At 36.1% G+C, this 288,358-nt stretch overlaps 5 protein-coding genes and 1 long non-coding RNA gene across 26 annotated transcripts; 1 reads left to right on the top strand and 5 right to left on the bottom strand.

The window, feature by feature from the left end:
- Positions 1-20,544: 20,544 nt before the first annotated feature.
- LOC138939056 (uncharacterized) lies at positions 20,545-76,627 on the bottom strand. Of its 7 annotated transcripts, none has more exons than XM_070306539.1 (6): positions 75,811-76,627; positions 64,504-64,896; positions 61,256-61,596; positions 60,268-60,706; positions 25,443-25,544; positions 20,545-23,606 (listed from the first exon to the last, which is right to left on the bottom strand). In XM_070306539.1, the coding sequence occupies exons 2-6, from the start codon at positions 64,713-64,715 to the stop codon at positions 23,579-23,581; spliced, it is 1,122 nt and encodes a 373-aa protein (XP_070162640.1). In that variant the 5' UTR covers positions 64,716-64,896; positions 75,811-76,627; the 3' UTR covers positions 20,545-23,578. The 7 variants fall into 7 exon arrangements, 6 of the variants coding, with proteins under 6 accessions (XP_070162640.1, XP_070162639.1, XP_070162642.1 ...); XR_011447785.1 differs by lacking the exon at positions 20,545-23,606 and adding an exon at positions 47,624-47,856 and having other exon boundaries at positions 25,462-25,544; XM_070306538.1 differs by lacking the exon at positions 20,545-23,606 and having other exon boundaries at positions 25,103-25,544; positions 61,256-61,590.
- A 27,871-nt stretch (positions 76,628-104,498) lies between these two features.
- Positions 104,499-245,655, bottom strand: LOC138938833 (amyloid beta A4 precursor protein-binding family B member 1-interacting protein). Of its 10 annotated transcripts, XM_070306146.1 has the most exons (12): positions 245,347-245,655; positions 245,263-245,310; positions 195,139-195,268; positions 131,736-131,835; positions 113,096-113,263; positions 112,753-112,908; positions 112,342-112,575; positions 111,962-112,191; positions 111,672-111,824; positions 110,923-111,447; positions 110,413-110,787; positions 104,499-110,270 (listed from the first exon to the last, which is right to left on the bottom strand). In XM_070306146.1, the coding sequence occupies exons 3-12, from the start codon at positions 195,235-195,237 to the stop codon at positions 108,894-108,896; spliced, it is 3,417 nt and encodes a 1,138-aa protein (XP_070162247.1). In that variant the 5' UTR covers positions 195,238-195,268; positions 245,263-245,310; positions 245,347-245,655; the 3' UTR covers positions 104,499-108,893. The 10 variants fall into 10 exon arrangements, with proteins under 10 accessions (XP_070162247.1, XP_070162248.1, XP_070162245.1 ...); XM_070306147.1 differs by having other exon boundaries at positions 195,139-195,263; positions 245,263-245,655; XM_070306144.1 differs by lacking the exons at positions 245,263-245,310; positions 245,347-245,655 and adding an exon at positions 213,823-214,406.
- A 396-nt stretch (positions 245,656-246,051) lies between these two features.
- LOC138938522 (uncharacterized) lies at positions 246,052-247,579 on the bottom strand. Its single transcript, XM_070305566.1, has 3 exons — positions 247,439-247,579; positions 246,779-246,991; positions 246,052-246,450 (listed from the first exon to the last, which is right to left on the bottom strand). Exons 1-3 carry the CDS (start codon positions 247,577-247,579, stop codon positions 246,052-246,054), a joined length of 753 nt encoding a protein of 250 aa, XP_070161667.1.
- Positions 247,580-257,379: 9,800 nt separating this feature from the next.
- Positions 257,380-261,451, top strand: LOC138938521 (juvenile hormone acid O-methyltransferase-like). Its single transcript, XM_070305565.1, has 4 exons — positions 257,380-257,560; positions 257,638-257,809; positions 258,158-258,290; positions 261,440-261,451. Exons 1-4 carry the CDS (start codon positions 257,380-257,382, stop codon positions 261,449-261,451), a joined length of 498 nt encoding a protein of 165 aa, XP_070161666.1.
- Positions 261,452-264,046: 2,595 nt separating this feature from the next.
- On the bottom strand, positions 264,047-278,184 carry LOC138938678 (carboxylic ester hydrolase). 4 transcript variants are annotated; one of them, XM_070305857.1, is made up of 9 exons: positions 278,112-278,184; positions 276,876-277,142; positions 272,150-272,451; positions 271,728-271,927; positions 270,316-270,512; positions 267,221-267,386; positions 266,564-266,769; positions 265,962-266,248; positions 264,047-265,704 (listed from the first exon to the last, which is right to left on the bottom strand). In XM_070305857.1, the coding sequence occupies exons 2-9, from the start codon at positions 277,074-277,076 to the stop codon at positions 265,497-265,499; spliced, it is 1,767 nt and encodes a 588-aa protein (XP_070161958.1). In that variant the 5' UTR covers positions 277,077-277,142; positions 278,112-278,184; the 3' UTR covers positions 264,047-265,496. The 4 variants fall into 4 exon arrangements, with proteins under 4 accessions (XP_070161958.1, XP_070161959.1, XP_070161961.1 ...); XM_070305858.1 differs by having other exon boundaries at positions 276,876-277,131; positions 278,112-278,162; XM_070305860.1 differs by having other exon boundaries at positions 276,876-277,131; positions 278,056-278,161.
- An 879-nt stretch (positions 278,185-279,063) lies between these two features.
- LOC138938679 (uncharacterized) lies at positions 279,064-281,865 on the bottom strand. 3 transcript variants are annotated; one of them, XR_011447742.1, is made up of 6 exons: positions 281,815-281,865; positions 281,073-281,292; positions 280,504-280,686; positions 279,818-280,223; positions 279,454-279,732; positions 279,064-279,331 (listed from the first exon to the last, which is right to left on the bottom strand). It is a non-coding gene; the product is annotated as an uncharacterized lncRNA (long non-coding RNA). The 3 variants fall into 3 exon arrangements; XR_011447743.1 differs by having other exon boundaries at positions 279,064-279,314; XR_011447744.1 differs by having other exon boundaries at positions 280,025-280,223.
- Between the last annotated feature and the right edge of the window lie 6,493 nt (positions 281,866-288,358).

Here is a 288,358-nt window from a genome sequence, read left to right as displayed (position 1 = left end):
GTCAAATTCTAAACAAAGTCTATTATTAAATTCTGATGCAGATAAAAATAAAAAAAAAATTATCTATTTCGTTATATATATATATATATAGTTATATATCTATATTCAATTATATATCTTCTACAAATCATTAAAAAATTTTGCATTTATATATTACGAAAGATAAATAGTTTGAAAGATAAATAATTTGAAATTAAAGAATGTGATTGAATAAAATTGCTTATTCAATGATTCAATGATTCGGTTTGCTGTCAGATGAGCGTATAAAGATTTACTTTTGAATAATATCGAAAATTAGAAAACTCTACGTGGCACGAACAAAAAGAAATCATTTACAATTCTATCTCAGCAAAGAATAAAAAAAGGGATTTTTAAAATAAAATTTTAAATTTCTTAAAGAGTATATTATTATAGTGAACGAAATGAAAACTTTCTGTCGAGTGTATCCTTGAATTTAAAAAAAAAAAAAAAAAAATTACAACTCTTTTCTTCTACGCAGCGTTTTTTTATTGAACCACTTTTAGTTAGAAAAGAATCTTTGTTTGATGGGTTAGGAGAACAAGAATTTTCATTGCTTTTCGTGAGCCATAAGAATGTCAATTCTTTCCCGAGAAATAACGTGAAAAAAGGATTTTTTTTTTTTCTGAAAAATATACAACGCAACAAAACCCTTTTTTTTATAGAACCCTTTATTTAGAATCTGCCTCCACCGATTATTCGACACTATGAGTTTTAAACCTTTTCTTAGTGTATTCGAACTTAACCCTTTTTCGACGTATGACTCGCAAAGGCTATCAAAAATCCGTCGTTTCGTTTCGTCTTTTTCGCAGGGCCCTAACGCGCCCGAGAGACCCCCGCTTTCGCTCCGAAACCGTAGAGAAATCTGCGACGACCGTTTCATCCCCCTTTCCATCGACATTATTCCCCCGTCCCCTCTTCCTCCCTCTCACCGCGTCGATAATCATCCTCAAACACGCGCAGACGGCCTCCTCCTCTTCACGAAATCCAACTCTTGCTTGCTTTCCCCACGTTCCCACGGAATCCTTTTTCCCGAAAATATGTTCGATCCTCTCTCGTTCTACTTTCTCCCTCTCCTTCATGTCTCGCTCTCTTGTGTGCACACATGTGCTCCGGGGGTTGCTTATGCCTGGTTAGAAATCTTCGTCGCCGCAGAAAAAAAGGCTCTCGCGCGTATTGTCACGAACGAAATCCGTTCTACACGGGCAAATCTTGATGGACGTGAAAACGAAACTGGTTCGCTAGGTGAAGAGAACTTTGAGGAGCGACGCGCTGGAAAATCAGAAGCTAAAACTATCGCGTTGCCAGAAAAATAAGAGAGTTTTATATAGAGCATTGAAATTTATAGATTCTGCATAATGAACATAAGATGAGCAAGATAATATCACAATAATTTAATCAACAAAAAGAGAATAAATTCTCTTAAATTAAGCAAGCATTGTTTTATAAATAAACGTACAAAAAATATCTCAAAATTTTTGGAAGCCAAGTATACAATTTATAATCTGCACATTTTTTTTTTTCCAATAAATAAATGATGTGTAATTTATAGTATTAAATAATTCATTATGTTTCTTTGAAATTTTTGAGATATTTATTTTTCTATCTGATTTTTTAAAGAATCTTATTTTTTGGAGAGACACTGCATACTTTCGAATATTATTTCGAGAAACATTTTTAATTTGAAGATTATGCGACTTGGAAGTATCAATGATGTACTTAAATTTCGAAATGATTTTGTAAAATAATAACTCTGCATGTCCACCGTATCTTAATTATTGCATCCGTTTATCATTCGTAATTATCGGTACCGCGGAACAATGGTGGAAAGAAAATCTCGCTCTTTCCTCGAAAATTTAAGACGGCGACTCGTCTCGGGGTATCCGGCGCACGGCAACCCCCATAAAATCATCCAACCGGAAGGGGGTGTCTCCGAAAAGGGGGGAGGGGAAAAGAAAAGGGGGAGGGAAACTGGTGGCGGGACGCAAGTGCACGGAATAAGGTCCTCGGAGCTCCGCATTCATGAGCGCACTTTGCACTCCTTCCTCTCCTTCCCGCCGATCTATAGGCAGGATATCCTCGGGACTCTGTTGAATCGTCGACCTACATTCCGCGAGAATGCATCTCCACCCCTCTTTCCTTCTATCACCGCCGGTTTCATGGGAATGCGAGCGCTACCTCGCATATAACGTTAGAGATTTTACGTTAAATCAACCCTTAAAATACAAAGTCACTTGTCGAGAAATATTTTACCGAATATGTAAAGCGCGAATAGACACAGGATAAGATATATTTTTAAGCATGATAAATTATATAGAGATAATGGATAAATTACATGTAAGAATTTAAATAAATATCTTTTATAGATATCTAAAGAGGGGATACCTAAGAAAATTTTAAACAATTATTCAGAAGCTTCGAGATTCTAAAGAGTTTTATAAAAGTTATTATTATTATTATTATTAGTATATTTCTGAACATAATATTGCTTATATTATATTAGAAAATAATTGCCACACAAACTAATTGTCAAGATAGTCACAAAGTTAATTATAAAATATTATTTTTATAATTATAATATCAATAATTACAATATCAATTACCGACTTTTTTTTTTTTTTTTTTTTTAATGCAATGCAAATATATAATTTACGGCACGTATATTTTGATAAACATCCTCTTTGTCAATCTTATAAATAACTCCTATAATACGTCTTTATATAATCGCTGTTCGCTAAAGCGGCGGCTTGTGAAGTTGAATCGACTATTAGATAAGCCGCTCGATAAGACTCTGGTCCGTTCGAATATTCCAAAAAGATAGACGAAACACTTTAGCCCGAACGACGAAGCCGGAAGCGTCCGTCTCGATGCGGTTCGGTACGACGTACCTGTGTTTATCGACAACCTGTCGTTCTGACCTGAGGGCCAAGCCGGAGGGCAGTAGCCGCCTTTTTCTCCCCCTAAAGTTTACGCGGGGCAAACTATCGCGTTACACATGTCCGCAAGTATATCCGTATAAAATTAGTATCGTATCTCAAAAGCGCGCCATGATTACGGCATAATACACTGTGTGTATTAATCTACCTACGTTAGAATTCTGTGGTCGGGAAATTACGGCCACCGTTCGATGTGAAAGCACATCGCGTATCTTTTTGCTCTATTTTTTATTCTTTCTTGTTGATAAAAAGATTGTTTTAAGGAAATATTATACCTACGAATCTGATTCTATACGACAGTTTTGCCAGTATTACAAGTGACAAGTGAAGGAAAAATTGATGCGTAGGTCGAAATAAAACGATCCTTTCGCTCGCAAAACGAGGTTTCGCGTGTCTCGAAGAGCTTGTCCCATTCTTTATTTTATACGACCTTCTTACTTCTTCATTACATGCTTACTCGTTCACGCCGGATGAGATATAATTTCGATAACGTCGTTATCGCATCGAGCGATCCGCCATCCGCGTGAATCGACGCGGAGGTCGACAGCTCGTAACTGGCTATCGACAACCTGTCGTTTCAAGGGCCACATAATGCGCGCGTTAGAGGGGCCGAGGAAGAGAGTTGTCCATCTCTCACAAACAGGCCCTTATGGAAGGCAGCTTCTTCTTCCTCCTCGGAGGAGGAAGTTATGTTAAGAAGCCGTCCAACTCGCTCGCATACGCTCGCACGCGCGTCCATATGTGTGACGTGCGACCTTTTTGTCACTCTGCTCTCTGCGGTTCTGGTCGCGTGCCGGACCGGAATCCGTCTTTCTCTCTCTCTCTCACGTAGACCCCCTCTCCCCTTTCTCTCTTTATCCTGCATTGGTTAGGTACGAGGGTCAATCGAGGATTAACCTGGTTACACCCAGGCTCCGATGTAGGAAGTGACCGAAAGCGACCGCAGGTGCCCTCCGGTTTTCCGTGAAATAGGGACACCACGTGCCCCTTGAATAAATCGTAGCGCATTTTTTATCATCATTCGATGTAGTCTTTTGAAGAATAAAAGGCGACAATGCGCGCGACATTTGTTCCTAGTTCGTGATTTCCCGAGCCGAAATTTTTCTTCTACTTTTGATTTCAATTTTCAATCTATGTACGTAGATACTTTAAACAGATTCAGATTAGTCTCTTTTAAAACTATTTAATTTATAATTTTTGCTCTTTCTTTAAACTTCTAAATGAAGAACTATTACTTCTATTAATTAAAGTATAAAATATAACAAAGACATTCTTTCACTTTTTTCCAAAACTGAACATAACATAATTTGAATATTGAAATATCCGGTCTTATTAATTGTCAGTTTAAAAATAAAATACGAACAACTAAAACTTTTAGCTTCCTCTCTCTCTCATTGTTCTTAAAATAAATTCAATCCGTCGAAGCGATTCGTGTTCTCCATGCGACAAACGAACGTCATCGCACGAGACTTCTTATCGACTTGAATCCACGATATGAATTTCCGAAAAACGCTCGACTTCACGTCGAGCCAATGACATTTTCTCGTCCTTGTATGGTCATTGTTATCTAAATCGCCGACATAATATACGGAAGAGAGATAACGATCGTTCTCGGCGCGGTAAGTGCGTCCGATTAAACACTTGCCCGATAATTATAAGTCAGGGGATCTTATCGTCCCGTCCATCCCTTTTATCTTCCATAAAGGAGGAGGAGAACCGAAATTGAAAATTTCGCTGTACTGGGCGAGATTATCGCAGCGAGATTATTGTAAAAAAATTTTTTTATCTCCACGCACAATCTAAAATCGCTGCTTTGTCGTTTAGTTTCCATTCTACTACAACGCGTTCGAGTCGCACGACAAAAATAACATCGCCACCTTGTTGCTCTCGGCATAAAGTTTACAATGGGTTAGAGTAAAATGGGCTTTTATTGGCTTTGCACTGCCAGAAAGTGCCGGGTAGTAAAGCAATTAAAGCCGAGTTCCACTTTGGTCCGCGCTCTCCCCTGCGGCTTTGTCTTCCTCCCTCCGTCTTGGTATAGCTGCAATTCCAAGTTTCAAACGGAAAATCGTAAATCAACGCGTACGGATGTTACGTTTCTCGAATATCGTAAAAATAGTTATACAAGCAATATGTATCGTATTTTAAAAGTTTTACGCGCCGATGCGATATCGTCCTTTTAACTCCTTCTCTGCCATATTCTATACATAATTGTCTTGGATGTGTTATAAAGGCATCTTATTGTTAGATTAATTTTCCGATAAGATATTATAATAAGAGCTGTTAAATATTATTTAACTGTCAAATAAAAAAAAATGTGCATCAGTCGTACAAGACAATAATTAGATTCGATTTATTTCTTGCAATATTTATTACTTACCAGTCATCTAACACTACTTTCATGTTATACAGCTTGACATAATTTGGCGCAACATATTCATATTTTTCCTACCGTTTGTACTGTAGTAGGCGTATTATATTATAGAAAATCAAATGCAATTAAGATTCGGTGACGTCTTCGTTTCGAAAATTGTTCCAAATTTTTAAAATAATTTTTCGCTCAGAACACACATATTTTCTTTCTCATCCTTCCAAACTTTCACTCGATTAAACGAGGATTATAATAAAGTCAAGTTGAATATATTCAATATTCAGATAAACGCGTGGTATCAAAGTTAGATCGAGTCGAATTAAGGAATGATAATTGACGTTTTATAATATCTCATTTCTATGCGATTGCAGAAGATGTTAATCAATCCGGATCAAATTATTGTGTACAACGTTGTACAATAATTTATTTTCATCCCAAAGAGAGAGAGAGAGAGAGAGAGAGAGAGAGAGAGAGAGAGACGCGCATCTCCCCAACGTTGAGGAACGTTACGCTAACAAACATTAATTTGCGCCTCACGGTCGATGTATCGAATTATTGCGGGCTTTCGAGAGGTCTGCCCTCGCCGCGTCGCTTAGGCCAATCGTGAATCAAATCGCATTAGCCTCGCAGATGCATATTCATGGGGAACGTATGGCGGATTACGCAGGTTCGGTTGTACCCCGCCTAGCCGACCGACGACGGGGTGTTTTGCATTTTCCCCCATCCCTCCTCCTTCCCTTGCCGAGAAAGGGCTCCGCGTCATATTTATCTCGAAGTAAAACGACACGGTTAAACGAAATTGGTCCTCCCTTCATCTTCTCCTCTCTCTCTCTCTCCTTCCTCTTATATGCTTTGAGAAATTGCGATCGTTGAATGTACCAACGGATAGAGCTTGATGGATTTACCAACAAGTTAAAAAACGAATCTTTCTATTTCGTGGTGAGATTACCATATAACTTGGAAAGAGAAATCGAAAGGCAGTCGAGAAATTACATAATTAATCATCTATTTTATAATTACGTGCAAACATTCCATTTCGATCTGCTTATCAAGATGCGAAATTAAGTTTGAAACGTAATCACAGATTAATAATCTTTGTAAATAAATGTAGTTACGATATCTACTCCTTTCATAATTTCAATAATAAATGTTTATCTAATCTCGAGTTCTTTAACGATATTCCTTAGCGTTAATCTCTCATTTACACAGATAAGTTTAGTATATTCTAAATATAAAAAATTTAGTCGACATGTTTCTCGGTTGCACCTGACTAACCGTGATAAATCGAAGCCGATCCGCAAGCTGTAGATATTCGACGAAACTGGGGAGGTAACAAAAAAAAAGCTCACATGATTATCCGAAGTTCATCGGTCCTCTTCACGAACTCGTGAGCTCGCTAAGCCACGCATTAGAAACATCCGGGCGAAGTTATTCGGGTCGGGCGACTTGTCGTTCTCTCCTTCCTTTCCTTCAAGCTCGTGCGGGCGCACGGAGCGTGTGTCCTGTCTGATCGCGAATGCTCCCGGAGGATTATGGGACGCCGGAATGACGAAGTGGCAGTCCCCCGAAGTGGAGTTCTTTTCTCTTTTCTTTCCTCTCTGTTCCTGGTCCTCTTCATAGGTCCGTCCTTTCTCGCCGATTACGCGGACATTGTGTCATTCGAAGGATTAACCCTGGCCCATCTGGAGACCACGAGAGTCTCCACGAATAGAATCGCGAATCATGAAAGAGATAAATTATAAAAAAATCTTAATGAGACTAATCGGATCGATTTTCGTCTGTTGTCGCAAGGAAGAAATTTAGTTTCCCTAACAGTCCGTTTCGGAGACTCGATTTTTCAAAAAGACATGTAAAAAGTTAATTATTCGAAAGTATCGAAATTTATTGTTGTCGTAAGTAATAAGTTATGTATGTGTGTATATACCTTTTGTAATTATTAATATCTTTCTCCATTTAATTCAAATATGCAAAATTTTTATTATTTAGTTTTTAAATTGACGCGTATCTGTATAAAATGATACTAAACGGCGAGACAATCCGGAAATATTCGGAAAATTGAAGCGAGAAGAATGGGAGAAGAAAGAGAGAGAGAATGGAGTTAAATTATTTATATTCTTGAGAAAGACAGTTGCTCGCAAACGTGAAGGGATTATCGGCTCTCAAGTCGCGACTTGCGCGTTTCTCGCGACGGAATGACGGTACGACGGGTTGAAAAGATCGTGGAAGAAACGCGCGGCGAGAAATGCCGACGAGGAGAGCAACGATCTACCCCCGGGGGATGCTAATGAACCTCCGCCCTTAATGAATCCATTCCGAGGTCGCGGAGAGATCTCGAGATACAACGCTGATGGATACTCTCACGTGCGCGCACGCGCGGCGAGAATTCTCTTCCACGGGTCCAAGAACGGGAATTGTGACCCCTCGGGATCTCTTCCCGGAGGATTTTACAAAACCGCACAATCCCGGGAATGCCCCAGCACTCGAGTAGAAACCTCGTCCTAGACCGAAGAAGCGTCTTCGCGCGCGAACCGCGACGGCAGATTTACGGTTTACTTTCTGTGACGTAATATATATATATATTGTACTTTCGCAAACCCCTTTTCCTCGCTGATTTTAAACTGTGTTCGCGAGTGAGTCGAGAAAAAACTTTTACTATTATCGATTATTAACTTGGATTAATTAAGCTTCATTTAAAAAAAATTCTTACTTTTTATTTCAATTAAATTTTATCCAAAATTTTAATTCAAAAATTCCATTCATATATTATTATAACTGAATAAAACTCCGAATGTGATTCGCAAGATCATTTTTAATATATATAGCGACATAATATTATTCGTGCTATCTTTAACAGTTGGGCGATCAGGCAACATTATATTAAATATAATTACATTTAACATTGACATGTTATTACTTGGAGAGATTCTAATGAGTTGAGTATGAAATTAAAATAAATTTAGGAAAAAATTGATTAAACTTGTATATATATATATATATGTGTATAGACACATTTTTTTCTCAGTATCTTATTCTCTGGTCGATGGGATTTTACCGACGATCCAGATTCTTTAATGTGAACGTAACTTTACACGTGTGCGTGTAACCCGTCGGAGATGAATAACGTCGGCGCCTTTTGTCGCGGGAATCGGGTATCGGGGATTTTTCTTTAATTTAGTCGCGCCGGCCGTCCGAATAAATCGTCAAGTATGGCCGGGGGGTTAAGCGAGATTTATAGGATTATGAAATGCTGTCGGAGAATTTACGGCGGAGCAAATGATGTGTGCACGATTTTAATCGTGGCGTGCTATCAGCAGTTAGATACAGAGAAAAAGAGAGAGAGAGAGAGAGAGAGAGAGAGAGAGAGAAAAGAAAATATTTTATTTAATTATTTAATAAAATTTATATAATAAAACATTTTGTTCTTATACTCAACATTGTACATTTCAATATACAACGCAATTAATGCAATTATATTGAGAAAGGTTATTATTATTGAGAGAAATTATTATTATTTTAATTATTATTATTATAAATATTATGCCGATATATATTTTTTATTGCGATAATCCTTTTAAATGCAAGACATTAAAACGATATAAAATTGAGTGGAAGAAAAAGATATATAAATATGTACATATACATATATGAACATGTGAAATAGAAGAATGCTAATTGTAAGACTAAATTTTAATTTAGAGTTAATTAAACACGTTGCGTCAGCGGTAAGCGTTTCATTTCCGAAATCGACGCGATTCTTCTCGCGTGAATCTAATTGCTTGATCCTTCGTGCCTATGAAACAATCGTACCAAGACTAACGTGAATGGGGAGGAAGAAGATGAAAGAAGAAGAACAAGGAGAGGAGAAAGACGGCGAATTCTCGCAGCGGATGCTGCGAGAACTCTCGACTTACGTCGCTCTCTGTTATTTGCCGAGCGATCATCGGGCGAAGTTTCGCAGAGCCGGCTACGAGATTGCCAGCCGTTCCGCGCGCGCGCGCGCACGGCAACGTAATTACCAAAAATCAAGCAAGAAGAGCGAAAAGCCATCAGCGGCTACGCCACGCCGGCCGGTGCACGTGTTTCTGCAATTTTGGCGCGGCGGCCATTGACACGCGGTCACGCTGGAACTAATACGAAGCCAAGTGCCGTGTATGGCGACGCATCGTCCGGCACAAGGGAAATGAAAAAACGAAGGAAGAAAACAAAGGGGAGAGAGAGAGAGAGAGAGAGGAAAGGAAAGGATGACACTGTCGCGTTGTGTCTATGCGATGATGTTGTCGGACTTTATACGACGCGTGTCTTTCTCCGTTGTTGATGATGACGCACGGTATGTAAAGTAGACACGCGCACCAACACTCACGTTTCAATTTATTGTTAATCTTTAACTCGTGAAAAAGACGAGATAATTAGCGACGAGAAGTTTCTCAGATTCGTGATTTAGATATTAAAGTTTTTCCTATAATTTTTTACACATAACGTCGATTACTCTTATTTAGTCTTATCTGAGATATTTCTAAAAAATACATCTACATCTTTAAGATTTAAAAAATCTTGTCGACGAATTGATTTTTAAAGCGATTGAAGAGAGTAAAAATCGTTGTGTCTTAATTGAGTATTTTATATAATCAATTTCGGATAAAAATATTTTATTTATTGTACTACTACGTCTGCTATATTACTTTATTTCATTCCGCAGAGAACGTAAAATGATACTAGGCGCAAGCTTCTCAGAGAAACGAATAGAAAAAAACATTGGAAATTTTAAAGCGCGAGAGAGAGAAAGAAATATATGAGAACATCATTGGCGAGCACACAATAACGAGGGAGAGCCTCATCCTTCGAAAAGCTTAGCCGTTTGCCGCCTCCTCCTGAGCCTTTCTCGGCTTCTCTCTCTCTCTCTCTCTCCCTGCCTCTCGTTTTTCCCCGCCTTCGGGGGCGAATTTCCTAACGTTTGCCACCCGCTGCGTTTTTTTTCCTCTTCTCCGACGGACACAATGCTTGTCGGACTATTGCTGCAGCGACAATCGCACGAAAATCGTGACGGTTTTACTATCGTCAGAGATCCATGCCAAATGTGTACCGGCTGCATTCAGTCGATCGTCGTGTTTCTTTATCTGCCCCTTTGCATCTCACGCTGCAGCCCGTCACGTGAAAACGTACGAATTTTCTCGCGATATTTCACGTGCGCGCGGACACCTTCCTGGAACTCGACGATTGTGTTTCCATTGGAGAAAAGATAAGATTTCTTAAACCGGTATTCTTTATCGATTCGGCCAGCAATGTTTGCGCTTGTTTTATCGCTCGGACTGGCATAGCTGATGTGAAATTTTTCAAATTCCAAAACTGCGTATCTTCCAAACGCGACGTATTTATTGTACATCAAACATAACATTCATTTTTTAATCGAAGCCAAAATAACTTCGTTGCGAGACAAATGAGTTTTGTGGAAAACTTTATACGAAACATATATTACAATGCTTTAAAAAAAAAAAACACACACACACATATATATATATATAAATGTATTAAAATAAAAAAGTATTAGAGTTATATTGATTTATCATTATTTCAACTCGCAAAGGATGCAAAAAAGAGACAAGATAATTGATTTCTCAAACGAGAATCGATCACACATCTCGGCGATAATAAAGTAAAAAAATGTTCTTTCTTTCTCGTCTCCGAGTTTTCGAAATTGGTCGCGACAAGAAAACTCGTTCGTCCAGTTCATAAATATTAATCCGCGTCCGGAAATAATTTTCGCCGGACCTCTTTGCGTTTACCATCGAGGTTGACTCCGTTACGGAAAATTACGTTCGGACTTACTGGAGGATGGAAGAGAAGGGATTGAAAACAAATCCCGGGTTCTCGGCTCTCCTGGGACATGGCGTCCCTTATCTCTTGGCCTACCTTCGTAGCGCCTCTCCCTTTCTCACCTTCCTCTCGCTCTCTCATGCTTCACTTTTCTCCCTCCCTTCTCCTTTTCACCCCCGATATGCCATACATAGATCGCCGCCGCCAACGACAGCTCTCGTCGAGAATAACGTAAATAATTCTAGTGCGACGAGGCTCCACCGACGACTCGAGAATTTATTCTGCGCTTTCTACGTGGGAATCGAAACGTACGTCACGGCCACCCGTGACGTTTGACGGAACGTGTCCCCATTGTTTCCATAATGAAACGTCTAATTTCTCCCGTTACCGTTTTATGCGTAATAATGCGATATACAATAATGTGACGATCTACTTCGCAAGACAAATAAGGAGAAAGAATCAAGAATCTGCGAATAACGGGAGGGGGATGAATTCGTCGACTTTTTAATCGCATTATAAAACTTTTAACCAATTTCAAATTATATCGTTTGAAAATATACAACGTTTCTTTTTATGTAGATGGTTTCTGTTTGTGTAGATGGAATTATATTGTACATCCGTCACGTGCGCGAGTGGAATTAAAGATCAGAGAAGGTTTCTCCCCGAAAATACAATGGGATTCGCGGAAATGAAGAAAATTACAAAAGTGGCATTTTTGTAAGCTTCACAACGTACATCTCTATTTTTCTCGCGAAATGTCGATCGCGAGATTTTTCTCACGAGTGGTGCCAATTAATCCGATTAATTTACCGCGTATGCCACCGTACCGGCCTTAAGCGTCTTCGCTTATCTCCGCACGATATAACTAGGCTTCTGTAATTTAATAAACGTCACTCGCCACGCGACGTATCAAGAGATTACGATTACGGGATTTAATCCGATAAAAATAAATCAAACGCAAAGTATCCCAGCGAGATTTGGAAAATCCTGCCATTACCGAATGCGGCTAATCGCGACTTTGGGAAATTTCCTCCGCAAATGTGGAGAGAAGCTCGCCACAGCGAAGACAGAGACCGAATGTGCGTGCGCAAAAGAGAAGGACGCGGGGGGAAAATAGGGACCTAGGAACGGGGGAAAAGAAGGAGAGAACGCGCGCGGCCGGGACGTTGCACGTGTTCGCAAAATGTCCGCGCTAAAGCTGACGGTGGTGTTTTCCTATGCATACAATGCTCTCTGCGAAGGCTGCGTCGCGGAGAGGGAGAGGGAGAGGAGGAGGAGGAAGAGAGAGAGGGTGGCGCACCAGGGCGTCATTTTTCTCATCCCCGACGAGTTAGCAGAAATACGCTCGCATGGTTGTAATTAGTCGAGCGCGTTCGGGGAAAAGGGAAAACGACGAATGTGCTCTCTCGTCGCGCCAGGAAGTAGTTGTTAATCTTCGTATGTCGTAATGGCGGAGAAGAAGTAATGTCTCTCTCCTTATGAAAAGTGCATCTCGGCGCATTTAGCCGCGACTGCAAAAAGACCGAGAGAATTCTCTCTCTCTTTAGCGCGTGAAACATTATATTCATTCCTATGGTTATCTTTGTATTCTCATGGTCATATTCATTATTTTAAGATATGTATCTTAAACTGCATATGTATTACATGCAGTATATAATGTTGATTTTTATAATTTTTTTATTATCTAATATTAATGCCATCATATACGGACAGAGAGTTTAATTAACTTTTTAATGCATTCAAATTAAGTATTTAAAGATAAAATTATTGTAAATAAACTGCTTAAATTTTTATCTTACTTGCAATATTTTTTTACAGTTTTGACAAAAATAATATTCTTAAAATAAAAATATATTATATATATATATATATATATATATATATATATATATATACATATATAATTATCATAGAGATTAGATGGTTATGATTACTAATTAATTATGCAAACCTGTTTGATTTACAGATTATTTAAGAAAATAAATACTTGTATCTTACATATACTTTTTGTGAGAAAAGAGATGGGCAGTAAGATATATAATTTTGCCGTTGTAAAATTTCCAGTTATGCTAATGCCGTGCGATTTCGAATAGATAGCAAAGTACAGTGGAAAATCTGGATCGGAAACTCCAACTAAGCTCTAATCCTTAGCGGCACCTGAATAAACAGCGCCGCGCGGTATGGCATCCTTGTCAAAGAAGACTAATGATTCGAAAGAATCCTTCAAATGTACCAGAAACTTGTATGAGAAAATGTAAGAATTCACTTTGACGTGTGGGTGTCTGAAAATTAATGATCCGCGCGACGCAACGACAAGTGACAAAAGCAAATATTTTAAATATCTGTCTCCGTGACATTTAATTTGTATACAACATATATGACGATGATCGTGCAAAAATGAAAATAAGGAACTTTTCGCGTGTGTAAAATAAAATTGTTACTTCTTAGTATACTTTATATATCGTAATTTCTGTTGACGTATCGTTAAAAAACTTTCATGTAAAACTTTGCGGATAAAAATAATCGCGTTCGCGTATATTAATATTATCGTTGAAGAAATTCCACGATTTTCAAACTTTCGAAACTAACAACACGATCTCGTTGCAAATACATCTCATTGTCAGAGCATTTTTTCCATTACATCGATCCGTGAGTAATTCAACATCGTCTCTTTTTTTCATCTCCGTTTACCTGTCGCCTCTACCCGCGTCCGCTCGCAATTTCGTAAGCTCGACGATCCTCGGTAGTCCGCAAACTTCGTAGAGCTTCGCAAGCCGAGAGCTATCCGACATAGGAAGAGTCCAGGGATCCGAAGGTGGTGGTGGCCGAAGTGTGTGGCTATCGATCACCGGTCCACCCCTGTGGTCTCCTACTCGCTTACTCCCCCGTTTTCTCTCGCCCCTCTCCTCTCCTTCTTCCTCCTCCTCCTCCTCGTCCAACCTCCCCCGACCGACCTCATCTCAACCTGCTCTTATCCTCATCCCCTCGAGTTACACCGAATTTACCTAACGTAGGCGCGCGCGATGGCTAGCCCCTTCCTCGTCTCTCTCTCTCTCTCTTCCTCTCTCCTCCTTTCCACCCTATTTCTCCCTCTTGCTCGGTGTTTACTTTCTCTGTCTTCCGCACCGGTTCTCTCCCCTGGTACCAGCATCTCCATCGCTCTGGACCCTTTGAGAGCCAAGCCTCGAGAAGACCTAGAGAGGTTAGATCGGGAGGGAACGAGAATGGAAAGAGGGGCGCGCGGATAAAAGAGAGAGTAAGAGGGGGAGAAAGAGAGATAGCTTGTTACGGACGCGACGGACCCTTCGCGCTCGTCGTTGCTCTAGGCCCTAGGCCAGCAGCGTGGGGAGAAGAAGGTGGCCCGGAGGAAGAGGGGAAAGCTTTTAGAGCTTGGAATATTCACGAGACCGAAGGCTTGGACAAGCGAAACACGCGCTCCCGATATTCGACGCTTCTTTCGACGTCACGGCGCCACGGAATCAAATCGAGAGGGTCAAGATCGGCTAAGTTGATTCCTCAAGAACTTATTCCCGTCCTTTCCTTTTTTTTCTTTTACATAAAAAATCACAATAATTAATACAAACACGCGAAAATTATGTAGAGAAGCATATCTTAAGCATTTCTTTAGCTTTACAAAACAAATGTTATTAAAACAAATTATTTTAAGGCACGTATTATTAAGAATTAATAATAAGTATTTGTGAAGAAGTCTCAAAAAATATTTAACACATTTCGATATCAATATAAAGATTGTCCTTCCTAAACTTTTGATAATTAAATTATAAGGAATTTTTTTCTTAAAAAAATTTCATGAATAGCTTGAAAAGAATATAATTATACACGTTAGTTAAATATCGTTTAATGAAGAAAAAGAAGCTCTTCGAAGAGTGAAATTTTCGTTAGATCCCTTCGGAATCTCTCGTATTTACTTGAATGCGCCAATTTTCAAGAGGTAGCCGCGCGTTAGCGTAAACCCGGCTGTCTTTTGATTTCGTATTCAGGAAACGCGGTAGTGGCGAATCGCATCTACCGCCAGGACACAAGCTCCTGGAAGGACTTCTCCGGCAATCAACGGCGGTCCGCAGGACTGTTTGCTTTCGCGCGTGATTGGCGCCTTGCTTTTGCCGTTCCTGTTTGGTCTGCCGTTAAGGTCTCTACGCGCGTTTATTGACATTTTCCGTCGACAACACGTACAACTTACGTCACTATAGACCGATGTAAAATATTGGAAGAAACGTATGTTATCATAAAAAATGGCCACAGTTGATATACCCATATTCTGCGTAATAATTTCACGACTGCTTTAATAATTAATAAGATAAAAATGTTTTAAGATGAAAATGTTTTAAGATGAAAATTTCAGAAATAATTAAGTAATATATGCAAAAGATAGACATCTCAAGTAATATATTGTACTAGCTTTTTTGCATTACGAAAAAAGTTATAGCGCTTGTCAAAAAGAGAGATAAGTTCTTTGTTGCTGATTGATTTGACGAAATAAAGGAGATCACACTGCTGGAAAAAGAATTGAAATAAGACATCGGTTTATTAACATAATTAATTAAATGTATTGAAATATTTGAAAAATTTTCTTCAACGACGTATATCTCGAATACCAAATACATAATACTACGTATCCCTATTCGTATCTATGGCCTCCCGGAAAATCTTTTCGTATTTAAATTATCGCATATAAAACAACATGGTGTCTAAGGCCGCGTGCACAAGTGCGTGTATCTGAAATAATTGACGTGTCACGTGAAAACCTCAAATGTACGCACTTCGACACATTGTCTTGACAGCATTTTTGTTAAAGCGATAAGACAAAATATGTATTACGTAACAACCGTCTCGCGCAAGATATCAACATAAGATACGTATCGCATGACGTATGTGTGCACGCGACTTAAAGAGACTGCCATGCGCGACACGTGTAGCGCCATACGAATCGTGCATCGTGCACGACCGAAAAAAGTGGTCGCCATGTGTTTCCAGGATTTATAGAGCTCCTTTGGAACTAGCTGTAGAGCCGTCCGAGGACGGCGTGCGAGAATTTTCCGAAGCTATATACCATTCTCCGTGCGTGTGTGTACGCAAGGGATTCCCCTTCCTTTTACGCGTGTGTCAGTGAGCGCGTATCTACGCACGTGCGCGACTCACGCGCGCGCGCGCGCACGCGATATGAGGTCCTGTAGGAATTTACCGGGGGACGTAAATTCTCTTGTGTTGCCTCTCTCTCTCTTGCCCCCAACCCTTCTTCCTCTATTCTCTCTCTCTCTCTCTCTCTCTCTCTCTCTCTCTCTCTCTGGGCACCCTCCTCTGCTCGTAGCCACCCTTTGGGTGGACTTTAGAGTCCACCCCCTTATAGCCGGCCGCTCCACGAGCCACCCCGTCTCCCTGGCCATCGTTGCCGCCGCCTCCAGCGACAACATTCTGCAGTCCGGCGAGGGTGACCACCCCTACGAAGAGCGTCGACCATCGCAGTGACGCTCAAGCAACCGAGCTCTTCGACAAGAAGCGAAGTTGCGAATCTTGAACAATCTGATTTCTTTGTCAAAACTCTCTTTCGACTTGCAAGTAAGTTTATACTTGCAAACGCGAATTAATGCAAAATTCTCCGGTAAGAAATAGACTGCGCGAAGATAATACGTATTTTCAAAGACAATTGTCAAGACATGGAAAATGTGTTACGAGTGTAATTTGATTTGAGAATAATTAAAATATGTAACCCGCATCCCGTATTAGAGGGATGCAGCGTATAATAAACACAATAAATCTCTAAAAGAAACGATCTAAAGAAATTCTTAAGATTTTTAATCTGTCAAACTTTGCGATGTTTCTTAAACTTTCGCGTATTTTCGCACATGTTATTCCGAAGGGACGGGTAGAACGAGATATCGAGAACTCGATAGATCGATGCGCGCCAACACATAGACGCGATAAAAGCGCCGGCAGCGATATTGATAAAAGCTACGGGTCGCTTAACCGGGTTCATTTCGCGCGCTCGCAGATTCCGCTCACGTACGGCGCGGAGAACATCCTGAGACCAGAGTAAGTGGCGTATGGAGATATCCAGAGGGGTTCGGATAGCTCGGATGGTTCGCGAGGGTGCCGGGCAGGACGGCAGTGGCGCCGGGAAGGAAAGGAGGGAAACAGGTGGACGGATATGTGCGTAGGGGCAAAAGGGAAGAGGCGCGGGGAGAAGATGCGCGAGGGCGAGGACGACGGGAGAAGGACGCGAGGTGAAGGAATCGGCGAGGGGACACCCACGGGCAAGGGGTGAGCGAGAAAAGAGGGAGAGGGGGGAGGGGGTTTGAGAGGATGAGAGAAGGAGAAAGGAAAACGAGACGGCGTCGACGAGAGAAATGTGGACTTGGAAGACCCGTTCTCTGGACTTCCGCGTCACCCCGTCTCTCCTCTCTTTCTCATCCCTGTCACCGTCTCCCATCCTCGTTGTGTCCTTCCTTTTCTCACACCCTGTATTCAAACTACGTCAATACTACACAGGATTCCGATTCGGGTGTCCTGATGCGTGGAAAAGGGTCGAAGATTCCGTTTGCGCGCGAGATGTACGGAAGAGGCTGAAGTTTACACTCCTTAGGACTCCGGGAAAGTTGTTTTAAGAATAGAGTCAACATAGTTAAGATGTAGCGATCGCTGGTTGACATATTGCCCATCGTTTCGTGCAAAATACATGTCCACGCTATTTTGACTTTTGACAAAACTAGCGAAATATAATAGAATATTTCCTCGCATATACTCTTAAGTAATCGAGATGTCTTAGCAGTGCTATATCCTCTTTATAGAATGAACAAATTCAATGAGCGAGAAGATCTTTGACATTCTTTCGTGAGATACGATTTGGCATCTTACGTCGACAAGAGTAACGATAGCCGGCGATCGCGCTACCTCGTGAAAGTTTCAACGGCGGGGAGCTGCGCCAACAGAGTTGTCGCTCGTCGGTTGAGGTAAGGATTGGCACACTGACACAGTGGCAGCCTGCATTATTAAACGGCGAGGAGAGCGCCCAAGGACGCGGTCGGGTTGCGCTCGGAATTGGCTCGGAGCAAAAATTAGCCGGCTCGTCGCTCGGGCGTAGAATTAATCCGCGACTCTCTCAAGGTCTAGTTTCCTCGCGTGGATCGAGGAGACATCGTATTCGCCGAAATCGCACGGTATATCATTAAAAATCTCGAAATATTTGCTCGAATCAAAGTTTGAAGCATGATATTACTTGGTGAAATCAGAGCGCAAAAAAAAAAGCTGTTAAATATTGCTACTTTCACGAAGAAGGATCAGTTAATATCTCGTTTAGAATTGCATTCTATTTCAAGTCAACCACACACAATCGACACAGTATACTTTTCTTTCTTAATATATTTTCATGATATGTAGTTTTTTATTTATAAACGATTGTATTGTATTCCTCAAAAAAAACAAAAAAGGCAGATATTATTAACAATTGAGAACGAAGATAGGGAAAGTTACGATATTAATTTTTAAACAGAAATGAATATTTATGTTATTTTTCCGTTGACACTTTAGCGCGATTGATATCGCGACTTGTGGCGATAAGTTGCCCGAAGGAGGGGGATGAAAGAAGCGCGTGTTCGATTTCGAGACAGACTTGTTACCACGTAAAAAAGTACAGTTGTTGCTCGTTTTCTTTTTCTTCGCGAAAGTCCTGAATTTATTTATCTCACGGCACAGAGCTTCGAGGCACAAGATGGGTCCCGGACCCCGTTGTTTGCCCGGGACAAAGAAAGCGTTCATTAGGGAAACGCCATTAGCGGCCAACTTCTCTCTCCCCCCGTACCCCGCCCTCTTTCTTCCTCATCTTTTTTGGCTTTTGAAAGAATGCGACGAAACATTGAAAGCAAATTTTCGCGCTTGTTAAATATGTCATTTATACGTCATTCCCCCTAAGAAATATTGAAAAATTTAATAAATAAATATATAATATATATAAAGCGAATATTTTTTAAGAAAGAAATGGAATAAGCCCGCGTATATACGATATATACTCTAGCGCACACCATCGATCGAAAATCGCAAAATACACGCGTTTCGCGTGCAACACGCTCGATAAAAGTATTCGATACTCGCTCATTACTCGCCGCGATCGCGCGCCGGCTTTTTTTCTCGAGGTCCTCCTCGCCGATCGGAATCAGCTGATAGCGGCGACATCGACGCCGTAAATTACAGCCGATCGACATTGGCGTCTGCCGAGATGCCGAGGAGATGAAGCAGGTATCTCTCCCGGGGACTTCTTCCAGCCGCGCGTAAGATACCGCGGATAAGGTAAAATCCGTGTCGATACTCTTCTCGGCTCGTGTTCCCCTATCCAAGACCTCGCGAGATGCGAGATAAATGCGAGAGCGTGCGGCGTTTGCGTTCGGCTATGGTGTGAACAAAGAAGACGGAGGCACAAATGTGCAGCCGAGGAATGCACGAGATGAATGTTCACTCGTTCAACTTACATTATAATCTCTCGTAAATACGGTATCGATACGATTTTAAAGATAAAGAGTCCTGGTCGAGAGAGAATTTCTATAATTCGTGAGAAAAATCGAGATATGAAATTCTATTTATAATTTTGTACATATAAGTAGCACGGAGGAGACATTGAAGAATAATTATAATATATTATAACAATATATATTTATTATATTATATTTTTATATTATATTATATTTATGTATATTATGTATAATTATTTATAATTTTATATTAAAATATCAAGTCTTCTGAATTTTCGATTGTTCGTCATACTTTAGGCGCGTATCGAAGATATTAGGATCAAGTAATACATATATTTGTTTTACATCTTCGAATGTCATTACGTTACATTGTAAACTCCGAGCTCGACGAATTCGGCGATTAGTCATTAACGTCGGGATCTCTTTCCACTCATTTTCGGTGATCGATCATCTACTGCTATGTCATCTGCAACTTTGGGAAAATAAATCGCCGGCAGGTGAGACGTTTCTCAAATTTCGCCCCGCAAGCGTGATATTTCTGCTAACCTGACTGCCCTTGGCGTACGGCAAGTGCGTTTCATCAAAAGCAAATATTTTTATATTAACTATCTGTGCGAGAAGAGGCAGAAAGAGAAAGTGAAAAGAGATCACTTAAGTCTCTCATTTTTAATTGAAAACTTTTTCAAATAATTTCTAATTAACGCGAAATATTTCTTATTGACATGAGATATCAATATTATAATATTAAGATAAGAAAAATTAAATTTTAGACTTTCTTTTTAAATAAGCTATATATACGACGTAAAATGCAATTGACGTATCTATAAAAAATTTGAAAAGCGGTCATGAAAAGATAATGAAAAAGGAAGAACTTCCTTCAAAAAAATGTTATATGTCAGTCTATCATTAATAAAAGTCGATATGAGAAATTTGTAAACCGTGTATCTTTTGCTAATAAATGTTCTTCATTCTAAATACGTCATAAAATACGTAGAATTTAAAATTCTATAACAAGCTACATAGAATTTCAAGATAAAGCTGTTAAACAAAATGCTATCTTGGGAAATATATTACAATTCGACAGTTTATAAGACAATCTTGCACAGGACTCTTTCTCTCTCTCTCTCTCTCTCTCTCTCTCTCTACAAAGGAAATCCCTATAGATGCGAGTTTACGCTCGCTGACCAACGTTCGCAGCGGGAGGTAAGGATTTAACGTAGAGTCGGACACGCCTAGCCTTTTCCTTGTTCGCAGATCTCGATTCGTATATAACGATTAAATGCATTTTCGGTAACATGGTGCCTAATTAACAGTTTCGTCTATTTTTCTTTTCCAGTCCCTTCGGCATGCCGGCACAAATGGAAGAAGCATGCCTACGAGATGTAAATCATTGGGTATAGAGTAGAAAGATACAGTAAAATGCACATTATTTATTAAATGCCTGGCGGTTAAGTTTTTGAGAAATTAGCGGCCATTTCTTCTCGGATAATACGTTATATATATATATTTTTTTTTATTTCTTTATATATATATATATTTTATTTTGTTAACAAAATTTTGATCTTATAATCTTAAAAAAGAAAAAAAAAATTATGAATGCAACGTGTGCCTCGTCCAATCGTCCCATTAAATATCCCGTTCGGCGCGATGATAGTCGTTTAATTAAAAGTATTTTTTCAAGAGAGTCAATCCCGTTGTTACGAAATGGTCCAACGGTCTGTATGGCGGAAGGGTGATCGCGCGAACGGCCCGAATTCTTTTTATCTCGCTAGCATTTAATTTGAAAACACTGTGCAATTAACGTGCCTCGTGTGTTGGTGCCGTCGTTGTCGGATGCGCGGGACTAGGATAGACGATTTCTATGTTTTGTTGCGCCTTTTTCGGACGGCTCACCCCGGGGCTATCGAAGGGGGGTGGTGGAAACGGGAGGGAAAGGACAGGGGGTGGAGAGACGCCGAGTGACGTTGACTGACGTCCGACAGACGTTTCCCATTATTTTGAATAGTAGAAAATCGACGAGTCTCCGACTCACTCGAGAAATAGGTCCTCGTTATTCTACGAGCACATCCCCCAACGAAAATGGCCGAAACCGAGTTTCGAACTTTGCGAAGCGCACAATGCACACTCTGGCACGCGTTTCCTGGAAAGGATGCTTGTGTATACGTATGAATGCGTGTAGAAATGATCGCTTCAAACGCGCTCCAAAAAACGCCGCTTCCATTTCTCTTCGGCGATTCGTTACGCGTGGAGCGTGCTGTAATTTACATCGTTTCGCAAACATCTCGTCTCGCGTTTCGGCTTGTCATTCTAATAGAAAATGCCAAGAGTCTGTTTAAAAGAGATACCGTCGAAAACCATTCTCGGATAAAGTATATTTTTTTTAAATCGAGAATATAAGTCGGAAGATCCTTGTCGGAAGTAAAGTGATTTTTAATTCTAATAATAAAATGATTTCTTTTTGTATTCTCAAACATGTGTCCTTTCGCATAAATCGATTTCATTGAAAACATATCATCTAAAAACATTCTCGATATCGCTTTTCAAGAAATCTTCGTTTATTTCATCTGATATCACCATCTAATTCTCTACTAATCAGAGCGTGTTTTTTTTTGGGAGGGCGGGGGTCAAGGACGGATGAAAAATGCATTGATTAATCAAGTGAATTATTGCTCGCCTAAAAGATATTTCGTTAGTAACGTTAGTACAACTCAAAGCGCGGCAGAAAAATCTGAATCCACTTCTGGCGTTAATTACGATAGCTTTTAATAGAATGGATATAGATGACAATGATTTGATCCCCTCATTGATAAAACATAAATCTCCGTTTTCTTGTATTTTCCTTCATGTCTCATCTCTCCCCTACATTCCGAAGAGACAGAGAGGGAAAGAGAGCTTCTGTTAATTATTTCCAACGATGCGCACGACGAGCTTACAACGCGCGGCAACGCGTACAAATCTCATCGGGCCTTTAACATTTTCCCGTGATATTTCAATCCGAATTTGCATTCTCCGTGGAAAATCCGTAGGGTTTTCTCTTTCCCCGTACCGCACGGAAAGGCATGAGAAATGTGCCGCTTCTTTCCAGTTTCGCCCTCTCCCCATCTTTCTCTCTCTCTCTCTCTCATCCCCTTCCTTCTCTAGTATATTCTCGCGACCGTTCTTTTTCCCTCAAAATAAACCCGAAGCCCCGCTTCCGTCTACGGGGACCACGAATACTAGGCGGGACATATATTTCTTCTATTGTCTAGCCCCGGAGTTTCCTATTGTTTCTAGAAATTTATCGCTTCACGGTAAGTTTGGCCACGCAGAAGCGGATGCTTTCATCTTGAGGCGCAGATAGAGGAGAACCGCGAGAGGGGAAGAGAGACCGGCGAGGGGGAGGTACAGAATTGGAAGGAAAGACGAAGTAAACGATGAGATGGTAACTGGAGGAGGGGCGGGAAGGGAAGTTGGTGGAAAAGGAGGAGAGGAGATAGATCCGACCGGCGATAATTAGTACTTCTACGAAATTATTTATGCCGGGAATAAATCAGAGGGAAAGCTTAATTGCTTTCCACCATGGCTGACGACGACGCTGCGCGCGAGCGCGTGATCGCTGATGCTCTTAGAAATTTTTCTTCTCTTTCCACCGCGCGAACCGAGAGGAAATCCGACGAATTATTGGGCGAATAATCGTTCCGGGACGATTATTTCGTGCGGGAATTTATTTTTCGTGACGTTGCGCGCGAGACACGACGCGAGAAGACCGTGTCATAATTTGTTCTCCTCTTTCCTTCCCTTCCCTTCCGCCCCCGCCTCCGATTGCTAGTCCCGAATAGTTTTCTCACTTTTATTCGCCACGGTGGATCCTCGCAGACTCCTCACGGCAGCCGCGTGAATATCCGTGACGCATCGAGTCATTAGTGGCCGGCGCCGATATGATGTATCGGCATGTCGGTTTCCTAATTTCGTTCGGTAATGGGTTACGAATTCATTATCGCGCTCGCTCGCCTGAAAAATAAATCTCATTTCCGTTAATGCTGTTAGTTCAACAGCGAAGTCGAGGAACGACGTAAATAACGTACGGACTTGCAGCGCTAGATTTTATTTCGTCAGAGATCTCGACCGTCTCGACCACAATATAATTTAAGATCACGTATCGGCATCTTTTTTTTCTTTCTGTTTTTCACCAACTCACAAATTCACGTATTCACCTTCGTATTCGTTTCTCATACAAGTTATGATTCAAATTAATCCATTACTTTTCTCCCTACTCTTATGAATAAATTCATCGAATTCGAGACCCTCTACTTTATTTTAATAAATAACAATTATGTGAAAGATATATTATCCCAGTATATTGAATGGATTTTGTGATATCAAATATATATATATATATGTATTTAATTAGTAAATTCCTATATATATGTACGTAAAATAATTAAAATCTTTAAACAAATGTGTCATGATCTTAAATTTGATAATGACTATCAATTTCGGTTTGAATTTTGTTCGGAATAAGAAATCTCCATTTTCGGGGGAGAAATAAAGATACAAAGAAACAAAGAGACTATTCGCTCAATTGACGAATACATTAATGAGACTTTCTGCCTGCGAGAGATGTGTAATCATGGGTCATAAAGACTCGCGGGTAGCATATTTGTAAAACCACAAAGAAACGGACGAGGGAATGAAGAATCGACAGGGGAGATTTTTTTTCCTTCTCTTGCGCGCGCAAAGGTCGATTTACATTCCGGGGATTAAAAGAAGAAGGAGGAGGAGGGGAAGAATAATTTTATTTCGTAAAGCAAGGAAAATATTCACGCAACTCTTTCACGACGAAACATTCGAGAAACGAACAGAGAAGAGGAATGAGGGGGTGGCGGGGGGGGGGAGGCGGGGGAGAGTAGGCGAGAGCTTCGATGGACTCTCTGATGTATAAATAGCTAAAGGGAGCACAGGAGGAAGAAGGGCGCCTTGGCAACAGGTTTCACCCCCGTGGCAGCCTGCGTTGAGCACTCTTTTCCTCCTACATGGTCTCTATGCGTTTCTTTCGAGAAACATTTTTTTTCTCTTTCCTCGTCCTTCCGCCGCCTCGGCACGCATGCGTCTTCTTTCGCAGGAAAACCGGTTTTTTTCCTGCTTTAAATCCGCCAACGAGTTTCCAGCGAGTTTCCCGCCCCGTTATGGGCCTTCGTCTTCGCCTACGACGGACCGCGCACATTTGTCTACGTATGAAAGCGTTTATATACTACGTTGTATTCTACGTCTATTGGGATGCAGAAAAAATATATGATAGTCAGACAATGGCTATTCTAATAGCGCAACAAGTATCAGGCAATTTTCCACAAATTAATTAATGGGAAGATATTCATTACTGTTGGTGTTTTTCACGTTTCTTTCTTCTTTCGTTTTAAATATTTTTCTACATAGAAGAGAACGTAAAAATGTATATTTATGTAAAAAAATGAGAAAAATTCATTACGTTGAGATATTATTGATTTTTTAAGCAAAGTACAATAATTGTTTCCGCGGAACAATTTGTACATTTACCTGGCGCAAAAAGAAACATTGCTGTGAAGATGTGCAGTTTTTTAGCGTATTCTTTAGCTCGCGAGAGGAAAGGGAAAAGTGTAGAAAAGAACAGAGTAAACTGACAGAGACCGGTGAGGAGGAAGGGGACGGTTATGGGGGAGGTAGGTAGAGAAATCGAAGCAGACATTGTGTGGAAGCCTCCTAAGTTACAAGATCGTAACTCAGCCACTTTAAAGTTTCTCGATTCGTGGCGCGCCATTAGGCGTTCTCTTTAGAAAAATAAATCTTCCCTTCCAGGAATTTTGTACGCACAGAACGACTCGACATCCTGCTCGGACAAATGGACTCGTCCAATGGGGGGTGGCTAGTCCGAGCATTTTCTCTCCCTTCGTCGTTGTATCTCTCTCCCTGATCCTGAAATTTTCGCGAAGAAATATGTTAGAATGCTTACAGCGTGAAATTGTATTTCCCGCTTCTTTTTTTCTCGCCACTTTACGCGACTCTTCGGTATAACTGTGAAAAAATTTTTCTCATTCATTGAATAATTATCTATATTAAATAATTTACGCGAACAATTTTATATTATATTAAAATCAATTTTATTATATATTCTATTATTTTGAGAAAAAATTCTTACGAATGCAAAATGTGAAAGAAAAATCTATCAATTGATTTAAGAATTATCTAAATGAAAGTATTAATTTTTTTTATCCTAAAAAATAGTTTGTATTTTTAAGATTATTTTGTCACATTTTGTCTCATTTCAAAATTTAAAAAATTATCACAATTATGAGAATGGATTTTTTAATGAAATATATACTTTTTTTCCTTGCGTGCCTTCTTCTGCCTTGTCCAAATTTTTTTTTTACTGTAGAAATTGATTGTTAAAAGGCCTTATAGATGTTTGACAGCTTAGTCTTTTATTGGCTGTCGAATAGAATGCTATAGACGCGTCTATAGTGCATCTAATAAAAAGGAGAATATAATTAAACTAACAAAGAATCAAGTAAAGAAAATCTATCTAAAGAATGTCTAGCCAACTTTAATCAATATAACAGAAATTACAAAACTATTACTATATGGAAACGCTGTTCTAATCTCTAAAGTTTGCAAAGAATTGAATTATCGGATGCAAAAATTAATTTGGTTTATAAAATTGAATTTATCTTTCTACAAAAACTACATTTCACTTCTTGCACTTCAATCGTGCTTTCTTTCAACATTTAGGCGATTAAAAGATATCAAAATTACGAGAATTGTCAAGCTGTGTCAAGTCATCCTTGCACAAAAGTTGTTGACTAGACGACGACGATGATTTTCATTTTCCATTGTTATTCTTCCTTCTTTGAGAAATATTATTCTATTATAGACTTGAGTTTTGTGTGGAAAAAAGTTTTTATTTCAAACTAAACACTGAATCTCTATCCAAAATTGTTGGTTCAATTACTTTATTAAAATTATTTTATTAAAAATTCGATTTTATTAAAATTATTTTATTAAAAATCTTATTTTATTAAAAACTATTTTTTTAAACCAAAAAACGAATAGTTGCGCATTGTGTGAAAAGATATAAATATTTTTCTCGCCAATTTTAACAAACAGTCACTGAACATTATAAAAAATTATTGTCAATAAAAAATATTTTCTACTAACGGTATTGCATAGCTCTACGTTTATTTGAGTAAATCGTGTCGTAAACAAATTTCGATTTATACCGAAACAACATATAATATATACTCGAATTTATAATATTTTATTACAATCATTATAATTATAAAAATTATTACAATATCTTAAATGTTTGGACAAAATTGACATATTTTATATGTTGGAATATAAAATATAAGATTAAATAAACATCTCTTCCTCAAAGAGAGAGAAAAGGTATCGGTTAATTGTTTTTTAAATCCCCTCCAAGTAGAGAAAACCCATATAAAAGAAGACTATGCAATTTTCTTTTCTTAAACGAAACAAGGATAATCTATTAAGACACTCGAAGAGACGAAACTAAACTGTCGAGCGAAGGGCCCGGTGCTCACCTTTGCGCGACGCGACGCGCCAACGCGACCGAGAAGATGCACGCGAGATAACGCGGGAGGATATTTGACCGGCGAAGCGTCTCACGACGAGAATGCGTGCCCCGACAAAGAAGCTCCGTCGGGGTCTCTCGCCGGAAAATTTGAAAAATAATCCGGCTCCGGCTCCAAATCCGGGACTGGGAGTCTCGTCTCCGGCCGGTCGCGAATATTTTCGTGCCTCGTCCGCTCCGATGAATGGGGTCGGTCGCCAGGCCGCGCGCACAATCGCGGCATTGTCAGGCCCCTGGGACCGTAGTGCACCTCGTAGTGCATCTACGGGAATAATATTTACTTCCGGCCGAAGGCCGCCATTCGCGCCCGACGCCGACGGCGCGGTGTCCCGTATATCCGGGCCCCGTATCCCAACGTATCCCCCTCCCCCATCATCACGCGAGCTTTCCTGTAAGGTAAAACCTTCCTTCCGTTGCCCCTCCCCCTCCCCCTCCCCCCCCCCCCGCGCGGCGAATTTCCCTCGCTTTTCCCCGCTGCCTGAAGCGGGTCGCCGTTATTCACGATGTGAGAGAGAGGGTGGCAAGGGGTAAGAAATTACACGTTCCTGATTTAATCCGTTTTGAAGGGGGGCGACACGCCCCTAGGTCTGCAAATTACGTGTCAACGCGTACTTTTTCGCGGCACACGCAACCCCTATTTCGGTTTACCGGTTGCGGTCCGCGGGGCGCAACTGTTGCACTCACGTCGTAATTTGTACGTATGGTAGGTTTTAGACATCTCTAGGAGCCTCTTTCACGGTCCGATTTATCAAAACGTCAGAATGCGCGAAACTACACAATTGCTTTGAATGGTATTTCTCTCTCTCTCTTATTACTCACGATTGTACTGCGCGCGCGCGCGCAGTTTCCCACGTGTATCGACGAACCCGGTGTAGCGTCAACTCTCTCTTCTCATACGCTTGCATATTATGGTACATTTATTTATCTCAATACTTGTCAAAACCGCGCTCCATATAGTTTCGGAAAATCGTCGATGAGTTTTCTTCGATGTAGATTACCTTACAATTTTATAAATACGCCACATAGTAATATTATCGAATTAAAATCTTACAAAGATTACTCAACGAGAGTATTAAGCCTCTTACCTTTATGTCGTGCGCGTTCAAAACAGAGCAATATATTCGTCATTGTAGGAGGGATATTTTCAGAGCCTCGGAATATATCGCGGCTTTTATAAAAAAAATAAAAAACCGCGCGTAATTTTTGCCGTCGCGATGATTGAACGCGCTACCTTGACATTAACGCGGCGAAATAGCGAAAGTGATTACGGAGAGAGAAGTCCAACGAAATCGCAAGTATTTACTATGTTGCGCGCAAGAAGCATTGATGTACTCCTCATTGCCGGATGATAGCAGGAAAAAGAGAGAGGGAGAGAAAGTGAGAGAGAGAGAGAGAGAGAGAGAGAGAGAGAGAGAGAGAGAGAGAGAGAGAGAGCGATTGATTGCGAGCTAAAAACGCAATTCGAGTTGCAAAACGCGACGAAGATATAGGGAGGCGATTACGTCGCTCGCAAATTGCCAGAGGATGAGGGAGGGGGAGATAATTATAACGCGATCGTAATGCAACGCAAATGACTTGATTTCAAACATGTAGCTTCGACGAGCCGCCCTCAATTAGCTGGCAATTAACGATTATTGGCGGTTACGCGTAATTATTTGTCGCAATGCGATTGCGAAAGATCGCGATTCACATGCGATGTATTATATAATCGCGGTTTCGCGAAAAAAATATATTATATTATAATAATAGATGAATTGTATATAAAGTTTCGAGAAGGAATGAGAAGTATGTACATAAATATATTAGCAATTAAAATTGAGTTAATATGCAGCACATCGTATCTAAATATATTCATTTTTCTGGGCGAATATTTTCTTGCTCCTCTGTGAAATTCATTTTTTTGATTTTAACTGCAATTTATATATATTGTATATATATAAATTGGAATTAAAATTATATATATCATACTTCGTATTCCGTGTATTTTAAGCAAATACTTTTACTTACATTATAAATTGTTATTATTATTTTTTTTCCTTCTTTAAAAACAAAGTTTAGCTGTGTTTCTTCGATAATTTAATATCCCTCTAAACAAATAGCAGAATTAAAAAAAATATATCATTTTATGTAAAATAAAAGAATCTGTAAAAAAAAAAAACTGTACAAATGTACGTGTTTAGTTTCCATCGTTGCGTTTTAGTGCGTGTGCCGATAGTTTTGTGGTCTCATAGAATAAAACTCTTGAACATACTCCCACGTCTTGGGAACGCGTTTAGGAGCACGCACTTTTTCGTACGCATTCGTCACGTGTTGGCAAATGTTTTCGGGCGGGATAGTAAAGTTTGGCAAGCCATGAAGAGGGAGGGGAGAGAGAAAAGGAGACGAAAGATCTCCTACGAAGGGAACAGAGAGTGCCGAAAGAAAGACGGGGACCTTGGAGAAGCCGCCGTGCACCTATACAAACAGGCCGCGCCGAAAAGCAAATATTTTGTTGTGATGCAAGAATTTACAATGCGCTGTAACGAGGCTCACAGGACGGATCCGGAGATTCGCATCGCTCGTGTAATTATCAATTGTAATCACAATCGTGCGATTGAGTGCTCCAAAGTGATTGTCCTACGAAGAATATTTATATAAATTCCAATACACGCAGAATCGCTGAAGATTATTAATTATATGTTGTAATAATAGATTCTTTAATTAATTAATTTCTTTAATTAATTTCACGATTATTGATGCTAACTCTATATAAAAAAAAAAAAAAAAAAAAACCATCCTTTAATTCTTAAAAAAATATATATATAAATTATAACAAAAAATATCGAATTATACAATATATCGTAATAAAAATTCTTTGTGATAAATCTAAGTGGATTTTTCTACAAAAATCGATCTTTCTTTTCTTAAATAAACTTTAATGTCTAATGATGCAATCGTTCAGTTTCCGAATTTTATTTCAGTCGAATGCTCGTATCGTTCTCATTTTTTCTCTTCGAAGCTCGAGATTATTTTTCGCGAACCGGTTTCTTTTTCCGAATCATCATCCCGCTCTTCGAATTTCGGGATTTATTTTTGCGTCGGAATTGGCGACTTCTACCTGAATTGCACGTTGCTATTCGTCGAAGCTAACGGTCGAGACGACTCTGCAGCTCCGTCAGCGATTACAATGGATGCTGCACGAATGGCGACGTTGCAAAATCTCCTGCCACCCGCGTTGCATCGAATTTTCCTCGCGCAACGTTGCCGAGGAACCTTAGGAAATTGCACCTGTGTGTTGTTTGCTACAGGCAACACATTGCTACTCCGTTAAATTCTCGACACAATCTTTCAAAAATCCTCTACTCTCTTTCGATCTCGGATCTGATAAATTTATGAAACGAAAACTTTGATATGAGAATATTAAAGAAGTAAATTGTGTGTTTCATATCAATTTCGACCGTACGTTATTAAAGTCGGTAAATTTTTACTTTAGTGCAACACCCGCGGATGCCCTTGATATTGTATATGTTGTGAAGATTACGATCATGAATAACTTTCAAATCATATTAATCTGCATTTGTCCAAGTGTGCGTATGTGTGTGTGTAGGATGAATAATATTATTTATATAAACCTGTATCAAATATCAATTTTTCATAGTAAATTTATGCTGAAATCTCTTAATTTGATGAATGTTCATTTGTTAAGAATTTTTTTCATAAAAAACGAGCAGCGAAACAAAAATAAAATTAATTTAGAACAGGATATACACACAAAAAATTCGTTTCACATAATTCGTCAAAAAATATCACACAAAACTGCTTCCAAATCTCAAACATTTTCAATATAACATGATTTAGAAATGCTTTCTCATACTTCTTACAGAATTTAAAATAATAAAAGCGCTTGTTTTGGGAGGGGAGGGGAGGCAAGATTAACATAGAAAGTGAAAAGCCGGGTTATTTTGTATAAGGTCATAAATTTCTCTTATGAAAATGTCCATGAGACTCGTAAAACGAGAGAATGAGGAATAAATTTATTTCCTTAACTACGTATTTACGTCTCGCAATCTCTTTTATAAACAAGGAATAAAGATTAAGATATATACTTCACTTTTCGTTAAAATACTAACCGATTAATCCGGCATTATCATTTTCACGTTAGTATCGAGATGCGCGGTAAATTAATACTTAATTCGACGTGGCATTTGCGGCGAGATATGACGGCCGCCGCGGGCGGTAAGTACTTATATTATATCCCGCGCACGTGTGACGAAACGGAAAGAGACTCTCTCTCCGTTGAAATGATCCCGTTTCCGCGGCCGGGCGCAGAATCGCACTGAGCAGCGCACTCGTCCGGGTACCGGATGCAGCGCGGCAACCTGTTGCGGGTGTACAACGGGTGGATCGCGGGGGAAGGAAGCGGGCGGTAAGGACGTCGTAAACGCACGGTAATAACGCGCTGGAAGGAGGAGGGGGACAGAGCGCCGTTAGTAATTTTAGCGCGCTGCATCTCCTGCCGGCGTTTACGGCACATTGACACTTTTATTGTTCGCCGCGCTACGGGGGAACATCTCTATTTATGATCGCGGTGAGAGACGAGAGACGGGGAGGATAAACGCGCGCGCGCGCGCACGATCAAAGCCGCGTAAAATCCGCAATTGCGCCCGATAATCGAGGATCTCGTTCGACATCGTTCTCATCGATTACGATGGCCCGTCTTAAAATCCTTAGATTAAGAAATATACTATAGTTTCCCCCAATGATCTTCCTTCAAATTTTTAACGAAAATAAAGTGAATTTTTATGAATAATGTCATCTCGCATGCATCTTCCAATAATCCCTTACTACTGATCGAATCGAGAACATAATACTTTTCTGCCACCACAGGATTTCCCGTAGTATATAGTCAATATAAGAAAATAATATATAATATAAAAGATGATTATAATAATCTATTTATCGCAAAATGATAAAACAATTCCATATAAATTATATAAACACAAACTATATAAATGTTTCGACAAAATATAGCGCAAAATTCGGCGAATTTTATCTCCTTTACTATTTTCAATTAGTTTACAAAAAGAAATGAAGAATTAATGTTACAACGTAGGTGAAGTTTATAACTACAACTAATTAACTATAATTAATACTGGAGAAATAATAATATTAAACGGCGTTTGTGTTTTTATTTATTTATTTAAACGCTACAAATATTTCCATTTGCATCTCACGCGAAGTGTATACTAAAATCTGAAGAATGAACTTTCGCGATCCTGTTAACTCCGAATATTTCATACACGACGTAATAATTAATCGCTAAGAATAACAAATGTACGCGATGCGCACACACACACACACTTTTTTTTTTTTTTGAGATATTTTTTTATCGACAATACAAGAACAATAGCAAGTTTCCATTATCCGTGAGATAACAATGCGAGATATCGATATCGTGTTTCTTTACGTGCATTTTTTTATTCCATTAAAATTTTTGAGATTGCGACTTCCTTGGAAAAATGTGTGTAACATTGCTTGGAGAAAATTTTGTTTCGGAATATTTCAAAGGATTTTATTTATTTGAACATCTTATCCCATTTCGAAGATTACGATACCAGCATCATTTTCCTTTCATATATTTCATATTTTGCGTTATTTTATTCCATTAACATTTTTGAAATTTCTTGTCGATTGTGGGTTTTCAAAATTCTCATTATTTGGAAAGAATTGTGTTTCGACATTATCTCTCTATACTGATTTCGGATATGGCTTTCTAGAATTCGCGTTATCTCATCTATTTCTGAACCTTACATGTTTCCCACGATATATCTATACAATAATAAATCTCCGTATCTATTCAGGAAACGATTTTTCTCCAAGAACAAAGAAATAGAGCGCATTTCAAATAGCAATTCGCGTCCTCATAATCGAGGTCTCGTAAATTTTATTGTTAAGAAAAAAAAATTTAAGGTTAGCCGGTTAGCTCCTCGTGTTTCGAAGCACGATGACGAGCCATGTAAAACGCGGCCTCTTTTAGTGAGATAAGCGAACAAAAAGGGCGAATAGGAGAGGAACCCGTGTAGTCATACGGAGATTTTAATCGCCGCCGACCGCAAGACACACTGACTCACTGAGATGGAACTCGGTCCGTGAACGCGTGAGATCTCGCGAGATGCCCGACGAGGGGGTAAGATAGGGGGATCTCGGGGATCCAGGCTTCCAAAAATTCCCCGTAGGCTACTCGTGATTGCACGGCAACGAGAAAAATATAAAAGTATCTTATATCCTAATCGACAGATCGATTGTTTCCCGATAAAACGGAGATTCTTTCTCCATCCTCGATAAGAAAGACAAAGCTTTCTTCTTCTTCATTTTCCATTGAATGTGAAAATAGCATACACGTTTACGAGACACGATAGTTGGTCTATGAATTAAAAGGACTTATATATTTTTCCAAGGAAAAAAAATTTAATTTTTCCACATTATAATATATCGTATTGAAAAAGTAATTCCGTACGTCAAAAAAACGGCTAAATAAAATTCTCTTCCACACGATAGCATCGAGTCTCATAAATTCTCAATGCAATTGCGATTACTATGAAGATACTGCTCGAGATCGATTCGTCGCGAAATCGCGTCCACGAATGGGACCGCGCGAGACACGCGTTATAATCGAGCGTAAGGAAGGTTTTGAATGAGTTCCGATCTCTGAAAATAAGCGAGGCCGAGGAGTAGGGAAGAGGGAGGAGAAAGGAGCCGCGTGCACGCGGGGAGCGCGTTATAATACATGCGATCAAAGAGGGAGTAAGAGCGCGAGTAAGCGGGAACATGTCGGACAATGCCTGTCATCTCATTCACGTCAAGTGAGCAGCTCCGAGGACTACCAACTTCAGCTGTTGATGCTTCGCGTACCGGGGATCAAATTGCGTCTCAATTCGTGCGCCGACTTTTCTTTTTAGCGCCGCCATCGTCTCCTCGTCTCCTTCTTGTTTCACCTCCTCCTTCCACCCTCTCCGCCCATCCCCCCCCCATCCCACATACGGTACACACACGTCCTCTTCTTCTTCGTCTTCTAATCTCGTTTCATATTGTGGACCAAGAGTCCAAGAGTCGCGCGACCGAATCGAGGAACAACGAGGGGCGAGAGAAAGGGGGGGGGGGGGGAGTCGGCCAAGTGTCACGACGAATTTTTGCCAAATCGCAGAAACCACCCTTCGCATTCTCCTCCCGACAGAGATTCGACAAAATTTATAAGACTCTTTTTTCTCAAGGCGATTAAAACACTTGCCAGAAATCAAGATTATATCGTTATAGAAAAGAGAGAAAGAGAGATAATATATTTTACATCTCGATATTTTCACGGATAATTTTTTATAAATCGATTTAAGAAATTATACGCCGATCGCACAAGATCAGGTCTCTCCTTCATACGGAATATTTTGATTTGCGTTTCGCGAAATTCGATTCGTCTCGATATGAAGCCGTTTACGCGTCGGACGACTCCGAATTCGATATTAACGCGAACTCGTACCTTACATTTGGATCCTTTCGAAGGCTCTCCTCGCGTAGGCAACCGGTGGTGCATACCGGTTCATCGGAATCCTAAAGATTTGCAGTTTCATGCACACCGACGTTGCCACGATGCATCGTCTTTTTTTCTCGCTTTCTCCCACGCTCGCGCCTCTTTTTCTAACTCTTCTGTCTGGCATACGAAAACACGTTTCTGATTTCTCCTTTCCTCTTTTTTTTTTTTTTTTAATTCCATGCTATACATTTTATACAGCGCGCACTCACACAACCACCTACAGTTATCCAGTTAGCGTACACACACGATAGCATCGCCATTCAAATTCGGAGTTGAATCGACTTGTAAAGTCATTTAATCATTCAACATATTTCCGAGTCGCTATTTCCACAGTTATTTACGAACCCTAATCTAGACGCAGATTTGCATTTTTATCTGGCATCGCGTGTTAATACAAGATATTCTCGTTAATTCCAAGCAAACGAAAAAGAAATTAAATTAATAAGTCTATTAATTTTATAAATATTTAATTATGCCAATATATGATCAGCGAGCAGATAGAACGAGAATTCCTATGTAAAATTAAAAACAAAGCGCGGAATAAACAGATTGGTTCCTCGATATAAAGTTTTTTTATAAGATTATATATATTTACAGTTGCAAACTATTAGTTTGCTGCGTCTATTTAAAATAATACAAAGCTATAAATGTTTCAAATGTTATCGAGTTTAACGTTCTAAATTATTAACGCAATTGCATATATATTAACTAAAAATTTATGATTATTCTATGGTTCAAAAAGGAATTGTTAGAATTTGTCAATAAAGCGTGACATGCTGAGAAAAATTCCATGAAGGCCGAGCACATACATTTCGAAAGAATAATTGCATTCTTCTTTTCTCTCTTCCTTCTCTCTCTCTCTCTCTCTTACCCAGACTCCATGCTATCCATGACATAAATCATTAGATACTACAACAACTAATACATCTTTCTAAATAATGATTATATTTACCGAATTTCACCACAATAAATTATTAAGATATTTAGTATTATTTAGTATTATTAAAAATCCAGAATTGTATGAAAAAATTTTTATCGTCTTAAATCTAGATTAAAAAGCTTTGAATTCTGTGCTAGCGAACAGTTAGAACTATGTGATTATCACTCTTTTGATATAAGATAGATTTTACCTAGGTTTTTCCGGTTTAGCAAACAGCAAAAGTCATGAAAAAATCAATATTTCTATTTTCTTAAAAAATGCATTAAAAAAAAATAAAAGAAATATACTTAAAAAAAAAAGAAGAAGAATTAACATTGTAATATTTTTATATTACAATTATTTTATTGCGTTTTTATGTTTTTTATTTTGTAATAAAAATATATGTGAATCTTGTGCAATAATATCTGGGAGAAAATATAGAAATGACATTTACCCTGTGCTCTTTAACAGAATATTTGGAATATAATTTCTTTTTCGAAACACGATCTCCGAAGATTGACATCAAGGTGGCGAATCTCTGATTATATAGAACCTGTATCTCATGATATCGAACGGAAAAAGAATAAAATGGGGAGACAAGACGAGCGGCGCGAATTAATTCCACGAGACGTCGGCGAAATCACGATCTATTCCTTCCGTTTATTCTTTTCTCGGGGCACGCGGCGAGCCGAAACACGTTCCTGGAACGTCTATTCATCACGCCGGATTTTTCGCACGAGTGGCCGAGGAGAGCAAGGAACGCGATTCGCGTCCAATCAACGTCGATTCAGATTTCCAGTTGGGCCCCGCGAGCCCTGCTTTTCCAGCTGGGGGTCCCGTCGCTGCGGGCCCGTTTCATTAATAAAGACATCGATACGCGCCGGCGAGGATTTAAGCAGCGAGGATGCGAAAAATCGCCACGAAGGAGGTGTATCGTGTTACGAGAGAAAGAAAATGATTTCTGTTTTCTGTATTGTTCTGGCTTGCCCTTGCAACAGAAATCGAACATTTTTTTAATAACAAGTATCACTGTAATTAAACGTTATTAATAGATGAAAAAGAAACTGCATGGAAATTATATGAAGGGCATCTATTGTAGTCAGAAATAATTGTTGCGTTTCAAACGATCATTCATAAATTTTGTAATGATAGCCATAAAATCGGACGAATCTTGACAAAAGCATGAACGTCACATGCACTATTATAAACAGCCTATCTAACGCAACCTTGAGCAATAATATACTTTCCTTTTAGATTTATAATAGACAGGTTTCCATGGTCACACCTAAGAGTTACGAGCTCAAATAAATTTTATTGTCAAAGTGAATTTTTAATAATCTTTTATAAAAAAAAAAAAAAAAAGTTTATAATATATTATATCTTTATCGCAAGATAATATACGAAAAATATACTCTCTTCGACAATTTACAATTCGGTTATAGTAATAAATATTGTATGTAGCTTCGCGCAAGCATACCTTTTTATTTATTATTTACAAGAATATTAGCGCGCTAATCGCGCTGCTTAAAAAAGCATCGCGTAATTTAGCACGCTAATAAAGTAAAAGCGTGCAAGGTGTGTAGCGTGCCCGGCCGCGCTTTTTCTCCCCGGGTCACTAATTCTCTAGTCGCTAGCTAAAAGAGCATCGTGTGTAAAACTCGGGCTAAAGCCGAGTCTGGTTCCGCTCGAAAGGAGCTAGGGTTCCTCCGAGTCGCCATTAATACGAGAGCTTTTCTGGGAAGCGGGGCGCGAAATTTATCGGGCAATATAATTTTATCGCAGGACGCGATGTAGCCGCGTTGTAATGTCGGAATGGTACGAGAGAGAAAGAGAAAGAGAGAGAGAGAGGTATATTTATGCTCCAACACGACGCTTTAACGCGCTAAATAATAATCGACGCGATCGGTAGTTAACGTTCGAAGTTCGAGAAAAGTCATTAGCTCCGGCCGACCGAGCGTTAGATTATTAATGGAGCGAGCGCCGCCAACTACCGGTGCTTTCCGACGTTTGACGTATTACAAGAGCCTCGAGAGTTATGACCGCTGTCGTTTTTAACTAATAAGCAATACCGTGACCGCGCATCCCGCGCGCGAGCGCATTCCTGAATTAACCCTTGATCTCGCGTACGCGCATTATGAACTATGACCGTCGGGTATGCTCTCGAATCAGACGAGGATGGAAAATTGTTTGTGAATTTTCTTCATATCTTTTGTTTTTAGCAGAACTATTTGGATTAAAAAAAAAAAACACGAGGCGATCTATAGAATAACACAAAAAAAAAAAAAAAATTATTTTCTCACTGATCTCAAATTTGATTCAAAAATAAAGGATGATTAAATATACTCTCACTCAGAAATAGCGAGAGAGAGAGAGAGAGAGAGAAAAATATAAATATAAATATTATTATTGTATGAATATTATTATCGAATAATTATGTTTTCGAAAAAAAATTTCAAAAATATACGATAAAAAAATCGTCGTATTGGAAAAAATCATAAAATATATTAATCCTCTAAGATTAGATATTTTATATATATATATATAACAAAAATACGCGGAGTGAGATAATAAAAAATAAAAAGTTTCGAGAATCGTATTACGAGATGCCTTATAATCTCGTAACGCCTACTCGCCTCGGGCGATAAAATGTCGTGGCGTTAATCGAGGGGTAACAAAGAAGACGATAGAAATTAAGAAGAAAGTGCTCTTAAGAAAACCACGCGCGGCCACCGCGTGGTCGCTTCGACCACAGAGATCGAGAAATAACGATGCTCCTTATACGAAATTATATTTGCATTTAAGATGATAATATTCTCTCGCCGCGGCAAGTGTGCGCCGCGGCTGTATAAGCTTTCCTCCCTCTCTCCCTCCTCCCCCATCACCGTTATATTAATCGCGATGCTACTTTCTGGGGGGGGGGTGGGGGGGGGGAGAGGAGACGTGGACGGAGGAATACACGCGGTAAGAATTCCGATCCGCGCCATAAACAGAGAATCCGAAGCTACACTTATGCATAATATTTCCTCGCGATCGTAAAGTTTCATGATCGCGCGAATAAATTCCGAATTTTATTCTCTGCAGTCCAAATTCTTATCGCGTCGTCGACATTATGACAGTTTTTCATTTCATAAGGTGGACCGGAGAGGAGAGAGGAGGAAGGCGCATCTGCCAAATTCCAGCAACACATTTTCTGACTTCAAGAATTAGAGATCGGTGTAACCGAGTGAAAGATATCCTCGGCAATTTTCTTTAGAAAATTGTCATGTGTAAATTTAAAAAAAAAAAAATTATTTTTTTTTTTTTTTTTTTTAATGATAGAATATACAGTGAACAACAATTTGAGTAAAAAAGTTGATTGTAAAAGTAATTGTTAATGAAGTTATTAATTGTCAGAAAAAAGCTTTCTCAGATCAAATGGTTGATCTGAACATGTGTATAGCAATTCTTGCAGTTAAATTAGTATTTTATTTGCAAATAAATTTTTTTCTCGAAACTCGTTGATGTCTCGCGTGTGGCGTGTTGAGTCTGGCACCCCGCGTATACGATGTAGTGTGCATTCAATGTTGATCTTCATTACTTTCATCTTCATATACCCGTACGTCCATCATTAAATAAGATTATAGTTATATATGCCGTCATTTTAATAATGAAGATACAGCTAAGCATTATCTTTGAATTTCCCATAGGATAGCGTTGAGATTTTCGTTATTTTGATCAAAACTGTCTATAGATATCGTTCAAGCTGATTTTCTTTGCTTAATTCTTCGTAAATTGTCTTAATTGTATTTTTTTTTTTTCTTCAGATGTATTTTATGAGACGACGAGATGCATTCTGTTCGATAGGCAACAAAAGACTAACTTTCACATTTTTACAATGTTCTTTGATGTACCGCGGCTATATATGTATTTTTCTTTATATACGATCATTTAAAAAAGATGTACACAAGACACAGAAAAATATATATTTTTCAATATATACCATATAAGGTAAATATATTCTCATATGTACACACAAACACAAAAAGCAATAAATTACAATTTATTGTATTTTGTATAATAAAACTACAATAAAAAAATATTTTCTTATATTTTTATAGACTTTCTCGAAATATTTTTCTACTTATCGAAACAGATATGTACAGAGTTTTTACAGGCTACGTATTACAGATATCTTGAAACTTGGCTGTCAATTTTTCTTGATTAAAAGTATGATTAAAGACTATCATTTAGCGCGTTCTCTTAATTTTTGGCATTTAATAGATTGATTTGAAAACTTTAGAAAAGCAACACATTTGTATGATTAACTGGAAAAAATATTTTATTTATATTTTTAAAGAATAATGCAAAAGAAATGAAATTAAAAAATTAAGTAAAGATTATATTTTTTAAAGCTATTATTGATATCAATAAGAAACGTTTTGTGGCTTGTTGACGGAAATACAGAATGGAAAGATATGTCATGCAAACAATAGACACAGATAAATCCAGTGGTGGATTTTCAAAAAATCTATATACACATGTGACTTACATATATATATATATATATATATACAGGATGCAAACAAAAGATTGATACGCTATTTTAACAATGTATTTTATGGACCAAACCAAATCGAATAATTTTTTACCATTTGTTCTCCGGCGAATAATTATCGTGATATAAATTAAAGATTGAAAGACTTGCTATGGATGTAAACGTAAAAGATTCTTTATCTTATCTTGCTTCCGGATACGCTATTAGGAAATCAATGCCCCAGCGTGTGTCCCAATAGTCATACAATGTTGTTGTGTAGTCCCAACTGTTTTTTTTTTTACATCTTGTATAAGAAAAGTATTTAAATAAATATTTAAGTATATATGTATTTATAATATTAAACTTTTTTAAATATAATTATTTTCCAAATCTAAAACACTAACTAAGTGTTTCTTTTTAATATATTTAAAAATATATTATATTTTGTGTGTGTGTGAATAAGTTTAATATATTATATTTAAAATAATATATTCTTTTTAAATATATGACTTTTTTCAAAAAGGTATGCCATTTAAGCAAGTTTGCTCTATATTACAAAATTTAAAATAGTACCATGTATCATGTACGACGATGAACGTTCTCTTTCGCTTTCTCGATATTATCGACTCGAATTTCACGTACGAATTTTTCATATCTCAGGATTTCTGACTTTGGAATATTAAAAATTGTTACATACATATATACCGCGTAGCGCAGAAAAAGAAGATGCACGACGCGACGAAAACTGGTTTCGCTCTCTGAGTCACCGTCTATAATGACGAACCGCACAAACGCGCTGGAGATTCACTGCTCTGCTACGCAACTTTTCGTATCGCAACGAGAGGATAGAAGAGGAGAGAAAGAGATGAACGGATATGAACGACGTTCGTGCGAAAGTGAGAGGGGAAAAGCGGTGAAGAAAGATCGAGGAAGCAGGATGAGAACATGACTGCGATTTCCGGTTGTTAAAATGTCTGACAAGCTTGTGTCGAATGTTAATTCCTATACGGGATCGAATCGATTTATATGCTTGATCATTTCATCATCTATGACTAACACCTTGTTTTACTTTCACGTTCCGATCAAAGCATATATTTTAAGAATATATGAAAAGATATATACTTGTTATAGATTAGACATATCTATAGAATGAATGTTTTAGAGGAAAGAGAAAAAAATTTTCATAAATTATATAGTTATTAAATTCGTTTTAAAACAATAAAGATATAAACGAGATGTACGGTGTAACTCAACCTTGTTTATAGTCATAGTTGAAATTCGAGAGCAATGTAAGAATGTTAAGGTACATGACCACGGAAACTTTTATTAGAAAATAAAATTAATAAATTTCTATTTAACTTCGATAAAAATTTAACCACCGTTAGTTGTCGAATAAAAAAAATACGCAATGTTCTTATCGCGATTGTGATAGAAAACACGATCTTTCTCCGAGTGAAAATATTCATTTCGGAAAGTGGAGCAGAAGCGGAGAAAAAGGGGGGAGGGAGGGAGAGAGAATTGTTCCAACTTGTTGAAGACCGCGTAACTAGATACGGGGGCCGAATCGTCTCGGATCGCCCTGGGAAATGAACGATTTCAACCGACAAAGATCGGAGCCACCTCCGTCGAGTTCGAGTTTCACTCCATTGGAACGCCGCGAAGTTCCCTCGGTCGATTTCTCCTCTACATGCAGTTTCCTCTATTTTCCGAGAGATATCCGTTATACTGCAGACATAAGGAGATTTCAAATCAAGGGAGTGCGTGAGAAAAAAAACCTGAGTTATCTTCGTAACCCTTTCATCTTCTTCCTTTTCTTCTTCTTGAGAGATCTCTTTTATATAAACTTCATCTCAAGAGAGAGAGAGAGAACTTCAAAATTTCTTTTAATCGCAGATTTAATTTTAAAATCTATTTTCTTATATACATATATGTCTTTTTTCTTATATATATATATATATTGTATATAATATATATGTATGTGTGTGTGTGTGTGTTTCTTGTATTTTTATTAATTAAATATAATTATTTAAAATTTTTATTTTACAATTTTTTAGATTAATTAAATTAATGAAAGTAAAAGAAATACATATGCATATATATATTCTCTCAACGAGAATATTGCAAAGACATAATGTCATAGTAGAGATAATCTTATTTTCGAAAAACGCGGTCGACTCTCCGAGCGTATATAGTTCACAGCGATATTAGAAAACCGCCTAAGCAAGGACATTAAAGATACACGATGCAGCTGAGAGATAGAGAGAGAGAGAGAGAGAGAGAGGAAATTATCGATAATGGCACGGTCGTTTTCTCTCATTCATTACATGTTATCGTGAAGATAATAACAGTACTGGCCAGCAATAATGATAGCAGGACGCCGGGAGGATATTTACCTTATCCACATCCAGTTCTCCGGGCTCGCAAGTATTCATTTTACATGGCGCAGCAACAATTAGACGATTCCGGTGACTTCTCCATCCCCCATCCTCCCTCCCCTGCCTTACCCTCCCTCCCCCCCCCCCCTTCCTCGCCATTCATTTCGTTAAGAATATTAATTATCGGCGGCACGTCAATACTCAGCCGCCAATTAGAAGGACATTGTTTCGAATTATTATCCTCGAGCATAACAGGAGACGGTCTGTGGTACGCTGGGTGGTCGCTGATTTATCGTACGATTACCGACGAATCTCAATCGCGTGAACACGCTCCGATAATTTACCCGATCTCACCGATGTTCGTGATTTAATGTAATGTTTTATTCAATGCCTCCTTATATCGGAGAATACCTCGCGTGGAATAATATAACGGGCGTCTTAATCAAAGGGAATACAAAAGGAACGACAAAATATTAACGAATAAAAGCACTGGCGACGCGTTATCTCACCTCAAATACCTCGCTCTTTTAATCAAATTATCTTTTCCAATGCAGCTTTTATTCTAACCGTTCGCGATTAGACTCGACTACGCGATCGCGTGAAAATCCCGTACAAATTCGTTAAGCGTGATGAAACTCGGAGTAGAGCGATGGAGAGATTGATCGAATAAACGGAGAATATGCGGACTCTCTCATCTCTCGGGATATAAATATGTCGTCGTCGGATTACGTCGAGTAACCGATTTCACGGGTATCCCGCCTAATCGCGGTGCGTTTCGCGCGCGCGCGCGCTCGCGGTTCATGAATAAAATATACGGGCGCCGGCGATTGCCGCTTGCGAGAGCGCAAACGCCTTCTAGAGAGAGAGAGAAAGAGAGAGAGAGAGAGACGACTATTAACTGATACATCATAAAGTGCCGTTTACGACGTCGGCGCCGTTATTATTCATAAGAGTTACGACAACGAGAGCGACGTAACACCGCGCCTCCCCCTCCTCGCCGTAATGAATCCCCCGTAATGAGACAGATGCTTGTGCGCCTCGAGCTTGTACCTCCCGGAGCTATTGGATTTATATACCGAACGGGGTCCCTTTCCCATTCGTCGAGTCATCACTTCCCGTGTCAGGTGACGCAAGATGACTATATTGACGATGAACGAAAGTAAGATATCGAATGTGCTCCAGTTTCATATTTATTGGAGTTTTTCGATAAATAATATTGTTTCGTATTTTTTATCTTCTTTTAAAAGCGAGTAAAAATTGAAGTGTCAATCATTGATTCATAAAAGCGACATACAATCACTAAAGGCTACAGAAATCTGATAAAAATCGTGGTAGAAAGGATATACGCGAATATGTATAACGGATTTAGAAATTTAGAAACATGTAGAATGGCGTGATATTGTTAAAGAAATAGTTTGTTATTTAATTTATATTATTTGTTAAAAAAAAAAAAGTCAGAGGAAAAATATTTCTAAACCTCGAGAACTCTTGATAAAAATTTAAGGACGAGAGAAAGAGAGAGAGAGAGAGAGAGAGACGGATATCTCAACAAATATATAAATTATACTCTTTAGACGTAAACTAATTAGGTACACTAAGTTCTGATAAAACTTGTTGAAACAGTGATACACGAGTCGGTTTACGAGATCCATATCAATTCTTTTAATACCCTTCTTGTATATCATTTACTTATACACATTTGTAGCGTTAAACTAACTGTTGCTTACTTACTTACTTGCGAAGATTAGTTTAAACACGGAGATAACTTGATATGCATTCGAAGCTTGCATAGGTCGCCGAGAAGTCGTCAGGAGTGTAGATTGTCGTTCGTAAAACGCTCTATTCTGTAACTTTAGCGATTCTAGAAAACATCCCTCGCTCCCATCGTGGGAAGGGGCCGCGACATCCATCAGACGCAGCAGCACCAACACGCGAAGGACGTACCTGGGTGCTTTACGGCCGGATTTTAATCGAATTTATGAAGCGCGCCGGGAATTATGCATCGAGTAATTCGTTCGACGTGGAATAATTCATCCTCTGTAATTACATCCAGACTCTCTGGCGCGCGTTTCGCGTTCGATTATTAATTGGCTTATAATGTTTAATTACGGGAATAATAGCGACACGAATAAAAACCTGAAGAGGATGCCACGCGAAAATATTCGCCGAGATCTCGTATGAGATTATCCGCGAAAGGTAAATTAAACATCCTCTCCTCTCACGAGAGATAGAGAATCGTTTCTTGCATTTTACATTTTTCGTAGAAAGAAAGAGAGAGAGAGAGAGAGAGAGAAGGATGCATATGATAGATACATATACATATATTTAAAAAACTATCATCTTATTTGCGTTAAGATTGTCAATTATGACATAATTAATAAAATTCAGCGCGTTTTATTTGCTTTAAATATTGCTCGTCTGTATTTTCCCTCTCTGTTTTCAATTGCAAAATCAAATCAAAACAATCAAACATCATCAATCGTACTCGCTCTGTCTGTTAATTACGTAATTTAAAAAATATTGAAATTACCCTGTGACTGAAAGCAATCACCTGTAATGCGACAGGTTTTCTTTTCCCTCTTTCTCGAGTTTGTTCTGTCTCGTATATTAATTTTCGCGAACGATTTTAACGTCCCCTTAACTTCGGAAGTCGCACGCGCGTACATGTACGCACGATGACGTTCATGAATGAAGATTACGGTGCAGTATTTCCCGCTGGGAGGGGGTGAAGGGCGTGATTATAAATCACGCGTATAAAACGATCGACGTCGCAGGTGTTTGCGCAAGGTGAGTTCGCGGCTTTCGAGCCCGGAGGGAAAGAGACGACGACGACGACGACACCGTCGTCGCGATAATAACCGCGATATTACGAGCCACCGGGCCACCACCACCACCATCACCCGATTTTACTGTATACGATCTGTCGCATTTGCATGCCGCGTATACGAGAGTGTGTACACGGGCACTCAAGTCGGCGATCGGTACATATAATTTCGTCGCAATCGCCATGATCTCGCCAATTTGTTTTGCATCCCGCTGTTGTAACGCGGGGTATGTGTGTTCGTACCCCGTGCGTGAGCGGAGGATTTAGATATAAAACGTGCGCCGCACACACCAAGGAGATCTGCATCTTTAACACTTGGCCGACCGCCGAGCGCTGTCATTAGCGGTTTCGCGAACCGTCAGTGAGCGACTCTAAAGACTGTCATTAATATATTTATGCTAATTACTGTCTTGGGGAGTGAGACGCGCGACATCGAGGATACACGCGTGTTTATTGATCCAAAGGTGTAGTTTCGATGTTATAAACTTTTATTAAACTTTTTTGCAAGATATGCATCTAATATATTTGTATTGTATATTTAATATATTTTATATATAAATCTTTCTTCATATATTATATGATTATGTAAAGATAAAAGAGAATCGCAAAATTAATGTAAAAAAACTTTATCGTGTGCATTAAATTTTAAATATTTAAATCATTTAATATAGGTATATAAATAGGTATAGATATTAATATTTTTTTTTATTATGGCTATCAAAGATGTTATCTCTTAATTGGCAGAATAGCATCTTTTTATGTAAGATACTCTCAAATTTAAGTAAACTGCTTATATAGATACACGATTTGTCTTATTGTTTACTGACTTGTCGGATCTGACTGTTTGTAACTTGAAGCGAGACACGAATATATCTTCCAACTCTGATAAATGATGCGTCTTGTAAATCAATTCTAATCTATTGTCTAGCGTTGTTGATAAAATATTTTGTTTACGTTGATAAAACGCGGTGTCATTATCAGTTTCTACCGATAGAATATAAAGAAAAAATTCCGAAGAAATTATTCCGTCAAATACACAACCAAGAGTAGAAGAAAGAAGATACTCTGGTAAAATATGATCTTTTCTATTGTAAAGATTGTATTTCTTGCTTGGGAGAAACAAATAACGTTGAAGAGAAGAAATAATTTTTGATTTCATTCTCTTATCGATTCTTATTTCGCTTTTCGTCTCACCCCTCTAGGAATGGTGATAAGACACGATACGAGCTTACCCCTCATACGATCGACTCACAAATTTCTGTTGCGGCAGGTCTCGCGTCCGACCCGTCGGCTGCATTTTACTTTTTCGCGTGAGATGCGCCGAAAGGGACGTTCCGGTTGTTCATGGTTAAAGAAGGGAAGGGGGAGGGTTATCGAACGGGGGCAGAGGAAGAAGAACCCCGTCGTCCCTCGGCACGTGGCGGTTGCGTATTTCAATAATAGCAGGAATTAAAGCCGGGGCTTCCTTCCTTCTTTCGGCCGCCACGTTCCGTTTTCTTTCCTTCCTGGGATCCTTCCACCCCCTCCCTCCCTCCCTACCTGCCTCTACCTCGTTCTTCTTTCCTAAAGGTCCTTTTTTCGGAACACATAATCGGGACTAACGCGCGTGCGGACCTTAAACCGCGACAACTTTTGCCTCACTTTCTTATAGATGCCCGCACGTCTTTGTCTGTCATCCCTAAATCTTTCTTTCTTCCCTTTGCTTTCTCTTTTTACGCGAATCAGTGAATATCGATCCGTAATCAAATATATCAGTGAAAAAGAACGTTACTCAATGATTTTATAAAAAAATTATCTAAAAGAATTTTTTTTTTTTTTTTTTTTTGGAAAATAAATAAGTAACCATTTCTCACTCGTTTATACTGACATTCGTTTATGCTCATTCGTTTGGTCCAAAGGAATTTGATTAAAGAAATTAAACTATCTATCTTCGCACTTTATCGTTCAAATAAAATTTATAACTTCCGACCGAAAAATTTCACTGTAAAAATACAATCTACGAGAACTCAGACTTGATATAAAAAGTCATACACTTCTAATAAAATATATTTTTGATAAAAAAACATTTTCCCACATTCAAAGTGCAATCTTCTATTCCTTCCGCATTCCATCGGCTTTGCTTTACTGCACGGATCTCGCAGGTAGTCCTCGCCTAGCGTCCTCATTATGAAATGAAATACAAACGCCCTGGTGAGAGACCGCCACTTACCTTATCTAACCCCGTTTCTCTCCCTTGGCCAGGTAGACGGGGAATTTTATTGCAACAGGTTAGGTGCATCGTTGGTTCGATGGCCTATTGCATCCGCCTGTGCGCATCGCGTCAAAGTTACAGAGTAGCGGATAGTTTCTTCGATCGGAGCTACGACATCTTGTTTACCTCAGGCTGTACTTCTCGCTTTGTGAATACGGTATAAGGACTATCCGTGAATGATTTACATAACTCTACGAGAAACGAGAGAGATAGACATTTATTATAGTATAAAGAAATATAATTGTATAAAATATACAAAAATATAAAGTAAAATGCGGAAAAATCTTACACAAATAATTTTAAATAATTTTAATTATGAATATTTAAGAAAAATTTTAACAGAATAATAATATCGGAGAAATTATACGAGGTGTAAAAGAAATTTTTCAAATTGTCATAAAAATCAAGCGGACAAGTGTTCGTGTTCGAAGACCGTTTCAAGACAACAAGAATTCAAGATTTCGATTCAACCGCAGGATTTATCGCAGCTTCTTTTTCATAATCGCCAACGAAATTTAAAACGAATCCTGCATATCTTTACGCGATTAAGTTTTTACGGTAGATTATTCTTCCGAGTGAAACGATCATTATATTGCGGAAATTCTCATGGATAATTCTTAAATGCGCGCTCATCAAGCTTCGGTAACAACTCCGGATTCGTAAAGCGCTGACGTATGTGTACACACACATACACACACACACATACAAACACTTCTATATATATATATATACACACATATTCGCGGACCACGTGATAAGTAGTTGCATCGCAACTTCCCCGGGCGGAAGAAAAATTGAGCGGTCGGCTTCGTGCGTGTTCCTGGAATTGAATCAAACAAGTGTTACCACCCTCTTCGAGGGAGCGTAATATATCTTCTAACATTCAGCGGAGAGACCGAGACGGATAGCTCCCGTACCAAGGATATACCTGATCCCACGTAGAGGATCCGACGCGCTGCGGCGCGTCTCGCGATTTCCTTTTTGCGCCGTGCCGTTGCACATCTCCGAAATTAATGCTCTCGTGCCCCCTCGCTCCTCAGTTTCCCCCTACCACGAAATAATTCGAGGTATGCGGATTTTGATACCGTATTAACGCTTTCGACGCGAACAACGCGCGTATATCGCCGTATTATCCGCAAACGCAATTTATTTAGGTATTTATTTAGATATTCGAGAAAGATACACAAGCGACTATTAATATCTAGTTTCTTTTTTTTTTTTATAGTAAATGAGATAAATAAAACAGATTATTGTATTAAAAGACGAGCTAATTATTTTTTTTAAGCAGACGAGTACATTTGAAAATGATCAAAATATCTATTTTTTTTATTTTTTTTAAAGAAATAGACAATTTTCTAAATATTTCCAGTTATATAAAATGATTTTTGAGTACATCTAAATTTCTAAAGAAAGATGTTGAACGTATAAAAGAAGAATAAAGAAGAAATATTTTAAATGCTCTTCTGTAAAATCATATCCTTTGATCTTTATGTATCTTTTTTTTTTTTTTTTTTTTTTTTTTTTTTTTTTTTCAAAAAGCATCGATTCAATATTGCTATTATTTTTTAAATATATTTAGAAATAAATAAAATATTTTAATTGTCATTGTTTGTTTAAATTGAGTATTGCAACACACATATGTAATCGTTTTTAATTTTCATCTGGAAAAAAAAATTGTTCTTGTGGATCGCTTTATATTTTTTTGCGTTAATACGTCTGTTCTATAATTTTATTAAGACAAATTTAATTGGTGCGCATTTAATAAATATTCATGTGTCGCTTTCACGAGGATACTTTGTCTTTGTAAAAGAGAGCTGTGGACATGCCAGATGTCTTATCTCGCGCCGAAGAGATCCTCAAGAGAAGAGATCGATAAATCGATAGCCGAAGAAGAGGAGTAACATCGACAGCGCGGAAGGAACACTAGAAGCGTAGGGTGGTGAGGGGACGCGCGGGTGTTTTCCACGAGAGCTATAATAGCACGAAACATAATCCCCGAGTGAATCTAACGAGTCCTGGAGGAGCGAGTTGAACGTCGAGAAAAAAAAAGAACCATAGAAAAAGAAGAAGCGCCAGGGAGAGACGTTGGAGAGACGAAGAGAGAGAGAGAGAGAGAGGCGGGGGGAGGGGATGGGGGATGGGTTTCTATTTTCGAATGTCGGTGCAGGAAGAAACGACGGCGTCGTCGCGAGTAGGAGAGGGATGACGCGACAACGGTGGATCGCCTGAGAAAGCCTGAGGATGATGAGACGAGCAGGAGGAGAGGGGAAAGAGAGAGAGAGAGAGAGAGAGAGCAAGAGCAGTCGAATCAGGTTCGGCGCCTCTCCGATCATTCTTCAGTCTAGCGCAACGACTCACCGGCATTTTTTGCCGCCCCGAAACAGAGAAGACGTTCAAATTGCTCTAATGGCGGACGAAAGAGAAAAGCCCTGCTCCTTTCCAGCAGGTACTTATCTTTTTCCCAGCTTCGTGTGTCTTCCCGTCGCCGCCGTTCCAAACGCGACACCGACGATTGTTCCCCGAGACTCCGGGACCCGCGCGTTAACGACATCGTCACAACGTTACGATTTCATGTCACAAAGGGGATACTCTCCAGTGGTCCAGGGATTCTGTATGCTTATGCCGATAATGCCGCTATCATTACGCTAAACCAGTTCGCATCGAGGATTCTTAAAATTCGAAATTTTTTTACTTTCCAATTCTCATTGACGGATTACACAATTTAAATAGCGGAGCATCCCCTCTTCTCGATAATATCACGATGCATTCTATTATATGTTGCTTGTAGATTTTTGAAAAATCTTACTTGTTTTTATTTTCATCTCCTCTGTCACTTTTATTGTGTTTCTGTATTTTTTAGTAGATAAAAAAGAAAATATATAAAAAAGTACCCTCGCTTTAAAAAAATTATTCAACAATTTGAAATATTATCAGAATTGTAATATAATTTTGTATGGAGCGCGCAATCTCTAGTAAATATCTGTGGATATAAATTTTCATTTACCTTTAGCTACGCATTTCGTCTCTATAATCCACATCTCAAATCCGCATCGTGATTTACGTATCGTATATATCACTCTACGAGAATTCACCGTTATTATCCCCGAGCTTTTTCCACTCCCGTTTTGTCTCTTATTATTGTCAATTAACCCGTTCGTAGGGTGGGATCGGCGAGGGCAGAGGGACGCGAGTTACTGGACAAACTATAATCCTAAGACCGTCGTCATTATATCTACATCGTGGGTACGCGAGCTGGGCCCATTATCTCGTTTACGTCACGAAGACATCGGCTCGCGCGTTCGTGCCCGGTGCAATTCAGAAAATCACTAAGAAATAATAAGTCAGCAGTGATCCCGTGCGCTGTGTGGTCCTCTCTCTCTCTCTCTCTCTCTTTCGCTATTTCCAGCCGATAATAATTACCTCCCGCGGGATGTGTATGTAGGAATATCTACATCGTTTTCATCGTGGAAAAAAATCACGAAAGATCTCTATGATTCGCAAAAGTGTTCCTTCACTACGCTTCTCTTCGGTATTTTCAGGGTCAACGTAATCGGCATCGGTCAGTCGACGTATTTAACCCTTTAAGGATACGTTATTTGGCTTGAGCCTCAAATACATCTATTACCGAATGCCTATTTATAACTTCTTTAGCAAGATTCTGATTTTTTTCGGCAATCTTTAAATTTTCTTTTGTACAGTATTGGAAAATTTTGTCCTCAATCTCGAAAGTAGCAACGAGTAAAGTTGAGTAGAATGAATGAAATTAATTAAATTTTTTAATTTAAATTTTTCCAAGAAATCGATAAATTTAATCGTTCATTGCGATTGTCACTATTTACGTGCAACGGGTATCTTTCGACAAACGTCGACTCGCTCTGATTAAATAGTAAGCAAAAAGAATCGGCATAGGTGGCATAAGTGGGTCACTGTCGTTTTTAATTAGGCGCGAAATGATGGGAGAGAGCTTCCTTTCGCACATTCGGCTGCGACATCTCAGACAGGCAAAAAGCTACGACTCTCCGCGAATCCGGCGTCTTGTTCTCCCTTTTTCCATCTCCATTAAATAGTCCCTCGTCTCTCTCTCTCTCTCTCTCTCTCTCTCTCTCTCTCTCTCTCTCTCTCGTTCGAGGGATCTGAAACTTTTAGAAAGGTCAGACGAGAGGTCTCGCGCTTGTGCTCATCTTCCGCTTTCATCTCGTTGTCAACAATGTTGTCGTTGACGGTGCTACTTTGTCGTCTTTATATTATAAATGGTCTTCTCAACAAATTAATATTGTATGTAAATGATTTTGTACATATGAGTTTATGTAAACGTGAATTCGGCACAACGATTTATCATCATAGCAATGCATTTTAATGCGTCACTTTCCAAAATCATGTTCTTAATTATCTATGTGTTTGTCAAATAGTAATCTTTAGTTTCCTTTAAATTAACATTTTTCACTCGATTACGGTATAATGGCCCACAAATTTTCTTATATGTCAAAAAGAAGGATTAATCCTTATTTCTTTCTCTTCCATCAGTTCTCCGGGAATAAATCCGTGAGGCTCAGCGCACGCGAGCGTAATCCGCAGAAGAAGGGAAGGATAGGCGTACAAATCGCGTCCGCGACCATAGACTATGGCGATGGTCCTGACCGAGAGATACACTTTTTGTGGGTTTCTAGGCCGCCAAGGAGCGAATGAATGAACACGGCTCTTCGTAATCCATTCATGCTTCAAGAGGGTTCATACTCCCTCCCGCCTCTTCAACTTTCTAGAGAGGAAGAGGCGAAGGAGAGCGACAGAGAACAAGAGGAACGAGAGGAGGAGAAGAAAGGAGAGAGAGGGAGAGAGGGAGAGAGGGAGAGAGGGAGGGAGAGAGAGAGAGAGAGAGAGAGAGAGAGAGAGAGAGAGAGAGAGAGAGAGAGAGAGAGAGAGAGAGAGAGAGAGAGAGAGAGAGAGAGAGATCTTTCCTTGTAACTCGCGCTGTTATATTTTGTTTGCCTGCTCTCCTGAGAAACCCTCCGGACCTCCTTCTTCGCCCCCTCCCGCTCAGTATTCCTCTTCCTCCTGATTCCCCTTTTCTCCCTCGTGTTAGACCTCACTTAGACCCTGGGATCTGGGTCAGATTATATGTATACAACTTGTTGAGGCGTCGGGGGCTCATCGAGAATATCCACGCGCCATCTTCGTCGGTCGCACAATTCGCAAATCGAATTATCGTGTCCCTGACCGCCGCGTTTTTTCCGTAACACTTCCGCAAGATTAGTCGAGGGATTACTTCTCGCGACAATGGCCGTTTAGGCTATTCTGTAAGATTCGTTTCGTAATTATCGCCTTCATTTTTGACGAAAGAAAGATGATAGATACGATATATTTTCATCAAATAATCTTCGTTACTCGATGAGAGATTCTGTACTTTGCTACGATTGTTCAATCTTTAATCAGTAATTAAAATTACTTCTCAAACATAGCCGGGCCAATGTCAATTAATTTCAATTTGATATTAATATTAATCTTAATTTTAATCAAATTCTTCCAGTATTAATTTTACAAAGGCAAACACATAATAATATTTATGTAATTTATTATATTTAATTTATATCCTACATTTTTGTTTTAATTAATTCATATATTAATTATAATTAATAATTAATTGTTTTAATAATCATGCGTTTCATATATGTCTCAAAATGTATTTATGTCTACAAAATATATCAATTTTTTTTCCCCCGATACCTTTTCCCTTCATCTTCTATGTCGCACGTCGATGTAACATTTATCATTTACTATAACTCTGTTATTTATCAATATCTTGTATGTTCTACGCAATCCCAATTTTTATTTTTCACGGTGCATCGGTCCTTAAGAACGTAACAATTGGTGCGAGACGCGCCCAATTAATTCGGCAAACCCGGCAATTAGCGAAATTAATAATAAAATTCCTAATGAATCTAAATCAACGGTGATAGAAGTCTTCCTGTGCGGTCGGTGCCGGGCCATTGTGCGGACCGCGATGCACCATTTAATAATCGGCCAACGTCATTCTCGAATTGCGTGCCAATTGACGGGGACGCTGAAATTTCACTGATGCCGAAACACACGAACAATCGGTATTTCAAACGCTCAAGTTTATTTCAAGAGAGATTTGACGACGGTCGTTGAGTTAAATGACTTGCATACAGAGACGTAAGTTTTTTTTTTATAAACATCTTTAATATTTATATACATATATAAGATATTTCTTATAATAAAATTTATCTCCCTTGCAAAATATATAGAATGTTGAAAGAAAAAAAAATTTACGATCTCTCTATATACAAATATTATATATTTTTATATTTTATTCATACTGTGTTTGTGTGCTTTGTAAAAAATAAATTCTCTTTTTTTTTTGCATGTATTGACTTTGCATATCCAGAAAATAATTTAATATATACAAACTGTAGAGATTGATAATTGATTATTTCGAATCATTGAATATTTTCAGAAATATTTTAATTTGTTTAATGCAAAAAACTTAAATTTATTAGCTTACAAAAATATGAAAATTCAGAATAAATGCGTTAACAATAAGTTCTTTCTCTCTATCCCGTGCGACGTCGAGACGAGAATAATTGCCGGAAGGAAGGACCGGATACAACGCAGAGGGAATGGGAGGAAGGAGATGTAGAAGACGTGAAACGCGAAATGGCGGGAACGTCGTCTCCTGAAACGAGTGGAGACCACGCACATCTAAAATTATATTCTCATTAACCCGGTTCTATCTTGAAGAAGAAAACTCATCGGGATGACGGAAAATTGCTTCTGGAGATATACAAGGTACATACGACGCTTTCGGGGTGTCTTCATTTGACCATATAAATCTCTTGTCGAATCGTCTTGTCGATCTAATTATGATAAAATTATCTCGCAGATTTCGCAGGATGAATTTCGAATAATTTCGACAATATCCAAACACAATTAATAATCGAACATAAACGAAAGGAAAAGTATCGAGATCCTTTGCATAATTAATCGCGTGAATAAATATTTGTCATTCAATATATGATAGATGGACATTATATAATATTATCCATCAGCATCAAAAATATTGTATCGACTAGCCTTTGAAGTTTCGACAAAACGCCGAGTCCACCTTCGTAGGCGAGAAGTCATCGGGTTCATTTTCCACTCGGCTAGCGCGCTTCTGGAGATTGATGGAAGCGAGGTTAGTGACGGGGAAATTGAAATTCTCCCTCCTCTTTAATCGCCATTTCTCCGTAAGGGATATATAGCAGCGCAATACCGTGGGAATGCTTCCAAGCAGATCGATTGAAATAAATGAAACGAAAATTCGAAAAAGAAAAACATTACTCGACTGGATGATGATCGAAGATGGAGGGAAGGATTTCACATCTCGTTTCGACCGATTACACATGTTACCGATAACTTCCGATAATATTATATTCTTGGTAAAAAAGAAAATTAATTTCCGAAAACTTTGCTGCGAAGCTTGAATGCAAAATCAATGCCGATTGAGAGAGCGCATGTGAGAGATTTAATTGGGAATAATTACTTCGCGTCTGCTGCGTAGTCGAGGCGAAGATTAATGCGATCCCGCGAGAGAGAAAAAGGCGTCGACGCCGGAAACAAAGCGAAAAAACTACGAGCGGGAGGGAAAAAAAATCGGGATAAAACAAGGAGACCACTGTGAAAGAAGCGTGGCCGGCGTCGGCATAATCGAATTATTCTTCTTACGAGTTAAACATATGCGCCGCCGTGCGTGACGTCACGTCGTTTCGAGATAAGTGTCGCGAGGGCACATCGAGATTAGAGGAGGAATTCTTGTCGGCGCGTTCTCTCTCTCTCTCTCTCTCTCTCTCTCTCTCTCTCGAGTCAGCGGGATTTCGTATCGGGGAGAACCAAAAAATAAAAAAAGAAAGAAAGAAGATAGAATTCCGTAGAAGACGCCACGAAATTGGCAATCTAATAAAAGGAGCCAAGAGGAATCGACTGCCACGAATCGATTCGAGACTGCATTTTCATCGTGATAACGATCGCTCATCAAGGATGTATCTACTACTTCTTTTATCTCTTCCCAATTCTTCTCCCTTCTCCCTTCTCAACCGCCGTCTGCTAGATTTTTCAATGCGATAAATATTTTGAAGCACTGTTTTCTTTGTCATTTTGTCGTCTGTTAGCAAAATTCGTTGACGTGTTTAATTTATGTATATTTTATAGAATTCACTAATTTACTCTGTTTTTTTTTTTTTTTTTTTTTTTATACCATCTATATAAAGGAATCCATAAATTGATTATATAATTAATTAGATTCGTTTTCAGACTTTTTCTATTGTGAAAATAATAAGCATATCATATTGTCTTAAAGGTGAAATATTTCAAAGACAGCTCGATATAAATATTAAAAATAATTAAAAAAAAAAAATTAAATATTAAAAAATTTCAATTTTTAAGTAATTTATCGTTTTCATAATATAGCCAATCGAAAGATTATTTCCTAAACTGTAGTGAAAGTTTGTTCACAGCACACAATAATCAATTCAAAGGATCGACAGAATTAATCGAGAATTATCGACATAATTAACCGAGCTAAACGAGGCTTCATTCTCGGCCGAGATCCTTAAGTGAGAAATCCATTTAAGGGAAGAATCTGTCCAATATCTTAACTTCGAACTCCCGTCGTCGTCGTCGCTCGCGTTCAAGTAGAATGCATTAACAGCGAATTTACATGATTCGCTCTTAAGATCAATTTTCAAGATCAAGCATCAATAAAATCTCTGAAATAATTTATAACATCTCTCTAGAAATTTGATATTTATTATATTAGATTTACTTATCATAAAATTGCGACAACTTGATAAAAATATGCAATTGCCCTTCGAAGAAAGAGATAACACAAGAAATATCCCTTCTCTCTCGTCTAGCACGCACAATCAACATACCAATTCCCCATCTGCCACTTCTCCTCCTCTCGCCTCGTTATATCCGACAGAAAGGAAGAAAAACGCGGTGAGGAAGAGAGAGAGAGAGAGAGAGAGAGAGGGACATCTCAGTCTCATCAACGGGGCACAAAGTCCCCTTTGTTTTCCGATTCCGCGATCTTCCGCAAACGTCGATTGCGGTCGACAGCGCGGTTGTTCGCGCCTTTTTGCATCCTCCTGCTGGGAATCGGGGTAAACGCGTTAATCGATACCGAGGAGGATGGGGAGTGAAAGAGACGTAGAGAGGACAGAGGGCGAGAAATAGGCGAAAGAAGAAAGGCGGCGGAAAACTTGACTCGATCGAGCGAGAACCGGAGGATGAAAGAAGCAGGACACCGCGGCGGGGTGAAAAGTTAAAATGAGACGAGAGAAAGTCGAAGAAATGACGAGGGGGTGGCGAAGGGGGGAGAAAGGGGGAGAAGAACGGCAGAGGGTGGCCGGTCGTAAAGACGTTCGTAGGGTACGCGGTCGCTATAAATATTGCAAAGGGATCATTATTTATGGTAATTTGATCCGAGGGAAAAAAAAAGGACTCTTTGCGAATTAGAAACTTACGCGCACTCGCGTTATTTCACGGCGGATCCCTCCGTCTTTCTTGATTCTCCCTTGACGACGATACACGCACGCAAAGGATAGCTATTTACGGAAGAAGAAATATCGATTGTCGCGTCTCCCGGCTCGTCGAATGAGCAAGTTTAATTAGGCGGTAATCGCAGAGTTAATGAGCTCCTCTTTAGGTCAGTTATGATAATAACGCGGATAATGCGCATTCTAAGAAGACTATAGAAGAGATACGTGATTTTGCAAACAAGAGAGGATCTTTTTCGCAGAAAGAAAGATAGATTCTGCCTAAAATTTACACGAGCATTATTTCACAACAAGTTTTTCAATCTCGGAGCCAGAAAAAACGCGGTTCGAATACCAAAAAAAATATCAAGTAATAATATAAAGGAAAGAAATAACGCAAAGAGATTAGAATGATATATAACTTACGAAAGAATACACATGTTGCAAAAAAAAAAAAAAAAAAAAAAACCAATTTACCTCGACAGAATAATTTACATATAGATGTTGCGAGACTTTTTTGTCCCGCGCGCGAGAGACAATGATCTTATACGAGTCATTAATTTCGAAACTATTTTAAGTCGTATTGATCTATCTCGGCTGATAATTTATACGAGAATCGTTCATTTAAAGAAATGCTCGTTTTTCGCAAGAGTATCGCAAGAATATATTCCCGCTCATTACTCGTTTATTATGTTTCGAAAATTGATTTACGACTTTTCGCGTAATAAACGGCAGCCGTATATTGTTCGGCCAATACATCACCGAACACACAATACCGTCCATTATAAAGTAACGAAACTCCGACGAGCGACTGCAAGGGAGAGAAAGAGAGATAGAGAAAGAGAAAGAAAATGAAACGTCGGAGAGAGAGGAGGACGCGACTGGTGTATAATCTAGCCGGCAGAAAACAGAAATTCCATTACGGCGCGTTAAAAAAGGCGAACGACGCGATCGCGTGCATAAAGAAGGGAGACGGTAATACCGCGGTGAAAAACCGCGACGCGACTGCGAGACTTCGGGGCCGGAGCGAAGTAGCGTGGCGAATAAAGCGGCGGGACCAGGCCAAGCACGGGCGCAGGGATAAAGAAGTTAGAGGTCGATCCTCCGCGCAGGATCCGCGGCGAAATCGGCGCTCGGGGAACGGCCATGAACCATTTTCGCTCTACGAAAGACAGAGAAAGAGAGAAAGGGGGGAAAGGGAGAAAGGAGGAGAGGGAGAGGGAGAGCGGCGCGGCACAGCACAGACAAAATAAAAACGCGATGCTGCCGCCCCGCGAGAGTGGGAGGAAGACGCGGAGGAGAAAAGAAGGAGGAGGAGGAGGAGGAGGAGGACGAAACAGAGGGACGAGGGGGGGGGGGACGCGACCAACTTCTCTCACCCGGTTCGGGGTCCAACTCCTTGCACGGACCCCAGCCTAGACGCGCGCGATTCTCATCTCGCGCCGGTCCACCACGAAAACTCGTGTGTACTCGACGGTCTCTCTTTTTTTGTTTCTCCGCTTCCTCCTCTTCCCGCTCCCTTCTCGATCGGCATACTATCTCTCCCCTCTTTCCCCTCTACTTCTTCTTTCTCTCCACGTTCCATCTCGTTCTCTATATCCTCGCCGGCTTCTTCTTACCTCCCGAATGATCGAGAGAGCGAGAGGGGCCAGGACGGGATGGCAGAGGAGAGAGCGATAGCGTCTCGCTCCACTGTCTCTCCCCTCCCGTCTTAGGCCCGGTCGCGATTTATTAGACGAGCTAATTAATAGGCCGCCTCGACGTATCTCCCGCACTCTTCTAGCGCGTGTTCGCAGAAATCGAATCGCGGCGATTGCGATTTATTGCCGCGCCGACGAGATTCACGATTCCGTCGAGCGGTTTCGCCGACCGGCGCGAACTCGGTCTCTCCTCTCTCTTCGCTTTCGGCGCGGCTCTCCTTTCGGGAAAGGAGCGCGGCTTTTTGCCCCAGAGAGGTTCCGAGAGCAAAATTTAGAAACTCCCCCCGCCCCTCGAGAATCTCGGTGATTCGGTCACTGAGATTCCGTTTTGTGGCGACCGCGTTGAACGAACTGTTGTCGGCGAGACGAGTGGTTCATACGAGTTGCGTTTACCTGATTTTGGAGAACCGGATATCCCATTCCTTTATACGATCCTATGTTTGAAATCCTATGTCTGTATTTAAAATTATATACAATTTGACAATAATAAATTTTAATTCTTAAATATTCTTAGATATTCTTATGAGATTTTTAATTAATTATTTATTATTTCAAACTTAAATAATTTCATAACTAAAAAATTCAAATACATCCTAAATATATCCTATATATATATATATAAAACCAATGTTTGCTCGTCTAAATTTCCATGATATAAAGATCTCTATATCTTTTTTCACACATTTAATAATTCATCTCTCGTGAAGCAAGTAAATAAATAGATAACTCTAAAGATCTCAAATATCAGATAAATATAGAAATATTTTTTGTCACCATGTTATTTCAGTTTTTTGGAATTTTTATTTCAGATGAATCCTGGAATTATGATCTACCTGTTTATGCGAATTATCGTGCTGATCGTGTCGTTAATTCGACACTCGAGCCATCCATCAAAATTCGTTCTCACGCATTAAGTTTATTGAAAAAAAACTCTCGATTCGAGGAATTATAGCAATTATCATGAATCTGATAATTTATTCTGCTATGCGCGCGCGACCTTTTTATTTTTATATTATTCCATTCTAATTTAAAACTGAACAAATTTACATCGAAATTTAATTGAAAAATAATTTCTAAAGTATTCTATTTATTCGTTTGCTTATGAAAGAATTTGTGAAAAATGCTTGTAAAAAAATTCACGATTTTACTATCGAACGTATACAAATAAAAAGAATTGTTCAAGGAGAAAGAAAATAAAAAACTCAGAGGGAAAAGGGCAGATAGGAAGATAGCTGCTAATAGTTAGTGATGTTTTACGCGTTTATTTCAAGCTACGGAGGCAGCATCCCGTCGCGCAGCGAAACCTATTTTCAAGAGGAAATTCACGCGATTCGAACTCTGACTCTGGATCGTTTCCGGTCGTTCTTACCTCTCGCCTTGCGTCGCTGCCTTCAGGTTCGTATCACGAAAAGTCAATCGTACGCTATTGCAATTTAGCGTCAAGTCCAACGTCGCGTTTGCACCTGCGGCGACGATGCAGCGAGAAACGTCGTGCTTCACCGGCTCCTTCCTCGCCTTCGACGGACCTTGAAAATCCTTCCTGTCATTCCTCATCCTCTCTCCTTCTCCCTCCTCCATCTCCTCTTCCGCTCGCCGCTCGTCCGCCTCCTCGGGACCTTCGTCGTCGTCGTCTTCTTCGTGCACCGACTGGCCGCGATGACACTTCATCGCGATCCGAATCGTGCGAGTCACTTCCGGACTCGTGGTGCGCGCGATTTCCGAACTGCCGATTCCGAGATCTCTCGGTATCTCGGAGCATATGCAATCGTCGCCGATATCCCGCCGGCTCGATCCCTCGCGGCCCGGTCCTGAAATTCGATATTGCCGTTCGAGAATTTCATGATCTGCGCTCGATCTCTTCTTCGAGCCAAGAAGCCGCCCGGCGGAAAAATTTCGATAAATCGTCACGAGAGAAGAAGTCGCGAGAGAGGAACCGACGAGCGATTTCAAGGTCCGTTTACGACGATTCCTCTCGCCCTTGAAATCCGATCTTGAGATTTCCGTCGAATTCATCTTTAGAAGCGAGATATTTGAAAAGGTGCTTTGTTTGGAGCGAGTCGAGCAGAGATGGATAAAAGATAACATTTTGTCGCCGATAAATTAATTCGAAAAATAATCGATAAATACGAACATTAAATGTAGATAAATACGAAGATATACACTTTCTCTGACGTCTTTCGCGACAACATATTTATGATCTTAACACGGTCAATTTCACAGATAATTCAATCATTACAAACCAATTAATTCGGAGGCAGCGTTACCGAAATAATTCTCCGGCTATTTTCACACACGCGTTCATCATTTCCTTTTATCGCACAGTGAAAAAAGAATATATATATAGGATATAATCAAACCTTCAATAATGTTTCTCGTGCATTCCTCGAGGGTGGCTAGCATTTTCGTACATTCCAGAGATTCGCCCTCCTTCCTGTTAACCCGCCGACTTCTCCGGAACACATTGTTCCTCCCTGCGCGACTTTCCTTTCCCCTATTCTTCCCGGCATCCGTAACTTTCTCCAGAAACTCGTCCAAGATGTCATCCTTGTCGTTTGCGACTTCATCAGAATCATTACGTCTCCAACGCGCGTTCGCTTGATACTCTATCAAGGGAATCGGCGATTCCGGAAGCTCCAAGGATACTATTGTTAAGAAAGCCGGACTCTCCTTCCGGATCCTTTCCAGCCACGATCTGTAGCTAGGTACATACAGGTCAAATACACATATTCAGAAAAACCTGACGACAGATATGATTTAAATAAAAATTCTAAAAACGTGTATATGTAATTGGATAATAATTAAATTATACCACGTCTTTTTTAAAAATATAAATGTACTTTCTATATTTGAGAAATATTTTTTATGCAAATTCGAATGAAAAATCAGAAGTTTTGTAAATTTTGAGATTGTAAAGTTTCGACATGACAGAACATATGGCAAAGTATAATGTAATATTCGCAAAAAAATAAATATGAGTAACGATGTATCTTTCGAGCTGAAGGGGTTCGTGTCGTGACAAAGTTAGCAACACTTTTCATCTCGTTCATTTTGCAATGATCGTTCGCCATAATGATTGTACGCGAACGGCGTAGAAAGGGCTCGTAATGACAATGGGAAAGAGTATTCGCCTTTCTCAACTTCAGACAACTGGATAACTAGATGTGATTGTGGGGCGCCCTGGAGGGCATCACGCTTCAAAGAGGAAACGCCGATAAGAAGAAGGAAAACGAAAGAGACGGCGAGGAGATGAGGCAGATCTCGATGGAAGAAACGAACGAAAGTGATATACGAAAGGGAGATCAGTTACCACATTCAAAAGCAGAATGAAAGGAGAAAGAAAAAAAACTGACAAAAAGTGTCATCGCATTACAAAAATAGCGATATATTAGAACAACAAGATTCAAAGAAAAAATATTTGAGGAGGAATGTAACTAGTGTCAAGAATAAAAAATAACGAAGAGAGAAAAAAGGGGTGAGAAAATAAATAAAAAATCCGATAAGAGTGAATTGGAATAAAGTTCTCGAACCGAGAAGCAAGAAAGTTTGAAAGTTAAGTACAACCCGAGAACGATAAGAATAAAAGAAAAAAGAAAAACAACGAAAGAATCTGTAAGATAAGATTTGGAGAGAAATAAAAGATGTGATGTAAATGATGGAAAACGCGAGGAGAGGGGGGATAAAGGATTGACGAAAAATATACGCCGAGGTACACGAGGAAGAAGTGTCGGGAGAGTACATTCAAGAAGAGGAGGAAGGCCTTGAACTTCGAAAACGAAGGCGCAGGAACAGGCCGAAGAAAAAGATTAAAAGGGATGCGAAGCGGAGAACTGGTTGAAAGAAAGGAGGTCTCGCGAGAAGATTACGACCTTGAACCGCAAGCTGAACGAGAAGAGGGGATGAAAAAATATAGCGAGAGCAAAAAGGCTGGCGCTCGCGCGATGTGGAGAACGAAGAGCGCGCGGGGAGGAGAGAGAGCTCGAGGGGAAAAATAATACCCTGGACGCACTCTTGGAAATAATCATGACGGGAGATGATTCGGTAAATTTATCAGTCCACATCGTGCATTTGCATTCCTTCGCGAAAGATAAATATTGCGACTATAAATAAAATCTACAATGAAAGTATAATTTAGTTGCGAGTATTTACGAGATTATATTCGGGATAAATTAAAAGTCAAGTCAAAGCACGAATGCTAGGAAGATATAAACGGGAATAAGGAAAAGCAGTGAATGAAGAGTAACGCATAGTATTCGAAGTAATAACGGTAAAACGAAGAATTGATTAAAAAAAAAAAAAAAAAAAAAAAAATTATATCAACTTCTTTAAAAAAGTAAAAATAATGCTAAGCATTTAATATAGTGCATGTAAAATTTATAGATGTTTAAATTATGTGATATGTACAATATATTTTATTGACATTTCTTATGATCAAAAGCATATTATCTCGTGTTTCTATTTCTTCTATTTAGCAAACGCGACAAGAATCCAAAAGACTTGACACTTCACGAACTGCTCCTCCATTATTCGATCGCCCAATTGATATAATTGTCGAAAGAAAGCAAAGAGCGAGGCTCAGCCTCGTGCATGAAAGGACTTTCAGGCAAAGAAGGGGAGAGGGCACACGGATCAAAGAGAATTCGAGTGAAACGTGGAAAGATTCAGCCGCTTGACGGGGAACGTTCCAAAGTCGCGATATATGTACATAAACTCGGTAACCTTGCCCGGATATCGAGAGGTCAGGTTCGCCTTAAAGTTTGTACGAGAAAGGAAAAGAAATATGAAGAACGATAGAGGGAGAGTGCGAGATCAAATGTCGATGATAATGACGTACCGATGCTGCTCGTATTTTAATGCGCGAGCCGCTTTAATAACGTTACCGTGCCGAGGTTCGGCCCCATGAGTCTTTTATTAAGTCGCAGCGAGACGATCGTCTGTGTACGACCGTTAAATTTTAGTATGTTTAATTACGGGGTCCTATATAGAGCGAAAGACGTCCTCGTCGACCGAACGACGCGATATCTCGCTAGAGGAGATCCACGGGATGGTGCTCGTCTCTTTAGCGCAACCACGTTGATATGTACGATGTTAATCATTCGATAAACAGACCGGGATAATCGGTTAATCCTTCTCGAGGTTTATATCTCGACCAAGTTTGTTTCACTTACTCGAGCCACGCAATAAGAAAATACAATACATATTGACAGAAGCGAGGATTGGATATAAATTTAAGAGAGAGAGAGAGAAGGAGACGTGATTTTGACTCTCTTCCTAGAAAAATATAACGAGCAATTAAAAAAAAAAAAAAAGAAAAAAACCCAAGGAATTATCCTATCGCAATGAAACAAACAACGTGTTAAAATGTTCCAAATATAGAATATAGATCCCATGGAAATTCTTCGGAAACCAGTTTCTCGACTGCTTATAATTGCCGGTTCGTATAAGAAGATATTATAAGAAGATCTCGCTGAAGAGGAGAGAAGAAGAGAGGGGAGAAAAATCTAACTTGTTAATCATCGCGCTACAATTAAGTTTGCTTGATACGGGACATCTCGAATTTTTATCGTATATATATATATATATATATCGAATTCGCCTCTCTCGACACCTCGAGGATCCTCGCGTCGAGCGCGCGTCGCCGCTGCTACGCGGATGACAGATATGGCGCGCCGGGGACTGCGACCTTGAACCGGATGGTTCTCTCCTTTTCGGGTCCTCGAGCGTCAGGCGCCGAATGTAGAGTCCCGGCACCTCCTCCGCAACGCGATGTCTTCTCCTGTACGAAGCCACGGTGACTAGCCCGGTCGATTCTCTCACCATCGATCATCCCTCTTCTTTTTACCGCGCGAGCTAACAACGAGAGAGCCGAACTTGAATTTCCAGACGAGCGACCTTGAACCGCGGTTCTCTTCTTCCTTTTCTCGAGCAGCTCTCGTGCAGCGTCTTCATCGAGCGAATCTGATCCTTCGTCGTTTCCGACGCTCGTCACTGCCGTTTCCTCCTGCGAGTAATCGGGAAATTATCGACTGACTGAATCGAGACGAGAGATCGCATTAATGGCGATCTGGCGATTAATGGGATATACATAACGTATATCGCAAGATATCTATATTTAATGTAGTAAAATCTAACAAATAGAATTAAAATATAGCAGTCAAATACAAGCCACAAATGCCAAAATTGATTTTTCAACGTATGATATATATATTTACAAGTTTTTTTATTTTTTTTTATTCTTGTATAGAAATACTATTACATAAAAATTATAATAAATTTATATCTCTCAAATCGCTTGAAATTTTATATTTTTCAAAATTTTATTTTATTTTATTTTCTTATCATATTTTTACTGTACACTTAGTGACAATTGTCAACTGTGAATCGTTCGATTCGATTATTACTTTAAATTTGTATACCATTTAATTTGTTAAAACTTTTCATAAAAGCAACACAAAAACTTAATAGAGATTAAAATAAGAAATCATTAAAAGAAAGAGGATAAAATAATGGAGAATTTCAAGAAAGGAACAAAAGGGAATGAAATGAGAGAGAAACGGAAGAGGAAAGCATATGTAGGCGAGTAGGAGAGAAGAGAGGGAGAGTTTATCTGTCCTTCTGCTCCAGTCGGTCAATCAGTCCCCGGGGCCCCGCGGCAAGTAGCTGACAGTTGTGTGTGAGCGAAAACTAATCTATTCCACACCTCGGTTACGTTGCCGTAGCCGCGGGAATTAAAATTCAAAATAGCCTGCTAAGCAACGTTTTAATGCTGTCCGACTCTTAATGCGGCCCGATCCCAGTCTGAGATGGATGGAAGGAATAGGGGAGAGGGGGGGGGGGGGAGGATGAGGGTGCCGCATCACCACCCCACCTACCCGTCTCCGACCGACACGCTGGACCACCCGCTAATCCAAAACTACCCGGAATCGCACGGCACAAATCTCAGGAGATACGATTGACAAACGCGAATAATCAATCGATTCGAGCCTGTTTTCGGTAGCGAGAAAAATTACTCGAAGAATCGATGTAAAATCTCTGAGAGAAAATCCCTAATTCTTTTATTAATCATATATAATTATACGCTGCTTTACACACACACACACTAATTAATTTAATAATAAATTATATTATTTTATACATTATATTTAGCATATAAACGAACAACGAATGTCTGAACTATAAACTTCTCTTGAAGTAACCCGATTAAGCGAACCAAGTTTATATCAACTCTGATAAAATACGACATTTAATTGAAGAGAAATAAAGGCATATTTTGGTTTAAGATATTCATGTTAATAATTTTCTCGTATCATGATATTATCTCTTTCTTCTTATATTTTCAAATATTAAGAGAACTTAAAAAAAAATTCAAGATTCGGAAACTATATAGCGATATTATCTTACAATAGATATTTTATTTTATTTTATTGCCAACGTGATAATCTCTCGCAATGTGAGACACACTCCAGATAAAGGAATGTGTCGCGGAGAGTTATTTATGAGGCGCGCGATTTATGTGCAAAACGAGCGGGTGACAGCCTGAGATTGTCGTTCCCGCGAGAAAATGCCACCGTAGCGATCTCGTGTCTAATCGAATGAAAATAATCGGATCCGCGCCGCGCGTAGTAACTCGATCCTCACGGAATCCGTAAGTCCGTCACCGCCATGCTCGATTAGCGTGGCGAATCGATAATGAGCGCGTTTCAATTTTAATAGTCGTCGCAAGTCTGTTATCCGGTCGCGCCGAATTAAAGAAAGGAAGGCGGGGGGGGGGGGGCCAAGCGCGTTTCTCTCTCGGCCGCGAAATTCGAGGGAAAGGAGAGAAGAAGGAAAAAAAAAAAGAAAGAAAAGAATACCCACGCGAGTCCTCGGTTCGCGTAACTCGATCCGCGTACGGACGCCTACAAAATCAAATTATACCGCCCGGACACGCCGTGAATTTTAATCGGTGCCTAATCTCTCTCTCTCTCTCTCTTTCTCTTTCTCTCTCTCTGACCGGATCGCCCTCCCCCCCCCCACACACATCCCACCCCCTTCTTCCCCGTTGCACACCTCTTCGATCGTGCAGTTAATTAACAATAGGACCATCCGATTCTCGTGATTCTCGCGAAGCCGAAATCGCCCGATTTGCGGGCGAAATAAAATTCGGAAACAAATGGCCGCGCATTTGGCAAGGCTAAATAGAACGAGTCTTTCCAGTCGCGAGATCTGAAACAATCCTCGGACGCGGGACATTTCATTTCGCAATAATTTTCCCCAAGGGGACAAGAGGGACAGAGGAAGAGAGATTTCTATTTATTTCGCGGTTTAAAAAAATGTAATCATCTTACGCGCTGTGTCGTTCCTTAAATTAACATCCTGAGAAATTCAATCGTGGGTGGAATCCAAACACCAGAAACCAGGCACGTAATAAGAAATAAAGACGCGTGCAGGGGGAGAGGGAAGAGAGAAGAGAGACACGGCCGGTAGGAGAAATAAAGAAGAAGAAAAAGTGATACCCCGCCCGCGCGTACATACGTACACGGGAAGACAAAGATGTTGATCTCTTCGCGGAATATGTTTACGCTCTAAAGGCGCGCCCGGGTGGAAGAAAAAAAGGACGGGGGACGAACCGCAAACTGCTTAACGAGTTCCACGCTCCCCCCGCGTCGTCTTTTCTCTCATCTACGATGTAGATGCACGCGTTCGTGCACCGAGATATGGAAGGAGGGGAGGTTTCGTCTTGCCGATATTTACCTTCTCTTTCGAGCAAATCTAGAATAAAAGTTGCAAACTTCTAACTAGAAAAGATTTATAGCAAGCAGCGGAACGGGAGAGATAGATCTTTGAATGCAAAGATATATTTATTATTTTTAGCACATTGGATTTAAAAATAAAATGAAGATGTTCTATAATTCTCTTTATATATATATATATATATATATATATATATATATATATATACATACCATATATATATATTTTATCGTATTATTTCAAACTTGTGAGAGAATTTTTTGAAGCGAAAATAAATTCTCGAATCCAACATATTCGTAATAGAATTACAAAAACATAGTAAAATCCACAAGATAGAAGAATAGAAAGAAAATGAAATGAACTTGTAGATCAACCACACGTAGAATAATGTAATATTATAAAAGAATAATTTTTCGCTGTCTTAAATTATACGCTATTATACGCTATTAAACTTTTGCACAGTACTGTATCGCAGGATATCTCGCGAGGGTATCGCTACATCCGCGATCTCGCACGACCACCTGGACCCGGACACGCACTCGCTCACACGCGTGACCGGCGCTGTACGACCCCCGGGCGAATTTTAATTTTCACGAGCACGGCGCCCGTGTATTGTCATTAGACGGTCCTCGTACCTCAGATGGGATGAGAGACGAGGAAACAGAGAGAGAGAGAGAGAGAGAGAGAAATGGAGGAGGAATTAGGAGAGGTTACAAGGTGGAAAGTCGAGCTACGAGTTATGAGGAAGGGGGAGGAGAAGGGAGGGAGGGAGACCGCGGTGTTATTAGATTTCTTGCAAATTACTCGCGTCCCATTAACGAGTCCCATCTGTCTGGATTATCCGGACGGCTCGGGCGAGCCTCGCGATTTAAAGCGCCCTCGTCGTCCCCTCTTTCTTTCTTCTCTTCCCTCGTCCCCTCGTCCCCTTCTCGTTTCCGTTCACGCGAAGAAATGGTCTAGACGGCAGTCAAATTGATATTTGTTAAGAGAGAACACATTGAAAAGTCAAAGTCGGAGAGAGGGATGGGGGTGGGTGTAATCGATTGATGGATAGTTCAACGGGGATTTCATGCTTTACGGGTTGTAACGGTCCCGCACATTCCGTGTGCGATTTTCTTGAATATATCGATGCACGTGTTTGGATATATAGAAATTCGTAATTCCACGCTATAGACTCTTCGCGTTTGAAAGATGAGAAAATCTTTACGCAGTTTTACGCGAAAAAAAAACAAACAGTTTGCGATCCGAAAATCAGTATCGCACGCCGTGTAAGGGAGAATTAAGAGAGCGAACGGACGTTGAATAAATTCGCCGACCGGGCGGTCCATGTAGCCAAAATTAAATCAGTCCCAGAAGCCGGGTGGACCGCGCGAGGTGGACCACCCAGGTGATCGTGAGAGGTCCGCGATATCGTATCGATCTTCGCCGTGACCCGAAGCGCAAGGGTGCGAGACGCAAAGAAGGGAAGAGAGAAAGAGAGAAAAGAGTGAGAGAGAGAGAGAGAGAGAGAGAGGAAAAAAAACAAGGCAATTTCCGAAAGGAAACACGTGAAATCGATAGTCACCGCGGCTTCCCCTCGAGGATTTTACGACTCTCTGCGCGGAAAAGTCACGACCAACGCGATACTCCTGCCCTCCATTTCGGCGAAGCGGCCGAGGATGTAAGGGGGCTGCTGGAAAAGATTGGAAAACCGAAATGGCTCCGCGTTAAAACTGCCGCGCGGGAATATCGCGATACTACGTGCCTCTCCGAGGCATCATTGGTCGGTCCCTCGAAAAACGTTAAAGCGAATAATGTTGCGACGTGCCATGTACACGCATCATACATTCTGTCACGGCAATTGGTGAACAAAAATCACGCGATTCACGTTCACCTGAATTTATCCGGCAATAGCATACACGTACTTGTACGTATTGACGTACATATTATATGTTTAACCTTCTGTAAGATAGTTTAGAGACATTTCAACAGTGTGGATATCTTTTTTTAATTTAACGATATTGTTATTGTCAATGAGATATCTCGTCTAATAAATACTATTATAACGATACATATAAATCAGATGTAATGTCAAAAGTCAAAACTATATATATCGAAAGTAGTTCTCGTGTATGGAGAAAGAGAACTGGAATTTATATATGAAAATTATGTTTATTTATTCGTATAATAATATTTTTAATCTCCCATTTCAAGTTTTATTTTCAAAAAAATATTTATTATTCAATAATAAAAGATTATATATAAATATATTATATAATATATAAATCTTAATAAATAATAATGTGAGATAATATAATATATAAATATTTCAACATTACATAAAAAAATGTCCAAGTTTTCTTCAAATCTCTTTATAAGATAAAAAAAAAGCAAATTATTTTCAGGAGTATCAAAGAGTAATTTTACTTTCAAGTGTTTCATTTGATTCTCTCCATATTCTGTTTTATATATAAAATAATATATAAAACAAAAATATATATTATATAAAAACTATATATATATATAAAATAAAAATTGTTTCAAAGTATTTATTTCTTTTTCATAGCTCGCTCTTCGCGCATGATTATTTTAGAGTAAAATCAACTTATATATCCTGTTGAACGCACAAGGATGTATAACTAAATGAAAACGTAAACGTTACGTTATTACCGTAAAATGAGAAAGATAAAATGTAAAATACAGTTACTGTGTGCGATGGTTATTTTGAGATTGCAGGATAGATGAAAACGCTTGTACGCAAGCTCGAAGAATACGTCGTGTTAAATGATTAAATGTATTTAAAACGTACTTACATAATACTTTATAAATATTGTATATTTATATTATATAACCCTAATAAATTTATATTAAATAAGCTATTTAATTTATATAATTTGAAGATATTAATTAATCAAGATAATAAAATAAATATATATATATATAATATATAAATATAGTATACAATTCATAAAAAATAAGAAGCGTACTCGCAGCTTGTTTAGTCCCCAATAAATAATTAATGTCGGAATCAATTCAATTATTAAATGAAATAATATTAAAAAATTGAAGAAAAAAATATTATACAATATAAAACGTCAAATCAAAGCTATCTGTCTCTTTTCAAAACTCATATTTTATCACATCCGTCTCACAATTTTTTAAACAACGGTTCATCTATCCCAAAATTATTCTACACGCGTGTAAGAGATTTTTTTTTCATATTGATTTATGTCACATCATTATTAATAATATATTCTTTTATCTTAATCGATCTCATCCAGCGTTATTGGCAACGATATTCAACGCGACGAGAGAACGAATCCCGGAATCTCGAGATCTCCGCGTCCGTGGCTCCCGAATCTGTCGCGAACACGGGTTTATTTATTCGATCCGAGGCCGAGGGGCGAGGGGCATCGATCGGATCCAGAATCACAATCGCCGGTCGCGAGAAAGAGAGAAAGAGAAAGAGAGAGAGAGAGAGAGAGAGAGAGAGGGGGGGGAGGGAGAGAGAGAAACAACGATATAATGCATATACACGCGCTTTAGAGCTCCTGTCTCGCTCTCGCGCAAACTTGATCGTCGCGCCGACCATGTAATTTCGATTCGTTGATTCCGCGAAGCTCGTCAGTAATTGGCCAAATTGGCAATCCTGCCAATCAATCGCTAAATATCAAGGATAGCGCGCTCGCTCTCCCGCTCGCTCGCTCTCGCGCGCATCGGACGCTATCGCTCCTGTCATCCTTTTGCCCGGCAGGTTCAACGTATAAATTCAGTCGAGAGATTTCCGGGAAATAAAAAGACGACGGCGACCGACGTCTTACGCAACGCGATTTGTCCCGATATTCGATGCTCGCCCGCCGCCGCCTTTGTTTCGTCCGCCGCGGCCTATTTCATAAAACTGGATGTGTAGGTTTGTAGATACAAGATACAATGTGTTGAAAAACGAGTCTATGTATTAAAATATAGATCTCTGATGCAAGAATAAAACAACAGTGCAATATGATATAACGTGAAAAATATATTATATTATTATAATAAAAAGAGGAATTGGAAAAAGTTTGATACACCCTGCGAACTGTGTGTAGAAAATTCTTTAAAATAAAGTAAAACTAAATTATATAAATCTAATATTCTATATAAATAAATAATACTTAAAAAATAATTAAATTGATAAAGAGAGAGAGAGAGAGAGAGAGAGAGAGAGAGAGGGGAGGGGGGGAAAATAATTTAATAAATAATTTATTTCTTCTTTGATTTATCCTTTAAAAAACTTTTGATTTTGATTTTCGTTAAATCTAAACAATAAATCACAATCTTTTCTGATAAAAAAATTCAGAGGAATTCTTCCATTTAAAAATGTGGTATTATTGCTGTAAAATTTAATTGTATAAATAGTTATGGAGACGATATACCATATCCTTTTATTAGAGTTTAGGAATATTAATGGAATATCAATCGAAAGTTCAGTAGAAAGTGAAGTTGATGAGAATTACTGTTTTTGCGTATATCTATCTGAGAAATCGATAAGATCCGCTGGTCCTGACACGACACGTGTTTCGTTGATTTTTAATTTATTTCGATCTCATACGCGGTGGTCCCTCGCTTCGACGAATTTGCGAATTTCGGGAAGGAAACATGCGTCAGGGAAACGCGTTGCGAGTTCTTAAAATCGAACGAATGATGGAATCTGAGACGGTGCTTTCGAGAAGAGAAAAGTCTTACGAATGATTCGATTGCGATCACGTAAAGAGCAACGAGGTCTGCATTTTCGAGAGAAACAAACAGCTAAATTTACGAAACGTGTGTATTCTAAATATATACTTAATCTGTTGTCGAAACTCTAGCGGGATTAAAATGTTTCGTTTTAGTAAATGCAGGGATTGCATTAATAAAGAAAATGTATTTGAAAATAACTAAAATGATACAAATTTTTTTTTATTCAAAAATAGATGATTCGCTAAACATATTGATCTTGTTATAATTTGTTTTATTTTATTTAGAAAGAAAAATAAATAATTTATAATTCGATCTATACTTGTGCAGTTTAAAAAAATCATATAACAAAGTTAAAAACGATCAGCGGTCGTCAAAAAAATTCACTATATCCAAATTAAATATATGAAAATTATGCAAATTTAATAAAAAAACAAACTCGGCAAAAAACATCGAAGAAAATGTAATTTAAATGTAAATATATGAAATAAAAAAAAAAAATTCTCTTTGAATATGTTAACTCAATGTTGTGAGAAAATGGAACATAAATAAAAAGATAAATAGTCTTGTCATATAATTTCGCAACTGCATTCTCCTCCTTAAAACATTCTCAATGCCACAACGTCTCGCTTTCAGCGAATACGATCGGGTCGGTCGGTCAAGTTGATCCGGTCTCTCTCAGTTGAATATCATGTTTCCTCATTTAACGGGACAATAGTTTAATATAAACACATTTAGGACACTGCAAAAAAAAAAAGCAATATCCTCTTGCTTCTCGCGCGAATTTGCCAGTTTTTGTCGCCTAATAATTATAGGACTCGCGCACCTCGCGCCTATGCAGTCGGTTTTCGAGAATCGCGTTTTTTCATTGTAGTCAACAGTACCGCTGACACAATGTAGAAGTCATCAATAACGTTGAACGGTTTGACGTTTTTCATACTGGGCTACGTGTAAAAAAAAAAAAAAATAGCCGCGAAAAATCGCCAATCACGCAGACTATGTTGCGCAGATCGATGACTTGCACGATGCAGATAAAGTTATAACGCGCAACAGAGAGAGCAGTTTCGCTCTTGTTTTTCAAATAGTAGTATCCACGCGATCATCACGATATACAAATGACCTGGCAAAATCTCATAAATATTAACAAGAATCGTATGATTCTCGTCATCGAAACTATATATGATATCGACATCAAATTTATGATCGTAATTAATGGAGTTAATAATTGAAACACGGAACTATTGATATTAATTTATAATGTATATGTCATATTAAGGAATTCTCGAATTCGGAATAAAGATAATTTATTTAATGTCTCTCTGGATTCATATCATCTCTACTCGTAAAGAATTAATTCGAGGAACGTTATATTGCAGTTTTATTAAACGTTCCCGGGGTTGAAATTTTTCTAAAATAAAATATAAATTTTGCTTCTTTTTACAAAATGTCGATTCATATGTTTCCTTTTTCTCTCTATTAATATAAACAAGGTTTATATTTTAATATCAGTATTAACGATGTAAAGTGTTGTATCGCTAAATGTATTGTATAATCTAAATTAAAATTTGTACAAAAGATCGCAGAGAAAGATATTTTATAGCAATATTTTTCCTATTCTATCCTGAGATGAATTAAGCAATTAAAGTAGAAATAATTTTGATTCCAATCTCTGATATTTTTCCACTTCGAAAATAATATAATCGTTTTTAAAATCAATAATTTCGATAATATATATTATGAAACATTACGTACCAATTTGGCTCATTTGTCTCTTCGTTTACTAGCGCGAAAGACATTTTCCGACCCGATCAAATACTATTATTGGTTTTTGTCATGTCGACAGCTGATCGGAATGACGTATCGGGACGCTCCAGCGTGGAGAGCAATGTCGCGAGCGCCCGATAAGTTTACGCACCTCACCGTTAATAAAACCGTCGGTGTATCGGGACAGGGAACAAACGAAAGGAAGAAACGGTTTACGGGGCGATCAAAAAATGAGGGTTGCGTCGCGAGTCACGTCTGAGCACGGACTGGCGTGTTCGGCCCTCGGCGTACGACCACCCTCGCTCGGCCCCGTATTATCGAATGCTCTCTGGCTGCACACACCTGCCGGCATTTCGATATACCTATGTATATTCATTCGTCTGTATCCACACAGATACCGGATACACACTCGCAAAAGTACGCACTGATTCGCGCGGAGTCGAACGTTCAGATTTCATTATTCTATGAAATTTTGCATCTATACGAAATTTTGAAAATTCAACAGATCGCACAAGTAGATATCTTCCAGTTTCTATTTCAATTAAAATAATGTTCTTTTTAAATTATTTATTTTGTTTTTATAATTTCTTTTATACTGTTATGACTTTTTTTTTTTTTTTAATTTTAACTCTACACGTTAATAGGATGAAAAAAAATGCCTCTCTTGTATAAATTTATTAATTAATTTATTATTATCTGTGGCGAAAAAAAGAAACGTACTGTTTCAAGAAAACTTTTGTTAAGAGCTTCGATATTATTTGCGAGAATGATCGACGAGGGCGTATCGAGGATTCGCCACGTAATTTCAATTGAGAAATTGTCACCCGCGCGTCAAACGGTATTCGTATCAGTTCCGTGTCCGTCGACCGTAAAACGTAGCCGCGACATCACGAAACTCGACCGACTTTACGGCTCTCCCCCTCTCACGCGACAACGGGATAATAATTATTACAATTAGGGATGCGCGCACAGAATGGTGGGCCGGGGGTCGCGCGCGCGTTTGCAACGGACGCTGTAAACTTTCAGCAATAATTTACAGGGCTTTTAGCGACTTGGCAGGAAGCGACCCGCGCTATCCCGAGACTTACGAAGCTCGGGCTTTTCCTAAATTGCACGGCTCGTCGCATGATAGTCCTTTAACATCCCGGCATTAACTTTACATTATTTACGGCACTGTGATTTTTGTTCATCAACGAGATGTCCGACGTCTCGAAAGTCTTTCTCTCTCTCTCTCTCTCACTCTTTCTCTATGTCATTGCAGAAGAGCCAAATGCGACGATACATAAATAATACGCAACAAAATTTTAAGTATGCGCGACATGAGGCTTGAAAATGCAAGAGTCAATTATTATAATTTTCTATTTAGATAGATGGTGGCATTATCGTGTGATTATTTTTTAGCCATAAATAAATTTCCAAGAGGAGAAAGAAAAACGTTATTTCAAAAAGATGTAAAGAATAGAAATATGCGTGTATCAAATCACGTGAATGATTTAAAATTTTTATTTAAATATTATTTATTTATTTCATATTATTTTCATATTCATTTATTTATTCATTTTATATTCATTTATTTAAATATTATTTTATCGCGCCCTGATATATATATATATATATATTTTTTATCTCAAAATCAGATTATAAATTAAGTATACTATCGTAAAAATGAGCAATACAAACTCTCGATATAATAAATAATAAATTAACAAAATCGTAACGTACTCACCTCCATGATTGCTCCATGTCGCTCCTTATCTGCTCCTTTCCTCTCTCTCTTTCTCTCTCTCTGTCCTTCGTTGCTGCATGATACGCGCATTCACATTCACTCGCGAAAATCTTAGAACATATATATGTAAGCGATCTGAGCCGTGACTAGTGTTGCCACAAGTCGTACTAACGAAAACGAAATCTAAAATAGTTATTAATTTATTGTTATAACCAACTTGTGTTAACCTATTCGCATTTTTCTATATATTGTATATACGTCCGGGGTTTTTCGGCTATAATAAGTTTTTATTTTGAAAATTTTATTATGGCAACCCTAAGTCGTGACCAGAAGTTATCTCCAATATCTATCTATCTTTATCTGTCCGAAATTATCTGGGCTCGCGCGAAACAGGCAACGAGCGACATGAAATCATCTCTCTTCAAAAATCGTTTTTTTCACAGTAAGCAGAGACAGACAAAACAAATACATGTCGAGGACAACGAAAAAATCAGCCTTATATAGTATATATATATTCCAAGGTATTAATTACGATCGCGCGCGTAGTAATATAACCGGAATACAATCGGATATATCGTTCGACATTTTTCCGTAGCACTCCCGACGTTCACCGACGACGAAACGACACGCACGCCGTTTTATATCGCGAAACTTTCGCTACTTCTCGTAATTAATCGCAATCGTATTAATCGTAGAGAATCGTAACTCTTCGTAGTTTCTAATACTCGTCGCGAGCGCGTGTGATTCGAGAGAGATAATACAAGGACACACGGAGAGCGTCTCGCCTTTTTACGTACCTTCCCGTCTATTCGTCATCACCTACTATTCGTGAGTAATAGAGAGAGCATACAGTGTGAATTTGGTCGCAGGAGCCATAGGTACGCGTGTAAGTGGAAACATCTAGTCTAGACGATTAGAAAGAGATAGAGAATCAAGTGACCTGGCTGTCATTGTCTATTCGCGCATGCGCAGTTTTTGATATCTAGTATCAGCAGTTTTATAGCAATAAATTTGTTGCAATAACAATTTAACTGAAATATATCTTTCGTGTTACTTTATTATTTAAATCCTATGTAAATCGTTTATTGAATTTAATTGTATATATTTTACTTGTACAGTAAAATACGAACAAAATTTTTCTGATTTCTTTGAAAGATTAAAATATATGGAAATTGATAATTTGATCATTAAGATAGTAATTTATTTTTAAAATAATTTGTGAATGTGTAAATTAAAATTTACCTTCATTAACGCTTAAAATTATAATTATTACATTTATTTATGGTTTAATTTTTGTCTACTTATATATATATGGCGAAATACGTTTTTTAATAAATTTTAACTGATTTTCTGTCATAACAAAACATTTATTAGATTTATAAAAATCTGTATTAATTTCTTCTTTAAAATATAACTTTATAATATTTTTTACTATGCTAATGTTACTCTCCGGACTCTGTATGCTCTACTCTGCGCATGCGCTAACAGACAAGGACAGCCAGGTCACTTGACTTCGTCTCTTTCTAATTGCCTGATACTCTTTTAGCTGACTCCCGCTCTCTATTATATCTTCTCTCTGTTTTTCATCGCGGAACATATCGGCTAACTTCGTATAATCGTAACGTTCGCGTTCTTCCGTCGAGATACAGTAGTACCAATCGTAGAGAATCGTCACGCTTCGTAGCATAGACGTAGAGTATATCTAGTATAGTATACCGTGCGTTCGCTTTTATTTAAGGAGTGGGGGTAAAGATGCGCGTAGAGAAGGACATACATTCTCTCTCGCTCGTACGTAGCATCGCGCACTCTTTCGCTACGCTACATGCGAGTGAGAGAGAGAGCGCGAGGAGCACGGAACAGAGTACGTCTTTTTTTTTTACGTGCACCTTGGCCCTCACTCCTCAATACTCGGTCTACATATAATATGTCTATGCTTCGTAGTTTGTCGTACTTGTCGCGTGCGTGGTTCGCGAGATACTACAAGGACACAGAGAGCGCCTAGCGTCTTTTACGTACCTTCGAGTCGTCGTTTCGAAAATGACAACAAGATTACAGAGTATAAACATAAACAGCAGCGCGCGCCGGCAACGAGCCTACCGAGTGTAAACAACAGCGCGATGTGTACGTCGAAAAAATGTACGTGTATATATATATATATGTGTTACTGTTATATGATACGTATTATCTCTCGAGATACGAAAGCGACGAGTGCTAGAAAATATCAAGTGCGATGATTTCTTACAATTGAGTACGTGTAATAAGAAATAGTAAACCTGTCGGATAAAATGCGTGCATGTATATATTGTAAGTAACAGAGAAAGAACATCGTGTGAGTTTGGTCGCGTGATTTTTGAACGCGAAACGGACGGCTAACCTCGTATAACCGCCATCTCTAGGGTTGCACGAGATACAAAGACTAGTTTTGGTCTTGTCTTGATCTTGTCTTGAATATCAAGACAAGATCGAGACAAGATTTTAAATTAATTATCAAGACAATACCGAAACAAATTATCAAGATTCCTAATCTTATCGAGAAGTCTTGGTTTTTAAAAAAAGTTATCAAATTGTTCCCGATCTCTGAACGGAGATTTTAATTAATATGGAAATTGGCGAGAAAGACAAAAAGTTTTATTTATTGTTAGGAAATAAAAACATTTTATAAATTTAAAAACTTTAAAAAATTTAGCAAATAGCGCAAATTAATTACTTTATATTATTTAATTTATAAAGTTTAATTTCAATACTTACGTTTAAAAATATATCTATCGCTTTTTGTTTTTCTGACAATATTTTATTTTTCATTGCTTTTAATCCAAATAAATCTTCATACGCTGTTTTATGATCTTTCTCCAAATGTTTTTTTTAATCCAGTAGTGTTACAATTTCTCATTTTTATTTCTTTAGTCACATTTTCTTTTTGACATAATAAACATACGCCGATTTTCTCATTGTTTCTTGTTTTATACTTAAAATAAGTTTTCTATATGCATTGTTTAACCGCACTTACTTCCGAACTTTCGTTATCACTTTCGGAAATGTTTGCATGTTTAGCGGAAGAACTTGGTTTTCGTTTTTAAACTGCGTCTGCACAATCGAGACGTGAGCATACGCGGTAAAGAACAAACGAAAATCGTGCTCGGCGCTTCGGATAACAGAAGAGAAATCAGATATACTTACTATTTTCTGTTTTTTATCAAGCTGACAAATAATTTAGTGTTAAATAAAAACTGTTAATAGAAATCAAGGCGAGACAAGACAAGACGAGATCTTTGATACAAAAATCCTCTCAAGACCAAGACAAGATTAAAATTTTCTGGACCAATACAATATTTTTGCGAATATTGTCTTGTCTTGGGTCTCGTGCAACCCTAGCTATTTCCATACTTCGTATAACCGTAATTCTCGCGTTCTTCCGTCGCGATATAAAATAAAGTGCGCGTTAGGTTAAATCGCGTAGATTTGGTGTGCGTAATTGACGTCGTTTTCACGAGTGAGTATCGTGTTAATGCCACGAGAAAAGGAAAAATAAAGGAAAAGCAGATAAGACGAGATATCGAGAGCGACAAGGCGGAGCAATCATGAGGGTGAGCAGGTTATAATTTTATTAATTTATTTTTTGATATTAATTGATCGCTTGTCTCTGCGATGATAACTGAATTTACATCATTTTGGGATATAAGAATTTAAAGCTGATAGATCACAGACATTTAGACAATCGCCTATCCCTAAATAGCGAACGGATAATATTAGATATACGATAATATTGTAGTGATCGCACGTATTTCGAAATCTTTATAAAATTTTTAGCATCTCCACCGCGAAAAATTCAAATATATGGCATAATTAAATGTTAATTTACTGCTCGAATCTCGGGGATTTATTGCTCACAAAATAAGTTTAAAAAATAATAGAAAACACGTCAATAATAAATTATATTAATGCAATTAATTGTTCTTTTTTTTTTTTGTTATTAAAACATTTTTAGATTTATATGTTTTCGAGATATATTTGTGTCGCGATTTATTCCTCGTCGTTAAAATTAAAAAAAAAAAAACAATCAAAAAATGGGGAAGGTATGCTTCATCATATCGTACAAAAATAAAGTTTATTAAAAAATTAATTTTTTTTTATTCTGGTATTAATATGTTTCTCGAATCAATTAATTTAGGAGAGCAATTAATTCAAGAAATCTATAGCAGATAAATTAATTGTATTTTATGCACACAAATTGAATCTTGAAATAATTTTTTTATTGAATGGATTAAAATTAAAAAAAAATTATACATCGTTATTTTTAAATAGTAATTTTGTGTTTAAAAAACAAATTATTGTGTTTATTATTAAATTAATTTTCAAAGCACTTTTCCAATCTCAAAATATCTTTCAAGAACAAACTTCATTTATGCCTATCTTATAGCTATCCTATATAATTGATAATAATGATTATATTATTTAAAGTTAAAAACAAGAAATAATTATTAAAAATTATCTAAAGTTTAATACTCCACAAATTTCGCAGAAACTTATTGAAACTCGTCAAAGATCTTCAAATATTGAGAAAATAAGCTTAAAAATTGCGAAAAAGAATTTATAGGAAACTGAATCGATGAAAAATCGTCAGAAGCGTGTATATCCAGGAATTATTTTATTTATATTTCTCTCTCAGATCGATATATTAAGAATTAAGATAATATGCTAATTGCATTATTAATCATGAGATATTTTAAGCATTATTTTGTGTTGATACATTTAATTAAATTCTAACAATAAGATCAAGAGGTATACATATGTGTCGCAGAGTTAAATTTGAATTTCCGAGGGGAAAGAGTGAATGAGAGAGAAAGAGAGAGAGAGAGAGAGAGAGAGAGAGAGAGAAAGAGAGAGCGCAATGCGCGCACGTGAGCGGTCTCGTGTTCGCAAAACGAAGATCCGTCACCGTATTATACAATATATATGTACGTATACGTGATATTATGATACCCAGAGCCCACACGGTAGACGTCGTTTATACTGAGAGAGACCAGTAGGATATGGTAACTACCGTATATACCTTGTGTGTTTGGCGTTTTTAGGACGCGTAGCAGCTACGTTGAAACACGAGTCGCGTGAGAGAGACGCCTTTCCCTTTCTCAATTCGATCGGTTAATTATAATGGCGCGAGGCTCGCCGAGGGATGTTATCGTCGGTATGTTGGAGATGAGCGGGGGTGGTGGAGGGTGGATTGTTGGGGGGGGGAGGGCGCGGGGGGAGAAATGATTATGGCGCGCATAATTGCGAAACTGAAGAAAATTAATGCCGACAGGATATGTATGCGCGTATATCTTCCGCCAGATGAAACGGAAATTCTTAATTTGTCTTCTTTCTATATATATATATATATATATATGCGCGTTTCTAGTTTTTTTTTTTTTTATTATTATTCAATCAAATTGAATGTAACGATAAAGTACGATTTACTATCTACAATATCATTTTGCAAAATCTCTCTACAGTTTATCCACTGTTTGGATAAAAGTAACGAAGGCGAAACTTATTTTGCCCAAACAGGCAAGGTCTCGGGAAAATCTTATCTATTCTAGAACTAACGCGAAGGATAATTGCGTTCCCTTGTAAAGTGTACGATAGAATACAAGGAATGTAGGGAAGATATACGTATACATATACATACATATATACACGAAATAAGATAGAAGCGTCGGTTATAAGCTGCTCTTATCATCGATCGCGCCGCGAAGTTTAGCCGCGAAACGAGCCAAACGAGATCGATATAGCTAACGCCGGGCAATCTACGCGCTGCCAAGTGGCGCGATTCGCGCGATAATTGCTTGCGAACTGGCGAACCTCCCTCTCTCCTTTTCACCTACTTCTCTCTCTCTCTCTCTCTCTCTCTCTCTCATTTGGAACAGCCACCCATCACTCACGTGCTCATTCGCGACTGCTCGTTTTACTGACTGAATTCGAGCCGTCGAGAGAACCAAAGCCTGGCACGAAGAGCTCCATAACCCAAATCGCTTTCTTCGCTAACACGTGGATCCTTCTTGTCCCGAGATGTTCAATGAAAACTTTGTCCCGACGATAATCGATAATGATAAGAGGAGCGCCGTTTCGCCTAAGCTTGCGAAAATTTATCGTTTTATCGAAGGTATCGAAAAATTTTAACGTTCCTGCAGAATAATCTGATTACAATAATATCGTTCTTCTTGATTTCCTTGTTCGTAAAGAGAGCTTTTTTTTTTTAATAATATCGATCGAATATGAAAAATCTAAACTCTTCAAGATTTGTAACTTTTTCTGAATTTTATTTACGAGAAAAAGTCACTAAACTCTAAAGTTAAAATATCGCGAGAGTATGTGTCTCTCTGTATAGAGAAGATGTCTTAATAAATAATTATTTTTGTTTACTGTCCAAATTTATTTTTGAAAGAATGAAATGAAAAATATTTAAAAAATTAAATTTCTTATTTTATTATTTTATTATTTACAAAAATATTAAAGATGATGTAGAAAAGTTTCATAGCGAAAAACTGCTTGTTTCAACTTCTTAATATAGCTATTTGCATTATTGAAATAACTGCAAGCACATAGCTGATGAAATAATTATCTGTTTAAAAAATTAGCTATATGACAAACGCATTATATAGAAGTCTGAAAGAAACTAATTTTTTTCCTAAAAATTTTTTTCTCGCACGCGGATAATAAAATAAAAACAAGGAATAGCTCGTGTCAACTTTCGGGAATTGATTTTTTTTTTTTTTTTTTTTTTCATTCTCGGAGTAGAAATTATTTCGGGCAACAAGCAAAAATAATGTATTGCTCGCAAAGATACTCTCGCGTCTTTCCAAAATTTTATACCTTGAAATTTTCGAATTCAGATGTCTTTGCTCGTATAAATCCATGTGTAAAATGAGCAATTCGCATAATACGATTACAAGTTATTAAACAGCCGCGTATAATATCGACGAGAAGCGCTCTTGCTATCCCGTCATATAAATCACGATGAAAACGATATCGGATAGCAAGCGGCCGGCTGTCATTTCGGCTGTCATTTCCGAGTCGCGTGCTCGCCGATCGTAAGGACGAGCGAAACGTTCCGCCCCGCAACGCGACGCGACGCGAAGTTATGGCCCGGCGCACGCGACGAGACTCCAGGCGGGACGATTTTCTTTTGTCACCCGTTATTACTCCGTGTCGTGTCATCGTTAAAGGACGTGACGTGGGTGTCGGTCCCCGGATGACTTTCCGCGTTCCTTCTAATTCTTCATTTCCGCCAACTTGGTTGGAGAATATGACGAAATCGATACCGAAACACGCTACGGTATGATAATAATGATAAGAGAGAACGCAAGGGAAGTCTTCTTTCCGCGGAAAAACAACGCGCGAAAAAATGCAAGAGGATTCTAATATTAAATATTTTTTCTGTATTACTTTATATCGTTATCAGTATTATTTAGGATCTTTTTTTTTTTTTTTTTTAAAGAAATAGAGAAAGATACTAAATAATATTGGTAACGATATAAAGTAAGAGAAAAAAAATTTTCATATTAAAGTCATCTGCATTTTTTATATGATCGTATCTATCTTTATAACAATGTAAAAAATAATGTATATTATTGAGAGATATGAATATTATTGAGATATGATCTGTGGGGAAGATAATTTTTGCGTGAAAGAAAAGAAAAAAAAGATAGCACCAGAATTTGCCAGCAACAACTTCATTCTTTTACCTTCCGAAATAAGTATTGCGTCAGACTTTTGCACGGAGGTTCGATTTACATTCACTAAACGCGGCATCAATTTTAATTACTCGGTCGGGCCAGGTTGATGTGCTAAAGCCGAAACGAGGAGTCGTAAAGTCGTCCACGCGGACTCGAGACATCTCACACGAAATTCTATGCGCCCATTAAAAGCCAGTTCCCGGAACGCGTTCTAACTAACGAACGTCTTTTCTCTCTCTCTCCCTCTCTCTCTCTCTCTTCGACTGATCTCCGACCTGACATAAACTATATTTAATAACGGAGCTGATAATTGCATACCGAACGGCCATTCTGTTGGGAGAACGAGAAAGTGCGATTTTTCGATCCAAAAACCAGCATCGTCGTTAAAAATCGTTGTCGCGAGAACGGAGGGTATATTTTCGCGGTCGCACTTTTATAACCCGTACCTGTTTGAACGATTGTTCACAATATGTATTGGTTCTGACAAATTTGTCATGATATCCATCGGTACTAACGAAACAAATTGTTGCATTAAAGTTTTATATTTTTTTTTCTCAAGCGTTCCTTTTTATATGTCTATGCGATTCTCGTAAAAATATAAAAATTAGATCCAATTATGATTCTTCAATCAAGAACGATTTAGCGACATTATAGAGTATCATAGGACGAGAAACATGAAAGCAAAATTTAATATTCTATTGCCGATCGAGAATTGAAAACGATTCAAGTCTCTAATAATGATTTTCAATTTGATAATATATAATATTACATAATATACAGTTATACGATGTTTTAATTATAATATGAAATTTAATGTTTTGCTCATTGAAGAATCTGAATTTCTAAAAGTCACGTGGACGAGAGAAAAAGATCTGCTTTAAGAACAAAATATGATGCGTTGATGGTTGTGTTTCGTCAAATGTTATTGAGTGCATACACCGTACTTATTGTTAGATAAAAATCATAGGTTTCTCTTTTTCGCGCGTGGTAGCATTTTTACTTCGAGGTTTTCGGATTTTTGGAATTGCGAAAGTATTGCCCGGATCGAATGGACCGCGTCCGATTCCGTACGCGCGTACAATTATTTTTCCGCGATCGAAAAAAGTGGGGCCACTTGTCCCATATATTGATACAACTTACTCCGCACCCAAGCACACCCTGCTCGTAATTCCGACATTGGAATCACGTGATAGCGAGACTCTTGTTATCGTTGGAGCAACGCTACTCTATTACGTTTCTTTTCGGCCTTTCTGCTTTCATATTCCTGCATTTCTAGATCTAAATAGGAGAATACATGAACGCATACATACATATTCGTGATATTAGTCAACACCACAATTTCATTCATTTTAAATATATATATATAAGAACGCACTATTTTTTTTTAAATAATCCTTTAAATATATAATCTCGCTTAAATAAAATATATTTTGTAAGTGTATGAGGATAAAGAGTTTAATTAACATAAAAATAAATTATTATTCCGCATCTCTAATTATTTATAGTTAATTTCCAGCAAGAGAAAAATGAATTATATAAATATTCTTATCTTCTTCTTGAGAAATATATATATTATTTTGTCTACAACTTTTTGATCACACATACATCTAAATCGCAGAAAAAAAAAAAGCTGAGACAATAAAGTTTCGTGCATCGTATCATTTCTAGCATTTATATTAATTTTAGCACTTTATTAAACATATTATAATTTAGCCATTATTGAGAAATTTAGCTAAATTATTATTTATTATCGAATATTATTATTATATCTTTAAGTTATTTTGGCTTCTGAAAGAAAAACATTATTTTCTGTATACATATCTGTCAAAAATCGTCTCAATTATATTTATAATTTGTCATTATCTCTCTCTCTCTCTCTCTCTCTACAATATTATGAAAGAAAATATCATCGAGAATTTGTAGAGTGAGAAAGAGATTCGAGATTGCAAACGCTCTCGAATATTCCGCAAGTTACCGATATCGAGGTCCAGACTTCTCTTCCTCCCCTTGCATTTTGATTGAAATACGATTATGTAACTGTCGCATTACATTGACGCGATTTATCGGACAGATTTATTAAGGAGCAGGCGAGACACACGTGCGCGGAGGCGTTTATTGGATTACGCGCGCGCGCGTATGTGTATGTATGCGCTTACGTAAGACCGGGGGAAAGGGGGAGGGAGGGATGAATTATGTTCACTCTCGGCGAACGGCTTATGGCATTTATTAGAAGTCCGATGGGGTGCGCTCCAGAATTACGAGCTTCCAGTCGCGGTGCGCGGGACTCTCACTTTTTCATTTATACGCCCGCTAAACGGCCGGTCGTTATCGGCCGACACCTCTTGGTCGGTTCTCAAGAATTTACTACCAACCGGGAGGGATGACGGGACTAGTAACGATTACGGGGGATAATTTCCTACATAGATACTAGATTCTCGCGTGAGAAAACTCCGATGAAATAATCCGAGTGTGTCTTATCGCTTTATAACGAAATTGTTAAAACAGCTCGCGTCCGTTCTCTTTGTATATTATAATCCGTCAATTATAACAATGTCGAAATCTTTTACGGTTTCACGCAATACGGCCTACGATTATGTCATTGTTTTAAATTTACGATTTACGGATATTAAAAAATTCATTTTCATTACAGCAAACTTTTTCAATTTAGCGAGAGTATAATTATTATTCCGATTATTTAAAGCTTATTAATCGGACGCTATATAATATTTTCCGTGAATGATATGGAAGTTTTGTGATAAGCATTAAGTATTAAAACTCAATACTTTTTTTATCTCTTTAAATAAATAAAAAAAATTAACTCTCTAAATAATCTAAAATAATTGACATAAGATTTCTTTTATTCGGAATAAAAGATTAGCTATAAATAAAATGCTATAAATAAATCGTGTGAAAAATATGAAAGAACAGTCAAAGATAAATATGCGAGCTGATTCTCGTAGTAATTCGTAATCGAGATATCTCATTAATCGTGGAAAATTTCGCTTACTAAGCGAATCGACGAAACGACTAAGGACTATGTACGATTAAGGACGTTCAATCGAAAAGTCGATCGTCGACTACGAGTGCGGTTGATGCTTTTGATCTACCGAGGTTCCGAGAGGAGGCCTGTCACAAAGAGCGCATCCCTCTCCGTCTCGTTTTCCTTCCCCAATATCCCTTCCTCCTCGCGAGCCTTCGCACAGAGAGAATCGTCTATAGTCAGCAATCCCGGATTGGCTCTCATTGAATTTTAAAATTTCAAATAGAGTTAACGCAGACGTCAGATGATTCGAGAGCGCTATACATCTCGACTGCAATTACATCGAGATACGAAGAAAGTCTTTCCAAGGCGACTTACATTAGCCAAATACATTTTTCAAAAATTATAAATAAATAAAAAGATGCGTGTGTACCTTTAGAACTCGATGTCTCTTCTTATGATATTTTTACGATTGTGTTTAAATAAATGTAACTCGTTTTATTGTACGCGATAATAACGATCGATGATTATTCATACACAAACTTGGCAGTGTCGGATTGAACGTTAATATAGAGAAGAATTAATAAATTAAAATAATTAAATTTTTCCAAAATATTCCATGTAAATTTAATCTCGGAACAATACGCATATAAGATCTCTTTTAAATAATATTTTACAGTTTCGGTAACATGTTCTTCTTTTCTGCTATATACGCACACTTATAACCTTTATCGTCATTATTACTATCATTAGCTTTATTCTAACATGATTCGCGTAGAAAAAAAAAAAACGTAAAATGAAAAGTTATTGCGATGTCTGCGACATCGGTCCTAGCCCCGAAAGCCATACCCGAAGTCATAATCACGGGGATTCATGCGACTGAAGGGTTTACCTCGTTAAACACACACGGTAGTAACGCATCACCTTCGGCACCTCAGACAGGATCAAATAAATCGCCCATCGACCTAGCTAACGACGCCCCGAACATATCTCTTATTGAGATAGGGTAGGTTCCTCCTCTCCCTTTTTCTGTCGGGCGCGAGGGTGGCCTAATTCGTCATATCCTCGGGACGCCATCAGGAAGCCTTATCTATCCTCTGTCCGGCCGCGAGAAGGAGAGGACAGACTTTATCGGCTGTTAAATTGCCGTTTTCGTTAACAGCCGCGCTGGAAGAAGAAGCAGAGGAGGCGATAGGGTTCCCTAGAGGGGGAGGGCTGGACCGATGGATTTTACGACGCGATCAAACGCGTCCGACGCTAATTGCTTTCTTTCTTTTTTTTTCTTTTTTAACGACCACCCGAACGAATCCGCGAGCGCAGGGATCGGCAGCGTGATTTCTCCGACCGGAAGTGGGGGGATTTGCTGTATTTCGATCGGCGTTATATACTTGACTCTCGTAATATCGACGAGCGTATTTTCGACCGCTGTCAACGCGAAACACTACTTTGTACTCGAAGCGGACCGTCTACCTGCTCTCGTCGGCGCGCAGTAAAACCAATTAACGAATCTAATAATGTTTTTAATATGGTTATTTAATATGATTTTTGTGCGTATAATGTCAGCGTGATCGTTAACCACGCTGGACAGTTCCCTAGACAAATTCCGGGTGGGCCTTCAAAGATAGTTGGACGTGAAATGTTATCTAGACTGTTATACGACTTTATTCTTTAATCATTTTCAATGCTCTTTTAAATAAAAGCATGAAACTTGAAACGATTTTTGAACGAATTTTGGCAAATTGTGATAAGCGTTTGATTTATCGGATTACATACTCATCCCTCGATTTATCCCGGCATATTTCTTTCCGTCACATTTCAACTTTGCCGCACAAATTACACAAAGCTGTCTGTCCAGGTCTCAACAAAATCCGCGAAGTAATCCGTATATTCTGAATATTTACGTGAGGGATTTTTGCGAATAAAAATAAAAGCAAACCGAAAGATAAAAGATCGCGCTTTATACTAGTCACATAAATAAATGCGGCATATTCTTTTTGACGAAGGATCTCAAGATGAATTTAACATTAATAAAATAGAAAAATTCTCTTTTTACTTAACTTTTATTATAATTGAAGAGCATTTTGCGTAATACATAATTTGGCTAATAAATTTGGACAAAATGACGAAGGACGCCATCGTTGCATTCCTGGCATTCGCGAGCACATTTCGGGGTCCGCAAGCGACAAGTCCCGAGTGCCGATAAAAGGTCGGTACCTTGCATGATTCGCCCCAATTATCCGAAAATTCGCGCGAAAGTGGCCCGCAACACCGTTTAATTGCTCGCCAGAACCAGCCTGCAACAAGAACGTTCGCAGCTACGCGAATTAGTATCAGACAAATGCGCGCGTGTCTCTTGGAATACAGACACGAATGTATTATAGCAAGAATTGGCTTAGGATCCATCTAGGGTTGCACGAGATACCAAGACTAGTTTTGGTCTTGTCTTGATCTAGTCTTGAATATCAAGACAAGATGGAGACAAGATTTTAAATTAATTATCAAGACAATACCGAAACAAATTATCAAGATTCCTGATCTTATCGAGAAGTCTTGGTTTTTAAAAAAAGTTATCTAATTGTTCCCGATCTCTGAACGTAGATTTTAATTAATATGGAAATTGGCGAGAAAGACAAAAAGTTTTATTTATTGTTAGTAAATAAAAACATTTATAAATTTAAAAACTTTAAAAAATTTTAATTTAAAGAGCCTGCGCATCATTATCGTTACACACTTTAATGTGACATAAAAATAGCGCAAATTAATTACTTTATATTATTTAATTTATAAAGTTTAATTTCAATACTTACGTTTAAAGATATATCTATCGCTTTTTGTTTTTCTGACAATATTTTATTTTTCATTGCTTTTAATCCAAATTAATCTTCATACGCTTTTTCATGATCTTTCTCCAAATGTTTTTTTTAATCCAGTAGTGTTACTATTTCTCATTTTTATTTCTTCAGTCACATTTTCTTTTTGACATAATAAACATACGCCGATTTTCTCATTGTTCCTTGTTTTATACTTAAAATAAGTTTTCTATATGCATTGTTTAACTGCACTTACTTCCGAACTTTCGTTATCACTTTCGGAAATGTTTGCATGTTCAGCGGAAGAACTTGGTTTTCGTTTTTAGACTGCGTCTGCACAATCGAGACGTGAGCATACGCGGTAAAGAACAAACGAACGGCGCTTCGGATAACAGAAGAGAAATCAGATATACTTACTATTTTCTGTTTTTTATCAAGCTGACAAATAATTTAGTGTTAAATAAAAACTGTTAATAGAAATCAAGGCGAGACAAGACAAGACGAGATCTTTGATACAAAAATCCTCTCAAGACCAAGACAAGATTAAAATTTTCAAGACCAATACAATATTTTTACGAATATTGTCTTGTCTTGGGTCTCGTGCAATCCTAGATCCATCAAGATGAGAAGAGAAACGTAACAATTAAATGTAAATTTACTATCAAAAGTAGTTTATTTATATCGATTATATTTTTTATAAATTTGAAAATTTTTTAAATGCTTTATCAGATATGTCATAAATATTATTAAATATATATAATATACATAGCAGAAATTTTTTTCTATATGATTTTTTTCTGCCGCGGGAGATTAACCTCGCGGTGAGATTTGTTCGCGCTGTGATAAATTTGATATTCTCTTTCTCTCTCCGACTTATTTTTTCTACGGTGTATCTTTATGTTCTTAAGCTAGATCGTCATTCATAACGCTGATCGCCCAAAAGCGCTAATTACATCCATAGTTTTATCTTTGAAAGTCGATGCCTCGGCATGATGTTTTGTAATTTTTCAAACATAAACGGATGTGTTTCCGAGACGCACGGCGTCGAATGATCGTAATAATTTTCGACATGAAAGCAGGGAACGCGTTGTTCTTTTTTTCAATTTTTTCCGCGAATTCAACAAATCCTTCATTATCTGTACAAATATATATTATATATAGTATATTAATATATAGGTAGTCTATATATTATGAATTAAAATCGTCACTTGGAATGAGAATAGAAATGGCAAGGTGCAGGCAAGGATTCTTATCGTATGCATTAATGTGTAATAAGTAATAATTAATTCGCGCGGAAACATGAATCGATGATCGATAATCATAGTCGTTCTATTCGCATAATCCAATAAAAAAAAAAAATCGCAACTTGGGAGATGCATTGTATATAGCCACAGTACATTGCCACCTTTTTTTAAAACAAATAACGTATGTAACGCCTTTGAGAACGAAAAAAAAAGTACGTTAAATAAAAAAAAAGTACATATATTTTTTATATTATTTATTTTTCCATACATATTTTTTATTACTTTTAGCAATATCTAATAAGTGTTTGTCTTTTTTAAAGACTTCTACAGCGTCTTTACAATCGATATTTAAATTTAGATATATCAACGACTCATTTTTAATTAAATTTCGAGAAGCTTTGTTCCTCTCTTTCCGCCATTTTAGATTCATTACAGAGAAAACTCTCTCGGTAAATGCTGAAGTGGCGGGAATAGACAAAAGACATGAAATAACTTTATAAATATTCGGAAAATCGTCACGTCGATTAAAAATATACCGCCATTTTTGTGCAGTAGTTATATTTATATCTGTAAAATCTTTACAATCAATTATTTTTGCAAGTAACTCATTCGTTAATAATATTTCGGAATATAGATTGTCGAATATTAATATTAAGTTTTTGCAGATTTAAAGATTCAATTATGTTCACAAAATGTTCATATTTGATTTGAGTTTTTAGGTTAAAGTTGTTAAGCGAAAATAGCCAATTTGGCTATTGCTGAAATTGAAGCACTTCTCTAAGTAACATAAGGATTTATCGATAAAGAATAAAAAATTTATATAAATTTTATTTGTGTAAAATAAAGTCTTTTTAGCGTACTTTATTTCTTTACAAAATATAAAGTATGTACGTTCAAAATAACGTACGATACTTTATTTTAAAGTACGGGTGGCAACCCTAATTTTATACCACGAACGCGTCTCATCTCGGTGTGACGTAACGAATTTCCTGAGCTGGATAATCCGCGCGGACTTCTCGACTATTAAATACTCCACGCGGACTCGATCGAAAAGCCAATAATCATAGTCGTTTGAATTTTCGATCCAATAGAAAATACGGATTTCGCCGACTCGCGAAACGTCTCGGATCTTATTGGCATCTCGGACTTTCTTCTCGCACTCCTCGTCGCATCCTTCTCGCACTCTCACTCGAGGCGTCCGCCTCGCGTTATCTTATCTCTAATTCCTAAAAAGGCATACTCGCGAACGAGCACCGCGCGTCTTCCCCGAATTCTCGGACTCTCGGTACGCAGATAAAAAGACTAAAAATATATATCGATACTTTTTTTTTTTTCACAACTTTCAGTTTTCTAGGTTTCGCACTTTGCACCGAAAGAGAGTGAAATTATATGTTTGTTTAGGCGTCCACCTGTCGTCGACATTCTTCTCGCGTACAAGTGATTTTATGTCTCAATTTAGTTGAGGCTACTCACTTACACAGAGGTTCGTTTCATACATTTTAGTTACTCATACATGCGATTGTAACGTCCATGTCATTTCGAGCGTTTTCTTGAAAGTCAGTTTATCGAAGGCGCGCTTTAATACGTTATACCTATTATTGGTATATTATTGGTATTACGATTAAAGCGATTAACGTCATTTGCGTAAGAGATAAATTTTTTTATTCTCGGCTATAAAGTGACGTTATAATTAATGAATATTAATATTAATCCATTAATGATTTCTATTCATTTAAAGTATATTTAAAAATATCTTTTAATTATATATTTTCTAAAAGAATTTTATTTGGAGATTTTAAAAACATATTCATATCTATATAAATAATTGGCAAATAATGTTATAACATTTGAGAGATATAATATTTTTTTAAATAAAATCAGTGTATATCTCGGAAAAACCCAGTGTTACTGTTTTAATTAGTGACATTTTCACTGATTTATTTTAAGGTAGCATGATTTATGTTTTATACTCAAACATATTTCTTATCCAGGCCGTTCTTATCTATCAATCGGCATTTTCGTTCTTATTTCGCGTGCGCGCAAGAGCGGAAGTAAATAATAAAAAAAGAATTTATGTAATAATATCAACGCCGTTCGAAAACTGAGGATAGCAGTTTTCTAATTTTCTCTCATTATCATTTATTATCTCGTAACATCTTTATGAATGGAAATTTTAATTTTCTTAAATTGTAGCAAAAATTATCGTCGTATGTAACAAAAATTTGGGATTTCCGAAAAACATACATTTCCAGCCTCACTGCTACATCACAATTATTATCTTCGTCGTATCTCTTATCATCATTGATCGCTGATCGACTTCTTAACTTAAATGATTACTTCTCTATCATACTTTTTATATTTTTTATTAAAATTTCGCAGAGGAAACAAACTCGGATAATTTCTTAGAAAAGTAAATTTTTTAAAGTTAGCAGTTAAATAAATTCGGCAATATATTCATCGAGCGGCGAGAATGCGAAAACTTGCGCGCCTTCGTCGAAATTTCAGTCGAGGAGGAGAGCGAGAGCCACGTGGGGGTGGTTTCAGGTGGCGCTCTCTGGCGATGCCTCTGCCAATCGATACGGAGTTTCGTGGGTAGACGTATCTTCGAGATGGGGATTAGGGTGCGGCGACGTGCGGAGAAGTCGTCGTCGTCGTCGTCGTCGTCGTCGTCGTCGTCGTCGTCGACGTCGTCGACGGCGGCAACGGCGGCAACGGCGGAGGTGGCAATGGCGGGGTGGAAGGAAGGTACGAGCGAGCGGCCGCGTGGAATCGCGCGAGGGTGAGCGCGGAGTAGAGAGGAGGTTGCAAAGAGGGTCGATTCAGCGCTGGACCAAGGTCCACTCTCACTTGCCTCCAAGGAGAGGAGGGGAGGGAGAAGACGCCGGGCGAGGGTTGATGTAGAAGGGTGCAACGCCGGGATGGCCGCGGTATAGGGACGGAGGGGAGCGGTAGGGCTCAAGGGGGAAGGCGAGTGAGAGCGAATCGAGAGCGAGAGTGAGTCGGATTTGCCGCGTCGAGTCAAAGGGGATAGACGCTAAAGGGTTCTCTCGCCCGGAGAAAGTGAACAGTGGTGACCAACTTGGTGTTTTTCAACTTTCTTCCGCAAAAATCACTTTTCCTCTTTAAAAAGATTAATAATACGACGACGTAAAATATAGTTAGTAGATAAAAATAATACTAATTGTTGATAGAAAAAATGCAGTGATCCCAGATAAGTACCTCGCTCTATCATCATTTGTGAAATTTTGCGTTACATTTTAAATTATATACTACGCCGTGGGATAGATTCATCGCTTGAAAGTGCGTTATTATTTCGGATAAATGAAATTTAAGATCAAAGACGGTGACATTAATTAATTAGCTTAGAAATAAATTCCTAACAAAAACGTGATCTCTGTTTAAGAAAATAATTTGGACGACGATATCTTTTTGCGTTGGCTTTTGTTTTTCATTCATCGGCTCGTCTTCGTCGAATTGCACAAAGATTCTTTTGATTTTCGGATGCAACTCGTAGCACACAATTGCACGTCGCGTAAATTGCATGCAAACTGCAGTAATAGCGCGTCGTTCGTTGCTACACGCGATTACGTTTGTATTTGCGTCGAGCACACACGTGTCCCGAGAATGGCAATCAGTCTTTAGCTTTCTACAGACTGTCAATTTTTATGTTTTTTATCGCAGACCGGACAAACGAGTGTATGAGCGACTGAGTTCCTCCCATTCAGACGTTTTGAAAGAATATGTACGTTCGTCGTTCACATATATTCGCGCACCTGCATTAAAATGGAACGGTTAACATTTATATTTTAGCGAATTTTACGTCTGTCGAAACGTCTTACAAAAAAAAAAAATGATGTAAAAGTAATCGTTAAAATTTGTAATAATCATTCTGAATATTCGATCTATAAATAATTCTTAATTAAACTCTAAATATTACTAAAGTTTAACGTACAATGTATTTAACGCACACATTTGATATAAATACATTTCAAACATATTAAAGATTTTTTTCTCATGAATTTGAAGATTCCTTTTAAATAATTTTTTTTTTTTTTTTTTTTTTGCCAGAATTGTATAAAAAATCATAAATATCGTCCCGTGGATACTTTTCAAACAAGACAAATATTCAAAAAGCTAATTTCGGAATGAAACATTTATATAATCTCGAATGATGTAGCAGCCCTATTGAAAAGAATTATCTTGGCAAAGACGTTTCTAGAATTAAAACTTACCGGCGCGTGCTTTAAAGAATTAACAACCTACAATTCATTCCTAGTTGAGGAAGAAGGGATTGAATTTTGGCATCTCGGCGAAAATCCGACGAGAATCCCGACCGATACTTTTATCTTCGACGTGAGTAATATTCGAGAACGCGGCTTCGCCGACTCAACTGTCGCGGGTGGTCGTACGAGCTCTCGGAGCGACGGGGAGGAAGTGGTGAGAAATTTTTTGGCTATTGGACAACCGCATCGTAGACGGAATTCGAAAGGAGGGAATATCCGAGATCGGGAAAAGACGAGCATGCAAATGGACCGACCGGTCGAATTTTCTCGAGACACGTGCGCACTCGCGCGTGTGTGTGTGTGTGTGCGCGCGCGCGGCGCGTAAATGCGCGTCTCTCTCCCTCGATCGTCTCTATCGCTCGCTCTCCCTCTCGCGCGTTCGTTTACGAACACGTAGAGAAGAACGGCGTATTCGAGAAGGCGAGCGGCCATCCTTCCTTCTCGCGCGGGAGGCGAAGCTAAGGGGAAATTGACCGACGTGCAGTGGTTCTCCGTAACTCAGAAAGAAGACCAGCCTTGTTTCTAAACCTGCAACGGATTTATCTTATTTGACCCCGGGATATTGACCATAATTTTCAAATGGAGCGCAAGACATATGTCACATATATTTTATGAAGCGTTTTAAGCTTCTTCTTACTGCAGCCGTATCGCATTACAAGGTCAGAGGCGAGAATTGTCGTACAATCTTTTCTTGCGAAATACGTCGAAGTAAATTAATTTTCTTTTTGTGTTCATTTCGCCATTTGTATCTGATAATATAGATTTTGAAATATAAAAAAAAAACATGCACACGTGCAACTCATGTGTACATATTTCTTACAATTCCGAGGGAAGGTATATCTTATGTCAATTGATTGACAACACATTTTTTGATTATTTATATTAATCGGCGAAGTTGAAAAAAAATTTAATATTTTTCTAATTTACCTTACAGAAAAGAACTTATTTATTTCGATGTATTTCGCAAAAAAAAAACACAAAAGATATTTGCATAATTTCTCGTTTTTGATGTTATAATCTAAAGTCAGTGAGTTTAAATGAAAAGAAAATTTAAATAAAAAAATTACTAGAAAATTTAAAACTAGGAAATAAACGAAATTTTTGATAGTACTTTTACAGAGTAATTACCATAATTTCAATAATTCAAATTATGACAGATACTTAAACTATATGGTTAAAAGATTAAAAAGTTATTTTAAATTAACGTAATAGATATTATTTTTTTGTCTTATCTTTAGAATATACGATTAAAAAATCTCAGAGAATTCGTTTTTCGATAAAAATCGATAAATATACAATAATACTCGTCTTCATCTCACCAAGAATTCGTATTTATCACTTATCAATATTATAATCACGCTTTGCGGAAGCAATGCCGGATTCGTCGTGAGATCGTAAGAGTGTCTTTCGGAGTGAAATGAAAAATTTTCTTCTCTGCGAAAGCTTCGGCTCGTCTCGGCGGATGCAAATCGCGAGGATTCGCCGAGAGGGTTGGCCGGCCAAGAGGCCGCCGCGACGGGACGGAAAGGAAGGAAGAGAAGGTTGGACCAGCCGCGGGGGTGGAGGGTGTATACAGTTTCGTAGGAAGGGTGGCTGAATATCGGCGAGAAGGTGAGCTTCGGAACGCAATGTCCGGCCTGGTCCAGCCGGCAGGAGATGCGAGTATTGATCTAGGCTCAGACTTAACCCCCTTCCTCCACCCCGACCACCTCTTTCGTCTCTCCTCTAGCCTCGTCGCGAAGCCACCCCTGCCTGTTCCCGGAGGTCGCCGGAGACCGAGGGAGGAAGAGGCAACGAGAAAGTGGGAAGACACGGGGGGGGGGGGGTGGATGTGAGGGATGGCGGTGAGGTAGACACGAGATGGGGGGCCGCAGAGGGGACGGCTAAAGGCGGAGGTAGAGGACCTCGAAGTCCGGCTTGCCCGAGCTACCCCCTCGGCTACGCGCGTTCACTCTCACCTCCTCCACCTCCGCCTTCTCTTACGTTAGACATGCCGCAGTGGTGCTCATTCGCTCATCTTTTAACCGAAGCTGAAACGAGCTTGAAAATTTTTCCGGATAAAGTAGAGCAACAATTATTTTCCGTCAAAAACTTTCTACTTTCATAGTTTTAGAACCAACAATATTTTAATGTAAGAAGATTATTAATTACTATTTTTAATATCGAAAATGATATAAACTTTGAAATACTTTTATAAATGCCATTTATGCCCCTTTTACCACCATTATTTGTAACTTGGAGTTTTAATTACATCAACACGATATATAATAATAATTATTATTATATTATAATTTATATGATTTGTATAAAAATATAATATGATAATTATTAAATAATTCTCATACAAGAGAAGAAAAGCCGGGGTATATATATATATATATATATATATAATCTGGATAATTTTCCGAAAGAGTAAAAAAGATATTCATGAAAGAGATATTTATTCATATAAACAGAGGTAATTAAATTATTTAATAAATAATTATAATATTTTTTGTGCATTTATATAATTTAAATATTTTATTAAGGAATATTTCTTGTAAAAAAGATTATTCGAGTTATCTGCTCAAAAATCAAGAAACTTTTGACATTTTGTTGGATAAGAGACTCTTCTCGCAGAATGATTTTATATAACGCGACCTTGAACGTGGCTCTACAACTCGGTAGCACGATTAGCGATGACACTTACGGTCGGCGCACCGGAGAAGCCAGCGCGACGATAACGTCGCAGCGAGTTACTCGAATCCCAATAAATCCAACCGCGCCCGCCCTTCGCGGCCTAGGAAGCGCCCTGCGCACACACGAGCTCGCTCTCCGAGATTAGTATTAATTTATAGCGCTCGAAGATAGGACAGAATGTGCGAGGTGTGGCGAGGTTGGCCGAGAATGGAAAGGGTGGAAAGTGAAATTTCGTGGCCGCGCCGGAATAGGATCGCGGTTCTCTCCACCCCCCTCCCCCCCGCCATTTCCATATTCCACGCTGATAATTGCAAGCTCAGGCTTTCCCGCGGATACGTAAAGTTTACGCTACGCGCCCGCTGTATACCGCGCGCCGGTTTCATTGTATGTGATAGTAGGTAATTAACGTAATTACGACCAGTCGTTATTATTATTAATGTCAAGAATTTAGGATTTTTGGCAATTTTTCATCTAGAGATAAATAATATTACGAGGAGTTAATTAAATTCTATGTTAATCTTGCTTATTTACTACAAGATAGAAACTCTTTTGTCTATGGATAAATATAGTATTATAAAAAATTAATTAAGAGAAGACTGTATTAATTTTACTTATTATAAAATATGTCGGCACAAAGTATGTCGCGAATTTTTTTCTTTAGCGATATTTGAATCGACTTTTGTTTGATAAACATTTGCTTATTTTTCGATCTTAAATATATGAATAATTAAGACACTAATTGAGATAAAGATAATATGTTTAGAATGTAATATAATGTGATATTATATTATCTATTTACACTCTTCGAACTCAATTTGTCTAAAACAGATTAGGTTTAGATGACTTGAAATTCCAAGAAGCTTAAAGATGAAAAATGAATGAAAAGATTTCAACTTGTCGTTGAAAGATTTTACTTATCGAGGTAAAGAAATTGTCCGATAATGTCCATCGAAAGAGAAGTTATCAGGCATTTCTTATCCTTTGCGATTTCCAGCGTAGATCTGTCCCCCTAGGATTGAGACGCGTTAGTCCTTTGCGGCGTTATCTTATTAAGGACATAACAGATACTTGTGTTGGGGGAATGGCACGCGGCACGAGGGAGAAAAATGAAGGAGAGGCGAGAACCTACCCCACGGATCATCGGTCATCGGCCAAAACCACCCTATCGTTTTTTTTTTTTTCATCCTTCGTTCCGCGATATCACCCTGTAATGAATCTGTCACAGAGGTACGAGATTTCATTTCCTTGCTCTCTCTCTCTCTCTCTCTCTCTCTCTTCCTGAAGCGCGGTAAAATCATTTTGCGACTTTAGACCGTTTGCAGGATAAATGACGGCAATTTTGAAGCCATTAACCAAATTCAATAATCTATCAAGATATTACTAATTCAATTTTTTTCAGCCTTATCGAAATACTTTGTCAAAAATAAGACGCGGATCTTTATGGACAACGAAGGTAAAATACGAGTACAGGAAGCATTCCATCGTTCTGTTTGTTGTCGTGTAAATCTAATCAGCGGAAGGAAAGCGGATTTCTCTTTCCCGAACTAAGGCGATAAGGGCTCTCTTGCTGTCTCGCATTAGTCGAATTACGACGAGTCTTCGGAACTTCCGGCCGCGATATTGGCCGCGCCATTCACGAGTATCGGAAGTCCGACGACATCGTCGTTGTCGTGGGAATTGAAAGCATCTCTCCGGAGGCGGGCGGGGGGGGGACGATGGAGCATGGTCGATCCCGAAGAAGCTCGCGAGGGACTCGACCCACGACGAAGGAACCCAACGGTGACGACCCAGTCCCGAAGACTTTGACCTACATCATATCGCTGGTTTTTGCTTCTCCGCCTTCTCCGCCTCTTCCGAGTTCCTTCCCTCTTTCGAGACTATTATCTTAATCCCATACATCCTCTTTAAGAGACCGGCTCTCTCAAAGAGCGCCTTCTTGCTTCGCGCTGATCTTACGCTTATCCCGCGACGACACTTTGATTCTTCTTCGCTCTCCCGGGGATCTTTGATCGAGAAAAGGATCGGGAGCGCATCGTCGGATCGATTAAAAGAAATGTTGATTTTAATTTATTTATATTTAAAGATATTGATATCGTTTATTATTGATTTTTATAAATAGAATTATTTAAAGTCTTATATCAAAAGCGATAAATAATTAATTTTGTTTCAAGTAAAAATGCATAAATTATCGGGATTATTATTTTCGCGCTGAACGTAATAAAACGCGGATCAAACAGATTCTTAAACGTCGCTCGTTGAATTTCAAGTACCGCGTTACGCACCGACATAGCATCTACATCGCGAAATTCGCGGGCGGCGAAGAAGGACGAAGGTCGCGGGCAATGCATGGGTTTTCACCGACATTCCTGCGGTTACCGAAATCCTTGACGGGAGATCCTAGATTAAAAGCCGGTCGCAACCGTTCCACATACGTAGTAAGACGAGTAAAGGATGATAACTGGCATTGTTAAGCGGCATTGGCCGCCGGAACAAATTCATTTCAATTCCGACGTGTCCGTGTTTTATTTTACAGATACGATCTTATCCCTGGAGACGAAAGAAAATGAATCTAAGCAGATATCATTAATCGATCCCTTCCCGCGCAAAATTTTGTCGGTGAATTCGTTGAGAGAATCCATCATTAAAACACTCGACGTCCGACATATAAATTATTACTCGTCGCGTCTGAAAGATGAGAGCGACGTGTATCCTTTACCGCGCGCGTGCTCTCGCATTTTCTGTGCCAAGATGTTTCGCGCGTAAGTTTTACGATGAAGTGATGTAAAAGGCGCGCGTACTCATTCGCCCGCTGTAAAATCAGCCTGTATGTAAATGGAGGCGTTTATAAGAAGTGACGTGCGTCGCGTCGGAATAATTTACCGCCTTCCACCGCCGACTTACAGGGATGCTTAAAGTGTCAGGCATGCTCGGGGACACTAACTCCTTCCTCCTTCGCTTTTCCGCTCCGAAATCTTAATTCCAGTAAAACGTCTCGCGTATCGGCGATCGTAAAACTCGCTTCCGCCGAGTAGAAGGAGGGAACGGGAACAAGAAGTGACATATTGAAACTGCGCGTGACGTATAGAGTCGATAGCGAGAGATCCAGGGGCTCCGTAAGGGTTCGAGGGTGCCGCGAATTTATGCCGATTCCGCTTGCGAGCCGAACGAACTTTCGGCTAATCAAACTTAATTGACCCGCTCTCGCCACCGGATGTACGAACTTGTTCGCGAGGTCGATAAAAAGAAAAGTATAGTGGAAAAATAAGCTCGGGATCTCCGAATTTTTCTTCGTCTCATTATCTCGCTTTTTATATTAATTCAAGCGTGAGAATTGCGCTTACGCTTTTGTGCGAAGCCTCGACTTACGCATCTAACGATTGGATTTGAGCTAATAATAATAGACGAGACAGATTAAATTGTTTATATGTGTAAGAAAATAAGATAATCATAATTGAGGCAATTTTTTGAATTGAAAGCTGACATTAGATGAATTTAAGTTTTAAATTTTGTACAAGCATTTGCCGGGAAAATTAAAAAGGATCGTATGCGGAAGATATCGGCAAGATATATTATATTGTATTTAATAAAGAAATATTCTTTTCCTTCAAAGAAGACGGCATATAATTGAGAAGAGAGATAGAATCTTGGAAAATAAATTTTTATTTTCTAAATAAAATAATTTAATTATAGCCAAAAATATTGTTTTATATAAATATATCTTCTCTCTCAATATACTTGATTTTCTTCTCTCAAAATCGAATTGGCATCAAAGAATCTAAAAAGAGTAAAAACGGACGATTGTGCGCATCTACTATTCCCCAAATTCCTTTTACTGGCACAAGAAAAGCCGCCAAGTTCATCCGATCATTCCTTTTTCGGATACGTTTGCCGAGTTCATCTCGTTCCGCGCTAATTCGCTAACGATCTCGCGACGAGACTGACGCGCTCTTTAAGCAAGTGTCGCGGTTACGAGCTTAAGGTAGTCCGAGACCCGTCGTCGTCAACAGCGACGGCGATCCCGACGAGCTCGACTCCTCGTAAAATTATCCGCAATAAAATCGTGATTTACGCTCGTGTTCCCGGAAAGCGGGCCACTCAAACACTCCACTATGTACGACTGCGCTGCTCCTCGTCCTCCAGTTCGTCTTCGCGGGGACGTCGAGGTCGAAGACGATGGGAACGACGCCGCCGTTACCGCCTCTCGGCGCTCCCCCTCCTTCTCTCTCTCTCTCTCTTTGACCTTCCACGAGGATTATATTATCGCGAATTCATCAGAAACGTCGTGTATCGTTCGTTTATTATGATTTAGGAAAAAAAAAATCCTTCTTATTTTATCGCCTTTATTATCGTATAATATCTATTCGGGATTATACTTTGAATCCATTTTCAAAATTCTCGTCAGATACAACACTTTAATTTTTACACTCTTATTACAACTTTTAGATTTTTAATAATCTATTACACGGCAAATTTCGGAAAAAGAGAGATCTAAAAGGAAAATAGGGATTCTCTTAGATGTTTGAGATTCGTCTTTTCTTTGTACGATAGGAATCTCTGAAGCTCACTTTGGTAATTTTTTATTTTTATTTTTTTTTTCAAATTTACGGTCAATTCGTCAAAGGCCTTGTAACTACTCTCTAACTCAAAGATCGTAGCCCTTCAAGTTAATTACACCGTTATCATCCTTAATCGGAATTTTGTATCAGCAATTTTTACATATATATATACAGAGGCACATATTCTACATAATAATATTTTATTAATACAATTCATTTTTATCGCGCGCGCCGCGTTAGAATTACGACTCCGAAACGCGAACAGAATGGCGCGATGAGGGAGAGGGGAAGGGGTAGGATGAGAGCGTTTTATGCGCGCACGTGGGACACTTTTACAGAATTTGGAAAACGAGGAAGATAGAAATTTCAGAGAGGATGAAGTACACACATACATTCGATACCGCGGCAAAGAAGCGTAACAGCCTCTCTCGCGTATCTCGTGGACTCCCCCTCACTTCCACCTTCTTCGAGCAATAGCGGCGCGCGTAAACGCTCGAGGGTCGCGTATGACGTAAACGCAAAGTAGAACGCAGGACTGTCGCATAAGTCGTAAAAAGAATCCCATAAAAATGGTACCCGCACGGCTCTCTCGGGCGACCGGCAATTCCGTATATATATATATTTACGTCAATCTTTCCCCATGTGTTATAAAGTAGAACTTTATATATATATATGTGTGTGTGTGTGTGTGTGCAGGTGTGTATATTTTGTTGTAACTTCGGGAAAAGGCCGTTCTACGGATAATTAACTTCAATAGATAGGCTTTATCAATCTAATAACATGCTTATCGACATATGAGTTCGTGAGAATATTTCTGGATGGTTTTAAATTTGAAATTAAAATCGAAATAAAAAAGTTCGATAACAAATGCATAATTCATATTGATAACTTGGAGTTAGACTTGGTAGAGCATTTTTTTTTTTAGTAACGAAATATTTCTGTGAGAATCGTAAAATAATAGTAAAGGCATACGCAGATAGATACTTCACGTCTCTATTGAATCATTTTTATCAGCAATTAACCAGCTGATAACTGTCTCATATGTCGAGATTTAACAAAGTGGAAATAAAGGTCAAAGATAAATGTCAGAGATCATTGAAAGAAATATCATGTACAAGCTTACTCTTGTTTCTGCGATTTTTTTTATTTTTATTTTTTATTTTTTTTTTATTTCGATCAATTAAAGGTCGTGCACACGTGTGTGCGTATAACGAATTAAATTAGATTATGATATGCGTGAATTTCTACTTTACTTAGCTGCACTTTCTCGACCCTTTTCTCTCCTTTGAGAATATACGATATATAGTCAATTTATTTCAAGTGTAAAAAGTTCAGAGATACAATTAAAAAAAGAAGACTTGAAGAATAAAACGGAAGATGAAGAGTAAAACACATGTATATTTTCAAGTATCGAGCGATATAATTTTTGTTTGATTTTTATCTTAAACAATCTTTTGCTACGATATGTGTAGCAATGAATGCTTCATTTATACGAATGACATATTCCGCCTGCTAATCGATTTTTCTCCGAATCCCGAGGTCGGATGATTCAACGCGATCGCTCTCTTATCGCTAATTTATCGAGCGACTTAATTGGCGATCGCCAACAAAGAACGCGACAGATGAGTTATGAGTCATGTAGTGTATTGTTAATGTATTATAATAAAAAATATTATGCGTATATAATATCAAAGCTAATTTTGCGTTACGTTGAGTCTTGTGATAGCCAGAAAAATTCGATATCGTGGAAAAGTTTATGTGCCTCTACAAGTACGTCCCTCCTCTCTCCCTCTCGTACGGCTTGAGAATATTAAAAACGATAGGTTTTTGGGGCACTTTTATGACCGGAAGCACGCACCTTTTTGCCACTTATATGCCCGCGGGATAGAAGGAGGATGAGCACTCGGTTCGAAATCTTAAAGAAGAAAGAGTGGAAAGGAGGGAGATTCACGCAAATATGGTTGTACTTATGTGAGAAATATGAAAATCACAAAAGTTATGAAAAATTATTTTTTTAACTAAAGAGATGGTTAATAAAACGGAAGAGATTTTGAACTCTATACTGCATAATACAATATATAAAATTCTTAGTTGAAATATATTAGCCATTTTTACAATAATAATATAATATAAATTTATAACTAATTTTTATTGAGAAATTTCAAAGTTATATAATAATTGTATTAGCTAATTTTTTTTATAAGAATCTTATAAAATTATTGTATCAAAACAAACATTATTTTTCGACAATATTTTGCTATCGAGAAATTTATATTATAAAATATAAAAGAGAGAATATATATTTATATCGTTTCTATAAGAAAGAAAGAAATATATTATAATCTAAAAAGAGATCGTTTTATAATAAATATCGAGAAATATGGCGTGTGGGAGACGGAATGAAATAGAAAACGGATCATCGATCATTGAAATATACCAAAAATTTATTTACATAAAAACATGAATATAATACCTATAATATTTCAACTGCTGCGCATTTCTTTGTTCGTCCGGTAGAGTCATATCTAAACAACTGGCGTCGAGAGTCACAGAAATAATGGTATTGTCGCAATTTATTATTATTCTTTTTTTTTTTTTTTTTTTAACACACCTGCACAGAGAATGTATCTGAAACAATCTGCAATCATCTAAAGACTAAATATTAAGCTACATCGAATGGATCTTTGCGATGCAAACGCAGCGTTCTCGCGACAATTGATCGAGAAGCGATCTCTAAACGATTAACTAAATCCAACGTGCAGCCCTGTTCGCAAGATACGAAATCTCTGAAGGCCTTACGCTCGTTCCCTTGCTTACGCTCTTCTCCATCCTAAATAAGGTAAATGCGTTTATATAGTTGGTCACGGCCGCGCAACATCGCTGACAACAATTTTTCCTCTCGTAGTGCCATTAGTATTACAATTATTTACAGAGCTATACGTACAACTTAGATTATATAAATCAGAAAAGAGGTACGATACAATATAACCAGGGCCGACTTCCCATTGATCCTCGTTATCGAAAAAATAATGCGATACTCGTTTGAATATTTGTCTCGTATACAGTGAACTTGCTCGTAGAAGCTATTCTAATTAAATAAAACAGAGATTGTTTTTAACTTTACAAATGTCGTGTTATCGGCTATGAAAAAATATAATTAATCATATTATTATGCCTGTTAGTAGTCGGTATAATATCACGCTTGAGATTTTTCGATTTCGTTCTCTACAAGTTTCTAATATCGGCAATTTTTATTTTTTTTTTTTTTTGCCAATTGCACTGATCTCGAGAGCTTTAATTGAATAAAGAATTGTTCACTTGAAACAAACGAGAAAACGGTTGACCCTTCCGTTTTAAAAAAATTAAGCGACAGGTAGCACGCGTACATCATCGAATATTAGAGTTACCAGTTCAGAATGCATCGATTGTATTCTCAGCTCGGCGAAAGTTCCTTTAAGAAGTTCTTTTTTCGAGTACAAAAACAAGTATCTCGACACGCCAGCATTCTTCTTCACGAGTCCCGTATCAGTTCGTTTAGAGAATATAAATCAGCGCAGCGTATTGTACAAAGAACAAGAAATATTATACCAAAATGATATAAAATTGCATTAGAATGAGATTAAAAAACGGTAAGGTTTTAATTAACATAAAATGTACTGAATACGTTGAAATCTTTCGACGAGATTCATCCGAGAGGAAAGATTTCTAAGCACAACGCGTTCTAAGCATAGAAGAACCGATACCGTCGTTCTCGTTGAAAGAGAAAATATTTTCAAAGTTTTCGTATATGAAAAGTCATCCTCATCCTATATTCAGGCTTAGTCTCCGTAAAATCTCTCGGTATATCAATCTCAAAAATGTATTTATATATATTATTGGTTCAGTTTGATTAAACCGCGCATAATATGCGCGGGAGATACAATTAAATCGACACACATATCGACGGTTCCGCTTTAAAGTTAGTCGTTAGCTATTATTATTAAATAATTCGATTGTGTTACAGTACGCGCTCGAATCGTGCTCGCTCGAGAGAGCGCGGTCGTTGCGAGAATCGTGCGAATCTCCTTGAAGAGTGGAAAAATTTTCGCGCATAGGCACGGTGTGAAGAAAGTGATGAAAATTCGATCGCGGTGTATAAATACGTTGTGCAAATGTTTTATAAAATCGGCAAACTCACGCACAAATATACTTTTTTTTTTTTTTTTTTTTTTTTTTAGAAAATTGGGAAATGTCTCGCGCGCAGATATATGACGTGAAATATCTTTCAGAAAAAGTTCTCGGCTAGTCATAAAATCTCGCACACATGCGGCACAATTTTATGATTTTGTCATAGAAAACTGGAAATATCCGCGAAGAGTTAGAAGAACTCGCAGACGGCTTGTTTCGACTCGAAATCTCGACCGGTTGATAAACCGCTTATAAAGACGTGAATTACTTATATATTCGCGTGTACAGAACTATGGCGAAATATTTCTGTATCAAAAAATTTGATCTTATAAAATACTTTCTACGGATTGATTATCGCACGAACGGGCTCTCTCTCTCAAGCGGCTTCCGATTTTTACACATATAAAAACTCGACGATACAGATGCTCTCCGTAAATTGAAAAAGTCGTGAAATCCTCGCGTATATATGAAAACGCGCGCAACGCGAAAAATGCGATACAAATCGAGATATAAAACTGCATTACGCAACCTCGAAAAGGTTCGGCTAGTCATTGCTGAAGATTCCATCGGTGATAACAAACGCGAAGCTACGATATTGTTCTTCGTCATTGGCTAGCGCGATGATCTCGATGAATACGTTTATCACGCATTTCGCTTTCTCCTCGATCGGCGACATGAGATAATTGTACGCATATCTGGATCGATGCAACGTCCCCGGTTCAATTCTAGAAATTGGATACTCAATATAAGAAATAAAACCGTCAAGATGAACGAGCCAAACAAATATACGGATAATTAATATGTGCAACGCTCCTCTTGACAGCTATATTTTAAGTATCCAAAGTACTTGTTTTTTCTATCTAGACTCTAGAATCTCCTGACAATCAATAATTATCGGAGAATATCGCAATATCTCTCTCAATTTTCATCTTTATCTGACTCTTGGATCGACTCTTCTCGATTTTACTCCGTCGTCGAACGAAAAAGTAACGCATTAAAACGAGATCTCGCGTCCTCGTTATTAGGTTTCGCTCCGACGATGGGCGAGAAAGAGTCATCATTACATAATTCTCATCGGATATAATCGACAAACATAAGGACGATCGTTATCGTCGCATCTGAATCGTATGATACAACTACACGTATAGCACATCAAGTTGATATACCGATGTAAATGGTCGCGTATATACTCAGTTTATATACATATATACCTATGCACGAGGGATGTGATCGCAATAGTTGTATGAAGAAGGATGAAGTTGATTTTTCCTTCTTTTTTTCGTTATAAAAACACTCTATCTGGGAAAAAAAAAAAAAAAAAACAATCGGGGAGATCCGTTTCCAGTTTCAAACTGAGATCAATTCCACTTCGCGGTGACTTTCCCTCTGAGCGCGCGCTGCAGTTTATACATTATAGAATATAATTATATATTCCTGTCGCGTTAGGATAATCTTTGGGAAAATAATCCAAATCTTTAAATAAGCTCTTTGTCTCAAAACAGTGAACGAACAAAGAGTTGTGAGATGAAAAATACATATATATTATATTTATTATCTTTTTTTAAGCAAATATTAAACTTGGATAAATTAGATGTCGGGCCACTCAATTATATTCGGAGATGATCACCGACTTGGACCGAAAATCAAACTTGAGAATATTCGAACGGATCATCCGCACATATAGATTACTTCTTTTATATTTAGATTACTTTTTTTACTTTATAATATTTATCACACATCCAAGTATACTTAAGAGAATCGCAGACGCAGAGGCAGTTAGCGGTTATGAAATATGCATAACGAAAAGAACTCGCGATTCTGCATAAAATCGCGATTCGTAAGATTTCGACTCTTCGATTCGCGCATTGTGCGTTTTGTCGCATTGCTGTTCTTTTTTTTATCGCTTCTTCGTTTTCTCTGCGCGATCCTTAGATTACTGGAACCATCATGGGCTTACGATTTATATCACATCCTCTGTATGTGTGGCAGTATTCCTTGTGTGTTCGAATCTCCGTCGCAGAATCGAGTTCAATTCGTTGCTTGGCTCGAAAGAGCATTCACGTCACTCGACTTCCGATTTAGCTTTGAACGGCAGTTCTACTGTATAAGTTCAAGAGACCTTCCGATAAGGACGGTTCATCGACATTCATCCTTTCATAATCCGTCAAGACATTCTCAAACTTCTCGCGATCTTATTACTGACAATTTGAATATCTTCTTCTGCCTGAAAACACTCGTATAAGTCTTCTAGCAATCCAATTCTTTCCATGGAACTGTGTATGTGCGAACAAAGTCGTCCAGAATTAAATTGATAAATATTCTCTTTTTTAATCTTCGTATCTGAACAATTTCTTCTTCTCTTTTTTAAATTATCACTCTCCTAAAATTGATCAGCATAAAGCCCGGCAACAAAGTACACAGCGAAACTATACAACCTTCTCTTTACCGGAGAAACGTTCCTCCTCTTTTCTCCGTTAACGATTCTCCGAACAGCAAGGTGGAGCGAATGAATTCGATATACATATACCCGGCATTCCCGGAAGAGCGGATAAAATAATCGCGAAGACGTCCCTCGCCTCACTCCTTCCACCAGCCGCAGAGACAACAATACCATCGCCTCTCGGGATGGGGCTGAATTATCTGCTATTGTCAGTGCATCGCTCTGGTAGTGGTGAGATGCGTAGTCTCGGCCCGTTTGGGCGGCGGTGGCGGCGGTCTTCTTTTACCGGCGATCGCATTAACAATATTCATGCTACGATTCTCATCAGCGAATCTCACCGTCGGTTGTCGTGCTGGACTGGACGCGTATTCGACCGGCGCGTGGGGATCCGTCGCGTAAACGTTCTCGTAAAGATTGTCCGCACCATAGTGCTCCTGCACCCAGTTAGATACATTGGTTTCCCTGTAGTCGGCCACAGCGGGCGGCGGATCTCGGAAGCCGAGCACCTCGTGTGGCGTCGTCGTCGAGTCCAACTTACATTTTTGCGCAACCTGCCATTTTTTCCTCATCACCCGTTGGAGATCCTTCAGGAAATCGCCCGGCGGAGCCTGGTCAGATGCCGCAAGTTTCTTGGGCGATGTGAGCCTAGTGCTATCGGATCTCCTGGGTGGCGTTGGTTTCCGTTGCGGCAAAGCGGGACTGGATTCCTGTTGAGGTGGCAGATTGAATGAAATCTTCTTGCCGGTGCCGGTCTTCGACTTGGGCGACGTCGGCGGTTCCTGAATGGTCACCCGGCGCTGCGGATGCGGACTGGAGGCGGCTTTCAGCTCTGCCAGGTACGGCGGCGCTGCGTAATGGCCGCTTCCCTGTTTCATAGCGCTGCGTCGAACAGTGTCCATGTTAGGATTCGGCCTGATCGGCTGAATCGTGTTGTGGTTGGGCTGATGACTCGCGTACATCGATTCGACTTTAGAGTTCTGCCTGTTTGGCAGACTCTGGGAGTTGACATGTTGCTGCTGGGAGCCATAAGCCGGTGGCGGCACAAATGGTGGTGGCGATGCAAAGTTGGGCGAGCTCGGGGTATAAGTCGGCGTGCTCGCTGTCGATCCTGGATAGGAACTATGCGGGGAGGACATGGAATTGGCGGTACTGTTCGCGTTAGACGCCGTATTCGAGTTGTAATTCTGACTGCTTTGGATCAAATTGCTGTTCAACGCGATATTGTTCGCATTCACGTACGTTTGATTGGATTGCGACCTGGGATTGTGCGTGGGAGTGCTTTCGGGAGTTATAGAGTTCGTAGGGGTGGCCTGCTTGGGTCTGGCGCGACGTATCGTTCCGGTTTCACCGACTAGCGGACTGGGCGGTGGCGGTAACGACACGAGACTCAACGAGGAGCCCGTGAGTTCCGGTGTGTTACAAACCGGAAGCTCGCCGGGTGCTGGCGGCGGCGGTAGAGAGTCCAGCGAGAGATTCGAGCGGAACATCTCGGGTGGCGGGGGCGGAAGCGGCTCGTTGTCGGACTCGACTTCCTCAACAACTCTCGACGGCGATGGTGGCGGCGGCAGCGAGGTGATCGAATCCATCTGCGCAACAAAAGACTTGTTGTTCTTCAGAGATATCGAATATTTTAATCTCTTCTTGTCAATATTATAGTTGAAGGGATACCAAAAGGTCATATATATTAGAAACTTTTCATTATCATGGAAATTACGTTAATACACTCACCATACACGCTTGCATCGGACTTGTTGGTGTTTTGGATTCCTGACTCTCCGATCTGCTGTATCCCATTGGGCTCGTTCTCTCTCTCACCGGCGTGCCAGGCGGTACCGGACTGACGGGCGTCGCATTTCCAGATCTATGATGTCTCTTCAAAGTCCCGGATCCGTCGGAATCAGTGCCGCTTCGCCGGCGACTGTGTCTTCTCGTCAACGTACCGGATCCCGAGCTCGTCGGGCTCGGACAGGAGTCCGGTTCATCCCGCACGGTCTCGCCGACTTCCTTCAATTGTCTTGTGATCGACGTGAGGGGCAGCTTTGGATTCATAGACGGCTTCCGCTTTATCGTGCCAGTTGGAAACTCACCGCATTCGAAGGCCACCTATCGATGTAATAAAAATGATTACATTATAATAGAAACAGATAATTATGCATATGAGATGCAGAAGCAGCGTAAAGGAAAAGCAGTTACTTTCATAGACTTCTCTCATTATTGCACCAATCAAATAGTGCTCACCTCACAGCTACTTGGCGCCCCGTCAGATAAACATCCACTGGAGCTAGAGCTGCTCGCTCTGCTCAGCCTGCCGTCATTGTTATAGCTCTGCCGTTGTTCCGGATTGTTGTAACTCTGCCTTTGGCTGCTGTCGTATTGCCTCGTCGTGGTGACGACTGTAGTTTCATTACTGTGTTGTCTTACATTCTCTGCAAATTGCCTCGCGTTATCGTTCGTTGTGTTGTACTGAGTTTGATTCGGCGGCGTAGCAATGGAACTGACGGAACACGATCTGGCATGTGCTAATAAATCCAGATCCTCTTGCGCTAATTCGTCCACCAGCGCCCGATAGTTCTCCATCAGCTGCCTGCCATATTTGGCTACGCGGATGCCGACCATCCATCGCTCCAACGAGGCGTTGTCCTCCGCGCAAAGGAATTTGATGTACTTGGTGGATTTTGGTTGTTGCAATCGCGGGTGTTTTACGGCAAAGCAGAAATCCGTGGGTGCTTTGTATTTCTTTCGCCAACCGACGCCGTAATAAACCTGATTTAATAGCAATAACTATACAATAATATTCTCTATGGAAGGATAAAGACTTGTATGAAACAATAAAAAGAGAAGATAAAAATATAACGATAGAAAAAATACAATAAATGTGCAAACACAATTGCAATTACAATTGTTAAAACATTTTCTTACACAGGTATCGTAAGAATGAGAAAAGTGAAACACATGAAAAGTGAAACACATGTAGCATTATAACTAACTTGATTAACATCGAACGTCGCCAGACAAACGAGATCCCGAGCGGTGCGCGCCTTCTCCTTTGGCCAGTAATAGAGACCGGAGGCTCGTAGAATGAAGTGATACCTCTTCCAGCCCTTCTTGCTATCCGACTTCAAGTACAGCGGACCCTCGACCTAGAAATGCGAATCGATCAACCGATGCAGCAGAGAAACCAATAGAATGTATGCCAGAATGAATTCGTTATCAGGATATATATATGTCGCTCGGGTTGCCAAGATGCGAGAAGATCGTAAAACACGTTGCCTCTTACCTCGGGCACGCCGATGTTGCTGCTCGAGAAGAACTCCTCCAATAAAATATTTCTCGAATGATCATCGTATTCGCCGCCACCGCGATCCGAGGGACCGAGAAGGAACCGCTCGGGCGTGAGAAATAGCTGCGTCTTATCCGGTCTCTCGACGAAGAGCAGTTTGTTCTTGGAATCCCTAGTCCACAGCAGAAGATTCTCCACCAATAATTCGTGATCCTCGTAAACCCTCTCTGAAAGATTTGTTAGCAACTCGCTCGTTATTCGTTCTAAATAATCTTCCTGAGACTTGTGATCGAATATTTTAAGAAAAATTAAATATTGTGTCCATTGTAAGATTGTTTTATCACAAGCTGAGCAAATGAAGAAGACGATAAACTCACCCATGAAAAGATCGGGCAGATGCTCGACTACGGCCCATTTTGGATCCATCGGCACGTGGTTCTTGTCCGCGAGCAACCTACACACGTGCGCGACGCTCATCCCTTCATCGACCAAGAGGCTCTTACCGCTTCCGTCCAACGTGAACGCTTTGATGAAGAGCTTCTGTACGCTCGCCTCGCGCATCTTCTCCAACGCCAGGCGGATCTTCTCCGCCTTCGCTCTGCTCGCTGCATCTGTAACGAGAAGAGTATACATACATCGCATCTGCGCAAATATAATGTACGCTGTGAAAATATGATTTACTCTCCGAAAGTAATTTAATCGTAAAGGGAAAATATTTTGGCTATAAAAACGTGTCATATAGGGAAAAAAAAAAAATCGCGTTTTAAAATGATAAAATAAAGGCTTACCAACAAGTTGATGCGGCTGCTGTTGAGGAGTTGTGTGTATTGCGGTCTGAGGTGGTTTGTGTCCGGAACCGCTACTGCTTGCCGAACTTTCGCTGGACAACATGGACACCGTGTCTGAGAACGCGCTGTCATTGTCGGGACTATCAGTGCGTATACCTATGTAACAAGAGCGTGATAAAGATATAAAAATAAAATGCATTAAGATACCTTTACCGTAAATAATATAATATATCAATAAACTCATATAAAATTATGTATATATATAATTATATATTATATATACATAATTGTATATGTACGAGGATAATGCCGTAAAATCATGGAAAATTTCTCAAGTGCGTACCTCCTTCATTTTTGATGTCAGTGCTGTCACCCGGATTGATCCTCGTGCTGCTGGGTCGTCCTGATCTTTGTGTATCTGGCGCGGGAGTGGAGGCGATATCGCCGTCGCAGCGTCTCTCCAGGGCACACAATTCACCGAGGATCGCGTCCAGATCGACATCTTGGGAATCTGCAAGAATACCAGATTACGTTTACGTTGCATATTTCACATATTTTAAGCTATCATCGTTCCGCAACGGAAAATCGAGGTATATACGTATATTAAAAATTTTTGATACAACATTCGAAAGACGGGGTAATTCAGATTTCGGAATGTCGAATTAAGAAATGATATTATTACAATCTTATTATAATTAATATATTATATAAAAATTAATATACCGTTAAATTTTTTAATTAATTAAAATTAATTTTATTAAATTAATAATTTTATAATTATTTCTAAATTTAATTTTGCATCGAAAAGTTACGAGAATATAAATGTGATCGGTTATGGATCGATTACATATCGACATCACCGCATTGACATCGTATACCTCATCGATCGTTGCTCGTTATCACTTTAAGTCTATTTACGATTGATCAGATATTCTTGTCATGTAATTTCTTGGAAAATGGCGAACGTGCGAATTCGAGTGCGCATCCCCGAGGTCTGCCCTTGTGTACGCTCGCTCTAATCGTGTAACGGTATTATTACGGATCGCTATCAGCGCGTGATAACGTGCACACACAAGAGAGTTCTTGGCGATAATTAAAGGAATTAACAGCTGGCTCGACCGAGTATGCGAAGGTATCTCGCGGTTGTATCACTTGGAAAAACAGCGAGTACGATGATTATAATGTTGTTGCGGCATTTTCCTCGTCCGCATGATATACGAATGATTCGTTGTATATCGTTTGATATAAAAATCTGCAAAACGAGATCTATCCGAAGTTTCTCCTTGACGCTGACATTATCCAAGATAAAGATTACAGACTCGGTCACGCGTAAGTTAAACGTAGCAGTTGCGCAAATATAAGAATGTATAAAGTTGCGAAACGCGTCTAAAGAGATAAATAAAACACGGCAAGTATTATTTTTTTTTTTTTTTTTCAATCGGAAGGAAAATCGGAGCACGATCTTACTTATCCTCGCTAGATGTTTCGTAATCAGGGCGGCGGTAAAATAGCAATTATACGTAACATGGATTCGTACGACTCACGGTAGGCGTGACACTCCGTTCTGAGTTGACAAAGCGAGCGAAGGCACGCGTGTAGGCTTATTGTCGGCGGCGTTTCTTCCTCGCTTTGCTAACGCGTGCCAAGTGTCGGATCCGTAGGAAAAAAAAAAAGTGCGACGCACCACGTGACTAATTAATAATATGTGCGAATTAGTGTGAAAGATCGTTTCGACGAATAACACGAAGCCACGTGATGGCCAACCTCTCAAACTCGCCGAGACACAATTATACGAAGCATGTAAGAATTTTTTTTCAACAATATTTTATTAGCCAAAATGACGAAGAATTTTTACACGATAAAGGAATCACATTGTCTCTATCGTTATTTTATTAATGATATAAATAAAAATTAAAGAAATAAGAAATGAGAAAATATAAATGAAAATAAAAATATAACAATTTTTTAAATATTTCCTCTCTCTCTCTACTCTTTTAGACTATCCTTCGACATAATGATATCGAAGCAGACGGTAAGAGAGATCGATACTTTTCGTTCGTCGACCGCGTCGCGTCCTGACGCAGCTGGTTACATAGATTACATTGTGCGGTTCTCAGCCCGCAATTTTCCACGACTTTCGAGAACCCGACTCCTCGCGAGCGACTCCTTGGCAAGTGACGTGCACCCCGTGGAATGCGAACGATATCGCTGCAAACAAATCGTCACGACGTTACCGCGAAACCGCCGACGTCGACGTTGCGAATGCGAAGGAGAAACCGAAGAATCTTGCGAACGTTTATCGGGCAGATTTACCTCGTCGTTCGCCTCGAATTTCTCGCTACGTCGGTGTTCACTTTTTATTCGCGACGAAATCGCCGAGAAAGCTTGCAGAATTAATTACAGGATATTATATGTATACGCATGTAAAGGACAAAATTATATATAATAATATAAATTAATTAATTTTTAAAAATATTCTAGAATGAATTATTATTTCTTCGATAAATAGATTGTTTTTATAGATCATTCGATAAAAAAAAATGATTACAGAATAAATTGTCAAAAAATACATTATTAAATAATATAATACCAATTAGAATAAATGTAAAAATAAAAAAAGGAAAGAGACACAAGAGAAAAAGGAATTAAAAAATATTATTAAAATTTAAAGCATATAGCAATGACAATTAAATTAATAGAAAAATTAATTTTATAAATAAAATTTCTTATTCTATTTGAAAATACATATTATGTAAAGTAAAAGATCAGATTCGGTTAATTTTTCATTCACGTTGAACACAGAAACGATATGTGCAATTGTTATTCTTAAATGATATTTGACAAGAATTTTAACGCAAATCTATAAATAAAAACGACAACAGAAATTATAATCGCGTCGTATTATAATTTGTGAATGTGTTAACTGTTTTCATAGAAAGAAAGAGAGAGAGAGAGAGAAATAATTCTCGGGAATCCTCGGGAGAAAAAAATCAAGAGGCGCGGTGAATGAAAATGAAAACCGGTGCGTGCGCGCGCGCACGCATCACGTACTTTCCACGCGAGATGCAGCAACGCGTAAATCGATGCATTGCTGGATCGGAATACCGTTATGGCAACGCCATGCGAACGTATCCGTGACTTGGTCCGTGGACTCGTAAACACCTCGACCGAGAGGATCAACCTCTCTCTCTCTTTCTCTATAACCGCGGCCATTCGCATTTGAAAGAAACTCGAATGTGGAAACGCGTATGTCGCGGCTTTTCGAGACGCGAGAACAAGCGCGATTTTTTTTTTTTTTTTTTTTTTTTCATTTACCTTCATCGATAGCTTTCGATGACGAAGGGGAAAGCATGCGAAAACACGTAGGCAAACAAGTGGAATTTATTTAGCGCGGATTTATAATGTATAGTTGAAAAAATAAGTTTTTAAAAGAGTATTAAAGAACAGATTTTTTTTTTTTTTTTTTTTTTTTTACAAATGTGATCTAGTATTTAATTAAATAAGCAATTATATATTTAAAGTTACAAGTTTTTAATAAGTTTCGAGAATATGAAATTTTGTTAATCTCTAAATTGATTTTAAAGAAACATTTATCGCAGGATAAGTATCCGTTGGAAATAATCACAAGCTATAATCTCAATTTGTTCAACAATAACGTGAAAACATATATACACACACACACACACACACACACACATATATATATATATAATTATTATTTATAATTTTAATTATTTTTTTCTTGATAGTAGGCTTATCTTATTAAAAATATATACCTTTTTTGCTTTCTATTAAATATAAATTAAATCAAAATATCATGTGTAAATATATTATACTTAGCTGTATCGAAAATTAAATCATTAAAATTAATAAATAGAAATTAATGCAATTAGATGTAGTAATAAATTAATAAAAACTAAATTCAAAAGATTCAATAGATGACGTTCTTCGATTAAAATTTTTCCATTCTCTCGAAGAGAATATTGAATTCTCTCTTCATCGCATTATTCATAACATTCTGTCACCTTTCACGACGATAAGACTTTCCTTGTTCATATAAGAGCGAGATTGTACAATGGCAGTTCGTCTTGACGAGAAGAAATACGCATCCGGACACGTATCGATCTCCTTTTACGATATGACAAGAGGATAAAGAAAAACGAGAAATAGAAAGGATTGGGGAAAGACACAATGCCGGCTTTTACGACGAGTCTCCCGTAACCGCGCGCCATTATCGGGTGGGGGGAGGGGGGGAGGGTCGTCGGAAAAAGATAAATGTTGGATAAATAAAGAAATGATCGCGTAGCTTCAACGTACATCTATCGATTTTACGTTATATTGAGATGCATTCTGTTGACGGAAGAAATTTACGATAAAAGGCATTGGTATCTGTGAAAGACGTAGTATTTAATCCAAAACTTTCATATGCGAGTCTCTCTCTAATAAAAAAATCTCACGAAATCTGAAACAGATGGACAAAATGATTTGCAATAGGATAAATTAATATCTCTGAATTGTATGCAAATAATATATTTAACGATTAATCTGTCAAATCTTTCGTAAACTGTATTTTAAAATTATATAATAGATGATAGAAAAAGAAAAAAAAAATTGCGAACAAGTTTTTTAAAACGTAATGGTGAAAAAAAAATTATGCGTTATGCGCGTGGGAACTATATAAAATTCTAATCATTCCCGATTTATTTATGGCAATCTTGAGGATACCGGCGTTAGATCGTTCGAGGGACTCACTTACGTATGAAAATACGTGTAAAATATTCATTTTAGTTTTACGATCGGCTGACATACTCGAGCACCTCGAGTGCGTTTAAGTGCGAGAGCGTGCAGCTGCGAAAGCATGAATAAACGGAAAATAATACACTGTGTGGATTGTGTTACGACAGCGATCGCGAAGTTTTCGTCACATTTGTCGCTCCACGCGATAATTATTTATTAAAAAAAAGTTCTCAGCTTTCTATTCTGGCTTTGAAAATAAATTATCGCACAGACGAATGCGCATGCGTGACTCGACTAGCTGCTAATTTGCGAATCCTCGTCGTCGCGCGCGATACTAAATTACCGTAAATTCGGCCGAGCGTATTTCCTTCGGTCTTTATCGAGACCCCTTATCTGAACATCCACGTCGCCGTAATAAAATTTTACGACGCGAATGCTTCGTGTAATGAAACTGATAACGCGAATCCGAGACAAACGTCTCGCAGTTGCTGAAATTTTGTTATTATAATTAAGAGGTCCGTCGTCGATATGTTAAGGGACAGGTTATAATTATATTTTTATTAAATTATATTAAGCTTATCGATTTGTCAAGTGTGTGGGTTCGTGGTGTTGTCAAAATATTGCAGACACGAAACGTGCGATCATGGGTCGAATCTTTATCGTCGCGATTGAGAATGCATCTTCATCGATTTCATTTCGGTAATAAACGGAAGTAATTGTACAGTACAACCGTATAAAAAAAATACATTTCTTTTACATACGTAAAGCTGAAATATAACTTAATGATTATGCATTTGTTTTGTCCATCAAAGTAATTTGACTGTGATTAGAAAATATTCTTTTGCAAAATATAAAACATACATAATAAATTAAATTAGTACGATCCACGATCACAAAAATTATATCGTAATTTAAACTGTAATATTAATCTCCGTGTATTAGGATACATTTGTGTACCTTTGACCGCGAGGTAGCCCAATATGCTCTCGTTGCTACCAAAATGCCCGAGCATCTTCCACCGCGTCGAACGAAACGTCGATCCTCCTCCTCTCGAATCGTTTTCTGCGCGATCGTTAATTAGCATCGCGTCCCGATGTCAACCTGTCATCGGAGCGTGGAAGCTCCGTCGTTGTTGTCACCCAAGCATCGCCACGAGGGATGTTCGCGTCTCGCGTAATCGCCATTCGTAGAATTCGCCGTATTATCTCACGGGGGTGATTTCATTTCAGGGTATATGAGACTTGGAAAGTAAATATCAATTGCATCGCGAGGTAGGTATGAATTTACACCATGTTGCACCTAATCACGATTGAGAGTAATCTCTTGCGTATTATTCTACGATTCAAAAATTTCTCAAGCGAGATCGGTCAATCCTCCGATATGACGAATTTTTATTTCACCAAACGTCATGTAGAAAATGACAGTTACCATGAAAGGTACGGAATAAAAATTGACCATATCGTAGGATTGGCTGATATTACTCGAGAATTTCGCGCGTTCCCTCGGGATGCATCGGAGACTCGATCCCCTCGGTCGGATTCTCGCGAAGATAAACCGTCGACGAAGAAGATACAAGTCGTATTCCGCACCCGATGCGCACGTCGCGTGCGACCGCGCTGGACTAAAGGCCTTAAGGTGAACATACTCGCCTCTCGCCTCAAGATTTTTCCGCACGTCGCGCCTGCGTGTGGGTGTCCTCCCGTCCTCGCGAGGCGTAAATGCACACGCCGGTGTGCGCGTGCATACGTTAAAAAGGGTCGAGAGTGCACCGGTTGACTTACGCAAACGTCTATCGACCGCTATAAATAAAGCGGCTCCCCCTTTCGTACCTTAGAAATGGTAACGCCGTTTTTCGCGTAAAGACGCCTCATCGATCTGTCTTACCACGCGTTACAGTCAGCTAAGTTGTGATCTTTAACACTTCCTCGAAACGTCAACGTAATACTTTCTATACTCATAACTTTGTCTGTTAAAACAAGTGTCTTTAATTAAGATGTTAGAAAGTTTCGTGAAACATTCAAAGAATTCATGGAATTTACGGAATCTTTTCGTATCATATTGTAGATTATACGAATGAATCACCAGGAACTGAGCACTTGAACGTTTCTAACTAACTTTCAAGATCTAAAACTACATAGAAATTATGAGAAATTTGTGTGGATGACTTCAAATATATTTCTGTCATTTAGATACATTTAATATGAATTAAGTATAAAGATCAGCATTAAGTGAGATAAAGAAACTTTACATATTTTCTCGTTAACATCATCTTATTTAATTCTAAATTTCAAGATTATTCCAGCGTGACACATAGATATAAATTTGTATTATGCTAGTAAGAATTTGCGTATCTTTAAATCTAAAGTTTTAATTCTAGACTCACATCATGATCTTCGAAAAAGTGCTATTATATTTTAAATCAGAATTTTAATTTAAATAATTTTTTTCAATATTATTAATATAAAAAGTTCTACTTTTCTTCTGCTTCTTGCCATATTATTATTGATAAAATTATAAAAAAATATTTTTCAAGTTGTATTTTATAATTTAGAAAATTATCGATTATATTAATTATAAAATATAAATTTAATTAATATAACAAATTTTTTATTCTTCCTATTTTTCCTTGTCACCTGCCGGTGTTATTAACATATACAATTCATAACATCGCATCGCTCTTTCGTTTAATTTTGACAACATGAGTGGCAGTTGATTCTCTCAAATCAAATAATTTGATTCATTAATGTATATAAAATTTCATTCTCTCAAGAAAATATTTTATGATCCAAAGATCCTGTGTTTTATTTCTTTGTCAGTTCGATTACTACACAGATAAAGGATTTCTTCACCAACTGCAAAACTGAAATCTACTCGCTTTAATTAGCCGCTTTGCAATTTAAGTATCGCATATGACACGGCAGATGCGTATTGAGTGTAAGACAAATTTTATATACCGTAAAAAAAGAACGGTATATTACTGAATATACAGCAAATAAAATGATATATATAAAATGATCTCGTATAATAATATATTAATGACCGATATATATATATTATCTTATTTTATATTTTCAAAATTATCGCTATATATATAGCCGTAATAATTGAATTTTATTTGCAAAAAACCGACATCGATTCAAGAAACAAATCGAGTCTACGACGCCTAGCGATATCACAATGCACGAACCAAAGGATTCGTTATTGATTGAAGTGTGGGCGCCAGAGTGATGATTAGATAAATGGCGAAGACGATGACGGAATGAGCGCACCAAGGCGTCCACTCTCCGACTCGCGTGTCACCGACATGACGGGGAACCAGTCATCCGGCAGAAGAAACAACATAGAATAAAACATAGCGATTAATCGACGATGATATATTGTATTTATCGGTGAATGCCTCGCAAATACATTCACGTAAATATAATTTAATTCGTATCTCATGGAAAGAAAATGGAAGAACATTACTACATCGCCAATTATATCGTAACTTCGAATCGATCATTCTACGAAATGATATAACAGTTTTATTTTGCCCTTCAACCAATGCCATTTCAATTAACAGTTGTTCCCCATCAACTTGAATTTCCGTCTCTCGTTAAAAATGTATTCGCGAAACAAGAGCGATTGGTCACGGCTGGAACGGCGATTAATCGAATAAATAAGCGGCGAGTTTCGCGGATATAAAGCTCCTCACTTTCCCCGACGCGAAGGTTCGTTCACCCTGCCGATTATGCGAATACGCAAACGCGCTCGATAGCAATAACCTAGATTAATCGAGCCGCGTAAATCAGTCGAGCCGGCGTCGAATATTTTCGGCGCTATTTTCGCGCGGACGCGAACGCTTCTCTCGCATCGATAAGCTCGCGCGTGTATAAACGACAGCTTAGCTATATAAATCATATTTAACCCCCCCCCCCCCCGCCTAACAGGCGCGTGTGATGTAACGCGATTATTTATTTACATCCGCGCACCGTAATAATTATTATAAACTGATGGAAATAAAAGACCGGAATAACATTAAGCGTCTCTTTTGAGAGTAATTCTTTCATCAATCATAAACATGTCTTGAAACTCGTTTGATTAAAAACGTGAAAATCAAGAGCTCGAGTATGTTAAGAACGACCTGTCGACCCTACGATTACATTTATATACTAGAGATTATTTATGGTATCGATCTTATTTTTCTTCGACATTTTTCAATTAAACGAGATACGTCCTGTTCTTTCGTACAAATATCCCATGGGAAATATAATTTTAATCTAGCGCTATCGAGAGTGCCAGCACAACTGTTAATTAAACGAGTTATGTATTACCGCTTTCTACCGAACGCGATGATTAGCAAATATACACACATTCGTTCACTTGAAAATATTTCTCCGCAATTCAATATTATAATAAAAATGTACTGTCGTGTAAACTTTCATATTTTAACGAACTCTCCTGTAAATTAGTTAGCAAATATAATTATAAATTATTCGCCATATATATATATATATATATTTATTCATAATTAAGAGGAAAGTGGACTTTAGTAATTTCACGTCCTCACGCGTTGTATGCAGTAACTTCTTCCTTATAATCGATTACATTATAGCTGCCATTACGTAATTCGCTTTCATATAGCAGCATTAACGTCATAATATATCGAGAGTGTGTATGTTTCTGTGCTCCTTAAAATTTATTGTATTATTTAGTCCAAGTCTTCTCTTAGGACATTTCATAAAATTTTTTATGAAAGTTTTATTCGTTTGTAAAATCTAAAACTATACGAATTAGTTTCAAATGATTATTGCAGTCCCGCTGCAAAAGATATATATCATTTTTAAACATTCTTACAACACGTATCGAATAGCTTATTGACACATATAGCGAGACCATCGAGCCCCTTCCACTCTTGGTAATCAAACGAGCGTAATTACTAAATTAATTATCTGGAATGCCCGCCGCGTCAGCTGAATTTAATCGAATCGCTCCGACGGGTTTCGATATCGGGTTCTTTTTCCGAAGAGGCGCCGCGAGGAGAAAAAGTGCGATCGATCGATTAACACGCGCGAGTGTTAATGAAAGCGCCGGTGAAATAATTTCTCTCTATCTTTTATTGGCAATGAAGCCATGTCGCGTCGTCGGTTGCGATAGGCGTTCTATCCAGATTCCGACAGAGAGAGAGAGAGAGAGAGAGAGAGAGGGGGGGCTGGAAAACCGGTCGCGAGATTAAAATGACGGATAAAAGCGATTAGCTGATTGCGCGTGTGCCGCACCGCACCGGTTCGTTTTCCGCTCAGGCTGTTTTTCCACGGGGCGTGAAATCGGAAAAGTGCCGGGGGGACGCCGGTGCGCGCACTCGCGCGCGGCTAATACATATTTACGCACTCGGTAAATCGCATACGCACTTTCTACGAGACAGAGAAGCCGCTGTTCAGCGGTGGATTATTGTTCCGAGCAGGAATCGCAACGAAGGCCTCGTACGAGAAGGAGAAGGCCCTCACTTCGGAGACATTAAAATTTATAACTTCGATAATACATTACACATATTTATTCTGCTACAACGAATGATAAGAAATGTTTTATTCGCGTTATAAATACGTGCTTATTTTCCATCGATAATACAAGCTCATATCGTCAAATTAATGTACCAATGAATTGTTCGCGAGCCCTTAACAAGTTGGTTTTCTTTTTTTTTTTTTAATATATATAAATGAAACGCCGCGCGGTGATTGTTCCGATTTTCCTTAATTGGCAGTTCGTACATCGCGCGAAGCGAATGGATCTCGTGTGTCGCAATTACCGCGGCAATTTGCCGGAACTGCCGGCGGGCAGATTGATTTCCGCCGATGCCGATGACGGTTCTCAATCGGCATTTTGCCGATAGCCTTTGCGTAGTCGACTATACGTAAATTGTTTTCATAGAAGAGCAGCCCCTTACTGCTTCTACATTAACTGCCTATTCATTTTCAACGTAATTTATTCGAACTTATCTGCAAGTAAAAAAAAAAAAGAAAAGATCGTTAAAATATTTTTTTTTCTCCTTCGTAGGGAGTCGATTAATTAAGAAATACTTAAATGCAGATTCATTGCTCTCCTCTCTTTTTTAATTTTTTTCTCTCTTGTTTAATTTTTTTTTTTTAATTTAATTTACTTTTAAATTATATTAATTTGATTTTTTTTTGGTTTTTACTTTTAACTGTTTGTGTCCTTGAGATTAACGAGACGTGCATTGGAATGCGGCGATATTTATACGTTTGAAAAGACACCGTCGTGAGAGTGAAAATTTATATGACACGCGGTAAAAGTGGAAGTTGAAAAAAATAATGCGGAGAGACGGCACAAAGAGAGAGAGAGAGAGAGAGAGAGAGAAAGGGAAGACAAGGTCGAGGTGAAATCGCGTGTTTAAACAAACTTTGTTTAATTAACTAATGAGCCTCGCCCACCGTCACGTGACTTGGTTCTTGTTCGTCAGATGCACTCTTCGTTGCGTGTCAAGTTTTGTCGGGACACACGTGGATGCGCCGGAATGGGAAATCGCCGGTTAAATATGATGGAGAGAATCGTGGTAATTGAACCATTTGCATATTTAAATTACGGCCATCACCGTATATTATATTCTCCGTAGAGAAATATCAATAAATGACAATTTTTTTTGTATCATTTACATTTTATAGACTTCTATAAGCTTCTATGTGTGTTATGCAATTTTGTATTATTTTACCGTTAATTTACATTAACACAAATTTTATTATTTATATATAACATTAAAAATGCTAATGTTAATTAATCGAAATAGGAATCATAAATATCTACGCGCGAAAAGGTGGAATAAGATTGTGAAAATCGATAATCGTTGCTGAATTACGATAAAGCGAAATAACTTCAAAACGATGAAGCAAATTGCTAACAGGGGAAGAAAGTATATATATATATATATATATATATATATATATATATATATATATAATTGGGTTAAATGCCAAATAATAATCTTAAAAACTCGTGCTGCGCTGCGCAGCTGAAGGCACAGTTGCATATAACCGCGTGCGCTCATTAGCTACATTGCACCGCTATGCAACTGCGAATCGTAATGCCGGTCGTTTCGTCTATCGCAATAGCGCGGTCTGATTTGCTATAAAAATTTTTCATAATGCCGCCTCGTTACTCTCTCGATTAAAAAAAAAAAGTCGAAAATATTGAACAGAAACGCAATTTCGCTCTTTGCGTTCGCGTGATTATTAAATAGGTTTAAACAAAAATTATTCCATGTTAAATTTCTTCCATAAAAGACAAAAGATTTTTTTATGTATTTGAATATTTATATTATATAAAAAAAAAAAAATGTATATGTAATATTTTTTTTATTAATTAATTATAGTTATATTATTTTATATATAATTTATTATACATCATATATCTATTTATATTTATATTATATATAAATACATAATAATGCAAAAACATATACAAATATATTTTTACATATTTTTATATCGTATATAACGCACATATTTTCTATATTATATAAAACTACTTTAAAGTCTCTTAAAAAATAAATCTCTATCGCGATAAGTTATAATGTCGTCCTGCTGTCTCCTTCATATCTCTTTCAATTTTCGGGCGACCGGGCCTTCTTGGATTAGGACAAACAATTTCTCAGAGAGAGAATATATTAGAGCGCTGAAAGAGAGAGGGGGGAGGCCCGAGGGTTGTTCTCCCTTCAGGATGAGTGAATGCGATGGAGAAACTAGCAAAAACGAGAGTAGATTCAACGAGCATTCGTGGGGGGAGGGGGGGGGGAGAGTCAACGCGACAATCCGAGCTAAGGCGAGCCTCGAATGAGAATATTAGCGTAGATGTCGAATGGGGGAATTTCGCCATGATGTTCGCAATTCTGAGAAAATAGACGGCGCCAATGGATATTTCCTCACTTTAATAAAATTTTGACAAGCGTAGATAATGTATCGTTGGATTAGATAACACAATCAAAGAGGTTGCTTTATTTTTGTGCGAAGATCCCCGGCATGCATCATTCGGATTTAGAGAAGAGGTGTTATCGAATTAAGTTTTCAAATTACGAGACGGAATAGTAGCGAACGACATTGGAATCTTTTTAAATTGTTGGAAATCTACAAAACTGAGAACAATATTGAATGCCTAAATATATTCCAAGAAACACTGACTTTTTTTTTTTTCATAAAATTAAGAGAAAAAAATATTTTCTTTTATTTTAATTCTTTCTCGTCAAATAATTTATTAAAAAATTAAAGTCTTTTTTTTATTTTGACGTTTCGATATTTTCGATCCAATGAAGAAACGTCACTTTAAACATCTTTCAACGAAAATGGCGGGAGAAGTAGCGCGGTGAAGTCATCCGAGCGTCGCACAAAGGAAACGAGAAGGGAAGAACTAAACGAGGAGAGAGAAGACGAGAAGTCTCGGTGAATATTCAGTGAGCTGTGCGAGGAAGCGAATGACGCGGGGGTGGTTTAAAGAGAGAAGACATTAAACGGTGACATTTGTAGAAATGTCAGATGCGACAATGACATTCTACTGCTCGTTCGTAATTTCGATGATAATCTTTCGTGAATTTATTTATTATTTATTCCGCTTATCTCATTCCTTTTAGCTATAGACTTAAAAATTCTTCGTGTAACGCTTCAAGTAACTTATTTATTTAGAGCTGTGATTATAATGCACACAATGGTTGATCTAAAAGTTAATATACCAAAACCCGATTACTTAATTAATCAATCGATTATACTTATATTAAATTGATTTACAATATTCTCAATTTTTTTCCGACATTGCTAAAATAAATAAGGCATAAGAAATTCTACAGAAAGTTTGAAGATTGATCTCGTCAACTGTCTCTATAATCGCACATCGCGTTCAATCGACGAGAATTATCATCGCGTCACCTTACGCTCGAGCGGAATGGAAACGGCGAATGGTTCGAAGGTCCCGATATGATGATTTATAACGAGAAAAAAGGATTAATGCGTTCGTCGACATTGATCCCGTTAACGGACACGCTCGTTTCTATTCAACGGACTCTTGCAAATTGGTAGGAGCCGTTAAAATGGCATCCGCTCGCGCGAGATGATCGTGTAAGATTATAGAGCAGCGAAACAGAATCGAGGACTGATCAAATATACACAAAGACATGATTAATTACATTTCGAGTCACTTATTAGAGATTTAAAAAACGCTGCTCGAATTTTTCGGATGCGTAAGTATTGAGAGAAAAAAAAAAAAAAAAAAAAAAACTGTAAGAAATAACATTTTCAAAAAGAAAGAAAGATTCTCGATCAAAATTTGTTGTTGTATTAATGAGAGAATATCGTGGAATAATTAATTTTGTGAATATGCAATAAAAATAATATTATAATGAGGATTTATAATATGCAGACAGAATAAATAAATATAAAACAGAAATATATCTTGTATTTCAACGATAGAGATAAGAAGGTCTAATAAGTTATTTAATAAATTCGCTTGACGATTTTATTTATTTGTGAAATTATCAGAGAGAAACCACTATTTTATTATCTTTACATAATTCTCAGAATAGCCGTTTCATATTCCTGCTTCGTTCTGAAGATTTTATTCTTTTCTTTTCCATCGGCGATGCACTTCGTCGACTTTGCGGCTATCGATAACCTGCCGGTGTTGTGGCCTCATAAATAATTAAATATTTCGCTCGGCACGGCGTATAAATTACTCTTAGCACGCATTTAACGAATAATTAAGCCTCTCTCCGCGCGAATAAATTATCATCGCAAGAATGCCCCCAAAAATTTTCAATTCTTCGATTAATCGATAAAGACAAATTGAAATCTTGTAAAGGATTTTAAAAAAACTAACAGATAGAAAAAGAGAGTGAATTATTATTTTGAAAGGGATAATTTTGAAATTGATATATAGTACAAATTGAATTTTCAAAAGGGAGTGTTAAAAGTGCGGGTAGCAGTTAACATATAACAGCGGTCGTAAAATGCGCAATGGTTTCGTACGCTGGTCGTTCGAGAGAGGAAACGTTGAAACGAGCACGTTTCCTATATAGCGAGCAATAAAAGCACGCGCGCGCGAACTGGGTTTAAAACCAACGAAAAGGAACCCGTGAATGGTTGTCGCGATGCGTTAAATATTCTCCGTTTACCGTCGTTCGTTCAATCGACAATTCGTTCCACCGTAACACCTTGTCGAAATTGATTGACTCGATTGCCCTTAATATACATATTTCTTTCATTCTAGTTTAATTATCGTTACGTCGCAATCGTCCTCCCGCGAATTATCACGCGATGAAAATGCTCTCGTGCTGATTATACGTAAATGTCTTCACGATATCTTCAACATTGAAAAAATTTCACGTCGCAATTGAAAAGCGATTTAATCTAGTTTAGCGAACCGGTCATGACAGGTGGTTCAATTAATTTTCATCGTTATAGCCTCGTCCGATTACGACGAGCAAATCGGCGTTCGCTTGTCAAATTTAAAAGGGACGCATTACTTGCCCATATTTTAAACTTCCTAATCACGTTACGATCGATCAAGAGCGGGGGCCCCAATGTTACGATTTCGCGCCCTTTACGATCGTCGTCTGGACGCCGCTTAAAGGCGCGCAAGTACACGTGCGCGTGTCCTCGAATGCTATTGGTAACATAGCGTTTTACGGGCGTTTTATAGCGTGACTTGGGGTAGATTCGCCGTGATTTAAAAGAATGGTACTCAAGGGCGGGAGAGGATATTGCCGTCTACAACCGGTATTACTCCGGTCCGTCCGTCTCCGGAATGCACGGCCCGCAATATCGGTTTAACGACGGTATAGGTTGAAGTTCGAACAATGTCCCTGCTGATCTTGCGAAAGCGAAGGAAACTATAAAAAACAGTGGCTGAAATTTCTTGTACATCTCTATTTGCTCATTTCTTATTCATATATTGGCGAATTTAAAATACACTCGCTTTTCAAAGAGAGATTAAAAGACCTGCGAAGTGTTGCGTGATATGTGGAAATGAAATCAAATACATATTTTAACAGCATCTAAACAACGCAATATTGAAACTTTCTAAAGATATTCCAATCTTTTATCGCAGTACTTTGAGCCATAACAACATAACATGATATGATTATATCAGATTGATGGAAAATCTCTATAAATATCTGTATCTTTCATCTTCAAAAATATATTAATGCGATTACATTTTATATTATATATATTGATTATTATATAAATACATCGTTATATTATTAAATAATTACGCATTAAAAAAAAATTAATAAATCACATTAAAAATTATTATATTTAATTATTATAATAATATATAGTATTTTCGCAAGGTATAAATAGTTATATTATTATTATCAAATTATTATAAAAATTTATATATATATATATATATATATATATATATATATAATATAAATAATCATAGGATTTGTGTGTTCTATGCGTAGTTTGTAGTTTGATAGAGACAAAACATTCCGTCAATCGCGAATACTTTTCATAGGAGAGCGAGCTTTTCAAACGTTCGCCATCGTCTTATCTGAGGAATGTCTGAAGAGCGGACGAGCCGCGAAAATGGGAAGGACGGATATGTACGTAATCTTCGCGACGCCCGCCTGTCGTGCTATTTTAATCCGAGAGATGATGATCGATTAAGTATTCCACGCGCGGCAAACAGGATTGAACAGACCGTAATTGAACGCACGTCTGGCGATTTTTCACGCGTCGCGAGATCCGAGCATCGCGCCCTGAAAATACCGTAACGAGAATTCCGACGGCTTGAAGCCGAAGGAGAGAGAGAGAGAGAAGGTTCGTCTCAAGATTCTTGTTTGCGCCCTGCCATTCTCGCGTCGATCTCAGATGTAAGGATTTTAAGAGCTAAAAGTCGCTACCTTTATTTCTGCGTAAAAGGTCATATCTTTTTCTGTCTTGTCATTAAAGATTTTCGCGGAAATAATTTTTTTTTGGATAATATATTGGGTGATTGCATAAGTTCGTGCCCGATTTAAATATAAACTTCAATAGATTATATTTTAGAGATAACACTTTTATTAATCAATTATATAGTCTCCATTCTTTTCTACAATGGTTTTCCAACCATCTATAAGCTTGTCGATTCCATTTTTGAAGAAAGAACTTGATTTTTCTTGAAAAAAGTTTGTAAGGTGGTATTCGACAGCTTCCTCGGAATTGAGATTCTTGCCATTTAAACTATTCTGCAAAGACCGGAACAGATAAAAATCTGAAGGCGCAATATCTGGAGAATATGGCGGGTGCTGCAGAATTTCCCATTGCAACTCCTGCAGTTTTCCTGCAGCTTATTCCTTTCAGTCAGGAGACGCGGCACCCGCGTATCAAGCTTGGAAATGTATCCAAGCTTTTTTAAATGACGAAAAGCGGTTGAATTATCGATGTTCAGCCTCTCAGCAATATCCTCAGTTGTAATCCTTGGGTTTCTTTCCACTAAGGCATGCACAATGTCATCATCGATGCCAGAAGGCCGTCCAGAGCGGGGTTGATCCTCCATGTTGAAATCACCATTTCGAAATCTGCCAAACCACTTTTTGACTGTTCGGAGAGCAGGAGCGCGGTCCAAATAAATTGCGCTTTGAATATTTTTTTGTGCAATCCCAACACTCACGCCTTTCCGAAATTCATATAGCATTACATGTCGCAAATGCACCTTTCGTTCTCCATTTTTAATGATTTCTCTTAAGCACAAATGGACTTATCTGAACAATATCTGATGCTAAATTGACATAAGACAACGTCATCTATTCGGTGTAAGCAACAATTACCACACGAAAACAATAGAACTCCGCCATGCAGCAACTTAATGCCATCTATGAAAATCGGGCACGAACTTATGCAATCATCCAATATATACGTTGTAAAAATTTCTACTTTATTAAAATACCAAATATGAAGATATATATTATTTTTCGGATGTATAATATATTCTCGTCAAATTATAAATAAATTTATTGAGTTTTACATGAGTTTGGATTCAAATAGAATGAAAGTGTATACTAATTCACGGATTTCGAAATGTAATATAAATGAGAGAATCTTTGAACATCTTTGTTGCGTGATACTAAGAGACTGAGAGTATGCGTGTCTCTCGCTTAGGGGCTCACGGTTCCCAGATGAATCATTAGCGCTGGAGAGGCAAAAATAATATAATCCCACCTCTGCGATAAATCCGCCACTTTGTACATATATATTATATATAACTTTCGATCTTTGCGATCGCGCAAGGACGATATATCATCATATCGATTGTCCGCCCTCGAGTTCTGTATAGCGAGTCGGGAGCAGCAACGATAGAGAGAGATGAAAAGAGAGATAAAGATCGTATGCATCGTTATTTCTTTCGAGAATCTTCGTCGTCTCCGTCCCTTCGCTTCGCTTCTCTTATAATCGCGTTTTACGCAGTTATATTCACACGTGGGCGCGGGTGAGAAGTATGAGAACAGTGTATAATGGGGGGAATGATAGCCGTAGAATTATTTCTCTCTCTCTCTCTCTCTCTCTCTACAAATCATAATAAAAACATTATCATACAAGTATATTTAAAAAAATATTTTAAATATTTTAAATAAATATTTTTTAAATTAAATTCTTAAAATAACATTACAAATAAAATACAGAATATAAAGTAAAATATTTTAAAATCATATTACAGATGAGTGAAAGAATTTGATTTGTAAAAGTGTGTCTCAAATATAATCGGATAAACTCTGTTGTCGAAAAAAAGGACAGATATCGAGAAAGTCAAAGTGACGTTATCGAGACGAACACGTAGGCGGTTTAAGAAACCGGACGGTCGCTTATAAATTCGGTGAAAAAATTCGGCCGAAATAAATTTTTGTCACATGGCGATTTGTATTACCGATGTTTCGTTAGTTACCTCGCGCAGGAAGCTCCTGATAAAATTCACGCACCGCGGGATACCCATTCGCATTCTCTTCGCGAGGAGAGAGAGCGTACGAAACTCGGGGAAGCCACCGTCATCTCCATCATCTGATTGAGCGGGGAAAACGGAGCGTGAAAAAAAAAAAAAATCGTCGGGAAGAGAAGCCGTCGGGCCGAATGACTCGAGTGATCGACGCGTCACGTCGTTCAAAAACGACTTCTCGTCCCTCGACTTTCCGCGACGAGAAATGGCTCTCGATTTCGAAGACCGCGTGAAAACGTGAAGATCGAAAAAAGTGTTTTTTTTTTTTTTCCGGAAGCCTGGGTCTATAAACTTACCTTCGAGATTCGCCATGGAGAACCTGTAGCTGTCGATCCTCGGCGTGTTGATGTCCGAGTTGAAGGGCCTGAGGGTTGCCGAGCTTACATTGTCGAGACCCTGCAACACGAAAGACAGCAAACGCGTTAACTTGAGCCTTGCTTGCAACTGAGAGAGTTCGAACTGCCGTATGTTAAGCGAGGGTGGAGGGCAATGACCTACCACAGTTATCTCTCTCGTCCCCGAGATTTCCTCGCGAATGAGAGACGTAAAAGTTTCGTTTACATTCGAACGATTTAATAAAGTAATACGATAATAATAACGATAATATCGATAATAAATTTACAAAATAAATATCAATCTTTTTTAATATGTTAACATTATCGGTTTTTTTAAATATACAATATAAGGATGATAAAAATATAATACATTGAGTAGAAAATTCGATGCTACTTTCTTTCTTTCGTCGTCTTTTTCTTTTGATTAAATGGTGTTGGTTTTGATTTATTTCTATTTCGTGCATAGTTTCAATGAACCAGAGATGCGAGTATATTCTTGAATATCTGAATCGTCAGACGAAAAAATGTGATATTAGTAGGGGGAAAAAATACGGTATTCAAAGTGAATTCACGTGAGAAGCAAACCAGATATTTCTTCGACCTCATCGCCTCGAGAGTTCGAGTCGATCCGTAATCCGCTCGAGATCCCTTTACGTTTCCAGCTCTCGCTGCGAATGTCATTTGTACAAAAGCCGTCGGATTCGTTCACCCAATTTCCGCCGGATAATTCCTGATAACGGTGTGTTATATAAGGGGAAGAAATTGACTTGAATACGATGGCTGTATCTGAGAAGATCATCGGATTTCATAAAGATCTTTTCTAAAATTTTATCTATTTTTCTCAGTCAATTTTATTTTTTTTGATCACGTAACATATAAAATTAAATTTTTTCTCGTCTTTTATTTTTTCTTTTAACAAAATTGAAAGCTCTGATTTAATTAATTTATTAAATACTTTTCAAATAATCTGGATTATATATAACTGTATATCTAAAATAATAATGTTGGCTCGCGATTCATTTTTCATCCGCCTCGTATAAAAACGAGATCTTTCGATACAAAAAATATCTGCGATATGTTCCGGTTTTCATCAGACTGGCTTTATCAGAAGGCTTAATCGAGAGAGAAAAGAGAGACGCGATACTATCTACATCGAAATTAATCCCCGCCGATCGTAATAATTAATCTTCGGAAAGAGCGGCTACGCTTATTTGCGAAATATAAGCAATTAATACATTCGCGTATTTTTTCGGATACTGACATTAGCCAAGATTGTCGAGTACACGTATTTTGAGTGACGGCAATTTTAAGATTTTATTGAAGAAAAAAAGATTTACATAAAAAAAAATCTGATTAAGATACCTCGTATTTTAATAATAATGAAAGAACAATGTTTATTTAAAAATTTATTATTTTATTCTTATTTAAAAAATTGTTAAGGTGAAAATGTTCGATACACACATTCTGGATCTCTCCTTCCTCTTACTTTTATTAGAGATGAGAATTTTATTTTTAACAGTTATTTCCGCGCGAGATAAAAATAAAGTAGCCTTTGTGTTATCAGCAAGTCGGCGACACGTAGTTGATTAGCCCCGGCGGTGCCTTTCAATGTTCTTCAATGCGCGTTGAAATCGTGCCAGCGACGACGAGGCTTTGCCGCTTCTAAGGATGGACGGATAACGCGCCTTCCTATAATCGCGCCTTTATGCGGACTAACCCGGCCGGCATGCATCGATAACCCTAATGAAGTGAACGACCTGGACGTGGTGACTATATACTGGGTCACTTAAGTTTAACGCGCAAACCGGGTAGCTTGATACAATGTAAATAGACTACCTTAGCGTCAAACGGAAATCCGCCATATAGATTCTCTTGTAGAAGAAATCTATAAACAGCGAGGAGGGAGGGGGACGATATATATATATATATGGTATGCACAAACACGCATTCTTCTTTTAGCGTTGCAAATTTATATAGTTGTCAGTTTCCGAGAATTTAATAAAGATATATAGAAACTCCATGTATTTCAGTCGCCATGAATATTTCAAGTACGAGATATCTATTTTGAAACGGAGAGGCAGCTCTTCGCGATATTAATTATATTATCATATTTATACGTGCACGATCTCAATTACAGCACGTAAAATCGTTGTTATTCGACGTAATTCGTAAAATTGTCAGAAGCACCGATTCCCCGGAGAATTTTCAACAAGCGGGAAATGTTTAAAATACCTAATTATTAATCGCGATAATTTATTATATTCATATATTGTATATATATAAATTTTATAATAACTGAAATTAAATTATAAAGAAGAGCATTTTAACATTTGTTTGACAAAAAAAAAAAAAAAAAAAAAAAAAAACAACTGAAAAATATTTTGACAGTTGTTTCAAATGGCACTTATCTTAGAGAAACGCCCTTTATATTTTATTATCGGATAAATTCTGTGGTTAATAATCGCGAGTATTTAAGATCTTTCTCGCCGGTGAAAATTTTCTCAAAAGATCGGCGCATTTTTCTGGGAATTTCACAAATATCTCTGTTCCATGGAGGAGCTCTCTTCAATTTGGGGAAATTTCAGATTCTCTATTTATACGCAACTCATTTTATTTCGTTCAATTTTTCCCGCTCGCACTCGACGCGACGTATCGTATCGACGACGAGGAGTTCGGCGTGGTGTGGGTGTGGTGAACGACCCGCTAACCATCATTCGGCCAGAACCGGCGCAACAATTAGATCCTCACGGATAAAGCTCTTCCTGTAACGCGAAACCCGTGGACGTTACGCCCATATCTGTTTCGCGTTCATATTTACGTGTATTTGCATCTATAAACCTAGGAATACGCGCGGAGGTTCTCGGCGTAAATTAGATCTCTCTCTTGGTAGATTCTAATCGGTAACATTTTACTGGTAACTTCATTTCAAGTTGTCAATCTTTTCTTACTTCATCCTTCCTCTAATACAGCGTTCTCTTCCTAACTTCTAAAGTGTTAATATCTTCAGCAAAGTTTTCCTGAGAAAATATCTTACAAGGAAGATACTTAATTTAATCCGATCCTGCAGGGTTTCCGAGAAAACAAAATACTTTTCTCTTTTATCATGACAAGACTTATAACTACACTGTATAAACGTGTATTACAATAGCAATAGGTATATAGACGGAAAGAATTTTTTCCGATACAAGATGACATGTAATATTTAAAAAAAAAAAATTCTAAATATTGGGTGATTGCATAAGTTCTCTCTCCTGCCCGATTTAAATATAAACTTCAATAGATTATATTTTAGAGATAACACTTTTATTAATCAATTATATAGTCTCCATTCTTTTCTACAATGGTTTTCCAACGATCTATAAGCTTGTCGATTCCATTTTTCAAGAAAGAACTTGGTTTTTCTTGAAAAAAGTTTGTAAGGTGATTTTCGACAGCTTCCTCGGAATTGAGATTCTTGCCATTTAAACTATTCTGCAAAGACCGGAACAGATAAAAATCTGAAGGCGCAATATCTGGAGAATATGGCGGGTGCTGCAGAATTTCCCATTGCAACTCCTGCAGTTTTCCCGCAGCTTATTCCTTTCAGTCAGGAGACGCGGCACCCGCGTATCAAGCTTGGAAATGTATCCAAGCTTTTTTAAATGACGAAAAGCGGTTGAATTATCGATGTTCAGCCTCTCAGCAATATCCTCAGTTGTAATCCTTGGGTTTCTTTCCACTAAGGCATGCACAATGTCATCATCGATGCCAGAAGGCCGTCCAGAGCGGGGTTGATCCTCCATGTTGAAATCACCATTTCGAAATCTGCCAAACCACTTTTTGACTGTTCGGAGAGCAGGAGCGCGGTCCAAATAAATTGCGCTTTGAATATTTTTTTTGTGCAATCCCAACACTCACGCCTTTCCGAAATTCATATAGCATTACATGCCGCAAATGCACCTTTTCGTTCTCCATTTTTAATGATTTCTCTTAAGCACAAATGGACTTATCTGAACAATATCTGACGCTAAATTGACAACGTCATCTATTCGGTGTAAGCAACAATTACCACACGAAAACAATAGAACTCCGCCATGCAGTAACTTAATGCCATCTATGAAAATTGGGCACGAACTTATGCAATCATCCAATAATAAAGAATTTCACAAAATAAGAAAAGGCCATTCGAAAGATGACATGTTTGGAATATCTTTGAAACGTTGTCGGATTGTTATCATCATCTCTTACATATACGACGCTTCAATTTATCGCGATATTATAAAGCTGGAGTAAATGAAAACTTCTTACAATCGGTCTTCTCATCGGAATTTTTATCGCGCGGTTCGCATAATCTAATGCAAATTCTGATCTCGCGCGTGGATACTCACATCCTCCTGCGCCTTGTGGCTTTTCCATCGGAATAGCCTGTCCATCTGGCAGGTGGCGGAAGCGCGATTACGTTGTTTCCTCCGCGGAGGCTCATTCGGCCTCAATCTCGCACGTCTTCGTCGACGCTTCCGGAACAAAATTGCAAGTACGTCGCACGTGGACGGCTCTACTGACACTAGACATTCTCCGATTGTCCTCGTCTATTCCGGGTGGACGCGATTCGCGATATAATTTAAGCATGTCTCAAAGGCAACGGCGCTGCTATGATTATTGAATTGTCAGAAAACTCGAGACCGCGCTGAAAATTGATTTCGGATATTTCTTCAAAGAAAGGAGAGAAATCTTTCTTTTATTCATCAGATCAATGTATTTAAATGACCGATCCCTCTTTAACGCTGCGATGATCTCTCGCTATGACATGAGTGAATCTGTCTGTGTGAAAGATTTCTTTTTTCTTTTTTCTTTTTTTTTTTTAAGTCTATATAAATATAATTATATATCTCTAAAATACTACAAATTTTGATTATCTTTTCCCACGCGCATGTCAGTCTTATCGAAGGGGAAAAAGATGACGTCGAAGTTTGATCGTTGCTTTATCTATAGTTACTGTATACGATGGATTGGATCGCGCGACGCGCAGGCTGGACGAGAAATGGACGGCTCTGGAGACGCGCGGACGGACGCGGTATCGCGGCTGTCGTCGTATTGCGAGCACTGGATGCGGATCCGCGAGGGATTCAACGTGGAGGCCGGCCGGTCGGTCCACCGACCCCGCTCGCCCTCCCGATTCCCTTCGCCGAGGACCCTCTTCGCTGCCTCTCTTTCACTCTCCGATTCCTGGCGCGTGATGCGCCTGCGCGCCTATCGATTCCGTCGGTTCCCGCAGGAACACCGGAACCTCTGCGCATCGTCCTGGTCGGGGACGCTTGCCCTTGGTCGGCGATCCTTTCGCGTTCGAAGATTGGCATCTTTTTTCCTCGTTCGGCTTTAAAAGGAGCCTTCTCTCGAAACTTCGAAATATTGCGCGCAAGTTCGGAGTGAGTTCTTGAAGACGCAAAAGTTCCGGCATGAATAAGGCTATTTCTCTCTTATCAGGCTTTTGCTATTAAGAACCAAATATGAAGCAACATCTCTATCAACTTTTTTTTTATATTATCATTAATATAGTAAAAATAATATCGTTATTTTTAGATATGTCAATTTTCTGAAAATATCTAAAAAAGAACTATAGATTATTTGGGCTATATGTATGCTATATTACTAAATAAATATATTTTAAGAAAATAATATACGTATAATATAAAAAAAATTAAAAAAACATAATATTAAACAATTTTAATAAAATGGATTTTATTTATATTAAAAAGAAATAGGTTTTAATATATTAAACGCAAAATTGGAAAATAAATTTTTCTAATCTTTCGATCTGTGTTTCAAAACAAAAGCTATCTATCTCCCTTTGTTTTCATTTATATTAATAACCAATGTCTCCCTATTGTTTGTCCGTCGACCATTTTATCCCGATGCGTCGGCGAACAAACCGATCGTCCTGTTCGCGCAACCCCGATTGCGTCCCATCTGCATCCCCTACAGCGATCGCGCAACAAGAAGGTGGAACCCCCATGTTAACCATGGACGACCCGGGGTCGAGAAGGGTGGCGGCCCGTCGACCGAGGCAATTCCATGCACGGTCATTCAGGTGCAGCGTTTCCAACCGACGTACGATAATTATATCATGCATGTAATTGACGCAGCGTACATTATGTATATCGTCCTTCTAATATAAATTTTAATTAATTTCTCTTTCGCATCGAAGAAAGATTGATGGATTATTCATCTCCTTTTATGAAATTTACATAATTAATTAAATGTGTATCATGAATAACCGCTATTCGTACATAACTTTTTCGAAGAAAGTCTCTTTTAGATATCAGTCAATATATAAAAAAAATTTTTTTGTATTATAAAACAAAGTTTATAATAGGCGTTAGAATTTCTTATAATTAAATCCACGAAAATTTGGTTTTAATTGGCGGCACTGCTCACGGTGACGCATTGTGCGTACACGCACCTATATACGTATTCGTATCAACGCGCGGGTGGATAAATCATGCCGATTGCCAATCCTATACTTCTAATTCCACCCTATGTTCGTTCCGCGAATCTTTAACAGGGCGAGCCGTTCGTGGCATTTATTGACATTTCGACGAAATAATTAACGCAACATAAATCTGTGTTAATCGAATATATATATATTTAATTTGTCAATATGACAAATGATATTGATTGACGAATTGTAATAAAGTCATGTTTAAAATTAGTCGTCATGGTTTGCAAAGGTCTTCGCGAAGCTCGCGACACTCCGCGCGCGCAGTTTGGCTGAAAATACGCAGCTGCGTATTCTGGTCTACAAATCGCAGAAACCTGGCAGAAACGAAAGATGCCGAAGGGAAAGGGTGGGTAATTATAGACTCGTTGCCGAGGCCACGACGTTCCCTACGGGGGCTCTCTCTCGCGCTCCTCGTTTTGCCTGGCTAGACGAAAAAAACGAGTCCGATTCGAAACCGAGACCGCGTATCCTCCGCGCGCGCCTTCAACGCTAAATGTAGCCCCGATTTTTTTCCGCGCGTTAACATCGAAATATCCCAAGGAGAGAGACTTCGAAGAAGCCTTCCTTTAGATATTTGTTTATCGCCGAGAATAAGAATTTCGTTTACAAAATTGGAATTTACAAAATAGAAATTTTATCTTGGTATTCTTTAATTTTGAACATTTACTTACGTCAAAATATAATTTTTCTTTAAATTATATAATTATTAATATATTGGAATAAAGATTTTTATTATTTATTACATATTTATTATGAAATTTTATTTTTTATAACGAGTAAGATATTATCAAGTTTTATTCAAATTCACTATTTTGTTTAGAGAGTTTAGAGAGAGAGAGAGAGAGAGAGAGAGAGAGAGAGAGAGAGAGAGAGAGAGAGTAAAATATATATTTTGGAAATACTATGTTATATAATATTACATTATTAATATATGTAATTATTAAATTTATATTAAATACATATATTAATATTAATATTAAATGTGTGTAATGTTCGATGCAAATATAATATTAAATGACGCAGTACGAAATTAATCGCTGTTCGACAATAGTAGTTCTGCATGTAGGTACGTAATAGCTTTGTCGTAGCAGCCTTTGCATGTGGTCAATTTGAGAGATATTCGCGACGTTCAAGTAACGTCGTCGACCGACTGCGTGACACGTTTAGAGGATAAACACGCGTCGCGACGACTCGTGTCTTTTGCATATCTGATAGGATGATACGAGATTCGCGTGTACAGGACGTCTCAAAACTAGCTGCCAGTGCTTTCATTCAAGGATTCCTCAATGAATTCGATATTGAAAGATCAATTCGTATTTGTTGAATTTGATTAACAATCTAAGATTTAATATAACTTGTTTTATATGAAATGAGATTTGAAGAAACTTGATTTATTAAAATGGAAGAGATTACACGATTGAAATAAAATTAACTTTTTTTTTTTTTTTAAAGGGGAAAGAGAGTGTAACAATTTAAATCCCATCTCACTATCTCATTAATCTTAGTCTCGGCAATAATTTCTTTCGAGAATTAAAAGTTTCTACTTGAGATTTAGAAGAGAAGAAAATTCTTTTACAGCATGTCACATACCATAATTGTAGAATCGTAAAAGAGAATTATATTAATATAAAATTGATTTCCACCGAGTTTAAATTTAAGATCCGAGACGACGATGATCCCGAGTGGAAATAATAATATGGCCCCGATTAGGAACTGATCAGGCAAGCCTTAATTAGTGATCGGGTCCTGATGAGTACACCCGATCAGGATCTGAGATGTTTGGTAACGCAATGCCCATATCGGGAATCTAATTTATTTAATCGAGATTCTTATCAGGTATTATGAGAGGTATAAGTTTATTAATTGTATAACGCAAGAGAACGTAATAGAAATAATTTTGATAAAGTTTATATATATTTATATATAATCTAACATATTGATATAATATATTTCATAAATGTAATAAAACGGGACAAACATAAGCAAAGTATTAAAAAGGTATTACTCTATATCGTGTTACAACGTTTTTGGCGCGCATTGTTCCAATCCCTTCACATTATTAAATATTACAGTCTTGAATATCTCTTTTCGATGGTAAACCATTATCTTTTTTAAAAGGATGCGAGATAACATCTGAAATACTTCAATGAAAGTTTTATATTCACATTAAGGCATTTCTGAGAGGATCCTTATTAAATCCCGACCAAAATAACTTCGTTAGCTAATAAGAAAAAAAAAAAAATTATTTTCGTCCTGTTCATGTCCTATTCGGGCCAACTCTACTAAAGTAGACTCGAAGAAAACCTTATCAGGGACTTATGGTACATTTTGGATATACTTTTACTCGGGATGCGACGAGTCCTATATACAATCCTATTTTTTACACACACACACACACACACACACACACACACACACACACACACACACACACACACACACACACACACACACACATATATATATATATATATATACATCAATATTCGCCACTCGTCGGTGCTTCACACAATGTACGATGCACTAGAGACGTGCGCACGTGCACTCGCAATGTCATCGCGTCTCTTCAAAGATAAGACGTTACTCCCGGTGCTTCTGAGCGTGCCATGGCTCTCTTGGAACGAGCGTGAAATCTCGACAATCGCCTCGCGGACAATACCCGCGTAATGTATACGTACCAGGTATATAAATATAAAACCGGAATTTTTGTATAGAAAATACAAGTTTATTGTATGAAAATGATAAAAAATATTTTATTCCAAGTATCGCCCATTGCTAGCTATACATTTTTCCCATCTCTCTGACAATTTGTCGATGCCACGCCAAAAAAACTGTTGCTCCTTTGAGGCAAACCAGTCATCGAGCCATTTTCGTACATTTTCGTAAGAAGTGAAGCGTTGCTCACAGCAAGTGCGTGTCCCATCGATGCAAATAAGTAGTAATCGGATGGAGCCAAGTCTGGTGAGTAAGTCGCATGCGAAAGTATTTCCCAACTAAACGCCTCAATCGTTTCCTTGATCGGTTTTGCTGTGTATGATGGTGCATTATCGTGAAGCAAAATCACTTTGTGTCGCCTTTTTTTGATATTCTGGTCGTTTTTCACGCAAAGCTTGATTCAAATCGAGTTGTCGTTGCGTTTGAGCGTCATCCTCATCCAACAATGTTTGCAATTCGCTGTCTTCAAACTTTTTCGGTGGTCTTCCACGTTCTTCGTTTCTCACGTTAAAATCGCCACTTTTGAATTTTTTAAACCACTCAAAGCACTGTGATTTACCAAGAGCATGCTCACCGTAAGCTTCGACAAGCATTCGATGCGATTCTGCAGCAGTTTTCTTCAAATGGTAACAGAAAATCAATGCTGTCCGCAAATCGTAGTTTCCAGGCACAAAATTCCACATGTTCAACGCTATTAAAAACTATGCTATTGTATGAAACTTGTATTGTTGTGAGTCGAAAATCTTTATCAGATGTCAAAACAAGAAAATGGCGCCAATGACGCGGTTTGACGGTAACTATATTGACAGCTAGGGCCATTTATGGGCAAATTACGGTTTCATACTTATATACCTGGTATATGGGGTGCAATTGTCTCCGAAAGAAGAGCGATGGCCAGGAAATGAGAACTGGAATCTTCAAAGAGCTACGAAGAAAGAACGATCGGGTCATTTTCCACGAGAAAACAACCCCTTCTTTTTACGACGAGATTAAAAACGAACTTACAAGAACAATTTAATTACGACCAATTTAATTATAAAATTCTCAAGATGTCATTACTCACAATCAGATATAAATATCAAATTAAATTTGTACAAACGATCGACGAAAATTGCCGAAAAATCGAAATTTTATTACATTATGCGGTGTTTATTTTTTTCATTAATCCTACAAAGTATAAAAAAATCTTCTCGTTTCTAGATAATTTTCAGATTAATTTCAAATGTCGCTACTCGGTATGAATGTATCTAAATTAAATATATTATATCGCTATTCCCTTAATAGAGAATCATGTATTCCCGTTAAACAGCTGATCCGAGAATCGGACGCATCGGACGATCTTAATTCTAATCCGCTGACTGTAGAGCGTCAACAAATTCGCAGGAGCTCTATAGCCCGGAAACCGGCACTCCTTTCAACTTCGCCGCTTATCACCGTGCGATCCTTGCGAGGGAACGAGGAACATCCTGCCGTGCGGCAAATTAGATCGATCTAATCCCTAGAATCGCCCCGATGCTGGACGGAGATCTAACCGTACCGTTCGCTTCCCTCGCAAGGTTACGTGGGTACCAGCACAGATCCTGACGAGTTCCAATCAAAATAATTCGTTAACATCCGCATTCGTACGGCTGGCTAATTCGTTCGTGGCTATACGACTGTGGGGCTGACAATAGAGAGTTGCATTATTTTATTATCTTCAAGTATGGCGGGGCCAAACTCTTTTCACTCAACAAGAAACGCTATATCTGACTAGAAAGAACAAAGAACCGTTCTTTTAAATTGACGGCAATGAACCAGCTGATAACTGTTGCGTCACCCGATATAGCAAAAGCGTGAGGGCGGATCTATATATGGATCATATTTTATAAAAAGATTCGTGCTAACGATACCGGATATCATTGATTACAACTAGATATGCGTGTGGAGAAACCAACTGGACTTCCAAATGGAGAACGAAATATAACGATTCATTGCCATTAATCGCGTGCAAGCATATTTACTCGTAGGATATTAAATAGGATATTGCCATATCGCTCAATATACAATATGCAAAAATGCAGCGAATAACTCCGATATATCGCCTCGTATTTTTTCAAAATTCATGAGCATTGATTAATATACAATAGTCTACTAATTAATTAATTTATTAGTTGAAGTAGATAGAGAAATATTTTATGTTCACGATATCTCGGGTTATGAAAATGTACAAAAAGTAATATATATAATAATGGTTATAAAAAAACAATTATTCTAATTTAATATATTTTTTAAAGATTTTAAATTATAATTAAATTTCTAATCTTCAAAGTTTAATAAATAAATATTTTTATTATAAGCTATAAAATAAATTATGAAATTATGATTTTTTTTAAACTTTTTGTTTATTAAATTAAATTTTAAATTAATTTTATATTAGTATTAAAAAAATGTTACTTTTACTTGCAATAATTATTACAATTCATCGCTTTAACGAGATATAATAACGTAAAGTTTAATAAAGAACATTACTCGCGATAACATAATTTAGAACTAAATTTGAAAAAATAAAATGGAGTTAATTACATTCCAGCTTGAATACTACTAATTCGCTGCATTTCGTGGCAATTCTAGGCAATTTTTATATTTTTTTATCTGCTCCATTGTTCTAATTAATTTTTATTTTCGTTATGCAAACATCTCTCAATGTATGAATGTCTACAGTTTGACATAGACATAGTTACGCAAGTACATGATGAAAGAAATAACTTTACGTACGCACATTTCTCACCGCGCAAAGAAATGGCGGATCTCCAAAGTTACTCGATCAATCCCAACGATAATATGGAGAAATTCGAGCATACCTGCCGATTCGTCGTGCCTTATCTCTCCGCTTTGGTCATCCCATCGAGTTTGCCGGCCATTCGTTCTGATAAATCGGTGTTTGAAGAACCGCGAAGGACCTGGCGTACCTTCGGTTTCTGATAACATTTTATCGCCGTTGTAACATACAAAGCGCAATCTACACACTTTTGCGAACATCTGCAAGATTCACGACAATATCGTGAGAAATCGAAGTTCGTAAATTCAAAAGCTTCCTTATTTTGTGCCGATAAAAAATATCTCCTGTACGTATGTCTATCGCGTGAGCGCGGTAAGATATATCGTACTACTTTTAAGAATCTCAATAAAAAGATATACGAACGATTGCCGAGTGAGAAATAAATATTGTACCTTTTACGAAATTAATTGAAGCAACGCTGCAATTAATTACCTGATCGTGTATCAATTACATAAAAAATATTGCGTCTAATTTTTCTAATTGGAATTTCTGTAGAAATTGCTTATGCCATTATATAATCTCCGGGATTAGCGAATATCTCGCTAATCTCGCTAATCTCGCTGTTCAGATCGTCCATCTCGCGCAACATATACACGATAATTATACAACACGCTTTGATAGAGAAATTTAATTTCAACGAGTAAAGCGTAGTTACTTTCGGCAGGATGCAATCTTGGCCGATAAACCGTTGATCTTAATAACGCTAATGGACACGCGAATCTACCCGCTTGAGGGGAGAGATAAAAAAATCAGGGATGCCGCTACGTTATTAAAAGACGCCATGCGGGAAGCCGCGTTTTGCCCAGATCCGCTGAAATATTTATGATGGAAAGATGTATATATAGTTACTAATTTTTAATACATCGGTAATCTAATCGTATCAGACAACAGACGCGTCTGAAATATTCTTTCTCACGATCAGCGGCGTGTGTCAAGCTGCATTGCTGATGAAAAATCAACTCGTAATCATCTCGTTATGGAACGGCGTGATAAAGGGACCTGGTTGTCCCTTGAACCGGCAAACACCCTTCGTCCCTGCGCACGCTACGATTGGCAAACCGAGCGTTAAGATTGGCTTCGTTCGAAAGCTTTTGCAACCAACGCGTTTCTCGTCGAAAGAAAAAGTGCAAGCAGTTATCTAACGAGTCGCATCCGTGCACGCGCGCGAGTGTATATCTCTTCCTCCCATGAAAAAGAAGAAGATTATTCATTGGATGAAGCACCGTTACATATGCCTGGCGGCTTCGACGTAACAATGAGCGAACAGGATGTCGCGTTATCTACGATTTTATCACACGCGTTAGCTTGACGTAATAAAAATGTTCGCGAGTCATCGCCATTTCGCGAGCGCGATAATCGACATTAATATTCATGCAAAGGAATTAGTAATGACAGAGTCAGAAGAAGATAATAAATATTAATAGGAAGTATGCTATTAAACACGCACAGAGAAAACAAAATAAAAATAGAAAGGTAAAAAATTTATATAATTTATTTTATATGTATATTTCTTCTCCCTCTCTTCCCTTCTTAACTATAAAGTTTATGCAAACATTATATTATCAATTTTAACAGACCTAACTTAATAAAAATTAAATAGCCCGTTAAATAATAAGATAAATAGATCAATTCTTAATGAAATTATATTTATATATATATTAGAAATTATAATTATAATTAAAATTATATATTCCATATATTGGATTAAGAATTTTTAAAACATTAATCGTCATTTTGAGAAAAAATATATTAAAGTCAAAGATATGTTTTAAAAGTTATATTAGTAAAATAAAATAAAAACTATAAAACACGCCATTAATTTCTAACAAATAAAACGCCTAATATTCATATGAAATAATGCGGCTTGCAAAAACTCGATCTGTAATCACATGTTTGCATAGTCAATAATATATAACGGTATTAAATATTATATATTTTTATTTCATGATAATTATACAACCTTCGTCATTTATTAAAATTCAATATTAAAAAGTCAATATTAATATTAACGTTGTTATCTATTATAATTCAATATTAATATCGCGCGTAATTTATATACAAAATATTAATATTAAATCGATATTAAAATATTGCATGTATTTATTACATAACATACAATGCGTATTTTTTTATGCTATACCTTTCAATAAATAAAAAAAAAAAAAAAAATGCTTGTAATCAAAAATTATTGTTTGAATTACGAGAGAGTTCTCAGTTTCACATTTTCTGTAAACATCAAACTTTCCTTCAAAATATATAATGTGTTCGTTTTATAAAAAGATTATTTTTTGCTGTATTTTTACGCTCCGTAAAAATAAAATAACATTAAATAATAGTTTCGCAATACAAAAAGTATAACACGTTTCAATTAGTACGAAACATTCATTAAAAGAGTTTATGTTTCATAGAAAGATTTTTTTTTTTTTATTATAATTATCGCATCTGTCTTTTATCAGAACGAAATATAATAATATCTTCGCAGATAAAAAGGACGTTTTAATTGATACAAAACATTCTTTAAAAAAGCGTTTGTTATATAGAAAAATATTTCTTTTTATTATCATTAAATTTTACCTAATATTGTACAATATAAAAATCGAATAATATTGAGCATATTAATTTCACGATTGAAAATGGCGTTTTAAATAATATTAGTGAATCGTTGGCATTAGAAAGATATGGATTTATGCTGGTCACTTAATTACCAACGATAACTAAGCCAACGTATTTTCTTGAAGGGGAAAACGAGTCGGATATTACGAAAGATTTGTAACAACTGATATCGTGTTCGTTATAAAGTCCGTAGCTTTGGGGGAAACTGAAACTCGCATTCGTGTATGTAAACACATATACGAAGAAGGGCCCTTTTTCTTTCCCCGTTGGAAAACGAGGGATCGTATAATCGCATCTCTCTACAAGCGCAGGCACGATAAAAGTTCCATAATCGCGATAATTAAAGTCATTAATTATTTTATAAACCACGCCAAACTCATTAATGTTCTCTCCCCTCTTTCTCGCGATTATTTGACAACTCGCATTTTAAATTGACGACGACGATGATTCCGATTAACGGGCGTGCATCTGTCTCTTCGTATTCTCGAAATGACATTCGCTTCAGCAGAAACGTATAATAGAAAAAAAAAAACTTCCGCCTCTTCATTTTAGTGAGGTGTCAGTTTCTTATATTTATTACACGTTGCTATATCTTCGATATCTTAATATGAAGAATAACTTTTTTCTCGTTGAAAATGTTAATTACTTGAGCAAAGAATTTTTTTTATCGCTTTGCAAATTTTGTGCAATAATTGTCGTATAGATCGTAATTTAGAAAGAACATCGGAGGATTTTGTACGTCGAAGACTTCCGGAAAGAAATATTTAAATCAACTCCTTCCTGTGCCTTCGCAATCTAATGGCTCCCCTTCGCTACAGCTGCAGTTGCAACGTACTTCCGTTCGTCAGGCACGTCCCATCGCGTATCCACGCATCCCAATCATTATTCCGACGTCGGCTTAAATATAACCCGCTCTTTCTCTACAGCATCACCTTAGAAAGGATCAGACTTGTCACGATATATATGACACGATGAGATTACATGACACGCATATAGACAGCTGACAACTTCAACAATAAGAGTCCGAAAAATTGTGACAGAAAAATCTTATCCTTATCGATCTAAATCCATCAATTATAATAAAATCGCTATAATATTTGTATAAAATTGTGTCATGTTTCAGGTAGAGACATATATATATACACATGGTTCGTATAAATATAATTATATGTAATTATTAATCTTATTTATAATTACTAATCATAAATAACTTAATATTATCAAGAATTTTATAATTGTTATTTATTGAAAATTGAGATTACGTGACTGAATATAGAAGAATAATTAACATATTAATTCTAACGCGATTTCTTTCACCGTTAAATTCTTTCGTAGCATGCGTGCATCAATATGAAAAACATGCAACGACGCTGCGTCGTCACATATCATATAGAAATAGAAGCGGTTATATATATATATACTCTATGCCAAAAATACGAGCAACATATTGAACATATCCCTTAAAAACCGGAAGACGGCAGCCAGAACGAAAAGCGAAAGCGAAAATATTGACGGGCTGATCTCGAATTAGGATCTCCGACACCGGATATATGTGTGTATGTCACGTGTCGTTTGTCATGCGAAAAAAAAAGATCTCCACCTACTAGAGGTTCAGATCAACGTCACGAGAATACAGGCAACATGGCAAAAAAAAAAAAAAAAAGTAGAATGGTTTTATATTATACCATTTTTCAACGCCATGTCGAGATTGTTATTTTCTCTCATTCGTTCCACCTATATATCTTCCCTTATTATTGTAAACGAGAATCGTTTTTCGATGAATATGGCGAAAACATCCTCTTTTTTTTCCCCCTCCCCCCGAGAAAAATATGTTTCGAAGCGACAGTAGATATAAAGTCTGTAGGATCCTCGCTCTCTATGTTGTTAATGATTTGATGAAAAAGTTTTATCGACACCCGCGCGTGTGATAAAAGTTACCGAGTCTTACGCGTCGATCGAGAAAAATCGTATTCCGCGAGGAAAGTGGGAGATCAAAGTCGCCGATTATAAATAGATCGGAGAACGGGAAGAGACCAGGCAGAGGCGTCGACTTCTATTTCGAGCCGACCATAGGTTGGTCACCTCGTGCCACCCACCGGCCCTGACCGTCAAAGAAAATGCATTCGTCGTCGTGCTTTGCATTTTCATGAAGAGAGATGAAGAAGGGACGGGAGGGATGGAGGGGGGAGGGGGGTAGGTATTTGCTCGTTTTTACGAGAAAATATAAAAAATACAATATATTATATACTTGTTATCAAAAGAAACGCGATAAAATAATAATTACAATGAACATCCGGTAATTCTGAGTCATCCGAAATAGAGAACTGACGGAATCATCGATTCAATTAAAAAATATGAGCATCCGCGATAACGTTAAATATGTTAGACACGATAAATAGAAAATAAACACATGCATAATATTATGTACGATACATATAAGATCGACATTTTTTCGCGATGAGAGACCACCGCGCGTAAGAAATAAAAGTTCTACGCACATCCCATTCTATTCTAATATACGATGGCATTCTATAAATATCTTTCTCTTTCTCCGATCCATTCTATTCTAATATTCCGTAGTGCGCTAAAATAATAGAGCAACGAGAGCTGTGCGCGGGGAGAAAGGAGGAGAGATATACAAATCTTGGCACGAGTCCTCGCGTTAAACGTCCGCGGCGTCTGGACGCTCAATGGCGGATTCCGCGCTCTCGGATCATCCCAAGCCGAGAATACGTCTGTGCCTTCGCGATGATGCACCGTCGTCGCAGAACGACGTCTCTTGCAGCGACTGCGCGTACATAAATAAACATAATCGCCGGAGCTATACGATTAACGAGAGCGTCGAATATAAGAAAATTAAAAAAAAAAAAAAATTAATATATATCTTCTCTCTTTAAAAAAAAAGAAAGAAAAAAATATATGCTTTAATTATTTTAAATAACACGCGATTCAATTTTTTTTTCTTTTTTTTTTCTTGCTTTATTAGACATTTACTCGTTATAAATAAATCTTCCTGTTTTCCGAGATTTATATCGTGGCTTTTTATTTTACGGCTAAGAATTTTATGCGCTTGGAAAGAGTGACTTTGATGGCTGGAAATTACCCGCCTCACTCTCGTCTTTCTCAAAATATTCCGCCGCTGGTTATCGTGAAGAGGGAAACTTTCCTTTAACTTTATAGCCAAACCCTGCTTCTCGTTGCTCGACAATTTAGATCTGCTACAAGTTTTGCCAAGATACACTCTCCATTAACCACCTGGACACTCTGCAGCGTCATGTTCGAACTGCAATGTAATTCTTATATATGTGAAGGAATACGCGGATTAAAAAGGAATCGGTTATTTCATTGCTTTCGTGAGAAATATTAATTTTTATATAGTTAAATAAAAACAATTTTCTCAAAACGCGAACGAAAAATTTACCGATGTGTTACATCGCGATACCTAAATATATATAATTGACATGAACATCAAGAGTGTGTCAGAGAGAGAGAGAGAGAGAGAAGAGAAAATCTTTCTGAGAAATTTATAATCGTATTCCGCTCGTAACTCAAAATCACCGAATTGTGCAGCAGGTTATATTGTTTCCGAAGCAAATGATTCCGACGTTGATTGTCCGAATACTTTTGCATCTTTCGCCTATCCTATTGTCGCCGATCCACCGGCCTCAACGGTGAGAAACGGCTCCCCGCGACGGAAAACCCTCGGAATTCTCGCTCGTGAAAAGAGAATCACACAATTCCTCGAAAAAAAGTCGGCTCACCTCTCGGCGCGACGCCTTCAAAGCCAAGGCAGGAAATAAAACTGCGAAGGCGAAGCAGGTGAGTCATTGAAAGCGACCGAAAGAATCGACGAAGCGTTCATTTAACGAAAGCGTGGGTGGCCATTTATTTTTACCGCGGATTCGAGGTCCTTCCTGGTGAGAGGTGAGACACGTTTCGACTGACAATAAGGAGAGGAACAGTGGGTGACCGCAAAGATATATGGACCACCGCGCGAAAACCGCCGTTCCCCTTTGTTCTTTTATGTGATATTACGATTAATGAAATAGATTTCATTTAACATCGTACACGAAGCTCTTGTAGATGAAATGCTGCGAATCGGCCTTTTGACAGTTCGTAACCACGTGTTAATAGAAGCTTTATTCAAAATTCTGCTATATATTTTTTGTGGCACGTAGCAAATTTTGTATTTTTATACAATCGTCGTAAAATCATGTTATACTCTTCGTTGAGCCATAAATTGTCGCGTCGACAATTTGTTCTTGAAATACCGCTCATTTTATTACCACGACCCGTAATGTTTCAAACAACGGTGTAAAATCGGTGCGTTACGTAATATCGATGCATCGACTTCACGTGCCTCGTGTCTCCTTGAGCCGAGCGCATGGGTGGTAGATGTTTTTATTGCCACTGCGGAGGGCGAGCGAGACCCATCCCCCCCCCTCCCTCCCCCCAAGGGCTCTATAAGCGCCGAAGGGTCTCCGGAAAAGTATAGTTGCGTAAACGACCAGAAGAGATTCTTTTGAACAGTCGATTCTGTGATCGTTCCAGAGATTGATATCATAAAAAGGTGCATCGTAAAAGATTACTCGGGGGAACAAAGACAAGTTGGCGGTCACTTGGCTGATAATTTCTCTCACACTTTTAATTCAAAAAATTTCTTCAGCTTTCTCTAACAATTTTTCTTCAATTTATCAAAAGTATCGCGTTATAACAGAGAAATGCTTATAGAAAAAAAGTATATATACAAAAGAAAATTGCATTATAAAGAAATTAAATTAATGCAAAATATAATTATCTCGAATTGGCTTGAGGGCAAAAGTGAAGCAAAAGTCCGCTGGTGTCGAAACTGAAGCCACTGATAAAATGTAATACATATATCTTACGTGCGTCAGTATTATTCGCGCAAGGATGTGCGAAGTCGCATTATACGACGACGATATTACAAACTAGCTACGGAAGTTAAGCGCGATAACACTTTTCTATCGCGACACACGTAGCACCAGTGACCATCTTTCCTGAATAAAGTGCATTAAATATTCAAAGGGGCGTCTGCTCGCTACCGTAACGTGACTAAATTGTCGATACGATCTATTATTACCGCGCGGTACCAAAGTGACCATCAACGCTTCTTCGATATAACGTGACGTCTCCTCGCCCTTCTCCCTTCTCGCAGAGATAAAATTCACAAGTGGAATTAAAAAGACTATTCGCGAAAAAAAAAAAATTGAAAAGGACAGTTCAAATTCTGTCGCGAGCAACAGCAAATATCGTCATTAATGTAATAAAAATCTCGACGATTAATATATCGTGTTACATTTTACTTAACATCTTTACATCACACGGAGTGTATTCTTGTTTTATAATAAATCAAACGACTGACGCGAACGGTATAAAGAAGCGTTCGCTGCGTAAATAACACGAGAGAAGATCGATGATTTCCTCGGAAGCGATTATATATTCTGAGAGGAAAGGACTGGGAGACACTGCTGGGCATAATCCAGACGAGCCACTCTATTCATTCTTATTCCGATCGCACGCTGCTGCATCCAGGAGAGGCGACAAAAGCGCACCATCGAGAAGAAACAACGACGGGACGTCTGGACAAGCGGAAGCGACTACCGGCTGATGCGACTCGCGGCTCTCTACCATAAAGCGGGATCGTTCACAAAATCGATACTTAATTTATAATAAAGAAATAATGACAAATGAGATACAAGAAAATTTGAAATTTTTATATATTGCGTATAGTTTTCCTAATTTTATGTAATCTTTTCACTCACATATAGAATTATGTAATGTTTTTATAAAGTTAAAAATCGATATTACAATCAATTTATTTCTAATTAAAAATAATTTTAATTATAAAAATATCTTTCGCATTAATTTTTATAATATTATCATTAAATGTGTACTGAATGTGTACGTTTTAATTTCGTATATTTTAATACGTTTTATAATTTAAAAATTAATTATTAATTTTTTTTTTTCCAAAAATATTCAAAATTTTAATTAATTATTTTTATTCAAAATTCTTAATTAAAGAAGAATCTACCGATTTAGATGCAAGAAACACAATATCGCTTATTCAAATACATACACTATTCATCCGCTAATTTAATATTTTCTTTCAACTCCAACTCTCTCCCTCTCGGTACGGAATAAAATCAACACGATGCACATACCAAGAGCCAAGAACATATTAATATTGTCGCATGTCCGGTGCCTTCATGGCTTAAAGCCGTAAAACTCGATATACCATCTCACATGTTGCTGGCTCATTCCTCCTTTAAAAAAAAAAAAAAAAAAAAAAAAAAAAAAAAAAAAAAAAAAAAAGGCGGGGGGGTGAGGGAAGGACAAGAAACTCCGGTATTCATCGTCTCGTTTTCGAGGACTAGTAGACGAAGAACTGCCGGTCCTCCTGCACGCCCACGGCACCCCGATATTTTTATGCGTTTAGGCGTGGCCCAACCCTCTTACGCGCGCGCGCGCGTTTCTCTTATGAATCCACGTAATGGGCGAGATACCGTTTTGTTGTAACTTACCGCGTCGAAAAATGCGCGTGGCTCGTCCCTCCGTGTTTACACTGGCCATGGCCATTTTTCACTCGGTATATTTCGCCGCCCCTCGTTGTCGCAACTAGGGTTGCTGGCCCGAATACTCGCCTTTGCTCAAATTTCCATGTCCAAGCTTTTATAGCTAATGATTTTAACAATCCTGATGTCGTATCGTCTCGTTTGGTCTTTTCAGAAGCATGCGTGTGATTTCTCCATAACAGAGTTTTATCGTTTTATCGAAAGAAATGAAAAGTTCGATTGTTCGATACCGTTACAGATGAAGAGACTTTAAACATCGTTAAAGGGAGCGCGTGTTTTAATTTAATGAAAGAAAACTACTAATATATGTTAAATATAAATATTTCACATACAGATGCTTTTAAGACATTGATATTGATTGATGAAAAAGTTCTTTACACTTCGATATTTTATTTTCGCTGAAGCTATTTTTAATTATCTACTTGAATTGAGGACGAAAAGAAATTATTTTTAAGAAGACGTAAAATATATACAATAGATATCATGAATTATTCTCTCTTTTTATTTCGATTAAAATATAATTCAAACTTTTAACCATACTTTAAACCACAACGATTTATCGCACCTCTAAACAATAATACCCACGAATAAATAAACTAGCATGAGATATAATTATATTAATTATATTGATAGCCGGCGGACCGGCCATATTTATCCTAAATTTCCAATTAATCTCGAGATTACGAGGGACACGCGTCGACGATAAACTCGCATTATCTACCCTCGACAGACACGCGAATTTATTCCGCTCGGCACGGTCATTTTATCGCCGTAGTCGCAGAGAGAGAGAGAGAGACCGCGTGCCCCCCTCCTCCCCCAAATTATATGCACGGGCACGCGCCAATATCGCTAGAATGAGTTGCACATTGTCCCATGAAATTCTCGAAAACGTATTGTTTCTTATTTTTAATACGGGAAAAGATTTCTTTTTCTATAGAAAATAAGAAGAAATATAGAAATAGAAACTGAAAATTATTATATGTATATATTTAATACATTATGCATATATCTTTAAGTCTCTCTATGAAATGTGTTTTATATTAAAATAAATTACTGTTCGGAGTCAGAGAATTAATTAGTTTAAGTAGTATAAATGTTTGAATAATATCAAGTAATAAAATTGCGTCAATAATATATTTAACCGAATGCTTTATATCTCGCTCGATCGAGCGATATATAAAGTATTCGGAATCTCCGCATTCTATTTGATTCTAACGATAATAGCGAGCGCGCACAGACAGTTGACAAGAAAATAAAAAATTTTATCCCGAAAGTGAAAGTGAAAACAACGGAATCTGATTAGATATAGTGATTCACAAAATTAAGAAACATAAAATGTTTTAAAAAATTATTTAAAAAAGAAATATGCACATATGTGTATGCGTGCGGATCTTTCTTCAAATGCTCGCTGTCTTCTCTTTCTCTTACTAGCTGTATTAAAGATATACTTTTTTGACATTTGAAAGATATTTCATCAAGTCCATGAGCAGTCGATTTAAAAGGGTTTCGATGAAATTTTCGGCGGCGAGAAAAGATCGATTCTAGATCGGTTAAATAATCTCGCGACGACTAAGACATATCCTGGGTACGTAGCGATCGACGAGAACATCGGAGGGGGTCGCTGTCGGCGAGTGCCAAATGAGCTAAAGTTGAGCGGCGAGGATCGCGTTAAAAGGGTCAATAGGCAAACAACGACATCATCGTTGTCGACACTATTCGGAGACAGCTGCGAGAACTTTCGGACAGAGCCTAGGCTCTCGGCCTCGAGCGAAGACAACCGATCGCGAATTAAATGCAAGGCACGAAGGCAATTTGCCGCGGCAGCTGCTCGACATCTGCCCGTGTCTGCATTCTGCTCGCAACCTTCGCCATCTAAGCATCAATAGTTCTAATCGAACGGAGCGCAATTTTATCCATCTATAAATTGACGTGGGAGTTATAAGGAAACGCAATCAATCGGAATTAACAATCAAACCATTTCCTATGCGAGAATTCGATTTTATACAACAACGTTTTGTGCTAAGAAAGCTCTATGCTAAAGAAAATGATTAAATGAGCTCTTCTCATTTTTTTTTTTTTTTTATGGAATAGAAAAATATATTAAAAATATCTTTATCATTTTATCGTTATGTTTAAATTTTAAATTTAAATATTTTAGCTTTACTTGAACTTCGATAGTCGCCCGCTATAAATTTCTAATCAGAGTCTAATTAAACTCGATTATCTCTCGAGCGTATAATATTCGTTTTATAAAATGTAATCGTTTATCAAAGAGACGTAGAGTATAGAAGGGAAAGAACCAACGAACGATGTAATCTTGTAGATCTCGAAACATTCTCTTTCAACTTACGAAGCTTGTGAATCTAGTAATCTATCCGATCTATTCGAACAAACCCATCGCGTTCCGATAATTTATGGACCGACATGTCTTTAGATCAAAGGATTTATAAATTTACGTATCTGTAGATGGCTATCTGTAGATCAGTGCATTTTAGAATTTATTGATAAGTACAACCTGGAACAACCTAACCCTGAATCGATCGGTCTAATAATCTATGAGTATGTTATCTATTAAATTATATACACGTAACATTCTATTGTACGCTCGAGGAACAAACTTGAAAATTACGCAAGCAACTAGGCGATCAACATCAAAGAGACTTAATATTCCTGTCTGAAATTCTTCTCATCGCAAAATTTATGTTTTCACACTTGATGTAAAATCTTCTCTCATTAAAATTATTGCGAGATTTTTGGAATTATAATAATTTCAGGGGAATAAAAAGGCTGATTGGGAGTGTCAGCGGAGGTAAACGTTACATTTAATAATGATCGTAAAATCGACAGCGCGTGATAATATAGTCGAAAGCGTGAAAGATATCAATCGACGTTACGTAAGATATAATCAACGCGGGTAATGGATGTGCCGAGGAGAGGGATTTTTTTTAATTAGTAGTAAGCGCGGGGGATGATATCTTCGCGCGTATCGACGATCGTTGAACGCGTTGAAAGATCTCTCGGGCTCGATCTCCGTAATTACGCTGTAAAAACGGCACGGGGGGACTCCCAGTCTCGTGTCTCGATGGGATCGCCTCGTCGCCGAAAATAAAAATGCCCATCGGCGATATGTAGGGCGAAGACGATAAACATAAATGGCTCCCGGAGGGAGCCCGGGATCCTTTGCTGCGATAACAGATGGAGCGGCCAGCCTCTGACGAGAATCCGAAATAGATTTCACGACGTAATAATATCGAGATATTCCGAAAGTATATCGACAATCTCGAAGCGATAACAATTTGTGAAATGGATAAAGGCGAGAATTAATGTCGCCTTTTCATTTAATACACTCTCAGAAAGGATTTCCGATAACGAGACAAAAAATATTCTTCACATATTTAATCGTATCGCACAATCTTATGCGGTATAAAAATAAAAGAATTTTAAAATTAAATCAATAATTCCTTTTCTTCTCTCGCGAATTAAGCAAGATTGTCTTACTATCTTGAGACAAGAGTAACATATACAACTCTAAGCTTATATATTCTTGCATTTAGAATAACTCGATGTTAGATCGCTACAAATTTTCCATCTTCATCTTTGTGAGAAAATTAACGGGATAGCACCAAGAGCATTTTATTCTGGATTTAAGAATTTTCCATTTAAGATTAAAATATTCCTTTTTCAATAATAAATATGATTGTCGCTATATCGATCCTATTTTACGATAGATCGAAGAGTAATAGCATTAGATACGGAAATCTTTTCTGTGGGTGTACCTTCGAATCTACGAACAAATCGCGCGATACATTTTGATCGATTTTCTCGATCTTCAAGTCGCGGTCCGGCATCGAGATATCTAGAATAGCTCTTATCGGGCAGCTTATCAAACCATTCGATCCGCTCAAATCGATTAATCAGACTCGCGGCTTGCGACAGCAGGAAGCGGAGAGCGTGGGAAGTGAATCTCGTGTACATATTATACTGAAAACGCAAGTTGGCATGCGGGAAGCTTCGTGACTCGACCGCGAAAAGCTCGCGCAGTTTCACGTGACCGAGCATAGATAGTTGGCTGACCATGACCTCGCAAACCCTTCTATCTACCATCTTGCACATTGTCCGTTCTTTGTCTCTTCGTTCCCTATCTCTCTTTGCTTCCGCCAATCTTTGTCGCGACACATCTGGTGGAATTTCTAAACTTTACTCGATTTTTCAGAATGCAGAACTTTCAGGTAATTCTGAAAGATTTAATACCTTAAATTAAAATTCTTCGCCTTCTTAAAAAAAAAAAAAAATTTTTTTGGGAAAAATTCTATTATTATATTACTCGAAATGATACAAGAAATATAATCGGTTCGAAAATATCGAGCATTATTTCAAGTATTTCTCTAATATCTTTTTTAAAACTAATTATCCGATAAACAACTTTAATCATTGCATTTCAAATAAATATTTTCTATATATTGAAACCCCTAATATCTTTTTTTTTATGAAAATTAAATTTTTAATTATCTTATTTTTAAACAAAAAAGAAAATATTATTTAAAAATAATTATTTCCAATAATCTCTATTAGAAATATACAAGCTTATTTTTAGGATAATTTTTTTTTTTTTTTTTTTTTTATAATCACTCAATGTATCCTGACCAACAAATGTGAACCAAAATATGTTACATAATCAAAGTGCTTTCGCTTGTAACAGCACACCCACAGAAAAGATTTCCGAATCTAATGCTATTACTCTTCGATCTATCGTAAAATAGGATCCATATAGCGACAATCATATTTATTATTGAAAAAGGAATATTTTAATCTTAAATGGAAAATTCTTAAATCTAGAATAAAATGCTCTTGGTGCTATCCCGTTAATTTTCTCACAAAGATGAAGATGGAAAATTTGTAGCGATCTAACATCGAGTTATTCTAAATGCAAGAATATATAAGCTTAGAGTTGTATATGTTACTCTTGTCTCAAGATAGTAAGACAATCTTGTTTAATTCGAGAGAGAAGAAAAGGAATTATCGATTTAATTTTAAAATTCTTTTATTTTTATACCGCATAAGGTTGTGCGATACGATTAAATATGTGAAGAATATTTTTTGTCTCGTTATCGGAAATCCTTTCTGAGAGCGCATTCACTCTCGCCCCGGCACCCTGTGGAAAACGCGTCATGCGGAATGACGAGCGATCCGCGGTTCCCGGTCGATTAATCCGGCCTCGCGCGCCACTCGTCTCGGTCGATTAATCCGGCTTTAGTGCGGCATCGCTATTTCTCTCCTCGAAAAAGCACTCCTTTGTGTCGAGTACAAGCACGGCGATGAGCACTGAATGACGGAGGAGGTATCACGAGGAGCTCCCGTAATCCTCCCATTGTCTCTCCGCCATGTCCTTGTCTGTTCAGGGAGGGTGTCGTTCAAGAATCAAACGATCCTCTTGTGAAGAGATGTTCGAGGAACGTTTGTATCGCGTACAGAAATCATTCTACTTACGATTAATTTCGTTACGATATTTCATTTACGATTTACGAGAATAATGTGAGAAGAAAATTTTTCCTCGTCGACTCGATCGTCGAAGCAAACGAGATTAGCGGTCGAAAGTGTCGACAAAAATGCAATCGCAACTGAATTGAAACGAATATTTATCGCGCCGGCCCTGAATTGCCGTCAGTGTTGCGGGAGAAGTACGAGAAAGGGATCTCGGCAAGAAGAATCGTACAAAAGAGCAGAGGGCCACGAAGCAGAAATAAGTATCGTCCATTCGTCTGCGCACGCATTAGGGACACATGTGGCTTCTCTGAACGAGTACAGGCTCTTTGTAATGTTCCTCAGGATACAACAAGACTACTCGGAAAGGGTACGTGTTACTAACGCAATCACAAATGAAACACGAATCAATAATTCTTATTTCCAAGAACGGAAAAAAAAAATCTCCTTTACAGATCGAATACGTATCTTGTGTTTTAATTGAATTTATCTATTAAAAAAAATATAATTATTAATATATACATATATTTATTTTTCGCATAAATAGAAATTAATTGTAAGCGCGTTTTCGCGCGCTAATAATATATTGATAAATCAAACAAATCATAAACTGTATAAAATTATTCAGAATAAAATAAGACGTGCGTCATTTTCGAACATTTTCTCAAAGACGCTCGCGTGTTTCCTTCGCTTATGATCAAAAATTCATAACGACGAAATATGCATTTTCATAACCGGCTCTTACGTTACGCCCCTCATTTCGCGTCGAGGGGCTTATAATGAGAAAGATGATACCTTCTTCTGAATAGATAGGATTATCTAGCACACAATAGAGAAAGCAAGGCGCGAAGTGACGTCCGTTAAATGCGGAATAGCAATAACGGAAAAAGATAGAGAGAGCGGGAAACGACAGCGTTTTAGCATAAATTCTCCTTAGACTGTTTACGATGCGTCCCTTGTCTTATCGGCGAATACATTTTCGACGTATCACGAGTGGCGGCGATACGTACGGAATTTGCCGATTTTTCCCTAGAACGAATAGACTCATATTTCTTCAGTTACTCTCTCGAAAATCAAAAGACTCCTTTTATTAATCACGATTATATATTTTTTACGCGAGCTTTATATAAAAACGGCATATATTAAAAATCTTCATTAATAAAAATCCAAATATTTTATACAACGGGAATACAGTGCAAAATAGCGGGGGAAAAAAAAACTATAGATTATTTTCTATCAAAGAAAATAAAAATATATATATATATATATATATAAAGAATATTGAATTATTGAATATATTTCAATGCAATATTATATTTTTAACTCAAAAATTATCAAAGATGATAAAAAAGATCTTAAAATTATAGTTAAAACGGATTCTCACGCGGATCTAATATTTATCACGAGACGAGAGAGAAGCGAGGATGTGGTTTCGAAGCCGTTTTCTTCGGCAATGCGACGTTTAAGCGATCGTTCGTGGAAGCCTCGCGGAGGCCTTTTGTGACGGTGTGGTCTCCCCCTTTTTGGATCTCGTCGGACATCGGTTCCTCCGGAGCGGTCCCCCGTTCGGTAATAAATGACATTCCGGAGCGAGAAGACCTAATCAGGCCAGGTAAAGGGTCGCCCGCACTACACAGAAATTCTTGAGCGTGACAACAGTACCACCGAATTGAATTTACGACTCGTCGTTATACAATCCGTTCGCCTAATGGATGCCGTATATAAGAGGTCGAATCTTATTTGACGTTCGTTGCATCAACGCTACTGCAACGTTCGTTAATAATCTTTGATCAGCTGTTCCCTTACATCACAATGGTCTAATGATACTACGCGGTCTGGCAATTAAGATCTTCCTCCAACTCGGCTAAAAGTAGCAGCCGATCTCTACTCTCACATTTCGTTTCGACTGTACGTAAACAATGTGCTCGGTCTATTCTGCTTTAAATAATGTCTCTCATCGATGTGTCGGAGAAATGTCAAGTGCTATATCGAGAGATAATCGAGTATTTCGTTGAGAAATTCTTGGAGAGAATGGCAAAAATATTAGGAGAATGTTGAAAGATGTTTAAATACAGACTTCTCGTTTGCAACTTTATTCGATTGATTCTGTCATCGCCCGACAAAGTTACGAAATTCACGACGCTCAGCACGGAGAGTCGCGATTGCAGAAAAATTATTCTCAATCCGAGGTCAGCGTTTCGAACGAGACGAGCAGATGCCTGAGCGATTTACCGAGTGTGAGAGAGCAGCGTACGCGAGATCAATTTTCCCGGTTTGTTCGCGTATATTTCGTAAGATTCGTTCAGCGCGATTCCGTGACACGGACCTTGATTCGCGAGACCGACGAGATGAAGAAAAACCTTGGCCGGCTCGAATGTGGGCGTGCGGTTTATTATTGCCTGGCGCCAGACCGGAGGGATCCCAATGTTTTAAGCAGACATTCGAATGAAGAAGCGTAAAGAGAAGCCGAGAGTACGTTACACGAGTACGTAAGACATGCAAAATCACAAGGAAAAAAATTTGGCTAGATTCCTGAAAATCATCAATATATGTATACGACGAAAGTTCACAGCGGGAAAGAATGAAAGAAAAGAGAACAAATTTTGCAGATCTTGTTTTATCGAAGAAAAAATATTAAAAAAAATTTTTTTCTTAAACATATAACTCAATAATTACGCATAAGCGCGAAGATGAAGAAAGAGATCGATAAATAGCGCGTCGAATAAAAGGGAAAGCGCAATTATTACGAGCCCGTGAGAAACTCGTGCCAATTCCCTGTAACTGAAATCAAAATATAAAGAAACGGGAGAGTTGCTCGATTATTCGGGGTGGGCGATAATTCTCCGCTCGCGCGGTATCGATCGGCCGGACAATGACGGTAAATAACCTCCGCCCCCGCGATGGATGGACGCGGTCTGAGTCGCGCGGTCCCCTCCTCCCCTGTCCCTCCTTTGTGACAGCAATAATGATCACCTGAAAGTGCATTCCCTCGTCCACGCGTGCGGCCATACGGAGGGCATAAATCCGCGTATCTCCACCTTCGAAGGGACCGCGCCCCGTAATCTCGTTTCCGACATCGAAAACCGTCCCTCAACTCGCAACGAGGCATGAGACGATTGAATAGAGGGTGTTCCCTGACGAAATTCAGAATCGTACTCCACCGCGACGCGATAAGAGGGGCGAATCCTCGAGGATAATTCGATCGGACGCTGCTTCCTCTCTCGCGTGCCAATCTCGAAAACCAATTACAAATTTTGTAAAGCGTAAATTAAAAGAGTTCTTTGCGAATGCAAATGAGAATAATACGTTACAAAGCAATTCGATGGAAATTAAAAAAGGTAAAAAAAAAAATTTTTTCAAATTTCGTTGAAACATCGATCCCAATTTTTTCGGACTATATAGGTACGTATATATATTTATAAAAAGAATAAAGGTAACAAGATTAATTCGTTTGCCAAACCACCATAATGACGTCCGTTCCACCACATGTAAATTAGATCTTTTTCTTGTCTGCTCCACGTGCGGATTAGATTCTGTTCTTTTTACTTCGATGTCGTGGTTCGAGATGCTCTTCGTCCTACTTAACGAACTAAATATGGCGCAGACATACGAGTGTCTTATTTTTAAATATTTTCAGAATATTGGTGATATAAATAAGTAGAAAAAGAAATAATTTGATACTCGCGTATATACAAAAATATACACCGTACAAAAAAAAAAAAAAAAAAAAAAAAAAAAAAAAAAAAAAACGCGTTGTAACGATAACCCTTCGTCGTCAATTCCTATTATACAAAATAGAATCTCCCCTATATCGTTAGCGCGCTTTCTTTCTCTCCTAAAATTCGAATTAACTTCGGCCACTGATCGTCCATGACGACCCGTTGCCCCCGAAAGGAAAGGCACCCCGACTTTCATAACGAGCAAACGAAACGCGTCGCCAACAATGACGTACGGGCACCTGAGGCCTGCACGCATCCCGATCTTTCTTTTCTCCGCTGTCGCCATGGATTATGATAATGCTCCTTCTCTCGCCGAATCCACGGCAAAACGTGACGAGGGAAGGGTCGGTCGACGAGCAGATTCGGCAGCGACATTGGGGGAGTCACGGCGAGCCGAAAAAACACAGGGGTGGCGATACCACGCGGGTGAGTCATACTTCATCCCCGACGTGGCCGGTGGGGTGAAATACGAGCGACTGGTCGGCCTATCATCCCCCCATTTTCTAGACGCCCTCGCTCTCCTCTCTGTCTTTTCTCTTTTGCTCGTCTAGATTCTCTGTCGGTCTTTTATTGCGCTATCTCTCTCTCTCTCTCTTTTAACGATGGAAATTATATTTCAATCTCCGTTGTTTCGACACACACGTTGCAGGTTATTTGGCAAAGATCAGATGCGAATCTGTCGGTTTGTACGAAATATCGAAAATATGAAAACTTTTGTCGTGTTTAATGTAAACTTTCAGAAGCAAGCTGCACAAATTTTGTCAAACTTGTGCGACGCTGAGATAAACTTAGATTACAGTACGGGAAAGGTATTGAATATAAATTTGATTCCTCAAGTATATTTAAGGAAACTTTAGAAATAATTTTTTTCTTTTCGTCGGAGATTAAAAGATATTTGAATCACATTTGACGTTTGCGTTTTTCAAGAAGATACTTTTTACTATTATTAATAGCGTCGCTACACGCGAGACGCTAATGTAATTGTAATTTAATAAATAATTACACGCGCTTATCTCTCTGCTATAAAGTTTGACGGCGATACACGCAGTTGATAAAAATTTAAACTAAATGAACTTTCAAGAAAGTAATATATCGCGAAACGTTGAAACATATACCATCTATCGCCATTTTGATAGCAAATACTCCCGTGATTACTAGTTTACCCATCTCTATGCTACCCACCCCTGTTTTCGATGCGAGTCACGACGATATACTTCCGGCCGATACGATCGTCCAAAGAGATAGCAGGAAGTGAATTAATACAAGGTGAAAAAAATCCACTTGGTCGAATATTCCCCGTTCCGGGTGACGTATACATTTAACGCCGAGGGATCGATGTGTTTTCCATGTTTTTGACTAACAAATTTCGGGGCACTTCTCCTCTTTCTCCATCGCACCTCCTTCTCCTTCGAGGACGCAGCTGGCGCTGAATCATCGTGGAACCCTCCGGAGCGTTGCCAGGGTTTCCAAAGTGGCTTCGAGTAACTTATCGCTCGTTCTTATCGAAGATATTCAGCCAGAAAAATCGAGATAGAGACGAATACGCAATCTTTCCTTTCTCTCTTTCATTTCCGCCCGAGTCGGCGTGTCGCCAAAACTTGATACAATTGCCCCGGATCGAGCGTTACTATTTCCTTTCGATCTCTTGAAAAGATCGCGCTTCTTTTGAAGAAAGTTCGAAGTTAAATTCTCAATATCCTGATTGAAATCAAATTAGAAAACTAAAAAAAGCTGATATCAATTCGTCACACCTGTATTCCTCCGCTCGCGGTTAAAGAGATGTGGATCGATGACACACTATCGTGAACGTCACGACTTGGATGTAAAGAAACGGATGATGCCTGACCTCCGAACGTTCGATACATGACCCCCGGCAATCTCGTATAATTTTCAGACTTATCGTCGCGCCCCGAGCGACTCTGCGTCCCCGTTAAATGTTTGCGCGAAGCGCACGCATGCACGCATGCAATTCCGCATTGAGCGAGCAAAGTGCAAGTCTGCGCCCAGCAGTTAGTAATTCAAGCGGCCACTTCGGAGGTAACAATGGACGTAACAGTAGTAGATTCGCCCGTAATTTTACACTCGAGCCCATTTTCCCGCCGCCCCAGTTTAAGCCTGATTCACGCTAACGGAACGGAGCCGCTCGTTCGTTGATGTAAAGCAAAACCATTTTATCTATACATTTTATTCTCGTTGTATATATTGGATGATTGCATAGATGGCATTAAGTTGCTGCATGGCGGAGTTTTATTGTTTTCGTGTGGTAATTGTTGCTTACACCGAATAGATGACGTTGTCTTGTGTCAATTTAGCGTCAGATATTGTTCAGATAAATCCATTTGTGCTTAAGAGAAATCATTAAAAATGGAGAACGAAAGGTGCATTCGCGGCATGTAATGCTATATGAATTTCGGAAAGGCGTGAGTGTTGGGATTGCACAAAAAAATATTCAAAGCGCAATTTATTTGGACCGCGCTCCTGCTCTCCGAACAGTCAAAAAGTGGTTTGGCAGATTTCGAAATGGTGATTTCAACATGGAGGATCAACCCCGCTCTGGACGGCCTTCTGGCATCGATGATGACATTGTGCATGCCTTAGTGGAAAGAAACCCAAGGATTACAACTGAGGATATTGCTGAGAGACTGAACATCGATAATTCAACCGCTTTTCGTCATTTAAAAAAGCTTGGATACATTTCCAAGCTTGATACGCGGGTGCCGCGTATCTCCTGACTGAAAGGAATAAGCTGCAGGAAAACTGCAGGAGTTGCAATGGGAAATTCTGCAGCACCCGCCATATTCTCCAGATATTGCGCCTTCAGATTTTTATCTGTTCCGGTCTTTGCAGAATAGTTTAAATGGCAAGAATCTCAATTCCGAGGAAGCTGTCGAATACCACCTTACAAACTTTTTTCAAGAAAAATCAAGTTCTTTCTTCAAAAATGGAATCGACAAGCTTATAGATGGTTGGAAAACCATTGTAGAAAAGAATGGAGACTATATAATTGATTAATAAAAGTGTTATCTCTAAAATATAATCTATTGAAGTTTATATTTAAATCGGGCACGAACTTATGCAATCACCCTATATATATATATATATATATATATATATATATATATATATATATATATCAAATTCTATTCCTGAAGCTGGATCGATTCAATTTGTCGTTACTTTGGCAACAGTTGTAACAGATGCCATTCTGTACATGTGAAATATTATTGTATAGTATTATATTTTATTATATAATGCTACACACGTTACCGAAAAACCATGGCGTAATGAGAGCTTTAAACTCGCACGCTTTGCTCGGCGGGCAACTGAGAGAAAAGAATGGCAGCGATATATAATCGAACGCCCTAACGGTCAGCTCTCTCGCCCCGATAATTATCTGGCTTCTAGAAAATTCGAGACTTCGTCTCACCAGTCGCGATATATAGATCGCGATGATAGATCTCGGAAAACTCCCGAAAGATGTGAAAGAATAACCGAGTGCTAATATAATTAAGAAGGATATAAGACTTTTCGACTTAATATTCAAATTATCGATACTCGTCGATAGTCGCAAATGATTAACATAGATATCGAGACGCACACTCGTTTGCGTACGATTGTTATTAAAATACATTTCTTGAATGGGAAATTTCTAAGCTGGAATATGCAAATTTCTATTTCCGTATTATACATATATATAAATATATTATTATAATTATATATTATATGTTATATATGATATATTTAATCAAAATATATACTGTGTGTAAGATTTCTTGTTAAATAAATGATTCGACAAATTGTCAGCATTATCTTAAAAAAAAAAAAAAAAAAAAAAAAAAAAAAAAAAAAAAAAAAGCGCAACATTTTTCAGGACGCAAAATTAAATCGAGTTTGCAAGAGTTTAGCGTGCGAAATTTCACGTACCATTCCCTCGTCTATTGATTCTTCCTCAAAATAACATTCGTCGTCATCTTCCGGTGTCAAGGTATTAGTGATCTCCTGCGACTCCTCTTTGATATCTTGCCTTCTCATCCAATCCATAATGAGATGTCTTTGTTTTTTCGTCGATGTTCAATGTTCCGACGGTTTACGATCGTTTCCACCGAATCACGTGTCCTGAGTCATCGCTCTCGTCGACATCCGCGTCTGTCACTCTCGATTCGAGAAGAAAGGAACGAGTTTCGACTTATCGTTCATCGGCTATGCTCCGATTACGCGGAAGTTATAGGAGCGCGTTTGACATTTGCGAAATGTCAGTTTCTCTCGCTCTCCTTCTCTCTCGTTAGCCGAGTCGGCTAATGAAACACGCGCTTTTCGAGATTGCGGCCGAGACCTGGGGACGCGATCGATAGTTGCACCTCTCCCGTTGCCACTCGCACGTGCCCCGCAGGGGAAAAAAACGCGTGAAAAAAAAAGCCGGCATGCGCGTCCAACACTTTCCAACACTCTATCCCGAAGTTCGAAACTTCCGGATTCCACCTTCTCCTTCGGCCGCACGTCAAAGGTCAATTCGAGAAACGAGATGAATCCTCTCGCGTCGAGATTCGGCGCGATCCACCCTCGACAAAAGCCCTCCGTCTGCGAATCTACGTCAAGGGGGACGTTCGTCAACGTCACCTCGCGTACTTGGAAAACCCGTCTATCGCGGAAATGAAGGGTCGATATCGATCCGTTCCGGATTACGAATTCACGTCGGCGAAAGTGCGTGTCGCTGATTCCAATTATAACACGCCGATGACGAGGAGTTGGCCGTGTATCGTTGATAATCCAGATGGATACGCGGCGGGAGCTCACGGTCCGGAGTAATGATCGACGACGGTGGAATCACGGGCGCGAGGAGGCAAACGGCCGAAGGAAATCGACGTCGCGGTAAAACTGCACGACGGCGATGCTGATTGTTGCGCGTCGCACAGAGTACAAATATGTATTTATACACACGTGCATGCGAACAAACATACACACACACACACACACACACACACGCACACATACGCGTGCGTACGCGCGCGAGATTACGCGAGAGAGAAAGAGAAGACGCGCGCGCAGTCTCGCATGTGCGGAGCCACGCACTGCCGGCGGTGCAGCTGCAACTGTGTGTGCAGGCTGGGAATGCTGGAGGTGGTATGGAGGCGGCTCAGTGGGCGCGCTCGCTGCCTGGTCCCTCTGTTCTCTATCTACGTCTCTCTCGCTCCTTTTCTCTCCGTCTCTCCCAACGTTCCGTTCACCCTTCTCTTCGTGCGTCACCCCCCCTCCCCCTCCCCCTTCCCCGAATAGTCCGCTTTCCTCACTCTCTCTTTCTCTCGCATTCTCTCTCTCTCTCTCTTCCTCTAACTCTCGTCGATTTGCTCTCCCTGCCCTCGGCTTCTCTCTCCTCTCTATCCACCTTTCTCTTTTCTTCTCATCCAAATTCCCGCTGGATCTTTCCATCTCTCTCTCTCTCTCTCTCTCTCTCTTTCCAAGGATAGTCTGACTCTGTCCTTGTCACGCTCTCATCTCGAAACGCGGCGATTGTATTTTTAATCTGGGAGAATTAAGTTTTTCCTCCGTCTTTTGGCATTCTTGTTATTTTTTTCTTTTGACCTCCGATTCCCTTTAGCGATCTTCCGGTTCTTGCTTGCCTCTTCTTCTCGAAAAAAAAAAAATTCATCGGTTTTTACTTCCTCATCTCTCCGCCGTTTTTCCGATTCATCCATCGCCTTTATTCAATTCGTGTTCTTGACAAGATTTAGTCGTCGTTATAGTCGGAATTGTTCATTCCCGTCTCTCTCTCTCTCTCTCTCTCTCTCTCTCTCTTTCTTTGTTCATCTTCTACACGGTTGTATTTTTTCCTCGCGTCCGCGACGACTTTCTCTTTCCTTCTCCTCAAACACTCGCTCGTTATCTCCCTCCAGCTCACATTCCAACATTCTTCCTCCTCCCGCTCATTCTCTTTGAGTCATCTTCTCGCTCTACGCGCCGTTATTCTTCCTATCTATCTTTGTCTGAAGCTGGACGGAAAGCAACGATAGTGCCGAGCGGAGGAGAGAAGAGAGCGTTTGCCAACAAGGGGGGTGATGGTCGAAGGTTCATCGCGATTCCCCATCTCCCTTTTCGTAGCCGACAGATCCTCGCTCCATCTCTCTCTTTCTCTTTTGGTGCCTCATCCACCCCCACCATAACGCGATCCACCCCCTCTTCTGCGAGTTCCATGACTCCTTCCCTTCGGCGCGGCGCTGCCATGAGTTCAGGGACGATCTCCCTTTGGAGGAGAACCCAGGCCCCAGGCACCGTCCTCAGGGATCCCCGCAAATAGCGGCTTTGTTCTTACATCGATTCGACCAGATTCGCGTTGATGCTCGAGATTCAATCTTTAATTTTTAATGTAAATGAACGCGGAGAATTAAATCTGATAGTTTAATAATTTAAAAGATTTTTTTTTTAAAAAGATACATCGAGGATGCTGGACGTACTTTTTAAACATTGACGGACTCGCAAGATAATGTCGATGTGCGATAGAAAAATCTTCCATTTTATTATTTTATTAAAGCGAAGGATGATTACTATTCTTTTATTCTGACCATTTTATCAAGATAAATTGTAATTAAAAAATGAAGCGGAGGATCTCTGTATCTTGGCGCATAATAAACGCATAAGATAGATTAAAAATTCTATTTATTTCGAATTCAGATACACACTCTATGCAGTATATGATTTCGAAACGGCGAGTCGGAGAATTTTTCGTTCTCTTCGCAAAGTGCACTCATCTAAAAAAACACGCGACTTATTAATTACCTTAGGATACGCATCGATAACTATCGTCACGGAAGGCCGAGAAATTCGATCTTTCGCTCGCTAGACTATCGACTAGACGCACGTGCTGCGCATCGTAAAATCGATATTCGACACCTCGTAAGAAAACATTGCGTAAGCGATTCGGTCACGCGTCGTTGCGTCAAGATGGAATGCGATGCATTCCTGGATCAAAGAGAAGCGGGGATAAGAACTAAACTATACAACGAATAAAAACGAAGCTATAAGTCAATGAGAAGGGTTCCTCCTTCCATTTTGCGCGATATATAATTTTGAAAAAAAATTCATAAATATCTATTTATATATGTACAAAATTATTGCTCGCGCGCTTCTGAATTTTCAATCTCGTTATATAGATCCATCCCTGAAAAGAAGGAGGACCGGCTGTATTTTAACAGGCACGACGAGGACGCCAGATGCTAACCTAGGGGACAAAACCGTAGGAGAAAAAGATAGCGGGCGAGAACAAGAGCGAGAACGAGCGGGTGTCCGTCCCTGAGAAGGATAAACGTGTCGCATGCGAACGAAGAGAGATGGCCGGCAGTAACGTACCGAGTAATTTGTGGAATGCATTTTTGGGCACAATCGGATCCATCAACGTTATATTTTTCTTCATCTTTCATTTCTATTCCTTCAGAAGAAAGCATATATTCTTTCCTTCTCTATCTAGTATAATATACGTGTATAGTTTGCTGAAAATATTCGTGGAAAATTAATTTATAAATATTGATATCGCGCGCGTTTTACAAAGATCTTTGACTATCCCGTGAATATGATCGATTCAAAAAAAAAAGAGACGAGACAAACTCGTCGTTAAGAATTTAATAGAGACACTCTTTTCACACATAATCGCATAATCACGCGATCACGTGGCACTAAGAAATCCAAAATTTTTCCCCCTCGATCATTGATTCTCGTGTTCCAATACGATGACTGTTACGTCACTGAATCCAAGACGGTCAAAGTATGAACGGTAGGAAGAGACCGACCGAAGAGAAAGAAAGAAAGAAAACGAGAAAGAAAAAGAGAGATAGAATGAGAGAAGGGAAGGGAAGAGGGGAGACAGAGTGAGAGGAGAAGGGTGGAGAGACGTGATGCTGGAACGTGTGTTAGTCACGGGTTGCCCATAGCAACCCACGCGGCTAATGCACGCGTTATAGGCGCCTCGTACAGACTATGATATATAGGGTGTCTAAAAATCATCGATATTAATGATATTTCGTAAACGATTATTAAAAAATATGTCGCGTATATACGGGGTGTCCCATTTTAAAGAACCCACTCAAATATCTCAGAAACACTGCGTTAAATCGAAAAATGTTTCAAGCAAAAGTTGTGTGGCTTCAAGGGAGCCATAAGATGGTGATAATGATTTCACCTTGAAAAATTATTTGAAGGTTACGTGAAGGTCAACTTTAAAATCTTAAATAGAAACCTCCATTTTTTATTCAGTATTCTTATAGGTGACATCGAGAGCTTTCCAAAACACTATAATAAAGTATTTTTTCATCAAGTACTTTTTGAGTTATTTTATATTTTATAATCTGACATATTTTGATACACCCTGTATATATATTAATATTATTAAAATTGTATTTTAATTGCAAGAAATTGAGAAAACAAATTTTTAACGGTGGATAATGAAATCTCATTTTTAATATTAATTTCACTAACACGATATCTCGATACGCGATATATTTCATGGAATAAAAAAGAAGCCCTCGACATTCAAAAATGAAATATTCGCCGAGAAGAGCTCGCTTCGAATTTGCCGAAGAATCGGAAAAGTCCGTGATTTCTCGTCGCACTCTATATATACGGGTATATATCGTAGTACGCCGCGTACTACGCATCTACCACGTGCGCGCGCGCGCGTGGCGCACGCGCGTGCTACGCGCACACACACATGTCGTCGAAGTTAATTGATTTTGCCTCCGTCGACCGGCACGGGTGTTACCACTCGATACGAGACAAGCAACCGCGTTATCGGCTACTAAACACAGATACCCCCGCGAAACATGGACGCGAAACTGTCTGAGATCACAAGGGGATAAGAGTGAGGTTTGAGAACTCTCGTGTCTATTTGACAATATTGTTTTTCAGATCTGAGAGAACAAGCATTTCTCAGATCTAATAAATATTATACATACGTAATTAATTAAATACAGTGCTATTTATATTCCTTTAATAGAGTACTTTATTCTTTTGTATAAAGAAATATCTAAGGAATTTTAAGTCTTTGTTACGAAAAAAATTTCACGATAATGTCCAGTAGATAATGTTGCAATCTCACACTCAACATTGGTATGTAAGTGAGTCTATCATAATACGGTGAACATTTTACTCTATATACGAGCGGTGTACGAAATAATTGACTTTTAGATAAGATATAAAGAGATGGGCGAATGATACGCGAAATATTTCAGATGCTCGGCATCTTTTCGCTGTGTATCTTTCTCTTTAACGATGAAATATGTCACGTGAGAAAGACACGACTGACTGATTTTTTTCTTCGGCGGACTAATGACTGACGTTACACAGGCAAGTGCAACATGAAGTCATTGGTCACATTGGCTGTATCGATGCGCGCATTACATTTAAAATGGGCTCTCAAGTAACGCAGCTTTTTCTCTCTCATTTTTTCTGCACAATACGATTCGCGATCCGATTGCTGGACGAAGATCGCAAAAATCGATAAAGTGACATGCGTTAAATTTTCGTGCTCGAGATGAAAAATTACAGAGAGATATCTTTATTTTTAAAAGGGAGACATGTTATTACTTTCGTCCAACTTCTCACCAAGATCCGTATCTTATATCCTCGCGTATAAAGACGCAACACACGATATATTTCAGTTGTAATATAAAATATGTATGTGTCCCAGGAAGGTTAAAACGACAAGATTCCATTGGAATAAAATCCACTTTGATCGAGCAAAGATTAAGTAATATATATATGTTTATGTTATTCTAAAGAATTGTATCGCGATTTAATCAATTTTTCATTTCGTATTTTATTAAAATAATTCAGATCTTTTTATTTCCCAATCTGTCTTGATCGCTATAATTGTACACATTATTTATGCTTTTTGTTCAGTTTCTAGCATCCGGGCAACGGTTTCGGTGGACTCCATAGAATGAGAAACACAAAGGTGGTTGGCCGGAAGTCGCGAGAGAGACAAATCCCGTTGTAACGAATCCGACAAGGTTTCGAAGTCGCGCATGAATTAAACATGCACATGGCCGCCATTCAATCTCAACGTTCTACCGCTATAATTCCGTAGGAAAGAAAAAAAAAAAAAAAAAAATTACGTCGCTCGTAAACTTTTTCCCGTAAACAATCGGCGGATTATTAATTCACAGCGAGTTGTCAATCGAGTCTCGAATCCTAGAAAAATCGCATTAATGTTTCGAAGACTCTTTGAAGAGGTCTATAATCGGAGGGAAGAGAAAAGAAGAACATATTGTTCTCATTCGCACCTATCTGGGATCTCCCCCGGGGGGAGGTGGGGGGGGGAGGGCACGACCCGCTCGTTAACTCCCACGCCGGCGAAAGAATTCGAAGTCTTCGGGCCAATTCTCATCTCACATTCGATAGCGCATCTGCATTTACATGGAGTTAAAAAACGTATAATATTATAAGATACTGCGTTGCGGTTTCGGTAAAATGTAAAGGTCGATGACATCTCGGATACATTGACGTGTTCCGCGTGTCTCTTTTCTCGAACGCCGTCATTTTATGAAAAACGAGTATACTATTGTATTACGAGCGCGAAAAGACGAGGATATTGAATATAATTTAAATATACCTCTATGATTATAATTATTATTTCTCTAGCTCTCCAGGATAAAATTAAAAAATCAAAATACAAAATAAATCTTCAAAAAAAAAAAAAAAAAAAAAAAAATCTTTAAAACAAGTTACAAAAAAAAGGAATATCTCTTTAAAAATTTAATAATTATATCTATTTATAGTTATTTTTCTTTAGCTTCAGAATATATTGAAAAATCAAATGCAGTGAATCGGTAAAAAGCAATAAATCGTTTAAAAAAATTTTTAAAAGTGTTTTAAAAAAAGAATCTCTTTGAAAAAACTCTAATATATATAAATAAATAACAGAATATCATATATAATATGAATCATAAGCGATCAACAATAAGTCTCGATTTTTTTCTTTCATATAGCCGGATTTATATAATCTAGAGAGAATATAAAAAGAAATCGTCTCTGTGTTAATCAAGGTCATCAAAACACTCACAGTTGTATTATTATACATGCTCGTGTTACTGGACATTATGATAAATCCATGCAAATCCATAAATTAGGCCGTTCCGTAAGAAGCTTGTGCAATGCGCTTTCATTGCATCATCGGTGCTTATGTCGCCGTGTCGCGCGTCCAATAAATCCGTTTTATATTATGCCGCGTTATTTCATCACAATATAAGGGATAATACCTTCGATATACGGCGACAAAGTCGCGCCGCGCCGGCTTGGAATTCGCGCACGTGACGACTGACCGCAAATTTTTCACGCGCGCGCACTGACAGAGTAACTCGACAAGTGTAAATCGTTTTAATTCTTAATTTTTAATTCTTCGACTATAGGGGCTAGCAGTTTTTATATTTCATTAGAATTAATAAATCTTTTTCTAGAATATCTATCGCTATACAGGGTGTCCCATTTTAATCTCCTCAGGCAAATATCTCAAAAATCAAGCCCGGAAGAGAAAAATCTTTCAGACAAAAGTTGTTTGGTTTCGAGGGGGCCATAAGATGGTGACAATGATTTGACCTTGGAAAATCATTTGAAGGTGATGTGAAGGTCAACTTTAAAATCTTAAATAGAAACCCCCATTTTTTATTCAGTATTCTTGTAGCTGACATCGAGAGCTTTCCAAAACACTATAATAAAGTATTTTTTTATCAAGTACTTTTTGAGTTATTTTATATTTTAATCTGACATATTTTGATATAAAAAATTAAATATCTCGTAAAATATTTAGTTTTTGATAATCTTACCGTAATACTTCTATGTACAGAATAATGAGACAAATCAAATTAGTATAAAAAAAAAATTGTTTTTAACAAAATTATTTACAATGTATTTTTTTTAACAATTAAAACTGAATATTTTATTTTTTTATATCAAAATATGTCAGATTATAAAATATAAAATAACTCAAAAAGTACTTAATAAAAAAATACTTTATTATAGTGGATTTTGGAAAGCTCTCGATGTCAGCTACAAGAATACTGAATAAGAAATGGGTGTTTCTATTTAAGATTTTAAAGTTAACCTTCACATGACCTTCAAATGATTTTCCAAGGTCAAACCAATGGTACCATCTTATGGCCCCCTCGAAACCGAACAACTTTTGTCTGAAACATTTTTCTCTTCCGGGCTTGGTTTTTGAGATATTTGCCTGAGGAGATTAAAATGGGGCACCCTGTATATTGTTTGAATTTTTTTTATATCTATTAAATTTATTAAATCTCTCCAAAATTGAAACAATATTTACGATTTGAGCGTATTATCCCGCGCTTGAAAGAGGCAACCTCTTCATTTTCTATTTCGATAAAACGTCGGAGAACGTAAGGATTATATATAGACAGATATATTAGCCTTTTCACAATACTCCGTATTGAGCAAGATTGTTTCAAGGTATCGCTTATCTCAACGCGTTGGCCTTTCTGTCGGTCGACGGTTTGTTTTAATCAGGCCATCGCGTTTCCTCCCCTTCATCCTTGTTCGCGCCGATTTACGCCGCCTTCAATTCGCGGTCGTCTCTCTGCGTCTTCTAATAATCGCTAATTAGAGTTAATATCGCTCACGCAAGCCGCCTTGTCGTTTCGCGTCGTCGGAAATGATTCGCGCCGCCTATCCAGTTTCTGAGAATCAGCGACAATTTAATAACGATACTAACAAAAGTGATGATTCCGTATTATGTCTAAATATCGAACTGTATAGAATCACGAGAGATTAAAACATCATCGTAAATAATCAAGTCTATAAGCGTATACAAATATAATTTGTATACAATGATTAGATTTGAAAGAGAGAAAGAGTGTGTGTATGCGCGCTTGATTTAATATGAATTGATATAAAATAATAAATCGCATTTATTTTCATTTCGAGAATATTCGTGTCTGTTGATCATATGTTGACTATTGGTAGTTTTACTCTCAACCTATAAATCATTACCTATAGCGAATATGACGATTTATCCGTTTCGTTCGTTTAGCGATTGTTTGTGATATTCTGATAATTATTCCGCTAATTAAATGGATAGCGAAATTCATCCGGTGTAAAATTATTAAATTAATTACAATGCGTGCGAATGAAAGCGCGTTTAAGCAATTTTAATTCGCTCAGATATATTTCGCGTTATTCTCGAATTAATAATACAATAGATAACAGTATTTTTCATATCGAAGCGCCTATTCCCGCTGCCGGATGCAATTACAGTGTACTACATTCAGAAACAATTGCGCAATTCAGAGAAAATGTGCCATATGACTTCAGTATAACGATCTAATAAGTGGTGAAAAGAAACGCGTTTATTAACGCAACACAAACGAATTGCTCTCGTATGCTTTTTATAAAATTCGATAAATTTAGAAACCACGTTTCCTCGGCAAAAATCTTTTCCTCAACTTTCAAACTCGGAAGTCTTCAATTAAATATTCAAGAAGTCTTTAGTCTTCAATTAAATATTCAAGAATCTCTAATTAAGTATTGTATTTCGAAGAATATTCAAGATCAGTTTTTCTACTTTTTCTATTGTTCCAATTAAAAAAAGATAAAAAGAGAGAGAGAGAGAGAGAAATCATGTAGCTGACTTGTGTAGAATAATTCAATCAATCAATCGATATAAAGATAATTTTGCAGACTTTCCTTGATGACGAAATAAAGCAATACATTTTCCTTATTAAGTCGAATGCAATTCTATCGGGTTCTAACAGAGACCTAAAGGAGTCATTGACTGAGGGGGAGATGGGGGAATCCTAAATTGCCGCGGGGCGATACACAGGAATGCGCCGGGATATTTCGCGATGCGAAGGATACATGGAAGGATCTCGCAATGATGTGGGAGGATGAGGAAGAGAACGAAGAGAGTAGAAATAAAAATAATAATAATAATAATAATAATAGAAGAAGAAGAAGAAGAAGAAGAAGAAGAAGAAGAAGAAGAAGAAGAAGAAGAAGAAGAAGAAGAAGAAGATGATGATGATGAAGAAGATGAAGAAGAAGAAGAAGAAGAAGAAGAAGAAGAAGAAGAAGAAGAAGAAGAAGAAGAAGAAGAAGAAGAAGAAGAAGAAGAAGAAGAAGAAGAAGAAGAAGAAGAAGAAGAAGAAGAAGAAGAAGAAGAAGAAGAAGAAAAGGAAGAAGACGCGGACAAAGAACGAGGGACGAGAGGTACGCAAATATGCAGCGGTGAAGAAAAGCGCGCGTTCTCGTCGTTCCTCTCCTCGTTTCTTCTCTTTTTTCCCCCTAGAATCTTGGAGGCGAAATTATTGTCATTGTACAAACGTCCTTCGAGATCTCACGGTTCGTTCAACGCTCGGCCTCGCATTCGCAATCGACCTAGTTTCGCGAATGGCGCCGCTAATTATAAACAATCGCGCTACGATTAACACGCTGCTTTAAGATATTTTCTCCTTCGAGGGGGTGAGATTACGCCCGACGAGTCAGCAAACGGCTGAAAAGTAGATTACCAGCTGCTCCGCGGTCCTTTTGTTGCAGCCGAGGAAACTGGTTTGTTTAATAGCCGCTCTGCAAGTTTCACAAATATTTGAGGCTCGAGCACGCGACGCTCGTGCTGGATTTAGTAAGAATAGATTTTCAATGGAAAAGGATATATAGGAGTGGAAAAAATTAATATAATAAACAAATAATAATATTTTCTTTTTTTTTTAATATAAAATGTAAAATAAAAAACTTTTACGTAATTAAAATTATTATAGATGGGAATCGGAGAGTATACTATCATTTCGAAGATCGTTCATTTGGCATTATGTCAAATGCCTGCAAACTCCATGATGTTCTCGGTCGCGGAAAAAGTTTTTCTCCCCTTCGGCAGGAATCGCGCGATGAATATTTTCACGTTAACGCTCGAGAGCTTACAAAAGACCTAACAAAAAATGGCGCTTCCGCGCATACTCGTTCTTTACATTTACGTGAATATTCACGAACTCGTTCTCGTCGGTTATTAAAATTCTCTTTATCGAGAGACAAAAACTCGTACGGATAACGACCAGCTGATCAACAGCTGATAATGACGCTATTCGGATAATGGTAGCGAGTGACATTGAGACTTGTTCACAAACTCGAAAAAATTAATTGCGAATAATATTGAAACAAATTTTCATCAAATATATCCTCTACGATATATATCTTAATTTTATTCCTTTTTTCTCGTTTTCTCTTGTTGGAAAATATAATTTTACAAGTGTAATCTTTTATGTACAATTCAATTATCCTTCGCAAGAAAAATTCTTCAGTTGGTCGAGAAATAAGTCAGGTTTATTATGGTCAATTTTACAGTCCGAAACTTTTTCACGGATGGTGCTTAAAAAGTACGACGCGGCTATTCTTGAAAAATGATTTTTTTTCCGACGAAAGAGCGATCCCCGCGGCGGTGACAACCTTTGGAGAGAATCGGTCGGAAAAAAGAGATCGGGGTCCAACAAAAGGGTTTCTAATGGACGCTGGGCATCTCGCGGAACGCCTTATAAGGCCACAAACCACGAGAGTCCGGCCTCTGCTTTTGGTCTGCTGACAAGCGGGCACCTCGGAAGAATCCGACTCGGTCGAGCCGAAGCGCCTCCTTGCTCTTGCCAGATTTAGACCGAAAAAAGAAGCATCGCGAGGAAGCTTCGGCGAGAAGAACGAAAGGAGAATGAGGGGAAACGAGCACGAGATCGAACATTGTCGGGAGCTTGAAATTCGGGGAGGCTTCATCAATGCCCGAAATACATATCTGAACAAACTGATAAAATCCGATGATAAATTTCGCAAGATTTTATAAAAATGTACAAAAAAGTGCGAATAATGTTCAAGGTAAAAATCAATCCCTACCGAGATAATATAAAAATCTCCTCCTGATATTCTAATTATACTTTTCTCTCTCTCTCTCTTTTTCTTTCTCCAGTATATGTAGAATAATTCTTTTAGAGTGCAATTTTAATGTTACACGTGAAATGTGCAAGAGCATAGTTAATTAATTTTTCAGCTGTTTTGAAAAAAAATACACATATTTAAAATGTAAAATATACCATTTATTCTCTAATTATCTCAAATAAATTATGAAGAATTGCGGTCATTGTATAATTAATTCCGTGAAAACTGATGCATAAAAATAGTCTATTATATATCATAGTTGCTATATACACGTATTGAAACGAGCATTAAATTCGCTCGCTAGCAAAATTCTCTCGCAGTCAGAATTACCATAGAACAAAGGAGACGGAATCGCTAATTAATCGACTAAGTTTTACGACGTTGCTTTTCCGAATTAAAGTCGTATAAATTATACGAACAAACGCACGCGTACGAATGCACTGTAACCCGCATACATATGCAAACAACATGACGTATTCGTATTCATGTATGTAGATTCGAGACAGCGCGAATCCCTTTGAGGATCAATCGGCCTCTGCAATGTTTCTTCTTCTGAACGCAAGTAACAAGTCGAACACGCGTGTTTGCGTTACGCAGTAATAATATTTAGCAAAAATATATTGAGTGTATAATAAAAAAAAAAAAAAAGAAAATAGCAAAGATATATATAAAAGACTTTAAATGATTTCGTTTTAAGAAAATTCGTTCGAATTTCAAAAAATCTGCATAAATTATTTTAACTATAAAAATAATTATTTTAAAATAAATTATATTAAACAAATAAAAAAAATTGATAAATCTCGCTTCGCATTTCTTTTGAATAATTTAATCTAATTTTGTGAGATTTAAATAATATTTTAAGATATTTTCTCTTTTTTTTTTTTTTTTTTTTCACGCATAAAATATGTCTGTCATTTTTTTTCTTCGCAAACTCGCACGATTAGAAATCCTATCGAGAATATACTGTCCCTTATTTTTATGTATAGAGCGTCAAATAAATTCGTGATGTACGTTCGAAATAAGTTTCCATGCGACAGAGACAATCGCAATATATTGCTCCTCATCGGCACTTTATACGTTCCTATTCTTACCATATGCAGAAGATTCTTGATCAACGAGGATCGAGTGGCGACTCTCGTGGACCTGGTCCTTCGAACAGACACCAAACTCGCGTCCCTCGCTCCTGACATGATTCTCGGCATGGTGTTGGATCTGACCAAGCGATACTCGTCCCCCGGGTGTCTCCTCTTCTTCTTAAATGTGCCGCACAACATGTTCGCGATGCAGTCTCGATATTATATATTATAGATCTCCCGAAATCTTGTTAGATCCCCTACCGGTGTCATCCGCAGGAGAGATCGAATGCGTGTCTATGAAAAATTTCTCAAATCGCTAAAGCACCAATTTACCTTCTAGATATACGATCGGTCACTCGCGAATATTATCTTTTTTAAATACAATATAATTTTGATAATTTACACGAAACCCTTCGAAATAAACAGACACTTGATTTTCCGATAGACAGAGAAGACTGGTGAAGATATCTATTACAATCCTTTCTCCGAAAAGAAGAATATGTTTCTTTTCGCGAGGAATCGATGAAATTCACGAGAGTAATCTGCCACGTAAAATCTTTTCCAGCATAGATGTACGATATTTTCCCTCGACGCTCCGTCGAGATTCCTGCATCCGCTTGACCTTTCAAGCCGCGGCCGCACCCCCGGGTTAATCAGTCTCAGTTCCCCCGTCCCTTTCACGGTCTCTCGTCTCTCGGCCACTGCTCGGCTTTCGTATCTATCCTTTCTCCTTTTTCGATCGCCATCCACGTACTAATTAACGTGCACGGGAGGGACGATGATCTCGATCTCGCTCGAACTTCTCGACTCGCGCTCGGTCTCGATCGTACTGCGTTCGAGGACACGCCGGGTAGCTTACCTTCTTTCCCCACTACACCCTCGATTCCCTTCACTTCCGCGCGATAAACGTATCTCTCGCGTGGTGCAAATTTTTTTTTATCTCCTTCCGCAAGATCGGCTCCCGCGCGATTTATCGCCAAGCACGTGACATAATTGGAGAACCGACAGCGCAAGAAGCTGTCTCGTGTCGTTGCTTAACCGTTGCAACGGGTGACACCGGACAAACCTGAAGCGTTTCCAGAGAATTCTCCGGCTGCTCGATACTCGATTGACGAAATCTCAGCCGGCACGAGTCGCAATGAGAGCCGACAGTCGACTGAAGGCATAAGGCTCCGGTCGTGTCGGACTCGTCGAAGGAACCCCACCACGTTGATTTCAGCAACACCCGGCTACCCGGCCCGACCGGACGACCTGGTCGCGTGGCACTCGGCACAGATACGCAGTGTTTCTCAAAATCGTCTCGAATCCGTCCCTGGATTTTCGAATGGATCTTACGTTTTTAATCGGACGCTTTGTTCTCGATATATAATAAAGGAGCGAAATATGTATGGATATTTTATATATAATATTAATATTATTTTATATATTATATTTTATATGAATTAATATTATTTTATTATTTTATATTATAAGATAATAATTTGTCTGAGATAATTAGATAATATTGTAAATAGCATTATAGCGTTAAATAGCACAAAATTGCATTTTAAATATGTACGTGTGGTTTTTTTTTTTTTTTCCTCAAAATAGCTGAAAGATAAAAGTTTGCTCTTGAACATATTTCATATATTGAAGAATATAAAATTAAAATTATATTAAAAAAAAATTATTTTAAATACACTAGAAATGTATAATTAACATCAACAGAGGAGAGATGTCTGTATTATCTCGATAAGGGATTAATTTCTACCTTGAACATTATTTGCACTTTCTCGTTCGCATTTACCGAGCAAAAGATTCCGTATACGGATTTCTATAATCTCGCTGAGCACGGAAGTTAACGATATTCCATTTCCCACGTAGGATTCCTACAACATACAATGTTCTTAAGAATCTCATCGGTAAATAAATGAATCCCGTAGGAATCTTATTACCCGTGAGAATAAAAGTTAGAATATCGGGACGACCTATTATCACTTTAACGATCCTATTTCAACTTCCAAATCGGAAATTTCGCTTGAAACCGTATCATGAATCTCGAGTCCAATAGAGAACTGAAGTCAGCTGAAGAGATTTGAGACGCATCTTCCATTGCAAAAGCGTGATTTTGTAATACTCGAAGCGAAAATAATAAATATCACGATCTTTTTGACGTAATAAAAATACAATATTTTATACCAGGATATAATAATACGTTATGTATGATGCGATTAATATTGTAGGCGAAATACGATGATATAAATTTGCATCTAAAGTGCATCAAAATTCAAAAATTGATTGCATATTCTGTTTCGTAACTGCCGTGTCGCGGAAAAATCTGTCGGCTGATTGAATTCGCCGACCGCGGATCCCCGCTAAGGGAAGCCGAATACACCTGCTGTCTACTTATATAAGTTCGCCGAACTCAACGTCGTAATTTTACGTTCGAGGAAGATCCTTTTCGCATATACGAACGTTGCGGTTTGCTCGGCCCGAATCGTTTTCCCTCAACGGCAAAGGCATGTTTATTCTCTTGGTTTCCATGTCCGATCGCATAAGCGTTCGAGGGCTTTCTGCGGATACCGCGCAATAATTGACGTCGCATCGAGGACGTCACTTTTGTGGTATTCGCACATTTGGTCGCAAGAATTCACACGGTAAAAGGAAAAGTTACCAAAAGTATGACGAAAAAAAGAATGCTCTAAACTTCATTAAATTATTAATATTTAAGAGTATGAAGTTTTATTGGCATTTATCGGCATCAATTTTAAATAGTTATGTATTATCACTAAAACATCAATTTTAAAGCTTCATCATTAGAGCGATTTCAGCATTTTCTTACATTTTTTGTTGTAATTGTATATTTTATGAGAAATTTTATATATATATATATATATTTTATATTTATACAATCCTTTGAATAAATTTGTATATTTTTGGAATATACATATTGAGAGAAACGTAATGGACACTTTATAATCTTAGAAATTTTTTATTTACTTGATCAATTTATTCAAGAGAGAGAAAGAGAGAGAGAGAGAGAGAGGATTAATCACTAGTAAAGATAAAATTAAAATTAAAAATATCATATTTTTACTGTAATTTCGACAAAATTTTTCTGTCTCAGATATTTTAATTTTGAATAACATATATTAGATATGTATGCTCCCTTTATAAAATAATGTGTTTAATAAAGCAAACAAACTTGAATTTGTTTAACCGCGAGAGAAACGAGACAGCCATTTGTCGAAATGATTGGGTTGAGTACCGCAATTATGACTAACGGAAAACTCAGGTGAGAGCGGCACATTTACATTAGAATCGATACAAGACCGTGCGATTATATGCACCGCACACGGCCAATCTCCGTGTGTATAATGAAGGGTGTTTCGCGCGGCACCCTTCGCTTGCAGAAACGGACGGCGTATAATTTCGGCGTGAGTCATGCGGGGCCCTCAAGATGAGGTAAAAGTAAATGGCGTCGCGCGTAAGTTGGCCCAAGCTTTCTCAATCGATACTTGTCGAGCGAGCTTTTTACCTGTCGCACAGATGTTAACATTTTCGAGGAAGAAATACGCCCCCGAGAAATACGCAAACTGAGCGAATTTCTGGGCGTATATTGTGAGATTCGCCCGGCAAATGGTCGGAGATATAATTTTAACAATGTCGCGCATAACTGTAATGAAGTATTTTCAAGCAGATCGGAGGAACGATACAGAGGGAATTCGATCAAGATTTATATGCAATACGAATTAGTATAATTAGAGCAAAAGCAGAGACAAGGGTTTTTAATTGTCGCGATATCGAGGGTTATTCCACTTCTTTTTTGTAGCGATATATACTGGCTGGCTCATTTTAATCCATCCAGTCGAATATCTCAAAAACCAAGCGCGGAAAAGAAAAATGTTTCAAACAAAAGTTGTGTGGCTTCAAGGGGGCCGTAAGATGGTGACAATGATTTGACCTTGGAAAATCATTTGAAGGTCATGTGAAGGTCAACTTTAAAATCTTAAATGGAAACCCCCATTTTTTATTTAGTATTCTTGTAGCTGACCTCGAGAGCTTTCCAAAAAACTACAATAAAGTATTTTTTGATCAAGTACTTTTTGAGTTATTTTATATTTTAATCTGACATATTTTGATATAAAAAATTAAATATCTCGTAAAATATTTAGTTTTTGATAATCTTACCGTAATACTTTTATGTACAGAATAATGATACAAATCAATTAGTATAAAAAAATTATAGTTTTTAAAAAAATTATTTACGATGTATTTTTTTAAACAATTATTTTTTTTTTTTGCACTAATTGATTTGTCTCATTATTCTGTACATAAAAGTATTACGGTAAGATTATCGAAAACTAACTATATTTTACGAGATATTTAATTTTTTATATCAAAATATGTCAGATTAAAATATAAAATAACTCAAAAAGTACTTAATAAAAAAATACATTATTATAGTATTTTGGAAAGCTCTCGATGTCAGCTACAAGAATACTAAATAAAAAATGGGGGTTTCCATTTAAGATTTTAAAGTTGACCTTCACATGACCTTCAAATGATTTTCCAAGGACAAATCCTTGTCACCATCTTATGGCTCCCTCGAAGCCACACAACTTTTGTCTGAAACATTTTTCTCTTCCGGGCTTGGTTTTTGAGATATTCGACTGGATGGATTAAAATGGGCCACCCAGTATAGATATATTATAGTTGACGTAAATAGCTATCTCGCGGGGGATTCCTAGTGTTGTGATTCGACGAATGTGAATGAACGGAACACATCGCTCTCCAGGGCATCGTTCTAAGAAGACGAACACGACGTTGACGCGTCTCGACTGATCTCCGTCACTGTGGCACGATAAAAATCACGGCGCCACACTCTATGTCAACGCGTCTTCCTTCTCTAAATCTTACACGTGTGGTTTCTAAAAAGTTGCGTCTAGTCTCATAGAAGATCTAATAAAACATTGCGAGAGAGAAAGTGAAACGCGAACTAAACTGACAAGACAGGCAGCCTAATTTCTGAAATACTTTCCGCGCCATGTGTTTTACCACGACTTTTTCAATCTTCTGACTCAACATTCACGCATAATATTTTCTTTATCATTTTAATTATATAATACGGTAAAATCATCTTTTTTTATATTCCTTTTCTCAAAACGGGATTAATATATTATTTCTATTCACTTTTTTCTTCTACGCTTGTCTACATTTTGATCAAGGCTTTTTGCTGAATAAGATTCTGATGAATCAATATATAATATTTAATTATATAAATTACATAAAAGTATAAATATATAATTATATAACATTCAATTATAAAGCAAGTACTTTCTTTACATTTTAATACCATCAATATTTCAATATTTCAATATCTGCGAATCTCAATTCGCGAAAATTTGAGAATCCCTGAACACAGGTTTTTACCTGAAGGATACGCATGCGCCACGACCGACAGATGTTTCCTCTTGGCCAACTGTTGCGCTTCGCCGCGAGAGGGAAAAAGAAGGAAAAGAAAAGAGGGAGAAAGAGGCAAGATTGCGCATCTGATTTAAGGAAGAAAGAGAAAAGGAGACGCGGGGTGGAAAATTTTATTGCCCCGCATCCCGCGTAACTCGCCCTTTTCCGTCGTGGATGGGGGTGGTTCGCCCTCATTCAGTCCACATGAATATAGCGCCCTTATATCGTCCCCTAGGCTTGATGGGACATCCGCACAGACGCGTGCACGCGCCCTTAAAATTGTGTCTTAATTCTTGAACGGGATTCGAAATGATTGAAATCCTATCGATCATAAGACAATCAAGTCGATAACTTTGCGCAAAGTGCAGAGATCGCTGAGTGACGTTTTGTTAAAAAATTAAATTCTCGCAAAACGTTTCTTCTGAAATATTTACAAGATGCACGGTTTTAAAAATTTCTTTTTTTCTAAGTTTCTCAATATATTGTGACATCACTGTTATCGTAATATTGATCTTTCCTTTTCGATACGAATTATATATTAAATATGTCGTTTTTGCGAGATAAAAATCCGCGAGTCACTCGATCGTTTCACGTGACCTTTAGATTCTCCGTAAAGTTGATCTGGAGGAATAACCACCTGCCCCCGATACGCGTCATTTTGATGCTGAAGCCGATCGCGCAATTTCTACATACAATGTTATATAGCGCGAGATTTATCATGCGCGATACCCTTCGGTTAGGGTCCTTATTACTGCTTATTAAGAGGCAGTAAACCGCGCGAGTGGTGAATTCGCCATCTCGAAACCGGTCACGTACATCAGCAGCGCCTCCCGGCATCACCTGCCGGTCGGTTTCATCCTCCCCTCGTTCCTCCATCCCTCTTGCCTAATTCCACCAGACCACGTTGCCCTCTCTCGTTATGCTCCTTTCCGCGATTGGCTGCTTAACGACGTCACGCAGCCTCGGATGATGATGAATAGAATTAAATGTGAATTTTTTAGAAAGGTCTAGTGTGTTTTTTTTATTTGTTGGATTTTTCATAACCGCATAAATTATTAAGACAAACATTTTTATGGGTACGTGCATATATAAGAGAGAAGATAAAGAAATGATAAGTATATTTTATACGTTCTTGAATGTGTCTACAGGCAGGAAATTTCGTATGTATTCTAAAAATGTAAATGCATATTGCAAACTTTATATATTTTTCTGAGATGATAATAATCAAATATTTTCGCCTTACTTATAATTTTACTTTCACACATTTACCATAATAAATTGTGACAGACTAAAAAATGTAAAAAGCATTTTATTTAACAAATTTTTATATATAATTAATTTTTCTAAAAAAAAAAAAAAAAAAAAAAAAAGTTTTCAAAAAAAAATTCAATTTTTTTTATCATAATTTGTATTCACATTTAACAATTAATAATTCACGTTTGAATAATGTGTATTGATCGTTGTGATATATTTTTAAAATAAATGCAATAATTCACTCATATATCCCCTGGCAAAAGCAGAGTCCGCTCATACAGACACGAGCGCCTTGTATGCCTGCAGAGCCTGTCCTCCTCCCTCGATTTTTATTTTTTTTTTTTTTTAATTTCTTCCCCTTCGCGGTCTTCTCTTCGCTCCTCCGACAAGCTACACGCCGTTCAAATCTCGGTCTACGTCGAGGGGGAGGCGATTGCTTAACGACGCCAACCACCTGCCTAAAAGAGGAACACGTGCTGCTACTACGAGGCAGCTGCAACCCACAAAAACGACGGATATACGCGCCAGAACGAAGCTTGAGCGAGGTGCTGAGAGACGCGCCAGGAGGACGTGTTTACCCCTATATCGTCTTGATCAATAATAATTTTGTGCCTTTAATTTTGTGACTCTTAAGAAAACTTGTCTCGAATTACGGGATGAAATATTTTCCGATCCTATTCCGTGCTGTCTCTCTTTCTCTCTCTTCTATTACTTTAAATCACATACGAGCAAGATGTTTAACTAGAATGCTAACGTGGTATATAATTAGTAACACATTTTTTTTTTTTTTTAATGGACAATACAATTTTTATCATTACAAGCGATTCGGCTAATGTGTATAATAAAAAATTTCTGCCTTTTTTTTTATTTTTTTTTTTTTATAGTAAAAAGCACACTGGGAAATTCTAAACGAAGGATACGTATCGTAGAACCATTCGGCGAAGAGATGAAATTTATTCATCCACACGGAAAATGTTGCATCAAAGATAGTATCTTGCATCGCTCGAGATTCATCTAACAAGATTAGAGACTAGTGGCAACAGATGGCAAGCAGAACGCGTGGCTAAATCCATCGCAGGATTTTTGTATTCCCATCCCTCTTACCTTCGACCAAAATGTGAGAGAGAAAGAAAATTAATTTTGTTACTATCTCGAAATTTCGATCATGCGTATTGTTGATAAAGCGTAATATATTCAAAAATTATCTTTTTATTATATTTTTAATTAATTTTTTTCATAATATTATATATATATATATATATTTTTTTTTTACATTTCTTTCTTAATACTTTAAATATATATAGTATTTATATATAAAAAATAAATAATTCCTCGTATTGGAAGATTTGTTTTACTTTCTCTTATTTTCGAGATAATCCGAAAATTTTCATATTTATTCACCGCATTTTATTCCTATCGATACTTGTAAAATATTATTGAAAACAGAATTTTTCTGTCTTCTTATTGCCGCACAAAAAAATATTGCTTTGCGATTGACGAGCAGCGTTGATAACGGTCTGTCCGACCCCGAGAGAGAGAGAAACCAACGAAAACAGAGGCACCGAGAGGAGACGCGGAAATGAGGATCGTTTTACGGCATGCAAGGGTAAGACGAGCGAAAAGAAGGTCGGTCAAGCTGCACAGCTGCCCTTAGGCACGCGCAGCGCTCTGCTACCTGAGCGATTCTCTTATTATTCGCAGCTCTCTTCGGGGCTACTTGAAAAGAGAGCGCGAATCGACAAACTAGTTTCTTCGATACAAAAGAAAAGCGTAAGTGATATACATTTTGTATTGAGTCGATTGAATGGATAATTTATCGTTGTCGCTCGTGGCTTTTATTTTTTTTTATTTTTAGAAGAGAGAACACATATTCAATAGATAAAACTTGGCAATGCATCTTACAAAATACATTCTAGATATGTAATTTCTATAATGAACGAGTAAAAAAAAATTTTTTTTTCTCTTATACTTTCGAAAGCTCTTGCTCAATTTATCATCAATTAACATTAAAGAATATATTCTGTCATGCATAGAGTGGGTAAGTGTGAGTCTGTATAAATACATATATGAGAGAAATTCAATAAAAGAGGTTTAATGATGATGTTTTTCTTCATTGAGAGAAGAAAAGTGCCTGGTCTCGTATTATCTATTTAAAAAATTGGCAATCTCCTAAGAAAACGATCGATGATATTCCAAGCGAATCTCGTCAAGAATCGACAATATTTTTCCGTCTTCTTTTCTCGCTAATTTGATACACATCAATGGATATTGATTTTGCCGTGGAAAATTTATTCTCGAATAGATCTTGATAAGGTGATGCATATTCTGCATCGTATGATGAAGCCCGAGGAGCAGCATCGAGCTCAAGAGATCTAATCTTCCTCTACGCAATATTTAGACCACTTCTTCGGAGTCAAGGGTCATCGCTGATAGGTCTGTACGATTTGAAATTGGCGATAATACCATTGATAATCCACTGATGAGACTTTATCTTCTTAAATCGATTATCTTTTGTGCGCGTTTAATCCCTCAGCCCATAAGTGGGCAATTATTAAGATTGAAATTATTATTTAATGATTAATTATAGGGGGAAAAATATGACGGAGAAATTACAATCGTTAGCAAATGTTAAATAAAATTTACCGTGTAAAAAATATTTATTAATAATAGTATGTATATTATGATATTTTACTCTGTGCTATAAATAAAATTCAATTAAAAATTTCGCTATAACAATAAATAAAAATCTCTGTAATCGAACATTTCAAAAGTACCCCTTGTTCGAACTTTTAGAATTTCTTTCAATCGATAAAGCCCGATGGCTATAACAAGTACCGGATATAGAAATATTATAGAACAAAGGCTTCTATTGGCTTCTATCGCGATTAAGGATGTCACAAAGTCCCAACGTAAATGCGGATACTACGTTGCCCGCATGTTAATAGCCACCGGAAACCCTTAACCATTTGTCTATTTTGCCGCAGACATGCTGCAAAACAGCTCCGCTGTTAACTCCAATTTGTTCTCATTATATGAACGATCAAATAATATAATGAACGATTTACCCTCTTGAAACGTTATCAATTTCCTGTAATGACACATAGCTCATCATATTGTATACTATTAACTCGATAATTACAAATAATTTTCCGTACAAAAAGATGAAGATATACATACTCCAAATTTTAATGCTGAAACTCATTATAAAAGGATCTAGAATCTACTGACAGGGATTATTATCAAACGTAGATATAAGATAGTCGACGAATAATACGATAAAGAAGAAAAATTCTGTGAAACTTCATATATAGCGACAATATGAGGAAAAATAAGAAAGAAGAAATTTGAAGTCAATCTTACGAATGAAGCGATACTTGATCCTCTCAAGAGTTTGCCTTTTGTGATATCAGCTCCACATGTGTTCTACCTATGGAACCATCGGAAGAGATGAGAGATATATATAGGGTGTTAAGGTTGCAACCTGCATTATCAGAGTCGAGGCAAGAAACTTTCTGCTGTCGGTAATGAACTGCAGTGAAGAAACTGCAATCCGAAGAATGAACTTTCCTCAGAAGAACTAGATGACGTAATATTTGTAAAACGTTAAACACGAATAATGTAAAAAAAAAAAAATTATTTTACGACACATTTTCGAATATTCTATCACACAATCTCGCAATTCTACATTACATTTCAAAAGTTCATTGCTGAGATTAAAAAGATGTAAGCAGAACCTTTGTATAAAAAGTTGAGAAGTAAATATATTCACTTTGGCAAATATAATTTTTATCTTACTAATAATTCGCAAAATAATTATTTCTATCGATATAAATATTTTTGAGTCATAGTAAAAGTATTGTCGAATTAAAGTGTGAAAGGAGAGCGTTAAAATTAGTTTTTTTTTTTTTTTTTTTTTTATACAAGAAGGAAAACCGATCATTTATTCATCTCCAGCGGAGAATGTCCGCAATCTGTTTCGTTGTTTTCAATCCACGAGAAATGTAAGATGGGAGAATAATTAAGGCATGCGTCTTCTGAGAAAAGCTATTATGCAATTGAGCGGGGCATAGGAGTAATTTTGTATATGTGACACACGAAATGCCCGGTTCTAGGGCGGAATGTCGCTCTGCAAATTGGATGGCACCTCGATGCGTTACGGTATATTCGCGATACCCGTCTTGGAATGATAATCAGGATCGTGAGGCCATAATTATCGCAAATAATCCGCAGAACCATGGCGAAGATAATGAAAAATATATGTTTCCTCATACGCGAGCCGTGGACTTTGCAAGATTTATCCATCGCGTCCGACGCGCGTAATCTGATTTCTAATTTAAGTTCGCGTAATCTAGTACGATACCAGGTATATAAATATGAAACCGGAATTTGCCCATAGCTGGCCCTAGCTGTCAATGTAGTTACCGTCAAACCGCGTCATTGGCGCCATTTTCTTGTTTTGACATCTGATAAAGATTTTCAACTCACAACAATACAAGTTTCATACAACAACATAGTTTTTAATAGCGTTGAACATGTGGAATTTTGTGCCTGGAAACTACGATTTGCGGACAGCATTGATGTTCTGTTACCATTTGAAGAAAACTGCTGCAGAATCGCATCGAATGCTTGTCGAAGCTTACGGTGAGCATGCTCTTGGTAAATCACAGTGCTTTGAATGGTTTAAAAAATTCAAAAGTGGCGATTTTGACGTGAGAAACGAAGAACGTGGAAGACCACCGAAAAAGTTTGAAGACAGCGAATTGCAAACATTGTTGGATGAGGACGACGCTCAAACGCAACGACAACTCGATTTGAATCAAGCTTTGCGTGAAAAACGACCAGAATATCAAAAAAGGCGACACAAAGTGATTTTGCTTCACGATAATGCACCATCACACACAGCAAAACCGGTCAATGAAACGTTTGAGGCGTTTAGTTGGGAAATACTTTCGCATGCGGCTTACTCACCAGACTTGGCTCCATCCGATTACTACTTATTTGCATCGATGGGACACGCACTTGCTGTGAGCAGCGCTTCACTTCTTACGAAAATGTACGAAAATGGCTCGATGACTGATTTGCCTCAAAGGAGCAACAGTTTTTTTGGCGTGGCATCGACAAATTGTCAGAGAGATGGGAAAAATGTATAGCTAGCAATGGGCGATACTTGGAATAAAATATTTTTTATCATTTTCATACAATAAACGTGTATTTTCTATACAAAAATTCCGGTTTCATATTTGTATACCTGGTATACATTTTAATCTCAAAACTCAAACCTTATTTTCATTCAATTATTTTGCACGATAAAATTGTTTCTTCTCGAAAATAACAAAATAACTACGTATGTTTTATTCACTAATCTCTTTAATTAACACGCTCAGTCATTCGCTTTATCCCTCTATTTTATATTGAAAGCCAGAGTACACAACTACGTTTTATATGTATTAATTCGAAATTTTTGCGGATTAATTTCGATCCGCAGTTGGAGATGTTTCGCGAAGAAACGCTCCGAGAAGCGCGAGGCGAAAGTAACAGCGACCTGTGCGTCTGACTAATAATATTTTGCAAGATGTTTCAGCGTTCTGTTTCAACGTTCTCTCGAATGTTCTGTAGCCACGTAGGGGTCAGCGACCACCAGTGCAACGTTATCCGTTCCGCGTTGCCAGGCTATCGATCTGTACGGGCGCCTTGACCGACCTCCGATGCATCGCTGCTACCAAGTGCAAGTGCAAAAGCTCCCTTTTTCCCTCTCTTTCCTCTTTTTCTCGCCGCTCGCGTTACATCCGAGAGCGCTCGCGAAATAAAAGCGACAGGAAGGAAGCAACAGTACGTCGAGAGAAAGCTCCAGCAGTTACCCGCGACTCGTAAAAACACGCGAGTTTTATGCGCGATTCGTCAGAATTTCATATCTCGTCCACCGATAAAAATGATTACTCATCTCTGGAATGAGTGTTCGACGATCACGTGATCGCGAGTGACGGCCAAGTATCATAAGTTGAAAAACTTGTGGAAATACCAGACTATTAAGATCCGCGCGAATCGTTCTAATCCTTTATTACTTCGAAATTGCATCTTCTTCTCTCGTTAAAAAAAAAAAAAAAAAAAAAAATCAAATCTTAAACAATATAATTTTAATTAATTAATACAAATACCTTTCTCTCATTCGATAAAGAATTATTCAACGATGCTTCTTTAATCGGTTGTTTACCATCAACTGCATCCAACCAACCGGCGCGATTTTAACTTCGTTCTTTCGCAACATCGTAAACATCGCGTGATAGCAGGGCAACGACATCAATTGCCCGGCTATCGATTCACTGAATCTTCGTCGTGAAACGCGACGAAGAGTACAAGCGGATGTGCTCGCGCACTTCTGGCTACTCATCCATCTTTTACCGACTAGACTCGATTCTCGAGTATCTATTCGCCGTGCCTTCGTTGAAGAAGGTTCAAGGTTACTCTCTCGTCGCGAGTTTCACTTTCAGCGAATACTTTTACTCCTCGATCAAGCGTCGCGCTCGCAATCAAATCAAGCTCGCGGCTTGACAGCTAAAATTCATCAGAAATTAGATATTTAAAATATAATCTATATATATATATATATCAGGAACTAATCTATTTTTGAATCACACTAAATTAAGTAAGTTAAGTCGACGCCACGTTGATACGACTGATAATGAAAGTTTAAACTGTGTTCGTTAAGAATATCGTCGAGGATATCATGGAAGATATCCGTGAATGATATTCAAGCCAAACTGAATGCAGATTTAGAAAAACAGACAAAAGATCATTAATATTCAATAAAATATTAATCGATATATTGTCATATTTAAAAAATTCAACATTTTCAACATTTCTTCGAAATTCTGAAAATAAACTTCTTCCGAAAATGTACTCGTCTGTATGCAAAGTAGAGAATACTCAACGAGTATTCCTCTGTAAAAAAAAAAAAAAAAAAAAAAAAGCCGGCCTACAAGTCGATAACGGTAAAATTCTTAAAGCGGCGACGAGTGACGAAGATCTGTTCCAAGTTCCTGGAAGTCTCGTTATAGCAAATAGTGAAGAAGAAGAAGAAAAAAAAAAGCAATATCTTCTCGTTGCGGGCCTTAATCGAAAAATTTCTATCGCTCCGACGAAGCTAGCCGGAAACCTCCACAAGGTAGAAGACTGGAACTTTTATCCGCTCGAGTCTAATGATAAAGGGGGAGCTGTCAAACTTTTCCTAACGACGTTCCGCCAATTGTTCGGTATAATCGTGCCTGCAGCACGCTCAAAGTTGCTAAATACAATACAACCAACGCCGTAACAGAGAAGCTGTCCGGGACGCGATTATCCGCGATTTAATAAAATTAGAGACGACCGCACGAGCCTCTAGGCAGGAAGCGCTAAAAGCACTCGGCAGGAACGACCGTTGATCTACTTCGGCTAAAGGCTTTTTCCATTGGATAAAGTTCGCGTCGCGGAATCACTCAGACACGGCAAATTGCCAACAAGTCTGTAATTTCGCAGTCGCTTTTTCTGCAAATCGCCAAGAGAGCCGGGAAGATAGACGAATAATAAATCTATTTTATTCCCGAATCAGCTCGGAAAGCTTTATTAAAGATAAAATTATTACGATTGAATCGTGTGATTAAATTTTTAAACGTATATAAAATATTGTAATAAAATTGTCACTATTGCAAATAATTTAATTGTAGCGTCCAATTGTCATATATATATATATAATATCAATGTTTTTTTTTGTTTTTTTTTTTAATTATTAATAATATTTACAAAATATCGAGAGAGACATTTTATATATTTATGAGAATTAAACAAATATATATTGGATAATTATAAAATTATAATTGTAAGAAATTTATTCAACGTAAATAATTAATTAATATTTCTCGATTTACTACATAATACGGCGATTACTTCAAGTCCCAGATACAGATTGAAATACAGACGGCGTACGAAGGCACGTGCACGCTTTTCAAGGAAGCGAACTCGCATCAGTGGCTTCTCATGCGAGCTACTGGGCGAATCATTTATACCGCGCACCAATTGACACCAATTGAGAAGCACGTACTCTTAGAGAGGCAGTTTGTCGGCGGCTGCCTCTTCATTGGATCGCCTCGTCTTTCAAACTAATCAGATCGAAATTTCACGTAGTGAAATAGAGACGTTAATCAAAGACGTTATATAGCAAATTCGTATTAATATATATACAGGGTGTCCCATTTTAAAGGACCCACTCAAATATCTCAGAAACACTGCGTTAAATCGAAAAATGTTTCAAACAAAAGTTGTGTAGCTTCAAGGGGGCCATAAGATGGTGACAATGATTTGACCTTGGAAAATCATTTGAAGGTCATGTGAAGGTCAACTTTAAAATCTTAAATGAAAACTCCCATTTTTTATTTAAGTAAAATATAAAATAACTCAAAAAGTACTTGATAAAAAAATACTTTATTATAGTGTTTTGGAAAGCTCTCGATGTCAGCTACAAGAATACTAAATAAAAAATGGGGGTTTCCATTTAAGATTTTAAAGTTGACCTTCACGTGACCTTCAAATAATTTTCCAAGGTCAAATCATTGTCACCATCTTATGGCCCCCATGAAGCCACACAACTTTTGTTTGAAACATTTTCCGATTTAACGCAGTGTTTCTGAGATATTTGAATGGGTCCTTTAAAATGGGACACCCTGTATATATATCATTTTGTTTGTGTGTTCGGATTATTTATAAATTATAGAGAATATTATATCTCCATGGAATATTAATCTATTTTGTATTAATATAGAAATGATAATTAATCAATGTAGCCTAATTATGTGTAAATGTCATGTTTACAAACAAGATGCAGTTTTTCACTCTCTATATGCCATTCATGATTAATGACAGTTACGTACGTGATAATATTTGCGAAGGGTCCGAGTAGTCCTTAGCTACTGCCTGTGTATGAGTGCTATTTATAATTGATTATTCTTAGCGTGTCGCGCGATGTTTACAGTTATTTTCAAAAGTATTTGAAATTTATTAATATTGCTGCTACGCAAGAGGGTTTGCATTTTATATCTAATTCCTGTTTTTACATAACCGGTTTATTGAAAGATAAAAATTTCTCCACTTTTTCTGTAGATAGTTAAAAACATGATGTCTATCTAATATAACGTCTACGATTGTTTCCCGAAGCTGTCCACACGCCGTTAACGACAGCGGTTCTTGACCGTAAAGTTGCTAACAATGCGAGGAAAAAAATATAAACTCACCACAGTCAGACTGTCCAACTCGCCCAGCCACTCGTTCAGAAGCTGCTCAGGATCTGTCTCGTTATCGCTGTCCTCGGCTTCTTCCTCGTATCGTTCCATGATGAACGAAACGCTCGTCGAATCGTCTTCTCTGCACAGAAAGTTTAGATTTCGTTAAATCCTTTCTCGAGACATTTCTATACGATATTTTAAACATACAAAAAAAAAAAAAAAGATCGGGAACATATTCGAGATTTCTCTTCGACGCGAATCATTCAATTAGTATACGCGAAACACACGAGTTTGAAAATTAAACGCGATCTCAAAATGTCGCTTCCTAGCGATTAAAACGTTGGCGAGAAAAATTGAACAAAATAATAGCGGCAAATAAATTATGATTCTATTATTGGAATTGGATTTATTTTATAGAACCGAAAGGGAATCTTAAGAGAATTTGAAAAATTTGTTTTTCTTAACTACGATGTCCAATATACGATATAAAAATATTGATACCGCGTCAAATTATCGAATATATATTTATGGAAGGCACGTAAAAGTTATAAAAATTTTGAGAAATTATAAAATGTAATATAATTATATTTGATGTAACGTAATTTTCCATCGGCATGTTATTTTGCATTCGTTTTACACAATGCGCGCGAGTATGTCATCGACAAATATGTACCGTCTACGTAAAGCAGCTTTGTTACGCTCGAGGGTAACTTGCGGTTACCAGCTGCGACGGCATGGAGAAATGTTGACGAAACATTTAGAGTATATTAGTGGTAACGTATATGTGTGTTGTACGTGTATTGCCGGGCCTTGGCCCGAAATTGCCCATTAGTGGAACCGTGATCATAGAAACGCGAGCGGCCCAATGTCGCTTTGTCATAATTCCTTTTCATTAACTCGTATAATTGGACACGGAAAATGGCTCGTGCCGTAAACTGAAACGCTTCGTTATAATTAATTGACGCGTATTTATACGGTTGTCTTACTTAAATTCGATAAATTGTATTGGGTGATTGCATAAGTTCGTGCCCGATTTAAATATAAACTTCAATAGATTATATTTTAGAGATAACACTTTTATTAATCAATTATATAGTCTCCATTCTTTTCTACAATGGTTTTCCAACCATCTATAAGCTTGTCGATTCCATTTTTGAAGAAAGAACTTGGTTTTTCTTGAAAAAAGTTTGTAAGGTGGTTTTCGACAGCTTCCTCGGAATTGAGATTCTTGCCATTTAAACTATTCTGCAAAGACCGGAACAGATAAAAATCTGAAGGCGCAATATCTGGAGAATATGGCGGGTGCTGCAGAATTTCCCATTGCAACTCCTGCAGTTTTCCCGCAGCTTATTCCTTTCAGTCAGGAGACGCGGCACCCGCGTATCAAGCTTGGAAATGTATCCAAGCTTTTTTAAATGACGAAAAGCGGTTGAATTATCGATGTTCAGCCTCTCAGCAATATCCTCAGTTGTAATTCTTGGGTTTCTTTCCACTAAGGCATGCACAATGTCATCATCGATGCCAGAAGGCCGTCCAGAGCGGGGTTGATCCTCCATGTTGAAATCACCATTTCGAAATCTGCCAAACCACTTTTTGACTGTTCGGAGAGCAGGAGCGCGGTCCAAATAAATTGCGCTTTGAATATTTTTTGTGCAATCCCAACACTCACGCCTTTCCGAAATTCATATAGCATTACATGCTGCAAATGCACTTTTTCGTTCTCCATTTTTAATGATTTCTCTTATGCACAAATGGACTTATCTGAACAATATCTGACGCTAAATTGACACAAGACAACGTTATCTATTCGGTGTAAGCAACAATTACCACACGAAAACAATAGAACTCCGCCATGCAGCAACTTAATGCCATATATGAAAATCGGGCACGAACTTATGCAATCATCTAATATCTTGTTAGGTATGGCATATTAAAGTACAACTAAATATACGGAAATTGTATGCGATTAAGTGTATAATAATATTAGATGATGAAAAAAAAAACGAATTAAATGTTCAATTTTTTTGTAAAATGTAAAAAAAAGTATAAAATAATATGTATAGACAAATATAATATTTCATAATCGCTTGGAAATATAATTTCAAGATTAATAACAACTTCCCGAAATACTTAACAAAACAAGAAACTACAATGTTATTTACATGTAAATGCTACATATTTACTACCAGTAGCTGCTGCAGCGAAATCAAATGCGTTTCGTTCTAATTAACAGCCGTATTATTTTCCGCGAAGGTTGACGTAGATCTAAGGTAAAAGTGCATGCGCATTACAGAATTAAAAATACTGTTAAATATCGAGAATTAAGTCGTTAATTACAGGTGTTAATGAGACATTAAATTAATTTGTCGCACCCATTCCCATCGCGGTCAAGTGCACACGATGCTATCAAGCGGTAAATGAAAATTAATTCGACGTTGGATTGCCTCGAGAGAAATCAAATGTCTCGCACTCGTCGCTCTGCAACTTCCCTTTCCCTCCTCATTTGCGCTAATCCGGACGAAACGTGGTCCTAATGATCGCGGCATAAATCGATCTTTTTTTTCTGCAGCGATTGCAACGATGCATGCGTTTCGTCCGGAAATCGTTAACTCCATTCTCGTTAAAGGTAAATTTGCAATCCGCTTCACAGTTGATTTCGATACCGTCACGCTGCAACAATGCAATCGTTTCCTTCACCGTCTCTCGTCGAAGGACCTTCAGCGAGATCAGTCGCATGCTTCTACGATTAGTTTCAATCCAAGTTTAATTTCCAATCTATCTATGGCTAGATTAGTTTATTTAAAAAAATTCTCGTGTTTTCTACAGCAACATAAAAAATTTTACAAATATATGCTTGTATATTCATTTATATTAATTTTCGGATAATATTAATTAGTAAATTTTGTAATTTTCACACTAGATTAAATATATATATATATATAAAAGCCATTATTTAATTTTTTTATAAAAAAAAAATTTAATTTTAAATAGAATAAGATTATGAATTTTATTTCTCGCGCGATTGATCCGAAAGAGAAAAATTTTCGCTGAAATCAAATTTTCGTTTCCAGCTGTCACGTTTAATAAGACGATTAGTGTCTTAACTTCTTATAAGAGCTGCAAACACGCGGTGCGGGTCGCGGGTTTTAAATCGCCGGACACCCCGGCGCGTAGTGCGTGCTCGAGCTGAATTATGCGGTACGTCGTGGAACGCAACTTTGCGTAAACGCACATCACGCCACGAAGAGAATTAGCGCCGAGAAATAGTGCTGCATTCCACCGAAGGGAGCGCAAAATTGCAAGAGCGCTAATTGCGGACGGGCAGACGAATAAAAGATAAAAAAAAAAAAGAGAGAGAGAGAGAGAGAAAGAGAGAAACGAGTTTACTGGATGCGCTGCACGAGGTGTCTTTGCAAGGATTTTACCGCGATGAGTCGCAAATAGAACGAGTATATAATGGGGATGGAAAATCTATGCCATGTTGGACGATACAACTTTCTTGCCATCAAAACAAGTATACTCGTGCCAGAGAGAATGTCATTATACACTCCGTGCTTCCTGGATTGTTTTATGTCTTTTTATTCCAGATATATATAAACGTATAAGTAATATATGATTATAACACCTTCTTTTTTTGAGAAATATAATATGATATAATATATTTAATGATTTTTTATACGCATATGTTTATATACAGTCCCATTTTAAAGGACCCACTCAAATATCTCAGAAACACTGCGTTAAATCGAAGAATGTTTCAAACAAAAGTTGTGTGGCTTCAAGGGGGCCATAAGATGGTGACAATGATTTGACCTTGGAAAATCATTTGAAGGTGATGTGAAAGTCAACTTTAAAATCTTAAATAGAAACCCCCATTTTTTATTCAGTATTCTTGTAGCTGACATCGAGAGCTTTCCAAAACACTATAATAAAGTATTTTTTTATCAAGTACTTTTTGAGTTATTTTATATTTTAATCTGACATCTTTTGATATAAAAAATTAAATATCTCGTAAAATATTCAGTTTTCGATAATCTTACCGTAATACTTTTATGTACAGAATAATGAGACAAATCAATTAGTGCAAAAAAAAACAAAAAACAAATAATTGTTTAAAAAAATACATCGTAAATAATTTTTTTAAAAACTATCATTTTTTTATACTAATTGATTTGTATCATTATTCTGTACATAAAAGTATTACGGTGAGATTATCGAAAACTAACTATTTTATGAGATATTTAATTTTTTATATCAAAAGATGTCAGATTAAAATATAAAATAACTCATAAAGTACTTAATGAAAAAATACTTTATTACAGTGTTTTGGAAAGCTCTCGAGGCAAGCTACAAGAATACTAAATAAAAAAATAGGGATTTCCATTTAAGATTTTAAAGTTGACCTTTACATGATCTTCAAATGATTTTGTTTGAAACATTTTTCGATTTAACGCAGTGTTTCTGAGATATTTGAATGGGTCCTTTAAAATGGGACTCCCTGTATATATATATATATATATATATATATATTAAATCATCAAATATCATATCTCTCAAATTACAGGACATCTTGCGCATTATGGAGTGAAATCAAAAAGCTAAGAAAATAATAAAATAAAGTTGATGGAACGATATCTGTGTGTCTATAACGGCATGGTACGCGTGCATGAAACATAGACTGAGATATCGATTGCTCGATTAATAATGCAACGAGCAGACAAAGCTCACCCGCTTCTCCAGCAGCGGCGACATAACCGATGTTGCAGAGAGCTAGACGACTTACAAATCTCCCTCTCTCTTTCTTTCAAACCGAAGAAACGGGTTCCTGCATCGATAACGAGAATGCCTCTTCCTTCTACTGCGTACGTAGGGTTCATCCTTCAATGCACACGCGAGCGTAGTAATCGATCGCGTCATAGTAGTAAACGGCTTTATTTAGACTCTGATAAAACGATGGAGAATCCAACGCAACTTTCCCTGTCTCTTTTATCATCGATGCGCGATATTGCTCGGAAAAATTTCTGTTACAAATCGACGAAATCGATCTATGATCGATCGATTCAGGTGAAAGAGAACCTAACCAGTCCTCGAAACCCCTTTCAGCTGACTAGATAAGACAGCGTTATCAACAAGATATCACCGCGACGCTTGTCAGTTGTACCATTGCCAGTTCTCGACTCGAGAAGTATTTATCGTCGAATTAGCGATATCTCCTTGCCCGTGCCAAGCTCGTAGCGGATAATTTACCAGAGATCGAGGATACTCGAGATATCACAAGGATCAACACGAGGGACGGGCTTCTTGAAGGAAGCGCCTCGAGGATTACACCGCGCGAGGCAGCGAGAAAATGGAAGGGATCGTCGTCGAATCGATATTTCGGATACGCGATGAAGCAGGATGCGACACGGAAATGGGAATCGATATTTTGATCAAGTTAAGAGATATATCCGGACTGATATCGTAAAATACTGGCAACGCAGCCAGTATCAGTTTGTAGGTAACAAGAACGGAAACATTAATAAATTAATTTCTAAGACGCGTTTTGCTCGCTTTTCTTTAATCCTCTTTAGTTTTAATTTTATATAAAAATATATATGTATAAAATATATTGAAATAATAATATATTATTATAATTATATATTACTTTCAATATTATATAATAATAATATAATTGAATATAACAATACTATAAATATTATATTAATTATAAAATTATAATTATAATATTTATAAATTAGCATAATTAAACGTTATATATAATAATTATATTTGTTTCGATTTGTAACAATCGGAAATATAGAATGAAACGTCATAAAGATGAATTGGGATAATGCAGTTGTTTCTTACGCGGCATTTGGTTAAAATTATCCACAGAATGTAACTATCTCGTCCCATGGCTTTTAGAAGCGTGTATTATTTTACGTAAAATTATTGTGCGATATATAGCGAAAGAAACGAGAAGAAATGTTTGCCGGAAGCGCTTTGCTGTCACGGCAATGGCGGAAGTCTCTCGGGAAGGACGCACGCCGTCTTTCCTCGAGCCTTGTCTCCTCTTTCACGTAGAGTTCTCTCCGTGTGCAACGCCCCGATTCGATCGATCCTCACCTTCTAGCGTTCAGATCCGCCTTACGGAACAGAGGCCTGCCCCTCGCCGCAAAGAAATTCCGCGGACATCGGGATACGAGGGGTCGGAGAAACTCGGAACGATGGATTCGACGGATCTTCGCGAATGCTCGAGGGGGTGTCCGCGATGACTCACATGAGTACGAAAACAACCCTGAGAAATCTTCCGTCATTCGCTAAAGGTTCCGCGACGTGAAAAGACGGAATTCCAGAAATTAAAACAATCATATATATGCACCGGAAATTCCTTCGCTTTTCGTTAGATATCTTAGCGACTGACAATAAATTCCAAATCGAGATTCTATTAAAGCAAGTTTATTAAACAGAAAATAAGATTTTTTTTTCATCTAATGTTTATATATTGTATTAGATTTGTTAAGATCTTCACCGATGCATAATTGTTCATTATTCAAATACATCTTTATATAACAATGTTTTTTAATGAAAAATTGTCATGTCAAATTAATCGAGGCTACTCATTTATATTTGTCATTTATTATTTTCTCCGGTCGAAGATCGTCACTTCGAAGATTTTTTTTCAAACTTGACAGGTGTATCAATCGCGAAATAAAAGTATCGGCGTGTTGCAATCAATAGTTGTACAGCTACGGAATAGAAGAGTTGTAAATGTCAGTTATGTCGCACTGAATTATTCATTGATAATTCTTTTATATCATCGTAGACGTAGAAACCATTTCTTTTTTTTTCTTTTTTTAATTCTGTTTGACCGAGTAGAATATAGGTATATAGCGGGTTCGCGGACAATGCACTACGGACAACGACGAACGGTATCGCTCGATAAGCAACCGTCGTTGCCCATGGCGATGCTAAATAATACCTCACCTGGGGTATTTCGTAGCCACCTCTCCGAGGAGCTCTACCGTCGTCAGTTGAGCGATTAAAGACAATTTGCGCGAAACGACGCTCGGATTGTCTTGGCACGCGAGACACGCGCCCGAAAACAGATATTGAACCTTCCGGATTGTTGCCCGCAAGGGAGCCGTCATTTGTCATGAATTAAGAAATAACAATGATGACATTGTCGTGATATTGATTGCGCATAAAATATCGATTTCTGCACGATAACTTTAAATACGATAAATAATATCTTAAAATATGTTTTACAGATTTTTAATTCCAATCTTTCTATGATATACACACACGTGTCAATAAATTTCGAAGCGTTCTTGACATTTTTTGTTAAATTAATTAATTTTTTTAAATTAATCTATAGCTTCTGCTTTCTTTATTATTCTTCTATAATATTAATAAATATATTTAATACATTTTATTATTATTTATACAATAACTAAATAGCCTATTTGCCACGATCGACGATAATAGAATAGAAAATTTATTATTTCAGTCGATAATAATATTTTCCCATCAATCTTGTTACTAAGGAAGAAACATCTTTCTTTTCCTTAGCTTTTTACCAGATATATAAATATGAAATCGGAATTTTTGTATAGAAAATACACGTTTTTTGTATGAAAATGATAAAAAATATTTTATTCCAAGTATCGCACATTTTTCCCATCTCTCTGACAATTTGTCGATGCCACGCCAAAAAAACTGTTGCTCCTTTGAGGCAAACCAGTCATCGAGCCATTTTCGTACATTTTCGTAAGAAGTGAAGCGCTGCTCACAGTAAGTGCGTGTCCCATCGATGCAAATAAATAGTAATCGGATGGAGCCAAGTCTGGCGAGTAAGCCGCATGCGAAAGTATTTCCCAACTAAACGCCTCAATCGTTTCCTTGATCGGTTTTGCTGTGTATGATGGTGCATTATCGTGAAGCAAAATCACTTTGTGTCGCCTTTTTTGATATTCTGGTCGTTTTTCACGCAAAGCTTGATTCAAATCGAGTTGTCGTTGCGTTTGAGCGTCGTCCTCATCCAACAATGTTTGCAATTCGCTGTCTTCAAACTTTTTCGGTGGTCTTCCACGTTCTTCGTTTCTCACGTCAAAATCGCCACTTTTGAATTTTTTAAACCGCTCAAAGCACCGTGATTTACCAAGAGCACGCTCACCGTAAGCTTCGACAAGCATTCGATGCGATTCTGCAGCAGTTTTCTTCAAATGGTAACAGAAAAATCAATGCTGTCCGCAAATCGTAGTTTCCAGGCACAAAATTCCACATGTTCAACGCTATTAAAAACTATGCTGTTGTATGAAACTTGTATTGTTGTGAGTCGAAAATCTTTATCAGATGTCAAAACAAGAAAATGGCGCCAATGACGCGGTTTGACGGTAACTACATTGACAGCTAGGACCAGCTATGGGCAAATTCCGGTATCATATTCATATACCTGGTAACTCTCTCGAAAACTAGGCTCTCTTCGATATTACGTGGCACATCTGCTAGTTTTTCCCAATAATCCCGCACCGTGTCTTTCCGAGACATCCTGTATAAAAATATTAACGATAGACAATGACGGCATCTTCAATACAATAACGTCATCTCGTATAAGCAACCAGTCCTGGACATGTAGTATTTTACGCATGCAGGAGGAAAGATTCCGGCCTGTTTATCCAATGGACAATGTTGCGATATTTGAATTACAAATGCGCGACGCATACTATTTGACTAGGATATATATCTTCTTGCGAAGATCGCATTTTCGCCACGACAGAGATATATGACCCTTTAAAAATTATGTATTAACGTTCGTCGGAAATATTGCCATTAATTATTCACGAGACGATTATTAAGCGTCAAGAACGTTTTATCATTATCGTTTATCTTAACAAATGGATAATCAAATTATCACGTACTTACACAGCCATTGCTATAATAATAATATACAATATAACACGTATACGAAAATAATCGAAAACTACAAATTAATTATTGATAAATTAATAACACTTTGAAATTTAATAACATATCATGAAAATATTATATTATACTATACATAAAAAAAAAAATTACACGTACATATAATTATTACATAATTATTTCAATAATAAAGACGAAAATTGGAAGAGAAACGAACTCAGCTAAGCATTAATTAAATTTACATTTAATTGACAAAGTTAAATAAATTTTATTTCCAGTCGTTCTCTCGTTCGTTCTGTTCCTTCTGTTCTCTCTCTCTCTTTCTCTCTCTCTCTCTCTCTCTCTCTCTCTCTCTCTCTCTCTCTCTCTCTCTCGTTGTCTCGTTTCGACGCACTCCATATTCGTTCCACGCCGACTCGCCTTCGCTCTTCTTCCTTTTGTGGCGCCGCGTTACGCACTTTCGCGATTCTCCTTCTCGAGAGGAGAGGACGATCCCGAAAGAGAAAGAGCTTCGCCGAACTCGACGACGGAGAGTAGGATAGCGAGACAAAGTGAAAGGAGGAATTGTGGAAACGAAGGGACGGAACAACGGATTCACGGAAGTGCAACGAGAAATAAACGTTTGAATATGAAAAAAGGAAAAAAAAAATGTCGATCTCATCGAATATTTTGGACTACCTCTGTATGATCGCGATAATAAAAATTTAACAATAATCAATTTTACTACGCGATCTTACGATGAATGTAAATTTTAAATCATTCTTCTGTGAAATATCGTGATAAAAAAATTACAAGGGGTACTTTCTTTTTTAATAATAAAATATACCTTGCATATATTTATATACAATATATGTATGCATAATAAAAGTATAATATTATATGCGCTTATAATATTCTTCGATTGTAAAGCTACGTATAATAGATATTATTTCATTTGTTTCTCAATCCGAGAATGTTGAATAATTTTTTTTTTCACTGGTTTCTCACAGAGATTTTTAGCTAATTTTAACATTGATAGGAATTTGCGATGCCGAGATTCTTCGGCACGAAACTCTCCCTTCGTGACTACTTCTCTGACAGGCGATCAAAATTCTCACCGTGTTTCCTCGACGATCGCGATGTAGGATTGGCTTTCGCGCGTACACTTTGGCAAGCGCGGCGCAACGCACGACGCTCATACATATTTCCCCGTGTTAATAAGTCAGCGGGTATCTGTGGCTCATCGGAGAATCGGCGTGAATGCCAGGATTGTTCTACATCGCGCGTTCCGGTTCGTCGAGCGATGACGTCGAGTAGCGGCGGCGCGTCATGTTCGCCCTCATGCTGCGCTGCAAGTGCACTCTCGCAAAATACAACCCGTACGATACATATCCGGTTTCGGGTATCGACTGCGTACTCTTTATCTTTTCTTTCGGCTTGTCTCATATTATTTATCATACTTTCATTAAATCATTATTATAATTCTATTGAAATTATAAATATTAAAAGATATATTTTATATTTATTTATATTTTTTTATGTATATAAATAATATTGAAATTCTATTAAAATTATAAACATTTTAATACAAATTATATATAAATGTAAATTAATGTATAAATATTTTTTACAATTAGATGGACAGATTTATAGTGGACGATCCTGTATATACAGGGTGTCCCATTTTAAAGGACCCACTCAAATATCTCAAAAACACTGCGTTAAATTGAACAATGTTTCAAACAAAAGTTGTGTGGCTTCAAGGGGGCCATAAGACGGTGACAATGATTTGACCTTGAAAAATTATTTGAAGGTTATGTGAAGGTCAACTTTAAAATCTTAATCGGAAACCCCCATTTTTTATTTAGTATTCTTGTAGCTGACATCGAGAGCTTTCCAAAACACTATACTTAATAAAGTATTTTTTTATTAAGTACTTTTTGAGTTATTTTATATTTTAATCTGACATATTTTGATATAAAAAATTAAATATCTCATAAAATATTCAGTTTTCGATAATCTTACCGTAATACTTTTATGTACAGAATAATGAGACAAATCAATTAATGCGAAAAAAAAATTGTTTAAAAAAATACATCATAAATAATTTTCTTAAAAACTATTGTTTTTTTATACTAATTGATTTGTGTCATTATTTGAGTGGGTCCTTTAAAATGGGACACCCTGTATAATAAATAAACATTCAACTATCCAGGTTATATCTAATACGCGAAATTGAACAGAAAATTAATTCCAAAGTATATAGAATATGAAAAAATTTATAACAAAATTATACATATTTAACACAAATAAAATTTTTAAATAAAGTAGATACTTTGTGTAGCTACTACAGCTAAAATTAATCTGGACTTCAATGCGGGCATTTCGGAATCATCAGATTAATAAATAGATCTCGCTCTTCGTGATTCATTCAAAAAATAATCAAGTCGGGCGCCCGCTGGGCGTTTCCCGGAAAAATCACAACATTGGTAGCAGATTTTTCAACTATGCTTAAGCGCCGATCTATAATAAAGTACACGCGATATTTCTACGAAAAACAAATCACAGATCCAATCCAGCCTATACCAAGAAAAGTATACGGGATTCTATAACTGGAGCAGCGCCGGATATTACGCAAGAGCGACGAAATAATCACGTGAACTGTTATCGCTTTTTACTACATCATTATTGGCAGGGATTATGATTTTATATCGATTATAATGAGACGTTATTTATTAATCAAAATTAATAAGCACGCGTTATATTTCGTAATTAGCGAACAAATGCATTATCAATTGTATTTATAAGATCATTATCCCACATCAATTATTTTATAATATGATAAATTATAATTATGAATTATATTATATGTTATAATAATATAATTATATTTTATGATAAACTTTTTACGACATTTCTGTTATGATTCATTTTATTCTGATATCGCTTGGTCGTTACTACCGTACAATTGATAAACAGAGGTTTATGTTTAAGTTCTTGAAAAAAAATTACAATAAATTAAATAGGTAAAATAATACTAACGTAAGTTACATGGTGTTAATAAATATTATAATTGTATAAATTCGAAAATACTAATCTAAAATTATATAAAAGTTTATTAAAACATCAAATTTAACGAAGTTCTAGGCTCTTTTTCTAATTACATGAAACGTAATTAGAATTTGATAAGATAAAATGTGTGAAGAATAAAATGATCGCATCATTCCTACGCCATGCACACTCAGACGTCAGTATAATTTAATTTCCACAAGATGTTATCCTCACTTATTCTGTAAATCGCTAAGAGACGAAGTCATTTAAACTTGCATCGTTTTAGTCTTCAACGATTCATTTGTGTTTCGAGTTGAAAGATGCCAAATCTTTCACGAAATCGAACGCGTGGAATTTGAAGGAATTCGTACGATAGGCGAAATACAGGGAACAGTAGATGGTGAATGAACGATTGTCGAAGTATATCGCGAGCACCCGAGTAACTCTGTATACTGGGTGGCCCATTTTAATCCATCCAGTCGAATATCTCAGAAACCAAGCCCGGAAGAGAAAAATGTTTCAGACAAAAGTTGTTTGGTTTCGAGGGGGCCATAAGATGGTGACAATGATTTGACCTTGGCAAATCATTTGAAGGTCATGTGAAGGTCAACTTTAAAATCTTAAATAGAAACCCCCATTTTTTATTTAATATTCTTGTAGCTTGCTTCGAGAGCTTTCCAAAACACTATAATAAAATATTTTTTTATCGAGTACTTTTTGAGTTATTTTATATTTTAATTTGACATCTTTTGATATAAAAAATTAAATATCTCATAAAATAGTTAGTTTTCGATAATCTTACCGTAATACTTCTATATACAGAATAATAAGACAAATTAATTAGTGCCAAAAAAAAAAAAAAAAAAATAATTGTTTAAAAAAATACATTGTAAATAATTTTCTTAAAAACAATTTTTTTTTTAATACTAATTTTTTTTTAATACTAATTGATGATTGTTTTTGAGATATTCGACTGGATGGATTAAAATTGGTCACCCAGTATACGGATAATCGAGATACAAACTGAAACACGCCGCCAATCGTGAATGACTCTTTGTTCAAGGCGGATGATCGTTCTGGTCAGTGATTAATTTCTTAAGAGCAACGCGAAGAAAGTATCTTCCTTGGTTGATTTTATTTTCCCATCCCCGCGCGCGTCATTTATCACGTGACGCGACTAAATCAATGTCTAATTTCGTCGAACAATCGATGCTTCGACACGTATATTTTCTCATCTCGAGGCAAAAATTTTCTTCTCTCTAAATAAATCGAGCAAGCGTATTTTCCATGAAATCTTTTTCCTATCGCTAAACGAAAAAAATCGTTTACATCTGGAAAAAGTTAAAATTATACGCGAGTCAAGCTTCAAGGAAACAGCGAGTAAATATATTTAATTTACTTTTAGCAAACTATTACGTAGCAAATTTTCCTGAAACGTGACACATGTTAAATTGAATTTAATTAATTAATTATTTAAATTATTATTTACACTTTGCGCTACTGCTATCGTCGAGTTGCAAAACTAGCGCCGAAATATACATGTAGTTCTAAAGAAATTTTCAGATGTAAACCAACAACTTTGTAGCGAGGCGCAATCGAGAAGCGCGAGAGTTTAATCTCTCAAGGGACAAACGTCACGATGAAATGAAATACATTTAATTGCGAGTCGAGTTCGCGCGAGAGATGAAGAAAATATTGCAAAACGCGATTCAATGTCGCGAGAGGATGCAATTCTGTTTTCGGCTCGGCGCATATCCATCGCACTTTTGGAGAATTCCTCCATTCCGGGAGGAGACAAAAAATTAAAAGAGTACCCCGCGCGCGGGCGAAGGAGAAGATTGTGGAATACAGGAATAGCCGGCGTCAATATACGCGGACTACCGTCTGCATTTCCCCCCCCCCCCCATGCCGGGTGTGTTGCCGTTCCTACTAAATATAGAATTTCGATTTACCCGCCTTACCCGCGTTTCTTGACGAGAGTCACACACACATCCGGCACAGAATCCTGTACACGCGACCCGACGAAGAGCGTCGACTCTCGACGCGGCGTCTCTGACGTAAACGGGAGCTACGGTTCTTATCAGAATGTGCCGGAGACCCCGACGTTGGGCATATCTTTGACGTATGGTTTTTATTCGATTCTTTTTTAGAAACAGCTGTGCTGATGAATTAAAAAAAAAAAAAAAAACATTAATTTTTCGTCGATATTTCGTCGTAGATGTTTATCTAATGATACCAGAGCGATATTTTATGACTAATCGATAAAAACGATATTCTAGTAATGAACCGCGAAGTATGTTTTTAATAGTTGCTTTTATACGAGCTTTTTTTCTACAATCAGCTATTTAATATATTTGCAAGATGTACTTTATTCAATCATCCTTAATGAGATTAGAAAAGTTCTCGTCGATTCAGTATTTAATAGATATTATTGAATTAAAAATCTTTCGAAACCGGCCTCATTATTTTTTTTATTTTTATTCGTAATAAACTCTCACGCTCAACGATATGTATCAGCACCTCTCTTAATATCCTCTCCTTATCTTAGAGATAACCTCGGAGGTTGAAACGCAAATATAAAGACAAAGGGGATCTAAAGATCAAAGTCGAGAATGAGGCTTTTATATACTTCTCGCAGTCGAATTTTCTCGAAAGAAAAGGAAAAAAAAAAGAAAAAAAAATTATCTCTTTTAAAAAAAAAAATATTTATCGCGCGCGATTATGCTTCGCCTCGTCGATGTTCTTCGAAAAGAATTATGGGCGAAGTTACGACAGTGTATTGTTGCGAGGTGCGTTGACCCTCAAATCGATATTTCTATTAGGTCCCGTATCGGCGTCCGTTCGTAAAGGTAGTTTTGCTTACTCTCCTCCTTTCTCTCCTATCCTTTGCCGTTCCGTTTCAACTCCCATCGCCTCTTCTCCGTCTCTCGCTCACCGCATGCGGTGCGTTTGCACGATTGTTTGTCCGCGTTGCGTGACGACGACGACGACGACGACGACGAGTCGGCTCTGAAACGCAGACCGCAAAGTCATAGCCGCGGTAGAAAATCTCCTTGGCCAAGACCACTGACCTTTCCTTCCTCCTCACCTCTAATCCGATTCGGGATACGAAAACGTTTCGCGATCGGCGTGACTTTCTAATCCGAGGATATATCGCCCGCGATTTTCCCATCGTGAGTGATCCTCTCGATCGATATCAGCGAATCTCTACTCTTACAATCGGATACTTGGCATGACGAGGAGATCGTAGACATATTGAGATAAAACCCAAGATATTTTTCTAAATGATATCTTTATTTTAAGGAATGAAGGAAAATAATCTTTTCACATCTATTGTGACTTCGACAGTCTTTTTTTTTTTTTTTTTTTAATTTAAAGAATTATATATGTGTCAAAATCAGGGTCATCCATACTACGTTGATTTTCAGAAAGAATTATCATTTCAATTTTGTTGTTTTATTATTGAACAGATTTTATTCTAGATAATATATAATTTAATGTTAATTGAGTTTCTATTGTAACTATCTACGCTCCTTCGTGCTCTATATTTTCTATCTACTTTCCAAGACTTAAAACGAAGCGCGGTTGATAACGAGGCGCTGCATACGTAATGCGTACTGCCGGTTACGCACTGATATACATACGTCTACATAGGCGAAATCCGGCTATGTCGATTTATATACACCGCGGAAATAACGCTGCGGTAGTCGAGGATCAACCCAAAGACCGTATTTTTCGCGCACTCGCATGGGAGTGCATGAGTTCTCATTGTATATACTATATGCGATTATCGAAGCGTATTAATTCTGCTTCGCGCCCAAGCGAAAGCTGCACCGGTACTACAGATAATGAAATCGACACTGGAAATCCGTACTCGAGAGAAACGCATGCGCTTCCCGTATATCTACGATATACGTTATCTCATCTGCATACGGTTCAAACAAGCCGAGGATCTGATTCGAAAGTGCCGAGATTTAAAAGTTCTCCCATATACTCAATAATATATCGAAATCTATATACAGGATGTCCCATTTTAAAGGACCCACTCAAATATCTCAGAAACGCTGCGTTAAATCGAAAAATGTTTCAAACAAAAGTTGTGTGGCTTCAAGGGGGCCATAAGACGGTGGCAATGATTTGACCTTGGAAAATCATTTGAAGATCATGTGAAGGTCAACTTTAAAATCTTAAATGGAAACCTCCATTTTTTATTTAATATTCTTGTAGCTTGCCTCGAGAGCTATCCAAAACACTATAATAAACTATTTTTTTATTGAATACTTTTTGAGTAATTTTATATTTTAATCTGACATATTTTGATATAAAAAATAAAATATTTCGTAAAATATTCAGTTTTCGATAATTTTGCCGTAATACTTCTATGTACAGAATAATAAGACAAATTAATTAGTGCCAAAAAAAAAAATAATTGTTTAAAAAAATACATTGTAAATAATTTTCTTAAAAACAATTTTTTTTTTATACTAATTCAATTGTCTCATTATTCTGTACATAGAAGTATTACGGTAAGATTATCAAAAACTAAATATTTTACGAGATATTTAATTTTTCATATCAAAATATGTCAGATTATAAAATATAAAATAACTCAAAAAGTACTTGATAAAAAAATACTTTATTATAGTGTTTTGGAAAGCTCTCGATGTCAGCTACAAGAATGCTAAATAAAAAGTGGGGGTTTCCATTTAAGATTTTAAAGTTGATCTTCACATGACCTTCAAATGATTTTCCAAGGTCAAATCATTGTCACCGTCTTGTGGCCCCCTTGAAGCCACACAACTTTTGTTTGAAACATTTTTCGATTTAACGCAGCGTGTCTGAGATATTTGAGTGGGTCCTTTAAAATGGAACACCCTGTATATGTAACTTTTTTATAAAAAGATTTATATATCATATAATTTATACGTATATATGTATATTTATCATTATAAATAAAATATAGGTAATAAAAATATGTGTAAGTAAATTTTATATAGCATTTTTAAATTATTTCTGCATTTTTTTTTTTTTAAGTAAAATCATATATTTTTTCTTACACAAATCGATGCTCTTCGATGTTTTACACATAAAAACATTGAAATAGAATTATAAAGAAATGGTTATTTATTCAGAAAACACTTTGGTTCTCCAAAACTCATACCGGCGAGAATCTCGCAACCACATAGAGGGCCGTTCTTACCCATATTAAGTTAGCCCCCCCACCAACGCCAAATTAAATCAAATACATCAAATAATTTAGTGCTAATTATGTGCTAATTAGTTGCCGTAGTCCGAATTTTGTTGCTCAAACCGTTTAGCAGGAATTTACATTCAAAGTGGGGGGTGCTAGCTTGACATTAAGCCAGCCCCCCCCCCATAGTGAAAAAAATATATATAAAGCTCGAATCAAAAAATAAAATACACTAGAATTTGTTGCTATTTTGTTGCTCTAAAATAACATAAAAATATTTTTAAAAAAGTATATAATATAATTAATACCACTATATACTCAGTCTCGCCGCGCCGTACCATTCACTTGCGCGAAGTAAAAGTAAATAAAAAAATGTATCGCTCGCATGTATTTGGTACTGAAATAATCTGTGGACAATATACTGTCGAAATATATGAGAAACTGAATTTGTTGCTCGTCTTAAAGTATTAAAAATCGATACTTTGTCGCCGCGGACCCTATACGACGCGCTCTTATATTATATAAATTAACTAAAAGAATTTGCTGCTCGCATGTTTTTGGTATTAAAATAATCTGTGGACAATATACTATCGAAATATATAAGAAACTGAATTTGTTGCTCCTCTTGCTTTTTTAAGAATGACGCGTTAAAGATATATGTTAAGATTACAGAGTGATCAGAGTTAAATAAAATGTAATCGTATTAATGATGATTTCGAATGCTAATAAAATAGTAAAATTAATGCTCTCAACGATTATAATTATGAAATCATTAATAATCATCAATGATGAATAATAGAAATAATCAAGGCAAAGATAATATGGTCAGTTTCAATTCTAAATATTTATATGATTATCAGATTATAAATAATTAATCAAAAACAACTCGATTTTTCAATACCATCGTTTCCGTAAATTAAAAAATAAATTGACACGCATATTGTTAATTTCGTTAATGCACATGTTGGATAATTTTCATTCTCTAAAAATGACGCGTTAAGGATATTAAGATTACAGAGTGATCAGAGTTAAATAAAATGTAATCGTATTAATGATCGAGTTCGAATGCTAATAAAATAGTAAAATTAATGCGCTCAACGATTATAATTATGAAATCATTAGTAATCATTAATGACGAATAACAGAAATAATCAAGGCAAAATTAATATGGTCAGTTTTAATTCTAAATATTTATATGATTAATTTTGTTAATGCACATGTTTGATAATTTTCATTCTCTAAAAATGACGCGTTAAGGATGTTAAGATTACAGAGTGATCAGAGTTAAATAAAATGTAATCGTATTAATGATGATATCGAATGCTAATAAAATAGTAAAATTAATGCGCTCAACGATTATAATTATGAAATCATCAGTAATCATCAATGACGAATAATAGACATAATCAAGGCAAAGATAATATGGTCAGTTATAATTCTAAATATTTATACATGAGCTATAAATCATTAATAAAAAAGAAAACCCCCCCGATTTTTCAATATTATTGTTTCCATAAACTAAAAATTATATTGACAATTTTAAATGTTTAATAATAAATTCTACTGACCGACCGATGCACCGCCCTTGCATGTCTCACTTCTTTCCGCATCTGGTCATCGCGAGATCCTTTCCGTTTCTGGTTGCTCCCTTCGCTTCAAATTGAGACGAGACAGTCTATCAATTTGTCCACTCGTGCATAATCACTATTCTCATAATCACTATTTCACTCGTAGTCCAAAATCCGCCATATGCAATGACGCGGTAAAATTATTTCCATGCCGATTATAAACATAAAAGAATATATAATCGCGTATTAATAAATGGACGGAGACGATTTTCCGTGATTCTAATCGACATTCCCGATACTCACGACATCCACTTTATACACGGGATAAACTTGTGATGGATAAAAAAAGGCGAGAAATACGGAAAGAATATTTCAATCTCGCACGCTAATGCAATACGACGGTTACTGTAACGGTTACGGAAAATTTAGGCAGGTCGAGTAGTAGTAGATGGGGAGGGGGGAACGCGTGGTCGAATATCCGTTCCAGGAAAAGGAGCGAGCGCGTCTCTTCCAAGAAATAAACCGTACGCGAAGAATCCTGCGCGAGATAAATGAAACTAGCTCGAGCGACGCTCTTTTGCGATCGCGATTTATGAAATTGTGAATATAACTCTGAAAAAAGGATTACATTTGAAAACAATATTAAAGAATATTAAAGCAGAAACGTGTGGAACGCGACGCGCTTATATTTTCAACGCAATATTATTATATACGACAGCGAGTAAATTATTTCAGCGCCTAAAAATATGTTAAATAATGTATTCATCGATCGTTGTATCGTATTATAAAGTCGATATATCAAAACTACAAATTACTCTCGATTCGGATATTTCGAATATTCGTTCGGATGCGAAATTCATTTTCGATAGATAAAAGATGCGTGGGAAAAATCTTGTCGTTTGCGAGTATATATATATATCGAAAGATGCCTTAATCACGATTACACGAGTTAATATATTACACTCGGATAATCGCCTGTTATTCGATACAAGACCCCCCCGACACTCGTTCGTACGCGGATCTCACTTTCGACGCATAAAAATACGCGAGAAACACGGAGCGCGACCGTAATTCGTCTTGAGACTCGCGCTTGTGCGAAGAGACTGACACGATTACGGAAAATTTAGGCTGGACGGGTAGGTGAGGAGAGGGGAGGACCGCGTCGCCGATCGTCTCGGTACAGAAGCGTTCAAAAAAGTTGGATGTAAACATTCAGATATAAACAAAGAAGCGCGGCTCGAGAGAAAGAGAGAGAGAGAGCTTATATTACAAAATCTCGATCAATTTTCATGGCGAAACGATAATACAACGAGAATAATCGTTGAATAGAATGTGTAAGATTCGAGGAGGAATATATCTGAAAAGCAGCTCACACACCACATATGAACATTCCTAATAAAATATTCTTATTTAAGAGAAAAAAAAAATGTGTTCGGTTAGTCGACAGTTAGTCGACTAATTTTACACGTCAGGTTTAATAATATTCATGGTTGTAAAATTGACCAATCACGGTCATTCGATTCTTGATTGGTGATTGGTTAGTTTTAAAACTATGGATGTTACTGAAATCAAATTAAGGGTGACATGTCAACGTTAATCGATGTCTCTGAAATGCCGCGAGAAACCACGAGTACCAACAGCTAAATGAGAAATTTTACAATTGGTGAAGCTTCGCGTCGCGTTTTTCACACGTTTCGTAATTCAATATACTTTAATATTCTTTTAAAATATATGATTCTTCTTCAATTATATGTATAATTTCGCCAGAAAATAATCGCGAGATTGCAAAAGTATCGCTCGAGCTTCGTTATCTTAGCCTTGTTCGTATCGCGAAGGTTTTTTGGCGCACGATTTTTTTCTCGCAAAAAACTCGCTCGCTCCTGTTCTTGGAAGAGATATTCGACGACATTCCCCTCCCCTCCCCCCACCTATCCGTCCAGCCTAAATTTTCCGTAACGCTCTTCGCACAAGCGCGATTATCGAGACGTATTACGGTCGCGTTCCGTATCTCTCGCATCTTTTCATCCATCGAAAGTGAATTTTGGGGGTAACTACCTCTCTCATTCTCATTTTTGTCGGGAATGAACGCACGCGGGCCCTTTGCGCTTTACTCATCCGTAGCGAAAACTCGCGTTTGCTCGCGTGATTAAAGAGCTCATCGCGCGAAAAGTTATCGAAATGCCGCGTGGAAAAATTATGATCTCCTCGAATTAATTATTCAATTCTCATTTCATCGTCTAATGAATTTCAGAATCGTAAAATAATTATTGTAGCGTAAAATTGTCGGGGGATCGATCTCGGTATATGTTTACTCAGTAATCCACGGATACTTGAATATCGTCATTGATGCTCTCGGATAATCAGCGAACTCCCGTGCATCAACGATTTCTCTAATTTCGTCTTAGGCCGAGATTCGCACGGTCCTCGGGCGACCCATATTAAGTTAGCCCCCCCCCACCAACGCCAAATTAAATCAAATACATCAAATAATTTAGTGCTAATTATGTGCTAATTAGTTGCCGTAGTCCGAATTTTGTTGCTCAAACCGTTTAGCAGGAATTTACATTCAAAGTGGGGGGTGCTAGCTTGACATTAAGCCAGCCCCCCACCCATAGTGAAAAAAAAGTATCGATTTTTAATACTTTAAGACGAGCAACAAATTCAGTTTCTTATATATTTCGATAGTATATTGTCCACAGATTATTTTAATACCAAAAACATGCGAGCAGCAAATTCTTTTAGTTAATTTATATAATATAAGAGCGCGTCGTATAGGGTCCGCGGCGACAAAGTATCGATTTTTAATACTTTAAGACGAGCAACAAATTCAGTTTCTCATATATTTCGACAGTATATTGTCCACAGATTATTTCAGTACCAAATACATGCGAGCGATACATTTTTTTATTTACTTTTACTTCGCGCAAGTGAATGGTACGGCGCGGCGAGACTGAGTATATAGTGGTATTAATTATATTATATACTTTTTTAAAAATATTTTTATGTTATTTTAGAGCAACAAAATAGCAACAAATTCTAGTGTATTTTGTTTTTTGATTCGAGCTTTATATATATTTTTTTCACTATGGGGGGGGCTGGCTTAATGTCAAGCTAGCACCCCCCACTTTGAATGTAAATTCCTGCTAAACGGTTTGAGCAACAAAATTCGGACTACGGCAACTAATTAGCACATAATTAGCACTAAATTATTTGATGTATTTGATTTAATTTGGCGTTGGTGGGGGGGGGGGGCTAACTTAATATGGGTGCCGTTTTCTTTCAGTTCCAATCAATGTTCGGACACATTCCTGGCCTTATTTGGCCATCATTGCGCCTCCCCGAAGGGTCCTATCGTGCAAGTAATAACGAACGTGTCCTTCCGAAGATTCCGCGTGACCACAGAGCTCCTCTCGCAAAGAGATAAATTATACATTCCTTTATTCGAAAAGAAACCAAGTACCGATCGATGAATCTCAAAAGTACAAGAATCGCAAAAAAAAAAATCTTAGATTTTAGAGAGATCTTGCTATCGTTTCTCGCGATGTGTATTTACGAATTTTTAACCGCATTTTTTTCCGCTGAAGATACGAGCCGTAAGTAAAAATTTAATAAGTATCCTAAACTGTACACGCTGACCGTACGCGCATACTAATCCTTCATGCAAAGACAACAGTGAAGAACCTCGCATCGAGACGAGACACGTGAGTCAAGCGACCGCGAAGTGGGTCGAAGAAGATACGCATACAATCAAAGGAGAGTCACGATCGAGAGTAAAGGATCGTCGATCTTTACTCGAGCGTTTACGCACGGACGAGTCCGTAACAGTGCAGAACGCTCTCGGCCAACCTGCGGCGATCGGAGTGGAAAGACAAGAGGAAAAAGCTAAGAGATATAGCGCGAAAGAAAAGATGAATAGACATATAAATGTATTATATACGCAAAGAGGAGAGAGAGAGAGAGAGAGAGAGAGAGACAGAAAAGGACCGTTACTTACGTAACTATATACTCTGCATCGATCGTAAACGCCGTAATCGGATTCCCACGCAAATATCTCGAATAATGAGATATTAGGGAGCAATCGCGGTATACGATGATCTCTCGATAACCTTTTGTGATGTAAAAGCACGCCGATCGTTAACCCTTTCAAACCTGATGCACGTTATAAAAATGTATTGTGTATGTATGTGTTGTACAAAGTTTTTCGAGAATTATTTAAATTTTCTTTTAAACTACGCACTGTATTTTATAGACACATTGCTCCACTCTTTCAATATACAGTATAATGATCTTTGATTCTTTTTATTATAAATATTGGTATTTAATAAGCCTATTTTGCGATATACGAGTAAATAATAATTTTAACTTATATATATATATATTATATCGTACACACATTTTACATATAAATTTCTCATACAATAGCAATTTTTTATATATATTTTCTAAAAAAATTCTTTATCAACTATAATTATTATAGTTTCATTATCAAATATAATTATATTATTAATAAAATATTTAAAATAAAAAGAAAAGTAAAAAGATAAATAAAAAATTAACTCAATTTATATCATAACGTATAACATATTCATAAGCTGGTATAATAATACTAACGACACACTAAGTTATACATACATTACATATTACATTGTATGTGAAAAAGAGGCTTGTGAGGAGAAGAAAATAAATTTTTCGATGGAAATAATTTTCCCTCGACATTTTTATTCCGCGAGAAGGTGACGTCAAAGCTCGTGAAAGCTCTGTCAAGAGCGCGGACTTGCAAATTCCGACCGTTTGCCGCGTTACGCGTTCATTAATTTCGTCGTGCCCGTGGCGCGCGGGTTTTCCGTTTAATTCGCTTAATTAATCTCGCTGCGCAAACGGCATAATTAATGCGCCCCATGTATTATTCATTGTTGTAAATCGTCATATCGTTCACTCACATCCGCGCGTCACGACCGCCGAGAAGCTTTCCAATCATATGTATGTAAATTTACAAAAAAAAAAAAAAAAAAATAATAAAATTTCCTATACACGTGTTTATATCGTGTAATCAAAATTTTTCTCAAATAAAAAGAAAAAAAATCGATGATATTTGATAAAGATTAAAAGATCTCTTTCGCGATTGTTGCTCAACCAGTCTCGCTGGATGTCGAGTTAAAATCGCACAGGCGCCTAATAAATATCGCCCCTCTTAACGGTAACTAAATGTCGCGCATATATTTATTCTTTCAATGAGTCAAATGTGGCATCGAGGGCGATATCGAACTTGTTGTATCGACCGTCTGGTCGATGATGTCAGAGTAAGCTGGAGAGAAACTAGAGAACGCCATTAATCTCTGAGGAAACAGCCAGTGCAACTGCAGTTGCAAGTACGCGCGAGATAAGCGAGATGAGGATGTAAAAAATATATAATCGTCGAATGTCACTTTGTTTAACATATTTGATGTTGAATGTTTAAAAGATATATAAATATATCGCATCTATTTTTCATTAAAAAGATAAAAGTCAAAATTTTTTTAATATAACTAATTCGATGGGGGAAAAAAAACACACACACATACACACGAATTGGAGCTATATATGTTTTTATACAATTTTAAATATACATATATATAAAAAGATACGCGAGATATATGCGAGATAAAATCATAAATATCGTAAGTGGCGAGTGAAAGTAGGTAATAAGCTTACGTCAATGCTCGCGTCACAACATACAATATTACGAATACGTTCAGAAGGCATAAATAGCTGACGACAGAATTTATTCGCAGCGGTTCTAAACTATCCTGCCACACACAGCGGCGCGAACGATTTATTCATTCGTCCGATTAGTCATATACGATGTAACTTTAACGGCAAGGTACTCCAGTATACACGAATACGAGCGCTCCCGATCCACGTGGGCGTCGCGAATGTCACCGGTCGTTGAAGGTTCGCGTGTACGCGCCTACGCTCTCTTTCCGTATCCTGTCAAAAATAAGACCGCGAACGAGTGACTCGCGTGCGCCACGTGCTCAAATAGGCGGGAAGCCAGATTTCTAATTTTGACAGCGCGCACAGAGAATACAATTTAATGCTCCCGGAGAATTGACAAGTGACCTGGATAATGTGTATTAATATGATATTGTGTTTCATATGGGGATCATCAGTAAACTTGTACACGATACACTCTTCACTATGAATTCGATAAACTTTTTCAATTTCCGCTAAGCGATAAGTAAAAAATATATTTTATTTATTTAAAATATATATAATTGCTTCTCTTATATAGCGTGTAACACACACTCGAGATTTAAAGAAAAATTGATTTATTCAGATTGATTTTTTGCGCGAAAAATAAATATTTTTAGAGCAAACTTTAATAATGTCTTGGTTCACATAAAATTTAAATACCGATAGATTTTTCTAACATCGTTCGCTTCCTATTTCTCTCTCTCTCTCTCTCTCTTGCATTGAAATTTATTTCACGCAGATTGTTAAAAATGATAAAGTTGGACATAAGTTTTGCTTGTCTATTGATCTTGCTTATTTCTAATGAATCGAATATATTTTCAAGGCTAAATGTTGCGTTATTTACAATTTAATTGTTTATTAATTCTTTTCCGATTTATTATCCAAACATATTTTTAACTTTTGACTCCATTCGTCTCATTGTAAAATTCGTTCAACAGATTTTAAATCTAATAAAAAAAAAAAAAAATCTGGATTTGTTTAATTCTAGTTTTAGAAAGAGATGAAGATATGTTTTCACAAAAAACAAGGTTTCTTCACCTCTCCTGTCATTCTCCTCTCTTGATCGACCTGGAATTCGAAATTCAATAGACACGCGTTGGCCGTGTGACGAATGTGTTCAGCGATAATACCATGCGTATCAATGTAATACCATGCGTACCATTGACCTTTTACACATTGGGACGAAACACCGGCGGGAGTGAAGTAACGACGAAGCGAATCGCCGTCACGGCTTCAATTCAGCCGATAACGAAGCGCTGATTATCGTGGGACAGAGTGCGTACCGCCAATTGTATAAACCTTCTCCTTTACGATAGCTTATTGAAGTTTGGAGTATTCTTAGAGAAAAAAATTTGAAGTTCGCTTATATTATATAAGCGATCTATAAAAACGGCACTCTAAATAGTAATTTATGTAGCTATATACGACACAATTTAACATTTACCTGTACGATGCGCGGAGTTGTAGCACACAGAATACATAACAATTTATACAAGATATTTATAAAATATATTTGATAAAAAATAATAAATAAAAATCAACACATTTTTATGTAGGTAATTTAAATAAACAATCTTAAACAATGTTAAAATATTTTCAATATAGAGAAATATAAATTATTTCAGTTATTTTATTATAACATTTTGAAAATTTCAAAATATCTAGAATTTTATATATATATATATTATATGTAATTTAAATAATAATATATTTAATATCATATTTAATTTAATAATGTAAAAGAAATCACTAGTACGGAGATGAAGAAACAATATTAATTCTATTATATATGTAACAAATAACAAATAAGTTATAATAATATAAATAAATAATAATAAATATTTTCCTTACGATTTGCTTTACGGTTGCTCCGGCATCATCCGAGCTCGTGCACTAATTATAATTAGTATTCTGATCATTATCAGAACACAAATATCGTGCGAGTTTAAAGTGACAAGTCTCGATATTAATCAGGTAATCTTTATCATGTTAAGATAAGAGAATAATACGAAAACTACGATCCATTTAGTATTCGAACATGACAAATCCAAAATGACGCGCCATTCATCATGACAGCTGGCTTTGTTATTAATAAATAGCATTTTCACATTTTACTTAATTTTGCGTTCCATCATAAATGAATAAAATTAATACAAATCGAGATTAAAGACAAATATCCGCAAAATAGGATATTCGAAAATATATCGCTTTGTCAATTAGATCAAATGCATCACATAAAATACGCATTTAACGAATTATCGATGTATACGCGTATACTGAATATTTACTATGTAGTTGACAAGTATAATAATTAAAGTACATGATTTTATATATATACATATACGATTTTATTTAATTATTAGGTGAAAGCTTCGAATTTCGGAAAAAAAAACGGCGGAAGCAAAGTTGTACACCTAATAATGTGCATTAATCACTCCGCGATTCAGACTCCGATCCATTTTATACTCGCGCGACCTTTGTCAATTTTCGAAAAGTTAAAAAATGGGATCGATAACTTTATCCCGAGATATCACGCGAGTTGAATTATTTGCCGATTAAGATATTATAAAAAACGCGCAAAATAATTGATCACGCTAATTGTGATAATCGTTTCACATCTTCTAGTACTTGCCGCGATCGTCATCTAAGGAATAATACGATGATGGCTCGCGTCGTTACCTTGCCACTCGAATCTCGTCGCTCGAAAGACAACAAGATGATCGTGCGCGCTATCTTTGTTGACGACGCGCTCGGTCACCTTGTTGTCGTTCGAGCGACGAAACTCGAGCGAGTAGGCAGCAAAACACTCCGTGTATGTATTACATATCTTTCGAATTACGATCAACACATGTATATGTATTCTCTAGAAGATACTAGATACGATTACTTTTCAATAAGTAACGATTATATCAACCCACGATTAATTAATTCTCGCGATATTATCGTCTCTTGACCAGCAGTTTTATTGTAATTTTTTTAATATTTATGAAAAAATATTTATAATAATTAATATATTATATGTATGTGTATATATATATATATATATATATATATATATATATATATATAGCATTTCAACATGATTTATAATTATTTATATTATTTAAAAAAAATTAGACTTTTTCACTATTCGAGAAAGAAAATAAAAAATAAACTAAATAATATTTTTTTTCGTAATTTAGAGTACTTTTATATATAAAAAATATACCTCTTTTATTATCTATTTAATTCCACTCTACTAAATTTAACCACTAAATTTATCAATAATTCCATTACTAAACACAATTATGCTAAACGCTTTGTATTCGTGGAACAATTCCAGGTACCGCGAGACGCTCTTAGAGACGAAGCTTAATTTCTTAATACTTATTAAGATAGAAACATCTATTTGCCGGTTGGCAACGCTCGCAATCAGTGGAACTAAATTATTAACTGCGACCGGCTCGGTGAGTGCTATGTGCGCAAGGAAAGCAAATAAACGCTAAAGCTGTAACGCAATCGTTGCTTGTATGCGTTGTCTGTGATCTGTCTATGATTTCAACGAATGTCTGCATTACGATAGGAAATTGCATTCCCGTGCTTGAAATACATATTTGCAATCCGGCTCAACCGTCGCGAATTTTCGCGTATAAGCTCGAGATATCAACAAGATTAGAGAATTTTGCTGCTTCAATCAAAATCTCAGTGTATGAATATAATATATATACATATATATATATATATATATATATATATATATATATATATATATATATATATATATATACAGGGTGTCCCATTTTAATCTCCTCAGGCAAATATCTCAAAAACCAAGCCCGGAAGAGAAAAATCTTTCAGACAAAAGTTGTTTGGTTTCGAGGGAGCCATAAGATGGTGACAATGATTTGACCTTGGAAAATCATTTCAAGGTCATGTGAAGGTCAACTTTAAAATCTTAAATAGAAACCCCGATTTTTTATTTAGTATTCTTGTAGCTGACATCGAGAGCTTTCCAAAACACTATAATAAAGTATTTCTTTATTAAGTACTTTTTGAGTTATTTTATATTTTAATCTGACATATTTTGATATAAAAAATTAAATATCTCGTAAAATATTTAGTTTTCGATAATCTTACCGTAATACTTCTATGTACAGAATAATGAGACAAATCAATTAGTATAAAAAAAAAATTGTTTTGAAGAAAATTATTTACAATGTATTTTTTTAAACAATTATTTGTTTTTTTTTGGCACTAATTAATTTGTCTCATTATTCTGTACATAGAAGTATTACGGTAAGATTATCGAAAACTGAATATTTTACGAAATATTTTATTTTTTATATCAAAATATGTCAGATTAAAATACAATATAAAATAACTCAAAAAGTACTTGATGAAAAAAATACTTTATTATAATGTTTTGGAAAGTTCTCGATGTCAGCTACAAGAGTACTAAATAAAAAATGAGGGTTTCCATTTAAGATTTTAAAGTTGACCTTCACATGACCTTCGAATGATTTTCCAAGGTCAAACCAATGATACCATCTTATGGTCCCCTCGAAACCAAACAACTTTTGTCTGAAACATTTTTCTCTTCCGGACTTGGTTTTTGAGATATTTGCCAGAGGGGATATATCACGGTCTTTTAAGCAGGAAGAGTTTATCGACAAATAATGAATATTAATCATAATTAAAAATCATTTACATTAAATTATTTGAATAATTTTATAAATTCGCTATCCTAATTTTTTATCGATTTCAACATCGGTTTTTTGCCGAAAATTCGATGCTATTTTTTTATGATTTAAATGGATCGCGAATTTCGAACACATTTTCTTTCTTCGAATAGATTTTTTTTCTCGATGCGAGAAAAGAAATTGCAATTTTAGAGGGAAGACATAATAAGAAACTTGAAATATACTGTATACGTTCGTGATCTCTGAATCCAGTATCTCATTACATACGTATATTTGCTCGCTATGATTTGCCGGATTATTTGCACGTGAAAGCGGCGCGTTTGATAATCCGATCGATAGAGAAAACTGGCCGCCCCGTAAACGGTTTAACATCGATACGACAAACAAATCACCCGTCGTCGGAAGTCCCCGATAATGCCGATTGACAGCATCGGCGTAGCAAACATCCATCCAGCGGCTAAATGGTCGGTCATCGACGAACATCGATGCGTGAAACGCGCGCATTTGTCGCCAAGCGATATTTAATCACCGCTTCTCAACGTCGCGCTTCATTATCCCCGAGCGATGTGCGTTAAGCACGAGCGTATTTTACGTTCGTTCGTTTTTTTTCCTCCCCTAAACGCGTTTAACCTTCACTGTACAACGCATTCTACCTGTCATCGGTTTTTGCCTGAAAGGCAAAAAATAAATGTCGCTTAATTAACTCTTCCCCTCCCCTTCGTCCCATCGTCAGGCGTGACGATAACTCGGCGGAAATATGGAAATGTCAATTATATATAATTATAATTATCTAAGTGTAGATAATATTTCCTATAGAAAAATTTATCGGCACTGTCAGGGAGAAAGTCAAGGAATTGTTTTTGAAATCACGCTTTGAAATTTACGTTATCTGAAATGGAATGCGTACTTGACATTTTATTCATCGCGTAAAAGATCACCGATTTCTCGGCGATTACAACTCGCCAGGTCTTTAATCTAAAAAGGCAAGAGCGAATAAAAACGCGAATTTGTCACACGATACGCCCAAATGAAATAGAAGTTTATACGAAATGTGTCACGTTAATTACTTATTAATCGAAGGCATCGTTCCCGCATGACATTTTACATTTTGTGTTTTATTCCACCGGACATTGGGGCAGATGCGATTCTTGCCGAGTCTACAAATGCAAATGTGTGTGCGGAGCTCGATCGAAAAGTACCGACTCAAAGAGAGGCGGCAATCTCAATTTGAATTCTCCGGCACGAGTTCGCGCGCAGTTTCGCGTTTACGCGCGCGGAACATTAATTTCGCCTGCGAAATACACGATTTTCCCATACAAAACGTAATAATCTCGAATCGAAACTCGATAAACGCAATGTACGATCTTTCTCTTTTCGTAGAAACAGATCGTATTTAATTCAGTCGCTTTCCATTTCCATTTTTCAAAGCATGGATACGTAATCGTGACATCATCGAGCACATTAACGAAATTATGTATAGGGAAAGTTTAATGGACAGGAGAGGAAGAGCTATCCTTTGATATGCTCGTCCGTTCACGATCAGCGAAGCTTTCGTAACGAAGACAGCACCGCGATACGATACCGTAACGTCATATATCGCGTTAGGGCTAACTTTATTAATTAACGCGGTTGATAGATGAGGCGAGGAGAGGGGCGGGCATGTATTATATTTCCCTACGACCCATTTGTTCCCTCGATCGTTCTCGTGCGAGAGACCCCGGGATGTCATCGAGAAGATATCCCTATATATCATCGTAGAAGCCTTCGAATTTAACGGAAACGGAGATGACACACGACGATACCACCGGAATTTTCTCATACCACGCTCCCGCGTCGATCGAGCCCCATTTACCTACATTATCTCCGATGACAAAAATTTCAATTTTTCCGTGAGAAAGAAGGGATCTCGAATATTAATCTACAAGATATTCATCTTCATTTTTTGGATATCGAATTGAAATCGAATTGATGACCCGACGGACGGAAAATTGAAACGTAGACGTTTATTGAGGACGAAAAACAGAGTTTTTTTTTTAGCTTATCAAATTTTCTCTTTTCTTCTTTTTTTTCTCTCTCTCTCTCTCTCTTCTCGAAGACAAATCACTGGATAGAAACTTCCACGAAGTAGAGATTATTTCCGTTGACTGTGGCTATGGCGAAATTTTTACCGAACAAAAACGAGCTTGTCTCTAAATAATAAAGAGAAAAGAGAGAGGCATGCTTTTTTACGGATATTAACTTTACTATTCCGAGAGTAAGTACGCGAAACATCAATCGCGTCTCAAGTAAGGCGCGTACACCGCATATGTAGTCATCGCTCGTCCGAAACGACTTCCCCTCACGGTCCTTTGAGATGCAGATGCAGGCGCGCTGTATGAGCAGCATGAGCCGCGCTTCTAGCGTATTTTACGCAAAAGTACTTTTTACGCCAACATATACAATACATGCGGCGTCTTTGATGTAACGAGAAACATAAAGAACGGTATCGATCCGCGTGACATCTTTATACGAAAATTACACCGAAGACTTGAGCAACTTGTTTTTTGAAATTTAATCTTTCAAATCTACTACATTTCTGTCGTATGGAATATAGACAGGAGGAATAGACAGAAAAGAAAACTGTTTTTTTTTTGCATCCGTTATATATAGGTAAGAAATTAAATATCTGTTTCTTTCATTGAAATATTCATCATCGTTATACAGGGTGTCCCATTTTAAAGGACCCACTGAAATATCTCAGAAACGCTACGTTAAATCGAAAAATGTTTCAAACCAAAGTTGTGTGGCTTCAAGGGGGCCATAAGACGGTGACAATGATTTGACCTTGGAAAATCATTTGAAGATCATGTGAAGGTCAACTTTAAAATCTTAATCGGAAACCCCCATTTTTTATTTAGTATTCTTGTAGCTGACATCGAGAGCTTTCCAAAACACTATAATAAAGTATTTTTTTATCAAGTACTTTTTGAGTTATTTTATATTTTAATCTGACATATTTTGATATAAAAAATTAAACATCTCGTAAAATATTTAGTTTTCGATAATCTTACCGTAATATTTCTATGTACAGAATAATGAGACAAATCAATTAGTATAAAAAAAAAAAATTGTTTTTAAGAAAATTATTTACAATGTATTTTTTTAAACAATTATTTGTTTTTTTTGGCACTAATTAATTTGTCTGTGTTTCTGAGATATTTGAGTGGGTCCTTTAAAATGGGACACCCTGTATATAAAAATACATATTATTCATTAACGTTTAAATCATTTTGTTTCTTTAATTATTTGAGGATGGGATATTTTTTGGGATCTTTAATTATTTGCAAAATTACATGTTTCTGCATTGTGGGAAATTTCCCTCGTACTTTTCTCGTAATTTCTTACAGCCGATATATTGAAGAAAAATCGTTTATATTTTACATAAAACACAGTAGCGGCAAGAGCAAGCCTTTTTACCTGTCAGTGACAGCTCCGAATTAAAAGCACGGCGGGACTCATGCAATTGCATCGCTTGGCTCGCGCGGGCGTCACGATGTTTGCATACGACATTCCGGCGTTCTTTCGACACTTGGCCGCCTTAACAAACGGCAGTAGGCAGCAAAGAAATCGATAAGTTAACGAGGGCGATATATCTCGCGCGCGGTTTACCTACCAATCACGTAGCTACTTCTTTTTGCTATATTAAGAAATTTTGCGTTAACCGCAGCCAAAGCGCGCCAGCAAGAAATCAGCAAATAACGAATTATTTTTATCTCAGAGATAAGATGAATGTAAAATATTTATTTATACCGCGTGTCCTACATTTTCTATGATCTTAATTTTAATGATAGATTTTTTTCTTAAATTAAAATCTTCCCTGTTGAAAAAAAAGAAAAAAAAATCGATTGTGTAATCCGTGAAATTTTTCCATTTTAATAAACACAAAAGTCTAACGTGTCCCTTTTTGCAGATATTCATTAAAAATTCATTTTCTCTTGAATTATTAAAAATACTGAACAATTTAATGAGTTCGTAATAAAAAAATTCTTTTTTTCCCCTTTTTATATCTTAAAAAGTTTATACCAATTTGAGATATTAAATTTAATATCTTGTCTTGAGATTGTACAAATGCGGATATTTAACGGAAAAAGGTGTCGTCTAAAAAGATCAAGGGATTAATCTCCCAGTCATCTAACCGGAGAACGGAAGCTGATAAAACACCGTAGCTTGGCAATTTCGAGAACGACCCTTCGGAGAACGAACCTTGAAGCGCAAAGACCTCTTTGACTTCTCTTTTAATCCCGTTAATTGTCGCATAAACCGGCCGCTATAATTAAAGCATCAGCGAATTTTCCCGTATTGGAAAGTCACTTGTATTTCAGTTTTCGCACAATGATACATCGTACATTCATTATCGTCATTAACTTTGCATAAATCCTTATTTTGAAAAAAAAACTCACATTGATGATAAATTTATATATCGATAACATGCTTTATCGATGAAAAATAAATGTCTATCGGGAAAAAAAAAAAAAAAATCATTACACGTATGTCTAGAATTTTTAATTGTCAAATGATATACTTGATATATTCGATATGTTTTATATTTATTATCCATTATTTTTCAACGAATGTTCATAGCATGCCCAATATAATTTTCATAAATACAGACAAATATATATCAGATATTACTATTATTATTACGTCGACATTAATCTACTTCTTATCGATATCAATAGCGACGTTTCAAAACTCTGTATTGATTTAAAATCAAAAGGTACAAAAGTACAAAGGATGAAAAAAGAGTAGAAAAATTTATGAAACCGCCAAGTACAAAAAGGGCGCGGCCCTTATGTGATTAAATCATCTGGAAAAGCGTAAGGTTGTCCCTCGAAGAATAAAACATGAATCGCCCTTGTACGAAAGCTCTTTATGCCCGTCGACTCGAGAGCTCGACGGTTATGTACAATAATCGGTTGAAATGAAAGAAGGCGCTCTCGAAACGCAAAATCGCTCGATCGCGATTTGTGGTTAGCATCGTTTTAATTAAGCACGATAATCGTTCCTCTTGCAAACAAGGAGAGCTCGCGCGCTTCCTTCTTCCCGTATCTCGATCTATCCGCTATCGCTGTCAGTCGCGAATGTTGTTCCATTCCGGGACAGAAATACGCCGCTCGGCGGCTTGAAACCGGAAAGCGTGTTGTCGATAAAAAATGATTAGACATCACATGGTTACTAAAATGATACTTCGTCGTGTCATTTACAAGCGTCAATGGCAAGCGATGACGCTGTATCGTTCTAGAAATAGGGCAGATCTTACTGATAAAATTGTTTTTTTTTTGTTTTCTTTATTTGTATACTTTATATATAAATATAATTTATAATATATTATACGCCCTTTTTTATGTCTCGAAAAAAAAAAAAAAAAAGTTTCCTGATTTTAATATGAATTATGGCCGCGAAGATAAATATGATAAGTTCAGAACACTCTGTAGACTGCAAATAATCCTGCATGTCTAGCTTGCAACGCAACCAAAACTTGACACGTTCCCTGGAATTTATGATTTGTTCGGGTGATCATCCTAATCGTACGTAATGTTTATGAACTTCGACGCGATGTTTCCATAAATTGCGCAGCCATGACGTTAACCCCTGAACACGAGATATTCCACTCAACGTCGTAATAACGGTTCATGAATCTACCTTTACACCACACCTACGCAAGCGCAGACGTGTGGGCATGCAAATTCCGCCCCTGCGCGCGTGTGTGTGCGTGTGTTTCCTTATCAGGTAAGCCGTACGCGTTACGACGCGTTAAAAGAGCTGTAAAACGCACCTTTACGAACCACGTTGCGTTAGACTAACATATAAGAAGGATGAATATAAAGTAGAATAACAGAAAAAGGCAATTGCTTCTCCGATTGAGACAGTTCGTTGAACTGTAATTGATAAAAAAGATCCAAAATAATTGGCAATACATTTCAACATGATAAAGTAATTATTATATGCATCAATGTAGATGTACTATTTCATAATTAAATTAATAATATAGCAATTAAATTATTTTTTAAGAGAAGAATTTCTGAGAAGGAATCTTTAATTGAAAATAATTAAATGTCCTTTTTAATTTATTTCATACCGAAACCGTCTTTCTCTTTCTCTCTCGATCCATTGTTAAGCAGATAATAAAAAAATCTTGATAAATAATTTTAAGCTAGTCGCAATTTCTAAATATTTAAGAGACAAGGATGTTAATTTTCTTAATCATTTTATTATCTGTCGTAGAATAAAGAACAACCAGCGTAAAATACAGAAACGCGATGGCAAAAATGTATAATTATTGTGGGATAGCAGAGAATTTTATCGAACAACGATCGGCAATTGAGAGAGATATCGCGGTATCAAATTTAAATTTAATTAACAAGCTGTCACCGATAAAAGCGAATAAAAGTGAAAGGAGAAACGGAAACGGGCATGTCGAAATGTCGATGCAAAATATGTGTATGTGTGTGCGTCGATCGGAATTAAATAGCTTAATACCGCCTCCAACATTCGCCCACTTGAGCAAAAGCGTAGAGATGGTGTCATCGTACGTAGCAGTGAAATTTCTTCAGCATTATGAGAGAGGCGTATTTTCGTTTATGCAATTAATTGTATAATTTAATATCGTTCTGTACTTGCAAGGGATGAGGAGAATTTGTGAATCGCGTGAGTCACGGAGTTTTCTTTTTCGAATGCGGTTGCGCAGGATATTATTAATGCACTCAATTATCCTGTCCGATAACAGTACGCGATATTTATTCTCGGGGCTATAATGTTGTTTGCTCTCATCCGTGACAAGAAGCTACGTAAATTTTTTACACACAATAACAACATTAAATAATTCAAGAATAATAATATGATAAAGAATTATTTTCAAAAATGCGAATTATTCGAAACATAACTAGACAATTCTTATTTACAGTGTTTACATCTTATGTTAGAACAGTGTATGTCATTGTATTTAAAATCGTCAAAAATATATAATTAAATAAACTTTATTTTATATGCAATTAAAAATTTTTTAAATACAAACAATTTTAAAAAATTACGATATATCTTATGTCAAAGTAGGGCACCGTTGAATTTTAATATTTGCGATAGATGTTTCTGCCACATTCTATTGTACTTGTAGTTGCCCCAATTTTATCAAATTGAAAAAAGAAAGAAAGTTAAACCTTTAAAAAAGCAGGAATTTTTACAGATATAAATATGTTTAAAGTTTTTTATTACGTTATATCGTATCGCCTGACTTTTAATACATTTTAAATATGATTCAAATTTCAAACAGACGCATCTTTTTATCCAAGATAAATTTTATATTCAAATTCATATATTAATTTCTTATTATCAAATTTTTATTTTATTTCTTATAATTTTAATTTCAAATAAATAAATTTAAATAAAAGATTGATTTTTTTTATTTCAAAAAAATTTTTAACGAAATAAAAATATTTTACCTAAATTAAAATTTATATACAGTGACTAAAGTAAAATAAATTATTTTTTTGTATTAAATATTAAATAAAAAATTTAATTAAAAATTAATTGAATGTTTTTAAATTTAATATTTATTTTATATGAAAAAGGATAAATGATGCGATATAATAATATATATCAAATATATCCATTTTCGCGTCCTTTTTCTTCCACTTCCGGACAAACAACGCTTAAACGGACGAGCATAAACGTGATGATAATTGCGAGAAACGGACGAATGATGAATTCGTGTTCGCGCACTTTTATTCCTATCAGTGGAATAATAGAACGGGGTGCGCTGGCGCTATCTCGGACGGCGTTTCCGTGCAGAAACGATTCTTCGTTTCCGCACGGTTGAATCGCGGCAGACAAAAACGCCGCTGTGCAGCAATCATCGGCACAGAAGGAAATCGCGCGAAAATGGCGCATACTGCCTCCGCTGGCTTTGTTTCGAGCCCTCGCCGCAGTTTTAGTACCTGCCGCTTCTGCCAAGGGCAAATGAGAGAATCACCGAGTCGCTAAGAGAAGCAGTCTACCAAGACACAGCGAAAGACTATAAAGAACTTCACTTAGGCATCATATATATAACTTGCTCCTACGTAAATGTGTCTTGGGAAAAACGTGTTAAAGAACGAGAGGATAGATACGAGAAAATAGAATTAAATTTACACATAAAGTTATCATTAATATTCTTATAATAATTAACTCATGCGTGTTGTTATATATCATTCTGACGAATATTAATTACTACCATCGAGAATCAAAATTTTTGTTGACCACGGTTTCCTAAACATGGCTTTATCATTTCCTTTTTTTTTTTTCCTCCTTAATATATCTCCTCGCCTTTTCATCAAATTCGATTAAAAAGAGACAAGAAAACATTGATCTTTTTTTTTAAATTTTCAAATTAAATTCACGCAGATAAATCTATAGATTGATCAATTCTATTCGTAATATATGGCATCAACTATATTTATAAATTTTATGATCAAAACGGAGCTTATGAATAAAAATCAAAGGATTCTAGTGAGAAATTATTTAAAAAATATATATATACATATATATGAAATTAATAGATTAAATATTGTTAACACGATTTATACGATCTCAGACTACAGATAAAACGTACAAAATAAACGTAACTGCGGCGCGGTTTCTTTTACCGCATTCCAACCGCGGATGATCATTGTTTACTTTGTCCATCTTCCTTTTTTCATTCCGGGGACGGACTCGTCAAGAGGCGAGCCATGTAAACTCGCCTTTAATGGAATGAGGAGAAACGATCTCGCTTCCTCTCGTCACTCTTCCCCTCGTTCCTTCCCTTTCTCCACTCCTTTCTCTTCGAGCGACTATGGGGGCGAAATATCGCGCTGCTATCGATCGTTTTCTCGAAGCACGAGAGCGGAGTTCGACTCGCGCGCGAGAGAATCGATCGATCTCGATGCGATTCCGCAATGGGAGAGAAACAAGGAACAAGGGGAGAGAGATCGATGGAGAAATCGCGACCGAAAAAAAGAAGAGGAGCGAACAAACGCGCGGCGAGACGCGCGATCTAATAATAGGACAGGCATGTGCATTAACGAACTTCCGTGAGAGAGTCGTTAAGGGCGCCGAGAAACCGGAAAGCCGGAGAGCAGGGGAAGAAGAAGAAGAGGAGGAGGAAGAAGAGGGAACGTGGGAAGAAAGGGGACGTGAAAGAGATGGCCCGAGAGTAAATTTAGAGACGGGCGCCTTCTGGGCCGCGGCAGCTGTGAAGACGAATCGAGGAGCTAAACCGCGCGCGACTGTAACGAGGAATTTGGATTTTCTAATAATCCTTTCGCGGATCAAATGAATCAGTTTCTCAAGTTTACCAATTTCGCATGTTTATACGAAAAAACTGTCGCTATTCGAAATTCATTTATATATAATAATAATAATAATAATAATAATAATAATAATAATAATAATAAAAAGGATATAATATATCTCTATAAATTGTGACATATGAAATATCTTCTCTCACGGGAAGTTTAATTCATAACTCGTTCTCTTCAAAAGACTTGTTCCCTTTTGAAACATCTTATGAAAAGAGTGTAACACAGATATCATTGAAAATTTATTTTAGTCAAATTATCTAACGATGTTATCGTTCGTCTAAAAAAAAAAAGCACGGTGTAAAAGAATTATTTATATTGTACTACAAATATTCAACAATTTAATTTATAACTTTTTCGCGATGCAACCAATATCTAATCATGAAAATTTTATTAATTTTAATTTTCACAAATTCTTTTTTTAAAGATAGAACAGAATTCTAGCGATATATTTAATTTTTAATTAATAAAAATTTTTCAACACATTACCTGCAATATTTTTTTATGAAATACATCAAGATATAGTATTTCTTACTATTCTAAAATCTTGAATTTCACAAAATTACGATGATTTTGGAACCTTAATCGTATTTATTATTAACATCGAAAAACTTAGGAAGGACTAATCTTGCTCTCTTTCTTAGATGTAAAAGGAAATTGCTCGTTGTTAAACTGTGTAATATTCCACTCTCGTCGCGACGAGCAGTTTGCAGAAATGCAACATCGACGTAAGTGTACAATAATCACCTCGCTTCCCGCAGTTTTGCAGTTACGAGCATCCCTATCTGGCGGTAATTTCGCGGAATGAAGTGCATCATTATGGAGCGCGCGACGCATTGTATAATTCAATGCAAGCTGCGAGTGTGCAAATTCCCGAGCGCAGAGCGCTCGTAAAGTTTCCAAATCACCGAACCGACAGACGCGATGAGAGCAGAAGTGATTCAGATGAGTATACTGATGGAAAATATTGCACGGCAGATGCGGACTAAAATGAATTGCGAAATGGAGAGAAAAAATTTTATCTATGTATAACTAAAACCTATAGAGAATAGATTTTACTCTATCATGCGCTAGCACTTATAACATCCGGACAGAGACTATCCTTCCTACGAATTCGCGAAATTCCAGGCGACATTAATGATATTATTGTAATTATGATAATCTCGAATTACGATGTAAAGAACATAAAAGTTATCTTTATGTTTATTCGCGATGACTGACGGTCAAGTATATTTTTTTTTCGTAGCATTGATTAATCAAGATCATTACTGTTTCAATCTCTCTGAAACAAACGTATAACATTTTGTACATGAATCAATTTAGTTATAGAATTCATTGAACTATAATATACTGGGTGGCCAATTTTAATCCATCCAGTCGAATATCTCAAAAACCAAGCCCGGAAGAGAAAAATGTTTCAAACAAGAGTTGTGTGGCTTCAAGGGGGCCATAAGGTGGTGACAATGATTTGACCTTGGAAAATCATTTGAAGGTCATGTGAAGGTCAACTTTAAAATCTTAAATGGAAACCCCCATTTTTTATTCAGTATTCTTGTAGCTGACATCGAGAGCTTTCCAAAACACTATAATAAAGTATTTTTTTATCAAGTACTTTTTGAGTTGTTTTATATTTTAATCTGACATCTTTTGATATAAAAAATTAAACATCTCGTAAAATATTCAATTTTCGATAATCTTACCGTAATAATTTTATGTACAGAATAATGAGACAAATCAATTAGTACAAAAAAAAAATAATTGTTTAAAAAAATACATCGTAAATAATTTTTTTAAAAACTATTATTTTTTTAGACTAATTGATTTGTATCATTATTCTGTACATAAAAGTGTTATGGTAAGATTATCAAAAACTAACTATTTTATGAGATATTTAATTTTTTATATCAAAAGATGTCAGATTAAAATATAAAATAACTCAAAAAGTACTCAATAAAAAAATAGTTTATTATAGTGTTTTGGAAAGCTCTCGAGGCAAGCTACAAGAATACTAAGTAAAAAATGTGGGTTTCCGTTTAAGATTTCAAAGTTGACCTTCACGTGATCTTCAAATGACTCTTCAAGGTCAAACCAATGGTACCATCTCATGGTCCCCTCGAAACCAAACAACTTTTGTCTGAAACATTTTTCTCTTCCGGGCTTGATTTTCGAGATATTCGACTGGATGGATTAAAATGGGCCACCCAGTATATTGTAGATTGATCTCGTTTAAAAAAAATTGAAAATTTATATACATCGCGTTTGAACCTTTCCATAAATTGTGGAACTGTGTCGTAATAAATTCCTGAGACGGCATTTCTATTGTATGGGGAACAGCGAGGACACCCTTTCCGCGACATTTTACTTATTCTTCAAACGTACTTCAAATATTAGCCGCTACAATTTCGTGATCTTGAATAATTGAAACGAAAATATTTTGTATTACCTTTTAGCAATGAGTATAGGAAGAAAATAACGAATAAAGATAGTTAAATTAATTTAATAACGACATTGTAATTACATAATTCCAAATGTTGTTCTCGAAAAGATAAATAATCATAAATCGAAAATTTTTGATTCTCTCCAAACGTGACGTATTAATATTCAATTTGTTTTTCTGTCTTTTAAAATTTGTTTAAAAATAACAGAGAAATTTTTTTGAAATATTTTTTAAAACCTAAAGAAAGAGATGATTGATGCGAGAATTTGAAATGCGAATCATCGGAAATGCCAATCGGATCCAATAATTTTTCGAGAGCAAAGCGAGCGACAAATTCATGAAGACGAATGGCAAATTATAAATCGCTTACCTAAATGACACGATTAAGCAAAAATATGGAAACGATGCACGCGAACCAGGCACGAGGGGAAAGGAGGCAGACGGGGAAAGGGAGGGGAGTACGTCAGCGGAAGTTACCGCGGCACGCGTGCGACGTGAAATTAATGTTGGGATCGCGTGCAGACCGCCGAAACACGAGGGCTGCACTTGCACACGTCACGACCTTTAAAAAAGCAGTGAAGGCACGCGCGGAACACGAACGCCGCTTATTTCTTTATCTCACCGTCGTCTTTTACAAAAACCACCCCTACGGTCGTTTCTGTCTTGCCCGATGCGCAAATTACGTTACTCGCGATAATTAACAGTTTCCGAATAAATTGTGCAAAATTCGAGTGCTTGTATTCTAACAATAATAAATTTTATGATATCGTAAACAATATTAAAAAAAAAAAAAAAAAAATTAAATAAATGCAAATTGAAAATAAAACTTGTTATTTTTATCGTGTCGAAGTTTAAATCTAATTTTATAATTCAATTTTCGATAATCGCGTTTTTCGTCAAGATTTTCTCACTCTCTCCTGTTGCTCTTTTTTTTTTCCCCCCCTTTCATTCAACAGCGGGAGTCGAAAATTCTGTCGGCGAATAGAATTTGTCACAAAAGAGAGGATGTTCTCTTCAAAGGAAACCTTTTAGCGACTCTTTACTCTCGTCGGATCCCGAAGAGATTAAAACTCGCCGCGACACATCCCACGAAAAATCTCGCGCTCCGATATTTACGAGGGTGCATGCGTACCACGTGTGCATACCCGGGATACATTATCGGGAGGGTCGCGAACGTAAAAGTGACTCCGGTGGAAGTTACAAGAGAAAGAGGGGTGCGAAGATGGACCCTGTAAACATTCGCGATAAAAGCGTCCCCGGGGAGAATACGGGAAAAGACGAGTGCCGCGAGATCCCCGTCGATAGCAATATTGTTCCAAGATTCAAGGTGGTCTAGGAAGGAGGGAGGAAAAAGCGATGAAAAAAAATCAGGGATTCCGATTGAGCTTGAATGCAAACCCGCATCGAAGATACGGTCGAGCAACAGCGTTGTCGAGAGAGAAGGGGATTTTGCGACTCCTTAATGCCGAAAATGCTCAAATAATCCTTTAATCTCGCAAGATTCTGATCTCAAGACTATGCTCAAAGAAAGAAAAGAGAGAGAGAGAGAGAGAGAAAATGCGTTTAGTTTTACATAGGCATAAAATATTTTCCAAAAATCTTTCAAAGATTATCGATAAAAATTATTTTATTTTTACCTAATATGTCATATAAATATTTATAGTGTGCTGTATGATATATGCGGAAAAATTTAATAAAATTAATAATTAATTTTTTTATTAAAAAAATTTACTCCCTTTGACAGGTAAAATGATTCAAAAATTCTCACAATACATAAAAAAAATATATATATACGGTACGTTCATTTGCGTTAAAAATCGAGGCGCTATGTAACATAGAAAAACGAAATAATAATCGTTCCGATAGCGAAACGATAATCCGCTGTCAAAAATACAAGGAATCGTTGTATCGGCTATGGGAGATAACCGCCGGTACGTTTATCATCATACGCAGCAGTTGTGCGTATTCATGCGGGTGTTTGCGTATCTTGCGCGCTCGCTCATGTATGTTTTGTGATCCTGATAAAGTAATGTTTGCAAACGATAACAGTTCTCGATAAAAACCAGGATCACCGTTGCCGATGCGCAGATTGGCCTCACTCTATTCCAAGGACAGCATGAGATCAGGCGATCTTACTGCGTATCGATTAACGAACGATTACATCAATCCAATTAATTGGCTTTAATCTTTCGATTGATTCTTCATCCCGTTCAGGGAGTAACATTATTCAAAAACAAAGCAAAGTCATTGAAAATTAAAATTTATAATGTTAGTGTACTTGACAGAGAATCATCTAACAAGGGAACACGCGCAACGCGTTCTCTTTCCACGATTTTGATAAGTTTTAAATATGTTATAATATATTGGATAAAAATAAGAAACGCATATTTTTTTTCCAGTGCTTAATCTACTTTAAGAGGCTGAGACATCCCCCTTTGAAAAACATAAAAAAAAAAAAAAAACTATTTGGATGTTTTAACTTTTCAATGTAACATTGAGCATTTATAAAAAAAGAAACATATCCTTTATTTTTATTTATATTACAATATATTCGAAGCTCGTTAAAACCAGAGGAGGAAAAGGAAGGAACACTTGGTACGGGATATATTATTTTGTAAGAAATATATTAATAATTTAAATAAATTTTCTTTGTATATAATGAATAAACGTAATGAAAAAATTGATACCGGAGAAATTTAAGAATTCTACAGAAACACCTGCTGGGGAGATTAAGTTGCAATAAAGAGTGATATAGGAATTCTCGTCGAGGAAATAAGCGACGAAGGATGCATATCCGATTATTATTCATGTAACTGCTTTTTACTTATTCAAGTCACGAGGATATCTCTTAACCGCAATAAATCAGTCTCTTGCCTCAGTCAAAAACCTGACACGAGACGAAAAAAGACCCGTTGCAACAGCTTTAGAAGTTACTTTTATTGGGCATATTTTTTTCGTCTGCATTCTGAACCGAGTGCTGCGGAAAAGGGTGTGTACATCCCACGCATTACACATACATATATATTTGCACACACACATATATATATATATATAGCTTGTTACGCGCCCAACAAATAGAGTTTTATACACGGACGCAGAATATATACGAAACGCGCATCGAATTTCACATAAGGAAAACAAGTTGCGTTTCATGTATTACATATTATATATACATTATTATATACGGACACATATATAGGGTGAGTTCTTTCTGTACACACGCGCAAATACTCGCGGCAAAAAAAAAGAAAAAAACCCCTTTCTCGCGTCTACAAGTCCAAAGCATTTCCTTTACTAAAGAACATTCTCGTGAAAAGAGTGAGTTTTATTAATGGACAACGTATCTATATACAGAGTGTTTCATATGCGAAAAACAAATTAAGGAAAATGAAATTAATTTCATTTGCATTTTTAATTAAGAAAATTTTCATTCAGATCGTAATTAGTAGATTCTTTAGAATGTTGCATATCGAAAAATTCCGATAGAAAAGCTTCTAATGGAGATTAAAAAGATGACGATATTTATCGTCATTGACCTCTTTTAAGGAGAATGATTAAGATTGAAGGAGTATTCCGGGGTATTCAATACCCGCATCGGCAGACCGTCTCCCGTATAATACCAGAGAGAGAAATGACAAAGGAATTTTTTGATGAACCGCGAATATATCGAGACTCGGGAAAAGCGAGGGGAAACGGAGCGGAAAGAAGCGTCGCGAGTATTTCATCGATCGGCGGTAACTCAATATCCTTGAAAAGCGCACGACGCATCGTAATTGCGATAGAGGTGACGAGCAAGGTCAATAACCGCCAAACAATCGACGCCAAAATGGCGACAAATATTCTAACAATTTTCTAGATTTACATCTAAATCGAAGTAAAAATATACAGGGTGTCTCTCATTTTAAAAGACCCACTCAAATATCTCAGAAACACTGCGTTGAATCGAAAAATGTTTCAAACAAAAGTTGTGTGGCTTCAAGGGGGCCATAAGATGGTGATAATGATTTGACCTTGGAGAATCATTTGAAGGTCATGTGAAGGTCAACTTTAAAATCTTAAATGGAAACCCCCATTTTTTATTTAGCATTCTTGTAGCTGACATCGAGAGCATTCCAAAACACTATAATAAAGTATTTTTTTATCAAGTACTTTTTGAGTTATTTTATATTTTAATCTGACATCTTTTGATATAAAAAATTAAATATCTCGTAAAATATTTAGTTTTCGATAATCTTACCGTAATACTTCTATGTACAGAATAATGAGACAAATCAATTAGTATAAAAAAAAAAAAATTGTTTTTAAGAAAATTATTTACAATGTATTTTTTTAAACAATTATTTGTTTTTTTTGCACTAATTAATTTGTCTCATTATTCTGTACATAGAAGTATTACGGTAATATTATCGAAAACTGAATATTTTACGAAATATTTAATTTTTTATATCAAAATATGTCAGATTAAAATATAAAATAACTCAAAAAGTACTTAATGAAAAAATACTTTATTATAGTGTCTTGGAAAGCTCTCGATGTCAGCTACAAGAATGCTAAATAAAAAATGGGGGTTTTCATACAAGATTTTAAAGTTGACCTTCACATGACCTTCAAATGATTTTCCAAGGTCAAATCATTGTCACCGTCTTATGGCCCCCTTGAAGCCACACAACTTTTGTTTGAAACATTTTTCGATATCTTTCATTTTTCATATCTCTATCTTGGTTGGAATGTATAAAACGTGTATTTCTTCACACATAGATGATTTTTACGTGACAATGTGATGACGAGATTAAATATTAATGAAACATTCTCCCCTATATCGAATAAGTGAGAAATGTCTATTGATAATATATGTCGACGAGATGATAGGCGAGAGCGACAACCGACATTCCCCCTTTTCCTCCTCTTCTCTATTATTTGCCGGTACTTTATCGTTAACTTCCGTAATTCACTACTTGAGTGACCGTCCTCGAAACGAGAGTACTCTCACTCAGTGTCCATAAATACGCCATTGTTCTCCCTTATAGCGTACGAGAGTGTATGCGTGCGTGAAATTAACTTTCGAACAGTCGCATCTTCAGGTGTGTTGGCGTATAATACTAGCAATGAAATACCTATCTTATTAACATATTTATATTTTTCACACCACTATATATATTATTAATATATTTCGTCATTTTTCTCCTCCTTCACGGATATAGTAAGAATGTTATTGCACGCATGATAAAAAAATATTCTTATCATGCCTACATATACCGTCAAAGTACAGTGGAATAAAGACGAAAAAAACGTTAAGAATAAGAAAATTATTTTTTAACAGATTAAATATACCGAGATATTTGACGGTATATATTCATAATATATTTAATTACATTATTGTAAGAATAATAATGACATTTGGAATTAACGTTTAATTTTAATAAATCCAGAAAGAGCTATCTCAATCGCGTGATAAATTTCGCGGGGTCGCAAAGTGAAGCAAGAGAATCGCGTAAAATTAAAATAAATCGTCGAACATATTCTAATCGCAAAGCGCGTTTGTCTTTCATCGCGTTAGACATTTACATGAAAATTCGTGTGATTCGATTCTACGCGATTCGCACGGTATTATCGAGCGAACGTGATAATTGCAATGGAGCCCGTATTTAGGTTCCCGTGATTGCGTTTCGCGTTCGCGATCGTCCCGACGTTATCGTCATTAGTATTATTATCATTATCGTCATTAGCGCGCATGCTCCATGCCGCCGCACGAACGCGCAACCTCCTCGCGAGACCATCGGCGACAACATCATCGTGCCTCGGTAACGACATTCCGCTTCCGGTACGGCCGTAATCGGCAGCGAGAGGATTCCCCCACCGATTCCACCTCGGGATCCGATACCTAATGGGTCTCGAGATAAGAGGCGTTTTAGCGATGCAAAGAAACGACTTCCGCGTTAAATTCTGGTACGTTGGCACGGGAAGGTTCAGGTACACCCCCTTCTCGAATTAAGCTTTGTACTCGAGAATCGTTTTCATCGATACGATTGAACATATGATTTGTAATAAATTATACTGTTAAATATACAGGGTGTCCCATTTTAAAGGACCCACTCAAATATCTCAGAAACACTGCGTTAAATCGAAAAATGTTTCAAACAAAAGTTGTGTGGCTTCAAGGGGGCCATAAGACGGTGACAATGATTTGACCTTGGAGAATCATTTGAAGGTCATGTGAAGGTTAACTTTAAAATCTTAAATGGAAACCCCCATTTTTTATTTAGTATTCTTGTAGCTGACATCGAGAGCTTTCCAAAACACTATAATAAAGTACTTTTTCATTAAGTACTTTTTGAGTTATTTTATATTGTATTTTAATCTGACATATTTTGATATAAAAAATAAAATATTTCGTAAAATATTCAGTTTTCGATAATCTTACCGTAATACTTTTATGTACAGAATAATGAGACAAATTAATTAGTGCCAAAAAAAACAAATAATTGTTTAAAAAAATACATTGTAAATAATTTTCTTAAAAACAATTTTTTTTTATACTAATTCATTTGTCTCATTATTCTGTACATAGAAGTATTACGGTAAGATTATCGAAAACTGAATATTTTACGAGATATTTAATTTTATATATCAAAATATGTCAGATTAAAATATAAAATAACTCAAAAAGTACTTAATGAAAAAATACTTTATTATAGTGTTTTGGAAAGCTCTCGATGTCAGCTACAAGAATACTAAATAAAAAATGGGGGTTTCCAATTAAGATTTTAAAGTTGACCTTCACATGATCTTCAAATGATTTTCCAAGGTCAAATCATTGTCACCGTCTTATGGCCCCCTTGAAGCCACACAACTTTTGTTTGAAACATTTTTCGATTTAACGCAGTGTTTCTGAGATATTTGAGTGGGTCCTTTAAAATGGGACACCCTGTATATAAAAAAAATGCAAGATATATTTTGGATGTCTCTTGGTATACGTAAATTAATTTGGAAAACGATTACGAATCATCTTATCTATGTATTTACACATAGAAAAGCTCGTATATATAGTTACTTACATTTTTATCAAATTGTATTCTGATCGAAATTTTTTTCAATCGCTCACAAATCTTCGACGAAATGTGTGATTTTGCAAACGATTTTTCGAAACTCTCGACGATGCTCGAGTCGTCTCATTACGTCAAGCTCTTTATCGCACATGGATTTCCACGTGCCTTTCACGTCAATGCGCTTGCGACAATGTTAATGTTAACCACGTCGTTATAACCTTGCCTGATTTGCCAAAATCAATCGAATTTATTATACCGAGAAAATCGCAGTGATAACATTTGTCACGGATTGCAAAACGATACTTTATTAACATAACATATAAGTTGCTCCCCCTCCCCAACCCCCCCCCCCCCTCTCCTCCATATCTTCAAATGCCATTTTCGGTGCTTTAAACGACGGAACTCTTTCTAACTCTTCGATAGAAAACTTTAGAACTCTTCTGGGGTCACCCAGAGAACTCTAACAATTTTTTTAAAACTTTAAAAATGGGGGACCAACTTCACAGAGAGTATACATAGTTGCTTAAAATTGAATAAAGAAGAAAAACAATGTTATCATTTATTCAGATTTTGGCAATTTCTTTGCTCTGAAACGCGCATAAATAATAACAAAAATAGAACATCTTTTTATATATAGTAAAAAAAATATATATATATCGGCAAAAAATGGTAATTAACATTAACATTGTTGTACATCGGGCAGCTACCTCATTACGATTCTCATGAAATGATGACGAAATAAAGATAGCATATCTTTTCCACAGCCTATCGTCTTGCCAGTCGATTCCCACCTCCCCTCCCTTTCCCCCCCCCCCGCCCCCGAACATTTTCCGCATCGTTAAACATCGTGTCGAGCAAGCGTGTCGCTCGTTGACCCTCGTGTTCCAAGGATGGTCCCGTGGAAATCGACTTCGACGTCATCGTGCGAAATAATTATGCGAGATAAATTGTCATGTCTCGCGGGGGCATCGGCTGCTTTAAAACTTTCTTCGAGAAACTTCATGTATCTTAATATAAAAATAATACGCCGATCGTTGAGTAAATGAGATGAGAAATGCCATTTTGAATCTACTAGTGCACAGATTTTGCCTATTTCCTCTCGAAATATTACACGTTCCCCGTTGTTATCGTCGACGAACGTAAATTTCATGAAATCGAGCGAGGCTCTAAGCTAGCGAGTGTTCTCGGGGGAAAAAAAAAAAAAAAAAAAAAAAAAAACACGCGCGAATGTAACTCGAGACGCAAGCTCGCTGGATGAGGAGAGGTCCGCGATAACGAAACTAGACGAGTTTAGCGAAATTTTATCATAGTTATGATCTCTACTATACTCGCGTAAAAATTTTTTTCTCTATTTCCGTATCTAATCTCACGAAGAAACTTATATATTTTATTTTCTTCATATATTCATTATCCATCTTTGCGAGCCGATACTCTAATAGAGTAAAAAAAAAACGATATTTTTTTTGCGTATATTATTTTTGCGACAAGTATTGTTTATTCTATTTGTAGAATATAATTTTTGTTACTTTATAACGCGCGTATTTAATATAAATTCTTTATTCTTTACAAGAACTATTATAATTTCGTCCAATAAATTAAAAATTCTATAAGAAAGAGCGGATTAATAAAAAATATATATACAAAATATTTTTCCATTTTACTGTGTGGGAGGAAGATTCAATTATGTAATGATAAATTTTAATTTTTGCACGACAGAAACTACATGATGTATTTTCAATACTTTTAAATTGTATCTTTCTTTTATTTTACCATCGTTATTATTTTCGGTAATAAATTTCTATCGATCCGTTTTAATTTATTTCACATTTACGCAGAGGGTTATCGTTTTCAATTTCAAATAATACAAATGTTTCGAAATTGTCCATTATTTCAGATGTCCTTTATACGAGTGGAGCGCGGATGCGCATGAATCAAATATATTGCAAAAGTCGATAACATATTTTATGTACCTATGTTCCGAGTGCTTTATTACAGAGTCGTAATAATCGAAAGCAAAATGAAGCAGTAATAAAATATAATCATTAATTAATGACCGACGTGCTCTTTTCGCAAGCGTGCGAAAGAGTCCACGAGACAAACCAGCACCAGTGTATTGAAAGAGTCAGGTGTCTGTCGTGTAAAAGATTTTTACGTCAAGTTCGTATATACTGAAAAGAGATCCGTGTACTCACCGGGATGACTCGTCGCTCACTCCCGCCCTCTCTCTCTCTCTCTCTCTCTCTCTCTCTCTCTCTCTCTCTCTCTCTCTCTCTCTCGTCTCTTGTCGCACCGGTGTGGCTCCTCCGCTGTGAATCCGTCCACTCCAAGATTACCGTCGTACACCGCGTAATCACGCACCGCACGACTCCCGGACGTCGAGATGGACACGCACGCGACAAAGTACAACGGAAGATTCACTCGCGTTCCTCTACCCGTAACGAGTATCGCGCGGCCCGGGACTGGCGGCGTACTTCTCGCGAGATTGAGAGCGCGAACAGTCACGATATATCTCGATACAAGCCTCGGGCCGTCATGCACTGACTGCCGGCACTCGGTACGCTGTCAGCGACCGTCCCACTGCGCATCCTATCGTCGACTGCGCGCGCACCTTCACGCATTTCGAACGGACCCGGACTCGACCGCTCTCGCGCGACATCAGCGCGCTCTATCGCTGCACCGCGAAAGCAAGTTTCAGTTTCTTCAATGCGCGCATTTCTATACGCATTTGACATAAACACAGTTCAATAAATGTTTACGAAAAGCTAAATATTATCGTCGGAATATTAAAAAAAAAAATATATATATATATAGATCATTTAAAAAATATCTGTATTAATTGTCAGAATAAATATATTAATCTTGTAAAAAAAATCTGATTTCTTGCGATGATTCGTAGGGTAAAAAAACATAATTTTCTCGATTTTTTCAATCGATACATGATATCAATTTATCAGATTCTTACTTGAGGATCCTCTTTGATCTCAGGACTTGCGTAGCGATTCCTCGGTAGACACTCGCATCCCCATAAAAGCGGCCGAGTAATTCCCTTTGCCGGTATCATCGAATACAACGTGATCGTCGATAATCCATCGACTGTAACGGATTTCCGTGACGAGACGGAAACCATGTTTTAACGCGAGCGATTGACTGCGACCTGACGCGAAAACGCCACCGATGGCCGCTAAATTCAGCGTGGACGCGACTTGGACGCAAGTATTCAAGAGGGCGGCACCAATATTCTTCTGTTGATATGACGGATGAACGCATAGGATATGAACTCGAAAATACACGTTGCATTCGAGCTCTTTGTACGCGTCCGTTTGTTTTATTAAAGCGCTGATTAAGCTCATAATTTTCTCCAAGGCCTTTCCCTCGAAATTCTAAATCAAAAATTTTGGATATATATTATATACTTATTTTAAAAAATAAATATAATATATCTATTTTTAATAAATACAATATAATATATATATATATATATATATATATTAAATATAATATATTTAATTATTAATGTAACAGGTTATAATTTTTATATAATATCTATTTACATAAGATATTTTTATACAAAAAAAAAAAAAATATATTGAAGCATATTAATGTATATTGATATTCGATATTATAGTTTTGTGTCGCATTTTTAAATGTCTCGAATAGACATTATTTTCTATTCATCTCTATTTATCTCTATAATAATAACACACGTACCTGCACTCGATTATACGTATCGGATTTATCTGAATCACTATTAACTCGCGTAACAGCGACTCCGACGACACGTCCCGATGCCAGACTAAGAGCTACCAAGCTGGTGGTGTCTTTCATCCACGTTTTTATAAGATCGAGATATACATTGACAGATTTCTCATCCTGCAGTAAGGACACCGTTTTGCACATGGGCTCCTCTCGAAAGAAATGATGCTGCACAAGAATCAACTTTCATTTTCGTAATATTCATAAGGGGATTATTTTTATCTTCATATTATTCTCTACAATGTAATCGAATTAAATTATTGTTAAAGTGAGAGGGAGCGATGTTGAAGCGAAATTTCGATCGCTAATCGATTTAATATTTTATTTATGCATCGCATAAAAAAGTGCATTCTTACAATCAAAATGGAGATACTTATTCTAATTTACTATTGACAGTAATGCGAATAGTCGAGTAAAATAAACGTGATTTTTTTTAACCGAAGAATTCATCTCGAAAAAAGATTTTTACAAAAGGGAGAAAATATGGAGCAGACAACAAGAAGCTTTGTTCATTCGTTGAATGATTGAAATAAAAAACTAGATTGATTAACGCAATCAAGTTATCACGCGGGATTATTTTATTCTTTTCAGATTCTTCCGTTCGCGCTGCTAAACTTTTATCAGACGCAGAGCTTCTTCATACTGCGCTTCTTTGAGATCCTGTATCTTGCATATTGCCGGTGAATCCCACTCTAAAGGCGCGTACATTCTTCCTTCCATCTCGATCATAAATTTATCTTCTTTTTCTTCATCCATGACCATTTTTGACATAGTGTCAAGATAATTGATTCTGATTTTGATTTTGTAATAACAATTATTATTAACTATGAGATGGAAGATGTTGTTAAATGTCAATTGAGCAACGTATCTTCAAATGTCTTCTGTCAATCTGCAATTTGAAGTAAGGAGAAATAGTCATATTTATTTTTTTTATTAAACAAATATTAGCGAAACTGTACTAATTTTATATATGCACTAGAACAACATAGACGCGCGCTTTTACTTATGGACGTTTCCCAATTTTTTTAACTTTTCTTTCCTAACTTCAATTTTTTCTCTCACAAATTGTCAAACTGTCAAAATTCGCATGATTTGACAGTTGCAAATAACACGAATGAAGCAAGTCGCAGCGCACAAATGAGACGGCCAATCAGCATCGCGAAAAAGAGGCTTCAATATATTCGAGTTCGAGGTTTAATGCCTTTTTTAGAAAGAGATAGACATAATATAATATATATTATACGTCTATGATTTTATGCCTATAAACTATACATCGCACAAAACATAATTTATAAACTGAAGGAGCTCTTATATTTGTGCTTAATCGATTATAAATCAATAATATAAAATCAATTATTTGATTAGTTTTAATTATATCGTATTTTTTCTCAACAACAGGATTCAAATGTCAAAAATCACAAATATGAAATAAAAAATGTGTAAATGTGAAATTTTTTCTAAAAGAATGATACATATATTTCATACAGAGAATTGTCTACTGATGAGAGAAAATAAAAAATACTGTAGAATTTTCTTTTTTTCTAATAAGGTTTTTGTGTTCTTTTTCTTTTATATTTATTTATTTATGTATGATTTTTAATGCTAAGAGGTTCATCGCGATATAAGTCACGTTGCATATTTAAGGAAATATTCTAACATTAAGTTTCGAAAACAGTGATTCCATTTCTTTTTTTTTTTTTATTTTCTGAAAAGTTTATGATTTTACAAATAAATTCTCAAAAGCAACAAAACATGCACAAAAATAACAAATTTATATGGGCATTTATGATTTACAACATTATGGGCTTACGAACTTATGGAGTTATAAAACCATAAATTTTTATTTTCGGCTATTGTCAGCCTATAATATAATATATAATTGGTACATACATAGATTGAGACAGATGACAATAGAAAGTTCCTATTTTAAAAAGAAAAAAAGTTTCTTACAAACGTTAAAGGATATAACTTTGAAAAAAAAAAAAACGCTATTCTATTCAAAAATTTTTACAAATGTAACATGAGAAAAGGAAAATTTTAAGATTTATCGAAATCGTGCAACAAATTTTTTGTCAATTTACAACATTTTTATCTTATTTATTTATTTATAATTTACGTAGAAAACATTCTTTTGACATATGACATGCCGCTTGAATGAACATATGCTCGAAAATTGTCTTGTCTATCCTGTCATCTGTTTGTCGTTCAATTGTAATATCTATTTGTCTTTAACTTTCCCTGTCGGATTTACACGCTCGTAAAACATTTTCTTTGAAAATCCTCACTTTCTATTGTCATTTTTATTGTCGGTCTACGCGAGTATACATGAATCATACACAATGAGCGTATAATCACAGAAAATAAAAGAAAGTTTGTCAGTCTGTATTTGATAAATGACCTTGAGTGAACATTAATATTTCGGTCTTCGTACCATCGTTTAAAATTTTTGATAAAATTTTACGATACTTACAATTGGATTTGATATGTATATTTTGTCTGCTATTCCGGATTTATCGCAAAGTACGCTTTCCTTTTGCTGGAAAAGTCTTGCTAGATTGCTCTTTCCATTTTACGGGCTTCGTACAAGCTTCTTTGAATCATTTTAAGCTACGACACATCGCTCTCGATAGCCGTTTCTCATTATAGAAACCGGTGAATATTTTGCATTATTGTCCGATCACGATGATTCATATTTTCATTATCTTTAGTACGGGATAATAGCTTTTAAAAGGATCCAAATGGATTTTCTCTAACATGACGGCGATTTTAAATCCTAATCCACGACTTTCCATTTCATTCAAATTTCTATCTCTTTTACACTTTCTACGAATTTTACGAATTCGACTTTAATATTTTCACAGTCTATTTTTGAAATATTGTACTTTTGATCTATGTAATTAACGTTGATTTTTTTGAACCTGTTACATTAAAGTGTACCTTTTTAAAAGTTTAGTTTTGAAGTTATAAACATTTAAGTATATTTAAGAAAAATAAAATTATATATATATATACATATATATATACAGGATGTCCCATTTTAATCTCCTCAGGCAAATATCTCAAAAACCAGGCCCGAAAGAGAAAAATTTTTCAGACAAAAGTTGTTTGGTTTCGAGGGGGCCATAAGATGGTACCATTGGTTTGACCTTGGAAAATCATTTGAAGATCATGTAAAGGTCAACTTTAAAATCTTAAATAGAAACCCCCATTTTTTATTTAGTATTCTTGTAACTGACATCGAGAGCTTTTCAAAACACTATAATAAAGTATTTTTTCATTAAGTACTTTTTGAGTTATTTTATATTATAATCTGACATATTTTGATATAAAAAATAAAATATTTCGTAAAATATTCAGTTTTCGATAATCTTACCGTAATACTTTTATGTACAGAATAATGAGACAAATTAATTAGTGCCAAAAAAAAAAACAAATAATTGTTTAAAAAAATACATTGTAAATAATTTTCTTAAAAACAATTTTTTTTTATACTAATTGTTTGGCTCATTATTCTGTACATAGAAGTATTACGGTAAGATTATCAAAAACTAAATATTTTACGAGATATTTAATTTTTTATATCAAAATATGTCAGATTAAAATATAAAATAACTCAAAAAGTACTTAATAAAAAAATACTTTATTATAGTGTTTTGGAAAGCTCTCGATGTTAGCTACAAAAATGCTAAATAAAAAATGGGGGTTTCCATTTAAGATTTTAAAGTTGACCTTCACATGACCTTCAAATGATTTTCCAAGATCAAATCATTGTCACCGTCTTATGGCCCCCTTGAAGCCACACAACTCTCGTCTGAAACATTTTTCTCTTCCGGGCTTGGTTTTTGAGATATCTGCCTGAGGAAATTAAAATGGAACACCCTGTATAATGTTTTCAAAATTTTACTGTAGATTATATGTTAAAATTATGCAATGTGTGTGACTTATTGTAATCAAAGCAATCGCATGGCGTTGATACTCGTATATAAATAAATAGATAGAAAAAAAAAATACAGACGAATATATTTTTAATCGCGATTATTTATCAAGAAACAATGTTAGCTTCCTTATAACTTATCCTTTTTGGCCAATTTTCGTTATTATCATTGTTATATTTCTTTTTCTAATCGTGGAGTGATTTGTCCAAATACAACATTAGATATCTTAATAGCTATTTCTATCTCTCAGCTATCTTTCTCGTTATCGCTATCGTTACAATTGAAATATAACCGTTACTATTGAAATATGAAGAAAAGATTTTTATTATTAAAAAAATAAGTATAAGACATAAATATATTTTATTTCAAAGCTTAGTATTTTTTCATTCTCGTTCACGAACGAGAAATTGAGTACGCTCAGTGTTTAGAGACTGATAAAACTGTTACGAGTACGAGCATAGTTCCACCACGTGTATGAATATATTGTATATTTATAAATTATTATTATTAAAAATTTCACACATTTTCATTTCGGTTTAAAAGCCGTTTTATGATATTGAGAATTTGCATAAAATTTTTGTTTAAACTATGTATCGTTTCTCTCTTCACGACAATTAAAGAAATTCTATAATTTATTTTGAATTAATTGTATAATCGTTAGCAGGAAAGATCAATTGCTCGGCTAACCGCATTGATCTTATATCTGTGTTTACAAAACTATTTCTTCAACAATTCTTTAAAAATTTTCTTTATCTTCCATTAGAAAGTTTTTTTTTAGAAATATGGTATGTGTACTTTTGAAATATCTAACGCTTGCGCAGTTTACAATAGTTGTTCCCCCCACTTTCCACTTGCCAAAATCTACCTAAGTGGGGATGCCGGATAGATGCTAGTTTTCAGACAGGTCAGGCTGCGGCATACTGTTCTGTTGCATTCGGTGTGTATGTGTGTGCGTGTGTGACACAGGTTGTTACCGAATATATTATAGTATACCGTATTTTTTAATTTTTTATCAACACACGTGATATTTCTTAAACTATCTAAAAACATGGAATTCAATCCAGAATTTACTTTGAAACAATTAAATGTTAAATTGTATATTCAAAATTGCAAATTATTACAAAGAAGTTTATTATTACCTGGGATGTGCATGGAAATTAATTGTGGTAGCGGATACACAACAAGATACTGTCTTTTGCCAAAACTTCAACCAAGATCGACAATAATAGGTAAGAAATATAATAAATTATAAAAGAATATATATAATAATATATTAAGATAAAATTATTTTTTTCTAATTTGATTATTACGTACGACTTAAAGGTACTGATAGCTCGGAAACCATGATCGAATACGCAAGAAGAAATTATAGAAACAATGGACAAATCGATTTTAAAGTTCTGGATATTCAGACAAAACATTTGCCTGAAGAATATATCGGCCAATTTGATCATATATTTTCATTTCCCACTGTGCATGCTCGTACTAATATTTTGTAAGTAGAAAATAAGTTTATATTTTGTAAAAGAGAAAAGAAGATTTTTTTTTTTTTTCATGTAATTCCCTTCTTTCGATAATTTTGTCAACATTTATCCAAAGAATTATTATAAAATAATAACATTTTAAATGCAAAAACGCTTTATGTCAATTGATTTCAATATTTTATTATTTATTATTAAATTGGGACTAGATTAAAGTAAATTTTAATTATCCAGAAATATTTTAACACATGCATAACTTATAGCAATAATTGTATTTATTTTCTTTATTTAACAGTCAAGAATTTGAAAATGTTTATAAAATGCTGAAACCTGGTGGAAACTTTCATATGTGTATCGTAACAATTCACGATGCGTTCACGTTATATAGACGTATGGTGAATCATCAAACTTTCGGATCATATTTTAAGGTATAGATATAGATATATCGATATTTTAAATATTATTTTACATGTTTCCACTACATATCTTTCATTATTATTCTTATATTTACATGGTACCTGAAGGAATACATGGCACCATTTCATTATTCTATTAATCCTGCGAGAGAAGTAAGGCAATTGCTTCAATTCTTCGGATTTATAATTCAGTACTATCGTCCTGCGCCATTAATGAAATATACTTCAAATTATCTTTTACGTAAGTACTTTTACTCTTCATGCTACATTTACCAATCATACTTATATACTGATTATAAATGATGGAAAATATTAATGGTATAGAAAAAGTCTTTTTTATTAAGTAATTTAATAATAATATAAATCATATCAATAATTTAATTAATTTTTTATTTATTTTTATATATAATAATTTTACATATAAAAATTATTATTTATTTTGACAGCGTATATCTTTTCTGGCCTTTCATTTATGGACAACATGTCATCTAAGCAGCAAAAAGACATCAAGAATGAGCTCACACATCAATTTATTAATATAGAAAAAAGAGTTCAGCGTGTTTATCGTAATATTCCAGATTTTAACGAAACCGATGTCGATATATATGATATGTTGGAAATTTACGCACGTAAACCGCAAAGAAATTGACGATAATGGATATATTATATATATTGTATATGAAACTTATTTATTAATATTTTATATAATATGTATATATGAAATAATTTGATTTGTATACCCAAAAAAAAAAACTAATTTTATTAATTGAAGAGGATTGTAATATATAAATAAAATTATATAAATTTTATTTTACGCGTATCTTTTAATGGAAATTGAATACAAAATACATTATATGAGCACTGATGAAAAGAAAAATTTGTAAATATAAAACGTCATTAAGCTGGAGAATAATGAAAAATGTGTTTTGGTATTAGTAGTACTAGTTGTAAAAAAAAACAATCGCTCATTATATGTTCCTTATATAATTGTTGTTTTACAATGTGATTTTAGGAATAAGAATAAAATACTTGTGCATTGAAATAATATATTTATTTAAAATCTTTTTTTTATACAATAATCAGTTTTTTCATATTTTAATAATAATTGTAGTTAATGGGTGTAACAATCTTGTTAAAAAAAATAATAGTATTTAACTATACCTATTATTTTTCACAAACAGTTTAACAAGAAAAGTAAATTGAAATGATATTAAAAAATTACAAAACCGGAAAACCAAAAAAAAAAAAAAACAAGAAATTGGAAAATATTAAAAACAGATATATATCAGTAAGAGTCTTTAATACCTCTAAGTTACAAGTTAGAAAAAAAAAAGCAAAAGATCAGCTGATTTACCAAGATGTTGTATGTGAATCTCGACACGTCAGTGAAATTGCTCGAGTTTACGCTGACATTCGGCAGCAGCAATCTACGCGTGTAGTGCATTACGTCTATAATTCGATACAGCAACTTATTTACTTATTGTAGCTTTATGAAAAATTATAGAAAACATTTTAGTTTTAAAGACTTGCTAAGTTACCAAAAGACTTTATTTAAGCAATATTCATATTATATGTCACAATTTATAGAAAACTGACAAAATATCGGAGAAAAATATTTTGCATTAATGTTATATAAATTTTTTGACATCTAGAATATTTACTAAATTTCACATTATCTAGATAAATATATTATAGTTATACAAATTTCTACTAAATATTTAGAATTTTGTACAACAAAACTTATAATGTTACATATATACAATTATTACACATTATATACAATAACGTTAAATGGATTGTTATATTTTACGCTATATTTTCGGCTTTCACGATTTGTTTCGAGTCTTTGCAATTTTCTTTTTTTTTTTTTTTTTTTTGCAGTTCGTGCAACTGATTGTCCGAAACGACGACGAACAGTTGATTCGTACACGTGGCAGACCGTCTATCTATACTACTTCCTTCAAACCTTGAGCGTACGCGACTTTTCATTCATAAATCGAAAGCCTCTGCGCTCGATTTTATAATTTTAGGAGTGACAATAACTCTACTACTACGCCGAGCAATTGCCATTGTCACGATAAGTCACGGGTTACATATTTAAGAAAATACAATATTTTACTATTAAGTTTTGAGAATATTGATTTTATTTTTCTCGAATTTTCTCGAAAGTTTGCGACTTCGAAAGTGAATTCTTAAGAATGACAGTATATGCACAAAAATAACGAATCTACAGGAATTTATGGCATATAGTACCGTTAGAGGGAAAATTCGTTTATTCAAGGCTTATCTTTCTTTTATTTTCGGCTATTGTCCTTTCATAAAGAACATGGGTTAATAAATGACAGATGTCTATTTTAAAAGAGAAAGTTTCTTACAAACGTTTCGTATTGAATCTTGAGCGAAGTACATGATTAAGTAAAAATTCAGCACCGAATCCTTCGAAGAAAAGAAATATATAATAAACGCGATTGCGATCAGTATCGGGAAATTATTTGCTATTATAATATATTGTAATTAAGGATTAGTTACTATGTATAAATAATATGTAACTACATATATATATATATATATATATATTATAATAAGATATATTATAATTAAGAATTAATTACTATGTATAAATAATATGTAACTATACACAGGGTGCCTCATTTTAAAGGACCCACTCAAATATCTCAGAAACACTGCGTTAAATCGAAAAATGTTTCAAACAAAAGTTGTGTAGCTTCAAGGGGGCCATAAGATGGTGACAATGATTTGACCTTGGAAAATCATTTGAAGGTCATGTGAAGATCAACTTTAAAATCTTAAACGGAAACCCCCATTTTTTATTTAGTATTCTTATAGCTGACATCGAGAGCTTTCCAAAACACTATAATAAAGTATTTTTTTATTAAGTACTTTTTGAGTTATTTTATATTTTAATCTGACATATTTTGATATAAAAAATTTAATATCTCGTAAAATATTTAGTTTTTGATAATCTTACCGTAATACTTCTATGTACAGAATAATGAGACAAATCAATTAGTATTAAAAAAAAATTGTTTTTAAGAAAATTATTTACAATGTATTTTTTTAAACAATTATTTGGTTTTTTTTTGGCACTAATTAATTTGTCTTATTATTCTGTACATAGAAGTATTACGGTAAAATTATCGAAAACTGAATATTTTACGAAATATTTAATTTTTTATATCAAAATATGTCAGATTAAAATATAAAATAACTCAAAAAGTACTTAATAAAAAAATACTTTATTATAGTGTTTTGGAAAGCTCTCGATGTCAAGAATATTAAATAAAAAATGGGGGTTTCCGTTTAAGATTTTAAAGTTGACCTTCATATGATCTTCAAATGATTTTCCAAGGTCAAATCATTGTCACCATCTTATGGCCCCCTTGAAGCCACACAACTTTTGTTTAAAACATTTTTCGATTTAACGCAGTGTTTCGAAGATATTTGAGTGGGTCCTTTAAAATGGGACATCCTGTATATATAAGCAAATATTATAATTATTACAAGTATTCTGTTAAGTATTTAATGTTTTATAAAACATATATATATATATATATATATACATACACATATAAAATTTACATTTAATATAAGATTTTATAAAGTTTTATACGCGCACGTGAAAAACATAAATATAAAGTGAGACAATCTCATAATAATTTTTTTTTATTATTAATTTTTATACTATTAAATATCCATTTTTATATCTTTGAAGTTTGATGTTTTGTTCTAGATAATAGAAAATTTTTTATAAATATTAAGATATATACATATATATTTATATTCTTGAACTGTTATTAAAAATTTGACACTTTGCTTTGCTTTGGAGATCGTCTTTTGATCACTGAGAGAATTTGCGATAAACTATAAATTGTATTTCATTAAAATTAAAAAATTAAAAAATCATTTCGAGTCGATTCTGAATTGATGGCACATAATCAACTATTTGGTTAACTGCACTGATTTCATGTCTATTTTTCTCTCAATAAATTAAGATGGAGAGTAGAAGTTAGCGTGTGTGTGTTAGATAGAAGAAATAGAGATGTACACTACCTTTTTAGATTGTTTTAAGGAATTGATAGTACATAACATATGTCAAGTAATTATACATAAAAATTTATGAAAATAAAAATTTTAATTTTACAGAGCGAATCTTTACTTTAACTTATAAATTAATTATTAATTTTATATTTTAAAAATATGTTTTGTGTGTACAATATCCGCAAGTTCGTGAATCTCGTGATTAGATTTATCAACTTTTAGCGTAGTTGATTAGTCCGTCCTTAAAAGCATCCTTTAATAATAGATCTTTTATAAATTCCCTTCTTTTAGAAAGATTTTTCTAGAGATTTGGTATAATTCCTAGAAGTCTAGTATGTCTAGTGTGTGACCTGCACACACACAATAGCTGTTTTTCACTTTCTGTTTGTTAGATGTTTGGTTGAGAGGGGATGACAGATATAAGAATAAAATCTTTCGAGTGGGGCATTCTTTCGTACATTGCTAACGTTAGTGCTAAGACATTTCAGCTACGTTGTAACGTTCTGTCGCATACATATCCGTATTTGATTACGCGTTATTATCGGAATATTATAGTATTATATTTTAATTTTCTATCAATGTGTACTTGGCCGCAAACCAACATCCAAGAAGAATATATAGGAATAATATTTTAATGTGTGCGTGACCTTCATTCTATAAGAGTTATGGATTTCAATACAGAACAGACGTTGAAAGAGGTAAATGTTAGTAGGTTTACCGACAATTGGGATGTAATAAATGAAGGTATATGGCCACCTATGAAGTGCATGGACATTAATTGTGGTTTTGGATACACAACTAGGTACTTTCTTTTGCCAGAACTTCATAACAGATCGACGATGATAGGTAAGAATATAATAAATTGTAATAGAATAATATATAATAATATATTGATATTTCTTAATTCAAATATTTATTTGAAGGTACCGATAGTTCAAAAACAATGATCGATTATGCGAGGAGAAAATATAAAAATAATGAACGAATCGAATTTGATGTTCTTGACATCCAAACGAAAAATTTGCCTGACGAATATATCACTGCATTTGATCATATCTTTTCATCTCCCACTGTGCACTCTCGTAATAATATCTCGTAAGTATAAGTGAAATTTTTATTTTGTAAAATACAGGAGGGAAGAGAAAGATAATCGATCTTATACATGTGTTTCACAAAAAACGGCTTTAAGTAAATAATATTTTTATATATTGTACTTCTGTCGAACACATTTTCATTGCTTTTTTCGATATTTTTTGGTCAACATTTATGCAAAAAATTATGATAAAATAATTAACATTTTAAAGGCAAAAACGCTTTTTGTTATATATGGTTTTGGTATTTTGTTAAAATAAAATTAGATTAAAATATAAGTATTGTAATCTAAGAATATTCTGTATACGAAACTTTTAGCAATTAGTTATACCTCTTTTCTTTATTTAATAGACAAGAGTTTGAAAATGTTTATCGGATGCTCAAACCTGGTGGGAAGTTCCATCTATCTATGGTGATATCTCACGATGCATTCACATTGTATGAACATATGGTGGATCATCCAATTTTCGGCTCATATTTTGAGGTACAGATATATCAATATTTTAGATATATTTTGTATTATTTTTTATATATATTCTAATTATTCTAATTATTATTTTTATATTTACATGATACATGAAGAAATATACTGCGCCGTTTGATAATCCTGAAAGAGAAATAAAGCGATTACTTGCACGTCTTGGATTTAACGTACACTATTGCCGTTCTGTACCAAATATGAAATATAAAACAGACTATCTTTTACGTAAGTAACTGTTATTCTTAAACATACTTATATACGTCGATCATGAATGTTTGAATTTCGTAGAGAAAAAAAATCAAATTTAGTTTAATAGAACCATTTTATTATGATATAAATTATATTAATAATTTAATTCTTTCTTTCTCTCTTTTTCTCCCTTTATCTCTTTTTATTTATTTATTTATTTTTTTTTTTTTATATAATATATAGTTACGGTTGAGAATTATTATTTATTTTGACAGCGTATATTTTTTCTGGTCTTTCCTTTATAAACGAGATGTCATCTGAACAACAAAAGGATCTCAAGAATGAGCTTACAATTTGTTATAATAAAATGGAAAAAAAAATAGATAGTTTTTCTGATGTTGACGAATCTAATTATCGTGATATATATGACATATTGCAACTCTCTGCATGTAAAACTCGAAGAGATGGATAATAACTATCTGGATATATTGTCCACATTATATAAAAAATTTACTTATTTATTAATATTTAATGTAATAAGTTTATGCGATATATATATATATATATATATATATATAAGTAAGTCGTCATTATAAATCACCGATCGCATTAAAGGTAATATTTTAGTGTAAAATTTTTTGAAAAAGATTAATTTGCTCTTTTCATGTTTTTTTTTTAATATTTATGATTTTAAAAATTAACTTTTAAGAATAGTTTTATCGAAATGTTTACCGAAATAAGAAATCTACAGACATTTACAAATTCTGCTCAATTTACAATTAACCGACTTAATGTCAACTATTTCCAACTATAAATCAACACATTTGTTTCTAATTTTGACTTTTGTCTGCCTATGGCATGTATAAGTTACCAAATGACAATGAAAAGTGCTTATTTTAAAAGAAAATATTTCATACAAAAGTGTTTAGTATTAAGTAATATATATATACTGGGTGGCCCATTTTAATCCATCCAGTCGAATATCTCAAAAACCAAGCCCGGAAGAGAAAAATGTTTCAAACAAAAGTTGTGTGGCTTCAAGGGGGCCATAAGATGGTGACAATGATTTGACCTTGGAAAATTATTTGAAGGTCATGTGAAGGTCAATTTTAAAATATTAAATAGAAACCCCCATTTTTTATTTAGTATTCTTGTAGCTGACATTGAGAGCTTTCCAAAACACTATAATAAAATATTTTTTCATTAAGTACTTTTTGAATTATTTTATATTTTAATCTAACATCTTTTGATATAAAAAATTAAATATCTCATAAAATATTCAGTTTTTGATAATCTTACCGTAATACTTTTATGTACAGAATAATGAGACAAATCAATTAGTGAAAAAACAAAAACAAATAATTGTTTAAAAAAATACATCGTAAATAATGTTTTTAAAAACTATTATTTTTTTATACTAATTGATTTCTATCATTATTCTGTACATAAAAGTATTATGGTAGGATTATCAAAAACTAACTATTTTATGAGATATTTAATTTTTTATATCAAAAGATGTCAGATTAAAATATAAACTAACTCAAAAAGTACTGAATAAAAAAATAGTTTGTTATAGTGTTTTGGAAAGCTCTCGAGGCAAGCTACAAGAATACTAAATAAAAAATGAGAGTTTCCATTTAAGATTTTAAAGTTGACCTTCCCGTGACCTTCAAATGACTCGTCAAGGTCAAACCAATGGTACCATCTTATGGCCCCCTCGAAACCAAACAACTTTTGTCGGAAACATTTTTCTCTTCCGGGCTTGGTTTTTGAGATATTCGACTGGATGTATTAAAATGGGCCACCCAGTATGTATATTTATAAAAAATCTATTAGACAAGTAGCAGATTGAGCACAAAATAAAAAAAAGCCATATAAATTGAATGTGACAATTAGATTATAAGGAAAAATTTTCTGTGAACAATATGTCCGATCCGAGCAGTAAAAGTTTACGCGTCAAAACAAAAGCGCGCAACTAATAAATTACAAATAAAACTGTAAAAAACAAAATTTTTAATCAGAAATAAATTTATTGTGAAAATCACAGCGCACATACGTGCACGCACGCATGCTCGCTCGCAGAAGCGTTTAGTTTAGAAAATTCGTGCGTTTATGCATGTGCGTGCCTGATTATTACAATACATACAATACACACAAATGTATATAGATAAAGTATTAATTAATATGCAGTCATTAAGTAAACATTTATAACATATTTGTTTTTGATAAAGAAATCAATAATAAGATTGTAATAATTAAATCTTTTTTAAAAAAAAGTCTTATTCACAAAAAGATAAAACAATGTTAAATCTCCAAGTTCTCAGTCTTTACTTTGTAAAAATATCTATATTTCTTACTCCTTTTAAATCTTTAGCATATTTCTTCGAATATTTCTTTTAAACCTTGCTTTAGCTTTCCTAGAAAGATTTTTTAAAAAGGTCGATACATTTTCCAACAATGTCTACTACCTGCGCTGCATACACACAATAGCTGTTCGCAAATTTCTGTTTGTCGATTGCCTGAGGATATCGGATATATAAGCGATGATTTTTGACCAATATTTTATTCAAATTTGTCGTACATATTCAATCGTACGTATTTTGTGCGTGATTACTTATAATTATTCCAATATTAGGATATTTTAGTATATCTATCTTCGTATTAACAAGATGTATGAAGTTTAATCCGAAATTTACTTTAAAAACACACAATGCTTGGTTCAATTTTTTTAGCCGGGAAAAGAGATCTTTGGGTCTTGAGCCTGGGAAATGCATGGAAGTTAATTGTGATTTTGCATATACAACAAGACACATTCTTCCGCTAAAAGTTTATCCAGACACGCTAATAATAGGTATGCTACTTTGAATTTGGAAGAAATTTCTTCTTAAAAATTATACGTTACTAAATATATTATAACGTATAGTGACAAATTATAGTGAAATCTTAAATAATTTTTCGCATAGATTAAAAACTGATAGTATACAATTAAATACTTTAAACAGTTAATTTTTTTTTAACAATGTTTAATACTCTCCTATTTTTTATACTTCTCTACTTGTTATACAAGTTTAAATATTTCTTTCTGTACTTGATGCCTTTTACTATTTTTCTAGAGATTGTCTTAGAGAGAAGTTTAGTATTTTCTACACAAATCTACTACCTGCGTTTCAAACACATATACATTTATAAGCTTTACACAATATAGCCTCATTTTCTTTTCATTACCTAAGTAGGGATATGTGTAAAAGCATTAACTCAGGTTACGTTCTATTCTGTTCTACAGTCCATTTTTTATGCGTGATTACATTCTGCTATTAATATTAAAATAATAATAATAAGAAATAATATTAGAATATTAGAAAATATAATTTCAGCATATCCGTCTTCATGTTAACTATAAAATCTTGCAAGTTTAATCTGGAAGAGTCTTTAAAAATCAACAATGCTTGATATTTCCATTTTCGTAAACAAATCGAAGAGATACAAGCGATGAAAAGCTTATAACAAAGAATAAATAAAAAAATAGAATGTAATTATTCTATTGTTTTAAAATGCTTTCCGAAAAATATTACTTGTAAATCAGTGTAAAGATTGATTTAAATATATATTGATATTCGTTTATGTTTATCGATTAGTAAGATACTTATTAACGATATTAAAAGCTATTTACGTGACATACTTGTTATTATGTCAAGTTATTATGTCGATATTATTATTATTCGTCGGTAGTCTTTCAAAATAATATAAGATCGCTTTTTCATAGATATATTTTCGGCATCGATAATTCGTAATAATAATAAAATAATTAAAGTAAATTATTATTAAAGAACTGTATCACATATCAGATAACAAGTTTAATATTTAGGGTGAGTCATCGCAGAAGCGCAGAATATTTATATATATATATATATGCCAAAAAAAAACAAATAATTGTTTAAAAAAATACATTGTAAATAATTTTCTTAAAAACAATTTTTTTTTTATACTAATTGATTTGTCTCATTATTCTGTACATAGAAGTATTACGGTAAGATTATCAAAAACAAAATATTTTACGAGATATTTAATTTTTTATATCAAAATATGTCAGATTAAAATATAAAATAACTCAAAAAGTACTTGATGAAAAAATACTTTATTATAGTGTTTTGGAAAGCTCTCGATGTCAGCTACAAGAATACTAAATAAAAAATGGGGATTTCCGTTTAAGATTTTAAAGTTGACCTTTACATGACCTTCAAATGATTTTCCAAGGTCAAATCATTGTCACCATCTTACGGCCCCCTTGAAGCCACACAACTTTTGTTTGAAACATTTTTCTCTTCCGGGCTTGGTTTTTGAGATATTCGACTGGATGGATTAAAATGGGCCACCCAGTATATATATTTTTTTTTTTGAAGATGCAAGAGAAATATGCAGAATGTATGTGGAAGAACAATTAAATGATTTTAAGAGAGAGCATGATAAGTACAATTCTTTTTTCAAAGTTATTGAAATTTAATGCATTTATAATATCAATTTTGTACATATGATATATTGATGATATATATTTGTTTAATAAAGGAAGCTGTAATTTTTTTAAACTAATTTTTTTTTTCTATATAATAATTGCAATAATGAGAAAAAAATTCCGCGTTTTAAATTTTTTGTTTGTATTCGTCTTTTTTCAAAAAGAAAACTTTTACATGCAGATATTTAAGAGAATAATGGACACGGCATTCCTAAAACTGTTAATAAGTAGTAATTTATTATTTATCGTGACGGCTTCTTTTGTTGACGTCCTCCTTTTTTGGACGTTTTTCAAAACTGATCCAGATAGTACCACAACATTATGACATCAAATTTCTACCATATGTCAAAGTATTGTAAATCTTTGCGTTATCGATAATAAAATAGTAATTTTTGGTACTATAAAATGTTTCTTTTGTTATTCTTGACAGCAGTTATATAAAAATCTATATATTTTCAATAATAAAACAATAACTGGATGAGCTAACTATATAATAAAATAACCGATTAAATTAAATAACTTGTGTAATTATTTTCGATGCAGTCAAAACGACCGGTAATGTCATCAATTCTCTATTATCTCCGAGCCCATCGGGCTTATTTGATAGTCGCGAAAATTTTTTCAGGGTCAGCGGCCTTTAATAATATCTTGGTGGTAATATCTATAAAGAGAGACTCAGACTTAAATTTTAATACAACAAAAATTTTATAATAAAATTTATAACTTAAGTAATTTAAAGTCTTATTTAAAATCTCACATGAATATTCTACAAAATAAATTTAAAAAATCAATTCTTGAGAATTCATAAGAAATCTCAGCACTTTGAAGTTCTTACAATCATTGAAAGATTTTTGCGCGACTTGTAAAAATGTATGCGGACATTAAGGTCCACTGTTTACGGGAGCTGCATAGACGCGTCAAGTAGCGTATTTAAAGTGACGGATACGCCTACGATAATGTTCTTTTCACGAAGCATATACGTACACAAAGCGTATAACTAAGTGTTTAATAAGGATAGGAAAATTCTTTTGGGTTCATTTAAACAGATAACGAGCGATGATAAGAACGTGATTATTTTATATAATTATATTCAACGGCGTAGAAATAGAAAAAGATACATGCTAAATGTGCATCGAAAAAAATATTAATTGTAGATTATTTGTCGCTGTGAGAGAATTAGTTGAAGATGATTATGTATTTCAAACATACGTTACAGAACGAGTAAAACTAGCTATCGAAATTTAGTGGGAATGGTAAGACTATTAAATAAAAAAACAAGGACATTATTCAATAATTTAAACAAATATCGTAACCGATATAATGCTAAATACACAAAGATGTAATTATAAAAAACAACGGAAAAAACACGTGCATTGCGCGTTGCACTCCCGTTGACTGACAATACCGTAGGTCGGGCTTCGAGACGAAAACATGCAGCGACAAAAACGCGATATTGCCGTTTCGTCGATAGTTTGCCGTTTCGCCCATTGTTTTACATTGGTCATTGCATAGAAGCGTATAGTAAGCATAATATATCTAAGCATAATATTGGATGATTGCATAAGTTCGTGCCCGATTTTCATAGATGGTATTAAGTTACTGCATGGCGGAGTTCTCTTGTTTTCGTGTGGTAATTGTTGCTTACACCGAATAGATGACGTTGTCTTATGTCAATTTAGCGTCAGATATTGTTCAGATAAGTCCATTTGTGCATAAGAGAAATCATTAAAAATGGAGAACGAAAAGGTGCATTTGCGGCATGTAATGCTATATGAATTTCGGAAAGGCGTGAGTGTTGGGATTGCACAAAAAAATATTCATAGCGTTTATTTGGACCGCGCTCCTGCTCTCCGAACAGTCAAAAAGTGTTTTGGCAGATTTCGAAATGGTGATTTCAACATGGAGGATCAACCCCGCTCTGGACGGCCTTCTGGCATTGATGATGACATTGTGCATGCCTTAGTGGAAAGGAACCCAAGGATTACAACTGAGGATATTGCTGAGAGACTGAACATCGATAATTCAACCGCTTTTCGTCATTTAAAAAAGCTTGGATACATTTCCAAGCTTGATTCGCGGGTGCCGCGTCTCCTGACTGAAAGGAATAAGCTGCAGGAAAACTGCAGGAGTTGCAATGGGAAATTCTGCAGCACCCGCCATATTCTCCAGATATTGCGCCTTCAGATTTTTATCTGTTCCGGTCTTCGCAGAATAGCTTAAATGGCAAGAATCTCAATTCCGAGGAAGCTGTCGAATACCACCTTACAAACTTTTTTCAAGAAAAACCAAGTTCTTTCTTGAAAAATGGAATCGACAAGCTTATAGATGGTTGGAAAACCATTGTAGAAAAGAATGGAGACTATATAATTGATTAATAAAAGTGTTATCTCTAAAATATAATCTATTGAAGTTTATATTTAAATCGGGCACGAACTTATGCAATCACCCAATATATCTAATACACGTTAATACGGCGACGCCTCCGTAGACAGTGGGCCTAAAACTAAGAATTACAATTCGTCCTTAAAATTTCTGAAATCCGCACCATGGACCTTTATTTGATGTGTTAGCTTGTTCCAAAACGTCATTCTCTCCCAAAGAAGATTTTTTTCCATAACAATCTTGGTCGAATTTCCTATGTATAGATATTCCAGTGAATTCGTTTTGACCGGCTTCCATTTCAGGGGGATTAATTTTGTGATCTTTGGCGTTGGATTTCTAAAAGAGATTTTTATTATATTATATATTTCATTATGATATACATCGTTGTATATTAAAAACAAAATTTATTTAAATTAAATAATATTTATTTATTATTACGCTAAATATTATCGTGCTAAATATTAATTTTATTTTACTGTTCTTTTACATTCTCGTGAAATATATAATATAATGTGAATTTAAATCATATCGATTAAAATATCTCGTTTTATTCAGTAATAAATCTTATTTTGGTTGGAAATATTAACACTTACCCGGAATTTGCGAAATTGTACCAGAGTTCAGTCATGATATCGATTATCTTGTGATCCTCTTTAGACATCTCCGTATCTTTGAACAATTGTTCACCCACAGGGAACAAATACTGCAGCTCGTCCGCGTGTGACACTCCGTAATTCTTCTCGGTATCGCCGAATATCGCGCTGAAAGATACGCTTCCTCTATACGCGAAATAATAATAATAGATGGGAGAAGTTTGATTTGCAATAAAATCTTGAATGGCTTCATGAGTGCCGTGATTGAACCACGCATCGCTGTACATCTGCAAAATCACGTTAATGAATCATTAGGTTAATAGAGGAACATAATAATTAACAGCCGCAATTTTTAGCCTCGATTAATCCTGTATAAAATATAGGAAACAAAGATTATAATTTTGAATAATTTTTTTAAAGGATAAGAATAATTTTTACAGTATAACTGTATCGTTTGTCATTTAAAGGAGAAATTTTATTTATCGAATGTAAGATCATACCTTTTTTTTTTAAACTTTATAAACGTTAATATTGTATATTATTTAAGTAATCTCTGTTCCTTCCCAACCTTTTATATTCATTATTTAATTATTTAAACTTACATCGATGACTTTGAACCTAGCTTCGTCAGATTGATCGATGTCTTTATTGCCGAAATAAAATGCGCGAATTTTAGCGCTTATCTCATCTCGAAATTGCGTATCACGAATGCCGTATCGCTCTTCGTAAAATAAGCTGAGAGGTGCAACATTATGGAAATCATTATTCAACTTCTTTACATGCTCACCCAGATCTCGTCCGTAAATACCTGAGAAGTATCTCGTGCATGAATATTCTTTTTTATTGCTTGTTCAAGTTGAAAATAATTTTGCATCACGCAAACAACATGACGCAAAATTTCATAATGCTCGTGTCGGAAAGATTTATCCAATTAATGTGTAATAAATTGCGACACGATTACGAATGCGATGTTAAAACTGTATTTACATATTGTCTAGAAGCGAATAATGGATTTCGATCTAAAATCAATACTCGTATAAGGCTTTATACAAGCAAGCGATAAATTAGAGGAACAGGTAATTTTCTCTCTTTTCTTATTCTAAAAATTATCTCTAAAATTTTTTTATATTTTAAAAGTTTAAAGTATTTTTGAGAAAGATTATTTTGTGCACAGTTTTCTGATAATTATAATTCTAAAGTAATAATGTCATGTAGATCTTGGATACTCGAGCTTGGAGATTCGAGAATATTGTTCACACCTGCTACTTTAAGGGTTCCTTCTTCCGATGTTATCCCCATCATCCAGGGTATTTCAGCTAAACGGCCTCGCCGAACGGAAATTAATGGATCCTCCGTAAGAAAAGCACCTACGTGTTTAGGTTCGATCACCGGTTTGAAAGGTATCATTGGACAATAACCAAAGTGCTGTAATAAAGAACACGGATAATTAAATTAAATTATAGATAATTCAATTACAATAGAAGCACATATTTCATAGAGGAACAAATAATGCTTTGTCGGATAATAATAAAGAAGTATGACATTGTGGACGATTCTTCACGTTGATCAGGTTTGCGAGTTACTTGCCGTTTCTTATTTCAGCTGATAGAGATGCGCGATGCACGGTCGTAAATAAGAATGTCAATTATATACATAAAGAAAAACATGCATGTGTGCCGATAAACATTCGCGTCCCGCTAAACTAGTTTTTCGTATCGCTAGAGCTTTGAATGTACTTATTCAGTATATCGCATTTCAATCAGATTATCATTCTTTTTATTTGAAAAACATCACGTGTAAAGTAATTATTTCAGAAAAATTCCTATGACGTCGTTTGAATAAATAAAGTATCAACAAACAAATCATATTTCTTACATTTTGCATAATATGTATAACTAAAATATCTGATAAACAATTTGATTCTCGTTTAAAAAAAAATAAACATTCGAAAATATTTCATGGATATATGTGTAGAGCGATGGATATATATATATATATACGGGGTATCCTAAAACTACTGTATTTCCTCTTAATGACAGATTGCTTAGAACATTTCAAGACAAAAATTCTATTATAAAAATGTCGAGACTATAATAGTTTTTAAATGGGAAGCGGTTATATTTTACGAGTGACAGAGCCGAGATTTTGCGCGCTTAGGGACGGCAAGTGAAATAACAAGTGAAAAAAATGCTCTACGAATGAGGCGCCCTTTTTCTCACCTGTTATATCTCGCAGTGCCTGAGCGCGCGAAATCTCAGTCTTGTCATTCGTTAAATATAATCGCTTCCCGTTCAAAAATTATTATAGTCTCGAGACATTTTTATATTAGAATTTTCCTCTTAAAATGTTCTAAAGAATCTGCCATTGAGAGGAAATACGGTAATTTTAGGACACCCTGTATAGTCTATCATCATAATCATCTTTCGATTTTATCTTAATTTTGTATCGGGACACACCTATTTTAAAGTGAAATGAAACAACTTTGCGTGACTGTCCAAGTATCATTCTCATCCAACCATATCGATGTTTACTTGTAACTACCATATATATAATTTCTGAAACTTCTGTAGGCTGCGCATGAATGCGCTAAACTCGCTTTGAGCAAACGTTTCACACATACAAAATATGAATATTGCGAGCTAGAATTAATTTATGCGTCTTAGCTTTTTTAAATAAATCAGGAATTAGATCAGAATAATAATTAATAATTTAAATAAGATTATATTTGAATAATAATTAATAAATTAAAATAAGATTCCATTATAAATAATAAATGTGATCCATATATATATATATTAAACTTATAGAAAATAGAGAGAGAAAGAAAGAAATAAAAATTTTATGCGACGCAATATACGGCAACGGTATGCACGTGCGATTAGTAGCAAACGAATGTTTTCAGATAGCTGTCGAAACGAAGTCATATAATAAGCAGTCGTTCAGGTATATAAAAGATTTAGGTCAAATACCAACGGTTAATTAAATTTTTTATACATACATACTACTTCTTGCATACTAAGACATATTCATGTGAGAAATTAGTTATACTTTCCTCTTCTACTTCGAGATTTAATGAACAAGATTGTTTAAATATCCATTTAATAATATCCACAAAAGAAAACTGCAGTAAATTAAAAATATAACAGTAAAATAAATTGTTTGTTTAAATATAATAAAATAATTTGTAATTGTAATTTAAAAAAAGATTTTGTCGCTTAATCTTCTATTTTCATACATATTAATTGTCTAGGTTAATTTTAACTTTAAAAATGACCTGTAACCATTATATTATATGTTTTATTTATGTAATATTTTTAACAATATATATATATATATACTGGGTGGCCCATTTTAATCCATCCAGTCGAATATCTCAAAAACCAAGCCCGGAAGAGAAAAATGTTTCAGACAAAAGTTGTGTGGCTTTAAGGGCGCCATAAGATGGTGACAATGATTTGACCGTGGAAAATCATTTGAAGGTCATGTGAAGGTCAACTTTAAAATCTTATATGGAAACTCCCATTTTTTATTTAGTATTCTTGTAGCTGACATGGAGATCTTTCCAAAACACTATAATAAAGTATTTTTTCATTAAGTACTTTTTGAGTTATTTTATATTTTTATCTGACATATTTTGATATAAAAAATAAAATATTTCGTAAAATATTCAGTTTTCGATAATTTTACCGTAATACTTCTATGTACAGAATAATAAGACAAATTAATTAGTGTCAAAAAAAAACAAATAATTGTTTAAAAAAATACATTGTAAATAATTTTCTTAAAAACAATTTTTTTTTTTTATACTAATTGATTTGTCTCATTATTCTGTACATAGAAGTATTACGGTAAAATTATCGAAAACTGAATATTTTACGAAATATTTTATTTTTTATATCAAAATATGTCACATTAAAATATAAAATAACTCAAAAAGTACTTAATGAAAAAATACTTTATTATAGTGTTTTGGAAAGATCTCGATGTCAGCTACAAGAATACTAAATAAAAAATGGGGGTTTCCATTTAATATTTTAAAGTTGACCTTCACATGACCTTCAAATGATTTTCCAAGGTCAAATCATTGTCACCATCTTATGGCCCCCTTGAAGCCACACAACTTTTGTCTGAAACATTTTTCTCTTCCGGACTTGGTTTTTGAGATATTCGACTGGATGGATTAAAATGGGCCACCTAGTATATCCACCTTTCTAACAAAATACTCTTCCATTTTATTGTTGAAAATATTACATTAACTGATTTGATTTGTTACTATCAGAGATAAAATAAAAAAGATTGTACTATTTATTTATCTTATGTTAACTAACTTAATTAATTATTAATTTTTAATTACCTGGAAAAGTCGATCGGTACCGATAATCTCCGCTGCGTCTTTTGTTCGCAAACATTTGATGAGTTCTGCGGAAGTATCGGTGTTGCACCTTAAATTTCTACCTAAGATCATGGCCTTCTCTTTGGCAGATCCTGGTGGCGTTAAAGTCCATGGGTTGTAAAAATTACCGCTTTGCGAGATACCACGGTGAAAAAGATCTGTGTCGCGAAGATAAATATAAATATTCCATGAGCATAGAAACATATTACGCCGATTAAAATATATTTCTGTAAAAAACTGCAAATTATACATATATGTCTGATTGCTTCATACACACGTATGCCATGTTATATGTAATGATATAATTCTTTCTTTAATAATAAAAAAAAAAAAAAAAAAAAAAAAAAAAAAAAAAAAAAACAAGTTTAAAAAATATACTTGATTTTATTGATAACGTTATATTTGAGTGAAAGTATTACAAGAGAATTTTTTCTCAATTAATGGTTTTCAATAATACTGTTAAAAAAAAATGTGTAATATCAATAAAAATATTAATATTTTTAATAATAATATTTTTACGAATAAAGTACAATATTTTTTTACATTAGTAAAAATATCTTTTTTGTTTCCTCCGATGAAGAAAAAGAACGGATGATGAAACGTGGTCGAGCAAACAAAGACCGGCTTGTCGAGCTTCAAATTTATGATTTGTTAACATTATTAAGCGATATTGAAGTCTTACAATAAAACAAACGCGATACTTGACTATAAAAATATGACATTTTCTCGTACATTCTTGGAAAAATCTCGATCCCAAGTTGCGCTATAAATCGGAACAATATTATTCATGCAGTAGCGATTAATAGGATAATTTAGTGATCACGTCGCGCCTCGCGAAACGCAGAATCAGAAGTCAATTTTCGTGATAAAATTATATTAGCATATTAATATATATGTACATCTCGCATGTATCGCATGAGGAACAATATCAAGCGATGTCTCAATCGAAATGAGTAACGCAAATTAAGTTGATTGATGTATGCGAGAAACGTAAACTAATAATCTGTTTCTCCTTCCATTTATTTAAATCTAATTGCATATTCATTTCCTCTGTGTTCCCTTCTCCTTTATTTCGTCGTAATTTATCTTTTTAAAATGTTGAAGTTGCATTTATCTTTTAATGCATATATTCTTCTTTTATAAATTTTTTTTTTATATTTATTAAGCTACGTATACAGTTTATTATATATAAAAAATTATATAAAGAATGAATATATATAATGTATTAAGAGATAAATATTACTTGAATATTTTGTACAGAAATAAATTATAAGGGAATAAAGAAGCGGGAAGGAGGAAGAGTGAAAGTGTTTTAGATATAGACGTAAAGATATTAATGTGATTCATTACGAAGATTTTGCCAAAGACCTTACCTTTCGAGAGAGGATTGATCATATGGTAATGAACACTTGCGCCTCCCGCACTTTCACCGAACAGGGTTACTCTGTTCGGATCACCGCCGAAGGAAACAATATTCTCCTGCACCCATCGCATAGCTTGCTGCTGATCCTTCAATCCAAGATTACCCGGGCACTCCAGATCCTCCGTACTTAAAAAGCCCAGCGGGCCAAGTCTAATACGGAAAGTTTACATGTTTTTACGCACAATACATGCGTGATTAAAAATCGATTTCTCGTAAACTTATAAAATTATAATAACTTTCTTATTCTCCTCAATAATTGCGCAAAAGCAAACATATTCTTACCGTGTACAATATTTTTGTATAATTTTCTAACGTTACATCTCCGTGTATGAAAAATTAAATTACTATCAGAAGATCAAGATCAAACTTCACCGAAAATTTATAGCGACGAGAACGAGATCGTGATCCAGAAGAAATTTAGGCCCATAAAATTCGGAGTGACCGGCCCCTGTGAGCCATCCACCACCGTGGAACCAGATCATAACCGGATATCGATGGGCGGTAAGCAACGGCGTTTCGGAATACGGAACGCGCGGCGTGTACACGTTTAGGTAAAGGCAATCCTCGCCGCCGACGATTTCTTCCTGATACGTGTAAATATTCCGTTGCGTACATATCTCGGCGTTTTCTACAGCCGCTCGTACGCCGTTCCAGGCGGTTGCGGGTTGCGGCGGCTTAAAGGAAAAAAACATACCGTAACATATTAAACGATGACTTTGATACGTTTTACGCATCCGCGTTGAAATTGATCTTATCGCGAGCAAAGTTCCCGATGACTCCATGCTGAACAAATGATACATTTTATAAAGAAGATAAATTTAGCCTGTGCGGATTGAGAATGGATTAGCCTCTTAAAACACAATACGCGCGGAATCGTTTTAAAACTTTTAAAAATAATATTTAATTTATTTATTTATCGTTTTTTTTTTATAGAAATAAAAACAAAAATGTTATTAATAAGGGAGAGAAATTAAGCGAAAGTAGGCAAAAATTTGGTAATAGAAATTATTTTGATTATGCAACATGCACATATTACAGCAGGATTGTGGAAGTGCATCTTTGTGCATCTTTAATAAAAGGCTTAAGGTTGTCAAGCCCGGTATAAACTAGGAATAAGTTAGCGTTTTTCACGACAGATTTAAATTTTTCGGGGACTAATTTAACATAAGAAAATACTGGGTGGCCCATTTTAATCCATCCAGTCGAATATCTCAAAAACCAAGCCCGGAAGAGAAAAATGTTTCAGACAAAAGTTGTGTGGCTTCAAGGGGGCCGTAAGATGGCGACAATGATTTGACCTTGGAAAATCATTTGAAGGTCATGTGAAGATCAACTTTAAAATCTTAAATGGAAACCCCCATTTTTTATTTAGTATTCTTATAACTAACATGGAGAGCTTTCCGAAACACTATAATAAAGTATTTTTTTATTAAGTACTTTTTGAGTAATTTTATATTTTAATCTGACATATTTTGATATAAAAAATTAAATATCTCGTAAAATATTCAGTTTTCGATAATTTTACCGTAATACTTTTATGTACAGAATAATAAGACAAATTAATTAGTGCCAAAAAAAACAAATAATTGTTTTAAAAAATACATTGTAAATAATTCTCTTAAAAACAATTTTTTTTTATACTAATTGATTTGTCTCATTATTCTGTACATAGAAGTATTACGGTAAGATTATCGAAAACTAAATATTTTACGAGATATTTAATTTTTTATATCAAAATATGTCAGATTAAAATATAAAATTACTCAAAAAGTACTTAATAAAAAAATACTTTATTATAGTGTTTTGGAAAGCTCTCGATGTCAGCTATAAGAATACTAAATAAAAAATGGGGGTTTCCATTTAAGATTTTAAAGTTGACCTTCACATAACCTTCAAATGATTTTCCAAGGTCAAATCATTGTCACCATCTTATGGCCCCCTTGAAGCCACACAACTTTTGTTTGAAACATTTTTCTCTTCCGGGCTTGGTTTTTGAGATATTCGACTGGATGGATTAAAATGGGCCACCAAGTATATACGAGAATCCGGATCCGAAAAAACTTTCTCTTATTAATATTCTTACGATAAAAAAAAGTATTTTAGTCTAAAATTAATGATGTTAAAGATGAAATCAAGGCTTCTCGTGCCCTCTTTAATTGTTATCTCTGAAATCCTTCTATTATTTTAAATATTATCTTGATTATTTATCGTTATTTGTGATTTTAATGACGTTTAAATATAATGTCTTTTCGAATGTAAAATTTTTCAATACAGGGATTTTTGCAAAAGCAGTAAAAAATCGCAGTGCATTAGCGAATGACTTTACTCGTTATGCTTGCATAAATAATGTTCTTTTTTATTCAGGATAACTCGACAATATTACATCGTAAGAATTATGCTGCGCCATTTGTGATTATCTCGCATTACTTATTCATTTTAATTGAATAATTGAAAGAGGAAAAAGATATTTTTACATTTTTACTTATTAAGAGATTCCTATGTGAAACATTTAAATGCGAAATTTAATTAAAAATAATCAGTAGGCACATATTTCTTTATAAACACGATGATACATAAAATAAATAACGATGAAATGGCGTGTCAAAATAAATACGTTAAATTTTTTTTATATGTTTTAGATTCTTATTTTATTTTAGTATATTTTTATTTTTATTCTTACATTCTTAATTTTTATTATAACGATAAATGAGAAATGCATTATAGAGAAAAATTAAGAAATATGTTGCACGTTGCCCCATACAAATTTAAGATTAACATTCTATATGTAATTACATACGCCAGATGTCGAAAATATTTGTTAGATTATCTGCGTATTAGATATTATATTGGCACCTAAATACATGTGATGTTACGAAATGAGCGATGAATAAAATGCAAGAAGCAATCTTCGTTGCTCGTTAAATGATGAAAGCAATCAAACAGTATAATATCCGATATGAATAAAACATAATTGGCATGATCTCTATGATGTTCCTCGCTTAGATTGACGATTAAATTTCAATGATTGTCACTTCCGCAATTGCAAATACACTGCAGCTTGCATTATGAAAAGTATCTACGAAAACCTTGATAGGGCAATCTTTCTTTTATATCTCATCAATTGTAATTGTATTCACTCTTTTTCGACCTCGTTAAATTTCCTTACATCCATTAATCAAATATATTTGATCGCATTTTATTCAAAAATCCCCCCAAAAAAAAAAAGATATATGAGAGAAAAAAAAAGAAGGAGGGTTTAATATAAAATTAATTTCAGTCGAAACAAAAGCTATCCTGAAGAATATCGAAAACTAATCAATTTCTGATATGATTAAGGATTTTATTTGTTCAAAGAAAAAGATGTGTATAAAGAATTAAATCTTTCAATATTGTGGCAAAAATATAAAATATTTAACCAATAAAAATTCTATCTAGAAATTAGTAGTTTTTAAAATAATGAATATTTGTCATCGATAATAATAGCTGGTATGGTTATTTGTAAATTGTATTTATGCGCTAACCGCAGAGTAGTTTTAGAAACATTTTCTAAAAATCATAAGCAGATGAAAAATATTCTGATTTGAATATGCTCTTTCTTACTTTCTCTTACAAATACTTTCAAAAGATTTTTCCATCGATTCAAATCATACACACTTGGTAACGTAAGCATGTTTAATTTGCTAACAATTTGACACAGAGAACACATATATAATCTATATTAAATAAATTAAATAAATTAAATGATTTTATATTTATAATTTTTTATATTTCTAACATTAATATTGTACTTTTCTTTTATATTTATATACATATCTTTATAGAAAAGTTATATAATTTATATAAATAGTTATATTTTCAAGGAATTATATTTTTAGAAAATCTTTATACGTGGATCTCTACTTTTCTTATTTTATATTATTAATTTTATAATATATTGATATTAATGATGAGGGAGAGAGAGTTATATGTAGGAAACACACATGCGGAATTGCTAAGTCAGATTAAGTACGAAGCAATAATACTAATAATAGTCTACAATGTATGCAAAGCTAAGCGATGCACAAGGTACATTTTACGGCTACAGAACGTGATGAATATAAAGAGATGGTAAAATGTGGTGACGAAATACCTTATATAGTTTTGTTGAGGCTAAGATTGTTTTTTAGACTGCTCGTGCTCAGAAAAATTTATCGCATTGCAACGCGATTCATCTGACTAGAACACAATTCTTTTCACGGAATAATGACGAAGTATGCCATGCGTAAAACATTGCGCAGAGGATTAACTTAAGAAAATGCGAAGTCGCTGTTTATAAGTTAGTTGCAGCATCAATCGCGAAGAAAAAAAAATTGACGAAGAATGGCGTAAATCCGAAGAAAAAGAACGACATTTTTATTATTACAATATTACTACGTGATAGCGCTATATATACAGCATATGATTGACGTGCGAAAGTCCATGACGCTACTTTCTAAAGGATTGCGCGATAAATTCATTGGGGATCATTAAGGATACAGCAGGCAGGTTCAGATAATTAATTCTGTCTCATTTTAATCTTATAATTTTTAGATTATAATCCATAATCCAGCTAGGTCAGTTTGTACGAGTTTACGCAATCATTTTTAAATTATGATAAGTCTCGGTACACCGTTATCTAAGTACCGTTGATACGTCAAACATATTTGAAAAAGATGGTGAGTCTCTCGAGCATAAATTATTTAGAAGGTAATGTGTATATATTAAATCGTTTTTATAACTCGAATATTTTAAAGCGATATATCAAACATCTTTTTTTAAATTTATAACGATAAATAATTTGGTAAATCTTTAAATTCAAAAATCTAGTTGAGATCTTTATTATAGATTTATATTTCTAAAGCTTAAATTTTTCACGACTTTTATATATCCAACTGTTTATTTATTTATTTTTTTTTTTTTTTTAATATCTCAATATTTTCGTTTTCAGAAAAGATACCTTTCGAATTAATTAGGAATTAGTCAAAGCTAAAAAGTTTACAGGTTATTCTTGACTGACTATTTCAGAATTATTTTATTTATTGAGATTTAATTGCTTGCGATAAAAACAGAATAATCTTACCGCGAATCTGAGTTCTCCGATCGGTGGTGCAGCATAGGGAATTGCCAGGAACGCATGAATGTCTCTTCCCAGTCTAGTACGCATTGTTATACCTATCAACGTGCCATTTCGTACCGTTGCTATCGATAGACTACAAACGGTATACGCGTTAAGTACGAAGAGACAAATGAAGCTTAATCGAATCAATATGACTCCCCACATTTTTTCCCCTAAAATACTCTTTAGCCTCTGATCGTTGAGAAAGTTTTGCGACGGCCTACAAACACACTGTTAAACGTAATATAAATTAAAAATTTATATATAGATTACAATATATTATACAACGGTAATGAAAAATATTAAGTTTGAATTTATATTGAGTTTGATATATAATCAAATGATTATAAATAAAGTGAAATTATTCATATATATCTATATTATATCATCAACCGGTGATCGGTGATTTTTCAATAATTACGATGAGTCATTAATAAGCGAGCTGTAGCGTGTGATAGAGAAACTGGTTTGAAAAATGCGAAGTAATAATGAAGAGAAAAAAATTTCAAGATCAATGATACACGGAATGAAGAGTTGTGGAGTAAAACGAGAATGTAATCTGTAACGCTAGCATTATCTAGCATCAAAAAAAATAAATGCAAAATAAATAAAAATAGTAATAATAAATGTAAATATTTAAAAATTAAATAGAATATTTCTGCATTTTAATTTTATTTTTTTCGTATATTCTATCAAAGGTTCGATTAGTGTTTTGAATAATCTCTAGAATAATATCATAAACTTCCTTTAAATAATTTGTTAAGGACCTTCAACTGCCATTAACTTGATCAACGATTAATTTATCTGGAGATAAATTGTCTATAGCAGAAAATTAATGATAGAAAGTCAATAGATAACGACAAAATATGACAAAAGAAGATTATTTCCATGTCATTGATTTGATTCGTGTATAAAAAGTAATTATTTCTTAGAAATGTAAAAGATTTCAGAAAATAATTATTACTTAAATACAAATTGCACCTATATTGCAAAATAAATGATCTTATGCGACAAAAAAATTAATTATATTTTTTCACTAAGTAGTATCACCAATATCCAGACCATTCGGTACGAAGACAAGATTTATTGCGTCAACCGCGTGTGTCGGCGAATTATGAAAATTACGAGATTCGTAATAGCTCACTTTAATCTTCTATATGATAGCGTTGGACCGTAAATGAGCCGATATAATGAAAGTACCGTGCGATTTTCGTAGGTGCGGAGAGAACGCTCGTGTTCGTTTGGCGAAGGTAAGATCAAGACTGTAGCGAGAGAGACCCGTTCGTTAGTTTCTTATCGATGATAGAAAATGACGTCACATTCTCTTACGAAGCATAAACATACGAATCTTTCCGGTACATTATATATTTTTCCTAATTCAATGATTTGCATATCTCGACTGGTTCTCTTGCTTGTTAATCGTGTTTTTTTTTTTTTGGATTATGCCTATTAATATCGTGCATACAACGCAAATGCTACATACATATATATATGCATATGGATTATACTAGACTTCATATCATAATTAATTTATAGACTATAAACAATTATTGGTTTCAATTCTCTTTTAAAATTGCATTTAGTATAATTTATGCAGAAATATATATATATATATATCTTTAATTAATCTAAACATATACTCAGAGAGACAACAAAAAAGATACCCTAAAGATGTAAAAGGTGTAAAGGACGATAAGATATCTTTAAGTCTTTTTTTTAGCCGTTTTTGAGGAATATATGCCGTCTCAATGATGAACTCTACTATTCTATTATATTTTATTATAGTTCTGATCATTATTGTGTATTTTTCATTTCCTTAAAATGCAAGGATAAATTAATTATTAATTAAACTTTTGCTATATCACTTTTCATTATTTTAATCTTTTGATCTTACGATTTATATTATTGTACGTATGCTATATATGTATCAACAAAGACATTTATCTATTTATTTAATTCAATGATGCATGTTGTGACTATCTTATATCATTGGCTCTGCCTCATCTTTTTATATGCCAACAGAAAATCTCGAAAGGAATACACTTGTTGAACAACAGGTACAATTTATAGGATATAAAATATCAAATTATATGCAATATATTATTAAGAAAATAAATACATTTTAAAGATTTCTGGACAATAATACGTACTTCTTTATTTTCCACAAGTTTTTGAAGGACATTAATTCCCATCTGCAGGATGATATAAAAAATACCGATTTTACACAGTTATTATTTTCTCGCTTTGAAATATTAAACTTAAAAAAATCTAGTACATTCTTTGTTATTCCTACAACTAGCCCATGTTGATCAGTATGTTTTAATTGTGGCGAATTTAATGCTACATAAGTACTGTGTGGATATCCTTTCATTCTGACGTGCTCTGATCCTTGATTGGCGCAATCTATGATTATATCATATCTGATTGCAAATATAATATATACATATATAATAACTCTTTTATATATGAACTCATATATATATATATATATATATATATGAATGCAATACATTTTGATTTGATATGAAATTATTTACGGTACCTCTGAAATAATTTTTATGTCAGCATCGTCTTATAATCGATATTGGCACCTAAACTCTGTAACATATCCATAGTATCACTGCTGCACATGCTAATTACCGAAATAAATTGAAATTTATATGTTGCAATTTTTAATGCGATATGCGTGATGAAAGATTTATACGTATGTTCCAAGTTTTTAGGAATTGTATAGCCAAAATTCCGACTCCACATGAACTTCTCATAACCAGAACATGTCTATTTGGTCTCGTGACTATCGCCGTTTTATAAGATAGCCCTTCTGTAATTCATAGTGTGGAATATGCAGTCAATCCAGCAAATAAGTTACTTGCAGTATGAGACTAATTTCAAGGGTATGGACTTACCTTGCAAGAAAAGAAATATATTATTCAACATATAATTGCAATTTTTTGCAACATATTTATAACACTTATAATATTTAAAAAATAAAATATGTCTTATTAAGTTACTATTAACCACAACATGAGTCTTATTGTTCCATTGGAACTATTCCTCAAACTTCCTTGCCTAACTCGAACCTATCTCCCACATCATATCCCTTTGACAATTACCTCTGCAAAATTTCTGCCTAATGTTAGTGGCATTTCTAATCCATTATCGAAGATACTTTCTATTCTCAAGGATAATAATTTAAGATATCGTTCTTCTTCTTTATATCATAATCTTTGTAATCGTCTATTGTATAATATGTTCCACCAGTCAAAATCTTGACATGGCGCATCAAATTTTGAAGAGTTGTACCATAATCATCTATAATAAAATATATATATGATTTTTTATTGTAACTATCAGTTATGTAGGATTAAATGAGCCTTTTTCATTGCAGAAACAATGTGAATTAAAAATATATTGAGAACTTTACTAAAATAAAATAGCATTAATTTTTGACCATATTTATATAGTTTCTATGTTATAATATACATGTTTACTATATTTATTTATACATTAGCTAAAAATGAAGAGTGTAATATTTTATTTTATAATTTTACATGTCACTTTCAAAACGCATATATAATCAGAAATAGAGTACCTATTTGTTACTGCAATATCAATGGGATTCACTCAAGCAGCTTCAAACTTTATCAAAATATCTGTTGGTTGCATGATCACCGGCATTCTGACATTACAGTTAAATTCTCCAATCCATTATATGAATATATCTGCCCAGCTTGCATCTTGTTAGGTTTTCCTTCCACATTGATTGACAGTTTCGCTAGAGAGTGAATAACTCAATTGTTATCAATAATAAGATATTAGCGTAATTTTAAACATCCAATCTTTTACTGTATTTCCATTTCCTCTTTATTTTTGTCTGGGAGAGAAAGTATTGAATACGGAACTCTAGTCGAGAAGTATTCATGTGATAAAATTAAATCGAATAATAATTTATGTTATCATATGTTATTATCATAACGACACACATTCCACGTTCTCCAATTACAAATAATATAAAACAATGTCAACAGTATTCAAATATGTTCGAATAAGAAATAAAAAATAAGATAAAAAAAAATGCAATAAGAATGCATTCTTTTGTTAGATCTGATTATTAAAATGAAAATGAAGCATAGATAGAAAGATTCGCTTTCATTTACATACGCCTGTATAAACATTGAAATAAACAGGTTAGAAACTAGCTCGGCCTATTTATCAACCATCTTTCAACTTTGCTGTTGCGAACAAAGCATTCCAGATTCTCGTATACCGTTCGGTGAGCACGATCCTCGCGAATCATGACCTTTCGAGCTGTTTCTTGTTAGAAATATTTGCGACAACCGTAACAAGGGAGACGTTATCATTCTTCGTATCGTGATACATACTGGAGACATACAAAGACAACTGGAGATAGTTGAAAGTTTCGTTAAAAATTCGAATGCGTATCGTAATAAACGTTCGTTCTTACATCACAATGAAGAAAAAAAAAAATTAATTGTGGATATCTTGTATCACGTCCATTTGCATAAAGACTTTAAACAATTTTAATTCCCGCGCCAAATGTTCGAGAACTGGCTCGGCGATTTTCGATAGACTTCATGCGACTTCTTGATTGGCTGATTTGAAAAAATTCGATTCCGCAAGAATACGTGTCGATATATCTACTAATAAGATAGCTCGGGGCTATCTCAATAGACTCGTCTCTAAACAAATATTCGGAAGACGGATAGAATAAAGTATATCCATAATGGCCGATCTCAACCGAAAAGACGCTTGACTTTTCATTCTTATAATTCCCGTCTAATATGCCACAAAACTATTAAATATTTTCACAGTCTATTCAAGAAAACTATTTTATTGCGTATAATCGTATCTATTTGATTCGATTATTTCTTTGGCGGCTTACCTGTGCGGATATTACCGAAGCTCGCAATTCCTGCGTCCGTACCAAGCGTCGTTTTCGCGGAGAAAGAGAAAGAAGCCGGACGTAACGTCTTGAACTCAGCGCCAGGATTCCTTGCCCTGATTGGTCAAGCTTTAAAGTAGTAATCCGCGAATATACCGAAGACGCGTTCCATTTAACGATCGCAACGCACGCGAGCATCATCTGTCCTTGTTTAACTTTCGGTGAACAACAAGGATGAAATGATACCGTGAGCGTTGCGGTCGTTAAGTGGAACGCGTCTTCGGTATAATTCGTGGATTACTACTTTAAAGCTCGACCAATCAGGGCAAGGAATCCTGGCGCTGAGTTCAAGACGTTACGTCCGGCTTCTTTCTCTTTCTCCGCGAAAACGACGCTTGGTACGGACGCAGAAATTGCGAGCTTCGGTAATATCCGCACAGGTAAGCCGACAAAGAGGTAATCGAATCAAATAGATACGATTATACGCAATAAAATAGTTTTCTTGAATAGACTGTGAAAATATTTAATAGTTTTGTGGCATATTAGACGGGAATTATAAGAATGAAAAGTCAAGCGTCTTTTCGGTTGAGATCGGCCATTATGGATATACTTTATTCTATCCGTCTTCCGAATATTTGTTTAGAGACGAGCCTATTCTTCTACACGTATTTATAATCGAATTTATATTATGTCTAGTATTATCATTATCGGAAGCTCGCTTAGGAATTAATCGCACAGTATCTTATCAAGTCAATGACGCGGCGCGCCGTTGCATTAATTTTCGTGACACGATCGCGAAAAATACTGGCGCTGATTTCAAGACGTTACGTCCGGCTTCTTTCTCTTTCTCCGCGAAAACGACGCTTGGTACGGACGCAGAAATTGCGAGCTTCGGTAATATCCGCACAGGTAAGCCGACAAAGAGGTAATCGAATCAAATAGATACGATTATACGCAATAAAATAGTTTTCTTGAATAGACTGTGAAAATATTTAATAGTTTTGTGGCATATTAGACGGGAATTATAAGAATGAAAAGTCAAGCGTCTTTTCGGTTGAGATCGGCCATTATGGATATACTTTATTCTATCCGTCTTCCGAATATTTGTTTAGAGACGAGCCTATTCTTCTACACGTATTTATAATCGAATTTATATTATGTCTAGTATTATCATTATCGGAAGCTCGCTTAATAATTAATCGCACAGTATCTTACTAGGTTAACGGGCGCGGCGCGGCGTCGTATTAATTTTCGAGATGCGATCGCAAAAAATACCTTGTCGAATATGGTCTATAAGTATGTGTTGGTTGTGAGTATCAACTTACGCAATTATTTAATTTGATTAAAAGTATCGCGACAACGGCTTTTTGATGAAGAAAACATTTTGCGCGTTACATTTATTCGAGTAGGTAGAAATAGCGATAACAAATTATGGAAATCTCATTGTCTCTCGTGATATACTCTCGTATACTTACAGTAATTTTCATGTATTAAAATCATATTTTAATCATTTTGTGTAGTGTATTAATATAATGGGTAGCGCGTTATCTGCCATTAAAATATGCAAAAGTACTGCTCATTAATTATATTAGAGTGTGATTAATGTGCGCATAATTGTAATTGATTGGTTTTTTCTTCCAGAGAGTATGACGAAAGAGTGATCGTGAAATGCGATGGTGAAATGAGAAAGGGAAAGGCTCGGGATGGCATCGGGCACCGGCGGATCAATCCTGGGGTGAGAATTCATTTTTTATTAGATATTTTAAATCAAAAAATTATAAGTTGTATAAAAAAAAAATTATAAAATTATTTAATTATATATTTGTTGTATGCTGTGCGCGCGTATCAAAAATAAAATTCTCAATACATACAGTAATCACATTTTTTGGAAATATTAATTATTTAGGTATACTGCTATAAGTCGGATTTCATTTATGTGTTGCAGATTAGAGAGAACTAACGATCTAGACAAGGAGGAGGTCTGGGAGAGGCATCGGGCTCCAGTGGAGCAACCCAGAGGTGAGCATTTATTATTTATTAATTAATTGGATTGCGTCAAAATTTATAAAATTATTTAAATACTTTTCTGTTTATTATTGTACGCTTGGAATATAAAATCAAAGAGCAATAATAATTTTGCAACAATAATATAATTATTTCAAGCGTCGTTACAATTTCGATTATTGATTATATATTGTATTTATATATATTTACAGATCAACGAGGTTTCGATGTAATCCACTCCGCTGTTGCGCATCGGATGGTGAGTGATAAAATTCATTTTATTATGAGGTAACAGTTTTGTAGAAATTAGATTGTAAAGATGTAGTTGTAGATTTTGTAGATTGTAATTAATTCCATTACTACCTCGAAATGCATGAATGGACTACAACAAATTAGGATGAATATTTCAGTTTAAAAATACAGAAAATATTTTATAATACACAGTAGATTTAACTTAATTTATTTATCTTTTAATAAACAGCACACTAATGATAATTAATTGTATGTGTGATTATATATTTTTTAAATAATTATATAATTATAATTATTGATATAATGTATTTATAAAGATTGTTATAATATATTTATTTAATTCTAACTTTTCGTAATCCATTCATCTATGTTTGCTATGTGTGATAAACTTGGCTTTACAAATTGTAAATTTTTAAAATTTATTGTATATATTCTTGAATAACTAATTTTATTATGCATAAATATCAAGTTGTTTGATTCGCATACATCTAAATTTGGAGCAGCTTTATATTAAAGATCTTTTTTTTTTTTTTTTCAATATTTTTGGGCAAATTATTATAACGATTTTTCAAACATACATTTACATCACAATTGAGTTCAACAAGATGCATAAAAGAAAGATTTGGGCAATGGAAAGAAACATGGCAAGCTCTGTTCTATCGATAGATTTTTCTCCTGCACGACGTTTCTTTATAAAAAAATATTGATTCAGTACCAGCCATCGATCGCAAGTATTTCTACTTATACCGCCACTCTGTTTTAACAGCGCACAGTATTCTAAATTAACTTGATCGCTCTGGAAACTTGGTAGATGGTGCTACGAATATAATCATAGTGGAAATATTTTCCGGAGATTTCCCGCGAGACCCTTTGGATCCAAACCCCTCCCCTTTTGTCTCATACTCCGTTGGTTACTTTCGTATTCAGCGCACGAGGGATCGAGAGTTGACCCTACATGAAAGGTGGCTTTGTGGTTCGCGGAATGGGGGCTTCACCCTTCGTAAAGAGGGTGGAGAGTGCCACAATGCCGTCCAAATCTGCGCCATTTTGTAAGACAGAGTAGCATGCTGGAAAAATTCTCAGATAATTGCAAACAATCTAATTATTAATTTTACATAAAAATTAGAGACGAGAATTTTATGAAAACTATTTTATATGAAAACAATTTTTATATGAAAATTAGATTTCCAGTATGTTTCATATTTCGAAATATACAAGACACAACATGAATAAAGGAAATACACAGAAAAGTGCTACTTTAATAATATCGGATTTTTTCATCCAAATTGTCGGATTATAAAAGCTTTATATTCATTGTTTTTATAAAATATATAAAATTATTTAATAATCAAATATATTACATGCATTAAATTAGTATAATTATTTTACAAAAATCTGCTTTAGTTTGTAGGACTTTTCAAAATTATTGTATAACAAAATTTTAAAAAACGCAGAATGTTTATAAAATTTTGTATGTTACCAGCGCTTTTTGATTTTAAAATTCAATATGTCGGTATGAAAATAGCTCTTATAAATTTAACAAACATTTAAAATATAATCCTATTAATAAAAAAAAAAAAAAAATAGAAAGATATACTAAATCTGAGATCTTGATATATATTACTATTTTTCAGTTAATAAATGCTGGACTTTATCAAAATTAATATGAATTCAACTAGTTTACTTATCAGAAGCCCAATTTCAAATAGAACGAGCTTTGAGAGAATGTTACATTTGATCAAAATAAAATTTAAAAAAGAAAATTTATGTTTATCAGAAGTTCTCGAATTATAAGAAATGTGAAAAATATTATTAATGTGTTAAAATTATATATTTGGCTTACTGAAAAAGTATATAAAAAGTCATTGATATGAAACTAATATTTTATACGTTATTTTTATGCATCTAAAAGATGTTTTTAAACAAAATGTTTTTAAAAAGATATGCTTAAAATAGATACATATTTTAATTGTTATATATGTGAGAAATAATAAAAGTTAAGGAACATATCAGTATAATTGGCATGGATAAATTCGATATTTTTATATATATTAGTGTCAAAATTAATTCTATAAAATTGTGTTATAACTTTCATGTACGCAATGCAACTAAACGTATATAATTTTTCATAAAATGGTTTGATTTTTTAATATTTATTTTTATAAACCGTTACATCGATTAATCACAAAGATTTTTTCAACGCTTTTACAAATTATTTTATCGTAAGAGAAAAAAAGAAAGAGGAAACAGAACTTGGATAATTTTATAATCATTTCTTCCTTTATTAATAATACGATATATTTTCGATCGTACATAATCATACGAAATTAGACATTTGCGATTTCTTTGTCCCAATTGGTGGCGCCGTCTGCAGTTCGCAAGTTCGCCGTTCTTGCTACCATTTTCTTTGCGTTACATGATATCGCGCTTGCTATTTGCGCTTCGATGGACAATCACATATTACACAGACACACATTTATACAATTTTTCCAATTGACGGTTTTACATTAAAATCTTATTGCGTTCGCTTTGCGTTCAAAATTAATCACGATCGAAAATAATTCATCATTTTCATACTACAGTGCCAATATAATACCAACGATATCCGATTAAAATTATTTCATGAAATGTAAGAATTGATTGTTAACTATCAACTATTGTTAATATTTTTTTATTATACATTTATTTTCATGTTAATTACGTAAAGTTATGTGATATGTGTCAAACATTAGAATTCAATAGCATTTATCGTAATTGCACTTACAAATTTCCTTTTTCATAGACGTTTTATATTCTTATTATTCATTTTTCTTCTTGTTAACATTGTTTAATTCATAATTATATATTCTTATTTTGAGAAGAAAAGTTTTCAATACGAAATGAAACATTATACATATATGTGAATTCATTAAACATTCACTAAATGAAATAGAAAGAAAAACATCTTGCAGAATTTTACAGAACTTATCTTTTAATTATTATTTTCAGTTTGAATAAAATAGTTGATAAAGTATTTATTATATAAATATTGTAATTGTTTTATTAGATAAATTAAAAAGATCAATAATAATTTTTTCGTTTATAAAGAACAATAATTATCGAGATCCATTAATTTTTTTATATTTTCTTCGAAAAGCGTTAAACTAATACATCATATCTAAACATTTAAACGTCTAAGCAAAAATTGAAAAGTAATATGGTTATCGTTACGATTATTTCTTTTCGGTAACTGTAACGATATAAACGGCATTATTATTTATAATTCTTTAAAAAAATATTCGGTAACGCACAAATGTGTATCGAATGTAAAACTGTTATTTTCGTCGTTACTTGCTAAATCTAGGCAGCATGATTTTCTTTCGAAGAAACATACATAGAAGGCATGAAATTTTTTTAAAACAAAAACTAATAATAAAAAATTCTAATCAATTTTATTTGAAGGCAGCAACTTTTATTTTAAAACATGTCATATAATTCTTATAAACATTTGCATATTAAAATGAATTTCATTCGTAAATTAGCGTATCTTCGAAATTGTATTAGGTCAAAAAAGGCAATTTTCCTCATATTTACAAATTAAATTTATTAAAAAATAGATCAAAAATATTCTTTTTAGTTATATTTATAGAGTTTGGAAATTTTAAGAAAAAATATTCTTTATAAATTTTTTCTTTAAAAAAAAAAAGTTTTCTTTTTATATCAAGTTCTTTAGAAAGGTTCTCTCTGATATTAAAAATTAGTATAATATCAAAATCATTATATATTTTATATTAATAGCGACATTAATATGGAAATTATATATCGCTGCTATTATATTTTAGTATAAAGAAAAAATGTAAATTTTACGTGCGTATTTAATTTAGTCTCGTAATGTCGCCAAAAAAGTAAAGAAACGCTTCAAAAAGATTATAATGACTTATTATTTTTTGAGTAACAATAACGAGTTACTTTTTAAAATCGATAACAAGTAATGGTAGCATTACTTTTCAGAAAAAAAAAAAAAAAAAAAAAAGAACCGGCAATGAATCATTTTAATAAATAGCTTTACTCTCAACTTTATTTTTAAATAAATTTTAATTCGAGAATTTTTACTGCATTTCTAAATAAGGTCAAGTGTTCGCGCGGTATCGGCTTCGAAATATCGTAACACATTGCGGCGGCCATAAGAGCGGTCCCCGGGAATATTCATGCGGGGCCCGGGGTTTGAATTCTAGGGGACTCTAGCGTCCGTCGACTATTTCGCGGAAATAGTATAATTCCGTTGGCCGTAAAGGTTAAACGAGGGTTC

The sequence above is a fragment of the Polyergus mexicanus genome, unplaced genomic scaffold (genome assembly GCF_030449975.1).
Source record: "Polyergus mexicanus isolate NDT 795.1 unplaced genomic scaffold, iyPolMexi1.0 SCAF_13, whole genome shotgun sequence".
Taxonomy (NCBI): domain Eukaryota; kingdom Metazoa; phylum Arthropoda; class Insecta; order Hymenoptera; family Formicidae; genus Polyergus; species Polyergus mexicanus.
Note: the sequence above shows the minus strand (reverse complement) of the source record. Positions and strands in the feature narration are given on the sequence as shown.

Coding starts and splice junctions, on each gene's coding strand:
- LOC138938521 (XM_070305565.1), top strand. CDS start 257,380: ATGGATTTCAATACAGAACAGACGTTGAAAGAGGTAAATGTTAGTAGG. Junction 257,561..257,637: donor TAACAGATCGACGATGATAG/GTAAGAATATAA, acceptor ATTTATTTGAAG/GTACCGATAGTTCAAAAACA. Junction 257,810..258,157: donor CACTCTCGTAATAATATCTC/GTAAGTATAAGT, acceptor TTTATTTAATAG/ACAAGAGTTTGAAAATGTTT.
- LOC138939056 (XM_070306536.1), bottom strand. CDS start 64,715: ATGGTGAGAGAATCGACCGGGCTAGTCACCGTGGCTTCGTACAGGAGA. Junction 60,707..61,255: donor CACGAGAAACATTATTGAAG/GTTTGATTATAT, acceptor ATCGAATTTCAG/GACCGGGCCGCGAGGGATCG. Junction 25,545..60,267: donor GCAGCGACGCAAGGCGAGAG/GTAAGAACGACC, acceptor CGAAAATTTCAG/GATCAGGGAGAGAGATACAA.
- LOC138938522 (XM_070305566.1), bottom strand. CDS start 247,579: ATGGATGAAGAAAAAGAAGATAAATTTATGATCGAGATGGAAGGAAGA. Junction 246,992..247,438: donor AAGCTCTGCGTCTGATAAAA/GTTTAGCAGCGC, acceptor ATTCTTGTGCAG/CATCATTTCTTTCGAGAGGA. Junction 246,451..246,778: donor ATACGTATAATCGAGTGCAG/GTACGTGTGTTA, acceptor TTTTTGATTTAG/AATTTCGAGGGAAAGGCCTT.
- LOC138938678 (XM_070305857.1), bottom strand. CDS start 277,076: ATGTGGGGAGTCATATTGATTCGATTAAGCTTCATTTGTCTCTTCGTA. Junction 272,452..276,875: donor TCGGAGAACTCAGATTCGCG/GTAAGATTATTC, acceptor TTTTCCTTTAAG/CCGCCGCAACCCGCAACCGC. Junction 266,770..267,220: donor AGGAACCCTTAAAGTAGCAG/GTGTGAACAATA, acceptor GATACTTCTCAG/GTATTTACGGACGAGATCTG.
- LOC138938833 (XM_070306142.1), bottom strand. CDS start 179,377: ATGTTGTGCGGCACATTTAAGAAGAAGAGGAGACACCCGGGGGACGAG. Junction 131,836..179,194: donor TCAAGAATCTTCTGCATATG/GTAAGAATAGGA, acceptor TTCGTGTTGCAG/GGTCTCGACAATGTAAGCTC. Junction 111,825..111,961: donor GCAACATCGGCGTGCCCGAG/GTAAGAGGCAAC, acceptor TCGCATTTCTAG/GTCGAGGGTCCGCTGTACTT.